The 288,358-nt window shown below is 41.2% G+C and overlaps 2 protein-coding genes across 5 annotated transcripts in view; one reads left to right on the forward strand and one right to left on the reverse strand.

The window, feature by feature from the left end:
- Window positions 1–30,787: 30,787 nt before the first annotated feature.
- LOC128839711 (PAX-interacting protein 1-like) lies at window positions 30,788–183,296 on the forward strand. Of its 3 annotated transcripts, none has more exons than XM_054032930.1 (2): window positions 30,788–30,849; window positions 182,699–183,296. In XM_054032930.1, the coding sequence occupies exons 1-2, from the start codon at window positions 30,816–30,818 to the stop codon at window positions 183,079–183,081; spliced, it is 417 nt and encodes a 138-aa protein (XP_053888905.1). In that variant the 5' UTR covers window positions 30,788–30,815; the 3' UTR covers window positions 183,082–183,296. The 3 variants fall into 3 exon arrangements, 1 of the variants encoding a protein (XP_053888905.1); XR_008445508.1 differs by lacking the exon at window positions 30,788–30,849 and adding an exon at window positions 133,126–133,216; XR_008445507.1 differs by lacking the exon at window positions 30,788–30,849 and adding an exon at window positions 166,999–167,105.
- Window positions 183,297–275,729: 92,433 nt separating this feature from the next.
- Window positions 275,730–288,358, reverse strand: part of DIRAS2 (DIRAS family GTPase 2) — a 20,038-nt gene continuing 7,409 nt past the window's right edge. The window contains exons 1-2 of one of the 2 annotated variants that reach the window (XM_054032929.1): window positions 281,495–281,542; window positions 275,730–281,119 (exon numbers count right to left, since the gene is read on the reverse strand). In XM_054032929.1, the coding sequence (XP_053888904.1) occupies window positions 280,481–281,080 (600 nt within the window). In that variant the 5' untranslated portion in view covers window positions 281,081–281,119; window positions 281,495–281,542 and the 3' untranslated portion in view covers window positions 275,730–280,480. Of the gene's footprint in view, window positions 281,120–281,494; window positions 281,543–288,358 lie in introns of those variants that run through there. The other variant, XM_054032928.1, reaches the window with a different exon arrangement.

Here is a 288,358-nt window from a genome sequence, read left to right on the forward strand (position 1 = left end):
ACTACTGTCCAGGCTGCCTGTGTACGGCTTCATGAGCCATGGCATTAAGGGGTAGGCTGGGTCCCCAAGGATAACTATAGGCATTTCAACATCTCCAGTGGTTATTTTCTGGTCCGGGAAGAAAGTCCCTTCCTCCAGCTTTTGAAACAGACCAGAGTTCCTGAAGACACGAGCATCATGTACCTTTCCCGGCCATCCCACGTTGATGTTAGTGAAACGTCCCTTGTGATCCACCAGGGCTTGCAGCAGCACTGAAAAGTACCCCTTGCGGTTTATGTACTCAGTGGCTTGGTGCTCCGGTGCCAAGATAGGGATATGGGTTCCGTCTATCTCCCCACCACAGTTTGGGAATCCCATTGCAGCAAAGCCATCCACTATGACCTACACATTTCCCAGAGTCACCACCCTTGATATCAGCAGGTCTTTGATTGCCTTGGCTACTTGGATCACAGCATCCCCCACAGTAGATTTGCCCACTCCAAATTGATTCCCGACTGACCGGTAGCTGTCTGGCGTTGCAAGCTTCCACAGGGCTATCGCCACTCGCTTCTCAACTGTGAGGGCTGCTCTCTTCCTAGTATTCTGGTGCTTCAGGGCAGGGGAAAGCAAGTCACAAAGTTCCATGAAAGTGCCCTTATGCATGTGAAAGTTTCGCAGCCACTGGGAATCGTCCCACACCTGCAACACGATGCGGTCCCACCAGTCTGTGCTTGTTTCCCGGGCCCAGAATCGGCGTTCCACGGCATGAACCTGCCCCAGTAACACCATGATTTGCACATTGCTGGGGCCCGTACTTAGTGAGAGGTCTATGTCCATGTCAATTTCTTCATCACTCTTGTCGCCGCGCTGCAATCGCCTCCTCGCCTGGTTTTGCTTTGGCATGTTCTGTCTCTGCATGTACTCCAGGACAATGTGCGTGGTGTTCATAGTGCTCATAATTGCCGCGGTGATCTGAGCAGGCTCCATGATCCCAGTGCTATGGCGTCTGGGCTGAAAAAAGGCGCAAAACTATTGTCTGACGGAGGGAGGGGCGAGTGACGACATGGCTTACAAGGAATTAAAATCAACAAAGGTGGCTGTGCATCAGGGAGAAACCCAAACAACTGTCACACAGAATGGCCCCCCCCAAAGATTGAACTCAAAACCCTGGGTTTAGCAGGCCGTTGATTTCACGGAGGGAGGAGGAAGCAAATGAATACAGAACAAATCTGGTCCATCTATCTTTTACATCTTAGGCTGGCAGCAGACGGTGCAGCATGACTGATAGCCATCGGCATCTTCTGGGTGCTTGGCAGAAGATGCTGTATTACGACTGCTAGCCATCATCGTCAAGGCAGTTCAACAGGATTGCCAGCAGGACTGAGTCTCCAGGAGACAAAACATGTCTGCCCAGGTGCCTCTGACCGAACTCACTGAGGAATACGACGATGATGGATACCAATCGTAATACACCATCTACTGCCAAAAGGCAAGGAGCTGCTGCTGTATAGCAATGCAGCCCCACGTCTGCCAGCACCCAGATAGCCAATGACGGCTACCAGTCATACTGCACCGTCTACTGCCAAAAGGCAATTAGCTGCTGCTGTGTAGCAATGCAGTACCACGTCTACCGGCACCCAGATGACATATCGTGACGGTGAGCTGAGCTGAGCGGGCTCCATGCTTGCCATGGTACGTTGTCTGCACATGTAACCCAGGTAAAAAGGCGCGAATCGATTGTCTGCCGTTGCTCTGATGGAGGGGGAGGGGCCTGACGACATGTACCCAGAACCCTCCGCGACACTGTTTTTGCATCATCAGGCATTGGAATCTCAACCCAGAATTCCAATGGTCGGCAGAGACTGTGGGAACTGTGGGATAGCTACCCACAGTGCAATGCTCCGGAAGTCGACACTAGCCTCGGTACTGTGAATGCGGTCCGCCGACTTAATGCACTTAAAGCATTTTATGTGGGGGGGACACACAATCGACTGTATAAAAATGATTTCTATAAAACCGGCTTCTATAAATTTGACCTAATTTCGTAGTGTAGACATACCCTTACTTAACACACTCAGGGCCGGCGCAACCCATAGGCGACCTAGGCAGTCGCCTCGGGTGCTACAATTTGGGGGGCGGCGACCGCGGCAGTATTTCGCTGGCGGGACCTTCCGCTGCCTCTGTGGGGGGCGGCATTTCGGGGCAGGACCTTCCGCCGCCTAGGGCGGCAGAAAAACTGGCGGTGCTCCTGAACACACTAGTCATCACAGTAGATTATTCCTATAACCAAGTATATATTGTATGAAATACATAGATTTTGAGAGCTTACACCAGATACATCTATGACTTCTGCTGCTATGATAGTATTCAGGAGGTAAGCCTGATAGTGATTACTTATCTTTGCATTTCTCTGGAGCGTAGGCATTTACCAGATCAGTCTTTGGGGCATTAGTTCTTTTGTTTAAGAGAATTGGTAAAGTCTAGTGCCAAATTTTCTCTTGTACCACTTGTTCATTTTGGGGACCATCCTTGGCAAAAAAGAGGGGTGGGGGAGGCAATCAGAAGCTACATTGATAATTGAAAAAACATCCTGGGATAATTTATCCTGAGCAACACCACTGTAAAAATGGAGTGTTTCCAAATGAATATTGGCTCTCCTGTTTCTTAAGACCTAACAATTAAGCAAGAATTGCACTGAACATGGAATAAATAATTGATGGAGCACATGCAGCAAAGAAGGAGAGACACTTAATTTTCTGTGTAGTTAAAAAAATAATTCTCATTAATAACACTAAAGCTATTAAAGTTCATAATTTCTCTACCTCTTCCTTAGAATGGCTGTACTGTTAGTCTGCGAAAAATCAATTAACTCCCTAAAACTGTGGTGCAGTGCCATCTGTTTCTCCCTGCTTTGTGTCTAAACACAGCATCTATATCTATGTATCTCTTCGTGGTAGGACAGAATGTTTAGCATAAAACATCTCAATTAAAACATTATCCAAACAGTCTGGGCCTAACCATGCATTCCAAGCCAGGCACTATGTGCTTAACATCTGCTAGCATCCACTTAAGTTATTATTGTCCATATGGTCTGGTCATGAAAGAATGACATATCAGTGATGTAAGTGCCTGCAATAGCTGCTGATGCTTGCAGACTGCTTGGTAACTGAATGCAAGAGATAAGTGATTATTCAGAATCATGTTACCGAGAAGAAATCTCTTCAGTGAGCACTAGGTTAATTAATTTTCAAGTGTATTAATTATGTAGCTTTGCATGTGGTATCTGCTGTAATTCAGTGCAGGCTGTTTCTTGAATGTAGTAGGCAAAGAGAATTCAGTAAGGGATCAAATCATTTTTATACAAGTGTAGTACTTCAATTTGTGAGTTAGGAAGAATGCTCAAATTACAAACCTCTGATGCCACACTGCTCAATAAAGACATGTTAGGATTGCAGCTCTCTTTGGTGTGCAGTAGAGATGAAGAGGAAAAGTTGGTAGCAGCTTCACTTATTCTGGGACCTATATATCTTACAATCTAAAGATGTTATCTCTTGCTTTCTTGTAGTCTACAAAACATTAAGACACTTTACATTTTAGGGCTTGCTTATATTGTGGGATTTTCCATTGGTTCCACCCTGTACAGTGTAGATATGCTGTGCTGGTGTAAAGCAGGGCAGGTATTGATGCAATTTTTCCTGGCACAAATGTTTTACGCTGGCATAGCTACATCAAGAGGAAAAAGGCCCTTTATAGGCCAGCCCTGAGTTTTGATTTCTTTACATGTATTATTCTTTCTCCTAGCTGGAAAGATACTCGCTTTTCTTCCCAGGGATGGTATTCTCTTCTCCACTCTCATCTGACATATACTTCTTGGATTAGGGGCTCAACTTCTCAAAATGTTGTTAGTGGCCTCAAACTAATAATGTGGTGTAATCAGATGATTTTGGTTGCCGTTATTTGGGCCTATAAAAACTAAATGCACAACAACAGGGCTTGGTTAAGGCTAGGCTGGCGTTAACACTGTGACCAGCACTGGAAAATGGAGCATGCCTGTGAGACTAATTTGGGCATAAGCTTTCGTGAGTAAAAACTTCACTTCTTCGGATGCATCCGAAGAAGTGAGGTTTTTACTCACGAAAGCTTATGCCCAAATAAATCTGTTAGTCTTTAAGGTGCCACCAGACTCCTTGTTGTTTTTGTAGATACAGACTAACACGGCTACCCCCTGATATGTGAGACTAATGGTTATTTTGAAAACCTAGTTCCTGATCCTGGGAACACTTGGGCATGTTTTTAATTTTACTTCTGTGAGTAATCCCATTTATTAAAGTTAAGCATATAAATTTGAAGGACAAAGTCAATGTGAATTGTCATCCTGGTTCATATCAGTAATTTGTTTAGTCCAGTATCCTGTATAAGCATTCTCCTGTTTCTACTCTGGAAAACTTAGGGTATGTCTACACAAGTGGGGGAGGTATTAATTCAAAACTTTTTAATACACTTCAGATAACTTGCAGTATGCTAGTTACACCAACAGTGTGCACACAAACACCTGTTTTTCAGTTTTCTATCATGTGAACACATGGCAGCAGGTCGCTGCAGATTCAGGGCATAACATTCTCTGGGGGGTATCCCATTGTCCCTCATTGCACTGCTGAGCAATGTGTATCCAGGGAATGTTTTAGCTGTGAATTGGGGGATGGCAGGTGACTCTGAATTTTTTTGTTGAATCCCATGTTTCTGCTGTCTCTGCCCCAGATTTTCTGGGCTGGCTCACATCACTTCCAAACTGCTGTCAGCCAGCACGACCCAACAATGCTCCATGCTGCTATGGTGACAAGTGAAAATATGTACAGGGTGGTTGGACTGTGTTACTGCACTGAGCTGGATGAATTTGGCACTGGATTTTGCCCATTGCGCCACTGAGCAAATGTTACTGATCTATAGTTAACCAATTCAGCATGGGGAGAGCTATTGGGGCCATTCCCAGGCAGATCTGCTAGGCCATTGATACAGTGCTGTCTAACTGGGTCACAAAGCTGAGTAATGCTCGGAGAGTATTGATGGCCCTGCACACACAGTGTTCCCAAAATGTATTGGGGCAATTCATGGAACCCATCTGCTTATTGTTTGTGCTCTTCCTGCTGCTGCCAGGGCACAGAATTTATAAACAAAAGTTTTTTTCTCCACTCTGCTCCAAGGATTGGTGGCCCCCTATTGCAGGTTTACTGGCTCAATTGTGTGTGTGTGTGGGGAAGGAGGGGCGGGAGGGTCCCCAATGCTAGGATCTTTGGGAACTTGGTACTATTTAAATGAATGGAGAGAAAACTGCCTTCAGGAGCACTGGGAACATTAATGGTATGGAGGTTGGTCCAATTATTCTGGGAGACCCACACAGGCTGCTTGGACAGAAGGACAGAGCATTTTAACGATCACCTGAGCGGTTGTAGAATGGTAGCTGAGTGCATTTGGCTGTTGGAAAGCCACATGGTGCTGTTTGTGGATTAGGTTAGAAGCAGCAGAAAAAAATGTTCCAACCATTTTAACTGTAGGTTGTCTTGCACAACATTTGTGAGAGCAAGGGGGAAAGCCTTGCCAATGGGTGTGAGGCCAAGGTGCAGAGACTTGCTTGGAGGGTTTGAACAGCCAGCCAGCAAGATGTTCCACAGAGAAAACAAACAGCTCGGGGAATGCTGTCAGGGATGTCTACTGTTCCCCTTTTTTTGTTGAATGCCTGACCATGTTAGCCTGTGGGGAGTGTTGCCTGCCCTAAAGGGCTCGAGGGGACAACAATGGTCCGTCGCCCAGTGTGCTTGGCACCAATAAAGACACCGAGGGGAGAAAGCAAGCCAAGTTTATTTCAGAGAACCCTGAGCATTGGTTTTATTTTCTCACAGAAGGCCGTCCTGGCCTCTGTATTTGGTCTTGTTATTTTTTGACTTGTTTAGTGTCAACAATTCTTCTTATCTTCTGGCCATTTGGGTTGTTGTAATTGTCTGTGCCCTTATTGAAAAAAAGTGTTGTACCTATGTCCCGGAGTTTTCACAAGACATTAACAAGCACATCTTGTCAGCTGAACGGGCCTTTAACCAGTGGAAGGCCCAGAAAAAAGAACCCACTATTTTGGATTCCCTTTGGGGTTGGATACCTAGTTTAGGAGAACTAGGGGATATAGGAGGACGCATTGTTCGCATCTTGCTCATAAGTGTGGTAATATGTTTTGTTCTTGTTCTTTTGCTCATTTGCTGTAATGTGCTCATACGTAAAATTTGTACCTCCCATACCCCAGAAGTTCCCTTATACCCTCTCATTGATGATCCTGATTGCATGGAGCTTAATCGCATTCTGTCTTTAGAGTATGAGAAAACTCTGACAAAGGTTTGTTGAGTGTTCTCAAAGGAGGGATTGTTGGAGTCCACTAGGCATAGCTACCAGGTAACTCGGGAGAGTGGAAGGCCACAAGTGCCGATGAAGCTCTTTTGCTCTGGGCCTATCTGAACCCCCAAACTCCATCTTGGGAACTCTTACCTACTTCTATGCTAACTGTTTACATGCTCTGAAGTAGGTTGAAGCAGAAATGTAATGTCAGCTTTTTAGCAAATGGCTGCAGTTTCACTCACACTAGCAGAAATAATAAAAATAAAAAGCGGGGTAAATAGTTTGCAGGCGTCTAACTCAAGGTCGCAAAAATTGAGAAAGTTTTCTCACAAGCTTATGTAGAGCTTATTGTAACAGTTGTCTGGAAGGGAGGGGTAAGGGGGAACAGCCAGACAAAAAGATGTATGCAAACAGTTTAAAATATAAAAAGTAAAAGTTATTTGTATTTGTTGCACTGGATTTGAAACATGCTGGTCTCCTAGTGCCATTTCAGAGCTCTGAAATAAACTTGGCTTGCTTTCTCCCCTCGGTGTCTTTATTAGTGCCAAGCACACCGGGCGACGGACCATTGTTGTCCCCTCGAGCCCTTTAGGGCAGGCAACAGGAGGATGTTGGGATCCAGACAATGAGAGCACTGGGCATTGTGTTTAATGGTTGAAGTTTAATGTTCCCTATGTGCTTTTGTCAAAACCCTATGAATTATTTTAGTTTTAACACAGAGAATCCTTTAAATAAATGCAATGAAGATCCATAATGGAAGTATTGTAAACAGTTTTATTATGAAACAACAATAAAAAATAAGGCATCACTAAAAACAATCGAAAAATGTCTTTGATTCATTACATGCATTTCCAAATACAATTTTCTTAAGTAACCAGCTATAGACAAAGATTTAATTACTGCAACAATGCAAACAAAAGTCAAAGCGCAACAGTAACAACATTCCAAGTACAACAAAATGGGAGTGGGAGGAGCAGGAGATTGGCCATTCTGTCAGCAGCTCATAGAGGCCCTGTCCTGGATGGTCTGGCTGTTACAGGTGCTGTGGCTGTAAGAGAACTGGGGGTTGGGGGAACATTTGCTTATTATTCATATCATGGGCAAGTCATGATAGCCTTTTTTTTTTTTTACTGTGTACACTGCAATTAGACCCCTGTGGCTGGCTTGGGCTGCGGGGCTGTTTAATTGCATTGCGGAGTGGACTTCTGGGTCAGGGCTGGAACCCAGGCTTCGGTACCCTGCAAGGTGGGAGGGTCCCTGAGTTTGGGCTGCAGCCTGAGTCCAGAAGTCCACACTGTGATTAAACAACCCGTTAGCCCAAGTCAGCTAGCACAGGCCAGTAGCAGGTTTTCAATTGCAGTTTAGAAGACACACCTTTAGCGATCTTTCCCATTCTTGAGGAAACATCAGAGGTTGTCTGTGTGTATGGCGGGTGCTGGGTGCATTTAGATATCAGTCTACTATGTCTACTTTCATGCTGTTAGCTCCAACCAACCACAGTGTGTTAGAGCAGAGCAGGGCAGGACTGGGGCTGGCTTTCCAGATGGCTGTCATCAGGATCCTGCATCACAAAAAGATCCTGGCTTTCAGGGGGCAGTTCCCCTCTGGCATCTTCCTGCTCATTCTACGATGGGTCTAGCTAGTTGTCCTCGGTGTAGGGAAGAGTTCAGGCAGTAGGCTCCGATAGTGCCTGGAACAGGTTATACTATAATTGTCTAGAATCCTGTCCAGTTCATCAAAAAATGCACAGATCACATGGCCCTTACCAGATTGTCTTTTTATCCCTTGTTTCTCCTGAGTGGCTTGCTCTTTACCTGGCACTGGTTGGTATCCTGGTCATGACCCCTTGCGGACCTCTGTTTTACAATGTCCACAAAAAGGTTCTTATTTCGGTGGCTGGCTATAATAGTTTCCTGAATCAACATTTCTTCCCAGATGGCAATGAGATTCAGCATGACTCCATGCAGCTGCACAAGGTATGCTGTGGGGCTTCTATTGTCAAACTAATGATACACTGGTATCCGTGAGCAAATGGGCAATATCTGTCTCTGTGCACCTTTTAAAGAGGAGAAGGATCATCCTGAAAACTTGATGCCAGGACAGAGAGAGACATCACACAGGTAAATGGACAGGTCAGTAAATGTCAACCTGCAAAGCCTTATGGGATAGTCATTGGCAGAATGCAAAAAGTGGTATGCAGCAATTGTGTGCACATGAACAAAAGACCAAACATAGTCCACTTTTCAAGAGGACTCCAGAGTTCCTGATAAAACGTGGAGCTGGTGCACAATGATGGGTTGCATTGTGCATCCATGAGCATTTTCAAAATGGATTAACTCAAGGGGATCTAGTTTGAAAACACCCGTGTAGACAAACCCTTAGAAAGGTTCCTCTTCCCACATCTCTCTGCCTCTCACTTATATAGAGCAACACTGTAACTTGTATTTACTTACACAGAATCATAGATCTTCTTCACTCTGCCTCCCGTCAGGTCACTTAGGCCCTGACAATGCTCAGGGGCAGCTCCAGGCACCAGTGCACCAAGTGCGTGCCTGGGGTGGCAAGCCGCAGGGAGCGGCTTGCTGGTCACTGTGGAGGCGGCAGTCAGGGAGCCTTCGGCGGCATGCCTGCGGGAGGTCCGTTGGTCCTGCGGATTTGGCGGCGGGTACGCCGAATCTGTGTGACCAGCGGACCTCCCGCAGGCATGCCACCGAAAGCCTCCTGACTGCCATGCTTAGGGCGGCAAAATACATAGAGCCACCCCTGACAGTGCTAGATTGTTCTCTATGGTACATTTAACAGTGCTAGTTTAAAATGTCTCAAGCAGTGGAGCATATGCTCTTTAGGAGGCCTATAAAATGTATGAAATAGACTATCAGGAGAGTTTCTGATGAACCATCCATCTTAACATTTCCTTTTAATATCATCCCATTACCACTACTTATACTCGTTTGTACTTAAATAGTTCCCCCCGCCGCTGCCCCAAACTGAGTGTTTACACCCTTCTGATGGTTTCTAGTTTTGACTCCTGCGTGTCTTGGGTTATATTTGTGCCTAACAAATTGTGAAAGGTGCTTTCTCATTAATACATACTGTGAGAGTTTACAATGTGCTTCTGAGTGTCTGTTGGTGTTGGCATGGCATGGCATGGCATGGCATGCCTACTGCCACCTCAGAAGAGGGCTTGTAGCATGGCTGGATTATGACATTCTGAGGCCCTAAGCTATGTCAAGTGTGAGAGGCCCCATACCATAAAAAAAAGAATTTATTATTTTCACAGAAAGGACATTGCATATATAAACATGAAAGCTTTATATTTGCATATATATACTAATTGTGTATGTAAGTAAAGTAGAAGTAAACTATACAATAGAAAATAAAAAAGACAGTAAATATAATTTACTAGAAGTGTTCTCAGGAAATTTTTCTTCTGTGTTGGGGCATCTAAATTGTGGAATTCCTTTTCTGAATATGCAATGAGACTCTTAAAGGATATAAGATGGCAATAGAGGATATAAGAGGCAATAGAGGATATAGAATGTGGATAACCCACAAGCTTAAAGCTCAACTATTAGTTATATTGATCTGAATTACACGCAGGTAATAAGCCAACCATCAGAAAATTGCATGCTGGTTGTATTTTTCTAATACATTGTTTCGTTTTGTAGAAAGTTATGCTGAATTACCTAATATTAGTACTAAAATGAGTATTAGAAAGCTTTTATTGAAACAGGTAAAAAATAATTTTATATTATAAATATTGAGATTTATATATCTATGCAACAACAGAGAGAGAGAGAGAGAGAGAACCTGTTATTTTACCAGAATATTTCTATGAAAGTTAGTGCTATTTTATCTATGTTCTCACAGGAAAACAAGAGTATATAATCTTTTTTACACCATGAATAAGGAAAATTCTCTTTTTTATATGAATAAATGAAAAAATGTTTAATTTTGTTAGGAAAATACAAAATTAATCTGGACTATATATAAATATATATTTACAAATATTTATTCTGATTTAATTTTTGCTACAAAACAATGAATTGTTGGGACTTTTATTTTGCTATACTACAATGTATTATGCATATGAGATGCGATTTATAAATCTATATATGAATTTTTACATAGCATATTACCTATAATAAAATATTATCTTGTACGCTCCAAACCCGGTGAGCAAAAAATCCCGGTCTTTTTTCTAGGCAGACATCTCTTTGTGTTTGCTTCTCTATCCTCTGTCTCCCCCAGAACCACTAATTAATCTTGAGTAAACATCTCGGACACACAGAATGACAACAAGCTATATGCATGAAAGAAAGAATTTTACCAGAAAAAAGATGAGTAATCTCTAGACAGGTATTGAGAAAGTGAGAAAAAACAGCCTATATTCAAGCAAATATAATGAATATTATAGGCTTTAATAGCCTATAAATCATATATTCACATAGTCTGAAATAACTTGCTCACCAAGTACTCAGAATATTTTGATATATATGTACATCTTCCTTCACTTCTCTCAAAACCCTCTATTTATCCTTTTGTCAGCACTCTTCGAAATTTACTGTGAAGGTTCCCGAAACTGACAGAGGGAAGCCAACAAAAATGTATCCTTTTCAAGATCCACTCGACCCAAGTCCATAAGATGATCACCTGCAAACTCAATCATATGAAGCATGCATAGCCCAGGAAGCAGAAAGTGGCGTGCGCACGAAAATACACAATTGTATGTTTGTACCAATCAAAGGAAGAAAGAACACACTAACATACAAGTATGAGCTTGGCAGGATTGCTTCATGACACTGCTGTCTCCAACCTCACATTTTCCCCAATTTTTCTCCGTAATAAGATCTTTCTTTCTTGTTATGAAGGCATGTTCAGAATTTTACAGTAGCAGCTGGCCAACAAAACGCTGCCTTAGGAGACTGAGAGCAGACTTACTCATAGAAATACTAATTTTACAAGTGCAATTATCATTTTTTTCTCAGCCCTGGCCTCTTGCCTGTCAATAATGAACAATTAATGAAGAGTAAGGGTAGAGAATGGGTATTTGTGTAGCCAGATATGTATAATTTTGTTATATTTGAACAAAAATGTCTATATTTAGAGAGAATAGTCCTTTTCCCATATCTCTTTTATCAACCGATTTTGATAAAATTTGAAATGGAGTCATTTTACCTTTTTAGCGGCCCTTCATATTGCGAGGCCCTAAGCTGTAGTTTAGTTATCTTATACCTTAATCAGGCACCAGTTTGTAGCATGAGGGGAGTGCACCACATAGCTGAAGTTTCAGCCACTGCTAATGGTATGGTGTTCTCTGGCCAATATTACTTAGGTGGTTCTTGCTCTGTATGGTGGTAGATCAAATAACTTAGTAACACATAATTCAGAGGGACACTGAGCACTTGCTGATCTGGTGTACAATAATTAACTGAAATCCAGGATCAGTTATGTAGCATGGTCTAGTGGCTTGTGTGGAATTCTTACCCTGGTCCTGACATCGCTGTGCCTTTGCCTCTAGCTACTGACCAACCTTCTCTGACTCTTGCCCTATCTGTATAATGGAGGATAACAACATAACTACCTTTTGAATGTTGTGAAGAATAATTACAAACATTGACTAAGGTGTCTTAAAGAAGAGAAGCATGAAGGACAAACCAACCTCTAGTTTTACATGCAACAGTATGCTTTTCCAGTATCTATGAAAAAACATTCAAAAATAGGCAGAGGCAATGGATATAATAGGCTAGGGGAGGATAAGCTTCCCCTCGTGCAGCTATTGCCGAATGTCAGGGCCACCGCGGCCCAAGGGTCCAGCCTGCTCTCTGCCTCTTCCCTTACCTGCTCAGAACCTTCCTTGAGGCCTACACTGCCCGCCGCTGCCTGGTGAGTCTCTCGTCTCTTATCATCTCATCTTCTCTGCTCCACCCCCCCCCACTCCATCTCTCCACTCCTCAGCCCCCCAGAGTTTGCTCGCCACATCCCTGCGAGTGGTGGAGGGGGCGGAGAGGAGGACATGGGGAGCGGGCCTGGGATGGAGCAGGGATGGAGTGTGGGAGAGGCCATGGGTGGAAGAGGTGGGACAGGGAGCTAGCCTCCCCCTGGGGAAGCTTCACCTTCCATCCATGAAAAGAGGCCCCAAAGCTTAGGGCCCTTCATTTTATCAAAATACAATGAGTTATTTTTTTGGCCGTTAGTGTAAAATGATGTAACGGGAATTGGAAATAATTTTTTTCAAAACACCATTATGAAAAGTTTCAGCAGATACAGAAGCAGTTCTCTTCCTTGTTCTGGAGGCTAGCTTTCCATTACAGCAGTCGAAATCAATCTGTCCCTACATGTGACAGTTAACTTAAATATAAAATATGGGAACTTTGAAAAATTGATCTTTTTGCCTCTAACATTCCTAGGTGGCTTGAAATGATGACCAATGTATTTGTACGCCTCTATTTCTTATTAAAGACAGGCACATTTTGAAATATTTATTAACCAGAGGGGCTAGAAAAATCCCCACAGACAAATTAGATAACAGACCTGTTTAGTAGCAGTAATAGTTACTCGTATGTAGACCTTTGTCTTCAGAATGCTTTACAAAAAGAAATAGGCCCAAACCAGACCTTCAATTGAACTTTAGCATTTTGGATAAAAGGGAACCTGGAGTTGAACTACTCCTGGATTTTCTGTTTTATTTTCACAAAATCAAGTTCAAGTCTTGCAGGACCATGACGCGGTCTCTGCGTACTGACATTTTTTTGTCCTGTCTCATAATATGCAAATACTCATTTAAACTTAACCTTTCAGTCATGATAAGGGCTGGTCAGAAAGCAAGAATTCTGTTTTGTGAAAAATTGAGGTTTTGAAACTCTTTCATTCCCCACTGGGAATTTTTCAAGAAAGTACATGACACGCTCTCACCCTAGAATAACCAATAGTCAGTAGATAGGTCACTCACCTATGATGTAGGAGACTCAAGTCCCTGCTGTGGATTTGGAGTAAGGACTTGAGAACTTGGCTCTCCCACTTTCCCAGGTGAGTTCTTTTATTACCAAGCTATTAACTATTCTTGGGAGGGGGTGGGAAGTTGAGCATGTGTGTGTGTCTGTTTTTCTTTCTCTCTCTCTGCAAAATTTCTGTTGAAATTGATACATTTCTGCAAAAAAATTCCATTTTGCTGGAACAGCTTTTTGCAACAGAAAGTTTTATCAAATTTTTCAATCAGCTCTAGGCATGATCACTCAGTGTCGCAGTAGTTTTGTACATTTTTAGCAGTAACCTTAATTATTCCAACATTCTGGTTATTGTTTAGGACCATGCCAATAAACAGTGTTAAGTGCCATACAAAAGAGGACTGTTCTGTTTGAAAAGCCGAATTCATGGATGAGAGACTTACAAGGTTGCTCATAATTCCAAATTGGTGCTGCAAGATGCAGAAAGTTGACCCGTGTGTGGCGGGGAGGGGAAGGAGATGACCTCTTTCAAAGACTGTCGCACTCAATTTGTAGATCTTGCTGGTCTGCAGAGCTGATCAAGCCAACACCCATAGAAAATTCTGATATTTTGCCCTTTTTTGTTTTTGCTTTGAATTTGGTTGAAGTGAAAATAGCAAAAATGTTGTGGAATGAAAAATGCAGAATTTATTTTTTTCGCATGTTTTATTTTGTTTATCTTCTGGACACACAATTCTATTGAAATCTGCCTTTTTCTGCAGACAACTTTGATTTCAACAAAACCTCATTTTATGGCAGGAAAATGCTTTGCTCAGTTTTTTTTGACCAGTCCCATTAGTTCACGGCTTTGTGCATTTTGTTCTACTTGTGATGTGATTTCTTCAGATCTCTTGAATCTGCAAGACATGGCTGGCGACCCTTTTTGAAGCTTTCTTATGAGTTTTCTTGTACTGTTTTCATTGGGTTGAAACTGTGATCAGAAATCTCATTCTTAGTGTATGACTGGGGGATGCAAAATGTTAGTTATTTTAGCTTCTGAATCTTAAAGATTTGACTAGTGTTTTGTTGCAACTTTTAGTAATGATGTTGAATAAAGTTGGTCTGGAGAGTGCTTGGGAGGGCTTGTGGTCCCTACCGCTAAACGTTGTATTCCATGCTGCTTTCTTCCCCTCTTGGAGACAGGCAGTCCTATTCCAAAAAGGAGGAGGGAGGAGAACAAACCTGAGCCTCCTCCAAATCTTGAACAAAAATTAACCTTAACCTTTTTTGAAGTAGTTCAAGTATGTACCATCCCATCCCCTAACTTTGCTGAAATCCATTTTTGCTTAGAACAGGATTGTTGCTGTCTGGTTACCTTTTGCCTTCAGATTACTGGGGGGAAAGGGGGCCTGGTCTGAGAGACAGTGTGGAAAATTTCTAACCATGGGGATCTTCAGTGCACACAACAGTTGAACAAAGCAGAACGTGACACAGAGTTGGGGTTGAAGACTCTAATGGGGGCCAGTGAGAGGGACTGGGAGGTTGAGGGTCAGTCTGAGATTGACAAGTTTCAGAGTAACAGCCGTGTTAGTCTGTATCCGCAAAAAGAAGAACAGGAGTACTTGTGGCACCTTAGAGACTAACAAATTTATTAGAGCATAAGCTTTCGTGGACTACAGCCCACTTTATGCATCCGAAGAAGTGGGCTGTAGTCCACGAAAGCTTATGCTCTAATAAATTTGTTAGTCTCTAAGGTGCCACAAGTACTCCTGTTCTTCTTTCAGTCTGAGATTGGGGAGCCTGCTTTCGGTCAGGGAGAGGGACTGAGCTGTGTGCTCCTCTTTGGGTATGTCTACACTGCAATTGGACACCCACAGCTGGCCCATGCCAGATAACTCCCAGGCTCAAGGGGGCTCAGGCTAAGGGGCAGTTTAATTGAAGTGTAGACATTTGAGCTCTGTCTGGAGCGCGGGCTCTAGAACCCTGTGAGGTGGGAGGGTCCCAGAGCTTGGCTGAAGCCTAAGCCTGAATGTCTATGATGCAGCCCATGGGCCACAGTCAGCTGGTTCAGGGTAGCTGTGGGTCTTTAACTGGAGTGTAGACATATCCTGTGAGGTCAAGGAGATGGTTGATACCCCTGGGAGCTGTGATTATGGCCGGCTTGGACAATAAGAGGAGGAAGGCAGGCATCCAACGTTTTGGGAGTCGTAAGCAAATCTTTAGTGATAGCTGAATATCCAGGTCTCTAATCTGTAACGTATTGCTTTATCATTTCAGATACCTTAAAATCCAACCAGCGTTCAGGAGCCTGATTTCTAAACTGAATAATGTCACACTGTCTTTAATGCAAAGTAGTTTTTTAATCATTAAATGAATGAAAACATGTATTTCCTTCTCTAGCTCTTCCCTTTCACCTCCCTCCCCCCTGTCCCCCCACCAAAAAAAAGATGGTGGATACCTTATCAGTAGGGCTCCAGTAAAGTACAGACCACCAAAGCAGACATGGCAGAGCTGCTAATCAAGAAATACTGGAGAATAACAATTGCATGAGCAACAATGTGACAGCAGAATTACCTCCCTAGGTCTTTTTTCCTTCCTCATTCATCTACCTGCAATCTCATTCACCAGGAAGGAAGCTTATGAGTTTAATATTAAATAGAGAACCCACAGTGAACAGTTTACAAAGACTGTCAAGTGTGATTCCATGTGCTTGTATTATCAGCTTTGAGCTTCCAAATGCAGACAGAGTGTGGAGTAACATGTGTTAAATCACAGTAAGCCACAGAGTAGACTACAGCTAGTAGTGGGGGAGATTCAGTTTATTGTTCAATGGAATGAATGCTATTGTACAGCGACAGCTGGTGCTCTGAGTGACACAGTGACTGCTTCACTGACTCACAACAATAATACCTGACGAGGTTTGCACATTAGTATGTCTCAGGGGAACGCAGAGCGGAGGATTCTGAAAAAGATCTACTCTCTCCTTTGAGTGTGGGCACCATTTGATGAGAAATACATTCTTTAAAGCAGTAAAATCTGTTTGCTATAACAGACTTTCTCTCTAACTTCTATAAAGTCCTTTAATTATTTACCCCAGTATTGTTAAATATCCCTCCCCTTTTCTCCTTGATCTCTGAAGATTCAGGACTGGAGTTTTTTGAATCACTAAATTAATTGGTGTATGTCAGATTACCCCACTTTCTCTTCTTTTACACCTTTTTTTTTCTACCTTTTTCTTAAGGATGTTAATGTCTGCTTAGCTGGCTGATATATAGATCTGTGAGGTTACTGTACAACATTTAGGGCTTGATCCATTGTCTCCTGAAACTTAGGCTTAATGTACTGCTCACCCATTATTCCCATTAATCACTAATAATTAATCATTGATCACTTGTAAACATACAGAAATGAGATCTACTGGGTTTTTTAAACTGCTTGTATTAGTATAGCTTCATCCACACCAGGGGCTTGCACCAGTTCACCTATCTTGGTTTCTAAATCAATGTAGTTAAAATCAGTACACAAACTGTGTTGGCAAGCCCTAAGCACCATTGCTTTCCCCATTCTCTCAACATTGCTATAATATGGACAATTTTAAATATAAGTCCCCTTTTTAAAAGCACAACTAATATCCTTCCACCCTACCTCATCATAAATATCATAGAAAGAAAATTGTTCAAATTGGACTTTTTCTGTAAATAGCAAATTTTTAAGGATAATTGAGCTAAAATGAACCACTTTATCTGCCATTAGCGCTGTGAGGATTAAACAGGGGGATTGAGTGGACTAACTTTTAGAGTATGTTCTGCAAGTATGCCAAGAATTGGGCTGGTAGACAGAGCTTTTTAGTTCCCATTGCTACTGACCAGAGTGACACTGCTTGATTCTTACAAAGATGTAACAGCTGTATGGGTGATGGGTGGTATTTTGCATCCGGCATCTGATTGGAGTTGTCAGATTCTTTAAGGGAAACCATTCCCTAACCAGAAATGAACTAGAATCCTTCATGATATCTGTCTCCACATAGCCTAAATATGAATGGCTTTCGCACCACCTCACATTTGCGACTTTAACTTTTCAAAACATTCAAGCTTTGAATTGACAGTGCAACACACACCAGATTGGTCTGGGTTATAATGATTGGATTAGTTCTATGTAAAACAGTTGTCAAGTAACGATCATAATATCCACCAACGTATCATGCTCTTAGCAACACCATTGTGAATGAGGAATAACTCTTGTGAAGGCAAAGGTGTTACTCCCAATTCATGCTTGTGTAGATGAATACAGTGTTAAACCCAGTGTTACTTAACTACAAAAGCATGAAGTAAAAAATGTCAGCCCTCTTGTCTTTTGTCTGACTCTTATAATTTCCAAAACAAGTGGTGTTTTGTGGTGGTCATGATTTGTGTCCAGTTCCACCTGGCTGGGCATGATAACAGGAGCTTCATAGCTCTCCACCCAGACTGTCTATCTGGGAAGCTCAGCCCTTAAAGACACAGCCCCCACTGCCGTAATGTTGATTCTTCTGGTACAAGGTAGAGAGTATTTGCCTCAGAGACTGATTCTCCTTCTCTGGTCTGTGAACTTAGATAAAGTCTAACTTTTATGCAGGGAGAAAAAGTTTCAGCACAAGTGTCCATTTGTTCTGACACTCTCATAGCTCCAGCTTCTTTTGGAACTTAATATTGAGAGTCCTTCAGGGCAAGTACACTTTCTGCCCACATAACCACTGGGTCCCAGTGATGTCATAGAGAAATGCTTCCATTGGGTTTGGCTGTTGCATTTGAGAGAAGATTTCATCTCTATTCTTTCATCTCCACCTGCTCCAGTTTTAAATCCTACAGCCACAATATGTAGCTGAACAGCATTATCACAAACACAATGCAGAGAGGGAACAAAATAAGGCAAGTATCTTCTTTATTTCACTATAAGAGCAAATTATTTTACAGGGGCATACATAACCTATACTGTAATAAAGACTGTAAATTACCTATACAGTAGTTTGATAAATGTCTATGATACACACCTCTATAAAAATTACAAACAAAACCCCTCCTTTAAAAGTGGACAGATGGTGGAAAGTTTGTTTCAGTGGAGTCCAGCCAACACCCCAAAACAATGCAATTATTGACCAATTTCTGTACTTTCAAAAAACCAAACTAGTTAGTGTTTCTGGAAATCACCAGTAATCGGCTCCTCTGGGCCAATACTCCATCCTTATCTCATTTCACCTCATCCAATTTAACTGCTCACTCCCTCTTAATGTTGGATGGTAAAGCATGCAAAACATCTACAAGGTTCCAAATAACCAATTCCTAGATGTGACACTCTCACCCCTTTACTCCTCTGCCTCACAATGTAAAAGGGAGACTAACCCTGTTTCCCCTTACCACTTTATTCCCCTGCTCAAGTGAATAAGGCCTGTTCAGATAGAGCAGGCAGGGATTCCTCATCCTACGTACCCTACTTGTGGGCAGGGTGGCTACAGATTGGGGAAGGGAGAGGAAGAAGTCTTGGCTCTACTCTCTCCCCACCCTCCTAATTTGCTGGCCAAAGTGTCTACCAGGTGCACAGGGAAAATTAAGCTACACCACAAAAAACATCAAGGTAATCTTGCCCTCTCTTCCAGACCAGGGGAAGAATTGTGATTGAGTCACAATTCTTTTTCGTGGTCTGTTCCGGGAGGGAGGGGGTATAGCTATGACTGTCCCTTCTCAAGGCAGACTGTAATGTTACAATTGATCCATAGGAGAATATAAAATCCCATTTTGTATTCTAGAGATCAGTTTCCCAAAATCTCCTAGTAACGTGCTATTTTCATCTTTTCACAAATTTTAGGTAGATGCATTAAGGTTGGATGGGTTGATGTGGCTGCTTACCAACAATATTTATAAATATTCCCTGTTTGTTCCAGCCTCCCTTGAAAATCTTTGAAGTATCTTCCAGTGCTTTGTTTCTCCATGGCAGAGGGAAGGTATAATGCTGATAGAAGAAAGGTTATTTGAGCTGTGTACAGTAAATACTACTTCCAAAGTACAGCCTGTTCCTGATCTCATTGAAATTAACAGGAATGTTAGCAGATGATTTTCAAAGGGTGCTGAATCAGGCCCATAGTATCCAATAAGGAATTGTGCTGGAGGGCTCACAGTATTGGTAATTGGCATGCTGGAGACTTTCACCTCTGTGTTATCATTTTAAAATTCCACCTTGACAGATACTGTTACCGGCCAGCTGTTTATTGGGGCATGTGATGTGAACATGTTCTCAGACCAACTTCCAGTGGATACTGCTATTTCTGAGAGATACCTAACTAGCACCCTTGTCTGCAGCCTTTACAGTGGCTGAGGACTGCATGGGAATGGAGACCTTGGTCCTGGGGTGGTACCTATCAATCCTGAGCTGATGCCGACTGGTGGAACCATGTGAGGAAACCTGCACTTTTGTTTTTGCTTCCTGTTCTGAACCTATTCTGCACATCAACAAATGGCTGCAGTATCAGGGTACCAGGCTGGGACCTATTCGGAGTATGAAACATCTTTTTAAAATCTGATTATATTAGACTGGTAGTAAGCAAATCAAAGAATGATCATACATCAATAGGATATGACACACTTCTGTCTGCCATCTCCACACCAACCTCCTGCAACTCCTAACACCGGCCAGACTCATGTCACCGTCCGCTGGAGTGACACAGGATAAGATAGTGTGTGCATATGTGCAAAGGCCAGAGCACACAGTCTAGGACTAAATTGTGCTGGTGGAACATCAGAACACTAGTAGAAAATATTTTATTGGGAGAATTAGCAATGAAGAGGTTCAATGAAGGCTAAAACTATATTTCTATTAAAAAATAATTTCCCCCCACCATGCTCACTGCCCATAGGGAGAGAGTGCCTCAGGTTGTTCTCAGGTGACCCTTTAAGACTAGTGCTTACAAATAGGATCACCTTACTAGTGGCTGACTTGATGCATGCGTTATATGTGGGATGTGTGAATATTCCAATAACTTTGTTTGTTTTTAATCTTTTTACATTCATGCATTTGCTCACTTGTGTGTTTGCTTTCAATAAATATTGTTAGTGAGCAAGCTTTGTTAGTATGAATGCTCATGGAAAATTAACTTTGAGCCTAAATAGTCACCAAAAGCAAACTTGAAATTTCATAGTCAAGTGTAAAATTTGCAGTTCAAACTTCACGGTTGATTGATAGAAGTTCTCCAGTTAGGGAACACAAACAAGCTCACGTGCTCACGTGATACAATGTGATCTTTTGAATATTCACAATGAGCTGGTCATGAATAATCAAATAACTTAACATCATTCACTAAATACACTTGTGAATAACTGCAAATTAAGAAATTAGAGACTTTTGTGTCTGTTCATGACCAGAAAGAGGTGAAAATTGTAGAACAAACTGTATTCTATGAATTGTTTGCCCAATTCTACTTTATGATAATATTTTATGAATAGTATTTGATGATTCCCAGAATTTAAAAGTATCTAGTATACACCTCTCTCTCTTCCCCCATAACTCTGCTTTCCGCTGAGCTACCAGTGCAACCTGAACATAAGGGTGAGTGAATCTGATTGATTGGGGCCCCGATCAAATCAAGTTCCTTCATGTAGGACTCCACAAAACCTAGGGCCAGTCTTGCTTTTCTATACACCACCTGGAGAATTGAAATAAGAGGGGAACATTTTCTTCAGTGATATTAGGAGATGTAATTTTAAAATCCATTCATAGATGTTTATGTTCAAACACTGTTTCATTTGTGCATATGTTAATATCAGAGGGTGTCTGGATCATTGCTGCTAAAGTGTTTTGGTCATTCCGTACATATCTTCTCTCATAGTGCAAAGCACCATAAAGTCACAATCACAATGAACAATAAACAGCACACTGAAGTCATTGGCCAGCAATCTTCCTCTACATTTCAGTCTTCACCCAGCCTTGAGAAGCGTGGCGTACCATATCCCATCTCAGCCACAGCATCAAACCATACTTGCTGAAGGTGCCCTTGGTGCCTTGCACAAGTCCCTTGAAAACCTTTCTTCAGCAATCTTCCTCCACTCATCTGACCCATGCGTCCCACAAACTCAAGTTTTCTTTATCTGATTATCTTGATATTACTTCCTTCTTAGTAATGTGTGAGGTATCGCTAATGCACAGCAATCACCTGTAGCATTTGAATTCAAAGGCAGAAAGCCTTTTAGGCAGTGGTTTTCAAACTTTTTGTATTGGTGACCCCTTTCACAAGCAAGCCTCTGAGTGTGAGCCCCCCTCTTATACATTAAAAAAAGGGGGGGTAATTTAATGGGGGCTGGGAGTTGCCAGCTCCATGGAGCTGATACCTCATGACCCCCAGTTTGAGAACCCCTGCTCTCAGGGTACATCTACACTGGACTAAAAGATGTGCAGCATGGAGAGGCTGGCTTGAGTCACCTGACTTGGGCTCGCAGGGCTTGGGCTGCAGGTAAAAGTTGCTGTGAAGACATTTGGACTTGGGCTGTAGCCCAGGCTCTGGGACACTTCCCCCTTGCAGGGTCCTAGAGCTTGGGCTCCACCCCAAGGCCGAATGTCTACACAGCAATTTTACAGTTCCATGAGCCCGATGCTGGCCCAGGCCAGCTTCAGGTGTTTGCTGTATAGACATACCCTATGTGTCCTGTTTTCTTAGTGTCCATGTCTTGCATACATATAGCAAGATGCTGAAGATGAGACAGCAGCAATTTTATTTTACACTTTATGGTAACATCTTTTGCTTCTCCAAATATGGCTGAGTGTTGCTAGAGCAGCAGTTGAGTCCAGTTCTATGTCAGATCTCTAAGTGGTGTTTTAGCATCTCCTGTAATCAGACTGCACAGGTACTTGAAGTGCTCAACGCACTACAATGCCTCATCAGATTTTGGCAGGAGTGTCTTTATCTCTGCAACAGACTTAGATGTCACTACTACCTTTGTCATTCGCCGATCTTGTTCTCCAGTAATGTTAGTGGGTTTGATGATTTTTCCTCCCTTCTCCCAATCACCCAAAAATCTAGTACAGCAGTCACTGCAGAATTTCTTCATATTGTTTCCTATGTTCTCTATGATTGCACATAAAACTCACCCAAAGGCTTTGCATGTTAGATGCTGCTGTGAATTTTTTTTTATTGTGAGACTTGTTTATCGCTCCCCAGTGCACTAAGTTAAATGTGTATTAGACAGCCCCACCCCAAAGAATTTATAATCTAGAAGTTAGACATATAAAGTCTGATCCAGCTCTTATTGAAGTCAATGGCATACTTCCCCTTGATGTATATCAATGATGCCAGGATCAAAGCCATCGATAGCAAGGTACACTAGGAAATCCAGAGTATCATGTGGTAGGTTTGTATTGTTGTGGGTCAGAGGTGTGTGTATTTTTAATAAACTAACATTTGCTTCTTAAGGGCATTGCAGAAAAAGTGGGCTTATAAATGGAATTTGGATGAAGAAAGTCTGGAAAGCTGTCACCAAGTTTGTAGAAGGGATTCTGTGCATTAAGAAAGGCAAGTGTCTGTATAACTAATTTTCCGTAATTGTCACTTTATATCTATTGTGTGGAGTAAATGGATGTAGATATTTGGAAGCATATACTTATAAATCCTATGTATTTTGGAGGGGGCTGACTCTTTTTTATTAATCTAATGTGAAAGGTTACGTACTTAGAATGTAAGAACTTTGGGGCAGGGACTGTCTGTGTCTGTACAGTGTGAAGCACGTGTTCCCTGATTGGGGCCTCTAGGCACTGTGATGGGGTGTGTATCCCACACTGGCCCTATGGTGATTATAAAGCCAGGAAGTTTGTAGCAAAAAGGAGTTGTAGGGATAGAGTCTGTAGTCATTCTTAGGGGGAACAGAAAACAGTCCAGGGAGGAAGCCAGAAGTCTGAGGGATTGGATCTTGGCTGCCAGTTAGAGGGTTCCTGCACAGAACCCAGAGGAAAGGGAGGGTCTGTGTTTCCCTATCAGTCACCAAGGAAGGGTTGGGAAAATCCCCTGAGGTGCGGGGTGTAAGGACCATGAAGCCCAGAGACCAATGAAAGGCCTGCTGCAAGGTCACTGGACTATAGCTTAGTTGCACTCTGTTACCCTGGAAGGGATGTACTAAAATGTAACCTGGCCCTAGGACCAAGTTGTGGGAAGAGACCCCACTGCAGCAAGAGAGCAACTATCGGCAGGGGCGCCATATGAGGAGATGGCTGTGACTCCACGCCTGGCCATGAGGAGGTGATTCTGCAATGAATGAATCCCTTCACAGGCACTAGCACAATTCACATAATATATAATACTGTCTCTCTTGAAGTGATGAAGCACTGAGGATAATAGATCCATCTGAGTTTAACACGACACTGTAGATATTGGAATTTTTTGCATGTTCCATGGAACAACACACTTTACTGTTTAGCTGCTCTTTCCTTCAAACCCTCTCCCCTCTCAATATCATTGCCAGTGCCAGGTGCTCTTTTTTAAAAAAAATCTAAATAAGGTAGGAGTTGAAACTCATGGAATTATACTCTGGATTTATCTGCTTTGTTTGAGTAACATTAGCATCCATTTGCATTCATGCAGAAAAAAAGTACACTACATTTTATATGCAATCTGTTATTTTATGCGTATCTTCCTTTGTAAGACTTACAACAAATGACTGAAATTAACAGTGGGATTCTTCTGCCATCCAGTGGAGAGACTGTTACACGAATTACAGTTAGCAAAGAGATTGACCATTTTTGCTAACTAAAAGACATGGGATGATAACCCATAGTCGATTCCACATCTTGGACCAATACTACACCTTGGTCCTAGTCCTTAATTATAAATTAATACTTCAGTGAAACTTTTCTACAAAAAATTAACTTACCTGGCATGAGGGGAATAAAATTCTGGGATTCTCAATTAGTTCAATTCCCCCCTCTCTCCCGCCTTCCCCCTCTCCCCCCCCCGAGTCTGGATGCAACTTGGAGCATCAGGGAACCCTTGGTTGTGAACTGGGAGAACAAATCCCTGCTGGTCAAAGGTGCTGAGCACCTGCTTAGTAGCATTTGATGCCAATAGAAGTTGCATATACTCAATAAGTCCCACGCTGTGGCCCATAGAGTTTTAGGTTCCCACCAGCCAGGCTATGATTTTCCCTCCCTCTTTCAGACTTAAAGGTGACATCTTTATCTCCTTTCAGCAATCCCCTTTCTGCCAGAGAAATTAAAACAAACGAACAAAAATCTGCAAGAAAAATGGAAAGTGAAAATAACTTCTAATCCTGCCACGAGAAGGTACAGAAAAAAGATAACAGGGTAGGGTGAGGTCTAATTTGCAGTCTGGGATAGTTCATCCTAAAATGAGTTTTTGTAATATAAAAACATGACTAGCGAGCATTCTTTTTCTCTAAATACTGTGGTGTTTTGCTTGAGGGTCCTGTAAAGAAAAAATCTCACGGGCTGAGATGAAGTTCTATTCTTGTCATTCTGATGTTGTTTTAATAAAAAATTTCTTTTACTATAAGCCTCTCAAAGTTGAGACAGTGGTACCCCTCTGGCAACATCTAGTGTAAACTGGTCTTGCCACTCCTCCATATTAGTCTCCATTCCCTCCTGTTCCTGATTCACAGCTGCCATTTCAGCATTTTCAAAGATGCCAGGCTCTGCTGAGAAATTCCTTTCTGCAAAAGCAGCTTCAGTATCTTTTGTATGGACATGTCTCTGATATAGGCCTTCTGATTCGTCTTTAGTTCTGTGATGAGATGGATACTCCTACACTTGGGAGATAGGGGTAGAGAAACAACTTTTGGTTCAGGAAGCCCTGCCCAAGCAGGCCTACTGAACATGCTCCAGTTGAACGAGGGAGCCTAAAAGGGAGGTATCTCAGCACAGCTGATTGGTGGAAGAAGGCAGACCTGTGCTCAACGCTAGTGGGACCACACCTGGAGGGTGCATCTCCACGAATAGGACTGCTGCATGAAACATGGATTTTATAACTCGAGGAAGCCCATGCATTGGGTTGCAAGGGACAATTGCAAGCTGCGATGCACTTCATGGAGGGACAGAATGCTAGGAAAAGACCTGGGGTTCACTAGCCAGATCACAGGTAGCGAACACTGTCCTTATGGTGCTCAAGAGGGCAGGGGCCAAATATCTGGCTATGAGCCCTTCATGAACCATCTTGGGTTTAATTGTGCATGACGCTCCTGTTGCTCCTGTGTCACCCTCTGTAGATACTGTGTGGGGAATGTCTGATGATGAAACAATCTGAAGAGATGAGGCTATTACCAAATGATTAAGTAGTTCTGCCTTGCCAGTGGGGAGAGTGGTTGCACCTCTGTGCTGATGTCTCTCAACTAATGGTGCCAGTTGTCATGGTGTCTCTTGTAATACAATTACCTGGGAATGGATAGAGATGAATGAACTCATTTCACGGAGACCGCCAGACAGCCTGTCAAATTATTAACAACTGTTGATTGCATTCACTATGAGTTTTGGATTAAATCAGGGCTGTCGCATGGAAGTGAGGGATTCTGCATCCCATCACAATTCCCTTGGAACATTTGGTCCTTTCTACCTATACTCCTCTCACAAAAATATAGCTTCATCTTTATGCACTGAAATTTGCTCATCATTAGTCATTGTGTTGACTAACCTTTTTATTAAATTGAACGCGTTGTTCATGTTTACTGAAAACCTTCCCTAGTAATGAACTCCAGCAGAGCACAGTGTGAGTTTACTGGATCTTGGGTGGCTTCCAGCAAACACCTACTTTCCTCTTGACTGATTCCTGAAATTATTATATATGCATTAGTGCTCCAGGAAGATGACTCTACTTCTGAGCTGACAATACTTGATACAGCACTCCACTCTTCCCCCCGCCTCCCCGTTCTTAGCAAGCTCTCTGAAAGAACACTGACTGAACAGTTGTGACTCAGGTTCCCAGCACAAACAAATCTTCCCAGCAGCAATTACATTTTTAGGCACTGCCAGGTATTACAGGATTGATGTTAGAGGAAAGGGGGAGGGGGGAGGGCAGAGCATTTTTCCTCTGCTCTGCACAGTATTTCCAGCTGCATCATTTTTCAGCATCTCTTCCAGCAGCACTGTTTGCCATGCCTAACAGTACTTCACAGGAATGTCTTTTTAAAGGCAACAACATGACTTTCCTACTTATACTTTTAAAATCAGATTTAGTAAATAATGATCGTATAGCTCTTTTCCAGCTTTTAGGTCACTATTCCATTAATTAAAGAGCAAACAGGTTTTTAAAATAAACCAGCTTTTGGTCAGCTCTGCATTTTAGGTTGGAAAGGTGGAATGACATCTGACCTTGTTCTGTGTCACAGAGATGAGGTGCTTCTATCTGATTGCTTTAGAAGCTTCTCTCACATCTTAGATGGAAAAATCCATTCCCAAAGGTATTATGTCACATAAGGTGACACCCTTTTTCCAGAGCTGGAGTTTGACTCTGCCCCGCTCTTTGACTATACATGGCAATAAGAGTGCTCATGGGAATGAGTAAGTCCCTTGATGTCTCAGCTTGGAGATTGGGTTTGTCCCCAGATGACTGAAGTAGTAGACCAAAGCACACTCTTCTTGGCTGTGTTTAAAGACAATCAAAAGGGCCAGATGAACAGAAGACTATACTACACCGTGCCAAATAGTGTGGGGAAAAAAGGAGGTTCCTTAATAGCTCTCAACAAAACTGGATATGGGGAAATGGAGTGTTCCCCTCCACCCAAGCTCTTTGGAAGTAGAACTCTTCCTTCCCTCTACCATCTCTCTCATGCACATGGGGTCTACAGAGCAACAGTCTATAGATGTAGTTGTAGGTTCATAAGTCATTTCAAGGTCTCCTGTGATGTTATGGGTATCCTCCATTTCACCTTTGAATCTATATTTGGGGCATTGCTTTATGATGTGTTCAATGGTCTGGATGGTCTCACCACAGTTGCATAAAGGGAAGTGTTTGATTTTCCACTTGTACATCAAGTAGCAGCATCTTCAATGATTTGTTCAGATGTAGTTTGTTCAGCCTGGTCCAAAGTCTGCGTGGCAGGTCAAAACTGGGAGGCCAGCTTGTTGGGTCAATGATAATGTGCTTGTTTGTCATTCCCTGGCTGGATCCAGGGACATGAAGTGGTTGTATGTCCATAGTGCCTTTCACAATTTCAGGCAATATTGAGGTATATTGTCCAGAACCACCAGATGGGAAGTTTAGGTAGGCTTCAGCACATTTAAGCTCTCATGCTGTGGCTATATTTTGATGGATAGCTGGAGGTTCAGTGTTTGCTAATACAGAAAGCCACAGTAAAGGTGGTAGTTTTAAAGTTTCTGTGATGATTTGTGATGCTATATGGAATCTGGGGGACACCTGAGGATATTATGATTATTAATATTGTAAAATGACAATGAGTTGTGCCAGATAGGCCATGTAAGATATCTGCAAAAATGTTATGATTTGCCAAATATGATCTCATTTATATGTTTGTATCACTTTTGTATTATGAATTATATATATGTATATATGTCTGCATTACAAAACTTGTGGTACGCTTCTGGGTGATGCCACCAGACAGTTTGGCAGCAGCACTGCCTAGCCTGTTTGATGACCCAGTAAGGACAATCAGCTATACAATTGACCCATTGAGAGAAGGCAGAGGATACACCTCATGACTCAGCAAGGCATGCCTGAGCATGCCTATGGACAGAAAAGGTTTCCAAGCCATGTGCTGGGCAGCTTCTGTTTGAAACAAAGGGAGCACAGGCCACATGGCAAAAGACTATACAAAGCAGCAGTACCTTCTCCATTTTGTCTTCAATCCTGCTTCTTACCTCTGGAGGAACTTTGCTTCAAACTGAAGCTCTGAACAAAGGATGGAATGACCCATCCAAGCTGTGGATGTGTTCCAGAGGGACTTTCAAGCCAGAAAACTCACCAATATTGCTAGGAACCTGATATATGGACTTAGAAGTCTTTGTACGTATGTGACTGTTTTACCATTTAACATCTCTCTTCTTATTCTTTCTTTTTTCTTTATAATAAACCTTTAATTTTAGACACTAAAGGATTGGCTGGCAGCGTGGTATTTTGGGTAAGATTCAAACCTATACTGATCTGGTAACATGGCTGACCCTTTCAGGTCAGAAGAACATTTTATATATGTGAGTAGAATTTTAAAATAACTTCTCACTGTACTGGATCTAGGTGTTGATTGGGAGCCAGAGAACTGGAATGCAAAAAGGGGACTGTGTGGTTTCTTTTTTCCTTCTTGATAACCAGTGTGGGGAATCAGAAGCACAGTTTGTGACTGGTTGAGGAGAATAACTTCAGTGTTACTCCCTAGACTGGTGGACATCTGCTCTCCCTTTTGCAGCTTGCCCTGACCTTGGCATTTCCTGTCAGGGCTGCTCCATGAACACTCTGGTTCACAATTTGCATGATTTGATTCAGCTGCCTATTCACAGATATGGCAGGTTCTTGTCTATACTGGTACACAGCACTCTGCAACTGAATGTGCCAAGGCTGATATTTGTAGCACTGGGGCAGTTGACCCCAAGCTTGTTCCTGCTAACTTTTAGACAATGTTGACGCAGGTCTTCGCTTCGGAGGCTACTTTCTTGAGGTAGTCATGAAAGATGACTGTGCTGTTAAGAATGATACTGAGGTATGTTTTTCAATAGTACTAGCCCATAAGCTGAGCCCTGAAATATTCATTAGAATTAATTGAAAACTTTCCCTTTAAACTTTTTTTGATTAAAAAAATTTCTGCAGGGTGGAGGGCAGATTTCTCAACTAGCTCTATTATCCATCACTCCTCCACAAGGGCTGCATGTGCAGGCTAGTGGCATTGTGGGGTGGAGGTTGTTCTCCCACTCTAGGGCTGAGTGGTGAGTCCAACAAGAATTGTGGCCCCAGTGAATATTCTCCTACATCTCCAGACCTGTTAAGTTTCCTGTTTTCCTCAGGAGATGCCGTTTTGAGACTCTGCTCATGAAGCCTCAACCATCTCCCAGGAAAATGGCAAGAATAGGGGTTGAGGTGTTTTTTTTCCATATAGTTCTAGTAATTTGGTCTCTGTCAGGTTGCTTCATGGTGTAGCTGGAACAACTTACATTGATGCTATACAGTATAGAACTGTATGGGTAGGGTATATTGCCCCACTTCTTGTTAGACCTAAGAATTCAGAGAGACTGGAGTAGAATGCCTGGCACTTTCTGTATGCAGCAGGGATGCTTTCACAGTGCGAACTGTGGCTGTGGAGGAGGAATACCAGTAATGGCAGAGCAGACCCAGAAAATGTCATCAATGATTGTAGCTCTAAGGGACCTGGGCAGAGGGGTCTGAAGCAGCCCTGTAGATGGAGAGGAAGACAAACTCCCACTGAAGAAACATGATCCTCAAGTCTCCTGCCTAAGACTTCTTTGGTGTTTGCAGTTTTATTAATGGCCCTTCACATTTAAGCATCCTTTTCTTTTTCAATGGCTCTCTTACTGTTGCACAGCTCTTTCCCTCTTCTCCTACGAGCTGATAATACTAGTTGACAGTGTGTGATGCTGCACAATAGAATCCCCACATTTATGTGTGCCGTTTACGTTTTATTGGGTGATGTAACTGACACTAGACTTTAGATTGCTTCTGACTTCTTTGCTGCACAGCCTGCAGGTTACCTAATGGTGTGGAGGACACTGCTAGAGCAAAGTGGAAATACTACTAAGCCTTAGAACTAGCTTATTAACTAGAGTGTGAAGGGTCAAACATTGCAGCCTTAATGTTCCATCTTAACTAGCCCTTTCCTCTGTTGTTGTATCCTCTTCATGCCCCATTGCCTTTGCCACATTTTTACGCCAAAAATTTAACAAACTTTACTCTAGTTAAGACTTAAACTGTGAAATCTAATTCTATGATGTAGAGACCACCTGTGGTTTAGTGGAATTCTGAAAGCTGGTGGTTGGGGGGTCCTGACATATATTTTCAACTCTGTTAGTGACTCACTGAGTGACCAGGGTGTTACCCCAAGAGGAGTAAGGTAAAGCTTCAGAGAGAAAATACTAGAAAAATGGTAGGGGGAAAGTTAGAAAAGGAAAGCCCCTTTTCTCAGAAGAGCAGACTTGGGTCCCTTCCGTGTCTGTCGCCAGTGGATTTAGCGTACCATAAGGGTGTCCCTCCCTCCCTGTGTGATATAATAAAAATAAAGAGAGACAAGGTAATATGGTGTAAACAAAGGTAAGTATATTAAGGGTAAAGGTACAAAAAACTGGGGAAAATGGGGGGGGAAGAAAAACAAACTTAACCATACAGTGATTCAGTGACTGGCTTTAGGAGCTTGAAGCTCAGACCCACAAAACCTCCCTTGGCATTTAGAAAAACAATGAAAGAAACCCCAATACAGAAACCTTTCCTGTGATTTAGGCGCAGTGGACACAGTGTGCAGGTGTGAAGCCCAGGACCTTCTACTCTCCGGCTGAGGAGGACTACTGGGGAGTCCCGATGACAGCTGGACTTTGTCACAGGCGGGGAGACCCTCTGGGATGATGGGCACCAGGAAAGCAGGACCCTCCACAGGTAAAATGGATTCAGTTTGCTGTGGCAGGGATAGTGATGACTAGGGGAGCAAAAAAATGGCAGCGGAGCAAAAAAAAAAGCAGTTTCGCAGGGGCGGGGGGCATTACCAGGCCCCAGCCGTGCTGCCGGATCGTACACAATGCCCCGGCCGCGTGCGCGGCCCACCCCAGGGCAAAAGGTGGCCCCGATGCAGAGGGGGCTGGGGATAAAGAGGGCATCGGAGGGGACCGAGAGGAGGCGCTGGGAAGCACAGGAGTCTGGGTGGGTGAGGGTGTATGGCTCCACAGGCTGGATGGGCACAAGGAGGCAGAGCCCCGTAGCGGGACCGGGCGGGGACAAAACTGTCTCTCCCCTGGAAGTGGCTGCAGGAGCCCCCAAGTCCGGGGCTGGGCGCAGGGCAGCGGCGGCTCATGGGAGCCGGGGACCCCGACCGCCTCCTTGACCCTGTCCGCCGGCCGCCCTGCCTGGGACAAGCCTGGCCCCCGCAGCCCTTCTCCGTTGCATGTCTCCAGCGGCCCACGACCCCAGGCCAGGCTGCCCACCCGGGCCAGAGCCAGCCCTGGCTGCTGCCTGCACGCAGCCCGGGTCATGCCCAGCTAGCTCCCGGCAGCCGCGGCAAATTTTCTTTCCCCTCCTGTGCTCCTGGTAGATGCCTGACCCTCCTCCCTCCATACCCCCTCCACACATCCCTCCTCCTAACCTCCTCCGTACATCCTCCTCCCTCCATCCCCCTCACATCCCACACAGCACTGCACGCTGGTGTCCGGTGGCTTCCCTCCAGCGCTTGCGCAGCTGCCATACAGCTGATCAGTGGTGCGCAAGTCTGGGAGGGAGGGGAAATGCGGGTTGGTGCTTGGGGAAGAGGCGGGGCCAGGGTGGGGATTTGGGGAGGGATCCAATGGGTGAAGGAGGGGGCGGAGTCAGGGCAGGGTGGGGACGTGAGTGCCGGAGCGGAGGGCAAATGTGCTTTTTTGTCCAGTGTCCCGACCGAACATCGGTCAGGATGCGGGATAAAGAAGCAAATATCGGGACAGTCCCGATAAAATCGGGACGTCTGGCCACCCTAGTGATGACAGGCCTCTCCTTCCTCAACCTTGCTGTAGGATAGATGGTACTCTTCTCTCTAGCTCTGGAGCTGTAGGAAGACCCGATGGTACACGTGCTGCCGCTGGAATGGACAGCCCCACGCAGGCACTGAGCAGGCTCTAATATAGACTTTTTGGAGGGAAAAGTTCTGAGGGAATAAAATGTTGGGGGCTGGTTTTGGTGGGAAAAACTGGTTCAGTCCGGTTTGAGCCAGGGAAATCCAGTGCCTTTAACAGTAAACAAGTCTGCTTACAGAGATGGAGTCCAAGAGTCTCAGATGATATACTCCATACTGGATTTCATTTACATAACCTTTACCTTATACACACTATTAAAACAGCTAATTAAACACCTTTAAACAATACCAACACAACATTTCTTACTAACAAGGGGGATATCACTGAACGTAGTATGGTCCATGGAATACTTACTAGTTTTGTCGAAAGATGGTCACATGATGCTAGCTCTCCTCGCTTTCCTGCTGCTTCTACTGGTAAAGATATGGGGTCTGGAGCATCTAGCAATGAAAGGGAGAGGAATGTCTATGAGGAAAAAGAAATAAGTGGCAGGGATGTATGTTCAGGGGAACAGAATTTTCCTGGCAACAAGGGAGGAGAGGAACTGGACAGGTCGAAGAGGGAGATGAAGTGAAAAGCAAAACTAGACTATCATTTCTTTTTTTACCCAAAAGCCAAATATTCTTGCATTAAAGACAACTGAAATACATACTTTCCTTTTGCCTTCCATACAAAATCAACAGCAATAGTGAAGTCTCTAGTGGACCTCATGGAGTCTCTGGCATCTTTCCCTTTTTGGGGTCAAAACTCTGCTTGTGGTAGGGTTTTGCTTTGTTTTAGGGGAGACTAGTAGGAGTGTGGGAATAGAGGGAGGTGTTCATATTGTGAGTATCTCTTCTGGTGGAAAGGCTTTCTCTAAGAGGAAGGTTTTGCAACATTTCCTAAAGATAGTCAAGCTCTGGATTTGACTGATCTCCTCTGGAAGATGTTCCATAGTTGTTTCCCTTGATTGAGAATGATTTATCTCCATCTCTCTAATAGTGTGGTGTTTACCAGGGGGTTGTGAGGCACCTCGCTACCACTTGCCCTTAGTGTGAGGAAGCCTTGTCTGTGCCTGCCATGGGTCAGCTCCTTGACTGCGCTGGCCATGGGCGGCACAGGCACTCCTCTCTAGGCTTACAAAACCCTGCTGTTTCTTGACAGGTTAGCGATAGGCAGACCCCAAGCCCTCTGAGCATCTTCCTGGCGTGTCCAGCCTCTGTTCTACTGGAGGCTCAGGGTTTGTCTACACTTAAAATGCTTCAGTGGTGCAGCTGTCCCACTGCAGCACTTCAGTGAAGACTACCTATGCTGATGGGAGGGCTTCTCCTGTTGTAGGTACTCCACCTCCCTGAGAGGTGGCAGCTAGGTCGATGGGAATATTCTCCCACTGACCTAGTGCTGTCGACACCAGGGGTTAGGTCAGTTTAACTGTGTCGCTCAGGGGTGTAAAAAACAAACAAACAACAACTTAATTTCCTAGCATAGACTAGGCCTTACAGTAGTCACAGATTCACTGCTTCTAAAGAAGCAGTACACCCCAGTTTATCAGTTACACTCAGATCACCACTCCACTTAATACACAGCACTTGGATATGTTTATAGTGAAAACATGTAAAAGTTTTTCGAACAAAGTATAGTGATTCCAGTGATAGCAAGTAGAAGTATTGAAAACAAATGGTTACATGCAAAATAAAATCATAACATACATTCTAGAGCCTAGACTTACTTAACTACATACTTTCCTGTCTTATACAGCAACTCACCCAAAATCCTGCCGCATTTTACAGCCAGATCGGCTGTGATCCTCCGTTCATAAGACAAACGTATCTTTGGCATTCCTCCTCAGAGAAGGATTCAGGGAGTACCTTTGCACCCCCATATATAAACCAACAATCCATTGTCTTTAGTCATAAACAGGATCCCCTTCTGCTGTTTTTTTCCTGTAAACTTCCTCTCTTGAAGATTTCACAATCTCTTGATTAACTCAGTAGGCAAACAGGCATCCGTTGTGAGACATACAATGTCTGAAACATGTGACCAAATAGAGAGAGCAGAGTCTATGATCACCCTGACTGAAAGGAGCCTTCCTACAGTATGTTCCCTCCTTGTGACCTGCTTTAATCCCAAAATCTTATTAACATACTTTTCAGGATAAATAAGTAATTCCTTAAATATTATCCATGTGTACCTTTCACAAAGATTGACAACCAATGGGCTACTGGCTTTTGTTAGAGACATCACATGCCACTCTTTGATGGATTATTATGCATATATGTATGAACCAGGGGATCTCTCTGTGAATCCTGTGTGCCCTCTGCCAGTTGGCATCAAGAATTACACACACTACTCTGTCATGCAAGGAATTGCTGTAGTTGACCCAGATGTCGTGATTGTTCAGTTTACCTCCCATTTCATTCACAATAGCAAATGGGAGGGAAAGCACCTACAAGAGTCTCTCTCTATTGGCATATAACCCACACTGGGAGAAGAACTGGGAATTCTTGACTTGACTTCTCTGTTTCATTATCTGTAAAAATGGGACTAACAATGCTTCCCCAGGCTTGTAAAATGCTTTAAGATCCATAGATGAAAATGCTGTGAAAGTGCAATGTGCTAACAAAATCTGAAAATGAAAGTTCTAGGTGTTAGATATAAGATGTCTCTCAGGCCTTCCCACCTTCATGAACATCTGGTGCTCACTCAGTGTAAGACTCCATAGACTAGAACCCAAATTTGCAGAGCCTGTGATGGCTGACGTTCCCACTGTGCTACCAGAAGGCCATGCAGAGCCACACCCAGGGAGCACTGTGGAAAGTAGGCGCAGCAGGAAGTTCCACCCACGGGGAACCAGAGTGACAGTATTCTGCACCCCTCTGACTGGCCAAGCACCCTATTTAACCCTGTAGGGTACCCCAGGAAGTTGTCTGGGCAACCACACAGACTTCTGGCCCACTGCAACTCAAGACATCACCTTGTTTTTTGATCTCTGGTCTTTGACCCCAGACTGACTCTTGTCTCCTGATTCTGGCCTGGTACACCTCTGATCACCAGTCTCCAACTCCAGCCTGATTTTTGACCTCAACTCTTGCTTATTGAACACAACTCTAGCAATTCCTTTGATCCCTGCTCACTGACTACCATCCCTGATGTGTGGACCCCAGCCCAGCTGTGATCACTAGGCCAGACTGCCTAAGCCCCAGTCCCTTACACCCAGAGTCAAAGGAACTACTATATTCAAAGATGTCTGCTGGTCCCCAATTCAGATCTCAGACAAGTATGTGACAGTTTATGGGAACTCACCAGTTCTTTGCAAAACCAAAATGCTGTGTGGGTTCAACCATGAAGCTCAGTGGACACAAGATTACAAAAACAGAGAGCAGCTTTCATACAAATCTAGTATCAGAATTCATTAACCCAGAATAGATATATAATATTGTCCTCCACATTTGGATGACTTTATATCTTGGATCTGACAGCATTCTCTAAGCAATGCATATCTTCTTCTGGGGAGCAAACGTAATGTAACAAAAATGAAATAAACACTAGGTTTTAGATGAATGTATTCTCTTATGTAGGTCACATTTCATCCAGAAAGCATCTCAACTTCTTTACCAAAGATGTTATGTGTTAATTTACAGTTTACTTTTGTTGGGTAATCTTCAAATGATGATAGATGTACAGACAGCTTGCAGTACATATCTTTACTGGCGATTATTACTATCTTTCTCATGATCTAACTGCTCAATTTATTTCAGACTGGTGTGTGTGTGACATTGTCTACAACAACCCACTTGGTTTTTATTGTTTAACCCACTTAAAGAAGCCTGGATTAATTTTTCCATTCATAATTATCTCTTCCACTTCTAGTGAGTCTTCAGTTCGGTAAAGATCTCATACTGGCCTCTCTCCCATATTTCATAAATGGGAACTGTATGGACAAATCAAAAGCATGTTCATGTTTAGCCAGAAAAATCAGCACAGAACAAAAGAGGGCTAATATACAAAAAAAAAAAAAAAAAAAAAAAAAAAAAGAATCACTATGAAGTGGCATTGCATAGATTTCCAGACTGTAAAGTTTTCCAAAGAATTATTTAATTTTAATATATGTTCTTTCTGAGACCTTAGTCCTCCATGAGACCTGATTTTCCCTGAAGTTTGCATCCTGGATTCCCTTATAAATTCAGTGGAGATACACTCATGCTCAAATGTGCTGGATATAGGGGCATACAATGAATGTTGCTTCTAAAATTCTACCTAGAAATCACTGTTGACAAATATGCTAGTTTCTCATGATCATGATGGTGGCATCATAGATCCCACCAGTGTTAAATTTACACTGCAGATTAAAAACACCTTCTCTAGGAACTTATTTCATATACCAGCTTGGTGTCCTGAATATGTTGGTTAGTTTGGATTTGTATTTCACTAATGAGGGAGGTGAAAACCAAATTGGTTCTTTGGTTATGCTCAGTTTGGTACTGAAGATTGAATTCAAAGAGTTGCTGGTGAAGAGATTAAATCTATTTATCTCCAGAACAAGTACAGTATAGGAGTCAGCAGTGTAAGCTTCCTCACACTGTCCTGCCAATGTAGCTTCAGTAATATCCTGGGGGTACCAACTGCAGAGGTGAGAAAGTGGGTTAGATCTTCATAGTCTTTCCATATTGGGCTTCTCTGCTAAACAAGGATCAATGTAGTTTTAATTATTGTGTCTAAAATGTGGACTTCGTTTTGCTACAGATGTCACTGAGACTATCAAACTCATTTCACAAAGGCCACAAAACAGTGATCTGGGAAACCCATGAACCAATTATCTTGTCTTGAAAGGCTTTCTGTCATCCTTGAATAATCCAAACTAATCACTAAGACTTCCAGTTTCTTTGCCTTCCCCCATTTTAAAATGTCAATAGGCCTAGGTTTCACAAAGTATTTTAAACCAAAATTTGCCTCCAATTTCATAAGAGCACAATTGCACATGCAAATATTCGGGCAATACAGTTTTGTGCTTAAGCAAATAAACTGAGTAACAAGGTACCCAACTACACATGCAAAAACTGATATGCATGCGCAAATGTGGTTAACAGGCATGCAGATAATGGAAACAACTAGTAGGTATAATTTTAGAAGCTAGGTCAGGCATCTTTGAAAAATTGGCTTTACAAATCTGAGTTACTGGAGTATGTTTTGGTGGTTGATTTGTCTCCCTAGGGCTTGTATTATATCACCATGCTTTCCAAAAACTATAACTCTATTTATATGAACTAGTTCTTACAGACTAATAGATGAGGCACATGTGAAACTCAGTGTAGCTGAATCCCAAACTATGTCCAGAAGTCTATGCAAAAATGTTTTATTAAGAAACATCAGTTATTTAAACTCTTCCATCTTGTTGTTCTGCATAAGGCCACTAGGCGTCAGCAAAGAACACAGCTGTCTACCTCAATTAGAAATTACAGTAGTAGAATATGCAACACTTGCAAAACAGGCAGAGGTGAAAGTAAGCCGGTATGGTCTGGTACGGTGTACCAGCAAGAGTCAGTATGCCGTGCCGGACCATACAGGCTTCCCCAGGCTGGCGATTTAAAGGGCCCGGGGCTCCCTGCAGCAGCTGGTGCCTCAGGCCCTTTAAATCACCTCCCAAGCCCCGCTGCCGGAGCCCCGGGGTAGCAGCGGCAGGGCTCCGGGGGTGATTTAAAGGACCTGGGGCTCCAACCGCTGCAGGGAGCCCCGGGCCCTTTAAATCACTGCTGGAGCCCTGCTGCCGCTACCCCGGGGCTCTGGCAGCAGGGCTTGGGCGGCACTTTAAAGGGCCCGGAGCTCCGCTGCGGTAGCGGCAGCCAGAGCCCCGGGCCCTTTAAATTGCCCTTGAGCCCCGGGGCTCCCAGTTGCCTCTGCAGCTGGTAGCTCCGGGGGTGATTTAAAGGCCCCGGGGTTCCCAGCCGCAGCCAGGGCCCCTGGGCCTTTAAATCTTGATTTAAAAGGCCCGGGTATTTAAAGGCCCCGTCTCTTCCGGTTGAGGCCACCCCCCCCCCCCCGAACTCTGGCTTACCGGTAAGTCCTTTAAGTTACTTTCATCCCTGAAAACAGGGGGCAAAGAATCAAGTAAACCCTAAGACTTTTCAGAAATTTCACTGTGAACTTTGCATTGTTTTGGCTTAGAGACCAGATGCTGCTGCTATTGAACTTGCAGGCCATACTCTGTCAAAATGACAACCACAAGTATGTCTCTGACTTTGGCCTGTTAACATTATTTGGATTCAGAGGTGCATCAGTCACTTATTTGCTGGCTTTCCTTTGGCACTCATCTCAGTAGGATCTGAGTGCCTCCCAATCATTAATGATTTTATCCTCATGGCATCCCTGCCCTAAAAGGAAGTAAACATCACAGATGTTAGAAGACTTGCACAAATTTACAAGAATTCTGTAGTAGAGATAGGAACAGAAGACAGATCTCCAGATTCCCAGTGAAGTGCATTAATCAGAAGGCTATTCTTCCTGGATAGCCTTTTTCCCTTAGAGGAGGAGGCTGTTTTTCTCATTTAAGTCAACTGATAGCTTGAATATACAATGCCCAAGCATTTCTCTCTCATTTAAATTATCCACAAGCCCCACAATAGATGCCACTACTACATATTGCCTACTGGGGAGTAGTTTGCTCTTAAGCCCCTTTCACTCATTCCCAAAGTGGCTAACATTGGAGTCATTTACTAGTATGAAGGCAGAATCTGGCAAAGAGGGCTTCTCTTGCAATAGTCTGTACTTGGGGTGGTGGGTTTCTATCCTGTCTTCTAATTTAAAAAAGGTAGAGGAGTTTTAAACCATATAAACATAGCTGCTAGTGGTACAATGCAGTTGTTATGTGCAGAAAACACATGCACGGAACTGCCTTGAATGCCACTTTTTCATGTTTAAAGGGAAGGTGTTTGATTTAGGGATGTGTAAAGGCAATGATGGGTCAACCTTAAAAGGTTTGCTTCTTGTTTGCACCAAAAATTATGGTGCTTAAGAGCTTCATCCAAAACCTGTTTAATTTAGAAAACTGGGCTAGAAATCTTGGGTTGCAGTTCACTGGTTAGGTGTGGAGGTTTGTTAGGCCATAGCCGTGCAGAGCTTGAATGTGCTTTATATAACATTCACTGTATCCGAGTTCTTAAGTGACCGTTACATCTATTTGTTCTGTTCCATCCTGAGAAACTATTTATATCACGATCAGCTGAAATGGAGTCAGAGGACATGTTCCCTAGTAGAACAATTCTTGATGGGACATCACTGTCTCCAAGTCTAGCGAAATCTTTCTGTGGAGTCTTCTCGATTCCTGTGGGGTTTTTTCCCTGTTGCTGTTGGAACTTCTCTTCCACGATCAACAGTAGCTAGGTTGATGGAAGCATTGTTCCATAGACTTAGCTGTGTCTACACCAGGAGTTATGTTGGCATATACGTAATTCAGGTATGGATTTTCCACACCCCTGAGCTGTGTAGGTACATCGACCTAAATTTTTTTAAACATAAGACTGCAAATTGGCTACGTACTAGTAACCGACACAGGGTGGGGTTTGCTCATCAATTATTTGTTTTTAATGTTTATAGTAAAATGTTTGTAAACTAGGAAAGATCTATCTTGATCAGTTGGAGTAGAGTCAGAGGGCCTTGAGGCACTGTTATTGAGGGGACACTAGTGGAACAGGGAACACAGAGAATTAGGCTGGAAACAACTCAGGCACCTAGCCAGAGCAGTGCCCAGGGTTTAATAAAGTGCCACTAGTTCAACTTACACTGCATTCAGCTTCACTCTTCAAATGAAAGACTGTTGTTGTAAGTTCTATGTATATATCTTGTTTTATGCCAATGCCCTAGGGTTCTTGAATGAAAGTGATTGTTAAAGGAATATGAGCTTATACTTAGTGTAGGAGGTGAAAAATGTAAACCCTCCAGGAAAAAGATCTTTACTGTGACATTAACTTAGAGAAGAAATGAACTAAGTATTGCATATATATAAAGTACTGTTTTAATTTTAAATGTAGCTTAGGATTGGTCAGTATCATCTTGCATCAGCAGAGTGACCATATTATTAACCATAACAGCCAATATAACTCTTCTTTTGTACCAATTGTGGGGGCAGCTTTCAGTCATGGGCTCCTTGTAGAGCATCCAAATTCCACCCTGAGTTCTCAACAGGTAAGTATACAAAATGGTAACTTACTCCTCTGACAACTGGCTTCTCCAGATGTGGGATTTGAATTTCCGTTGTGAGCTGCCCACATTTTGATAGTTGGGCTATTTTTTGTATTTGGATAAATTATTATTAATTGGAATATTACGGAAAAAAACTGGGGCTGTCAAAATTAACACTCTCTGCCAAAACAAAACTCAAGAAATGTAAAAAGGGAAGTGACAGCAGATGGCACTCCAGTAGCAATAAATAAAAAGTCTAACTAGGATTCTTTCTTACCCATACCTTTCAATCTGTCAGATCCTCATCTGTGCCAGAGCTCTAATCAGTGGAGATGGGGGAGGGGGAAAAGGTGGCTTTAAGTCATTTTTGTGCTTACCTGAGGGATTGTCAGGGGACAGCTCAGCTCGTGTCCTGTCTTTGAACAGCTTCAGGGAAAACTGTCAGAAGTAATAGGGTGTATGTAAAAGCTTCCCACCAAATACAAGAGAGGTATAAAAGGTCTGATTGTTTGGCTTATAAAGGAGAAAAGCAAGAAGAGAGATAATATTTATGGCCTGGTGAAGGCTGTCTTTTATTTTCTCTTAACTTCATTTGACCACCAGAGCTTTCAATGAAATTAAAGATAACAAATTTAAAAATGGTTAAATATTTTGGCTAAGACTTTAAACGGCATGTAAAGTTGGCCTCCTGCTCCATTAAGGACCTGATATTCAAAAGTGCTGGGCACCCCGGAGCTGCCACATGTTCAGCACTCTTGAAAATCCAGCCATTCAAGAGCCCAACATTGGGTACCCATTCCTTTTTAAAAGTAGGCAGAAGTAGTCATCATTTTACAGAACACGCTACTATGGAATATTAATGAAGCAAATAAGCACATCTAACAAATAGCATAGATTTAGTTGTATAGATGCATCAAAGTAATGCACAGTAGTCAATATGGATATTAAGAAGTTACTGGAGCATACAAATGATGCAGCTCATTTCAGGTGGTGTCAGCTGGAGAAGAAAACCAAAAGTAGTATAGGAAATCATACGTGAAATTACCATAACTAGTGTTAACCTGTGCTTAGATGGATAAAAAGGAGTCTGGGAACCTATGTTCCCAGGAAATAAGATATTTATACAAATAGTCATAACATCTCAGAGATGAATTTCAAGAGCTATCCAACCTTCTGCCTATCTAACTTCACCAACTGATGTCAGATAGAATTTTCCCTGCTCCCTCCAATCCTGATTTATAATATAATGTTGCACAAATAGGTACATTATGCTTCTTTAGTAGCCTCCACCGGAGGCTACTTTAGAGAATGGATAATAGTCTGTTCCAGTGTGGCATATCCTGAGTTTCTGAGGATTTTGAACTTCAGTTCAACAGACCATGACCCATTGCTTTGCCCATGTCACGATGGATTTTGTTTGCTGTGTTTTCTTAGCTTGTTCTTGAGGGACCCGTGAAGTGCATTTGCCAGAACTGTGTTATGAAAATGGGAAATATAGCTTACATACTGTCATAAATCAGCATTTCATATGGAATTTAAGTAAGAGCCTTTTGTGCTCAAAAGGAGACCATTATAAATACCAGCATTTCATTTAAATCTGAGTGCCAAGTGATAAAATACTTTTCTAATATGGAGTAAAGGGTACATAGGCCAGCAATGCCGCAAATCAATTGAAATCAACAGCCATCCTTCAAACAACTGAGATTGAGGGCTTTACTAGCACTTTTGTCCTTACAAGTACACATCATATATAATTTATAAGCAAAAGGTTCAGTTCTATCAGAGTCTCCTCCTGAGAGTTCATCTGATTTTAGAAGGTATTTATAGAGGGGCTAGTTTTCAGGCAGAGTCAGATGGGTAAAGGACTTGAAATTCACAAGTACAGCCTGGATGAAATTCTGGTGCAGAACTAGCAAGCAGAAGGCCTGGTTATAATTAACACAGGTGTCAAGTAGGATGTGCTCTAGTCTAGTCTATATATTTGGTGATGAATGAATACTTCCATATAGTGAGGGCACACGATTTTTTTCCTTAATGTGCTTATATGAAGGAAATTTGTGGGATAGGAACACATAATTAAGTTATGATGGTATGGGATGGCATGGTATTAAGTATGATGGAATTATGATGGTAAAGACATGGCAGCTATGGGCTGAAGAAGGGGTTAGAGTTCTTCTAGGCACAATCAGCCTCGCCCAAGCAGGACTGTGAGGCCTGTCAATTCCTGGTCAGTGCAAGATGGCACTCTGAAGGAGCAGGACTGCAACTGAGAGCTAACAAATAACAATGTCTTACCTGAGTATGGTTTGCATTACTTTCTGATGTTGAAACAATATAGAAATTGCATCAAAATCAATTAGTCATTTGAAATAAAGCCACCCAAGCCCAGCCTATTTAAACTACAACAGCCATAAAGGTCTTATAAACAATTCCTTTTTCAGCCAGTCTCAATCCGTCCCCGTTTTAAAAGCACAGCTCACTTTGCCCATGAGTGGATGCACACTCCTTTTTTTTTTTTTTTTCAAAAACAAATAAGGCAGTTAGATGTCCTGGTTTTCCATGCTGTATGTGCAAAAATGGCTGCACAGTCACTGTTGTGTGAGAAATGCAAAATCAGAGTCTAGGGCTGGGAAAATATGGAAAAGTGATTTAGAAGAAAAGAATGCAAAGAAAACAACAAGGAAATTCAATGACTACTTTCCAGTTTCCAGGGGAAAAAAGTCCCATCTTTTCATCACCCTCTCTCCACCCTTACCACTTCCAGAAAATGCAACATTTGATTGCTGGACTTTCTCAATAAACCCACCTTCATTCACTGAAACTTCTGCAGTCAGTGTGAGGGGGCTGGAGGGATAGACACTACCTATGGGCTCAAACCACATCTAAGTTACACTTTAACTTCTGAAGAGTTTGGAATCCAAATTGAAGCTTGACATTTCAGTCCCAATGGGTTAAACTTCGTGGGTGGAGGGAGATGAGACAGATTCAATTTTGCAGCTCAAAATTGAACACCTTGTGCCCTCTGAAACATAACCAAGGAACGAGGGGCTTGTCTCTGCATAAGTGAATCCAATGGAAGTGTTACTGGAAGCAGAATCAGGCCCTAAATGAACAAAGGATGCATTGACTTATGTCCAACCATCTAACAGTGCTCCAGCTTCCAGTGAAGAGAGAATTCACCATGCTACATTTTGCTGATAAACTTTATAAAGAACAAGGGGAAAAGAAACTATGGGTTTAATTGCAGACTTTTTCAGGCCTTTTTTTGGTTTTGTTTTGTCCTTTGTGAAACTCATTTGAGGAATGCTGATATGGCAAAATCCATCTCTGCTGCAATTCCTTCCTGGAGCCTCTGTTCTTAGTAGACACAATCTACTCAGAACACTTGGCAGCAGTTAAGAGAAAACAGAGCCAAAATGTGCCTGACTCTTTTTAAAGCTTTTTTCAGCCCTTGTGATATTTTGCAGTGGAGATGAGCTGTACTTTCAATTTCATCAAATTTTGAATACAGTGTCCCAGTTCAGGCCAATGTCTGCTTGTACATACTGTATATTATGTACACTTGTTGCCAGATACTGCCCTATGATGTGCGATGCAATGACACAGGTGTAACTGAGAGCAGAATCTTGCCATTTAACTGAGGCATGCTACATAACGTGGCAGTCTTTTTCTCTGTGCATGGCCTGCAGTAAGAGAAACACACCCAGCCTTCCTAAAACCATCCCTAATTGAGAACCTTCACGTTTTATTGGCACATGATTCATTTAGTGTTAAATTCCTTTTATTTTTGTTTGGAGATACCCATTCCTCTAGGTTTACAAAAAAGCTGTCTATATTATTGATAGTAAGAAACACTGTCAATTGCTGAATGTTTCTAATAAAATCAGTGGTGGTATTTTTAATGGTTTATTTATTGAACATACACAGCTACAGAACGGTACATTAAACAACCCAAAAAAATCAGTTTTTTGCTAAACATTTGTTTTTACTTATCTCCAAATATACAGTCCAGCGAATACTAAATGGATTGTGAAATGAGTTTTTTTTTTCTTTGAATGCACTTTAGAAATGTGTATTAGGGAGTAGCACTTATCTCCTTTGGTCTGAATGTATTGGGGCCCACTCTGTCCCTTGTGCAAATAACTCTGCTGATGTCAAAGCAGTTACAACAGGAATAAATGTGCTCCACTGACAGACTTACCTCAGATTAAATGTCTAATAAAATAGGATGTACCTGTGTGCATATTGGTTTATGTTCTTAGTCGTGCTAATTAAATCACAGGCTTGTTCAAACGGGTATCTTTTACAGTAGTTATGCAAGGTGAAGGAAGGAATTTTTAATTTGTAAAAGTGGAGGAAAGTGCTAAAAGAGCCTTTGGAGAAGGAAGGCTAATCTTGTTCACTGAATAGAATTATACAAAACTCTTGCTAGAGTTGTGGAGTAGAAAAACTACGAGGACAACCATGACTTGATCACCTCAAAAAGTAATTTTTATTCTTACCTCCTAGGCTTGAAAGCCTGAGCCCCAATGTCTATACTGCTATTTTTAATGCTCTAGCTTAAGCCCCCAGCACAAATCTGTTTATCCAGGCTGGGAGTCTCGCTACTGATTGCAGGGAAGACTTACCCTAAGAGAGTGAGATGCTGGTGAAAATGGTCACAAAACTATACTAAAGTTACTATTCAGTACTAGAAATATCTTGAAAGGGATAGTAACCCTTGGGTCTTCAGTTATTGGGAGGTCCCTCAGGAAAGTTATTGAGATTACCTGATGAGATACAGAACTGCTTTTATTTACCACATCAGCACTGCATGAGTATTCACACAATACTGAAAAATGCCTAATTGCATGTTCTGAGACTGGTTCTTTGGGGGTTTTGAGTTTGGTTGTTCCAAAATCCTGGACCTGGATCTGCCATATCCTCAGGCCATTTGAGCATCTTCCAAGATGCTGGTTAACATCATGTCAGTGTGCTGTGACTTAAATGGAATATTTCCTAAAATATTTTTCTTTGTAAAGTACATAAAAATTGAGCATAAATAATGATTAACTAGTAGAACCGTTAGGGTCTACAGCTAGGTAATATTTTTTGTTGGTAATATTTCCATCCATAAAGAGCAATTACTTGTGTGCAGGCATAACCAAGTCTACTATGCACTAGGATAAAACTGTCAATCGAGGTAGTCTGTCAGGGTGATTTCATATATGATAGTCTATGACCTACAGGAAATCATCTGCTGTGCATATCTACATTCCAGCTGCTGATGATTTTACAAGGTAATATAGTGTAATATGTTCATATTAAACTATCACTGTACACCCTATTGTCGCTTTGGTGCAGGCATCTAGCTACCATTAAAGATAATCAAACTTACACAGAGAATTGAAGGAAAAATTATCCCCAAGGGTCTACTTCTCAGGAACAGATTCTAATTTTACATATGTTCCCACACCATGATGCACGTACTATCAATTGTGAATGCAAATGTTACCTGACTTGCAGGTGCAACTAGTATTTGTATCTACAACTAAAAAAATTTAACTCTGTCATTTGTACCTTCTGTTGATTGCATTCATAAAATTTGAAGATGGCAAATTAGGGACCAGGTTTGAGGCCCCTTCAAAAATGAGTTCCCAAAGTTCTAAATGGAAGCTCAAAATGCTGGGATATTTGTTAAAAAGAGCAAAAATATATCAAGGTCAACATTCACATTCTCTTGTAAAAAGAGCTTTACAGTTCAGCATGATGACCCAACAATTAAGAACATTGTTTGTAATACTATGTTAACTGACCAGCCAAAAACTACATTAAAAGACCATTATTGATGTTGCAAAGTCAAGCACTCAGGAAATGCCGGAATTAGGGTTGCCCCATAAGCCTTAATTCAGTCCCCTTGTGCATTTGCATTATGATACAATCTTTAATTACATGATCCACAAGTTTCTTGCCTCATTCAGTGCACTTAAAATATTGAATAGCTACTCATTATTTTCTCCTCATTGTTCAGTGGATGGCCCAATACCTTGTTTTCTGCATACTATTCAAACTCAGCTTTGAAGACAAAAATATGAATTTTCTCATGGGATTTTCTGTGGGATTCATCACTATAGCATCCGCATGCTTCACAAATATTAATGAATTTATTTTCACAACACCCTTTTGAGGTAAGAAGATAGTATTAGCCCCATTTTACAGAAGGGGAACTGAGGCACAGAGCTCAAGGCCAGAAATGTTCACTAATTTTGGGTTTCCAATTTGAGACACTTTGAGACCTGATGTTTCAGAGTACTTTGTATGCTCAGAGCACAGCTTCCATTGACTTCAGTTGCAGCTGTGAGTGCTCAGCACTTCTGCAAATCAGACTCAAGGTTCTCAAGTTGGCCACCCGGAAAATGAGGAACACACTTTTCATGACCTGCTGTGAAGAGTTTGGTTTAAGTGACTTGTCCAGCATCACACAGGAACTCTGTGGCAGTGGCAGGGATCGAATCCAGTTCCCTTGGACAGCATTCAACTGCCTTAATCCTGAGACCCTCATTTCTCTTCCTTTCAGAGTGGTAGCCGTGTTAGTCTGTATTAGCAAAAATGACGAGGAGTCCTTGTGGCACCTTAGAGACTAACAAATGTATTTGGGCATAAGCTTTTGTGGGCTAAAACCCCAGATGCATCGGATGAAGTGGGTTTTAGCCCACGAAAGCTTATGCCATATAAATTTGTTAGTCTCTAAGGTGCCACAAGGACTTCTCTTCCTGAAATCTTCATTCATGACACACCTTCCAACTTCAGTAACAAATGAGGCAGGGGTGCTCCAGACAACAACCTCCTTTACTATACAACTGTGATTCATCCACAATGCAGGTTCATCCTGTGCACTGAAAGAGGCAGGGCTCCCGTGGAAAAATCCTATGTGATCATGTAACTGCAGACTGTTATAATGCTTGCTCACAAGGGGCCGAATAAAAGCAATTTTATGTCTGGCATTTCCTAAATTTTGAGTTCTTGACTTTGCAACCTTAATGTTCTTTTAATGTAATTGTGTGTGTAATAGGACAGGCCAAATTCAGCCAATTTTGTCTTACAGAAAAAAATGATTTTACAGCATGTCTAACTTATTTGCTACCATTATTATCTAAATTGGAAATAGTTTTATATCTAGCAACTACTGGGAAACACTAAAACAAAGAGCATTAATGGTTTCAAAAGATATGAGTTCTTGGAGAAGAAGGAAGTGCAGAGATGTGAGAGTGAGTCAGGAAACTGAAATGACAAGTAAGGGAAAAGAGCCAGCGTGAAGGGCAGGTGAATTTTTAATACTCTTCCTTAAAAAGGTATTTGATGCTGAGGGCATTCTCTTATTAAATATGACTCACCACTTGACATAGCCAAAAATAGACTGATAGTATTGTATCTTAATCTTTATTCTCATTTGCCCATTCCTCTCTTTTCTTTAAACAATCAATGTTTTGAAGCCTCCTTTTGTGCCTGCAACCTTTGCCTTGTGGCTGATGTCACTGCTAAAAGCTGCCTTTTTTTTTTTTTTTTTTATAAATCTGGTGCAGTTCCACATGCGCTCTGCTCTGCAGGGGTGGAGAAAGTGAGTGAGAGAGTGTGTGTATCTGTCCGTCTGTCTGAGGCTGTTGGGCAGGAGGAAATATGAGTGACTATTTCTGAATGATCTGAAAATATACTATCACATTTCAAAAAATGCAAGGATTTAAAACACTAATAAAGATATGGCAAGTGGTTCAAAAGCTCATCTTATAACAATACACTGCTCCTCGTCTAACACTTTCTCTGCTGTAAGGTGGTTTCTGTCCACTCTCCCTACATAGACACCTGCTGTACTGTTAACACTAAAAACATTGACATACTCTCTGTGTAACTTTTTATAATCTGGTTCCTCCATCGTAAATCCGTCCTCCCAAAGAATTTTTACTCTGCTTGCACTAACTCTCTCTTGCCCTCCTACTCAGTTAAATGGGGTCCTAAGAGAATAAAGCAGCTGGCTTCTCTGGTCTAACCCAGTTTAAGATCAGAAAGGGGATTTAATGAGGTGCTCCCAAGGAATTCCATAGGTGCCAGTCAACTAATGTGAATTTGCATATTTTTCCTTCTAGCTAAATTGCTGTAACAGAGCATAGATAAAAATGTGTCACCTATTTTGAAATGTGGTAGGACAGTAGTGGGAAACTGCATATATAGTGTATCACCCATCCCTTAAACATTCATTAATAATACTTTGTACTTTACAAATGGATGCCATTAACACATCAATATTTATTCTGAGTAATTAATATTATTAGGATATTACAGGTATTATTTCTATTATCTACTCCACTGTGGGCTACGGAACTCTGTATTTCCTGTGCTAGAGTAGTAAACAAGATTAGAGAACCTGTAACACTAATTACTTTCAAATAGTAAATATCACCATTTTAACAATGTCTGCTATATTATATTTTTATTTGTATTTCAGTAATGCCCAAAGGTCTCAGTAGAGTTGGGACCCCATTGTGCTAGGTCCTTACATACCCAGACCCTGATCCTGCAAACTGATGCTCTTCAGTGAGACTGTCCATGAGAACCAGGTTCCTCTCTTTCTGGAACAGCTTGCAGGATCAGGGTGCCCCCCTCAAACCTTGTAATATAAATACACAAGATGGGAGGGGAAAGATAAGACATGTGAGCAGAGCGATGGTTAACAAATGTCTTGTTCCCCTTTTTTTGTGGTGTTACATAGTGTACACCACAGAGCATGCACCACAACCCTAATTCCCTGAGGAATGCGAATGCTTCATCTCCCGACACAACCGAGTACTAGTGTTGGGGCTGAGGGATTGTGGGGAAAAACTGGTAAGTGTGTGTGTGGAGGGTAACAGGGGGCAGAGGTAAGTGTATGGTGTGAGGTCTGTGGTGTCCAATAGATATGGTAATGGTATAGGTTATGCTTGTTGGTGAAGGAGTAGAGGATATGTTCTGCTATGGGGCTTAACTTTTCATTTCCTTGTTGCTGTGGGTTTGTGAGAGGCATATTTATGTAGCAAACTGAACTGCTTCACAAGGAAGTTTTTGTGTGTTAATATACTGGAGTATGGAGGAGTGGCAAAAGGGCTCAGTTAATAGGAGTGTGGCCATAGGGCAGGGAAGGGCCATATTGAGTGGAGGAGGAGTGATAGGAAGATGGGGTGGAGAGATGCAAGGATTGTGAGGCTGCAGTGAGGAGACTGTTCCAACTTCTCCCCTCACAATCAGCTAGTCAGCAGAGATAGCATGTCAGGTATCAAAACTGAAAGACTGAAGTCTGATGACCACGCATTGGAGGGCTCAGAATGAGTGCTCCCATTATGCACACGTATGCGTGTGCACGCACTTGCTTACTTGCTCCTGGGCTGACTCAGGAGTTTCTTCCTCCTTCGGCCCATGCGGTGGGAAATGTGGGTATAAGCAACCTACTGCCCTGTATGTGGAGATTGACCTCCAATAGAAGGGTCAACTATGCTGGTTCCAGAGCAGGGGAATGAGGGGCCAGCCATCCCTCAGCTGCACCCCACTCCACCATCCTGTGTTGTTCCTCAGCTCCATTCTCTCAGTATCTCCTGTGGGTCGGGTACCACTAAGTAAGAGGTCCACTTCCTAAATGAGTAAAATGAGACACAGAGAGGTTAAGTGGCTTACCCAAAGTCACACAGTGAGTTAGTGGCAGAGGTGAGAATAAAACACAGGAATCCTGTCTCCCACTTCCTTGCTGTAACCTCTAGACCAACTATAAATGTTCCCTGTAGCTGTGTGCTAATTTATTGCCTGTGTTATCTAGAGTTGTAATGCAGTAATGTCTGAAAAAAATGAGCATGCTCGTCCTCTTTAAACAAGATAAATCTTATCACAGAGCACTTACCAGCAGTAGAATCTCTCTAAGAACAGATATGATTTTATCATCTTGTCGTGGACATTTGTGCTTTCTTTAGCATTCCTCGCTGGATCTGTGATACACAGTATGATTTAAATATTAGAGAAAGCAACCATAACTGTTGCTTTTTTAAGCAAAAAAAAAAAAAAAAAGTTAGCAAAAATAAACTCTAGATCAAACTTAAAGTGATTGTGCCTTCACTAGTCACAAGCTCCTCAATCACTGAATGTTGCTGTTCACTGGAAAAATACTTTTGCCAAATCTTAATCCTCTGGATTTTTGTAATAAAATGCAGCTAGCCTGTGCTACCTATGGTTGGTGATGGACTCTTCCACCTCTAAACTCTTTCCATGTGAACCCTCTGATTGACTTATTAACCTATAGGCCAGTTGTTTCCCCCTGATTTTACAAGAAGAAATAAGCAAAAACAAATGAAATCACTAGAATACTCTACGCTAGTGGTACAGAATACTGCATATTATAATATGTAGGTGCCAGCAATCTATCCACACAAAATACTGACTTAAGCTTTCATTTCTCAGTCATCGTCCCAGGGTGCCATACACTGAGTGATCAGTGTCAGAATGAATCTTGAGCCATTAAGCTCAATACACTCAGGTTAATCCATCAAGGTCAAATTAATCAGAGGTGAAATTCACTCATTAGAAAACAGTTTGTGCAAGGCTTTCTGTACTGTGGCAGCCCTACTGTACCCTTGCTCGGGATGATACTGGCAATAGCTAGGAAAGGTACCCTGTTTGCCCTTTCCATGCTAAAGAGGTGGGTTCTGTGCTGGCTCTGAGTATGCTTCTACAGAGGGTAGTTCCACAGTAAGTTGGGAGGAAAGATCACTTGATTTACACATAGATGAATCCAATGACTTAACTCCACCTCCGCAGGGAGTGAAGAGCAGTAACCACTATATTAGCCTATAAGCTAAAGTGGAGGTCATAGAAGGACAAAGGTGCAGATCTGAGTGAATTTTCTTTCTCCCACAACTCTTATGCTGGATAGTCTAATCTGGCTTTATGCAGTTTCCTTCCTCATGTTTTCCTATAGGCTCTTTGTGTTATTGAAATCCTGCACACTTCAAGTACATAGTAATGATGGACTGAATGGGATCTACTCGAGTCCTAGATGCTCGCCTGCATATATTCTTCCCCCTCACCATACAAACTTTAAAGTGCTCTGGTGGTGTACACCCTGCACTGCAGAGGATCGAGAGAAGCTGTTCTTGGAAATAGTGCCACTGTCAGAAGGTCTGTGTTGATAAAGCAGACTTGTCAGATGATGTGAACTTTATTCTTACAGAGGTATTGGTACATCTAGGAGGAGTTTGTCAGTCTGGATGAGAATAAAGTAAACTAAAAGATGTTAGCTCCACTTCTAATAACTACTGGAAGGGACAACTGATCCACATAGAATGAAAGTCTATAGATGGAACTGTCCATGAACAGTGGTCATACAGTTACCACCAAGTGAATGTTTTGTGGTCTATGCAAAATAAGTTGGGGTGTATCATTCCAGTTCATGGGCACATTGGGGGCTGGTGAGGGGAAGACCATCATCACAGATCACAGGTGGCACTTTGTTTTGCTATCTCAATAGAAAGCTAAGGATTAAATAAGCATGGTGAATAAAGAGCGAAATCTGCATAGTGTCAAGCACTCCTAGCTCTTAGTGAAGTCCGTGCAGTCTGAGGGTTGGAAGATATTCAGTTTCAAATTGCTAGAAGTAGTTGAATCAGAACAAATTTTGAGGCACATGCATGATCAATATGGGTGTGATGTCACCTGTCCTACAGCAGTGTCCAAGGCAGTCAATCCAGCTCCTTCCATGAGTTTAAATGTATGTAGGACCTGAGTCTGAATTCACTTTGAAATGGAAGAGTTAGCTATTTACTCCCCCTCCCTTTCCACACTGCTGCACTTTCTGATTTCTACTAGCACTGAAAGTACCATAATGTTGTGGAAAAGGCTATTGTGCCATGATATATTTCACTGGGAATCTCACGGGAGAGACCAGTCTTGCAAAATTTACAGCATAATTTCCAGGACAAAGAGATTGATATTGGAGCTGGTTGGAAATTTTCAAATGTTTTCCAACAAAAACACAGGGGAAAAAAAGTTCATGGAAAACTATCCAATTTTTTGACATTTTAGTTGATATGCATTGAAAAGTCAGTGTTGTACCTCTGAACTCCCAAACCTGGGGCCTGGTGCTGGGAAATGATGAGCTCCCTCAAATGAGGCCAAATAGAGGGTGTGTTGCACCTCTCAAGAGCTCATCTCTTTGCAGGTCTGGCTCCTCTTTGACTTTGGATCATTAATTTTCTCCCTCATGTGACATTTCCGGTAGAAGTATTCTATTTTGAGATTTGAAGCCTACAGTAAATTAAATTCATTCACTTGAGAGTGCCAGCACCATTTAAAATTTAACTATACAAAGATTCAATCATCCCCATGAAAGTGCAGTTGCAAATCAGCAATTATGGTAGGAAACAGCCCAGCTATGCTTCATGGCAGCGCACTAAAACATTGGCCACCATGCGCATACTCATCTACTGCATGACAAACATCACTTATAAGAATCTGTTCCCAATATAAATTGGATTTTTACGTGTCATTTTGTTAATGCCTTTGGTAGCTTCCATAGCTGCAACAGTGACTGAAGTGTGCATCAGGGAGTCTGCCACTTTGTACAGCTGCCACTTCTAGCTAGAGATGTTTTACCAGCTGGATCACCACAGATGATTTTACATTGGAGGCTCTGTATTCTCACATCTGCTTTGGCATGTATCCTGCATTAATCATGGACGGGACAGGCAGCAGGAAAGAATTTTATGCTCTTCAGCATTTAGAAAAATCATCTTTTCTGCAATAATAAAAGTCTAATAGGTCTTGATTACACACAACAGAAATGAATAATGCAGCTGAGACTCCCTAACATTTCTATGTCAAGAGGGCAGCATGGGAGTACAGTATGTATTCAGTAACCAGTTTTGGTTAAATGCATTCATGTATTTCATCCAACTGCATTGTTTATAAAAGTTCATCACTTTTCTTAGTATAGGAGCTAGGTTGGAGAGGTGGTACTGAGCCTCACCCACTTTTTACAGCATTCCATGGAGAAAAGGAGAAACATGTTTACATGACTGTTCTTGTAATTTGTGTTGGGTTATAACATAATACCTCCATGCTTCTAAAAGTAAACTGGTTCTTTATTAAGAGATCTATATGCAGAGATATTGCAGCTAGAATTCTATCCATGCATATACAGACTGATGTTCTGGTGCCTCCTCCAAACGCTTTTGTCCTACAACCTCTGCTCCTCCCTCTAAGTTCCATGCAGATTGCAACAGTGGCCTTTAGCAAGCCATTTGCCAACAGACACCATCCAGTGGAATCTGAGGTATCAAACTTATTTCTCATTCCAAGTAGTGGGGGAATTGTGGTGTCTCAGATCCCATTGTGTGATAACTTGGCAAATATCTACTTCCTAATGTGGAAACCACTGTATAGGTTTGTTCACATCCAACTGCTTCAAAATAATTACCAAGTACAGTAAATACAGCCCATACCACATCATTACATTACACCAGAAAGAGAAACTTTTCACCATATTGTGTTTTGTGCTGGAATAATTCAGTGTTTTCATATTCATTGTGTCCCCTCTCAGCATTTCACTTTCCCTGTTCTTCTCTATCACTTATACCATTCCAGGATCACATTAGAATAGAATGAAGCAATGTGTCTCATTTCGGTCCATCTAGTTCTGTTTGGTATTCTTTTGTTATTTTGAGCTTTCCTTTTTCAAGGACTAAAATGTTGAATGGGAGGGAAACCTATGACCATCCATGTCTTAAATGCTGCCAAACAAACATAAGCTCTTTTTTCACCCACCTTGGAGCCCCTGCATCTCTAGTGACATTGTCCTCATCCATCTGCTGAAAACAAAAGGGAAATTGGATTTGATCACAACTTCTTGCTTAGTTTATTAACTTGCAAAGTGTACAGAAGTGCAGGGAACTTGTATTTCACATTTCATAATCCAAAATAATATATTTTAACAAGATCATACATAATACACAAATTTATAAAAGCCTGCAGACAAACTCAGTAGTCCTTGATTCTAGTAAAGCTTCTATTGAAATAAATGGGAGTTTTGCCTGAGTTAGGATTACAGAATTTGGTGCATCATAAATAATTGTGAAGAATATAAGGACAGGAGCAATGAGACTGAAGTAAGGAAGTTGAGATTTATTCATATACGTATTAAGACATACTGTAGCTATGAGAAGTGTGTCTTGATATGAACTTCAAATATTGAATATTGTTGATTTTGTGATATTCAGGACCAAATCTCCAGATTTCATCAGGAAGGTTATTTCAAGTTAATATGTGTGATCTCTGCAAAATGTGTTTTGTGGAAGGAATGGGCTAGGACCAATTTCTAAATATAATATAATGTAATCTATGCTTGATTTAATGTCAGATGGCATAATCCGGGGCCAGCAACACAATATCAGAGCAAAGAGGAGAGACTGCCCAAAAAGCCAGCTAGAATTCCACCCATGAGCCTTTGCTCTCCTCTCCTGTGCCTCTTATGGTATCATGTGGATCTGGGTTTCTGTATGGGACTGACTGAGGGAAGCAATTAAAGGAAAAGAGGGGCACTAAAAACAACTTCTCTTTGCTCAGTGATCTTACAAATGCTTTTTTCTTTGGCATAACAAACCTGATAGGTCTTACTCAGCTACGTTTCTAAGTAGAAATGAGCCTGAGTTGTGGAGTTAGAATCTGAACTCCCCAGAGTTCTTGGGCATTCAGATCTGTTGCCCATGTCCAAGCCTACCTTTGTTCATTGATCCTTTTCAATGTTGCTCAATTTTTATCCTATACGTTCTACTTGTTACCCTCATTTCTTTCCCACTCCTCTTTTTTTTTTCCCTTCAGGGAAACGACATGTGCTGCATTGTTTGTGCTTTTTAGCAACACATTGTTGCTACCTCTTCAGGTTTGTCAGCCTAGATTTAATAGGGAAGCTTATGATGGGATCTTGATTAACTTGTTGAAGTTCTTGGCCATTGTTCCTGTCAGAGAAAACAAAGGGCCCAGTTCTTGTTATAGTACAAGTCATATTAAGTTAATGTCAATAAGTGTTTTATGCAGGCTAAGCATAGACTGTGACCCTATGTATACTACTTTGGCATTTGATGAAATGTCACATCAAAATTCATTTAAGAAAAAAGCTTATTTTTTAGAAAACTGACAACAACATGTCAGTGGGAGGGCGGAAATTGAGGTACACTTTTAGAGGAAAGGGAGAGAGGTAGGCTTATATGTAAAAGAAAGTTAGTAACATCCAACAAAGCTCTTAAGTACATATGTTGTCTCCTTGAAGTCAATGAACTACTTCAGTGCTTTGAGTTATATACATGCTTATATGTATTGCTGGATCAGGGCCTTAGTATGATTTTAAAAACCTTCGGAGATTTGTTAAGTGATTAGAAACATAATGACTCAAAATTAATATGGTAAAAGGAATTTCTTATAGATTGGTTGAACAGAAAGGGAAACATAGTGAAGTGATGCTAACTGAAGCCAAGCAAGATTATGAAAAGACCACATTGGCAGTAGTGGGAGATTTCAGCTAAAGCTGCAGTGAATTGTCCCTTGAATAATAGGTTCATTCATCAGCACATGCCTCCATGTGCATAAGGTTAGCAATAAGGAACTTCACCTTCCCAGAATTAAACCATGAAAAATCATACCATACAGTAGGTGGGAAATGATGAACACATGGCAGCCAATGGAGTGGCTGAAAGGAAAGGTGAGTCTTGTTTTTACTGTGTTTTTTTCTTTTATTTCTTTGTTTATTTTGTCTAATGAACATTGTACTGAAACATTTAAAAATGAGCATTCTCAGGTTTGTATACATACACTCTGAAAGCAGTGAGATCAATATAAAAATGTGCTTGTGAATTTAGATTAATCAGCTGACTAATTTTCTAGACAGTAGAAATAAGATAAGAGAAAAATGTTACTTCATTAGTTCTTATTAATGTGCATCCTTGCTAACCTCATTTAACATTGACATTTTATATATGTAGACACACAAGATATTAGCATTGCTTTCCTACATACCCAAGACAGACCATGTGGAATCTCACTGAGTAATGAGTTCTAGAATCATCACTGACAGCAAGGTCTATGGCTGTGCTGGTCCTTAAAATAAATGAAAATGTAATGGCTTTTCTTCATCACATATTCCACATTGCAAATAGATATTGCCCTCCAGGAGCCTAGTTCAGACAAGTTGTTCAAAGGATTTTAAAAATGCCTATATCCTGCAATAATGTACTTGGCAGCAAGTCAGTAAATAACAAATTATCTTTTAGCTGTCATTTTTTATTTGTTTGTTTCAGGATCTTGTATCAACAGTTTGGTTTAAGGTAGCATCTTGTCTTCCCACACCCACACGCCAACACTTTTGTGTCTTTTAATTCATACTTTAGCTATGCATCCGAAGAAGTGAGGTTTTTACTCACGAAAGCTTATGCCCAAATAAATCTGTTAGTCTTTAAGGTGCCACCAGACTCTTTGTTGTGTTTATACTTTAGCTGAATATTCTTAAAAATCTTTTTTTCAAAACTCCAAACTAATTGCTTGTTTGGTTAATTTTTCATTTATGTGCACCTCTGCCTTTCTGGGCTCCCGTAAGGAGAGAGAAAAAATTGCAGAGAGGCTTCTGGAAAGCCATTCTTCTGGATTTCTGGCTTGATTACAAATAGGCAGCACCAGAAATCTGATGAGAGAACTTGTTGTGAGAGAGAAGTCCAAAACATTCAGGAGATTCCTATGCAAAAGTCCCCTAGAATTTAGTAGAGAACTCTGTTACATTTCAAGTATTTTTAAATTTCTACAGGAAGGACTTTATTCTCTATTAACTTCTATGCATTTTTGAGCAATTTCTATAGCAGTTAATTGGTATTATCACTATAAAATTCTATAAGACTTTCATATAGGAAACATCTGGACTTTTTGGTGCTGAACTGAATCAAGCCCAAACTCTAAAATTTTTGAGGTTCACCTATTACTAAAAGTGACTTTGGAGACCTCCTCCTGTAACATATTCTTATGAGTAACCTGGAATCCTAGTCTTGAGAGTAGTCTATCGAGATTACTTCCATTAAAAGGATTGCAGTTTTTCCATGGATGAAAACAAATGTATGTTCATTAAAGGGATGTCTCTTGTAGGATTAGACCTATTCAAAAAATTAAACTGGTATCCCACCCCCTGCAGCAATATTTTACAGATTTCTATTATATTCTCAAATGTCTTAAATTCCGCAGTAGATAGATGTCATATTAACTAACCATATATCTCTTTATGAAAGGCATCTACCAACTGTTTATAAATGACATCCCCTTCTGAAAGCAACATATTATTTTTGTGCTCTGTTTAATAATAACAAAAACCCAAAGCTGGTATGATGCCCCATGTCCTTGCAAAGGAGAACTGTAAATAATTGGAGAGAAACAGAGATGAACATCTGTCATGCATTCTCAGCCACTGACTTTCATTGGCACAGCTTGCTGCAGACCTGTAATAAATATACCTTCAAATCCAACAAAAATAATCTGATAATAGTCAGTTTGGTTTCTGGCAGCAAATCTGTCATGTGCTGCTTTATCTTGCACTCCCTTAGATAATGTGCTTCAGATTAGAGTCTTACTTGATTTGAAATTGAGTAAAACAATCATTTTATTAAATATTGTATTTTTGTAATTTAATATATTACTGAAAATGAGTTTAATCTTTAAATCTATTTTTCTTGAGATGTCAAATCTGGATGATAAGAAATAGGAATTTCCTTTTTCGTTTATCCTTTTCTTCATTTTAGATCACAAGATTTAGCTGAAACATCTAGTTTTGATTTTTTCCAACAGTCATTTCAGTTTACCAAAGGTCATAGCAAATATTGAAGTATATTATAGTCTCATAATGAGGCAAACTAATTTCTGCTGTAACTACCCCGAATCCAGTAGATTTGATTCCAGAGCTAAATTTGGCTTGTTGAACTTCATACTTGTTCTGCCATATTAGTTTTTCAACATTTTAAGTGCTACACAACACCAGAACTGTACAACATGAGATGTTTGGCTCCCACTTCAGAAGATCCAGGTTCAAATCTTGGTTGGTCAGAAATGACATGTCATTGTTTTAGGTTAATGAATAGTACAGTCCAAAATGCATGTACTATAATTTGGTTCTGAATGATTTGTAATGTTCTGGGGAAGCCCTGTACTAACGATTATGGCTTCCTCCAGACTTGCACTGCATCATGCAGAGAAGCTTTGTACAGTGTGGGTCTACAATATGTGGCTTTCTCTTCAACACATCTCCCGCATTTAGAGGGAAGTCCCTGGTGTGTGATGCCTAATTTTCCATGACTCTAATCAATAAGGAATGATTGAAAAATGTGAGCAGATGAACAGTGTGTTTTTACACAATCATGTAAAGGACCATACAAGTGTTTTTGTGCCATGAAGAAACCAGTGAGGGGGATGGTCCTTAAAAGTTAGCTTGTTCTGAATTTTTCAGAAAAGTGCCCTTTATTTCCTTCCAGAAAATGCTAGCCAGTTCAATTCGCTTATCAATTTCATTAGCACCAAAATTAAGATGAGAACTTAAGTGTTGGGTTGTATGACAGAAAGTATAATGCAGAAAGTTGCAGTGCATCCTTGGTTCCATCTGCAGCAGAATACAGGCATTGCAATATTCTTGCAAGAAATCTGCTTACAGTTTTCTCAACCATTTGATAGTGTTTCACATATGTATACATTTGGCTTACTCGCTTAGGCTGCATGTACAGCCATCCTGCACTTTCAGTGCTCCACCAGCTGCAGGGAAAGAAACCAAATTAATATAGCATCCTTTTAGTGATCATGAAAAGTAAACTAAACTGATAAGAAACAGATTACTGTGTTTGACACTTAATCAAATGGCTGAGCGATATTTCCATAAGCCTGGAAAGGATTTTGTAATTGAAGCAGCAGAGATTTCATAGCCTGTGCATGCCTCAGGCAATGTCGGCACACTTATTGCCTTTTTAAATGAAATGCTGCCTTCACCCCTTGTTTCAGCAGCAAAATAACACCTCCATTTAACAAACTAAATTAGCATAGCAATTCTGCTATAAATGAGATCAGCATTGGATATTTAAAAGACCTGATACAGATTCATAATGTTGTATAGTTTATTTTCATGCATTTTAAGTGTCACAACAGAAAAATTCAAGGACTTGATTCTAAATCTTTTGTCATTGCTTTGGAGGAAATTTGACAGCTATGGTAATCAATTTTTAATCACCCTTTCTGGCACTGTAATAACATGATTCGTTTTCCTGACAGGAAGATAATTATGCAACCTGAATTATTCAGTAAAGTGAACTACTGCTGGGGAAACCAGTAATAGATCCAGCATCTTTTCTCACCTGAATGTATCTTGAGGGAATCCCTGAGCTAGCATGTTCTGTGACACACAAAGATTTTTACTGCAGTCTCCTTGGATATCAAACATTGCACATGAGATTTCAAATAATAGATAACTTGAAGAGAATCGTGTGAAAAGACACTTCTTAGCTAAATATTTTAGAAACCTCTTTAATAATTAACCCATTGTCTTTTTTTAATTTATACTTTATTGATTTTTTCCCCCAAAAAATAAAGGGAGGAGAAAAAGAACAAAAGAAATGGAAAGGAAGGAAAGGGGGTAGGAAGGAGGCAGGAGAGTGACATCTTGGTTACCATCTACTAGGAATTAATCAAAGCTTTCTAAAATGTTGGATCAAATCTCTTCAAATTTGTCTGAGGTCTCTCTTCTCCAAAATATTACCCAATCTTTAACTGCCAGATCAGCCAAGTGGCTGTGCCAACCTTGTGTCCCACTCTTCCCTCTATGCAATATGGGTTTCTTGGCTAGAGAATCAAGCTTTCCACAAGATGGAGAGTTTTCAAGCTGATGGGATACATCCCAAAACACAGTTCTGGGCAATAATTTTTAAAAGGGGGTGTCCAGTATCATGATGATCTTCCTGCCTATGTCTAGCCAAAGGAATTGGATTCTGGGGCAGTCTCAAAACCTATGAGAGAGAGAGTGGCTCTGGGGAGACCCATATTTCCAGCAGCAGTTTGCTTTGGAAGGTCCGTGCACTGTAACTTATGTGCGTACCAGTGTGAAAGAAATATAATTTTCTGCCGAATCAGCCTTAGCCACAAATCAGTAGTAGAATTTTTAATTTTTTTGGCAAGGCGCTTCCCCTTTGCCTAGGGTTCAAGGATATACACGCATCTTTGTTCCAGGGCTGGCACAGGCAATCAATATTAGGGAGGGTCTTTTGGGCCATGGCATTATAACAGGCTACAGCTGGTTGGGTGAACCCATGGAGCATTCTCCACATCAGCAACAATTCTAATGTGTGTGGTGCTCCCAGCACATCAGATCCAAATATGTCCTTCAAGAGATACTTAAGCTGCAGCTAATGCCATGCAGCTAGTCCAGGTAGGCTATACTGTTGGAGTGCTTTATCCTGGCAGAAACTGGTCCTCTGGGATCAATTGAGAGATCCAAATTATCTCCTTGTGCATCCTTTCTCTTCTCATTAATGATTTATTGTCAATTTTCAACAATGGGTTGCTCCAAAGTACAGCATTAATGTGTGAGAGGTGATGGAATTTAAATTTTATAGCCAGTGTCTGGTAGCCAATATTGTATGGGACGTTTTATGATACAAACGGTTATAGTCTGAACCCAGTATTCCTACCAATGGAAGGAGATGGGCCAACTCCCGTTCCATTAGCAGCCGGGCCCTGTTATGTTCTGGAGGCACACAGCTGCCTGGCTAAGGATAAAGGCTGTATGATAATGCTGCAAGTTGGGGAAATAGGAGTTGTAATTTACACAAAGCCAATCTTGGCCTCCCAGCTCCCCACAGAGGAATATTTTAAAAATTTCATTAATTTTGCTAAAACAAAAATGAAGAATAGTAATTGAGGGACCACTCAGTATATACAATATTTGGGGAAGTACATTCATTTTGATAATATTAATTTTGCCCCAAAGGCTAAAGGGCAAAATTAATATTATCTCTCTGTCCACATTTCTCTGTATCTGGGGTAAAATGAGCTTTAGATTAATTTTGAACAGATTTTCTAACTCACTGGGGGATGAGTATTCCTAAATGTTGGAATTGTAGGTGGCAACCCAAACAATTACCATAGATACGCCTATGAGCATGTTTGGTTATGCCCAGTATTTCCAACTTTTCTCAAATGATTTTTTGGAGAGGGATCCAAATTCATTAATTAGATTGAATAGGTTTGGAACAGAATCTTGAGGTTTAGGTACATGAACAAGAGTGTTGTCAGTATATCACATGAACCTGTGCTCTCTTTGGACTATCTTACTGCCATTTATATGTTGATTTATAGATTCATAGATTCATAGATTCTAGGACTGGAAGGGACCTCGAGAGGTCATCGAGTCCAGTCCCCTGCCCGCATGGCAGGACCAAATACTGTCTAGACCATCCCTGATAGACATTTATCTAACCTACTCTTAAATATCTCCAGAGATGGAGATTCCACAACCTCCCTAGGCAATTTATTCCAGTGTTTAACCACCCTGACAGTTAGGAACTTTTTCCTAATGTCCAACCTAGACCTCCCTTGCTGCAGTTTAAACCCATTGCTTCTGGTTCTATCCTTAGAGGCTAAGGTGAACAAGTTTTCTCCCTCCTCCTTATGACACCCTTTTAAATACCTGAAAACTGCTATCATGTCCCCTCTCAGTCTTCTCTTTTCCAAACTAAACAAACCCAATTCTTTCAGCCTTCCTTCATAGGTCATGTTCTCAAGACCTTTAATCATTCTTGTTGCTCTTCTCTGGACCCGCTCCAATTTCTCCACATCTTTTTTAAAATGCGGCGCCCAGAACTGGACACAATACTCCAGCTGAGGCCTAACCAGAGCAGAGTAGAGTGGAAGAATGACTTCTCGTGTCTTGCTCACAACACACCTGTTAATACATCCCAGAATCATGTTTGCTTTTTTTGCAACAGCATCACACTGTTGACTCATATTTAGCTTGTGGTCCACTATAACCCCTAGATCCTTTTCTGCCGTACTCCTTCCTAGACAGTCTCTTCCCATTCTGTATGTGTGAAACTGATTTTTCCTTCCTAGGTGGAGCACTTTGCATTTCTCTTTGTTAAACTTCATCCTGTTTACCTCAGCCCATTTCTCCAATTTGTCCAGATCATTTTGAATTATGACCCTGTCCTCCAAAGCAGTTGCAATCCCTCCCAGTTTGGTATCATCCGCAAACTTAATAAGCGTACTTTCTATGCCAATATCTAAGTCGTTGATGAAGATATTGAACAGGGCCGGTCCCAAAACAGACCCCTGCAGTACCCCACTCGTTACGCCTTTCCAGCAGGATTGGGAACCATTAATAACAACTCTCTGAGTACGATTATCCAGCCAGTTATGCACCCACCTTATAGTAGCCCCATCTAAATTGTATTTGCCTAGTTTATCGATAAGAATATCATGCGAGACCGTATCAAATGCCTTACTAAAGTCTAGGTATACCACATCCACAGCTTCACCCTTATCCACAAGGCTCGTTATCCTATCAAAGAAAGCTATCAGATTGGTGTGACATGATTTGTTCTTCACAAATCCATGCTGGCTGTTCCCTATCACCTTACCACCTTCCAAGTGTTTGCAGATGATTTCCTTAATTACTTGCTTCATTATCTTCCCTGGCACAGAAGTTAAACTAACTGGTCTGTAGTTTCCTGGGTTGTTTTTATTTCCCTTTTTATAGATGGGCACTATATTTGCCCTTTTCCAGTCTTCTGGAATCTCTCCCGTCTCCCATGATTTTCCAAAGATAATAGCTAGAGGCTCAGATACCTCCTCTATTAGCTCCTTGAGTATTCTAGGATGCATTTCATCAGGCCCTGGTGACTTGCAGGCATCTAACTTTTCTAAGTGATTTTTAACTTGTTCTTTTTTTATTTTATCTGCTAAACCTACCCCCTTCCCATTAGCATTCACTATGTTAGGCATTCCTTCAGACTTCTCGGTGAAGACCGAAACAAAGAAGTCATTAAGCATCTCTGCCATTTCCAAGTTTCCTGTTACTGTTTCTCCCTCTTCACTAAGCAGTGGGCCTACCCTGTCTTTGGTCTTCCTCTTGCTTCTAATGTATTGATAAAACGTCTTCTTGTTTCCCTTTATTCCCGTAGCTAGTTTGAGCTCATTTTGTGCCTTTGCCTTTCTAATCTTGCCCCTGCATTCCTGTGTTGTTTGCCTATATTCATCCTTTGTAATCTGTCCTAGTTTCCATTTTTTATATGACTCCTTTTTATTTTTTAGATCATGCAAGATCTCGTGGTTAAGCCAAAGTGGTCTTTTGCCACATTTTCTATCTTTCCTAACCAGCGGAATAGCTTGCTTTTGGGCCCTTAATAGTGTCCCTTTGAAAAGCTGCCAACTCTCCTCAGTTGTTTTTCCCCTCAGTCTTGATTCCCATGGGACCTTACCTATCAGCTCTCTGAGCTTACCAAAATCTGCCTTCCTGAAATCCATTGTCTCTATTTTGCTGTTCTCCCTTCTACCCTTCCTTAGAATTGCAAACTCTATGATTTCATGATCACTTTCACCCAGGCTGCCTTCTACTTTCAAATTCTCAACGAGTTCCTCCCTATTTGTTAAAATCAAGTCTAAAACAGCTTCCCCCCTAGTAGCTTTTTCAACCTTCTGAAATAAAAAGTTGTCTCCAATGCAGTCCAAGAATTTGTTGGATAGTCTGTGCCCTGCTGTGTTATTTTCCCAACATATATCCGGATAGTTGAAGTCCCCCATCATCACCAAATCTTGGGCTTTGGATGATTTTGTTAGTTGCTTGAAAAAAGCCTCATCCACCTCTTCCACCTGGTTAGGTGGCCTGTAGTAGACTCCTAGCATGACATCTCCCTTGTTTTTTACCCCTTTTAGCCTAACCCAGAGACTCTCAACACTTCCGTCTCCTATGTCCATCTCTACCTCAGTCCAAGTGTGTACATTTTTAATATATAAGGCAACACCTCCTCCCTTTTCCCCCTGTCTATCCTTCCTGAGCAAGCTGTACCCATCCACACCAACATTCCAATCATGTGTATTATCCCACCAAGTTTCAGTGATGCCAACAATGTCGTAGTTGTATTTATTTATTAGCACTTCCAGTTCTTCCTGCTTATTACCCATACTTCTCGCATTTGTATATAGGCATCTAAGATACTGGTTTGATCTTTCCTCCCAGTTTTGTCCTGACCCTCCTTTCTCTCTGCCAATATAGCCCACACTCCCTCTCGTTTCCGACCCATCTCCCCGGTCTCCATGTTCCCCACTTACCTGTGGGCTTTGCTCACCTGTCCCCGTCGAACCTAGTTTAAAGCCCTCCTCACTAGGTTAGCCAGTCTGTGTCCAAATCCATGCTGTACAAATAGAAATAGTTAAAGGTTCTAGGGCTAGGTCAAACAGCAAAGGCAGAGGGTGGGGGGCAGCAATTCAGTCCTGTAACCCTGTGAAGTGGAAATGGTTCTGAAATGATGTCCCAGGTGACAATCCTGGAAGAAGAGTTCATATAAAAAAGTTTAATCCAAGAAATAAATTGACTATCAAATCTGAATTTAGCAAGAACGTAAAGAAGGTAATCCTAGGATACATAGTCAAAGGCCTTCTCAGTATCCAAGAAGATAGTGACAGGAGGCTCCTTTGACTCCCTCAAAGTTGCAATGATGTCAGTCAGTGGGCACAAAATGTCAGCTTCGTGTCAGAGACAGATACCCCCCACCTGATTGACCTGAATAATTTGGGACAGGATTTTATTCCAGCTTTTCGTTCTGATTCAGAACTAACTTTTTTCAAAACTGCAAATTTTTCCATGGAATGAAAATTTCAGTTCCTGCTCAATTTTAAATACAACCCACCTCTGCAAAAACTCAGGGACATGAGTTTTGGCACAGCCTGCTAAAAAGAAGAGCCAGCTGTACAATTCAGATCTAGGCTTCTCTGTTCAGAGCATCACTAATATAAATATGAGAGTCCTAGACCCCCATCTATACTAACTCAGGCTGAAAATGTTTTGCGTTCCTAGCGTGGACAGGACAAATATTTTTACTATTGTTGTGTAAAGCAATCTTGACACTGTGACAGATTTATGTTACCAATTTGCCTGGGGCTTTAGGTGTTTAGGCTGAGGCCGCAGGATTTTTAGGGCAGGAGATGAAGGAGCACACCAAGTGAATAAGTTTAAAGCTTTATTATTTAATTAATAGCGGTGAGTGCTGGGTACGCTCCACATTATTTAGAGGGAGTAAAGAACTATTAGTGCCCAAGCCCTAACCCACTTTCACACTTACACATGCACAACCCAAGGCTGGCCAAGCCTGGGTGTAACGTAAAAGAAGAGGGGGGGGAGGGTAAATGAGAGTTTTGCCCTATGCACAGGTCGTTTAGGGTCCGCTGTAAATTTTCAGCTTGCATCAGCTCTCGGGAGGGTTTTAAGCCCTGGATTCTTCCAGAGACATTTTTGTCCAGGGACCCTTGTTTTCCGGGCTTTTGGTACCAGTTCGAACTAGCTTTTTGCAGTTTTTTTAGTTTCCCCAAAACACACCGGTTTCAGGGTTGCGAGATTGTTGTTTTTTAATTTATTGATTTTTGTAATTTTACTAGTTTTGTTTGGCTTAGTTTTTTTTTTTTTTATGGCTGTCCAGAGTTGAGATACAGGCTTATGGCTGTTTGGCAGCAGAGAGCTTGTTTGTGTGTGCTGGCCTTGGGCTGCAGTTTTGTTTTTTATTTTTGGGCTTAGCTGGATTGTTGAGTTAATTTTTTTGTTTGTTTGTTTTTTTGTAACTTGCAAAGGAATTTTTTATTTTATATTTATATTTTTAATTTTTAAAAGATATTTTTTAATGTCTATCAAGGCGTTAGCAATATATAACGCTGGTGCTGACTTAGGGGACCTCATTTTGGGGGGCATTTTATTGTGACAACACTTGGTGGGGCCAAGAATACTTTCTGAAATGGTGCTTCATAATGCTCTGTGAGTTCTGCTTATTACACTGATCATACTTGTCTCACTGGTATTTGGTGCTTCTCCTGTATCCATCTGCTTATGTGCTTACCTACCTCCATAGAAATGTTTTGATGCAAAGTTAATATTTGTTCAATACTTTGAAAGGGTAAAGTACTGTATTGGTTTTGGTGTTGGTGGCATTAAACATCTAGACTAGAAGACCCAATGTTAGAAAAACAATCTGTTTTCATAAATGTTGGGGATTTCATCAAAACGTTAGTAACCCCCAAATTAAGCATTTTTTGGTGTTCTGGCAACCAAAAACTTTTGTAGGGGGAAAAATTACCCACCAGCTCTAACAAATGTATTTAAGTATTATATTTAGAAATATAAAATAGGGCATTACTAAAATATTACACACACAAATGTACTTCTCACTGCTTCTCTTGTATTACTCAGCCTAGAGCACTGAGCATCCTAGGAAATAACCTCAATTCTGTTGATGCTGCTGCCCTGATTGTAATAACAGTGAGATGGCATCAGAATTCCTTACTTCTAGTACCATGAATAAGTCATTTACCATAACATGGGATATTTTGACAACAGAAAACCAGACAAGCCCCAGGAATAAGAAGTATGTCTCTCATTTGGTTATAATGGTAGATCTGGCTATTTTCTTGACCCATCAGTTTAAGTAAAATTTTAAATTAAAACCGAAGAGCTTGATCCTTAGTGGTGGTTGGAGATATGCAGAGGCCCAGCTTCTGCTTAGTTACTTTCCCTGCCAGGGGAGCCAGGGAATCTAAAAATTTGGCTTAACTTGTTGACAGTCTCTCTTTAACCAAATCATTATTTCAGCTTTGAACATTGTTGTTCACAGAATAACCACTTGTTTCGCTAACAAGGTAACTGACTTTGTTTATAGATATGGACAGATTGTAAATGTTGCAGTAAAATGAGGCGTTGGCTGTTTAGTTGACAAATATAATTGATAGGTCAAAGATGAAGGAAAGAATTAAATGCACTGATAGTTGTATACTGGATCAAGGATAAGAAGGAGCATCTCAATGGCATATTACAGATGAAACACACATTGTTTTAGATTTTAGCATTTCACATCAAGTAGGGAAGAGAAATAATAGCAGTATAATGTCTGCTCAGTATTCATGTATTAAAAAGTAGATGACACAATTTGTGTATTACACACAAACCCAGTGACTAGAGGCTATTGCATGTAACTTTATTAATTCTGAAATAGCATGCAGAGATCATAACACACTTCTAATGCATCGCCTGGTGGTGGGGTTTATGGTTTGGTTTGGTTTTCATAAACTGAGGTCTTGATGGCACTGTGTTCACAATCAGAGAAACATAGGAACACTCTCAATTTTGGAGGCCAGCTGACTTTTCTGAAAAAGTAAACACTTATTTTTAGGGGTGCTGTATAAAGCTTGAGTTGACAGTTGATTTCCTTGTTCACGTTTTGTGGTTTGTTCATGCATCATGGGGGAAAAAACATAATTTCTAACACCACACAATAAGCACTTAACACTATACATATGTAGAGGCATTCCTCCATATATAATTAACTCATTATCTGGTTTCAACAATTACTTAACTCCCAAGAAAAAGCGTGCGTGCGTGCGTGTGTGTGTATGCTCCCTCTCTCTGCCCTTAATGGCTAATGTACTCTTAGCTGATTGAGAGGTAATTACCCAGTCCGGACCTACCGAGCAGTAAGGGGCAAGATGGCAGTTGACTGGTCTGGGTGCAGTCCAGGAGATCTAAGGGGAATGAACTACTGTGCTGTTTGGTGGCTTATTTAAAACAAAACAAAAAAAAATTAACTCTCCCACCACCTCAAAGTGTGGGTCACCGGGCCCTGACGCAACTGCAATTTCAACTTCGGGCATCTCAATTTTATGACACAATTCAACCTACAAAGCCCCCTTAACACGTGTATAAAGATTCTAAACCACAATGACTAGTCAATAATACCCAATGAGGATGCTCTTGGAGTGCAACGAGGGATCCTTACACAATTTCCATGGAAACCTAACAGTGGGAGACAAATAGTCACCCACAAGGCATGCCAAGTTAGTCTGATGGTCAAGACCATGAGCACTTCTTTTTGTGGTGTTTGTGTTTGTCTACTATTTTCCCCTGGAAGGCATATCCTTCCCTCTATTGCAAAGTTAATCAGTTAAGAAAAGTAAAAGTAGTATACCAGAGACAAAGAAACAGAAAAGAGAAACAGCTGAGGAAAAAGAAGTCATCCCTGGTGAGTTGCAGCATTTCTGACTGGCATTAAATTCTGACTGAGACATTAGATTTCAATTTAGATTTTACTGAAAGTGAGTTCCTATCCTGGATAGGGAGGTTGGCCTTGTACATCTCTTGGTGTCCCATCTGGGGTGCCAATCTGTAGCCTGATCTATAGATTATGTATTAACTATAATGATTACTTAAGAATCCCCAGTTATCACTTTGAGGGTTGACATGTTCTTGTTCCAGGATCAGGCCCAGTATTATTCAAATTATTATATAGTTAAGAACCCAGATGGGCACAGTTGCAATATTCAGACTATAGGAACTCTTCTATATTTACAAATAGTTTATTAATACATTTAGCACAGTCACAAACACCCCAACTCAGTAAGGTAGATAGAAATACTACAGAATGTGTATCTGTACCTCCATATACTCATGTCATCCCTTATAGAACAATCTGAAATGTTAGCCATCATCTTCCTCATCACCATCATCTTCCCCCTGTATCATCAGTGGTCATCGTTCTGGCACCTCCCCAGGACTACATCTCTTTCTACTACTGCCCCTAGTCTGGGATACAACTTTTATAATATGATAAGCTGATGTCCCATGTTTGAAGCATATTCAGTATGGGTTTCCCCCCTTTTCCTTATTTGCATATCCTCACCTTACTAATGTTGGAATGTCTTTCTCTTATAGGTTAGTATATCAGTGATCTCAACTTATCATATACGTCAATTCGTTACCAGGGCCCTCTTCTGGTTAAATATCTGTGGCTGTAGCTCATGTACTTGTTATGGCCAGCTTCCAGAAAAAAGAAGGAAGTTATCTCTCTCTTTCACATGTGCAACTGGGACCTGTTGATGGAAACATTCACAGATACAAAGAGGATTTCAGAAGGGGTGTTGTCTGGTCCTCATTCTTAACACATGTCAGAAGCAGTTTAAACCAGACAGCCTTTTAAGAAAGAAACAATCATTTATTTTGTACTCCCATTGCTCTAAATACAGAACTTTCATAATAACCACAGTAACAATTTTAGATCTGTAGGAAGTGGGCTCAAACAAAAAAATGAAAGAAATAAGGATTGTCTGGTGTGGTTTTGTGAGATCGCATCCAGCTGTAAAAATTCAGAACTGGATCTCATTTTGGGTTCTGAGCCCCTTTCCTAAATGTGGGAGGATTCAGATTTGGGGATTTAGTTCAGGGACTATGTTTCCTACAGTCATCTCCTAGCCCCTGAGAAACTTTAGGGGAATTCTAGAGACAATGACCCAATGAGAAGGGGATGGCATGTGGAAATGGTGGTAGACTTGAAGTTAATTGGTTGGGTTTTAAATAACATTTCAGTCCTTTATAGAAGGGTAAGAACTGTATTCAGAATCCTAGAGGAATTGGTTTTTTATTTAAAAGATTAAAAGATGTATAGCTTTGCTTAGCAACAACATGGTAAAGACATTATGAGAGTCTGAAGAATCAGAGCTTAAATTCCCAGCCATCTGCACCCTTTAAAATATTTGCAAAAACTTATGCACCTGTTTAACTTTACATACTGTGAGTAATTCCACTTAAATAAATGGGACTATTTCATGTGTAAAATTAAGCACATTAATAAGTCTTAAGACTGGAGATTTAGCCCTGGTCTACACCACAGGCTTATGTTGGTATAACTACATCGCTCAGGGGTGCGGAAAATCCACACCCCCTAAGCGATGTAGTTACACTGACCTAACCCCAGGTGTAGACAGCACTACGTCGATGGAAGGGCTTCTCCCATTGATGTAGCTGCCACCTCTCAGGATGGTGGAGTACCTACGCAGAGAGGAGCAGCTTTCCTGTTGGCATAGGTAGCATCTTCCCTAAGCACTACAGCGGCACAGCTGTGCTGCTGCAGCACTATAAGTGTAGACAAGCCATTAGTGTGGTACATGGATGCAGAACATTAATTAGAATGGAATGAAATAAAGAAAAAGAAAATCCAGGTTGAATATCAGGAAGACTTTTCTGACAGTCTGACACTTTTCTGAGATCTCTTAGGTTGTGGAATCATTTCCCAAGTTAACAATCTGGCATTGATAAGAATGGTCTTTTGGCTGAGTTCCATCCATGTTTATAGAATCTAATAACTTTTTTAAAAATTTTGTTTCTTTGCTGTCTTGTTCTCGTAAAATATCAGTGATGTCTGATGATCTCCTGGGTCTCTTTACAGTAAACTGAAAATATATGCAAGAACACTTTTTTCTAGGATTTTGAAAAGCATCGGAAATCAAATTTAAGTGAAACTCCATAGTACAGTGGTTCTCTAAGTGGTTCTGCTCCTTATTGTGAAAATTATTGCTAGTTTAAAGTCTCATAATTTCTGCCAATGGGTTATAAAATTTCACCACAGAAGTTCTGCATGATACAAAAGCCAAATGATGGATTCCGTAGAACTTAATACCCTTCTGTATATTGCAGGGAGGCAAATAAATAGTGTAAACATGGAACATTTGCTTCCAGGCTAATGCAATTCTTATTAAAAACTCATCAGAGTACAAGTGCCCATGAGTGGTGTATGGGAACCAATGGTGCACAATGTAATACTGGATTTCATATATAAACCACTTACTTTATAAGGGAAAAGAATGTAACTACTGTAAGTTAATGCTGAATTGCATTTTAAAATTCACAAACCAACAGAAGTTTTTTGCCACTTTATTTTTAGCTCTTATGTTCAAAACTGTTTCCAGAGGTGGTCAAATAGTTCAGTGTGAATAATTTGTGCAACTAACATGGGTATTTTTGTTGAATAAATGGTAGGTATTAAAAATCAGACTACGTTATTCAATAAATATTTATACATGTCGTCATTACTGGACCAGCTTGAACAGTCTCTTGTGTCTGTGTAATTATCCATTTTATTTTACAGTAGGAACTAGAAGCTGCAAACATTCAAGCTGGAACACTTCTAGAATACAGTAGGGTTTTTTTCCCTCATAAAACAAAAAGCATTGAAATTCTAGGTGACCTAGTAAGGCTGTATATAGAGACCATTGTCTCTGAAATTTGGGATCATAAATCCAGATATGAATGTGTCCCAGAAATCAGACAATTTTTCATCAAGCCTCTCCCTTTCCATTGAAACCTTTATTGATTTTTATGAGCCAGACTTTTATTAAAATTATAATAAATTCAAAAAGTATAAAACAAATTCCCACAAGGGGCTTTGCACCCCATTCTTATGGTCCTACCAATCATCTGGAGGTGTCAAAATTATCCTGTGGCCTGGTACTGCCTGTCTGGCCAGTAGTATAGAAGATAAATCCCTGCTAGCGTAGCAGATTTATATTATATGGGAATAGGATAGTATCATTTTAAATAATTTGTGAGTCCTCTAATAATGGCTGGAAATAAGGTTCTATAGTTCTGGAAGCTGGCCAAAAAATTTCAGGGTGGTCTAAGCCCAAGAGTGGTTGGACTGCAGATTTCCCCCAGAGAGGGTGAAGGTAGCAAAACCTGTTCCCAGAGAGTGCACTAGAGGGACTAAAAGAGGTCTAAAGTGCAGCTCTCCCTGTAACTGTGACATCCTGCAATGCCCAGTTGGACTTTTCCAAAACTCTTTAGGAGGGGGGTAGGGGACTGTGTGAGTGTGTCTATGTTCAAGGTTCTATAATAGTGAATCAGTACCTGCTTCAGTAGCATAGTAAGTGACTGTAAATCTCTGAAACTGAATCCCTTACACTGCTGGCAAGAAGTGCTGCTTATGTGGTTCCTAATATTGCTTTCATCCATGGCAAATGTTTTAGCTGGCTTACTGTATGTGATTTTTTCATATTCTCAAGGGTGGAGCTCCCACAACAGACTTTAATAGACTATTCCCTATTAAAACAATCAAATGGGCATGGAGACTGAACTCTCTTGTCCCTATAACACTGTTCATTCAGGTCCACTGTAGAAAGGAGGGGAAAATAGTGTTCCTGACGTTGACTATAATGTTTTTACTAAGGAATTTCCTGTCCTCACTTTCTTAATGCTTCCCTTCAACACCCTGAACAGTTCATTTTTCTCCTCAAAATTCACAACCTTTAGGTAAGTGTAGATGCTTAAGACACAAGTTTGGACACTCTTTTGCCCCAGCTATCCTTTACTTGTAAAGCTATCTTATGGAACAGTTGTCATTTCACACTAAGGACACTCTATTATTGTCTCTTACCCAGGACGGTAAGCAGATCCACTGCATTTGCAGGTATCAGGGGGTAGCGTGTTAGTCTGTATCTACAAAAACATCCTATGTTTTTGTAGATACAGACTATGCATCCGAAGAAGTGAGGTTTTTACTCACGAAAGCTTATGCCCAAATAAATCTGTTAGTCTTTAAGGTGCCACCAGACTCCTTGTTGTTTTTGCATTTGCAGGTATATCATTGAGTTCAGTTGGTATAGTGAAGAGTTATATTATGTCTTCCTCAGTCATTTGAACTGCATGTTAAACAGGCATTCACAATGCCTTCTTTCTTTCAAAATGCTGCCAGGTTTTTGATCCAACGTTTTTCAAGCTACTCTACTTTGATTAGTTTTCATGCCTTCTCTGCACTACAGCATGCATCTTTCATTAAGGAAAAGTTGTTCCTGGCATAAAGAAACCCTCCTGCTGTTGGCTGACTTGAAAGGCTTTTATAATGCTTTATTGCATACATTGGAACTTGGGTAAAAATTCTTCCTTAATCTTCCTGCCATGTAGGTTCCATTCTTTTAAAAATGAAAGGTATTGGCCAACATCTTACTCATTAGAAAAACTAATATTTATTTATATAGTAATTACATAAAAATCATTGGATTTAGGGTGACAGTCATCCCTATGCAGAAGGCCAGCACAAGGTTTATGGACCAATTAAGCTCTTGAGTGCCATGTAAGTAGTGCATGGGCCTTTGCTGGAGTTCTGCACGGGGTGAATTTCAGGTCATCAAGGCTTTCTTGTGAACAGATTGTTCTGTGAAGTGTTGATTTAGAGGCTTTGTAAACTAGGCTGGTACAGAAACATACATTATACAATAATCTGCAAAAGCTAGCTGCACAAATGGACTTTCCGGGGCAGATTGACTTTTGTTTGACAAAAGAAGGTATCAGCTTAAAGGAACATGATAAAAAAATCATTTGTAGAAGTTAAAAACCCTAGGGGGACTCAGAGGAGGTATGAAAAGGTTATGGGTTTTTTTTTCCTGCTTCTGTCACTGATTTAGTTCTAGCTGAGCTGGGTTGGTACATAAAGTTACCATTTCATAGCTCTTTGGAGACCTTTTCAGATATGATTTAGTGGTCTTGGTGCATTTCCTAGTAGACAGCTGTGCACTGCTACAAATCTTAAAAATGAGGACAATTATGGAATGGATGAGGACCTGGTTTACCCTCATTAAACACAGTCCCTCTAGATCAGGTTGAGGCACAATGGGCAAGGCTGACCAAGCTCTACCTGACTTTGGAAATAGAAAAGACCGCAGTCTACAGGGCAACAACAGTTAACCCTAAATTCACTTTAAAGCTTAAAGGAGATCTCTCTTTAATAGTTGTAAAAGTATTGAAATGTGTAGCCTGTGCTTGGTCTGGTATACTGAACAATACTCCACATCAGGGCCAGCTCTAGGTATTTTGCCGCCCTGAGCAAAAAAAAAAAAAACCCTCCGAGAGTGCAAGGGTCACCCCTAGAATTGTGCTGCCCCAAGCACATGCTTGGTTTGCTGGTGCCTAGAGCCGGTCCTGCTCCACATGACTTAACTTTTTCTTGAGGGTCATGAAGTCAGTAATTTCAGTATTTATATTTATGATTAATTGATCTGTATGATGCTATATGGAAGAGCCAGAGGACAGGGTCTTTGCCTTAAGGAGCTTATGCTGAAGCCCTAAGGAGAAATATCAACAAACTAGAAAGGGGTGGGGAGGAAAAAAGTAAAGACAACATAAAACAAATAAAAAGGAAAGTATTGTTAGAGTTTGCATGTAGGCCACATATTCTCAACCAGTAAGCTGTGAACCCAGCAGGGGCGTGGGCAAGTTTTGGGAAATGACCATCATCCTCCCTTTCTTTAGCTAGATGGGAGTGGGGACCATCCCCCTCCTTTTCTTTAGCTAGATGGGAGTGGGGACTGAAGCTTTTAGCCATCACCAGATGAGGTCATAATATGAAAAGCGCTGAGCACAGATGGCATAGGCCATTTATTTGGTTTGTATTTATTTTGGCATTTCAAACCCTACTTTGATGTTTAGAACTACGAACAGGAAGTAGGAGGAGTATAGAGGGCCCCAGACTGGAGGTCAGAGAGAGGAAACTAGTTGAAAGAAGAGGGATTGAAGGAGAAAAAGGAGATTTGTTGGCACACAAAATTTGAAGGACAGTGTGGAAAAGGGTGCAGAGTCAAAGGAAGGATATGGGGTAGAGCATAGGGTGTGAATGGGCAAGTAAGATAAGGGATTTGAAAGAGGGAAGCCAGTTTGAGAGTGGGAGGTAAGAACTGTGTGTGAAAAGAATGAGAAAGCAAAAAAAGTGATGTTTAGCTAAAATGGAGAGAGAGATGATGGTAGAAGACAGGAGACAAGGAGGGAAGAAAACAGATAAATTGATAGACTCCAGGCATGAATCAGGGTTTAGCAGGGAGGAAAGGATAGGCTTTACAAATGTTACAAAGGAAGAAGTGATAAGATTTGGTGAAATCTCAGTGCGGTGGGGAAGGGAAAAAAATGGTTAAAGATGACCACGAGCCTGGGGGACATAGGGTAAAGCAGTGTTATGGATAGCAAAAAAGGGCAAATGAGGGATTATTCAAACAATTAAAAGGTTGTCAGTTATCAACAATCCAGTCTAACAGAGACTCACAGAGTGCGAAATTTCACATAAAACAGGGCATGACTCATATTACCAATCTCAGAAGCAAATCGTTCTGTCAAATGCTTGTCCCTTTAGATATCACAAATGATTGTAATTGCTGTTTACCAAGCTATTCAGTTCAGAATATTTATTTTGTTTTGTTTGCTTCTCTACAAATAAATGATTGAGGACTGTGGCTTGAAATATTTCTAACACGGAGGAAACCACTACATTGTCTTCTAAAAGGAACTAATGTAGGAATTACTAGTATTGTCTGTTGTAACTAGCTGTAAATAACCCCCCTCCATATATTCCTCTTCCTCCCTCAAAAAACCACCTCCACCAGGATCAAATTGGCTTAGCAATATTATTATTATTAATGTTCAGACATGCCCCGTATAGCCCAAGGTGGATGGTACATAGAAGAAGGGGGCATTGCCTGAGATCCTCATGGGGATGGAGGAGGAGGTAGCATTAGTTCAAATGTGTGTTGAAAGCTCTGGTGGGGGAGAAGGAGGAACTCTGCCTCTACTTTCTGAAGAGGATGGGGAGCTGTGCTTCCTCTTTCTTAATCCCTGGTTGAGAGTTGAAAATGGTGGGGGTGGGTAGGTGTGATAGTGATGAGAGGTGACAGTGGGTCTAGTAAATATCTTGGTGCTTGTGGTTTTTTTGTGTTAAGAAGATGTTCCATAATAAAGAAAATATAGAAACCCTCTTTTACACCATTTTATTATTTTGTGAAGAATTTGAATAATAAAGGGACTTAGTTTCTTTTTTCTATTGCAGTAGAATTCACTCCTGTCCACAGGGCAAGCATTAGGCCTATGTGTCACATCAAAGCTTGTCCCTTCCTCAGATTAGCTAGTGCCAGTTTATTTGCCTATTTTTCTCATTACTTTTTTTTTTAATTTCCTCTTTAGCCTGAGGATTTAAGTGATGCCTGTGCCTTGTGCTAGCCCTCTGCATGGGGATGAATTTCACCCGATGGCCCAAACCTGCTCCTGTTGAAGAGAATGAGACTCTTACCACTTGGCTGAAGACTAGTGCCCAGCTACACTGGGACTGTGTTCCCGCCCCCCCCCCCCCACCCCAGCTTTATATCTCTTTTTCAAAGTTTTCTGTTAATCCAGGTGTTTTCAGCCTCAACAAGGGCTGTGTTCAAATAGCTTTATGAGGGACTATAGCGGGGTGGTCACCCCGCTTCGGCTCTGAAGGGGTTAAAACAACCCTGGGAAAGGACTGCCTTGGGGAGTCACTAGGAAAAGGCTTGGAGGCAGCCAATCAGGGCCAGGCTAGGCCCTATAAAAGAGCTGCAGGGCCAGCAGGCAGACAATCTCACTCTAGCCCTGGAGTGGGAAGGGCTAGCTGCCTGAGAGCAAGGTATCTGAAGTAGAGCAGTGCTGGGGAAGGGCAAGAGAAGCTGGGGAGCTCCAGCCTGATAAACCCCCAGGCTGCAGGCCTTGGTGAAGGCCTACAAAGGTATTGGGGCTACAGAGGTGCAGCCTGGGAATAGGCAGAGGCAGCTGGTCCTAACCCCTTGCCAATGATGAGTGGCCATTACAGACTGCAGTCTGCCCCAGTGAGTGGGGGACAGATGATGACTGGCAGTAGCCACTGAGACAAGGTGGGTTTAGAGGGTCAGGGGTTCCCCTGGGAGGGGAAACCCAGAGTAAGGGGGTACTGCTGGGGGCAGAACCCTGAGGAAAGGGGCACCGGGGTCCGATGGGACATGGGGCCTGAGGCAGGCAAGACATCGGCCAGCAGAGGGCGCTCCGAGGCTGAAGAGCTAATTCCCAAGACAACCAGCAGGAGGCACTGTGCTGGTGAGTCTCCACGCTGCTACAGGGACCCCTAGCTGACAAATACCACTGGCTTGAACCCCTGCCCAGAATTTCTGAGCTCATTAAATACTTCCCTGGGTGGTATTAATAAGTAATAACTTCCTCACTCACAAGCTCTAAGTCTCTGTATGAAATGAGAAAAAATTATTAGGGGACGAGAGAACACCGTATCAGCCAGGAAAACACACCAAGGATATGTCCATATCAATGCTAAATAAAACACTCTCCCATGGTAACTTTGGCACCAGTCCTTTAACTCTGTTCCCCTCCCACTGATGTGAATGTGCAACAGGTAGATGTCCCTTTGGCACATCACTTTGTTGTCCCAAACAACTAACCCTCCTCTGGCAGTTTGGTGTCAAGGCAGGCCTGCATCCACTCCTGAGGCTCCACCATTGGACCCAGTTATAGCAGTTACTGCTTTATCTAGTAGTTGCATAGATGGAGTCTCACCAGAGTTCAATCAGCTCTGCTGCTGTCCTCTGCAAAGACCCATTTCTCAACAACACAAGAGGAAGGGAACCAGCAGTATACCAAGTCCTTGCCAAAAGATAGGAGTCCTCTTCCACCACCCAATGAACCAACTCTGAGTCGCGGAATCACTATTACTGTACAGTGTCACTGGAGAAATTCTGGATAGAAAGCTTAGGCAAGTCAAGCTCTATTAGCCATACTTCTCCCTGTTAGCCAATAGATGGAGAAAGAGAGCTTCTTCCTCTCTGAAGCTTCCATCCATCTGGTATTCCAGGTAAATACCTTATGCAGACAAAGCAGGCGAGCAGGTTCTTCCCCCTGTTCACCAACAGATAGGAGCAGAGAACTCCTTAACTTCTTACTGCTACAAGCCACCAGGCTTATGTCAATATTTTCTTTCTCATTCTGCTAGCATTCTCATGTGTCTCTTCTAGACATGAACATAGTTTCCCCAAAGCTAATCAAAACTGAACATACAATGAAGAAACCCTTGCTTGCTAAACAGAAACTGAGAGTAGGTTACCACCTGCATACCTACACTGCAAGTAGAACTGTTTCAGAGTTATAGTTTGAGGTAGTGTCAGATCACACTGTTGATTCCTAGGAACATTCTATCATAAACCTGCATGCAGGAAAAAAGTCTTGGTCTAGGCCTAGGTTGGCAAGTGGAAGCTTTTCAGGAGCCCCAGGAGGAATTTGTCTGCATAGGTATTTAGAGAAAGAGAAAAATTATGGTGATCAGGAAACTACTGCAATCATTTCCCATGGGGGTCAGTTTGTGAAACTTAGCAGAAGATCAAAAGTAAAATAAAGAACTAAGGAAGTCAAAGAAAATAATAAAGCTATTCCATAATTTAGACTTTAAATTGCCACTTTAAATAGGCAATCTGAGGAGCCAGGAAAATCCCATTACAAATACTTAACTAGGACCATTAATTCAACCTAAAATTACATAAGAGAGGGGATAATTTGGTAACCCATGCATCAGATTTAATATACTTAAGATCTTCAGAATGGCCAGGAAGTGATACTGTATGTCTCTTATGGTTTATACTGACACTTGCCACCCAGTAGCTGAGAACCTTCCACATTAATTAAATTGGAAAAGCAAGGCCCTTGTGAACTTTTTGAAGTCTCCAGCTCTTCTTCTGCCTCTTTTTGCTGGGGATAAGGTGTGAGGGTGTGGGGTAGGGAGGGGAAAGGAGTTTGTCATTTTTCTGGGGAGGGGGAGGAAGGTAAATAGCATCAAAAGAGGGGAAACATTCTCTGTGCCCTCTGCCCCTGTCAGTACAATTACTGCTTTGCTAAGCAGCAGAGACAGTATAGTCCCAAAAGACTAATTGAGCAAATTAGGAAGCTATCTTTAGAGGGGTCAGCCTGTCCTCAGAAGTTAATAGGAGGTTGATCAAACCAACTTGCTCTTCTCCCCCAACAAAATTAGCAAAGATATATGGGGCAGTCTCTGGAAGTTTTGGGGTACCACTTAGAGCAGTGGTGGGCAACCTGCGGCCTGTCAGGGTAATCCTCTGGTGGGCATTGGGACAGCTTGTTTACATTTGCATGGCCACCCGCAGCTGCCATTGGCTGGGAATGGCAAACTGCGGGTGGCTGTGCAAATGTAAACAAACTGTCTGGCGGCCTGCCAGCGGGTTACCCTGATGGGCCGCAGGTTGCTCACCACTGACTTAGAGGCTCACGTTCCTGAAACCCAAATCTGCAGGGTTAACGGCGATTCAGAAGGCAATCCTTGTGAATGGACCCAGGAAAAGTCAGACTCTGCTGGGTTCACTCGGCACTTTCTCTGAGACAGCGTGCGCATGTGTGAGTGCACTCACCCATTCAAATGGATTCAGAAAATACCAGGTTCAGCTGATATGGGATACAGGCACCTCTTTGCTGTTGACTTCTCATTGTCCACAACTTTAACTTTAATTTAAAAGAAGAAGAAAGAAAGTCAGGCCTTGTCCACCTGGGGAAGTTTTTTCAGGAATGTTTTTCTACCATAAGGAAAGCAGTGGGAGGATGGCCAGAAGCAGAATATGTAATCTGAAATACGGATGCCTCCACACAAACCTTACTCAGATGTAACTCATTCTGGAGTTATTTCACTTTCAAAGTGGATTATTTGAAGTGAGATAAAATGCCAGATAAATATAAAATAATAATAATTGTATGTGAGCTCTAGGCAGTTTAGGCTAATGCCTCCCCCCCCCCCATCATATCAAACCAACTTACCCATGTAGACAAGTCCTAAGCCTCTAGCTGTTTTGGTTGCTGAGAGAGATTTGAAAGTATGAGCACAGTGTAGCCAATGCAGTGACATCTGCCTGCCTTTGCAGAACCTGAAACAACAATTCAGAGAAGTGTGAGCAGTCCCGTTCACCTTAGTGAAAGCTAACTCAGATGCCTAGTGATGACGATGTTGATGTTTAAGATGTAAATTATTTCATTGCTCATCACATAAGAAATGAGGAAGATCATATTAATAAAATCTATATAATATACTGTGAGTGACATCTTGTGAGTGGAGCTTGGTAGAATACCGTCACCTTCCTCCCTCATTCCTCCCCTCACAAACTGACCCCCATGGGAAATGATTGCAGTAGTTTCCTGATCACCATCATTTTTCTCTTTCTCTAAAGAGTGTAGGCTGTTGGTAATCTAATTTTAGTGAAACAAACATGCATGTCTCTTTCACCAGCAGGACAGATTTTAAAGTGTTAACATCAGAATTTGCTGTTAAAATTGGCAGGTGACAGCAATGATAAGATATATTTTTCTTACTCAAATGGGCTATTGATTCCCTTTCTCTTCAAATAGTATTTGATGCACTGACAATGGCCAGCTGTCATCTGTGCTCTCAGAGGTTGTAGTCACGTGCTCCAGGAAAATAGACATCAAAAATGAGAAAACCACCTTTCTCAAGCATGGCATTTTTATTAATTGAATTCATGAGTCACTGCTGCCAAAGGGCTTTTGGATAGCAGTAACACTTTTAATCTACCAGAAGTGCAGATACTAGAAACATAATAGATTGTACCTTCAGCAGACAGAGGTGAAATAGAGAGGCTGCATAGCACCTGGAGTTTCCAGTCTTCCCAGAATTCCTCCTGAGGTTCCTGAAAAGCTTCCACTTGCCAACCTAGACCTATCAAAAATGGAACCACCCTTTACTGTCCAGCCTCCCAGTAAGTCAAGTCTTAGACTGAAAACTGACTGAACAGAATTAAACTATAAATGTTGCATATGCTTGGCATGGCATTTGATGCATCATGAGAAAGGGTGTTAAACTGTGGGCTTCTAAGGCTAGGTCTACACTACCCGCCTGAATCGGTGGGTAGAAATCGATCTCTCGGGGATCGAATTATCGCGTCTCGTCAGGACGCGACAATCGATCCCCGAATCGATGCGCTTACTCCCCCAGCGGAGGTAGGAGTGAGCACCGTCGACGGGGAGCCGCGGAGGTCGATTTTGCCACCGTCCTCACAGTGGGGTAAGTCGGTTCTGATACGTCGAATTCAGCTACACTATTCGCGTAGCTGAATTTGCGTATCTTAAATCGGCCCCCCCTGTAGTGAAGACCTGCCTAAGGTAATGACAACACTTCTGGGTATTGACCTGTAGGTGGGGGTATTCACATACTTTTGATTAATCAGAAAAATAGAATTCCTTTTCTGGGATCTGAAACTTTATTGTCATAGTCACCTTTTGTCGCCCTTTTAGACATAATCTGCGGAAGCCCCAGGGCCAGAGGTTGAAAACCACTGATCTACAATGATGGCAGCACAACAAAGTGCCATGGAAGATTATTAACAGGAAAGGTGCAACATAGGGCACTTTCACTGTATTCTACTTGACTGACTAACCTGTGAAGAGCCCACCAGTGTTAATAGTGCTCTGTAGCTATTTCCCGGTGTATCACACTATGAAACTAGTCCTGTGTCAAAGTTTTTATTGGTGGCATTGAAAAATTCAAGCAATATCTCCATCTGAATAAGAGAGATTTATGTAGCTAATCAGGCCTCCTTGTGAAAGCAGGAGATGGAATCTAGAGAGTGACACTCATTCAGAAATCAAAAACCTGGATGACTGCATTCAGACACAATACTTTTACATTTCAGAGCCTGCCATACAAGTGTATAGATAATGATCAGAGGCTCTTCATAAATGCTGAATATAATGAAATGCAAAATCATAATTGCTGCTGGTTGTGCTATCATTAAATCCAGTTTATATTTAGAGAGAAGCCATTTTAAGAATGCAGAGCAGAATAACAGATCGTTTACATGCCTGAAAGGAGTTTACTTAACACACAGCTGAACTCGCATTCAGTGAGCAGCACACAGCCTAAGGCAATTTCACAAACAGAAACCTAGAGGCACATGGACAGGCTGACTGGCAGCGCATACATATGACTGGCATTTAGAAGCTGTGACATAAAAGTAGTCTAAAAGCAAGTCATTCCTGGGAGCACAGCAAAATAAGATTCCAGAGTGTGTGTTCAGGTTAAATTTAATCCATTGCATGCCTTCAGGTGGCATTTGCTTCAGAGGCCATGCCACTTTATTTTGGCATCATTACTGTTCATTGTTTGTTTCTTGTATGTTACAGGCCGAGGGAAACATTCTAAACTTTCAAACAAGAACCATCATGCTCTTCCCCATGTTGCCCTTCAAAAATGTCCACTAAGTCACCTCTGTCTTCCTTCAAATCCATCCTCAAAACTTTCCTTTGCTGTTTATACCTACTTGACAATGGTTAGTCAGTTGGTGGCTGAAACCACAGCCTATAATGCTGACCAGTATCGTCTTATTGTTTCCTTGTGCTCTCCTGTGCCTGTTTTTCTCTCATCTTATACTTAGGTTGTGAGCTCTTTGGGGTAGGGTCTGTCTACAACTCTATGTTTGTGCAGTACCTAGCACAAAGGGGTCACTGGTCCCTGACAGAGTTCCTAAGTGCTGCTGTAATACAAAGTGAATAGTAAAAGAAGAACACAGAAAAACAGCTGCTGTAGGAAGAAATACAATATACAAACTTTACAAGGGCATGCTACATGAACTGCAGGGTTTTCCATAGGAACATAGGAATTGCCATAGTGGATAAGGCCAGTGATCCACCTACTCACAAGTTCCACCTGCGGCAGTAGCCAGCACAAGGTGCTGCAGTAGAATAATAGGGGAATTTTTTCCCGTTGGCAGAGAATTAGTAATTTGCTTATGCCCTGACGCAAGAATGTTACATCCCGTATACATTTTTATCCTACGTCTTCAGCCCAGCATAAAAAGACTTGAAGTATTTTGATTGCTTGGAAAAGGCTTTTTTCAGACCAGAAAGAAATAATTTGAAGACTATACACCATATAGGAAAACTAAACACCCTTGCGTGTTTAAAGTGGTGTCAATGTCTGATGATACCTCCATTACCAGTGTAATTGCCTGGCATCAATACTCAGTTAAGAAATGTAGGTGCTTTGGCTCAAGACTATGTGTATTTTATTGTAAATGCTATTTATCAGTGTGTTGGGGAGACGTGGCTACAACAATACTGCGTTTATCAATGTAGAGAGACAAGGTAGATGAGATCCCTTTTATTGGACCAACTTCTGTTTTGTGAAAGGTACAAGCTTCGAGCTACACAGAGCTCTTCTTCAGGTCTGGGGAAGGAAGCGGGGTATTTGAGCTAAATACAAGTTGGGACAGATTAAGAAGAAGGGGTAACACATTCATTTTAGAGGTAACTAGGTGTCCAGATATCTATTTGTCTTGTCTAATTGGTTGTGTTATAATTAATTTAAACAGAATGCCAGGATACACATTGACAGAGCCATATGGGTGGCACTTTGCTGGGCAGTCATCAAATTTGTAACTCTTGAGCAGCTACTATGGTTATGGCTTTTGTTAATAGAATTATTTTATTGTTTCTGTCTTCCCCTCCCTGCACTTTTACTCCCACTCATATAGGAAAGAACATTTGTCAAGTCTTATCCTTTGGCCAGGGGACATATAGTTTAGAATATTGTTTCTAAACAGGGTTATCATCACTGTTCACACAGGGAATTTGGGGCTTAGACTGAAAGCTACTCTGACATCTGTTATTTAGTGTCACATCATACCTACCATAAGCAAGCTGGCTCTGAGTGATACTGCCATGAACAACAATGTAAAGTGGCAAGACAAACAGTAACCTTGACAAAACTTACAATGCAATCAGAAATGATGTTCTCTTTTTCTTAACACTCCTTCTACATTTGTAATTTCTCAGTATCTTTTGGACAGTTAAAGGCACCTTCGTGAAGACCGCAGATCCCATCATAAAACAAATTCCAGTCATATAAACAACATTCAGTGTTGCACATGTGCCATTCCAGCTCCAATGGTAATAGCGCTGCTAGTATTTGTTATTCACTAGACATGCCGCCTATTTCACTATGTGTGTAATTATTAGGTAGCTCTCTATGTTCTTGCATATTAATGTTCAGTGGTCACACTGTTTAAGCTGCTTTGTAAGTGGGGAGTGGGGGAGACAATTTTATTTATAACAGATCCAGTGCATGGGAGATAGCCCTGTATTGCTATAGAAATGAAATGATGATCGTTTCGCCACAGTGAACCCTTCATTTATGCTGGAAAGTCATTTTTTATTTCCTTGTTCTTTTTAGCTTCTTGGTGTAGCTGATGGATATCTCAGAATGTTTAACCTCCTTTAATATGCCTCTCCTGGGTGTTTCTATACAGAACTCCTAGGGAAATAATCAAAAAGATTATACTGGTATAATACAATGAAGCACACAAACAAGATTACAAAAAGAGTACCTTTGATTTCTCCTTTGATAAAAGTGTTGTCAGGGTTAGAAAAATGACTGTTCAAGTATATGCTGGTGCTGCATATTAGCCATCTGTGACCTCCACATCAAATCAGTTTTTAGAGATAAATAAATAATTCACAGCAAATAATTCACTCAACTAATATAACCTCCTTTTCTGCTCACAATATTCATGAACAGATTGTGATTTCTTCAAATTTATTAATTATTAGTAAATGAGGTATAAACTTATAGTTCTTAATTTCCCTCACCCTCTGATAGCTTATTAACAGCATGTTGCCTGTAATTATTCTAGGTATTTATGGTACACGCATTTTGAAATTCAAACTGATTGGTAACCTAAGTCACATCATAAATTTTCTGTTCCCTGATTGGAAGAGCATCTCTCTCTTCATAACCGGGAGGGCTTGAGGAGGCTAAATTCAGAGATGACTTAAATGGTGGTTGTACAAGTTACAGGTTGGGATTCTGGTATAAATAAGTGTAAGATGGACCAGTTTACACACTGCAGGAGTGAAAGAGGAGTATTATAGCTGGAAAAGTGATAAGAGGAGTGGAGCAGGGCAAGAAGAGTATTGCTGTTTGCTTTTTTTTCTTGATTGCAAGTACTGGCATAAACTACATTGGTATAAGCACTTTGAGACTACTATAACTATGTCCACGCTAAAGGGTTTTACGAGCATAGCTATACCAGTATAACTCTCTTGGAAAAATCCTCCTAGAGTAGACAAGGCCCCACATTCACTTTCACTCATGCAACCTGATCAGTGGGTACAGGTTGCTTCAAGTTTCCATACACACTTTATGTATTAGTAAAACTATTACCAATATGCATAGCTGTTCCTTAAACTTATGAAATATCCTATTTGCATTGCTAGATAAGGTAATAACACTACAGTAACTCCGCACTTAACGTTGTAGTTATGTTCCTGAAAAATGCAGCTTTAAGTGAAACAATGTTAAACGAATCCAATTGTCCCATAAGATTTAATGTAAATGCGGGGAGTTAGGTTCCAAGGAAATTTTTGGGGGGCAGACAAAAGGCATTATACTGTATACTGTACAGTACTTTACTGTGGTTGGGAAGTGCCCCTGGGTTACCCCACACAGGCACAGCCCACTGCAAGCAAGGACGCTAGGAAGCACCTTTGCAGTAGCAGCGGCAGCTTCCTCAGAGAAACAAGCTTGGATTTTGCCGGGAATGCTCCAGGCTCGCCTCTTTCTGTCCTAGCTCCACTCTAGGCCCACCTCTTCCCACCCCCACTCCACCTCCTCTCCGGAGCATGCCACATTCCTCCCCCACCCCCAAAGTCCTAAGCGCCGCCGAACTGCTGTTTGGCGGCGCTTAGGACTTTCGGGAGGGAGGGGCAGGAGTGGGGAAGTGCCACTCCTGCCCCTCCCTCCCAGAAAGTCGTAAGCACCGCCAAACACCTGTTTGGTGGTGGGGGAAGCGCTGGGAGGGAGGGGGAGGAGGTGGAGAAGCAGAACTTGTGCAATGCTCCCTTGTAAAGTCGCTGCTATTCCACAGAATCTTACAAGAAGGAGCCAAATGACATTATAAGGGAGCATTGCACAACTTTAAACGAGCATGTTCCCTATTAAGCAGGGACATAACATTGAAACATTAAGTGGGACAACATTAAATGAGGAGTTACTGTAATAAGTTAAAAGGAAACTTTTGAAGGACACCCACTTAAACTTTCATTATGTTGCCTCAGAATTTTGGCCATTAAGTGTAAACATCATCTGAATTTGGAACTTTTTATTCAAACTTACCCTCACTACCCCAGATTTTGGTGGTTCATGCTAGAAGGATCATGTATCCAAACTACCCTGTTTGGCTTTGGCTCCTATAAATGTTTGCAAAATTAAAAACAAAAAAAATGTCTTTTTAGTCCATCTTCCATTAAGTAGGAATATGTCTGATGGTTTCCATGTATTATAGAATAATATCTATCGATCTGTGGCTTTTCTGTAAGAGACAGTGTGATTCCTCTCATGCTTCACAATGGCTACAAAGGTGATCCTCCCTCCCCACACCGCCTCCGATGTATAGGATATATACGTTTCTAAATTATTTAACATTTGTGTGCTGTGTTGTAGCCAGATCCAACCCCAAAACTTTTTTTAGTTGAAGCATTCCCATGGATGGCAGTGTGTTTAATTCAGTTTTCTTGGCAATGAACCAAATAAATTCAAAAATCTGGGGGAAAAGGTGAACAATCTATTTAAAAAAAAATGCATATGCATATCTCAGTTAATGCTATATATAGTGGCGGCATCCCCAATTTGCATAAAGAACCTTAAGGAATTGTTTGCCTGAGAACATATTGCTGTCTCTTATTGTCCATTCTACAGCTATCTTACAAATATTTTTCTTTTTGTAAACTAGCAGCCTAGGAAGTCTCACATTCTTAGTGGCTCATAACACAGAAAGAATCTCTGTGGCTATGTTCTGTGCCAGAAGACTCTGATGTTTGTCAACACTTCTTACCAGTGTAGATGCCACCCTTGTGAACGTGAATTAAAATGCTTTATCATTCAAGGGGAAAAGCCTTTACTTTCATTAATACCCTTGAAAGCCACAGTCTAATAGTGGAAATAGATAAAAAGAGAGTTGATTTTTAAAATTACTTTAAAAAACTTGTGCAAAATAATATATTGATGTATATCATAAATGAAATTCAGCACCTACAGCAACTGTATGGATGCCCCCTTTGTGTATGCTTTACAACCAGGTCTATTCTCCAGCAATGGGTTGGAACTGATACAACAGAATGAATTGGAACTGAACCACTTCCCATAATCTGAAATGCAGTTTACTGTGAGATCATCTAATCAGAGATTCTCTAATAAAGCATATGTGCAAGGAAGTAGTTAAGGTTGCTTTGGACACCTTGAGACAGAACTTCACATGGCTTAAATTGCCTTAGCTTCCTTGAAGTCAATGGAACTATGAACATTTATTTACTCCAGATGAAAGTTTGCCCCCTTATGTTTGAATTTCCTGAACTTTGTGCCATTTATAGTGCTTATCAAATGCGGTTATTTATTCATATGAGAGTATCCCCCGAGGTCCCCAACAAGATTGTTGTCTCTTTGTTCTGGGTGATGTACAAATGTAAGACAGTCCCTGGCTCAAAGAGATTACCAGTTAAATAGATATATGACATGACAATATAACTAGAGCATAGCAGGGAGGGGGGTGACAAGAGTGAAAGTAACAGGAAAACAATCTGAAGACTTCATAGTTCTCTTGTATTGCTGCTTGTTTGTTGTTTTTAAATAAGATGAGTGAGTAAGAGATGTTAATGAATCACTAACAGGCCATCTGCCTAGCCATCAGGGCCGGCTCCAGGCACCAGCGCAGGAAGCTGGTGCTTGGGGCGGCCAATGGAAAGGGGCTGCACACCCGGGTCTTCGGCGGCAATTCAGCGGCGAGTCCCTCAGTCCCTCTCAGAGGGAAGGACCGGCCACCGAATTGCTGCCGAAGAATGAAGCGGCGCGATAGAGCAGCCGCCGAAGTGCCGCCGATCGCGGCTTTATCTTTTTTTTTTCTTCGCCACTTGGGGCGGCAAAAAAGCCGAAGCCGGCCCTGCTAGCCATTATAACTGTGCAGCGTGTGAGGTTATCACAGTAAACGTGGGTCTGAAGAGGAGAATAATACTTATACAAATTGATTCATTCTTCGCCTAAGGGACACAGTGGAAGAAGACACAAAGGTGGTTGTAGGAGAAGTGGCAATGGAAACTACACTCACTGGTGGAATGAAAGGAGCAGGTAGCAATGTAGTGAAATAAGAGTACATTATAAATTTGTAGTATCGTCCTGAGGTTGGTAAGTATCATTCCCATTTTACAGATGGGGAAACTGAGGCATGAAGTTTATGTCCACAAAAGCTTCAGAACTTGCTATCCCAGTGAATGTTGTTGTGTTTCTGCTTTTCCTGCACCTGCAAATTCATTGTTGAAGCTTAGTATACATTAAATATATTTTCTTTTAACAAAAAAAGTTTTTTCTGTGCCAATGAAAACCATCAACATCCGTATTGTGATACCTTACTCATTATTAATAATCTTTGTGATTTGAGATAGTAGCTTGTCTCCAATGGAGTGGCTATAACCAATGTGGTCATGTTTAAAGAGGCATTTAAAAAGAAGTTACTTCAGTCTTTCAGAAGAATACTTCATTCCCCGCTATTTAGATAAAAGTTAAATTTAAGTCTGAAAGTGCTTTTACATACGTAATGTCTGCAAACAAAGCACCCCACTGAAGAGTGAAGTCAAGAAGAGTAAATGTCACTATTAAATTTGTTTATTTTTCAGCAACCTTCTAGCAATCACATAGGAGCTAATATAAATACATTGCAGCACTGAAATATATGGGAAGTCATCTCATAACAAATGGGATTTTCAGAAAATACCCCACTCTCAAGCATTCACTCTCATTTCCATTGCATGTCCACTGTTACAGGTAGAATAGAACTAGGCTGATTTCAAGAGAGTATGGGTGGTATGAGTCCTGGGCTGGGCCAGTGGTAGCTGCTTGGGAGTTTGCTAGCCAACCTATATACAATATAGAGTCTATTAGGTGGTTGTTCAGTGCCCACAGCTCCTCAAAGTAGCTAACGATCTGCCTTAGCTTCTACATTTGGATGGGCCTCTTGAAATATAGCCCTCAGTTGTATAGGACAAGTAGCTGTGTGGGAGCAGTTGCTGAGCTATATGCCACTGTGTACCCAGATATGGGGACAAATAGAACATCACAGTCCAACCTCCTTCCCTTATTTTACCTCCTCAGTGACAAGAGACCTGCTCCCCACAGCCTTCTTTGCTGTCTGGTTCCCTTTTATTGCAAATGAGGAAGAAACAATGAGCAGCTGAATCTGCATTGGTGGATTAAGCATGAGTTTCCCTTCCCCCCAGTTATGATCTTTAATATCATCTAAAAGACTGTCAAACAGGGATTTCCAGCTAAAACATTTTACAGCGAAAGGGGACAAGCAATAAGAAATATTGTTAAAATGAAAGCCATTTTTAATATTTTCAAATGCTAGAACTGTGTTTTCCTTTTTTCTGTATCTTTAATTGAAAAAAGAAGGAAATGGGAGCAGGATCAAGGCCTTAGTATTGTTGTTTTCTCTGATCCAGAGAGACTTTTTAGAGCAGTACATCTCACTGCAAACAATGAAAGGGAACACTGATGCAAACTGATTCCTGGTTAGGAATATGTCTCAAAAGAAGCAGCTAATGATCCCAGGTTATTTCCTAATTCATAAGGGGATTAACTACCTCCATATGTCTGTGAGTGTGTAAATAATGTAATGAGAAAAAATAAATGGTAGAGACCTGAGCGGTATCTAACTGTTCACTGTATTGTATGCTGTATGATTCATCCCTCAATACAAGAGAAACCTTGAAACAAAATTACTCAAAGTAGATAAAAGCTATAAAATGATATATGGACCATGGGAATATGCTTCTCTACTAAATCTGTAAAGTGTGTCTACCTTAGTGTAGATAGCTGATTGCACTCCCACATGTAATATTTGTTGGGAATAAAAATTGTTCTCTTGGAAGAAAAGTAGTTTGGAAGACAAAACAACACGCAGTGGATGGGAAATAGAGGCTTGGTCTACACTAGCAACTTATGTTGATATAATGATGTCACTTGGGGGTGGTGGATTACCTACACTGGTGGGAGAAGCCCTCCTGTCAGGTAGGTAGTATCTTCAGTGAAGCGCTACAGATGCAGCTGCACCTCTGTCATAACTATAAAGGGAAGGGTAACAGCTGTCCTGTGTACAGTACTATAAAATCCCTTCTGGCCAGAGACTCCAAAACCCTTTTCCCTGTAAAGGGTTAAGAAACTCAGGTAACCTGGCTGGCATCTGACCCAAAGGACCAATAAGGGGACAAGATACTTTCAAATCCTGGGGAGGGGGGAAGGCTTTTGTTTGTGCTCTTTGTTTGGGAGTTCGTTCGCTCTTGGGACTGAGGGACCAGACATCAATCCAGGTTCTCCACATCTTTCTAAACAAGTCTCTCCTATTTCAAACTTGTAAGTAAATAGCCAGGCAAGGCGTCTTAGTTTTACTTTGTTTTCTCAACTTGTAAATGTACCTTTTACTAGAGTATTTATCTTTGTTTGCTGTACTTTGAACCTAAGACTAGAGGGGAGTCCTCTGAGCTCTTTAAGTTTGATTACCCTGTAAAGTTATTTTCCATACTGATTTTACAGAGATGATTTTTACCTTTTTCTTTAATTAAAAGCCTTCTTTTTAAGAACCTGATTGATTTTTCCTTGTTTTTAGATCCAAGGCGGTTGGATCTGTATTCACCAGGAGTTGGTGGGAGGAAGGAGGGGAATGGTTAATTTCTCCTTGTTTTAAGATCCAAGGGGTTTGGATCTGTATTCACCAGGGAATTGGTGAAAGGTTTCTCAAGGCTTCCCAGGGAAGGGAATTAGCTTGAGATAGTGGCAGTAGACCAGAGCTAAGCTGGTAGTTAAGCTTAGAAGTCTTCATGCAGGCCCCCACATTTTGTACCCTAAAGTTCAAAGTGGGGATACAGCCTTGACAACCTCTGCAGTCTGTTAAGTGTAGACAAGCCCAAATCTGTTAATGAGATTTTCTGCCTCTGTTATGAAATGTGCTGATATTTCTTCTAGAAAATATATTTCATCACTTAGGTTTATTGTCATATTTTGCACACAAAAAAAAACACAACAGTAAGGACATAAGGCCTAGTGATTGGGGAGCCTCAACTTTTGGGTGCCTAGTTTGAGACACCTTAAACAGGCCTGCTCACTTTCAGCCCCTCGGAGGCAAGAGCAGAATCCAGGAATAATGACACCCAATATTCTAGTACTGTCTTGCAGACTACCTCTACAAACTGGTTCACACAGGGTCCCAGTTTGCTTTTGTCACCAGTTGGTCTTACAGCTTAATTGGAAGTAGCCCATAGCTTCAGATCCTGCTGATAACTGACATGGGAGATAGAAATATATAATCAGCCTCTTAAATTAGTGTGAGGATCCTGAATAGTTGGAATGATTTTACCTTACACCACATTGTATTGGAAGTGAATTTCATCATTGTGTTAATATTTGTCGTAATTTTAGTGTTTGTGTGTTCCTTAATGGAAGCTGTTCCTTTAAGAATGGGGTGAAGCACTTAATTACAGAGTGTTTTCACCCAGCAGCGTGTGAGAGTTTTGGCCTTTGTAGTCAGAGAGTGGAGGATGTGCCCTGTGTAAACTCAACAGGTCAGAACCTGATTTAATCAGCTTAACTTTTGGAATGGAGGCTGGCACTTAGTAGGAGACTGGGTGCCTAAAGAATGAGCTTTAGACTCTTTTGCCTGTTGATCACCAGTCTAAGGCCATGTCTACACCAACATTTTTGACTGCAAAACGTATGTTGCTCAGGGTGTGAAGCTTCCCCCCCCCCCAGGCTGCATAAGTTTTGCTGGCATAAGTGGTAGTGTGCACAGCACTATGTCAATGGGAGAGCTTCTCCCACCGACATCGCAACCGCAGTTTGTTGGGGGTGGTTTAATTATGTCAATGGGACAGCTCTCTCCTGTTGGCATAGAGCAACTATATGAGAGATCTTACAGCAGTGCAGCTGCATCACTACAGACATGCAGCTGTAAGGTCTCTAGTGTAGACATAGCCTCAATCTAACACATGCCAGTAGGGATTCAAAGTTTTTCCCATCTAATAGATCTTTGATGGCCTATATGAGATTTGTTTTGGTCTCTATTCCAGCTCCCATGGTGTAAACTCACCTCCATACTTTACACTAGCTGGCAGTCTTAGTAGAGAGGCCAACAACGGCAAGGGCCATGGTGACCGAAGTGCCCTATTCACCCCACAGCACACTTGAGGAACACACTGTGCCTGAGAAACTTTGCAGTACTTCTGGTGATGAACCAAGGATGTCCTTTACCAGGGCAGAGCCAATGCCTTTTGCCAGCACTAATTTACACTTTTTTAAAAAGCTGAATTTTGGGCTATATTCAAAATATTAATTCATTAATTTTGCATAATATCATGCCTGGTGAAAACTTTGCAGTTCTACAGATGGTATTTATAATAACTAATAATGTTTTAACCTGTTATGATTTTCCATACACAATGGCCATGCATGTAGGTTCAGTTTGAATTTTTATTTTAAGTTGGAGCACCCGATAAAACGTAACAAAGGTCTTTGTCTCCTCGTGTTACATCAACTCTGTGTCAGAAAATAACAACTGCTCCTGCAAACACCTTAAAGGTACAGTCCAGGGGAATGATGGTATAGCTGCAGCTACCGCACTTGATTATCCAGAATATGAAAACAAACATAAAGGTTGAAGGGATCAGCTATTCAACTTCAATGAGACACTAGATAAATGAGGTAATATTTTTTATTGGCCCTCACCCACCTGGTTTTTCTAATATCCTGGGACAAACACAACAACAATGCAAACGACTGCAGTGAGGTCATTTACATTATATAACTTGTTTACAACTCCAGCAAGGCACGTATTCTTCATGAAAGCAGAATTAATAGGCTCGCTCTGGCTAAATTTTTCAAAGGGCTTCTCAAACTTTCTCATTCACACATGAGAAGTGCCACCTTCTCATTTGCACAGAAATGGAAGCTTAAGTGCACAGTTACCTGACTTGACTGCACATGTGCATGTGTAAATTTTATATGACTATATGTTTCAGAAGCCCTTTGGTAATAAACTTAAATGAAATAAAAATATCTGAGATCTCTATGAATCTCTGGAAATTTAGTGTGTAAAAAGTTGATGATGATGTGTGCTTTATCTGGAGTACTTAGTTGTAAAAAACAAAATGATCATGAGCAGGCTTTTTAAGTGGCAGAATTTCCTTTTGAATTGATTAGACTCATTCATTCTATGGGAGAGCTGGGTATACAAAAATGTCAATACTCAATCCTGCAGTTTTCATGGAGAGCACAAAAATATTTTAAATAAAGACCTGGATACAGCAGCGGCAACAGGATATTGCTTTGTCTAATCCGTTACTATATTTAAAGCTTAGCTGTCAGTGTGTGACTCTGTATCTCGGCAAAGAAAGCTTTTGAAATTATAGTAAATCTGAATGGATGGGAAATAGGTTGACCCTGAAAATCTCTGCTTAATCTTTTCTCAGCTTCCATCAACAAATAACACTCATCATTACGCAACAAGCCTCAAAAGCTATCAACTAGGATTTCAGTCAGCAGCGGCGTATATGCAATTTGGGCATAAAGAATTATTCAGTACATGATGCTTAGTTAATATTGTATTCTGTAAGTTCTATATTCTATTTTGTACGTTGTACTTACATGTAGCACATGCACTCTAGATTCTTCTTGTCAATCTTTGCTGGAAATTTCCTTTTGGACTTACTCCCTGAATATTATTTCAGCCTTTCCACAATCCAGGGGGAAGTTTCTACACAGATTTATATTTTTTTGGATAAGGTAATCTTGTTTTTACTATTTGACAGCTTCCTATACCACTCCCCTTCTATGCTGTTACATATGTTTCTCCCTTCAAACTTTAGAGCAATGTCTTTCTAAATCAGACCCTCAGATGCATAAGGAGAAACTTTACATTTACAAGATGAAGTGGGGGAAACACAAGGTAATCGTTAATCAGTGAAGAGAACACAGTATGTGATCTGATGGACTATGCTTTCACAGACGAAAGAATAGATGTAAAATATTCTCGAGATAAAAAAAAAAAAAACTTAATTGTGAAAGAGTGCCTGAAGTCCCATTCCCGTGCCCCAAGGGATATTATTTAGAATTGCGATATCGAGCAGCTCTCTTTTCTCTCTGACAATTTTTTAGTTATTGCTCTTAAAATAGGTACTAGTTATAAAATAGTATACTTGGCCAATTTGTGGGTCTAATAACCGTAGTCCTAAAATAGGCATATGCCTCGTAAGGTCAGATAAATTTTTTTGCACACTAGACAAAGAAATCCGGAGCTGGGGCAAGATCCTGCACCCCTGAACTCAGTGGCAAAACTCTAATGACTTTAGTGATGCAGGGTCAGGTGCCCTCGTATAGAACCCATTGTGTATCAAAATATACAGTTCTTAGGTACAGAGAAACTTTAAACAGGGTCTCCCCAGGCATGGAGTCACTGGGGAAGAGAAACTTCATGTCAATCTGTCCATTTATCTGGGTATTTATATCATGTTCAGCACCATGCCATCTGAGCACCTAAAAAAGGAGCCTATCCCCACTCTGCCCTCCATGGGGCTCTGACCCACTCTCTTCCTAAGCAGGGGCCCTTGGAGTTCCTGCTGTCCTGGGACAGTGGTAGCCCTTGCAGAGCTGCCACAATGGATTCCTGTTTTATAAAGATAGAAAAGGAAATTGTGTGTGCATGCAAGAATGTGGTGGTGGGGGATATTCTTCCTATCTCTGGTTAAGCTGGGCATTGGGAGTGGGGGGGACTCTTTGACCCTGATGACACCCCTTCATTAGCCAAATGACAACTCCATTCTTGAGCTGCTTTTGTTGTTTATTAACATTTCACTAATGCCTAGAAAGCTTCAACCAGGAACAGTTGATGAAGCAGGATATTTGGCAGCATGGTCTAGAAGATTGAGCCCTGGACTAGGACTCCAGAGAGGTAGGTTCAAATCATGGCTCTGCTGGTGATCTTGGGCAATTCACTGCACCACTCAGTACCTCAGTTTCCCCATCTGTAAAATGGGGATAAGGCTACTGGCCTCCTTTGTAATGCACTTTTTGATCTGCTGATGAAAAGTGTGGTGTAAGAGCTAGGTAGTAGCAGTACTTTATTATATTTGAGTGTATGTGGAAAGGTAGGTTAAAAAGTTACTGTATTCTTTTAATATTATATGGAAGAGCCTGTTCAAATGATGAAGGGTCAAATTACTACATATTAGGGGCTAGGCTTTGTCGTCTTGACACAAAACAGGTTCTGTCGAAGTGTGGAATCTATATTATGGATGACCCTCGGCAAAAATACTGCCCAACATCTAGACAACTCTGTCAGTGTCTGGTGGGACATGGTAATCTCTTGTCCTTGATTTTTTTCCTAAACATCCTCTCCTAGCTTCCCTATGCCCTGGTGATCTGCAAGGGTAAATATTTGAAATGGAATTGCACCTGCAGTTATTTCTGAGTTCAAAATTTCTAAACACTTTTCCAAATCGGGCCCACAAACAGCCAAAAATTCAGTATCGTTTTGGAAAAATATGTACTGCATACACCATGAATAAGAGTGTAATGCATGCTCATTTAATAATACTTTAAATTGCTCTCACTTGCCTTTTCCTCCTCACTGTTGCAAGCCTCTCCATGAAGAACTCTCACTGTGATGTCACAATTAGGATAGCAACAACTGCTGGTTGCCGAGAATATGTGAGAGATGAAGAGAGGCAGCTAGAGAAGGTGAGACTAAACAGCTTGTGCTGACATATTCTGTTTACATTCCTTGATCACATATTAACCATTTTAATATATATGTGAACACTTCATTCATCCTCTTTAAGTGCCTCCCTTGTTCTCCAAGTATATGTCTACATTGCAGCTGGGAACCCAGCCCAGGTAGACAGACATGCACTAGCTCTGCTCAAGCTAGTGCACTAAAAATAGCAGTGTGGATGTTGCAGCATGGGCAGCGGCACTGGCTAGCTGTCCAAGCTTGGACCCAGGGGTTTGAGTAGCCTTGTTCTCAGATGGCCAGTCTGTGATGCAGCCTATGCCACACTGCTATTTCTAGCAGGCTAGCTTGAATAGAGCTAGCTCATGTCTTCTATCTGGGCTCCCAACTAGGGTGACCAGATGTCCTGATTTTATAGAGACTGTCCCGATTTTTGGGTCTTTTTTTTATATAGGCTCCTATTACCCCCCACCCCCTGTCCCGATTTTTCACACTTGCTGTCTGGTCACCCTACTCCCAGCTGCACTGTCCCAAGAGACACTAGAAAAGGAGAATTGAAAAAATGCTTTCCAGGAGGTGTGTTTAACTTTACAGAGATGCTTAGTACTCAAAATTTGGGGCACACCATCAAGGATACTGCTGGTTCCTACCACCAAGAGAGCTGTGTCTTAAGATGGGAGGGAAAGAGTTTTCATCCAATCTCTCTCCCTCTAATGGTGGGACTTGCAGTTTCCCTGTTATCACTAGAGAGGTAAGAGAGCCCTGTGCCACTCTGAGATGATTTACTACCACAAAATGGGGTGAGAAAAGGGCAGGCTACATTGTCATGCATATCTCTTTTTCCTTTTTGGTGGTGGCAAACTCACACCTCAAAGACCTTGTAAGGTCTTGCACAGGAGAGAGGAGACCCCAACCGGTTAAAAGTTGTGAGCAAGGTTCTGACAAACATCTGAACTTGTGGATGCTTTTCTAGGTCAGACCTTTAAACCTTGAACTACTAGTAGGTGAATTCAGGTGTTTAATTGTGTACCTATATGGTTACCTCTATTTTAAAAAAAAAAATTCAAGTAAGGCTAAACTGGCAGTGCCTCTGTCTTGGGCATTCTTAAACAATGGAGCCTGGAGTCATTGGCAGTGTTGCCAAATGTTGTGATTTCATCACAATTCTTGTGGCATTTTTTTTAAAGTCCTAGCTGCTGCAAGTAAGAGACTGCATGAGAAAATTAGCTTTTTTTTTTTTTTAAGTAAGTTTCTAGCTCTCATGGTTGTGGAGAAAAGTTTGAAAATATGAAGCAAATGCACCTTAAAGGCTCAGAAACCAGAAGGCAAATTGAAAGCATCCAATATTATTTTAAAAAAATCATATTTTGGGAGGGGGGGGCGGGAGGTGCTCACCTATGATTTTTGAACATGGGGTTGGGGCTGGCCATGATACATTGGGGTGGCCTGGACAATGTTCTGGTGAGGCATGAAACTTTTGACTGGGTTATTTACAATGTTGAAAATAGAAAAATGCAAATAATTGGAAGAGATTTTCTGTTCCTGCTACAGCTAAAATTGTTTCTTGCATCCAGCAGGACTGCAGGGACTGAGCAGGGTTTCCTTTGCAAGGACCATTCCCAGCCACTGGTACTTGCATGGAGAGCTGGAAAACTCACTCTCTTCCTCTGGTTTCGGTGTTCACCCAGCTGGTGCTCAGCTGGTGTGATGTTACCAGGTAGTAAGAGGTAGCAGCACCAGCTACCTCTGGGTCTTGCCACCAGGATTTGGGGGAGAGAAAAGTGAGGGAAGGAGCTCACAGATGGACAGGCTAAGGGAACAGTCAGAACTAGTTCAAGGGGGAACCAGCTGGGGACAGAGCTCAAGGGGAAACAGGCTGGGGAGTAATTTGGGGGTTCAAATGGGAAACAGGAAAAAACGATGGAATGACCAAAGCTGTCCCTTGATATGTCCCCCAAACACTCCCCAGGGTCCCAGGTTCCCACTGCTCCTCCACCGAAGCTGCCTTGACTCCCTCCCTTACTCTGCTCTCTCAACCCTACTCTTCTTCTGCTGGTGCCAGAATGAGACTCCTACCTCACTGGTGAGGGCTCTGTGAAGGAAAAATCTGTGTGTGAGAAAGTGTGTTTGTGATCTGGGAGGACAAACTTATGCTCTGAATTATGCAGAGCGGGGACTTGAACCTGGATCTCCCAAATTCCAGGCCAGCTTGCTAACCACTGAGTTGTCTCACTCTCACTTTAGCCAGAAATGACTTCCCAATTAAATTTTTCTCTAAACCAATATTTTTCTTCAAAACATTTCAATTTCCACAAAAAGACCCTTTTCAATAGAAAAAGATTCAACTAGCTTTAGCTAGTACCCTACCTTAAATCTAAACTACTTTTCTCTTTATATTATAGATCCTTGTAGTTCCTTATCACTTGGCTTCTGGTAAGATTGTGTTCCAATTTTAAACTCCAAATTTGAACAAAACCACATCTTGTTCTACTTAAGATATTTCTGCTGTTTTACATAATACAACTATGCAGGCAATGTAATCACACACACAACACATCAACGGCTCAAATGGAATGCAGAGTTATCCCATATACAGTGCAATATCACCTAACATCAACTGACTGAAAAAAGGGTGACTCCTCCAAAGAGAACATATCACCAGGTACTGATCCCCAAATCTCCTGAACTGGAATACAACATGTAGTAAAACATTAGGTGACCTAGCATGGAGCTCGCTTTCAGTAGATTTGAACCTGGCAGCAAAGTCGTGAAACCTCACCCAGAATGCAATGTGACTTCACACAAACAACATCAGCCTGCACAAAACACATGGTATTTCACTGAGTACAACACTCAGCATTATTACCATATGTATACATATGTAACATTATATTAGCTGACACTGGAAACTGATGTCACCTCACACAAGCCAGTGTCACAGAACACACTGTTGTCTGGCATAGAATACAATATGACCTGTCACTGTGGTCACTGAACATGTTTCATGGTACACAGAAAACAAAAGTGAGCAAAGACTTCTGGTAAAGTTTATTCTTTCTTTCTTTCTTTCTTAAACAGTCTTGCATTCATATTTCATTTATTTTTTCAGTAATGTGTCTAAAATCAGTAAGCACTGTGACATTCTGGAGTCAGGGAGCCTGCATGTGTACGCTGGTTATGCTATCAACACTGAGCACAGGAATTGCGTTGCTTTGGTGTTGTGCCTTCCTTCTTCCCACATGTATGTGAGTGTGACAGATTAACACTGAATAATACTGTAGGCTGTTCTCAGTGGTGTGCTCGTTTACTGCACTTGCAGTATATCTGCTATGATACTAGCATTAGCATAGGTGCACTCTTTCTGTCCCTGCTGTTGATGGGTCAGGTTTGTCAGTAGCTCTGTGGCATGGGGAATGAGCATAGCAGCACTTTTGACAGTACAAAAGTTAGTTCATTGCCTAGATGGGGTAAGCTTTTCCTTTCAAAGGTTTAGAGGTTATTTACTCTTTTATTTTGTTGACAGATTTCTGGGTTTCAGAGGCAAACAGTATATTCCATTTCATAGACAGATAGAGTTATGGGCCAGAAGAGATCATCATGATCATCTAGTCCAGTGGTTTTCAAACTACGGGTCGCAACCCAGTACTGGGTTGCAGAATTTAAGGCACTGGGTCGCAATGGCTCTGGTCAGACTGGGCTGTTAAAAGTCCTGTCAGCGGTGCTGCCTGGCTAAGGCAGGCTAGTCCCTACCTGTTCTGACACTGCGCTGCTCCCCGAAAGTGGCCAGCAGCAGGCCTGGCTCAGAGGTGGGGGACCCACGGGGCTCCGTGCGCTGCCCTCACCCCAGCACTGGCTCCACACTCGCACTGGCCGGGAAACAGCAAATGGGAGCTGAGGGAGTGGTGCCTGTGGGCAAGAGCTGCGCGGAGCTGTTGTGCGCCTCCGCCTAGGAGCCAGATCTGCTGCTGGCTGCTTCTGGGGTGCAGCACAATCTGCAGCGTCAGGACAGGCAGGAAGCCTGCCTTAGCACCCGTGCTGCGCCGCTGACTGGGAGCCACCTGAGATAAGCCCGTGCCCTAAGCCCTCCTCCCCAAACCCAGAGCCCCTTCCTGCACCCCAAACCCCTCATTCCTGGCCCCACCCCAGGGCCTGCACCCCCCAAGCCAGAGCCCTGACTCCTTCCTGCACTCCAGCCCAGAGCCCCCTCCCATGCCCTGAACCCCTCATCCCTGGCCCAACCCCAGGGCCTGCAGCCCCCAGGCCAGAGCCCTGACCCCTTCCTGCACCCCAACCCCCAGTCCTGAACCCCTCCGACATCCCAAACCCTTCATCCTCAGCTCCGTTGGCTTGTGGGCAGCAACAATTTTCTTCAACTGGGTTGCCAGAAAAATGTTTGAAAACCACTGATCTAGTCTGACTTCCTCCATAACACAGGCCATACAACCTCACGCAATAATTTCTCCATGAATCCATATCTTTTGTTTGGGCTATAACATATCTTTAGAAAAATATCTAGTTATGTACTCTCCTGTATTTTAACATCATGATTAGAATCTTAATAGAATCTTTTGAATGTACTTAATAGAATCTTTTCTACTCTTATTGAGCACCAGATAACTCAAGGAGAATTCCTGTTACCAGTTAGCTGAACTCCTTTGTTTCAAGAACCAGTAACTAAACTGGAAAACTTAGTTACTACAGTCAATTTTTGTATTAGAGTTCTATCCATACATAATTTAGAAAATATTAATAAAAGTGTAACAGATGATTTAATAAATCGATTTTCATAGATTGCTGTAGAGTCCAACAGTTCAATAAGTTGCTTATAACTATAGATTGTAACCATCTATTAAAGCTTCTATTGATGTGTTTACAATCATATAGAACATATACTGTTCATGTCTGTAATCTGATTATAACATTCATTGACCAGCTAGTAACCCTTTACAAACCATTAATGAAAAGGAATTTAATATAAAATAAGAGCATCAAAGAAGCACTTGTTTCCTTCAGAACTTCAGGAAATGCATGTGTTTTTTTTTCTTGGAATCACAGTTATGATAATCACTAAATTCTACATATGAAACCCAACAAAAATATTTTAAGGAGACTGAAACATTTATCAGTTTCTTAATCATTCAAGAATTTTAGGGGGAGATTTTTAAAAGTGTGTAGAGGGTTTAGGAGTACAAGTCCTATTTAAGATCAATGGGACTTGTGTTCCTAAATCCCTTGCGTGTTTTTGAAAATGCCCCCTTTAAAATATTTATGAACAATAACATTTTGTTTCAGCTTTTAAAGAATTCACCTAATCAGTTTTGATCAGGTGGTTTTGAAACACCTTCATGATAAAGTATTTTTTATTTCACTTTCTTCAAGAAGAATTTTTAACAACAATAGAATATTAATGTGGATTCTGGAAAGAGTCTCTGTTCTTAAATTATGTAATGTTTTCCCTTTTATGTTTGCATTGCCACCCTCCCTGGAATGGGATAATCCCACATAAAATTACAACAGCATTTGATCTCTCCTGGAAAAGTCCTACCGAATTTAATAAAGAAGGAGAGCTTTTCTTTGGTTATCTTTTTGAATTATCCTATAAAATGTAATTGAAAATCAAATTGCTGCCATGGAATTCTATCAGCTAGTTTAAATAATAATAAACCTCTCTAGAACAGATGTAATCTATTAAACCATATAGATTTCAGAGTGATCTCTGTAGAGCCCTATCGGTTTAATCTCTCAAAGTGAATGTCTACACTTCAGGCTGGGGGTGTAATTCCCAGATCAAGAAGACATACCTGCACTAGTGCTGTTTGAGCTGGCATGCTATAAATAGAGTGTAGCCACAGCAGTGCAAACGGCCCTGAGTGTGTGCCTAACATCTTGGATGGATACGTACTTGGGGTGGCTAGCCCCTCTTCAGCAGTGGCTATGCTCTTTAGCAAGCTATCTCCCCAAGCTGTAAATTATGCCTTCATACATACCCTAAGAATGAGTGGTCTTCCTAGAGTAGGACAGTGCTCTGTAAAGGTTTGTCTGATCCTGTATGTTATGATGTCGTCTTAAAATTTACTATTTTAAAAAATTTCATTTAATTTCTCCAGCTGCCATCACCTGCGTAGCTGGCAATACCATTGCCACACCCGCCGGCACCACGACAGCCACTAAGCCAACTACAGCTGGAGCCACCACTATGGCCACCACTGCTGGCAATTCACAAGACACAACCGCAAGAGTTACCAAGATCAGGACAGCAGCCATCCCTACTGCCGCAGTCACCACTATCAGTCCTTCCAGAGCTGCCACTATTACCACAGTAATCACCAGAAGGACAAACAAAGCCTAAGCAGGAAGTGAATGGTTAAAAGCTCCCATACATGCCCTCCCTGATCCATGCAATTTAATTTTAAGGTTCTTTAATTAATATAAATTTCTGTGCACATTTCATTAAATTTTGTCTCTTCCTCTCTTTAAAATTCAAACTAAGAAAAAAGTCTTCACCAGGAAAGGTTTTAATGACATCTTTTCAGTTACTAAAGCAATCTAAATGTTTTAGTGGTGACCCATTGTATTTCCATTAAAGAAAGAAGGAAGCAATTGAGAACCCAGGGCACTGATTGCACTGCATTTTTTCACAGCATCTGCATTGCAATAATCTTTTATAGAACAATTTTATTCCCAATCCAGAATAACCCACTTGCACCACTGTGGCATGCTGTCCCCTTTCCAAGGTATAGGAACATTAGATTTTCTATAGCTCCTTTTCTCTGTTCCACAATATGGTCTTCTAAGACCTCTTTGTCCACACAATCCTGTCCCTTGATGTCACCACTTCCTTCTGTCCATCCTGGTCTTTACACCAAGCTCCCCTTCCCAATGGATTGAGATCTTCCCAGCATCCTTTTACTCTGCCAGCCCCATCAGGGCTTCCTCAGCCGATTCTGTGAATTAATTTCCTTCTTTTTCACAGCCCATCCACTCTGACTTCACAAGCTGCCTAATGCCAGCCAGTGTTAGCAGGGTGCTAGTTGGTGCTTGTTAGCAGGGTGCTAGTCAACAGTAGGTCCCAGGATTTGCTAAAACTAAGCAGTGCTTTCACCAGCCAGGGCATTAATCTTTCACTGACCTGTGCACTGTGGCCATCACCAAAACTGCCCCAGCCATAGCTATTTTGGCCATTGCCATCTCTGCCAACTTAGTGATGGGTACTGTCATGTATAGTACCTTTTCCTTGTAGTAGCAGTTCATATAAGGTGTTCATATATGTATCCTTTTTTTAAAATGGTGCTTTGTGCTCCTGGCACCAGATTGTGAGCTGCAGGGCAGACAGCTTGGCATAGCTCATGAAGGGTGTGTGGTCAAAGATGCCTTTTGTGTCCTGCCATTCTTCATCTAGCTCAGGTGCTGGCTGACTCCTCCAGCATAGATTAGAGCAGGCTGAAGGATACAGCAAACTGCAATGGCTGCCAGTGACCCCCAGAATATTAAATGTATAACACTTCCAAGTGAGTGCTTCCCCACAATCCCCACTGCCAGCTTTTAAGAGTTTCCAAGCCTCTACGTCGTTCAAACCTATATTTTTTTTCAGGCCTGTAGTCTGATGGTCACTGGTTTAAAAAGTTATGCAAAAAATAATTCTGCAAAGGCCTAGTTTCCTGCAGCACATCAGATTTTTCAGAGATTTCAGTGTGCCACTACATAACAAGATGTCTCATGGGTTTGTATTATGAGAGTCCCTCCGTTATCTCCTTTTAATAACTGTAAATGTCAAATGGGATATTAAATAATAAAGTGGGATAAACAATGGGCTTGTTTAACAAAATATAGAACACATTTAGATACTGTACTCTATCTTATCTTTCAAATGAAAGTTCACCAAATAAGCAAAGTCTTTTAAAATCTGCATACTTATGAGTGAAACTCACAATTGGGATAAAATTAATTAGAAACCAACCAACCAAACAAAAATTGGACATGAATAAACTGATAATTCTCCTTTTGAGGTTTATTTAGGTTTATACCTGAAAATCATCTAATTTTTTTCTCTTTTCTTTTACAGTTTTTTAACTCAGTTGTTATTAACCCTGTTTTAAGTTGTTGTTTTTCCTGCATGTAATGAGATTTTTTTTTTACTTTGTTTCAGTGGGTGACACAAGTGTTGAAGTAATTCAACTTAAATTAGTTTCATTCAGTATTTCTAGACTCACAGGACTAGATCCCATTTTTCTTGCTAACTTCTTACTCCAGACTGGTAGAGTAAGTTACTCAATTGTAAGCTTCTTGGGGCAGGAACTGTCCTTTTGTTCGGTGTTTGTACAGCATCTAGGACAGTAGCGTCCTGGTCCATGACGAGGTGCTGTGGCAATACAAATAATAAATGATGATAGTAGCAAATGTTCATAAGGGTATCGGCACTTTGTTCTATTTTGGCTAAATTTTAGCAAACCCCGACTGACTGAAAACTATGAATGTGTGTGTGTGTTATTAAAATATTAATAGTATCTTTAAATACATTATTTTAGTTGGAATTACCAGCAATTTGTTTGTAAGAAAAGTGTACTTTTATTATGGAATAACATACTTTTAAAAGAGTTTATGCAGGACTTTTAAAAGAGTTTATGGAGGTGCTTAATCCTGCTATCCTAGTGTAAATCTAGTTTAGCCAGGATGCAATAACTCATCCAAAATTTCACCAGCAGTTTCAACCAGAGCAGTTATTCTTCACTTATACAACAGTTATTGTAGAGTAACGTAGCTGCAGCAGAGTGGCTGATGTGGGTGACCATGGGTTTCAGCATTTCAAATGTACCCCATGTAACCTAAGTATGATAAATTCAGCCTTCCAAGCATAGAAGCTGTTGTGATGTTGGCAGGCCAGGTGCCAGCTCTTGCCCAGGCTGCAGGCATTAGCTAAGAACTGACAAACTCATAGCTGGAGACCAGACCAGGTCAACTTTGCGACCAGGGGCTGCTAACAGGGAGTTTCGCAAGGGAGTTCTCCAGGTGAAGGAGGAGCAATACAGCAACCTTTTGGGGTAAGTGACTGTCTGTAGTGTGTGTTTGTTTGTGTTTGAGGGTTACTTGCTGTGTGCTGAGCTTGTGTTTGTCAGTCTGTTTGTTTGTTTTGGTTGTTTGAAGGACCGTGTGCTGTGGCTGGCAGTTGGAAGCTGTGAGCTTCAAAGGAAGGTTTGAAAGCTAGAAGCCTCTGGTAAGTGGCTGAGCCTTAATCAGTGGGCGGGGCATTCATACAGGCCAGGGCTTTATAAAGCAGCGCACAAGCGACCAGGGGCTGCTAACAGGGAGTTTCGCAAGGGAGTTCTCCAGGTGAAGGAGGAGCAATACAGCAACCTTTTGGGGTAAGTGACTGTCTGTAGTGTGTGTTTGTTTGTGTTTGAGGGTTACTTGCTGTGTGCTGAGCTTGTGTTTGTCAGTCTGTTTGTTTGTTTTGGTTGTTTGAAGGACCGTGTGCTGTGGCTGGCAGTTGGAAGCTGTGAGCTTCAAAGGAAGGTTTGAAAGCTAGAAGCCTCTGGTAAGTGGCTGAGCCTTAATCAGTGGGCGGGGCATTCATACAGGCCAGGGCTTTATAAAGCAGCGCACAAGCGACCAGGGGCTGCTAACAGGGAGTTTCGCAAGGGAGTTCTCCAGGTGAAGGAGGAGCAATACAGCAACCTTTTGGGGTAAGTGACTGTCTGTAGTGTGTGTTTGTTTGTGTTTGAGGGTTACTTGCTGTGTGCTGAGCTTGTGTTTGTCAGTCTGTTTGTTTGTTTTGGTTGTTTGAAGGACCGTGTGCTGTGGCTGGCAGTTGGAAGCTGTGAGCTTCAAAGGAAGGTTTGAAAGCTAGAAGCCTCTGGTAAGTGGCTGAGCCTTAATCAGTGGGCGGGGCATTCATACAGGCCAGGGCTTTATAAAGCAGCGCACAAGCGACCAGGGAGCTTTGCGACCAGGGGCTGCTAACAGGGAGTTTCGCAAGGGAGTTCTCCAGGTGAAGGAGGAGCAATACAGCAACCTTTTGGGGTAAGTGACTGTCTGTAGTGTGTGTTTGTTTGTGTTTGAGGGTTACTTGCTGTGTGCTGAGCTTGTGTTTGTCAGTCTGTTTGTTTGTTTTGGTTGTTTGAAGGACCGTGTGCTGTGGCTGGCAGTTGGAAGCTGTGAGCTTCAAAGGAAGGTTTGAAAGCTAGAAGCCTCTGGTAAGTGGCTGAGCCTTAATCAGTGGGCGGGGCATTCATACAGGCCAGGGCTTTATAAAGCAGCGCACAAGCGACCAGGGAGCTTTGCGAACAGGGGCTGCTAACAGGGAGTTTCGCAAGGGAGTTCTCCAGGTGAAGGAGGAGCAATACAGCAACCTTTTGGGGTAAGTGACTGTCTGTAGTGTGTGTTTGTTTGTGTTTGAGGGTTACTTGCTGTGTGCTGAGCTTGTGTTTGTCAGTCTGTTTGTTTGTTTTGGTTGTTTGAAGGACCGTGTGCTGTGGCTGGCAGTTGGAAGCTGTGAGCTTCAAAGGAAGGTTTGAAAGCTAGAAGCCTCTGGTAAGTGGCTGAGCCTTAATCAGTGGGCGGGGCATTCATACAGGCCAGGGCTTTATAAAGCAGCGCACAAGCGACCAGGGAGCTTTGCGAACAGGGGCTGCTAACAGGGAGTTTCGCAAGGGAGTTCTCCAGGTGAAGGAGGAGCAATACAGCAACCTTTTGGGGTAAGTGACTGTCTGTAGTGTGTGTTTGTTTGTGTTTGAGGGTTACTTGCTGTGTGCTGAGCTTGTGTTTGTCAGTCTGTTTGTTTGTTTTGGTTGTTTGAAGGACCGTGTGCTGTGGCTGGCAGTTGGAAGCTGTGAGCTTCAAAGGAAGGTTTGAAAGCTAGAAGCCTCTGGTAAGTGGCTGAGCCTTAATCAGTGGGCGGGGCATTCATACAGGCCAGGGCTTTATAAAGCAGCGCACAAGCGACCAGGGAGCTTTGCGACCAGGGGCTGCTAACAGGGAGTTTCGCAAGGGAGTTCTCCAGGTGAAGGAGGAGCAATACAGCAACCTTTTGGGGTAAGTGACTGTCTGTAGTGTGTGTTTGTTTGTGTTTGAGGGTTACTTGCTGTGTGCTGAGCTTGTGTTTGTCAGTCTGTTTGTTTGTTTTGGTTGTTTGAAGGACCGTGTGCTGTGGCTGGCAGTTGGAAGCTGTGAGCTTCAAAGGAAGGTTTGAAAGCTAGAAGCCTCTGGTAAGTGGCTGAGCCTTAATCAGTGGGCGGGGCATTCATACAGGCCAGGGCTTTATAAAGCAGCGCACAAGCGACCAGGGAGCTTTGCGAACAGGGGCTGCTAACAGGGAGTTTCGCAAGGGAGTTCTCCAGGTGAAGGAGGAGCAATACAGCAACCTTTTGGGGTAAGTGACTGTCTGTAGTGTGTGTTTGTTTGTGTTTGAGGGTTACTTGCTGTGTGCTGAGCTTGTGTTTGTCAGTCTGTTTGTTTGTTTTGGTTGTTTGAAGGACCGTGTGCTGTGGCTGGCAGTTGGAAGCTGTGAGCTTCAAAGGAAGGTTTGAAAGCTAGAAGCCTCTGGTAAGTGGCTGAGCCTTAATCAGTGGGCGGGGCATTCATACAGGCCAGGGCTTTATAAAGCAGCGCACAAGCGACCAGGGGCTGCTAACAGGGAGTTTCGCAAGGGAGTTTGGAAGGGGAGCAGGAAGGGGGCGAGGGTCCCTTGCCGGTTCCATCTGTTTTCTCTTGATTCCCCTTAATACCTATAAAGCAACTACATTCTAACTGTTTGCTTAAACAACCCTTTCAGCTGACAGGGGGCTGCAGACGGGAGTTTGACAGAGGGAGGCTTACGATGGTTAGGAAGACCCGCAACACCTGTGCCAGCACTGCTACTGTCTCCTCCACCTGTGCCTGTAGCCAGACAGAGTGCCTAAGCATGGATGCCTCTACCCAGATCCTGGTGTGGTTTTGCAAAGACTGTAACTTGCAATTTCCACTTACGGATATCCAGGCTGGGGGGACCATCCAATGTGAAAGGTGCCTGCTGGTGGAATCTCTCAGGCAGCAGGTGAGAGAGCTACAGGAGGAGGTGGCTAGGTTGAGGAGCATCCGTATCCACGAGCAATTCCTCGACAGTGTCCATGTGGAGACAGCTGAGGTAGCTGTCCCAGTACACAGGACTGCTGATACACCACTGGTGGAGGAGGAGATGGCTCAGGGTGGACGCTGGCAGCTGGTTACTTCTGGCAGCAGGCAGTGCTCCACCCTTGCTCCGAACCCTCCTGCCGTGGTTATAGGTAACCGTTATGCTCTTCTTGATACAGGAAAGAAGGAATCACTCCCTACAGTAAAGGAGGAGAAGCCTCGTACCCCTAAGGCTGGAGAGTCTGCTGCCACCACTGCGAATAGGAAACGTAGGGTAGTGGTGGTCGGAGACTCTCTGCTGAGGGGGACGGAGGCGCCCATCTGTCGCCCTGACATTTCATCTCGAGAGGTATGCTGCCTGCCGGGGGCCCGTATCCGAGACGTTACGGAGGCATTGTCGAGGATTATCCGGCCCTCTGACTACTACCCCATGCTACTCATCCATGTGGGCACAAATGATACTGCGCGGTGTGACACTGAGCGGATCAAGAGTGACTACAGGGCTCTGGGAGCACGGGTGAAGGAGTTTGGAGCACAGGTGGTATTCTCTTCAATTCTTCCTGTTAAAGGTAGGGGCCCGGGCAGAGACAGATGCATCATGGAGGTGAATGCCTGGCTGCGAAGATGGTGTCGCCAGGAGGGCTTTGGCTTCCTAGACCACGGGATGCTATTCGAGGAAGGACTGCTAGGCAGAGATGGCGTTCACCTTTCGAGGAGAGGGAAGACCCTATTCGGACACAGACTGGCTAACCTAGTGAGGAGGGCTTTAAACTAGGTTCGACGGGGACAGGTGAGCAAAGCCCACAGGTAAGTGGGGAACATGGAGACCGGGGAAATGAGTCGGAAACAAGAGGGAGTGTGGGCTATATTGGCAGAGAGAAAGGAGAGTCAGGAAAAAACTGGGAGGAAAGATCAAACCAGTATTTTAGATGCCTATATACAAATGCGAGAAGTATGGGGAATAAGCAGGAAGAACTGGAAGTGCTAATAAATAAATACAACTATGACATTGTTGGCATCACTGAAACTTGGTGGGATAATACACATGATTGGAATGTTGGTGTGGATGGGTACAGCTTGCTCAGGAAGGATAGACAGGGGAAAAAGGGAGGAGGTGTTGCCTTATATATTAAAAATGTACACACTTGGACAGAGGTAGAGATGGACATAGGAGACGGAAGTGTTGAGAGTCTCTGGGTTAGGCTTAAAGGGGCAAAAAACAAGGGAGATGTCATGCTAGGCGTCTACTACAGGCCACCTAACCAGGTGGAAGAGGTGGATGAGGCTTTTTTCAAGCAACTAACAAAATCATCCAAAGCCCAAGACTTGGTGGTGATGGGGGACTTCAACTATCCGGATATATGTTGGGAAAATAACACAGCGGGGAACAGACTATCCAACAAATTCTTGGACTGCATTGGAGACAACTTTTTATTTCAGAAGGTTGAAAAAGCTACTAGGGGGGAAGCTGTTCTAGACTTGATTTTAACAAATAGGGAGGAACTCGTTGAGAATGTGAAAGTAGAAGGCAGCCTGGGTGAAAGTGATCATGAAATCATAGACTTTGCAATTCTAAGGAAGGGTAGAAGGGAGAACAGCAAAATAGAGACAATGGATTTCAGGAAGGCAGATTTTGGGAAGCTCAGAGAGCTGATAGGTAAGGTCCCATGGGAATCAAGACTGAGGGGAAAAACAACTGAGGAGAGTTGGCAGTTTTTCAAAGGGACACTATTAAGGGCCCAAAAGCAAGCTATTCCGCTGGTTAGGAAAGATAGAAAATGTGGCAAAAGACCACCTTGGCTTAACCACGAGATCTTGCACGATCTAAAAAATAAAAAGGAGTCATATAAAAAATGGAAACTAGGACAGATTACAAAGGATGAATATAGGCAAACAACACAGGAATGCAGGGGCAAGATTAGAAAGGCAAAGGCACAAAATGAGCTCAAACTAGCTACGGGAATAAAAGGAAACAAGAAGACTTTTTATCAATACATTAGAAGCAAGAGGAAGACCAAAGACAGGGTAGGCCCACTGCTTAGTGAAGAGGGAGAAACAGTAACAGGAAACTTGGAAATGGCAGAGATGCTTAATGACTTCTTTGTTTCGGTCTTCACCGAGAAGTCTGAAGGAATGCCTAACATAGTGAATGCTAATGGGAAGGGGGTAGGTTTAGCGGATAAAATAAAAAAAGAACAAGTTAAAAATCACTTAGAAAAGTTAGATGCCTGCAAGTCACCCGGGCCTGATGAAATGCATCCTAGAATACTCAAGGAGCTAATAGAGGAGGTATCTGAGCCTCTAGCTATTATCTTTGGAAAGTCATGGGAGACGGGAGAGATTCCAGAAGACTGGAAAAGGGCAAATATAGTGCCCATCTATAAAAAGGGAACTAAAAACAACCCAGGTAACTACAGACCAGTTAGTTTAACTTCTGTGCCAGGGAAGATAATGGAGCAAGTAATTAAGGAAATCATCTGCCAACACTTGGAAGGTGGTAAGGTGATAGGGAATAGCCAGCATGGATTTGTGAAGAACAAATCATGTCAAACCAATCTGATAGCTTTCTTTGATAGGATAACGAGCCTTGTGGATAAGGGTGAAGCGGTGGATGTGGTATACCTAGACTTTAGTAAGGCATTTGATACGGTCTCGCATGATATTCTTATCGATAAACTAGGCAAATACAAATTAGATGGGGCTACTATAAGGTGGGTGCATAACTGGCTGGATAATCGTACTCAGAGAGTTGTTATTAATGGTTCCCAATCCTGCTGGAAAGGCGTAACGAGTGGGGTACCGCAGGGGTCTGTTTTGGGACCGGCTCTGTTCAATATCTTCATCAACGACTTAGATATTGGCATAGAAAGTACGCTTATTAAGTTTGCGGATGATACCAAACTGGGAGGGATTGCAACTACTTTGGAGGACAGGGTCATAATTCAAAATGATCTGGACAAATTGGAGAAATGGTCTGAGTTAAACAGGATGAAGTTTAACAAAGACAAATGCAAAGTGCTCCACTTAGGAAGGAAAAATCAATTTCACACATACAGAATGGGAAAAGACTGTCTAGGAAGGAGTACGGCAGAAAGGGATCTAGGGGTTATAGTGGACCACAAGCTAAATATGAGTCAACAGTGTGATGCTGTTGCAAACAAAGCAAACATGATTCTGGGATGCATTAACAGGTGTGTTGTGAGCAAGACACGAGAAGTCATTCTTCCGCTCTACTCTGCTCTGGTTAGGCCTCAGCTGGAGTATTGTGTCCAGTTCTGGGCGCCGCATTTTAAAAAAAGATGTGGAGAAACTGGAAAGGGTCCAAAGAAGAGCAACAAGAATGATTAAAGGTCTTGAGAACATGACCTATGAAGGAAGGCTGAAAGAATTGGGTTTGTTTAGTTTGGAAAAGAGAAGACTGAGAGGGGACATGATAGCAGTTTTCAGGTATATAAAAGGGTGTCATAAGGAGGAGGGAGAGAACTTGTTCACCTTAGCCTCTAAGGATAGAACCAGAAACAATGGGTTTAAACTGCAGCAAGGGAGGTCTAGATTGGACATTAGGAAAAAGTTCCTAACTGTCAGGGTGGTTAAACACTGGAACAAATTGCCTAGGGAGGTTGTGGAATCTCCGTCTCTGGAGATATTTAAGGGTAGGTTAGATAAATGTCTACTAGGGATGGTCTAGGCAGTATTTGGTCCTGCCATGCGGGCAGGGGACTGGACTCGATGACCTCTCGAGGTCCCTTCCAGTCCTAGAATCTATGAATCTATGAATCTATGAACTGTATGTTAGTTTTGCTCAAAATAGGTATTAGTCTTATAAGAATGTATTTAGTGTTTAGACTCTATGAAATGCTTGTAAGTTGTTTGCTCTGAACTTGTGAACTCGGGCACTGGAATCATCCCCTCCACCCATCCAGAAGAACTGTCAAAATCAGATGGACCATCAAGGATCAGTGCAATACAAAGGGGTGGTTAATGGCCCTATCGCACCCATGAAGAAACATGGGCTAATCTACACTAGAAGCACTACAGTGGCACAGCTGCACGGCTATAGCACGTCTAGTGAAGGATACTCTTTGCCGACAAGGGAAAGCTCTCCCATTAGCATAATAAAACCATCTCCCCAAGAGGTGGTAGCTATTTTGGAGGGAGAAGCTCTCCAATTGACATAACACTGTCCACACTAGCATTTAGGTTGCTGTAACTTATGTTGCTTGGAAAGGTGGATGGCTTATTTACACCCCTGAGCATGACCTAAGTTATCCTGACATAACCTGTAGTGTAGGCAAGCCCTAGGTGCAGAAGGCCTTTTCCCATCCCTTTGAATGCTGGAAGAGGGAAATAAACATAGTTGATGTGAAAATTTTTCATCTTTTTGGCTGTTTGAACTATGAAGGGCCAGAGACTCTAAATGGAAGCCAGAGATCCCTGGGGTGCCTCTTGGGTCTGCCTTGAAAGACACTTTGAATTGACATATTTCTAAAACATCGTCACTCTTAGAATTTAGATGGTAACTTTTTTGTGTGCAACTGTTTGCTTGCTTTAACCTGTGAATAACTTATTCCTTTTTCCTAGTTAATAAACCTTTAGATAGTGTATTACAGGATTGGCTACACGTGTTGTCTTTGGTATAAGATCTAGGGTACCACCAGCTGATCTGGGGTAAGTGACTGGTCTCAGCGTGACAGGTGTCGTATGAATTTCCTGCTTCAGTTTCACTCCTGGAAAGGAGGAAGAAGGAAGTAATTTCCAGGGGTGCTGGAATAATTTGTACAATGCTTAGAGCCATTGAACCAAACTGCAAACCCTGTATATAATGGAAACCACTTCAAGCTAGGGGGTGCTGCAGCACTCCCAGTGCCCCTCCAGTACCTATGGTGCTTTCTCCTTTCCTGTGGAAGCTCCCAAACTGCTTCATTTGCCATTCTAAATAACTGTATTGATAAATAGCTCTCTCTGGCATTCTCACCAAGCACGTTATCCAGTCCAGGGTAGGTCTTCCGCCTGATTCCCTTGGAGTAAGATTTTCCTTTTCTCTGACTTACTGTGGGGCCTGGAGTGTCTCAAGTGGGTAGAGCACTAGACTTGGATTTGGTGGACTGGCTTCAATTCCCAGCTGTGCCTCTGACTTGCTGCATGATATTGGGCAAGTCACCTCATCTCTCAATCTTGCCTATTTAAATTGTAATCCTTTTTGGCTGGGCTTCTCTTCCTATATGTTGTATAGTGCCTAGCACAGTGGAGCTTCTAGGAGCTACTATAATGCAATCAGTAATACACCCCAAAACAATTGTCCACACACCTGTTTAACCATGTACATCCAGCATACCTATAACTATTCATCCCTCATGTGGTCACTCTCCTGGTAGCAATGTATACCATTCTTTTAGTACCCTGCCGTAATCTACTTACTTTTACTCCTGGGGGAATTCTGTGCCACTGCATGTGTGCAGAATTCATGTACCCTGCAGATTTCTTTGCTCCCGGCAGAAAAATTACTTTCTGACAGAGAAGCAAAGGGAAGCTGTAAGAGTGATCATGCACCCCTCCCTAGCAGTGCAGGTACATAATTTCAGGCATCTGGAGTAGCTAGTGGAGAGGTAAATCACCACAAGCCACTTGCTGTCCCCAGCTCCCTAACCTGAGCCAGGATCAGCTGCTAGTTCCAGCTGGGCTGGAGGCAGGGTAGGGCAGGACTTCCTCTTCCCCTGCAAGGAGCGACCAGGGCTGGGTCAGACTCACACCTAGAACCCTCCGCTGGCTGCAGGAAGTTCAGCATCCTCCCCTGTTTCCTCTCCATTGTTCCTCAGCCACAGGGGGAGGGATCACTGTACGGGGAGCTGCTCCCCCATCCATCCAATCCCCTGCATCTGGACCCTCCATACTCAGACCCCACCATGCACCCAGAACCCCCCCCCAGCCCTCCATACCCAAACCCCACCCCACTGAACCTCAACCCCTGCATCTGGAGTCTCCCTACACACAGATGACCTGTCTCTGGACCCCCATCTCTGCACCCAGACCACCCCCTGCACCTGGACCACCCCGAAGACCCTCGCCCCACTGAGCCCCAGCTAGCAGCACCTGGACCTCCACTCCCCAAGCCCCACACTCCCAGCACCCAGACCCTCCTGCTGAGCCCTAACCACCTTCACCTGGAACACCCTACAGAGTCCCATTTCCCCTACACTTAGAACCCCCCCAACAAGCCTCTGTGCACCCAGATCCCCCTCGCACCTGAACCCCCACACACTGAGCTCTCTGCACCCAGATTGCCCCACATAGAACCCTCTCACCTCACACCTGGATCTCCCCACACTGAGCCCCTCCATACTTGTATCCTGTTTGGGTGAGCCTGCCTGCCCTGGTGTGCCTGGCACAGAGGGGCAGTGCCCCGAGGTGTTTCTGGGAGCAAGCCCATCACTTGGGCTGTGTCAGGGTCAGATGCAGCCTCACTGCCGAGTCAATGTTCTTGGAGGGGGGCAGGGGAGGCTGTAGGGTGATCTCCCACCTCTGTGCAGCCAGTGGCCTGTGCTTCCCACTGCCATGCTGGAGCCTCCACATTTATTTATTGACACATAAAACTGGTAGAATTTTGCAGAATTTTTAACTTTTTGATGCAGAATTTTTTATTTTTTGGTGCAGAATTCCCTCAGGAGTGTCACTTTGTTTTTATGAACTCTGAAAGCTTTCAGTAAATCGGGGTTGTATTGTGTTTATTTTCTCATCCTCTTGGAGGTATGTGATGCATTATACTGCTGTATTTAGCTTAATTAATAAAACTAAGAAAGGTTATAAGATGAACTATAGTTCAGCTGCCATTGTTTTCATTTCTGTATTTACTGTGGGTGCTTATTAAAATGTCAGATAAACTTAGTAAGGTAAACAGCCCTGAGTATTTTGTAATGGCTCTTTATAGAAAAATGACATACAGTATTATAATCACCTTCTCCTCTAATAAACATCCTAGTTCATATTATGAGTGTCAAAGTGACATTGATCAAAGTGACCCATTGTAACTGGAATTCATGGAGCTTGCCAAATGGTGGCTTTCTAAACACAGAACTGTTGAGGTTTTCCTAGTGAAGTTTTGCTGCAATAAGAAAATTAAATGCATTAATTTTAGGTAACTGTCACTGACAAATTCTTAGACAATAATTCTTATTTATTAATCCAGATCTTTATCGTGATGCCATATTGACAATAAAATGAAACTGATGGAATTTTCTACCCATTTCTGCAAAGGATATAAAACAAAGGTATCCCTTCTTTTCACTTTATTAATTTGTGAAACAGAGGGAATGGTAAGTTTTCACTAAACACTTGATACCTTTGAATACCTCAGTCAAATCCCTTCTAATGTTTAGCTAAATCTTTTTCAAAAGTGATATGCAAATCCAAGGATACTGCTGACTTCTGTCTGTCTGTCTGTGGACATTTACAGTCTCTCTCTTATTTTCCAGGCCAGGGTATACCAAATGAATTTAATACATGTTTGTGAAAGGTTTAGGTTAGAGTCGGAACTGGAAGAGAATTAGAATGGGTTTGGGCTGTTTCTTGATCAAGGAAAGAGGAATTGAAAGAGGGGTTTTGCTTGTTTTTTGGTAAAGGGATGACCTGATGGTTTGCAAAATTCAAACTCCAGGGTATTCATCCAGCTCTACAAAACTTCTCAAATTAATTTCAGAGTTTGCCAAATTAGGCAGAGTTGAAAATCTTCCCTCCCTTCATCCCAACTCAAAAACTAGATCTATGGGTCCTCAACCCCTCCAGAAACCAAATATCTCTGATATTTGGGTTCTGAAGCGAAGCTCCAAATTACCACTATATTTTTCATATTCTTTCTTTGAACACTCTTTCCTGTAGAGCTTCTGGGATACCGCAAGTATGGATTGCTTGACAGGATCAACTAAACCAGCTGGATTCCTTGTTATGTCTGATCATGTCATGTATTTTAAAACATGATAGCAGCGTCAAAGTAGAAATTCCTTTTCTAAATTAAACCACAGATTTCTCTGCTGTAGTAGTAGGAAAGTTCTTCTTATCTAACCTTCTAAAGGTCCAGAAGTTCAAAAACAAAGTTCTCACTTCAATCCTGACTTCATATAGGATCCAATACTGCTCCCATCAAAGTCAATGGGAGCTGGATCAGGCCCACAAAGACCACTGGATGGAACCTTTCAAGAGAGCACGACTGGTCCTTAAATTTATCGTTTAGCCCTAGGAGATGGAGATCTTAACTGTAGCTTTTGTCAGCATAAATTTTAAAAAAGAAACTTTCCAGGCCTTCACCACTCATTTATTGTGTTCTTAATTAATACAGCAGTGACACAGTAAATTTTATACCTGCTGAGGTATCCCTACTGCAGCAGCATGGGCAGTAACACGCTATACCTTTCAATGGAAGTGAAATGGTCTTTCATCACAGAAACTCAAGGATATTAGTGTTTAAAAAGTGGCTAATGATCATGCCAAGAGCATGAGTGAGAAATAATTTACAGAGCTTTTCATCTTAAGTGGAACAAACATCAGAAGGAGCTGTTGCTATTGAGGGAAAAATATAAAAACGTTGAGGGGATTTGATGTTTATTCTGTTTCTTAATTTGTTTTTTGGTGTCTTTTGCTGTATGTTGGTGCTAAAGCAAAGGGGGATTCCCAGTCTGTTGCTGGAGGGCCTGGAACTAGTGAACCATATGTTTCTGGACCATCTGGCTTGTCTGATTGGACATCCCGGAGTCAGCCTCTTGGAAATAATTTCTGACTATTCAAACTTTTTCTAGGGGTAAGATTTTGAAACTTTTGGAGGAAAAGGAAGGCAGGGAGATGGCTTATATTATTTCAGATAATTATCTGTAAATGTAGTAATTAATACTCAACATGTATTATAATTCAAGTCTTTTATACTTTATCTTAATGTTTTCTGAAGACATAAAAATGTACTAATGTTCAGTTTAATTTTTTTAGTGCTGTTAATAAAGAATACAGGGTATTTTGTTTGTATTGTAATTCTGTAAATTATGATTTATATGTTAAGATTTTTGCAGTAGGAATATTAAAAAACTGAGATTTTGTAGAAAAGCATTGATTTAATCTCCATTCTAATTTAAATTCTATAGGCGCGTTCTATAAGGATAGGCCTAGAAGTGAAAGGTTTGCTATCCCCTTATTATTCCTCTGAATTCCCTTCATTCCCCTAGTTAGCTATTTTTAACTCTCTATTTTTGCTTAAGTACTATAGATGCAAAGGCGCAAAGGAAGCACAGATTAGCAGACAGCATTTATTCCCAGAAAGGAGGAAGAAGACAAGACGGAAACAAAATAATTTACTCAGATGTCATCACAATAAGTTTAACAAAATAGACAGCAATTGATTTAGTCTCAACTTCTTTATTACAGTAATTAATTACTTTATTCACTATACTAATATTATGAAAAAATGAGTTTAATACGACTGCTTACTGATTAGTAGAGCTGGTCAGGAATTTTTTCTTGAAATGATTTTTTCAACAGAAAATGAAGTTTTCACAGAATTTAGATTTCCCTAGGAAAAAGTTCAGCTTTGCTGAGTTTTTGATTTTCTGTCAGGAAAACCAAACTGAAATACTTTGGTTTGAATTATTCAATCTGAATAGCAATATTTCAGTTTGTTGAATTGACCTGAAACATTTTGGTTAGAACCAGTTCAACATTAAACTGCATCACCCCTTGGGAGTTGATGTTTGGGTGTCTCATGCACCTATTCTCTCCTACTGCTTGGGCTCCCTGACTAGACTATATCTCCTAGGAGGCAATGCCTCTGACCTAGCCTTTTGGTGCATCGTGGGAGTCATGTGACTGTCATAGCTTCATGGGAAATGTAATCTGACCAGGGAGCCCAGACCTTAGGGAAAAATTGAGCATGAGATACCTGAACTTCTTGTTCTGCAAAATAAAATTCTGTATTTCAACTTTTATCCCAATTTGGGATGAAAAAAAATCATAATATTGGAATTTCTTGCACAAGGGAAACTGATTTTTGTTCAGCTCAGTAAGGTACCTGCAATTTAACATTTATTGATATTATTTTTCCTGTGTGACAAAGGTTGTGCTATTTCAGGAATCTTCTGCTTACTGTGACAGCGCGCACTTGCCCTGCACTGGTACCGCGAGGGTTAACTCCACTTTCTGGGCAGAGGAGGCCATGCTCCGTGGCCCTGCTGGGCATGCTCCGGCTGTAGACTAGGTATAAAAGGGAGCAGCTCAGCTCATTCAGGGCTGACCGCTGAGGAGAGAGAATGCACGCTGCGAGCTCCAGCCCAGGAACCGCAGAAGCCAGAGATGCTGAGATGCGGAGGATCCCCCCAAGAGTGGTGAAGCAGTTGGGAGTCATACCGACTGAGGAGCCCAGATCCCACAGAGACGCTGGAACCCCGGCATCAGAAACCGGGTAGGAAGTAGCTCTGGGAGACTAGATGGGGTGCCAAATGGGGTCAGTGTGTTTTGGGTGGTTCTCTGCTGACCGGAGGTGGGCATACTTGCCACTAGGCCATGCAGCCCCACAGAAGGGGCAGCCCTACTAGCTCTGACCATTAGGCCACACAGCCCCGAGAGAAGGCGACCCTATTGACTCTGTCATTTGGGACACGCAGTGCTGAAAGTAGCCCTGAGAGAGGACAGCCCTACTGACTTTTGCTGCTAGGCCATACTGCCTGGCTGACCTAGGCGGCCACACTGACTCTGAACACTAGGCAAAAACCCAGCTGAACTGGGAAGCCATATTGATTCAGGCCATTGGGTCCCTCAGGCCTGTGGGAAGGGGCTGACACCCTAACTCCGGCCATTAGGCCACACACCCTTGAAAGAGCGGGCAGCCATATTGACTTTTACCAATAGTCCACACTACCCCCAAGACAAGGAGTAGTTGTAAGGACGCGACCGTGGGGAAGTAATTACCCCGCCCCCACCCCAAGACGTGACAGGGCGCACTGGCCCCACGACAATTACATTAATATAACTTAGTGAAATAAATAGCAAGCTAAAATAATCTCTTAAAAGACCTACAAATACTCTAGAGATAGACAGACAACTTGGGCTAAATTCTGCTAACTCATGTTGCATTGCTATATTGGTAAGAAGAGTCAGCTCTGTATATTTACTTCCAAATTACTTGTGTCACCGTAGTAGGGGAAACTGAGTTTGGTCCTAACTAGAACAGGTCAGAAATTTTGACTGAACCATATTCCATAAGAACGTGCAGTTCTGTTGAATGCTAACTGCTTCACAAAATTGGATTGATTTTGCCTGAATTTTGTTTTGAAAGGTAGCCAGAAAAATATTCAGACTATATCAAAACATGTATGCAGTGTAGTTGTAACCATCTTTGTCCCAGGATATTAGAGAGACAAGGTGGGTGAGGTAATATCTTTCATTGGACCAACTTCTGTTGCTGAGAGAGACAAGCTTTCAAGCTTCTTCAGGTCTGGGAAAGGTACTCCCAGCATCATAGCAAAAAACAGACACTGGATTTATGGCTTATTGCAACAAACTGTATCCCACTAAACCCCCCTTTTTGTTCTATGACTACAGGGGTGGGCCACTTCACCATGGGCCATTTCACAATATATGCTATTTATCCTAAACCATTGTTTCCCAAACTTGGGATGCCGCTTGTTTAGGGAAAGCCCCTGGCGGGCCGGGCCGGTTTGTTTACCTGCCACGTCCGCAGGTCAGGCTGATCGCGGCTCCCACTGGCCATAGTTCGCTACTCCAGGCCAATGGGAGTTGCTGGAAGCTGCCGCTTCCAGCAGCTGGAAGCCGCAATCGGCTGGACCTGCGGACATGGCAGGTAAACAAACCGGCCCGGCCTGCCAGGGGCTTTCCCTAGACAAGCAGCGTCCCAAGTTTGGGAAACACTGTCCTAAACAATCTGTTCCATCTTGCATTTTGCTGTGATGCTGGCTGTACCTTTCCCAGATCTGAAGAAGAGCTCTGTGTGGCTTGAAAGCTTCTCTCTCTCACCAACAGAAGTTGGTCCGATAAAAGATATTACCTCACCCACCTTGTCTCTTTAATGGCAAAACATCTCATTCTCACATTTTTCAGAATGAAACGTTTTGACTTTTCATTTTCAAATGACTTTCATTTTGAATTTTTTGAATGTTGTAAATATATTTTTGTAATATAATACAAAAGAAAAAAAAATCAAAATGAAACATTTTGATTGACGTTAAATGAATGTTGGGGGGGATTTTTTGTTAATGGAGTATTTCAAAACTTTTGGGTTTTGTTCCCAGTCGGAACAAAGCCAAATTTCAGAATCCTTTGCAAATTGGAACTTCCATCATCTATATAGCTCTTGTCCTAATAATCTTTTCATCATGCTATTGCTGTTTATCCATCGTTTTCCCACCCCCCCAGCTATCCTTTATCTTCTCTCTCTCTCTCTCCATTTATCTCTTTAAGGTCTCATCATGAAATCTCTCTAAATCAAATCAATAAGATTTGTTTAACCTGAACTAGCAAGGACCATAGGCCCTCTTGAATTGATTAGAGTGAATGTTACTTCAGTCCCTAGAACTAAAATTATAATGACAAGACTCTACTCCCATCTTTAAAAAATATAGGATCATTAAAAGGCAATATGGGCCCTGTACCTGCAAACACTTACTCATGTGAATAACTTTATGCATGTAAATAGTGTCACTGATTTTAATTATCAAAGGGGTAGCCATGTTAGTCTGTATCCACAAAAACAATTAGGAGTCCGGTGGCACCTTAAAGACTAACAGATTTATTTGGGTATTAGCTTTCATGTGTAAAATACCCAGTTCTTCAGATGATTTTAATGAGTGCACTGAGTTTAATGGAGTTGTGCATGTGCTTAAGTTCAAAGTTTTAGGATTAGTAAAATGATGGGAATTCCTGTATTTGAAAGGACTTTGAGATCCCTAGAAGAAAGGTGCTAGTACTAGTTGTTATTCGTCCACACTTCATGGATGTGATGCAGGGGCGGCTCTATGTATTTTGCCACCCCAAGCATGGCAGTCAGGCAGCTTTTGGCAGTGCACCTGCGGGAGATCTGCTGGTAAGGTGGCTTTCAGCGGCATGCCTGCGGGAGGTCCGCCGGTCCCGCGGCTTCGGCATACCTGTCGAATTGCCGCTGAAGCCGCGGGACCGGTGGACTTCCCATAGGCACGCCACCGAAGGCCGCCTGACTGCAGTCCTCACAGCGACCGGCAGGCCGCCCCCCACGGCTTGCCGCCCCAGGCATGCGCTTGGTGCGCTGGTGCCTGGAGCTGCCCCTGATGTGATGGCACAGATGCATTTGGTAACTTACCCAAGATTAATAGAGTAAGTCTACTGCAGATTCATGACTAGAACCCCGACTTCCTGATTCTTACTAGCAGCATGGGAAAAGTCAATATTTGGGGACAAATGTTCTTATAACAATAATCAAGTTGAAAACCGATGGCATAACTTTGAGCAACCCAGTTTTAACAGAGTGAAAAACTGCTTTGCATCCACCCTTGTTAGAAACAATAGTGTATCAGTCAATAAATTCCATCACAAAACAAAATTTACCATAAAAGGTTGAAAGATTAACTGACAGTTTGAATGAACAGAAATGGCATTTGCAGCCTACAGAAACCTAAAGAAAAAAAAGCCAGTATGATAGCATTTCAGAATAGAAAAACATCACTATGGTAACACAATGTTTTCTCCAAGGGCTCTTTTCTCTAAGAAATGTTGTATGTGTGCATACAACAGAATTGCTTGAGCTCTTTATGTGTATACAAGGTGAGTTCTAGGGGCAGGCAAGCAGGGTGGCCATTTCTCTATCCTCCCACCACTGTGATTGGCCACTCAGGAGGGTGGGAAGAACAGTGTGTGTGTGTGTGTGTGTGTGTGTGTGAGAGAGAGAGAGAGAGAGATTAATTTGAATCAGGATTCACAAAGAAAACTTCCTGCACCATAACACCCTTAGCACATGTAGGTGGCTTCAGAATTGTTCCCTAAATTTCTAATTAAACAAACATCAGAAGGGATTCCTTTTTAAGCTTTCAAAGGGTCCATCCCATCTAATCTTAAGAATTGTGGTCTTATTCTGGAATGTGTATATAATCACTACTTTCCTCTGGCTCAAGAGGACTGCTGTTGCTTGTAATCTAAATAGAGGGTGATTAAGGTTTTTTGCTTTTCTGGATAATGGAGGGGGGATACTATTGCTTATGACCATGGAAAAACTAACAGGACCACAAAAATAAAGACATCCATCCAAAACATACCACTGGTTTCACTTATGCTGCAAAATGTGAGTTGAGCACTAATGGCATTAGGGTAAACACACAGTAACACAACTGGAAAGACAAAAACAAGTGGTAAACTAAAGGGGTTAATGGCAATACAAAGACGTGTTTTCTATATCCACACACACACAAAGCTGAATCTGTATGTATCTATATTTACAGATATATACACACAAACATAGACAGCTAGATATTCTATCCAGGTGAGAATCTTATATTAATATAATCAGTTGATTAAAATACTTGGTAACAATGGCGCTTTGCCTTTGTCTTTCACAAAAATGTACAGTTAAATGGAATTTGGCTGAGTCAATAGAAGGGCTGAAAACTGACTATCTTAAGAATATTTTTCTGAACTGATCATCTATTAAAAATATCAGCAAGACCAAATAATATGCGCTATAGGAGCTTTTACCAATAGGCATCCAAGAATTCTTAAGTAGCTATGAAAGAAACATTGGAACAACCATATTGGATCAGACCTGAGGTCTGTCTACTCTAGTATCGTCTCTCTGAAACTGGCCAGTACTAGGTGCTTTAGGAGGAAACGGTGTGGATTCATTTAAATCAAAGTCATTTAAATCACAGTATTAATTGAACTAATTGTTTCTGGTAACTATGTCCTTCAAGATTTTAGACCTAGTAGCTCTCATCCTCTCACACTTAGTCTCTATTCATAGATTGGAAGAGATAAACAAGCTTTCCTGCTTTTTCAACTCCCAATAGGTTTCCTAACTAGTCATTGAACTGAACTAATTGAATAAACTGAAATGAAGAAACTATTCTCTCCATAGCTGCAGAAGAGGTTACTGTTGTTAAAAATTGTTTAGTACAGCAACGGGCTCTGGTTCCAGGTGCTTGACCAGTGACTTCCACTAGTTCAGTTGTTTTACTTTCTTTAAAATTTGGTAGCAAACATGTAATGCTTAATAACATTTTTATAGTTAATTTAAATGATTTTAATAAATTGTAAGTAGCTTATTCCTTAACATAGCTTGTCAATTACAAATTTAATTTTAATTAGGTTTATTTTTTTAAAGTCATTTTATAGAGGAGACTTTCCTGACAACTGGAAATAAGCTGTTATTTAAATACTCTTTACTTGTAGGTATTCCTAACATACTGACATTCCTGAGGGTATCTGCATGAGATGTGTGGAATCTCCATCCATGGAGTAGTATCACAACAGCCAATCAGAGTTTGTGAAACCACAGGGAGACATCACGTTTGGGGACAGTACTTCAGCCTTTGGGGACAGTATTTCAGGAAAGTATATCAGAATCACATTTTGAAAGGATGGTACCTTGGTAAAATGTATTCCCTCTGTACAGACCTAATATCCTGGTGTTTTTTGCATATGAAAGGTACTTTCAGGACAGTGTAGGGAGTCAGTATTCTGTATGACGATGGAGGGATGAACACTGTTTCCATCAGTACTGAATGACTTTTAATTTGTAAAATTCAGTTCTGCTGAAATAAATTAGACTTTTTTTAGAGTAAAAGTAACACCCAGATTGTCTCAGCCAGTGTAAGCATTCATTTGGCTTTTCACAAATAACTAATAATAATGGATTGCCATTTAAGTCTCCAAAATCTTGAAATCCATGGCTGCGATGAAACACCTGGTAATTATGGAAATGTACTGGTCACTGTTTCATGGTTAGCAACGTGAAATCCCTTCCACTATGTAAGAACAGCATTTGTAAATCTTCTACCTACTACTGGGGAGAGTTTTTAAAAGGGAATGTTGCTGGATTTCAAACACAAAAGCTACAATGTTAGCCACACAGTATCCTGTGGTTTCTGATACTTCATGGAAATACCAGTAAACAGGCAATCAATCTGCTTATACGTAAATATAATTGGCTTTCCAAAAAAAAAAAAAACATTTCTATGTGGCTTTTTTTGTAAAATACACCCACAGCTAATCAAGCAATATTACAATCTAAGTGTCCTTATCTCAGTTCTCTACTATAGTGGCTGTGAGTAGGTTGCATGTATAATTAACCATTTACTTTCTCAAGCAGCTGAATTATAAATCAGACTATTTTCATCATAATGTTTTTAGGATAAGAATAATTGTCATATGAGACTGTTTTCTCAGAGGATCACCTACTGTTCCTGACTTCCTTTCAGCAGTGGGTAAACTAGTTCACAATATGGGGGCAATCTTGCCAATTTTGGAGTTTGTGGTCCTGGGTCTCAGTCTTATTTTGTGATCTAGCATTGCATCATCTCCTGGTGATGGGACCTAGTAAAAGAAAGAGACTGGGAAAATAGAGGAAATGGATCTGAAAGCATTTCATGTCCTCAGGGAGATTTCTAGCATAGCCAGGTTTACCATAGCATGTGAGTATGTGGCACTTGGAGCTGAGTGGAGTACATCCAGGTGCTCATTACCAACGTTCTTACAAACACTGTTATTTAGGATTGACCAGAATGGACGGTCTTAATTGATCTAAGAAAATGAATGAATGAAAAATGAAAAAAGGGATTCTTTTCTGAAAGATTGATTCAATTTTTCGGCTGTTTAGAAGATACACTTTGCATATATTTTGATATTTTATTTGTTTTGTATTATTTAAATCTTTCCTTCAGAGAGGAGGGGTAGCTAGCCACCGCAGTTTGATTTTCCTTCTTCCCCTGTTGGGGAAGGGGAGCTAGTGATAGGACAGATCTTCCTTTATAGGAGAGACGATAGAGAAATCCTGTCCGGGACACTTTTTTCTCTTCCTGTGTTAGGTAGTGCTGGTGGTGTTTATTCCATGGCATAAACAAAAACATCACAGACAGACAACTTCTGTATATAATACAGAAAACACAAAAAGGGCCTCCTGCCAAACTTCTTTGTAATACAGCTGTGGTTATAACAAAATAAAATAATGTCTAAACTCCAGCAGGAGAGAAAATACTCATGTAAAAGTATGTCTATTGACAACAGGAATAAATCAGTGAAGAGAGGGCACTAGCATTTACATACAGTCACATTCCTGGGTCTTAGTTAAGCCGAGTGTGCAGCCGGTCTATTATTAGTGCTGGTAGGAGATTTACTGAATTTTAATCCCCAAACAGCATTAGATTCTAGGAGCAAAAAGACTTTGAATTCAACTAATAGTGGAATATTTAATCCTCAGAATCAAAGTTGTAGTACTTTTGCTTTCTTTTTCTTTTCATCTAGTTAACAAGCACATTTGGACTTTGACACATTAACAGTATTACATTATCATTTATACTTTGCTGATCTATAATCTGTATTTGTTCTGATATTATGTGGAATGACTCCATTTTTTGTTAGGTTGGTTTAGTTTTTGGTTTGGTCCAAGTAAAAAGGAACATTCCTAATGTGGGTCATGGCAGTATTAGCCCATCCACTCATATCACTCTAAATCTGAACACAAAAATAATATTACTTGACATGAAAATAATCAAAATGGAGGCCGATTGCAATTAATTGTAATTTGCCAGAGTATGTGATTAGAATTAATTTTCACTTGTAACTGATAATGTCCGTTTAATCACAAGACTATCTGGCATTTTAGGGTCAAAATTTAGGTTTGTACCTTGTGATTCTGGTCCATCACATGTTGCTGTTGTTGTGTCATAAATAACTTTTGCTACCAAAGTAGGCTATCTGTGAACTTTCTCCCCCACATTGAAACACCATGTCAGAGTTATATCATTACCTACTAGCTTTTACAGGTTTTGTTGTTGTTTTGGCTATATCTGAGCCAGCATTCTGGAATTTAAAGCTGATTCCAGATTCATATGATGAGCATCCCCAAATCTGGATATATTCACATACAAGTCCTATTGTAAAAGTGGGAGCTAACTGTAAAATTCAGATCTCAATTTGAATTCCAAGTCCCTCTCCCTGACCTGCCTTATAGCCCCCAACCTTCAAAATGTAAATGTGTTCCAAGGTTTTGACTCTAGCTACTTTTAAAATTTTTATTTTCACTCTCAGGAAAATATATATTAATAGAAGAAGAGCTTTATGAAGGGATGTATTTTTCTTCCTTTCTTTGCACCTTGTGTCCTTGCTGGAATGCCCTAAAAATCAAAACAGTGTTAGCTACATTTGTGAACTAGAAATAGTTATTATATAGTGCCTTTCAACCAATTATCTCAAGGTCTTTTACAAATTAGGCAAGTAGTGCACGATCATTTCCATTTTAAAGACAGAGAAACGGAGGCACAGAGGTTAAGTGACTAAGTTCTCTCAGTGAGGCTTGGTCTACACTAAACCCCCAAATCGAAGTAAGGTACGCAACTTCAGCTACGTGAATAACGTAGCTGAAGTCGACATACCTTAGTTCGAACTTACCGCCGTCCAGACGCGGCAGGCAGGCTCCCCCGTCGACTCCGCGTACTCCTCGCGGCGAGCAGGATTACCGGAGTCGACGGGGAGCACTTCTGAGTTCGATTTATCGCGTCCAGACTAGACGCGATAAATCGAACCCAGAAGTTCGATTGCCTACCGCCGAACCAGCGCGGTAAGTATAGACAAGCCCTGAGTCAAATACAAGGATGAGATAAGAATTCATAACTCCTCATTTCTAGTCCCATGCACTAACCACCAGAACATACTATATCTCATTTTTAGTGAATTATATCTGCAAAATGACCTAACTCCACCCTGTTGTGCCACAGAAGGCTATGTGCATATTACATAGGTGAAATTTACCCCACTGCAGAAGGGCAGCACCTACAAGGCCCATGTACTTCTTAAATCCTTCTTAAGCCCTTGTGATGGCCCTCTGCATGGAGTTATTGAGCTCCAAGGAACTACTCATGAGCATAGTTACTCACATATATAAGTATTAGCAAGATCAGAGCCTTTGTATAGAAAAACTGATGATTTGCTAGATGTAGTAGTATGGTGCTCCTTGAACAGGTATTTAAGGGATACCCCTGTGGTAGGTGTATGTTTGTATGTATGTTTGGAGATTATGTTGTCCTAATTCAGGGCTAAAACAGCCTGGAGATGCAAGCAAGTTGCACTGCACATATGCTTTTCTCAGCTTTTTCAGGAAGCATTTGACAGCAAGGAAAGCTTTCTGATTGACATGAAAAAGTGCTAAACAGCAGGTAGTGAAGGTAAATCTATTATTTTTTCAAAGTTGGATACAAGGTGAGTAATAAGAATGTAAACCGGAATCTGGAATGGCTTTTACTTATTTATATGGAGTAGGTGAAGATGGCATGAATGATAGCATTAAAAATAATTTGTAAGTCTTTTGTGTGATGATAAGCTAGGGAAGTGAGCATCAGTGAAACAACAATAGAATAAAGAACAGGAAAGGTATAGATCATCTACCCATTGTACCTCTATCAGTGCATCCCAAATAAGGCCTAATGTAAGTAACTGCAGACTATTGTAAAAGATAAGGGTTTGTAGAAAAATCTGCAGTCCTTTAATCCATTGCAAATATACAGTGAAAGTGAATATGGTTGGATTGTAGAATGAAGACAGAGTAAATAAATGATTTTCTTATCTAATTATACTAAACATTACTGAAATTCAGATATGATGATTTGGCAACCACATAGCCTATTTTGGACATTGGAAGCATCATTGCAGAAATAGAGAAAGTTTCACAGATTTAGTGGTTGGGGGAGTAGGGTATTGGAATAAAAAATATTTTTGTTGGCTGCCACTATTACACCAGAATAGACAAGAAATAGTACTTTGTGGACACCACAAACTGAGCATTATTCAACATAATTACTGAGCATTTATATAGTGCTTTGTATTTTCACTGATCCAATATTAAATAAATAAATCCTCACAATATGCCTGTGGGGTTGACAATGTAAATAATAGAGCTGGCTGGAAAAATTGGAATAATTCAAAATTTTGATTAAATTTTTTTTGTTCTGACAATTGTTTGGTTGTTTTCTAACCAGCTGTGTAGCTACTTGGATTTTTTTTTTTTTTTGAGAAATCTTTAAGCAGTTTTATTATCTATTATTAATAATAATTATTTTAATAATAATAGTAGTTTTGGGGCATCTCTATTCAAGAAGTACCATTTTCCTCATTTTTCACATGGAAGACCTGAGACATAGAAATGCTGTGACAGAATGCATAGGTGGGAGAGCTAGGTCTGGCTTGGGTTCAGTTTGATCCATCTGAATGAGAAATAGACAGCAAGCTAATGGATCTGGATGATTTGCCATACTGTACAATGACAAACATGTTTCTTTCTGAACTATAATCTTCATAATCTTCCAGGGAGTAAATAGTACTTTTGTGATTACACATGTGCATTTACAGTCTGTTTTAAAGTGTATTTGTACAAAATGGAAACATTAGTTATAGCAGCAGATTGGAGGTCAAGACTCCTGGGTTCTATTCCCAACTTTGTGGCTGATTCCTTCTGAAACCTTCGGAAAGTCTGCTTCAGTTTATCTATCTGTATAAAAGGTAAATTAGAGAAGTGAACAACAATAGAATAAAGTATAGAAAGGATATAGCTCATTATGGTGGGATATATACCTCATCCTTGCTTTGAAAGTGTTAAAGTGGGCCTTAGAGACCAATTAAGCTATTTGGCTGCACCTGGAGGGTGGGCCAGGCTTAATTAAAGAGGAAGCCCTGTTGGGTAAGGAGCTGGGTGGTGACTATAAAGAAGGGAAGTGCAGCTTAGAAGGGGGCGGCAGGAAGAAATTCTGTATTAACTCTTTGGGATAGAAGACACAGAAGACTGTGTGTCTTAATCAAGTTTCCAAAATAAATAATAAAATTACCTACAATTATTGTGTACTTCTATGAATAAACTGTAATTTCCTTCTTAATTAACACTTTAGGAAAGAAGACACAATCTAAAGCAGCAGGAGTCAAACTGTGTTTTCAATCTTAAAATAATGCTGAAGTAAGGCATAGTAAATTGCTATTTACAAATGAATAACTAAACAAAGAAATACATGAATTGCAACAGCTATTGCATGGCTATGAGAGTCCTTACAAAATATCTCAGGCTACGCTACTGTTTTTCTGTCGTGCAAAGGTAGTCCAGGTGGACAGTTAGGAAAACAAATGATATCTTTGTCCAGAGCTTAAACCACACTTTTTCCTCAGGTCCACGTTGTGTCTTTGTTACTTGGTGCAGCAACACCCACTGCAACCATTTAAAAACGTAAATCTATTTTGGAGCTGAGTTACTTGTACTATATCCAGTAGGCATGTTTATAATCAACTTTGCTATGATAGCCAGGCAGAAAAATCTTATTTGTGACTGAATTGAGCTGCATTTGTAAATGCTTACATTTGTTCATTTAAAAGTGAACAGGGTTTTTTTATGGTGAGTCATTTTCAAATGAATATTCTTACATACTGATGTAGATTTCAGATAAAATTGAGTATGAAAATACTGTACCTTACCTCTACTAGGTATGATTACTAAATGGACAGCCAGTAGAATGTGGACCTCCACTTATAGCACATATCAACATTTCTTTTTAGTGTCCCAAATGTAGCTTTTGAAGTACAAGTTCCATTTGTCCTGGAACAAGAGAGAGGTACTGAGAGCATGAGTGCACATGTCAGATTTTGTTGCATTTAGCTGATGAATTTGGCGCAGTTATTGGATTTGTGTAATTTCTCTATGTACTCTCAGTCTTTGATCTTTTAGGGCTGCCTATTCAAACTGACCACTTACAGTGTCTGTAAATAAAGGGCATAACTCTCATTAACTTCAGTGCTGATGGATCTAGCTCATATAAGCCCCAATTCTTCAGTATAAGCCAGAAAGGTTGGACACTTCCACCGATGTACAGCCTGATTAACTTAAATCTATAAGTATATGCTTAATATTAGGTATGTGCTTAAGGTCTTTGCTATGTCAGGTACATGCTATAGGCATGATTTTCTGTTTATTACACGAGGGTTAACTTGAAGTAATTGCACTGACATTGTCAGAATTCACACGAAAGTATATGAAAGACATTGTCAGAATTCACACAAAGTACATAAGCTCTAAAAAGGTTGCTTGTTTGTATAAAATCCTATACACTTTTGTACATTTGAAAATAGATATTTCTGTGTGTGCATTTTTGGACTTTCCCATATAGAACCTGGCTCTGTGCAGTGTTAAACACCTTCAACGCCAGTGTTATGCCTTGCAAGATGAAGCCCACATGTTGTTGCAAGAGCAATTTAGAAGTTTATTTTTGAAAATGTTAGGACCTGATTTAGCAAAACACATAAGCACATGCTTATCTTTAAGTCAATTGGGCTAGTCACACGTCTGGAGCTGAGCACATGCTTAAGTGTTTCTCCATATCAGGCAAGAGAGCTTGTGGTGGGGTGGCTGCCCTACACAGGCAGAAGAAGGGTTAAAGCAATCTTAGGGAGGCTGTGCAGAACCCAGCCAATTAGAAGAGGGCTTATTGAGCCAGCCAATAGGGAGAAGGCTTAGTAGAGCAGCCAATCAGGGCCAGGCTGGCCAATATAAGAAGGGCTGCTGAGCAGAACAGAGGAAGTCTCTCCCTGGAGGCCAAGGGAGAAGGATTGGCTGCCCTGTAGGAGGGACAGCCCCACAGACAGAGCAGTGCTGGGGAGCAAGGGGGAGCTCCAGCCTGATGGCTGCTAGACTGAGGCCCTAATATAAGGGTGGAGAAGGTGGTAGGGCTGCGGGGAAGTGGCCCAGGGAAACAGACAGTGGAGTAGGAGGAGGGGCAGGCAGTATATGGTTCCTGGGCCAGAACCTGGAATAGCGGGCAGGCGGGCCTGGGTCCCCTCCTGCTTTGCCCCCCACTTGCCACCGAGGGGAGTGGCCAGTACATGGACTGCAGTTTGCCACCAAGGCAAGTGGCTGGACTGAGGACTGTCAGGTCCCCCAGAAAGGGGGAGAGAACCGAGTGGGGCACAGCTGGTGGGCTGTGTCCAGAAACGGATGCTGCAGTCCAGGGAGCAATGTGAGTCCTAGAGGGGGAGGTGAGAGTGACAACGGGTGAGACACCACTAGACAAGAGCGCTGTGGCGAAATGAGAGCTAATTCCCAGGAAGGCTAGCAGGAGGTGCTATGGTGGTGAGTCCCGCCCCACCACAGAGCTTAGTGGCAGGATTGCAATCTAAGTACCTTGATGAATTGGGGCCTTACATAACAAGACCTGATGCTGATTCATGAGAAGCTGCTGCAGTTTCCATTAGATTCAGTGGAAGTTGCAGGGTCTCATCAGCTCTTAGGATCAGGATCCTGAACCTGTGAACCTGCATATGAGCAGACCTATTCAAGATGGGCCAAGTGATGGTTGGCAGCGTCAGGCTAACACCCTGGATGGTCTTCATTCATAAATTGCAGTGTAAAATCTTTTGGAATTCTGCATACCTCCAGGACTACAGTAGTCTCAGAATCTTGTCCCTCTCTTTTCCTGTACCCAGTACAAAATGAACCAAACAACCCAGTGTCTTAAACAACTAAGAAATAAACAGTGGAGTTTGTCAGACCTGTCTGGACACATTGGACTGTAATACTGCTTTTTAATGTTTATGACTTACAATTATTCTGAAGGTTCCAGGACAATATAGCACAACTGGCAGTTTTCATTAATTAGTTTTAAGCAAGGCCCAAAGGACCACCCTGTTAAGAATATATTATGACACTCAACTTTATCTACTGCTTATACTTAGTAGAGTAAATCTCAGAAGTTGGGAAATGCCAATCAGGCAACCACGAAAGTGAAAAAATGGTTCATACATCACTAAGATGTAGGAACAGTAATTTTACGCTCCAGAAAATAGAAAAAATATAAGTACAGGCCAAAATTTTCAAATGTTTGAGCCCCTACATTTGTAATTGGTATATGTATACATGTCACCTTAACAACTCAGCTGCTTGTTATAATGCTTTACTCAACTTGCTCCACTTTTCAGTGGTGTGTCAAAGATCTAGTAATGAGAGCACCTATTTATTATGAACTAAATCAAGACCAGTTATTTACTTCACTCATGCCACTGAACAGCCAACTTGTTAATGATGTTTAGTCAGGCAGGTGTCTATACGTGATCTGATCTGACCGAGAGGTGAAAGGAGCATTTCGTTAATGTCCCCTGAGCCATCCAGTCATTAAAAATCCTCTATCATATATTTAGTCTTTTTTTCTAAAATAATTTAATTGGAATTATTCATGGATTGCTTAAATCTGCAGATAATTTAGTCTTCTTCCATCTGTAATGAAAATGCCTTTCCTAACACTCATCTCTTCCTCAATAGTCCATAATGTAAACTTTAATTGAACCTAATTTCTTGACTAATTAGGTACTGAGTTTTTTTACTTGCTTAGTCCTTTCTGCAATTGTGTCTTTTCATGATCCACTGGACTTCTTTATCCTCCTTACCACCTTTCATATTTCCCTGCTTAGAAGGTCACTGCCTCTGGAGATTAGACACAAAGTAAACATTTATTATAGCTGGGATGTTTAAAGGGGCCTAAAGAAGTTAGGCTCCTGATTCCCATTGACTTTCAGTGGGAATTGGGCACCTAATTCATTTAGGCCCTTAAAGCCCCAGCCGAAATCTCACTGTATATATGCATAGATATAAAATATAATAGCCAGGAAAAGCTGTGAGAATAATGACAGGACAACAATGCTATTTAAAAAGCCTTTATAAAAGTGACAGAAATTGTATCCCACACAAACTAATATGACAAATTCACAGTTCATTTAAAAAAGAAAATCCAGAATGTAAGAGGTGAAATCCTGGCTCCATTGCAGTCAACATGAGTTTTGCCATTGATTTTGACGAGGCAATGATTTCATCCTCTATATTGGATAAGCATTTTTTTTGCACTGCAGAGTGAGAAGGCTCCATTCTCATTTCACCAGGATTATTGTGCTAGGATGTCAAGCTCCCTTGGAGGAATATAGTGATGCATCTTCAGCATTTCATAGTTTGCTGGCATTGTTACTATGGAGCCCCGTCCTAGGAAAATGAGGTAAGAAAACTGATTTCTAGGCTAAATAGCACTCATGCTTTTTGAATAGCATGAGCCAGGCACTTAATAACAAAGTTTCCTCCTATAATTTGTGTTTTAAATTACCTTTTGCAATTATAAGAGAAGCTGCCCTGGCTCTTGAAGAGTCATTGTGAAACAAGCAAAGAATTTCTAGGGATGAGGCAAACACAGTGAACATTGTGTGAACTATTTGAGAAATAAGAGTCGCATCAAATGTTTTAAAGTGCAAATCTTAGATGATTGCTATGTTGCCAAGTGACTGCAGTAGGAGGACATGTTAATAATGTGTCATGTACTGCTCTAGTAAATCACATCTAAGTATGCAATCCCATTTTAGTTTTGCAAGCAGAAGAAACACAATTATCTTGGAAAGTATGATTTTAGAAACTTTCAGAACCCCTTAGGCACTTATTCCCTTTTAAAAACTCCTTTGACATCATACCCATTATGTGAATTAGATCCATACTTCAAGAAGATAGCAATGCAAAGTAAGAAAGGACACGCACTCTCAGCTTCTCTAAAACTTAATGAGATGACAGATACAATAACCATAAAATCCTTGGGAATCATCTTGGTTTATTAGGGAATAAAACAAACAGAAAGCTGCAGCTCTAGTTCTTATATTACCTACAAAGGCTCCCAAGAACTTTCAACAGCTCAGTGTTTGATGGATGGAAGTAATTTTTACATCTGTCCAAGTCTGTTTTAGCATTTTTGGACAGGGGCTGTGAAACAATTCTTCCCCTTGTGCCCACAGACAAGTCCTGTTTATTGTGCTATGCCAGGGGCCAACCTCGGGGATTTGTGGGAATGCTAAGTATTCAAGTCTTTGAGGAATCTCAATGCCATCACTGGTTTCCTGCTTCAGGATATGTGTAGCCCAGCTGTTTATGCCAGAAACTCAGCATATTTGATCCAGGAGCCTGAGGACCACTACTTCAGTCATCACCCCTGGAGCATTTTGGTGATTTTTAAGGTGTACCTATATGTAGCACTCAAGCTGAAGAGTGAGAGAGAGAGAGCGAGCAGGCTGTAGGCTGACACTGCGCCTGACTGGAATTGAGGGTTCTGCAAGAAACAAGCTGTAACTTGGTATCACCTGTTCTCTCTGGCTACCAAGGCTAGGTTATGTCAACCGAATGGCTTGAGGGGAATGCCAAGGTCTCTGATATTTTTAAATCCACATCTCTAAGTTCTATGTATCTCTTGGATAAAATAAGTCATACTTTTGTGACACTGCATCCCATATTCTTCATAGCTATATTATTATGATAGGATTATGGCATAATTATGATTCATTTTGTACAAGATAAGTCACGTGAGGTGTCATTGAAAAAGTTATGACTTGCATCATAATTATGCCATAATCCTATCATAATAATATAACTATGAAGAATATGGGGTGCAGTGTCACAATTTTGTGTTGAAGAACTGCTCCTGTGTCACTGCATAGTATTACTGCCCACAGATTCCCGAAGGAGAATTCTTGCAGGGTCAAGTGCAGTTGGATCTGCTAAATTTGTCATGGTTGGTATTAGGGAGCTGTAACCTAGGCCCTGGTCTGAGAGTGGGGCTGTTGCAGAATTCCACCCCAGGAGAGGTAAAGACTTATGGCTTGACACCTGTAGGGGTGCCCTTGATGAGACCCCATAAAGGGACAGTGGTGCAGCTAGCCTGGTAACTGTGACACTTCTATTCCCCATCTGTAAAATAGGGATAGCAGCACTTCCCTACCTCTCAGAGATGGTGTTGTGAGGATACATACATTGTCTTAGATACTACAGTAATGGGGACCATATAAGTACCTCAGATAGAATCTGATTATACTACTTGTGGCTTATACCCTACTAGCTGTATACTCTCACCCCCCTGTGTCTTTCTTCGTATTCTTGTTTCCTGTCAGATAGGGTATGTCTACACTGCCATTGAACACCCTAGTTGGCTCATATCAGCTGACTTGAGCTCAGGCTACAGGGCTGTTTAATTGTGGTATACCCGGTGATCGGATGTGGAATCTGAAAGAACTCTCCCACTCACTCATCTTACTATCTTCCTCACTTATGCAAGTAGCCACTCAATAATGTTAACAAAATCCAGTTCCCTGTCTAGAGTTTTAGGTGCCACCATAACATAAACAACAATTTTAAAAGGTTATTTTCTAGTGGATGACAGAAATAAAAATAAATAAAATAAAAATAAAAAACCTAATTTGGGATGTATAAAAGGGACTTTTAACTTAGAGGAGCTTATGCAGCTGTTACTGCTTTTGCCAGAAGGAGGAATCACTTTACTAGCTCAGTTAACAAATCATGTCAATGGAACCATGACTGTCCTCCTCAGAGGCACAGTAGAGCTGTTGTAGTAATGTCACACACATGCACTTTCACAACCCATAGGTGAAGAGGTTCTGTCTATTTTTCTAAGTATTTTTGTGTCCTTCTCTCCATCACTGTAGTATCTGAGCATCTGCCATTATTGAATTATAAAAATAACAATGTGTCTCTTCCTTCCCAGCCTATAGGAGAATTAGGTTGATTCGTTTTTTGTAATTGTGTGTGAAGAACTTTTTGAGGGAAAGCTGAGGCCTTTGTAGTCTCCTAAATTGTATGCTATTTTCTCAGTGTACAAGGCAGTAGCAGGTGCTTCACTGCTAGTGCTGCTGTTAGCACTAGAGATAGGTTTTTTTTTTTTTTTTTTGACTGTTACACTGAATAGATACCTTTTTATAGTGGACAAAGAGACAGCTCCTTTTTTTCTTCTCCTTTTTCTTCTGCACCAATGCAGATGGTGCTGCTGCGCTATTAGGCGGGTGGCTGAAGGGCATTTCTTCTTCTGCTGCTGCTTTCATTGCCAATCCCGAATTGTATAAATGTAAAAACTGAAGTGTGACAAGCTGGTTCTCACTTAATCACTGATGCACATGTGCACCAACATCTGTACTGGTGTATTGAGGTTATTATTTTAGGGCATATAGCCTTGCGAGGTGGCTAAAACCTGTGTCTGATACAAAAACTGTGGGGCTCTATTTCATAGTTCCACTAGAGGTTGGCTTTATGACCCACAGAGAGGACAAAGAGATGTAAGATTTAAACCCAGGGCTGTCTTGAAAGTATTTGGATATTGGGACAGCCCCTGGAGGCCAGGTCCTCCAAATGCTTCACAGCTTCCCCCTCCTCCAGGTGGGAACACTTTCTTTGGAACCATTCTAGCATGGCGGGCCAGCTCGGTGGGGGCTGTTCCGAACACCACCCTCAAGGGAAGTGGATTTAATCAATGGAGGGATGATCCCATTAAGATAACAGTGACAATTTAGTATTCTCTTAAGTGGCCCTGGAAATCTCTGGGGACTATAATGCTGAGGAGCGCATCCTTCATCCTGGCCTCTCCAGACCAGAAAATCCTTGATATCATAGAGTACCCAGTGTTGGGCTTCTGTGTGATCAGAGGAAGATAGTTATGATTCTGTAGGGCTGGCACTTCTGTTATCCTTTATATCCTCAAGACAGATTCACTAGATCAAGGAGCCATCTGCTGATTTATGTGGAAGGGACCACCTATCAGTACATTTAAAAAAAAAACATTTGTGAACTAGCAGAAGTACCCTGTGTACAGCTGCTTCATCTTACTTTACCTGTTCAATTGCTAATAATTTGTTTTAATAGTGTGGCTGAATTATCAACCCAAACTACTATGGCCTACTATCTATTCCTTCTGCCAGAAACACACTTAATTTCCCTGGCTGATGTTGTGGGGACAGAGGACTCTTGGGGACATTTTCCATTGAAAAGGACCTCAGAAATTAAACTTTTTGGGGCAAGGTCTGTCTTTTCACTTTGTATAGCGCTTAGTACAATAAGGCTTCATCCCTGATTGGGCTGCCTAGGCACTATCCAAATATAATTATGAAATAATAAGTGTAGACTTGGCTTGATCTGAATAATTGGACATGGGTGATGCCTTGTTTTTCATAAGACAGGAATAAGGAGGTAAATGGGTCAATAGCCTGGAAATAAAATGTCTGTACTAGCTAAAAATAAGGGGGGACACCCAGGGAATGATTTACAATGGACAAAATAACAATGGATAAGATAAGCCTGGAATATAAGATTAGATAAAGAGTAAGACATGCATGGACAGTGCATGCTGTACAGGGATTGTTTCCTACAAAGTGACCAAGCCAATCCTGAAATGTGTGCTTCAGTGTGTAGTAAATGCAATGCAATGTGTACATTTGTGAAAAGGAACAGCTTTGCTGTGTGACTTTGAATGTGTGGTACACCCTATATTCACCCCCTACGCTTGAGTCTAATATACTCAGAGTAGCTTTGCTGTATCCCAAATAAAGGAACCTGAGTGGTGAGACTGGTCTTGAAATGAGTTCTTGGGGAACTAAGTAGAAGAGGTCTTGGGGCAACCCCAACAACAAGGAAATAAATTTGAGGTGAGACAGATTTTTATGAAGTACTGACTCAAATCTCAAAAATGGCACCGCAAATTCAGAGATTCATCTTTGGACTTGAATGTGCTAAGATTCATTATAGTTAAAGACTGGATCTATGAAGATCTCTGATCAATATAGAATATTTGTATCATTGTGCAATAGTATTTATACTCACAATGACTTGCTAGGAAGCTTTATATATATATATATATAAAATTGTAATTCATGCCTCTTCTGTGGTTTTAAAATAAAATGCTTAAACCGTAAAACTGTGCTGCTTTAATCTGGTTAAAGAATACTCTGCTGGGCATTAATATAGTTCTCACTTTGTAAATATAAATAATAATTTATTTACAAACTATTCTGAAAATTCTTGTATTAATGAGCAGCTCTTTACGTATCTTTAAACATCTCCCTGGTATTGTAGTGAATCTTTCTGCAACAGATGGTGTTTGTTGAGACGAGAAGAGCAAAGTTTTTACAGCACCTCTGAGAATGGATAAAAACATATTGCCCTACGATAGCCATCTTTCCCCCCCCCCCCACCCACACACATACATGCTTTGATTGACAAACAAGTAGTAGGTACCAATATTATGGTTAAATGGCTGCAGAAGTTTGTTTTTATAAAAAAAGTTATTCCACAATCTTTTGGGGCTTGAGTCTCATTTGCACAAAGGCACTGCCACAGTGGTGCCTTAGTGCGGTGGTTCTCAACCAAGGGTACAAGTACCCCTGGGGATACACAGAGGTCTTCCAGGAGGATACATCAACTCATCTAGATATTTGCCTAATTTTACAACAGGCTACATAAAAAGCAGTAGCGAAGTCAGTACAAACTGAAATTTCATACAACTTGTTTATACTGCTATAAATGTTATACACTGAAATGTAAGTACACTATTTATATTGCAATAGATTCATTTAATAATTATATGGAAAAAATGAGAAAGTAGCAATTTTTCAGTAATGGTGCACAGTGACACTTTTGTATTTTTTGTCTGATTTTGTAAGCAAGTAGAAATCAATGGGGCTACTTTTATAGGTGGAGGTCTCAGGATTGTGAACCCAAAAGGACAACAAAACCCTGGGCCAAATTTTCTGGTAACTCTGGCAGCTTTTCACTGCTCCTGCAACTCAAAGCAGCCATAAACCCAGTTTAGTGGGCCTATTAAGCTGGTTTTACTGTTGTGTTACATCACCAGACTGGCACAAAGCAGCCAGTGCATACCAACAAATCTGGCCCAGTAATTTTGTATGTTCAATTTTTTAAGAATTTTAAAAATGCAAGTGCATTAATCAATGGACTAGCAATTAGAACTAAGAACTGATGTACTAGTAAGAGCACTTGATTAATAGCATGAGAAATCTCATGCACAATCTAATTGTTTTTAAAAATGTGGGAACAACATGTAAAATCTGCAATCTGTTTATCTGTGCAGTATTTGTATGGCAAACGAGCATTGTTCTTTCCTGTACATAAAAGACTATTAAAGGGAATTCAAAATGTGCATTTATAATAGTCTGGGGCTTGTAATAGAGAACTAATTTTCTTCTTTGTACAGTGGCTTCTTAAAAAACAAAGCTAAAATACATGTCTAATCCTGTTCCATATTGCTTTTAAATATGTCAGCTGCCACTATGCTGAATTGGTTAAATCCACAGATATCTTCAGTAATTCTATTTTAAGGTCACTGGAAGACCATTGAAATGTACAATGAAAGTAATTAGTGCTGTTTTTGTTTTTCCTAATAGCTGTGATCATAGAATTCTTTATAAATAGTGCTTAATCAACGCTGTCTCATCACTTGCAACTAACAATCTGAATTGTGTCAGTGAATGTGTGAATCCATTTTGTCACGATTTCTAGCAAGTACAGGTAGGTGTTTGTGTTTATCAAAAATACACCTCAGTGTGAAGTGCATGTGAATTAATCTCACATCTATTTTTGTTCTGTAAGTTAAATTCATTATATAGCCTTTTATATGTACTTTTCAGTTAAAAATAGAGTTAATGTTTTCCTCAATTTCAGCACAGGTTCCATTTGCTGTTTAGGTACTTAGTTACCACAATGATTAACATGGTATAAGAACCTAGTTACAGAGAGAGCTGTCACGTGTGCCTTATTTGTTGAGAAGCAGTATTCTATATCTCTAGTACAGAGCATTTCTATATAAACTAGTTGTTGTTCTCCAGGGAGGCCAGAGAATGTGTTTGTTCAGCTCATCCTCTCATCAGCTTCCACTAGCAGGGCTCCTATGGGGCTCCTGTTAAATGTTAAGTCTGCTCCAGCCTGGTGGAAAATCCCAAGGGAAGGTTGGAAGTAGCAACACCACCTGCCCTCCCTCGGGGTATATCTCCTGCCAGCGCAAACAGCCAGGCTAGTGCAGGGAGGCATAAACCACACATCCCTGCACCAGCTTCAAACAACCTAACACCATATATGTGATGGTCTGTCTCAATGCTGAGAAATCAATTCTGCATCCAGTGAGCTGATTTAATCTCACTTAATCATGAATCTGGTGCAACGTAATTAGTGCATTTATGTCATAAGGGACTCTAGGCCAAAAACTCTCATTGACTTCAATGAAAGGCCAAGGATGAGTACCACAATGTAACCTGATACCAGTAACTATTGAAACTTTGCTGTTTCCATTATACAAGGTAACAACAATTTAAAGAAACATCATTTGTTTTGAAGTAGGCTGTGATGGGTTGCAAACCCTGCACCAATCAGGCAAAGGTTAAGGAACTGCTATGGGCTCAAGCAGCCCTACCTCACCAAACCTGCAAGGCATGTTAGGCTTGGAAGAAAGGCTTAAAAGACTGGAAGCCCCAGCTCAGCAGCAGCTGGGTGCAGGGGTGCTGGGACAATTTTTATAGTGGGGATCCTGAGAGCCATTGAACCAAACTGTGAACCCTGTATAATGGAAATCACTTCAATCTAGGGAGTGCTGCAGCACCCCCTGCACCCTAGTTCCAGCACCTATAGCTGTGTGGAGAATCATAGAATCATAGAATATCAGGGTTGGAAGGGACCTCAGGAGGTCATCTAGTCCAACCCCCTTCTCAAAGCAGGACCAATTCCCAACTAAATCATCCCAGTCAGGGCTTTGTCAAGCCTGACCTTAAAAACCTCTAAGGAAGGAGATTCCACCACCTCCCTAGGTAACCCATTCCAGTGCTTCACCACCGTCCTAGTGAAAAAGTTTCCCCTAATATCCAATCTAAACCTCCCCCACTGCAACTTGAGACCATTACTCCTTGTTCTGTCATCTGGTACCACTGAGAACAGTCTAGATCCATCCTCTTTGGAACCCCCTTTCAGGTACTTGAAAGCAGCTATCAAATCCCCTCTCATTCTTCTCTTCTGCAGACTAAACAATCCCAGTTCCCTCAGCTTCTCCTTATAAGTCATGTGCTCCAGCCCCCTAATCATTTTTGTTGCCCTCTGCTGGACTCTTTCCAATTTTTCCACATCCTTCTTGTAGTGTGGGACCCAAAACTGGACACAGAACTACAGATGAGGCCTCACCAATGTTGAATAGAGGGGAATGATCACGTCCCTCAATCTGCTGGCAATGCCCCTACTTATACAGCCCAAAATGCCGTTAGCCTTCTTGGCAACAAGGGCACACTGTTGACTCATACTCAGCTTCTCATCCACTGTAACCCCTAGGTCCTTTTCTGCAGAACTGCTTCCTAGCCATTTGGTCCCTAGTCTGTAATAGTGAATGGGATTCTTCCATCCTAAGTGCAGGACTCTGCACTTGTCCTTGTTGAACCTCACCAGATTTCTTTTGGCCCAATCCTCTAATTTGTCTAGGTCCCTCTGTATCCTATCCCTACTCTCCTGCATATCAACCACTCCTCCAAGTTTAGTGTCATCTGCAAACTTGTTGAGAGTGCAGTCCATGCCATCCTCCAGATCATTAATGAAGATATTGAACAAAACTGGCCCCAGGACCGACCCTTGGGGTACTCCGCTTGAAACCGGCTGCCAACTAGACATGGAGCTATTGATCACTACCCATTGAGCCCGACAATCTAGCTAGCTTTCTATCCACCTTATAGTCCATTCATCCAGCCCATACTTCTTTAACTTGCTGGCAAGAATACTGTGGGAGACCGTATCAAAAGCTTTTAGCTTTGCTAAAGTCAAGGAATAACACATCCACTGCTTTCCCCTCATCCACAGACCCAGTTATCGCCTCATAGAAGGCAATTAGGTTAGTCAGGCATGACTTGCCCTTGGTAAATCCATTCTGACTGTTCCTGGTCACTTTCCTCTCCTCTAAGGGCTTTAGAATTGATTCCTTGAGGACTTGCTCCATGATTTTTCCAGGTGAGGCTGACTGACCTGTAGTTCCCCGGAGAACAGACCTTCAATCCTCAGCACTTCTAGGACAGCGTGGCTAAGAACAGGGTCTGTTGCTACCTGTTCAAGCCCACTGAGGGGAAGGTAGGCTGGACTCAGAATACTAGTTACTTTGCAACTGTTACTATTGACTTGCCTGAGGGCATTACATGTCTGTTTTCTTCCCCCACCCTTTTGTTTTGAGATCTTTGGTAACACAGGGAGGCATGTGATGGGAACTGAATCTCCTGCACCTGTATTGCCAACTGCCTGAACACTGAGAACTAGAGGATGTGTGAGTACAGAGCCATGTGAAACTCATAAAGAGTGCTGTATAAGATCAAGACTGTGACATAGGCCTGTGCTGACAGTGATCCCAGGAACTCAAATTATCAGCGAGTGATTTAGTATTTCCTCTAATAGATGGATAATGTTTCATTTAATCTCAAATGAATAATATAAAAGTGTCAAAATATACCTGAAATAATCAGGTAGGTGTTTGTATATGAGGTTGAATGGAAGAAGCATCTTGCACCTTCTCTGAAGCCAAAGCTTCTTGACATGTTATTTTTATATGCCTTTGTGCTTTTTGGATTCAAAGAGGGCTAGCAGAAAAGTGTTTATATAGTATGGTTGCTACTTTTTGACCTGCACAGCAAGCAGAAGTTCTTTGGAATATACCAGTTGGAAGTAGAAATTGATGGGAGTCTGGTATTTTCTTTGATGCGGTCTTGTTCATTTTCAAAGAATGTATAAAGTTCTCGGTCTCTGAATGCAGAAGGAACCAAAAAAAAAAAAAAAAAAAAAAAAGAGCAGTTTCATACTTTACAGTCCCTAAGCCTCTTTAGCTAGCACCAGACCCATAAGCTCTCTCTCTAGCTCTTTCCAGTGTCTCTCTATGCTTTCTGCTTGGCTTTCTGTCTGCACTTGTCAGTTCTCAATTTCAATTTTGTGTGTGTGTGGGGGGGGGGGGGGGGCGGGGGGTGGTATCCATGCACTTTGTCTCTCACACACCCACACTTACCCACCAATATTCAGCCAAAATCTCCTGGGTGGATTCACGCACACCTTTTGTCTTAGGTGGGGGCTTATGCATGCAGTTATATTAACTGAAGGGTGAGTTTATACCTATCAATCTCAATGGGTTTTAACTCAATCCATAACAAGGTTTGACCCAGCTCATAACAGTATTGATTGAAACCAGAAAGGACCAACATTCCCACAATAATTTCTCATGCAAGATTTTCCAAACAAAAAGGTTAGGAAAAACATTAACATTTTGGATGCTTATCTGGACCAAGTCTCCAAACTTTAGGAGATTGTTTAATCACTAGCTGCAAGTAATGTACATTATTATTTATTCATACAGAGCTTAGGTGTAGATGGCAGTTTTCAGACAACTAAAAAACATGCTCTTTCTCCTGAAGATCTTGCAGTTCAGACGAAATAAATTATGACATGACAACAGAGGGAGTTGGAATTGGAGGGAGAGTAAACAGGAGGCAAAGTATATGGTTGTGATTCATATTAAATATTTTATGCTTGTATTGCACCAACTTTAGTCAATGAATATTTAAATATTTTATACAAAGAGAGAGACTGAGTGACTGACTCTATAGCCCAGTGATTAAGACACTTACCTACGGGAAGCATCACCTGGATTCTTGTTCCAATGATTATTTAAATATTTTATACAAAGAGGAACAGTTTCAACAGGGGTGACTGAGAGACACACACTCTATGGCCTGGTGGTTAGGGCACTTATGTGAGAGAGGGGATACTGGGATTCAAGTCCCTCTTCTGGAGCAAGGATTCAAACTGGCGTCTCCCCCAATCCAGGTGACTGCCTTAACCATTGAGTTATAGGATATAAAAGTGGCACCACCACCCGTTGTGTAGTTTTATGAATGCCAGTGGTGCTTAAGTCTCCTTGTGACTCTACCTGAAAAATCAAAATGGTTCATTTCTGTGTTTCTGAATTTTCTTTTCCTTTTTGCCCAAAACAGTTTGTGCAAAACAGTTCACCCAAATCAACACAAATTCAAGATGTGTTTTGGTCGACCCATATCTGCATTTTTTGGCAAAGAAGTTTCAGCAGAAAAATGTCACCCAACTCTAATAGTCAATTGCTCTTCATCCACCTGCTCTTCCTCTCCAGGCATGAGGCTATGCTGGTGATAGTGGGGAGGATGCTTTGGAAAAAAAGGATCTGTACAATTCAGTGACATTCATATACCGGCACAAGGTAGAAGTATTGAGCCTGTGGGATTCCATGTGTTAGAGTGACAAGGTGGGTGATAGACGGGGAATGAGGAACAGGTGCACATCAGATCTATTTGGGATATGTCTGACAAGAATAGTGGATCCAGCTAAGTGCCGCCCCATTTACTCCTGCAAGATCTCACATGCATATCACTATCACTACTTTGAAGAGAGAGTGTTTGTTTTGTACCTAAAGCCAAATGTAAATTATTCATTAGCACCAGCAAGGCTCTTTCTGAGCCTTGTTCTTGTCTGAAACCTGATAAATGCTGTGGATTTTGGGTGCAACCATCTTCTCAATATCTTTGCCAAGAAAAGGGAGGATGAGAAGGGAGTAGTAATTGGTGAAGTTAAATTAAGTTAAATATAGACTCTTTCCAGGTTGGCCAGACTACAGTATTTTTCAGCATGCTGTCTTCAGAGGAAACGTTGGTGATCTCTGTTATCACAGTAGCCAGATGTTTTTCAATGGACTTCACTAGCCACAAAGGGCAATGGCAGTTTCTGAGGATGTGGGACAGACTGTCTATAAAGCAGGGATCGGCAACCTTTCAGAAGTGGTGTGCTGAGCCTTCATTTATGTGAAATAACCTAATTTAAGGTTTCACGTGCCAGTAATACATTTTAACATTTTTAGAAGGTCTCTTTCTATAAGTCTATAGTATAGAACTAAACTATTGTTGTATGTAAAGTAAATAAGGTTTTTAAAATGTTTAAGAAGCTTCATTTAAAATTAAATTAAAATGCAGAGCCCTCAGACCAGTGGCCAGGACCTGGGCAGTGTGAGTGCAACTGAAAATCAGCTCGCGTGCCCGTCTTTGGCACATGTGCCATAGGTTGCTTACCCCTGCTATAAAGCCTCAGACTTCTGTTTGGGTGATTAATCCAAATTCCACCAGACAAATGGGGTGGGTGTCATTCTTGGTTCTGATGCATTTACTTGTCTTTCTGATTTTGTTCAATTTTTGTCAGCGAAGTAGGATGATCTTTCTTAGCAATGGATAAAGCTCAGATCTGTCCATCTTTCTGTGGACCTTCCAGACTGATTATCTGGATTAGTGTAAGGGGCAATTCTGTTGGCTTTGATTTGGCAGGAACTGTGTTTGAAAAGAGAGTTCTTTTCAAGATTCTTTATGGGAACAGCATATGGTAGCAACATATGTCTGTGTATGAGCCTCGAGCTATTAACAGTCTATGGCTGAGTGAGTTTTGTGCTATAGGTGCTCCAGTCTTATGCCACCTTGTTTCATTTTACCTAGTTAGTTGGAGAACTTTGACCTGTGGGAATGGTGAGAAGTCAAGAGTCATCTCAGGGCTAGTTCAATAGTGGCTTTGCTAAGCAGTTGTAGTGTTTCACTAGAAAAGCATCCCCTGAATTTAGAACCACAAATGAGCATACTGTTCTATTTAAGCTGCTGTCCAAACTTCACTTGGTTGTGAACTTACTGTTTTAGTTGTACACATAGCATACCCTGTCAGCAAATTTAGCTCATAAAATGCAAATAATGACACTCATTTACATGGAATAATCCTTTACTGTATTTTTAACATGTAGGTATTCACAGAATATGCATATGACAAACACAGTACAGGTTTTAGTCACTAATAGCTGTATTTCCAAAGTGGTGTGTGCTTGTGTATGTGTGAGGTGCGTGGGAGGTAATGGACTAGCACTGTATCTCCCACTGATGTTAATAGCTATACCACAGTCTAACACTTTGTCTATCTATCCATTAAAATTAAATATTGCCAAAAGGATCTCTTCTATTTTCAGATTTATTTTTGTTTTTATTTTGTTTTATATATGAGTTAATTAGAATTAGCTTGGAATTTTAGGATGTGTTTAAGGCATTGGAGCATTTGTGGTTATATACAGAGCTGTTAAAAATACCTTATCATGTGATGGCACCCAGGGAATATCAGCTCTTTTCCAATTTCAAAATTCTTTGTTAAATATGAGAAGTCAGGGAAAAGGCCAAAGGCAGCCTGTGGAGTCCTAAAACATGACCTATGGCTGCCTTCCAGTATGCTATATTATGAATATGGGCATATGGCCCATGAAGACAAATGATTCAACTGGCCAGAGCCCATCTGCTGTTCCTTTCTAATGACTCTGAATACCTTGGGTTTTTTATTTTTCATTCTTGGTAAATGCAGCCAACAATCCATTTAAATTCTATCAAGGAAGCATTGAGTAAAACATATAAGGAACATTTATTATTTTGAAATGAAAACTGGGTGGAGCCCTTGGGTTCCTGGGAAATTGGAACTGTGATTGTCACTGTTGCAAAAATTGTCCACCTGCTATCAACTCCTCTCCACTACTAGCTACTGCTAAATGAATGCAGAGTGGTTGGACTCTGGAATATCTATGAAATAAAAAGTTGAAAAAGTCAAAATAGACCTTGAGCACTGCTAGAGTAATAAAAGTTTTGTATTAAATATAAAGCAGCCAGAGTAGGTTACTGCAGTGTATTAAAAGAATCAGTCAAAAATCATTTCTCTCGGTTACCTGTTGGAGCTGTAAAGTGATGTGCTATTTTTAAAACTAAATGAAGTGCGGAATACTGTGAAAAGTTGAAGGATCCACAAAGATTAAATAAGACACATTTCCAAGGGTATAGCATGCTGAGTTTAGAACATCCAGAGATGCAGTGGACATCTCTAACAAAATTTTATGCTCCCAAATTTGATGCCAAAAGTATTCTTTTTACATGAGGACAATTTTCTCGCATAAAATGGATCTGATTATGCTTCAGAAAATATTGTAAAGCTTACATCAGAAATGAAAATCCAAAAGGAAATGATGAAATGAAATCTTGTTAAAATATACTTAATATATTTTATTGGAACACAATCTATCTCTTTCAATATGAATTTATAGGCTGATCTCTCCATACATAGAGGACCATTACAATCTTTGAATAAACACTGCAATATTTCTTTACCATAGAAATTCTGATATTTAGATTTGTGGTATTCCCTGTTGTATCCCTGTGATATCCCTGTTGTTTATAGTACAATCATCATCGTGGTTTTAAAGTAAGCTGTAAAAGTATTTAGGTGGTCTAACTACTGTACCATTCAGGGTAAATGAAAATATTTTAATAGCATCCATTATTGTCTGGAAGAATTTCTATTAATATTAATAGAAATTACATGTGTACAGTAATATAGGAGACTTCCCCATCATATCAGGCATTTTAATAGCTTGTTTGGCTATTAAATTATTAGTAGAAATTCTTCTTGCCCTTCAAAAACTTTTGAGATGTCAAAAAACCTACCCACCTGAAATCAGGACTAAAAGTCAAAATCTCAAAAATGTTCACAAACTGGGAGGGGGGAGGTTTGATTTTGACCTTTTTTTCCCCCCTTAATCTTTTCCTCATCTAAGTCTACTAAAATTTCAAAACAAAAAGTCATTTCAACTCAAGCCAATTATTTTTAGTTCTAAATGGGACATTCTGACAATTTTGAATTTTTTTTCCCAAAATTATTTTTGAGTTTGGAGCTTTGTTGAAGTCAACCCTGTTTTGCTAATCATTTTGTTTTTGATTAATCAGCATTTTCAGTGGGGGGGGGGGAGCGAGTGGGGGCTCTTAAAAATGCCTGACTAGCTTTATTAGTAAAATCCAGTTCAAAGTTTACTTAGATTGTAAATTCTTTGGGAATGGGAACATCTTTTTGTTTTGTGTGTTTGTAAGAACTTAGCACAACTGGGGCCTGGTCCTTGACTTGGGCTCATAGGAGCTATCACAATACAAATAATAAATAATAATGATATTAGAAAGACTGATACAGGTGTCAATTCTCCTTCAGATATAACACTAAACAGGTCTTCACTGTCCATCTTTACTCTCTCTTTAGGGGGTAGGTAAAGATTTTATAATACAATATATTTTAAAAAATAGAAAATAAGATAACTTGTGTCCTGACTAACATTTCTGCTCTCAAAGAAACCAAAGTCTCATTCCCCACTGAAACTCCACCCAAACCATAAAACAACAACAAAATAAGCCCACCACAGTTGTAATGCTCAAAATTGCATTTTTGGGTAAATAATGGCTTCTGTTTGTCTTCTCAATTCACTGCACTGGAGCCGTATGAATACTTGAATGTTTGTTTTCTGCCAATAACTGCTTGAATACAAAACTGTGTGTGGTTTGCATATGTTTGCAATACTGTTCATGTTAACAAAAAATTTTAAACAAATATTACAAAATATTCCTGGAAATGGGATATTGAGTTTGTAAACATGTGACAGTGCACTAGAATCCTGGTTCTGAGAGTTGCAGTCATCCAGTAAGTAAACTGAAATAATATTCATAAAAACTAACCAACTAGCTAACTAGCTTGAATTCTGATGATCATATACTAGCAATGAACTGCTCTTGAGCGATCTACAGACTGAAAATTATTTGAATAATGAATACATTCAAGAAATTTACATGCTGTTTATGGACAATTCATGAATGTCTATAGAAGCCAAATCCTTCAAACTATTTACTAGAAATTATTCAATGAGTTCTACAGGTCATATCCTCTTCTCAATCAGGTAGTATTTTTTCCAGAATAACTTAACTAACCATGGAAGCCAATTTTAATACACAATTGGAGATGTATTGTTCATTTATTAGATACTTAATACCAAGTTATTCTACAAAAAGGAAACAAGGAGAAAAAAAAGTAAATTAGCTCTTTAAATGCACCATTTCTCTCTATGAAAAGGGTCTGTTAGCTCTTGCCTTATGCATACTTATGCATATGTTTTGTGACAGACCCAGACCAGTGGGGTACAGGAGTCTGGTAGAGGGCAAATATACTGGTCACTGGATGAGTCGTTTTCTGTTCCCTGAGTGACCAGAGCAGGGGCTGCACTAGAGTAATCAGGAACCTGCTAGAACCAGTTAAGGCAGGCAGGCTAATTAGGACACCTGGAGTCAATTAAGAAGAAGCTTCTAGAATCAATTAAGGCAGGCTAATCAGGGCACCTGACTTTTAAAAAGGAGCTCACATCAGTTTGTGGTGGGAGTGTGAGGAGCTGGGAGCAAGAGGCGCAAGGAGCTGAGAGTGAGAGGGTGTGCTGCTGGAAGACTGAGAAGCACAAGCGTTATCAGACACCAAGAGGAAGGTCCTGTGGTGAGAATAAGGAAGGTGTTTGGAGGAGGCCATGGGGAAGTAGCCCAGGGAGTTGTAGCTGTCATGCAGCTGTTACAGGAGTCACTATAGACAGCTGCAGTCCACAGGGCCCTGGGCTGGAACCCGGAGTAGAGGGCGGGCCCGGGTTTTCCCCAAACCTCCCAATTGACCTGGACTGTGGGTTCTCCCAGAGGGGAAGGTCTCTGGGCTGTTCCCCAACCCACATGGTGAATCTCTGAGGCAAGAAAATCCGCCAATAAGTGCAGGACCCACCAAGATAGAGGAGGAACTTTGTCCCACTGGTGTCGGGGGGGATCTTGGGGTGCACAGCGCAGCAGAAGAAGGAGGGTGATTTAAACAAAAAAAAAAAGGGAGAGGGTTTATTTTTTTTCTCCACAATGGATGACGTAGTGCGGGCACTGATACAAGCTATGGCGGCCCAGCAGGCGACTACCCGTGTCCAGGCAGCCGCCCAACAGGAGGCAGTGCGGCTGCATCAAGAGACTAATCGCCTGCTCATGGACCAGGCTGCTCAAGACCGAGCTATGTTGCGGGAACTGGTAAACCAGGTAAAGTCCCTTACAGAGCTGAATCACGGCCATGATGGGACGTGGCTCATATGGCCAGCCATTGGCTGCAGAAAATGACACGGGAGGATGATGTAGAGGCATACCTTCTGGCCTTTGAGAGGACAGCCCTACGGGAGGCCTGGCCTCGAGATCAGTGGTCTGGCATCCTTGCCCCATTCCTGTGTGGGGAGGCCCAAAAGGCCTACCATGATCTGCCTGAAGAGGCTGCAGGAGACTACCCCCAGCTGAAAGCAGAGATCCTGGCCAGATCTGGAGTAACGACAGCAGTGCGGGCCCAGCAGTACCATGGTTCCTGGTTGGAGGTTCCTGGTTGGAGGTACCAGGAAGACAAAACCCCGTGGTCCCAATTGTATGACCTCATCCATCTCGCACGAAAGTGGTTGCAAACAGAGTCCCTGAGTCCAGAAGAGATACTAGCGATTTTGGTCATCGACCGATACATGAGGGGACTACCACCAGACCTTCGTGCCTGGGTAAGCCAGAACTAATCCTCCACCTATGATGAGGTTGTCGCCCTGGTAGAGAGGCGAATGACAGCAAGGGAGCTGACCCGACCAGTTAAGGAAGATGCACCCTGGGTTAAACTAGCAGCACCAAGCCCTAAAGTTCGGGTGACTGGGCCACCAGGAGGGCCCAGGTGGAAAAAGAGAGAGGCTGAAGGCCCATTAGAGGCCACAAAGAGTCGGAGCACTGAGGGAGAAGAGGATCGTGATGTTAGACTGCCCAAACCAAGAGACCGGAGAACGCCTAGGGCTCCATACAGATGTTATGCCTGCGGGGAGTGGAGACACATAGCTGCACAGTGTCCCAATGCTGAGGAGCCTATGCAGTGTAACCTGGGGAACTGGGCAGATCCATGCTCCCTAATCCACCTTGTGGGGGTCTCACTAACCCCCATATGTATACCAGACCAGTGAAACTAAATGGGGTAGGGACCACGGCACTGGTTGATTCGGGGAGTGCTATCACGCTTATCTCAGAGAAGCTCGTGAAGCGTAGTCAGCTGCTGCAGGCTAAACGTACGGGGATAACATGTGTCCATGGGACAGTTAGTTACTACCCCACCATCCCAGTAAAAATCGAGATTCAAGGCAACACTACTGAGGTAACAGCAGGTGTAGTCCCTAAACTCCCATACCCGGTGCTCATAAGGAGGGACTTCCCAGGGTTTGGAAACTTATTTCCAGTTGGGGGATTGGAGAAAGATGGGGACCCTAAAATTGATGAGGCATCCACAGCAGACTGTCAACCCCCAATCTTCTCTGAAATATCCCCAGATTTGTTCTCCACTCCCAGACAGGGTAGAAGGACAAAAAGGGAAAGAAGGGCAGCTAAGGCCTTGGGAACCCGAATACTGACCCAAAGCCAGAGGGTCGCTCTTGTAGGTAGGCGGACCTGTGCAGCTGAAAAGGAGGCCATGCAGGAGGGAGAAGTACCTGAGTCTGACCCCAACCCTAATGCTTCTGAACCAGTAGAGGCGACAGTGACTGGGCCCCTAGATCTTGGGCAGATTAGCCCCAGGAGAGGAATTTTTTGACGGGACCAGGCAGAAGACCCAAGTTTATGACAACATTAGGAAGGAGGTGATTGAAATAGATGGGGTCCCCGTGGAAGGAAAAACCCAGGGACCAGGACCCTACTTCATAATGAAGAAGGATCTCTTATACCGGGTTGCACCAGTACAGGGGCAGAAGGTACAGCAGATCCTAGTACCTCAAAAACACCAGAACGCTGTATTAAGTCTTGCTCATAGTCATCTTTTTGGGGGGCATTTGGGGGTAGAGAAGACCCTGGCTCGAGTCCTATGACAGTTCTTCTGGCTCGGAGTACATGAAGAAGTGTGGAGGTACTGTGCCTCCTGCCCGGAGTGTCAGCTGCACAGTCCCCGTCCCCACTTGAGGGCACCTTTAGTACCCCTTCCCATCATAGAGGTCCCCTTCGAGCGAATAGCCATGGACCTAGTGGGACCCCTGGAGAAGACGGCTCGGGGCCACCAATATATACTTGTTTTGGACTATGCTACTCGCTACCCAGAAGCCATCCCCCTGCGGAACACGGCCTCTAAAACTATAGCCAAAGAGCTGGTGGGGATCTTTGCCTGAATGGGGCTCCCGAAGGAGATATTAACCGACCAAGGAACCCCATTTATGTCGAAGCTAATGAAGGACCTCTGTACGCTGCTCCATATACATACCAACCCATCAGTCTACCATCCACAGACTGATGGGTTGGTAGAAAGGTTTAACTGAACCCTCAAGGCTATGATAAGGAAGGTGGTAAGTCGGGATGGGAAGGATTGGGACACCCTACTACCCTACCTTATGTTCGCTATCCGGGAGGTACCACAGGCCTCAACTGGGTTTTCCCCCTTCGAGTTATTATACGGGCATCACCCCCATGGCATACTAGATATTGCCAAAGAGATCTAGGAAGAGGAACCCAATGAGGGGAGAAATATAATAGAGCATGTAATGCAGATGCGAGACCGGATAGCCCGGGTTACCCCTATTGTACGGGAACATTTGGAGAAGGCACAGGAGGCCCAGCGAACCCATTACAATCGCCAGGCAAAAGTGCGACAGTTCCAACCAGGGGATCAGGTTATGGTGTTGGTACCTACGGCAGAAAGCAAGCTTCTGGTCCAATGGCAGGGGCCCTATGAGGTGGTTGAACCCGTGGGGGAAGTAACCTACAAGGTGCGGCAGCCAGGACGCAGAAAACAAGAACAGATTTATCACGTTAACCTTCTGAAACCCTGGCATGCACAAGAGGCATGCACAACGGTCCAAAAAGACCTAACCCAGGAAAACAAGCCTTCCAAACAGGTGAGAGTGTCTCCCGATTTAACGCCAGACCAGAAGAATGAGGTGTCTGAGATGATCTTCCGGAACCAAGATGTGTTCTCGACAAAACTGGGTCGAACAACCGAGACGTATCACCACATTGTCACGAACCCTGGGGCCAGAGTAACAATGAGGCCCTATCGGGTACCAACGACAAAAAGGGAGGAAATAAAAGCAGAAGTAAAAAAAATGCTGGAGTTTGGGGATCATCGAAGAATCCCACAGTTAGTGGTCCAGCCCAATCGTGCTGGTGCCCAAACCTGATAACACCACAAGATTTTGCAACGACTTCCGGAGACTAAACGAAGTATTCCAGTTCGACGCGTACCCCATACCTCGCATAGATGAGCTAGTGGACCGTCTGGGTAATGCCTGGTACTTGACTACTCTAGACTTGACAAAGGGGTACTGGCAGATTCCTCTTGCAGAAGATGCAAAGGAAAAGACTGCATTCTCTACACCAGAGGGTCTTTTTCAATATACTGTCCTTCCTTTTGGACTACATGGGGCCCCAGCTACCTTCCAGCGCCTCATGGACAAGCTATTACACCCGCATAACAGTTATGCTGCTGCCTACTTGGACGATGTGGTCATTCATACCCCAGACTGGAAAACCCACCTGGAGAAGGTGGAGGCAGTCCTCGATACCTTCAGGCGAGCTGGCCTTACAGCAAACCCTGCCAAGTGTGCTGTAGGGTTTACAGAGGCCAAATATCTTGGCTACATTGTGGGAAAAGGTCTGGTAAAACCCCAAGTGAACAAGTTAGAGGCCATCCAAAATTGGCCCCGACCAAGTCGCAAGAAACAAGTCTGGGCGTTCCTAGGTTTGGTGGGGTATTACCGATGATTTATCCCCCACTTTGCCACAAGGGCAAGCCCCCTGACAGACCTAGTGAAAGCCCATGGACCTGATCTGGTGAGATGGGCTGACGCAGCAGAGGAAGCATTCACAGACCTACGGACTGCCCTCTGCAATAACCCTGTACTGATAGCCCCTGATTTCACCAAGGAGTTTATCCTGCAGACGGATGCATCGGAAGTAGGGTTGGGGACTGTTCTATCACAGATCGTCGGGGAGAAGGAACACCCAATTCTATACCTCAGTCAGAAACTCCTTCCAAGGAAACAAAAATATGCAGTGGTGGAGAGCGAATGCCTCGCTGTAAAATGGGCCATGGAAACATTGCACTACTACCTGCTCAGGCGCAGATTTGGCCTCGTGACCGACCATGCCTCTCTTCAATGGATGCAGTGGAACAAGGAGAAGAACAGAAGGGTGACCAGATGGTTCTTATCCCTCCAACCTTTCCAGTTCCGTGTGCAACACAGAGCAGGGAGCCGTCATGGCAATGCCGATGGCTTGTCACGTGTGCACTGTCTGGCGTCCCAAGCTGCCCAACCCCTTGGCGTTGAGCAGGGGGGAGGGATATGTGACAGACCCCGACCAGTGGGGTACAGGAGTCTGGTAGAGGGCAAATATACTGGTCACTGGATGAGTCGTTTTCTGTTCCCTGAGTAACCAGAGCAGGGGCTGCACTAGAGTAATCAGGAACCTGCTAGAACCAGTTAAGGCAGGCAGGCTAATTAGGACACCTGGAGTCAATTAAGAAGCTTCTAGAATCAATTAAGGCAGGCTAATCAGGGCACCTGGCTTTTAAAAAAGAGCTCACTTCAGTTTGTGGTGGGAGTGGGAGGAGCTGGGAGCAAGAGGCGCAAGGAGCTGAGAGTGAGAGGGTGTGCAGCTGGAGGACTGAGGAGCACAAGCGTTATCAGACACCAGGAGGAAGGTCCTGTGGTGAGAATAAGGAAGGTGTTTGGAGGAGGCCATGGGGAAGTAGCCCAGGGAGTTGTAGCTGTCATGCAACTGTTACAGGAGGCACTATAGACAGCTGCAGTCCACAGGGCCCTGGGCTGGAACCCGGAGTAGAGGGCGGGCCAGGGTTTTCCCCAAACCTCCCAATTGACCTGGACTGTGGGTTCTCCCAGAGGGGAAGGTCTCTGGGCTGTTCCCCAACCCACATGGTCAGGGCCGGCTCTAGGATTTTTGCCGCCCCAAGCAAAAACAATTTTGGCCACCCCCCCCGGTTTTTTCTTACCCCACCCCTGACCCCGCCTCAACTCCGCCCCTTCCCCAAATCCCCAGCCCTGCCTCCTCCCCCTAGGCTCTCAAGCCTAGGAGGGAGGAAGGGAGAGGGAGAAGCAGCGCATGCGCCGCGGCCACTGGGGGTCTCCCATCCCTCTCACGCTCTCAAACCTGGGAGGGAGGGGGAGATCCCGAGCGGCTGCGGCGTGCGAAACAGCTGATTCGTGTGCCGCTGCTCGCCCTCCCTCCCAGGCTCTCAAACCCGAGAGGGAGGGGGAGATCCCGAGCGGCCGTGGCACGCGAAACAGCTGATTCGCGTGCCGCTGCTTTCCCTCCCCCCAGGATCTCAAACCCGGGAGGGAGGGGGAGATCCCGAGCAGCCGCGGCGCACGAATCAGCTGTTTCATGCGCTGTAGCCGCTCGGGATCTCCCCCTCCCTCCCGGGTTTGAGAGCCTGGGAGGGAGGGCGAGCAGCGGCGCGCCAGCAGCAGCGGAGGTGAGTTAGGGCAGCCGGGGCACATTTTTAGGGGCGGCATGGACCACTCCAGAATGCCGCCCCTAAAAATGTGCCACCCCAAGCACCAGCTTGTTTTGCTGTGCCTAGAGCCGGCCCTGCACATGGTGAATCTCTGAGGCAAGAAAATCCGCCAATAAGCGCAGGACCCACCAAGATAGAGGAGGAACTTTGTCACAGTTTCAATACAGATGAAACATGCCTTTCCCCAAACCATAAGTGTATCTTTGTCTTGGGAGGAATGACCCTCTACTTCCAGAGATGCCAAATTGTGATCCTGTCACTCGCATTGGGTTATTCTGTAAGAAAATATTAATATGAGTGAGGGGGTCATATTCTGGTCCTTTCAGAATACACAAAGGAGCAACCAAAATTTATATAAATGTTTTTAATTTTCTTAAAAGGCATTCGTTTTTGACAAAGCTTTCTCTTTATTTAGAAATACAGTAGATAGTATCCTCACTTTATGTGGATGAATCACATCCACATCAATAGTATAGCTCTATCTCAAACAGTATTTGAATAGCATATATTTTCAAATTCTGTCCTTTCTTTGTCCCCTTGCTAGTTTTTAAATTTTCTGGTTACTGGAATCCTTGCCATTTGATTTTTTTCCTTTTATGACTCTCCCCTGTGAAGTTGGCTGTCAAGTGATTTTTTTTAAGGCATGGAATTGAATAGGACTGATTTGGCTATCATTTAGGCAAACAGCTCTCTAAAAATAATTAGAGTTCAAAGAAGTCTGTTAACCTCACAGGTCTCTATGCTGCAAGGTCCTCTATGTATGGAGAGTAAGATAGATCTAGTATGAAATTCTAGTATCTCTCTCTCTCTCTTTCTCTCTGTGTGTATATATATAATATCTTTCTTTATAGGCTATATATCTTTCAATATGAATGTATAGGCTGATCTCTCCATACATATCTTCTATATAGATTAGATATGTATTTATTTTGGAGAGTTCTTGAATCAAAATTTTATTTTCACTCCTTAAGTTTGAAACCAGCCTGTAGTAGCTACACTGACAGCTAACCAGTGTGCAGAGGAGATCCATATGGAAACTGCACAAAGTGGTGGGTCCTGGATTCAAACTTTAACAAACAAGCTGGTAGTCTTTCTGTTTTTGTTTTAAGTATGTTTATCCCTCTGTTCATCCTTTTAATTCAAGTTTGGCTCATGTTAATTCTTGAGCTACCAGCTCTTCATCATATCTGTAAAAAACAATCCAAGTCTGAGAAATCTTAATCAGTATCATTAGCTCACCTTTACATAAGTCTTCCATGTCATTGCTACTGCATCTACCCACATTTCTGATCCAATACAGTGGCCACCATTTTTCTCTTGAACAGAATTTGGGGTCTGAGAGCATTTTGAGAGAAAAGTCAGATTACAAAATGCCTCTGTTTGTTTCAGCCCTGAAACTAAGTACTGATTCATCTCAGCATTTCTACTCATGCTTACCTTTAAACACGAGTGGTACTATCTGTTTCAGTTTGACTACTCCTATGCTTGAAGTTATACAGGTGCATAAGTACCTTGCAGAATTAGGGCCATAATGTTTTTATTTCAAATACCAGTGAACTTTAGGCCTGTTATTTTAATATATTCTCTTCCTCTTCACTGTTGCTTTTGTTGCAGGGATTTCTAAAAGTAGACTCAAAGCGGGATTGTATATGTTCTAAGTTTTGATGTTTTAAGTTGTCTTTTTTTTCAAAGGACACAATCCAATGGTGAGACATTCTGTAACATCCACTCCTACTCAATAAACTGTAAACCCAATGTTCAGACTCAGAAAAATATTCCTTTGCTGAAAAGAGACCTCTGTTGGAGGAGGCTTCAGTGTGCATACTTCTGGATTAAATTAAACGTTATATTCTGTAGAGAGATTAAAATCCATGGCAAAAAATCATGGAATTCCCAGAATTTGGAGGCACATGAATTTACAGTCTGGTGTTTATAATGATAGAATTTTATTCATTTTGACAGAAGCAAAAAATGACACAAATATGAATCAGTGAAATTATTATAGGCCAGATTGTCCCACTCTTACTGATGTTGATTTCACTGAGACTACTAGAGTGTGAGCAAAGATGGCACAATCTGGCCCTATATATATTGCAGGGCTGGGGGGTTAGTGGAGTACACTTCTCTTGTTCGTTGTGTTAATGCAGTGACATTGCAATGTCAATCTTTGTAAATTTGTCCAATGCTGAAAATTGGTATCTGAGACTCTCAAATGCATGAATATGTCTGAGTGTAAGTTTAATTTTTTCAGATTTTCACAAATAGGAAGAACATTTCCCCTCCAAAAATAATCTAATTAAAATGTAAGCGGCAAGTGCACAACATTTAATAGGGTTGGACAGTACATTATGCAATCAGACGATTTTTAAAATAGAAAAGCTGGCTAGGCAGTTGGCTAGTTAATATTCTTCTCTGTTTAACTGAAATCACATGCTGCTTTGTGCTGTTAGCAAGAATTGGGTTCCTCTAGGTGAGATTCAAACTCAGCCTCACTATGACAGGACACTAGACCTTGTATTACAATCCTGTAAATATTGTTATGCCCAAGTATGTCTGGAACTATTGATCATATGGAGTCACAAATGCAACACATATGCCCCTTTTGCTTTTTCTATCCTATAGAGCTTTCAGTACCAGTATTTAAATACAAGAAATTTGATCCTCAAACTCATCCCCAAAATACAAATCTCCTTTCTGTTAAAATTTAGAAGCTCCATTATATGGAAAATTGAACAATAATGTGTCCTGGGAACTAGTCTTCAAGAATTTTGAAGTCTGCTGTTTCAAAACTTGACCAATACAGTAGGGTACTGATTTTCCTGGACCTTTAACAGAAAAGCCTGTGCCTCAAGGGCATAGACTGAAAATAATTGTAACTGGCAAACCCAAATTCTCACCTAGGATTAATGTTACTATCTAGAAAAAGGATATATTGAAATACTTGCTCAATTTCCCTCCCCCCCAAAAAATGAAGTTTCAGCACAAATTAATCTCATTTATTCTGAGTTCACAGTGTTCTGAGAAATTTATCAATAGAGAACTCTGCAGTCTATGAGGTCTCTAGAAGCTCACAAAGTGACATGAGCCTAATAAATGATCTACCTCTCAGCAGGGTTGCCAATTTTTGCAAGCACAAAAGCAGACACCATTCTGACAGAAACTCAGTATTGAATCTAGAAAGGGCCTTTTCTTTGTTACTTGGTATAGTCATTGAGTATCCTGTTGTTGTTCCCCAGAGCTCCCAGTATCAGAATAGCGAGAAGAAAAAACAGGATACACTTCTTGTTCTGTCTTATTATTTATTTCTATTTTGGAGTGTCTTGGAGCCTCAGTTATGGACCAGGACCCCATTGTGCTAGGTGCTGTACAAACACAGGAGAAAAAAATAGTCCCTGTGCCAAAGAGCTTGGAATCTATGTATAAGTAAGAAACAACAGGTGGATGCAGAGATACAGCTGATAGAGCATTAGGAATTAATGAGACACTATTGGTCAGCATGATCGGCAGTTGTCACAGAACACCAGCTGCCTAACCATTGTCAAGCTTTTGCTTTGCTACCTTAAGTGAGCTAATATGACTAACAGCTGTCTATATAACAAAAATGTGATTTACAAATGGAGGCTCTGATTCAGAAATGCATGTATGCTTAAACCTACCTATACTCAGGAAAGTATTTAAACACGTGGACTTAAGTCTCATTGTGAGTTCAGTGGGCATTAACAATGTACTTAAGGGTCATTCTGGATTTGTCCCATAAGCAACAAGTTCTGCTTGCTTTCATTAGCAAGGTCATGTTACTTCTCTTTTGTGAGTATTCAGACAGTGTCAGGTATTCATGAAAATGTTCAAGAATCCCCCAAATGTCATGACTCTTAGAAAAAAATATTTTTAGAATGAATTTGAAAACTTAGATGCCAAGGGTATTGTTCACCAGTCATTGGTCATTTTTTGTTTAATAAAAGCTTCAGTCATCCAATCAGGGGACATAAACAAATCTTATTTGATGTGAGTGACCACCCATATGCAACCAATAATGAATAGTGAACAGATCAGCTCATGAATCATTAGAAATGGAGAGAAGAATTACATTTGTAGCAAATAATTCAGTCAGGTCTAATAACTACTTTTAAATTTAGAACAATATGAATTAATAGAAAATAAGCTTTCTGAAGAGCAAAGTAAAGAAATCTGGAGATTTGGATATATTTTAAGCCAGGCAGAATTAGGAGCTGAAATGGAGAAGGAGACTCAAGATTTATGTGCTTCTAGAGAGAGGATTTTTTTTTCTTTCTCCAGAGACTTCATCCCAGCCTCTTGCTTGGCTACTATATTCAGCTGTGAAGACAGACACACATACTTTACAGATATAACTACTTGATTTAGAGCTCCAAGTATCTTGTCCACAAACAGATAGATATCTAAATTCTATTAGTTCCAAATAATTGTGCCCACACAATTCTAGGGTTGGAATTAGAGGCCACTTTAAAAAAAAAGTGTTCCTAAAAAAATACATGGCTAAAAAACCTTTAAAATTAAATGACACACATGACAACTGATGCATTAAAATCCTGATGGGTGAAGGCAACACTTAGTTTCTACTACAGCGAACTTCTGAGTCTGGCTATAAAACCATGAGGCTGGAATTCATCTCTGCAGAGTCAAGAGCCAATAATACTAAGAAGAACTTTCATTGTGACTCGTGGAAAAATAGACATTAGTCTTCTCTTCAGTGGGGATGGAAGTAGTATATGTTCCTTTCCTTACCTAAAAAGTTAACTGTATCATTTCCCTTTCTTCTCGCTCATTCCTTTTGTCCCCATTCCTGATAGGCATATGTAGATTTTTGCTCATTTTAGGATGACATAATCTTGTGTAATCATAGGGATTTCTGCACATACGAGATTCCCCGTATGACCTGGTATCAAATGTTGCAGATGAGCTCCTGATGAAGATGTTTAAGTGGAGAATGCAGAGATTGCCAGCTTTCCCTGTGATTGCAGTAGTCCGGGGGCATATTGGTATTTCCCACACTCTGATGCACGCTGTTCAGGAGCCTTCTTCTTTTTTCCTCAGTCATCAGTTTTTCCAGCAATGTTGGTTCTTCCTGTTGCTACTCAGATGAGGGGGTGGAAATTCAGTGGATGGATGTGCCTGGAACTTGCTGGAGTAGCTGGGTGGGTGGCTGTGCCTGGGTTGTTGCTGGGGCAGCTAGTTGAGTGGGGAAATGATTATTTCTGCTGTGCCTCATCTACTGCTTTACCACTCTCACACTTGCTGCTGCATATAGTGGCTGCCACCCAGGAAGGGGAGCAGGGAGCAAGGGGAGGGATGCAATGAAAGAGTGCCTTTGAATCTGAGGTTTAGGGGATTGTTGGGTGTCTCAAGAAGGTTCTTTCCTTTTTAATGGAGTGTATGAGGTCATTGTCTGCCAGGTTTGTGTCCTTGGGATATCCTTTGCATTAATCCCATTTTTCAGACCATAAAATCTCTCTAAAATTGGGGGAGTGAAGAGGTTATTTACCTTTCTCTGAATCTCTGTTGAATTCATCTCTGCAATTCTAGTAATTACTTCTCATTGAGATGCTTTATTGTGAAGACATATAACTGAATACTCTCTCATGCCCACTACAAAGGCATTACATAGTACAGACCATGGCTTGACTCACTGTACTTTGCAAGTCTGAAACTTGGTTCCCTTAGAGATCATTGGGAACTGTTTGACATCAGTGGGAGAAGAGATTCTGCTGGATGACACATCAGTGCAGTGACCCATTGTTCTGCCAGAGAGTCTATAAAAGAGAAGCTTTTACATTCAGCAGCTGTAGTCCTGACACCAGTTTGTCTCTCCAGCAGATGCATCAGCTCTGTATCTGTTTTCTATACATTCCAATTTAAGCTAGTATTTGCTGCCTATGATATGGCTTAGAAAAAGGATATTGTTAACTTGAAATCACATTTCTGTCTGAACTTTAACACCTACAGTAGTTACAAACAACATGTAGGATTACTATAGGCCAAAGAAGTTAGCGGGGAAAATTCTCTAATTTTTTTCAGTTTGTTTACTTTGTGCATTTGATAGCACTTTGTGTTTCAGTGGCTAAGATTTTCAAAAATAGGAGCCTAACATTTGACTCTTAAGTGCATAATTAAGCTCCTACAAAAGGGCCGAGCATCCAACAGCACCCAAAGAAACTGAATGGGAGCTGGTGGGTGTTCAACACTTTTGAAAATCAGGTCACTTACATTGGAGCCCATGTAAGGTTTAGGAGACTAATTTCAGGCACCCTGCTCTGAAACACATGGCCACTGTCAGCATTGTACAGTCAGTCAGGGATCCGTCCTGCAAACAATCATGAGTGTAACTTACTTGTTTAAACATTTGTAGGATCTGGCCTTTAGACAGTTTCTCCCTTGATAAAAAGATCCTTTATAAATACCAACAGTGGAGTGTGAAAATCCCTTCCAAAAATATTTTAAAGATTTTTTTAATGAAAAATGTCAAGTCACATCATTTAGAGAGAGCTCTGTCAAAGTGGATTTTTTCCAAAAGAATTAGTTCATTAAAAAAAAATTTAAGTTGACAGAATACCTTCAAAATACAGCGAGTATGTCATTTTTTCTTCTATTGGCTTATTCTGGTACAGTGCAAAAGCTAAAAAAATCTGTGTTGCCACAGCACACTTGAGATGAAATGTTTGTAGGATGTATTTAAACAGTCTCCATGTTTAAACAGTGAGTGTGTAGATTTTTGACAAACCCCTTGTTCTGTCCCTTCCTGCCACAACCCTTCCATATGCTTCTGAGAAGAGAGCCAATTAGAGACTGCTCTGTGATGTGCTAGGCTTAGAGGTTCCCCTTACCTCATCCAGAACTGCAGCACCCTGTTATATTTTGGGTCCTTTGTATCCATGCAAGGAGACAGCAGGATTTCCTTCAGAGAAGATATATTTGCAACAATAGGGAAGACCACAAACAATATCTCACTATCTCTGACAATGTGCGCATATGTAAGAAGTCTAAAACAAACCCCAAATAGTCATGTACATTTTATCATGCTTAAATAAATTGCATTTCTCAGAATTAAAGCCCTGTTTTTTCAATAAAGCTGTTTATCAAAATAAGAAAGCAATGATAATCTGCACTTTCCATCTGCCAATATGTTTTTATAATTCTTATGGATCAAAATACAACAAAATAGATGAATGGAAATACAAAATGGTATATTTATTTAGTGTCAGCAGGATGGAAGACACTTCTCAGAGAGGTCTGAGGACAAGTACCCTGCCCCAAAGAGCTTACACTCTGAACAGATAGACAATGTATACATGAACAAAGAGTCAATGTGTTGTAATGAAAAGCAATGCAATTAAATGGCCAACTTTAGCATGTGATTTTACAGTTCCATAAATTTTATTTTGTTTGTGGTTTTTGAGTTCTTTGGATTTTTGGTCATCCCTACTAATTGGTGCTTCTCTGCAGGGAGGACTACTGTCTGAAACACTTGAAGCAAGTGAGGGTAGATGCACGGTCAGCTGGGTCAGAGCCGGAGACAAGGGAGGAGAGATGATAGAAGAAGACGACAATGGAGATTTCACTTTTTGTAATCTTGTTTTCTTTACATGACATACTTTAATCAAGCATCTAGGACATAAGTCCCCTACCCTGCAAACTATTCCATACAGTTCTGCCCTTGCACCTATATGGAGCCTCATTGACTTCAGATGGGCTGTGAAGAGGCAGAGGTCTGTCCGTCTGGACCAATTTGCAGGATCTTGGCCCATGGTTCTGATTCAGCCATATATTAAACACATGCCTAACTTTAAGCATATGGGTAGTCGGTCATTGAAGTCAATGAGACTAATCACATACTTAAAATTAGTCCTATGTTTAATTACTTTTCTTAATCGGGACCTAGGTCAACAATTGCCAATAAACATGTAATTGAATCAGGAGACACTATTAAAATGTCATCATTTGAAAACAATTACCACACATTTACTATAACTATCCTGTGTCTAAAAACTGAGTCTTATCTGTGATGACAATGTGGCAACTTATGTCAAATTCAGGCTGTTTCATGGCAGGCATAGTTTAAATGAAGGAGAGATATCGGGTTCAAACACTAAGTAATTATTTCAAAAATCAAGTATTTTATATCAAACATTCATTTTCCAAAATGAAGGATTCTCCATCTGCTAAAATCTGTCACCATTTGTATACACAACAAAGAGAGAGAGAGAATGATGCAACAAAGGGAGACAAAATATAACACTTACCTAAACATTTACAATCCAAGAGAATTGGAGAAAATATGATCAGTTGCTGTTGTCCCCAAGAATATGCTATATACATCATTCGATATCTGTTCATTATAATGTGTTGCAGTTGTGACAGAAGGTTTTCACAGGGTGGATGGTAGCATGTGAAATCTAGAAACTGGTTGATGCACTGGTTGCCTCCTATCTAACCCTCTTTAATATCATTGGTTTGAAAGTTTGATTCTGGCTCAAATGTTTTTGAGTTTGTGTTCCACCTAGGCAAGACTGTGAAAAAGTAACAAAGAAGGAAATAGATGAAAGAAAGAAATGTGACGGGCCCAATTCAGGGATGGGAAAACAGCTGAATATTCCTGGCTGAGGATTCCATTGGCATGAGGGATTCACCAGCTGACTCCTCCTGTACCAACCTCCCTTGCAGTCGTTGGTGACAGGGTATGTCCTAGAGTCATGAATATCTGTGGCCTGAGTGTCACACTGACATGGCAATTATTGGCTTCCAGTTCCAGATGACCCCCTAAATTATGCCAGGGCTGGTACAGTACTGACCCCAGAATCAGGGATCTGCAACTAGCTTCTTCATAGTCTCCACTTTGAGCTTAGTTTGATATGGCTACAAAAATAAAGTGAATGCACTCTTGGTTAATACATGCGATTGCATCATATCACAAAACTAAACACTGGCTCAGATATAATCACCATCTGGAATATTTTATGCAGTTCTGGGCAACCTTTTACTAGATAGATATAGACAAATTGGAGGAAATTCAGAGGTGAGCATCACAATTATCAGAAGGCTGAAGGCAATGACTTGTTATGAAAAAAGATTACAAGAACAAAATTTGTCTTGGCTTGGGGATGGGGAGGCATAATGACTAGTGCTTGGCAGGCAATGTATTTTTTTCCATCCAGTGAGAATTTTCAGGATTTTGAAATTATTTCCTGTCCCCAAAAATTCAAAATTTTAAATTTTTGCAAACCATTTTTTTAATCTAGTCAATTGAAGTGGATACCTACTGACCGCTACACTTACCTACATGCCTCCAGCTTCTATCCAGGACACACCACACGATCCATTGTCTACAGCCAAGCTCTAAGATATAACCGCATTTGCTCCAATCCCTCAGATAGAGACAAGCACCTACGAGATCTCTATCAAGCATTCTTAAAACTACAATAACCACCTGCTGAAGTGAAAAAACAGATTGACAAAGCCAGACGAGTACCCAGAAGTCACCTCCTACAAGACAGGCCCAACAAAGAAAATAACAGAACACCACTAGCTGTCCCCTTCAGCCCCCAACTAAAACCTCTCCAGCGCATCATCAGAGATCTACAACCTATCCTGAAAGATGATCCTTTACTCTCACAGATCTTGGGAGACAGACCTGTCCTCGCTTACAGACAACCCCCCAACCTAAAGCAAATACTCACCAGCAACCACACATCACTGAACAAAACTACTGACCCAGGAACCTATCCTTGTAACAAAGCCCGATGCCAACTCTGTCCACATATCTATTCAAGTGACATCATCATAGGACCTAATCATATCAGCCATACCATCAGGGGCTCGTTCACCTGCACATCTACCAATGTGATATATGCCATCATGTGCCAGCAATGCCCCTCTGCCATGTACATTGGCCAAACCGGACAGTCTCTACACAAAAGAATTAATGGACACAAATCTGACATCAGGAATCATAATACTCAAAAACCAGTGGGAGAACACTTTAACCTGTCTGGCCATTCAGTGACAGACCTGCGGGTGGCTATATTACAACAGAAAAACTTCAAAAACAGACTCCAATGAGAGACTGCTGAGCTAGAATTGATATGCAAACTAGACACAATCAACTCCGGTTTGAATAAGGACTGGGAATGGCTGAGCCATTACAAACAGTGAATCCATCTCCCCTTGTAAGTACTCTCACACTTCTTATCAAACTGTCTGTACTCGGCTAGCTTGATTATCACTTCAAAAAAATTTTTTTTCTCTTACTTAATTGGCCTCTCAGAGTTGGTAAGACAACTCTCACCTGTTTATGCTCTCTGTATGTGTGTATATATATCCCCTCAATATATGTTCCACTCTATATGCATCTGAAGAAGTGGGCAGTAGCCCACGAAAGCTTATGCTCTAATAAATTTGTTAGTCTCTAAGGTGCCACAAGTACTCCTGTTCTTTTTGTTTGTTTTGTTTTGATAACTTCAAAATGTTTTGTTTCAATTTGTTTTAATTTTTCTTACTTTTTTACATTTAAAAAAATTTGACAACCTCTAATTATAATTCATAGCATGTTAGGATAGCCCCTTTGTGCTACTACAGAAGGCAAAGGGCCTCTAATGCCATCTTGGCTGTGTCCCTGAAGATTCCCCCAGTGTAGGCGAGATCTTTGGATGGCACAGAGCTCGCAGTGTGTCTACACCACCTCTCCTCCTGTCCCCCAAAATGGGTTTTTAGAGAAAAGGGGAGATGGGCAGTGATGGCTGTACACTGGCTAAGTGGAATGGCCCCTTAAGGGCCATGGACATCTAGTTACAACTTAAAAGTCGGTTCAGTATGAGCTGTTTCAAGTGTCCCAGGGATCCACTGTATGTAAAGGTGGTTTGGTGCCACCTTTGCCACCATATCCAATCTTACACTGAGTTCAGCTTGGCTGAACTGGAGGATGTGTCCTATGAGCCTACAAATATTTGAAGGATGTAAGCACCAAGGTGGGAGAAGAATTATTTTGGGTGGTATGAAGAGAACTTACTAAAAGTGATAAAATTACAGGGAAAATTTAGGCTAAATGTCAGGAGAAACATCCGAATAGTGAGATGTTATGCTGCAGAATATTTACCCTGTCATTTAACATTTAAAACTAGACTGACCAAAAATAGAAAATATTGTAGGGAAGAACTCTGCACTAATATGGGATGGATTAGATCTAATATGTCTCTTCCCTTTATATTTTCCATGGTGTATAAATGTGTAAGGAACCTTTTTTGTTCCACTTTCTTTTGGGGAAAAATCTGATTAAATCGTTTGACTATAGAGCCTGCTATAGACTACTAGTTATCAATAGCAGAATACAACATTTGATAATTCTGATGACTCTTGAAGACAAACACATACTTAATGCATAAAAATAGCACATTGGCACATTAAAATACCTCCTCTGGAATGTGTTTGTCTCAGCTATGCTGGAATGAAGAATTCAATATGATTCATATTTAACACTGAGTCATGCAGAAACTAAGTGAGAATAAATGTTGTGTTTGAGAGTTGAAGATCAGGAAATCTACAACATAATGAAGACCTAGTGGAGAAATCAGCAAGATCAACTCGTTGTAAGTAAGGTCGGATAACATCTTGTCGGATAATAAAAATTAAGCAGGATTAGGCTTGGTGAGTAGTTGGACGCATATTATCCAACAGACAGCTCAAGTCTTGCTGATCCAGTAGTTGTCACTCTGGGTCAGAATGGATGTAATTCACCTGCAAGGTATTAATGGACAATATGCTAATGGAGGTACTGTCTTTCCAGTGAAACATAAAACTGAGATTCTGAGCTTTGTGGTCATGAAAACTTCATATTAATTGAAATATACCTATGCATGTATCTTTCTACCTGTCAAGGATAAAATTTAGAGGCACAAGAGGAATTGTGCAAACATTTGGCATTCTTCCCTTTTTAGCAAAAAATTTTTTTACTATATATTCTGCTTTTTAGATTTTAAATAATTCACAGCTATCATGAGATAACAGCAGATTCCTTGTGTGGCAGATACATATTTGGGTCTAAAATGAGGACAGCTGGAGATGTGAGGCAGAAGCTTGCTATAATTTACTTACTGCCTAGAACCTTGACTATACAAGCAAAAATCCCTATCCAGTTCTTTCCTTTTTTTAGCTGCTGATTTTTTTTTTAAAGTCTTTCAGGAGTGCATGTTTTGAGACTCTGTGATAATTCTAGTCTAAAATCTTTGTCTTCAGGGACAGATCTGTAATGACAGTGGAGTGCATTAAAATTTCTCTCAGTTCATTATCACTAAAAAGCTGTTTTTTCAGAGCCATATTTTCTTACCTTATGAAGATGTTAATTAATTTTGACTAAAATTCCCAGTTAATTAGTAGGAAGGGCAGTTACATCTGTTGTGCCATTCAGGTTTCTACTCTTACCAGAAAACATGTATCTGATGATCCTTTGCTATTTGTTTTTTAAATGAGTAATATTCAGGTAACTTTGTAAAACTGAGTGAATGGGTGTACATTTTGTACACTTAGAGTTGAGTGGATAAAAGAAGCTCTTACCTTAACACTATTATTAATAACAGAATAACCATGATGGAGTATGAATGTCTGTGGAATTTAACCTTCTTAAATATAGTTAGGACCATATTATTCCTATCTGTTCTTGCTCCTTCCACCAAGGAGCCTTACCTAAACTGGCTAGAGTATTCACTCTGTGCTTATCTCAGACAGTGATCTGGTGAATTGGACTGTGAACTATAAGTCAGGAGATGTGTTTTCTTTCATCAGCCACTGACGCCATTGCCTGTCATGTTGGGTAACCTTGGTCAAATCATTTCCTTTTCTTCCCCTTCCCATCCTTGCCTATTTGGAATCTAAGTTCTTCTGGGCAGGTTCTGCCTTTTATTATATTTTCTTACATAAGAACATAACATAAAAACAGCCATCGTGGGTCAGGTGAATGGACCATCTAGCCCAGTATCCTGTCTTCAGACAGTGGCCAATGCCAAGTCCTTCAGCGAGAATGAACAGAACAGATAGTCAAAGTGATCCATCCTCTGCCATCAATTCCCAGCTTCTAGCAAACAGAGGTTAGAGACACTTCAGAGCATGACACACACACCACAGTGGGGCCCTGATCTCAGCATGTAAGGGCGTTTTCACAATACAAATAATTAAAAATAAATATTTTTGACTGAAATGAAGCTGAGGGTACTATTAGCATGGTGTGGTCTAATCTAATCCCTGGACAGTTTGTGCTTTCATTATTGTCTTATCGTCCTAATAGGATTACTAACCTATTATGTAGGTGTTTATAAGCCTGCAGGCAACAGAGAGGTTGCTCTGATGGCAAGCTCCTGCTGACCAAGGCAGACATTAACTTTTAGAAGTTTAATTCAATGAAGTGTCACCAGATAACACCTGTTTTGTTTGTATATTATGCTCACAGGCACAGGTTACCTCACTGATTCCCCAGATATTGTTACAGTAGAGTAAAAAGGGGAATGGGAGATGTAGTTTGACCAGGCAACCCAGCCTACAGGGGAGAATGAGAGCATGAGGCACTGAGTGACAACTGAGGAACTGCAACAGCATTTCTCAATTGCATAATTAGGTATTTCAATTTTTATCAAAAATAGAAATTTTGACAAAAATATTTTTCAGTTTTGTCAAATTTTCCACAGAGGGAAAAAACATTTGATACCTCATCTGATGACTCGTTCAGGGAATTTCCAATTTTCCCATGTTAATCATTCTCGTAGTCTTAGGATGAAAAGGTTCACTAATGACTCCAACTTCTCTCTGGCTATTGAGGATCTTCCAGCTTAGACATAATCTCTCTCTTCACCACATGGTAAGAGTGATAAACACATACCTTTCCTCTCCAGATTGCACAAGACATACCAATCAACTTTACCTTCCATCTGACTTACTCCTTGGAAAGCTCATAAAGTCCAGATTTATTATATAAATAAATTCAATGAGACTAACGTCCAAAAAACTAAAAATCAAAGAAGAGAAAAAATTAATGTAAATAGCTTATTTTCTAGGTTTGTATATGGCATATATTGTAATTATGAATAATTTTGTATGCCTTGATGCTTAAGCAGCAATACATGTCTGTTCCAAATCTGCTGATTAAATATTTCAGCCTATGACTTTGGTTTTTATCAGTTTGAAGGCAAATTTTATTGCCCCATAGTCTGAAAAATGTTGACAAAATGGTCTACCTAGCTTGTATATGAATAGAGGTTTGTTTCATGTTGCTAGACCTTCTCTTCTTTATTTTTATTTCATTAAATTAAATTTCATAAGGTTTTAGTACATTTATAAAGTATGACAAAGGTACACTGATCAAAACAAATAAGTATCTCATTGGAAAAATTTTATGTGTAGAACATGTATGTTAGTTCCGATTTAGTGATATTATTAATTATAGTTTTTCTCGCCCTCTGAGCTCTGTACAGATAGACTTCTGTGGTATTTAGTCACTGGCCAGAGTAGGTGGCAGTGTGGAGCTGCCCTGCCCGATCAGGATCTCAAGAGGGGATAGTGCTTCATGAAGGTATTGTATCTTGAGGGTGATGCAATGATGAAGGAGCATATCAGGGCTCCATTGCCCTTCTGCCCCTTTAGGGTGCTCTGAGAACAGACCAAATGATTTCAGGGTGAAATTAACACTGTGTGGAAGGCTGGTGCAAGACTCTAGTACTACTTAAGATGTGCACATAGGGATTGTGTGGGAAATCTGCCACTGAATGACTGCCTAGTAGTGTCTGTGCACCTCTACACATCTTGGGAAGGGTCTCCTTATGGCCCCACGTAGGCTGCTGTGGAAACAGTCCAGGATCAGCCCCTGGGAAGGGTCACAAATAGGGTTTTTGTGGATCCAGTGGCCACAGAATACCATTTTTCCTGCACAAAGGAGCTGTGGCCACTATTCCTGCCCATAGATTAGAATAACAACTGATAGAGAGGAAAGAACGGTGCTATCACCCTACAACCTGGTCCTGGGCTAGGAATGGATTTTCCCTTCTCAACTACCCTGCACAGAGCTGGAGAGGCTGAAATTTGAGTCAATTTCACTTCAAAGGGAACTACAAGTTAAACACCTTTTAGTCTCTCTTGAATGCATCTCTCAGGAGAAAGGCCTGGCTTCCCGCACCTCACTCAGGAAGGCACCTCACAAGCCCATCACTCTTACTGGACCTCTGGACTGTAGCCCCTTTCTTTTATCAACCATGTTAATCTAACAGGCCCAACTGTCTTTGGCATCTGTAAACCCCATTCCCTTGAGAGCCTGTGACAACAGCTGAATAAAGTGTTGCTGCATCTTTTCGTCATTCTGTTAGTATGGCACTCAGCCTCAGTCTGCTGGCAATGCTCTCAGCCCCCAGCCTTTTCCAGGACTGGCATCCTCCAATGTTTGCATCCACCTTTTGAGCTTAGGCTTAGCCTCCAGAAGAGTAAACTGATCTCAGCTTGCCTGGTGGTGGGTATTCCCAAATAGATAGCTGTTCCATTGTTTCCTCCAGGGCTCTTATCTGTGGTGTTTTTAATTTTCCTGCTTGGTCCCTTTAGCAATCCCTTTGGCTCTAACTCGACAGAAGGTGAGCAAATACGCACAGGCATACATTAAAAATAATACAAGATATTTCCCAGTTCATCACACCCGCAATAGTGTTTTTGGCTTTTGCAAAATTTTGGTTGGGGCTTTGGTTTTCGGAATTATAATCAGACAGAGTTCAGATCCATTTCCTATTAGATCTGAATCCTCAGAGATCTAAAGGTGAGAGAGGGCTCAGATCAATAGCTCTGAACTTTTCTTGCCTTCACCAGCAACTCTAGTTACATGTCATATTGATTAAGCCTACTGCATTTGCCAAGCAAGGCTGGAGGCAATGGGGAAAGAAGGCAGCTTTCCATTAGATGTTTTCCTTTTACTTCATATTTGCGCCCCAAAAAGAACAGTTTTGTACATTTCTGAAAGGCATTAAAGCAAATATTTTTGCATAACAATAATAAGTGATGTTGAAAGAGAGAATATTAGCTTACTTACTGATTGCAATATTTACAAAGCTTTCATTGTGTAACCTTCATTACAGGTAAAGTGCATTTTTAGTTCCTAAGATGGGTAATAAAACTAAAATACAGTCAAAGCCATCTCTGCAGTGGTTGTTTTCCATTAGCAAAAATGCTACAATTCCATTAATTATGAATAGCAATAAAATATATAATTCCAAGAATACATTTCATTTAAAAGGCTCTTCTTGCTAACTGCACCACGTGTTTTGAAAATACAGTTTTCACTCATTGCTGATGAGCAGAATGTCTTTAATGTTGCTGGGCGGCGGGAGGGGGAGAAAAATCCAGTTCATTTTTACAATTCAGAATGAGATTTGTGGGTGTTTTACTACCTGCTGCAAATATTAGGTAACACCCCTATCCTCCTTGATATTGAATCTCTTTGCTCTGGTTATTTCCAGCTACTGGAATGGCTCCCTAGGGACATAGATAGCTAGACATAAGTTAGAACAGTTATGAAGGTAGTCTGTCTTATTCTGGGGGACAAAGTGGCCCCAGAATTGGGGAGCATGAAGTTGGCATAAAGTTACTCACTTCTCCCCACTCAGCTCCTGTGCTGAGGATAGCTAAGGCAGATGTGCAAACAGGGCATAGCGAGTATAGATGCAGTGACAACAGTCTATTACAAATAACAATTCATTCTAACATACTGGAATGATAAGCACTATCACATTCACAAGGAAAAGATAATTCTATAACACAACAGACAGTATACTACATTGACTGTGTTTGCTATTGCTGTTTGGTAGGTGACCTAAATTGGTCCCAGAAGTTTAAGGGAGAGTTCCCTTAGGTAAGAAGAAAGGAGAATGACAAAGAGGAGAGTTGACAAACATATATGTGTGGATGTCTGGGGACAGAGGTGATATAGATGTATATTGGTAGGAGATATTTATGTTCTGTAGAAGCTTCTGCTAGAAAAAAACAATTCAGCCAGGAGGTGATTGTCTCTGTCTCGGGACATCATCTGCATCTAATGATATAACAAGCCAGGGTCTTGATCTTCTCTGATTATGTAGTAAAGTTCTTTCAAAGGCCTTATTGATGCTAAGCCTGATTTTCTAATATAATTTAGGCCTAACAAGCATGGCTTGATCAATGAAGCGATGGTGAAATTTAGAGCTTGAAAAGCACATTTACAGATGTCATGCTACAGGGCATGAAGACATTCAAATAACAAAAACAACAAATGTGAAGTTTAGTAAACTTTGATTCCCTTGTATCTGCATTCCTTTTGTATTCAAATACTTTAGTGTTACAATCAAGAATACTTGAAATAAATATTACGTGGGATTTTCAAAGCACTCAGTGTTGGCCTAACTCTGCTCCCCTTGAAGTCAATGAAGTTAGGCCAACAGTGAGTGCTTTGGAAAATCCTGCTCAAATATCTGTGACTTTCACAGATAATCCTTTCTGGTATTCACTAAATCCTATTTGAAAGGTCAATTCCAATCCAAAACAGACACCAATTTTCTTTCTTGTGGCTTCTGGTGTGATCATATTGTCCTCAAAAATAAAAAAAAACTGTATAGCCCCATTAAGTGGATGATGCAACCCAGTCATATGCAGCTCTGTTTTCTAAGGGTATGTTTACACAACAAAAACTCCACAGGGGGTAGCCTACCTGAGTTAGCTTCAATCCAGCTAGTGTGAGTTACAATAATAGCAGTAAAGACAGTGCAGTGTGGGTTTCAGTGCAGGTAACATAAAACCACATTGTACTGGCTTCACTGCTATTGTTGTAATCCGTGCTAGCTGGATTCAAGCTAGCCCAGGTAGGGTAGCCTATGCTCAACTTTTGCTGTGTAGACATACTCTTTGGGTATGTCTACACTACAAGAGTAGTTTGATTGTACTTAAAGCAAATTTGTGGAACCGATATTACAAAGTTGAACATGTGTATCCACACTAAGGACAGTAATTCAACTTTGTGAGTCCACACTAACGGGGCAAGTGTCAACATTGGAAGCGCTGCACTGTGGGTAACTATCCCACAGTTCCCACAGTCCCCGCTGCCCATTGGAATTCTGGGTCAAGTCCCCAATGCCTGCTGGGGCAAAAAAATGTGTCGAGGGTGGTTTTGGGTAACTGTCGTCATTCAACAGTCACTCCCGCCCTCTCTCCGTGAAAGCGCCGGCGAGCAATCAGTTCGCGCACTTTTCTGGTGATTGACTGCATGGACACCACAGCACCACGAGCATCGAGCCCGCTGTGATCATCGCTACAGTTATGGCCGTTGTCAACACCTCACGCCTTATCATGCACCTTTTTCAGAGGCAGATGCTGAGAAATCGGGCGAGGAGGCTACAGCAGCGCGGTGAGGACATTAAGTCTGAGAGAGGCACAGACCTCTCACAAAGCACAGGACCCCATGCTGTGGACATCATGGTGGCAATGGGTCATGTTGATGTTGTGGAACGGCGATTCTGGGCCCGGGAAACAAGCATAGACTGGTGGGACCGCATAGTGCTGCAGGTCTGGGATGAATTACAGTGGCTGTGAAACTTTCGGATGCGTAAGGGAACTTTCCTGGAACTTTGTGAGTTGCTGTCCCCTGCCCTGAAGCACGAGGAAACCTGGATGCAAGCAGCCCTGACTGTCCAGAAGCGAGTGGCCATAGCCCTCTGGAAGCTTGCAATGCCAGACAGCTACCGGTCAGTCGCGAATCACTTTGGAGTGGGCAAATCTACTGTGGGGGTTGCTGTGATGCAAGTAGCCAATGCAATCACTGAGCTAGTGCTCTCAAAGGTAGTGACCCTGGGAAACGTGCAGGTGATCATAGATGGCTTCGCTGCGATGGGATTCCCAAACTGCGATGGGGCTATAGAGGGAACTCACATCCCTATTCTGGGACCGGACCACCAGGTCAACCAGTACATTAACTGAAAGGGCTACTTTTCAATGGTGCTGCAAGCACTGGTGGACCATAGGGGACATTTTACCAACATCAAGGTCGGATGGCCGGGCAAGGTTCATGACGCTCGTGTTTTCAGGAACTCTGGTCTGTTTAGACTGCTGCAGGAAGGTATTTACTTCCCGGACCACAAAATAACTGTTGGGGATGTGGAGATGTCTATAGTGATCCTCGGGACCCAGCCTACCCGCTAATGCCCTGGCTCATGAAGCCCTATATAAGCGCCCTGGACAGTGAAAAAGAATTCAACTACCGGCTGAGCAAGTGCAGAATGGTGGTGCAGTGTGCTTTTGGACATCTGAAGGGGAGATGGAGAAGCTTACTGACTCGCTCTGATCTCAGTGAAACCAATATCCCCATTGTTATTGCAGCTTGCTGTGGGCTCCACAATCTCTGTGAGAGCAAGGGGGAGACGTTTATGGCGGGGTGGGAGGTTGAGGCAAATCGTCTGGCTGCTGATTACGCCCAACCAGACACATGGGCGATTAGAAGAGCCCAGCGGGACGCGCTGTGCATCCGGGAAGCTTTGAAAGCTAGGTTCCAGAGTGAGCAGGGTAACCTGTGACTATTACGTTTGTTTAAACAGAAGCTGAACCTGCCCCCATTTCTTTACCCAGTTAATGTTGACTATCCTCTCCAGTTACCAATCCCCTTCCCCCCTTCCAACACACCTTTAAAAATAAAATAAATGAAACTTTGTTCATTAACACCGTTTTCTTTATTAAGGATTTCGCGGTAAAGGGTTGAAACTGGGATGCAGACTGTGGTGGGGAGCGGGTGTAGTAGTGGAAAGGACGCTTCTAAACTTGAGGAATGACAGGCTCCTGCTCCTAGAGCGGTCTGCAGTGGTGGACTGGTTGTTTCAACAGAGCCTGCCACCCCTCCTTTTCGGGACTCTGTGTGTGGGCGCTATGTGACTTTATGGCAGGGGAGGGCGGTTACAGATCCCCTGCTGCGTGGCTCTGTCATCCAGGCTAAGGACCGCTGCATAAGATCTGTAACCGCCCTGCCCTGCCACAAACTCACATATCCCCCCACACAGAGCATGAAAACCACCTCCCAGACTGAGCAGTGTGCCTAGTGACTGTAATGTGTGTGTGACCTTCTGCTGAACCTGCCCCCGTGTCTGTACCCAGATAAAGGTGACTGTGCTCTCCAATTACCAACTTCCTTTCCCCCCTTCAAACACACTGTCCTCTAAAAGAACATGAGGGGAAATAGTAATTAACAGAAACATATTTTTTATTAAGAACTATACAGTTAGGGGATGAAACTGGGACAGGGGCTTGGGTGAGGTGCATTTGGAGGGAAGGAAAGGACGTATCAGATCTTTGGGAATGAGAGCCTTCTGTTACTTGAGCAGTCTGCAGGGGTGGAGTGACTGTTTTCACGGCCCCTGCGGCCCCACCTTCTTGGGACTTTGTGTGGGGGGGATGGGACTTTGTGGCGGGGGACGGCGGTTAGAGATAGAATGCAGGTGGGCTCTGTCCTCCTGCCTCCGGTCCTGCAGAACATCTACAAGGCACCAGAGCGTGTCCGTTTGCTCCCTCATTAGTCCAAACAGCGTTTGAGTAGCCTGCTGTTTTTCCTGCCACCACCTGTCCTCCCTTTCGCTGTGTGATCGCTGCTATTGCGACACGTTCTCCCTCCACTGGGTCTGCTGTGCCACCTCGGCTCAGGAACAGACCATAAGTTCTGAGAACATCTCGTCCCGTGTCCTTTTCTTTCTCCACCTGATCTGCGCCAGCCTCTGGGAGGGGGATGCCGGGGTAGCTCGGGAGACGTTTGCAGCTGTGGGATGGGAAAAAGGGAGTGAATTCCTCAAAAAGATACATTTTTGCAAACAATGAATATAGACTTTCTCTGTGAACAAGACCATGCACAGTACCTATCACATGTGCACTCAGTACAAGGTCGAATTTTCTGTCTTCACCTTGAGTGCCTGGGGTCTTGCTGTACAGATCACACAAGCGGGTCTGGACAACAGAATTCTGCTAGCAGGCAGCCAGGGTAAGCCCTAGACTTTTGGCTGCTTAAAGCTTAATTTACAGCAGTGCCCTCCTTTCACGTTCCAAGCAATGCTCTTAGCGTTGGCCAGTTCCTGCTGCCAGCGATCCGGCCGGCATGAACTCTGCCCCTGTCCCACCCCCATCGCGGCTGTCCCCGGGAAAGATCCGTGCACGCTGCCAGCGATCTGGCTGGCATGAACGGTTTGCCTCCCCGCCCCCACCGCATGGCTGTAAACCGCCGATTACAGTTATTTAAAGGAACAGGCAATCAGTCCCCATACTAAAATTCCCCTAATTCAAAGCAGGTCACCATGAGCGATATCACTCTGATGAGGATTACAGAGGCAGAGAAAGACCGCATGCTGCGTGAATTCCAGCAAACACCAGGGCCGTATGCCGCCATGCTTTGCCAGGCAAGGATACCGGAGTACCTGCTGCTAGCCTGGCGCGGAAAAATTTCCTACCATGGAGGAGGCAATAAGGCTGCTCTCCCCAAGAACCTGATGCAAAGGCTTTCACATTACCTCCAGGAGAGCTTCGTGGAGATGTCCCAGGAGGATTTCTACTCTATCCCCAGACATGTTGACAGACTTTTCCAGTAGCTGCACTGGCAAGGACTAAAAAGTTAAGCGCCTAGGGCAAACTAATCATTAAAAACCCATTGCTAACATACCATGCCTATTCTATTCAAAATAAATGTTTAAAACACTTACCTACTGATGTTTCCCCTGATTCACGGTCCGGGTTACTGCCTTGGGAGGGTTGGTAGGGGATCTCCGCGAGGGTGATGAAGAGATCCTGGCTGTCGGGGAAATCAGCGTTGAAAGCGCTGTGGACTGCCTCATCCTCCTCCTCTCCTTCCTCATCTTCCCTGTCCATGAACAGCTCCGAGGAAGTGGCCGTCGACAATACCCCATCGTCAGGGTCCACGGACAGTGGTGGGGTAGTGGTGGCAGCCGCACCTAGAATGGAATGCAGTGCCTCGTAGAAACGGCATGTCTGGGTCTGGGATCCGGAGCGTCCGTTTGACTCTTTGGTCTTCTGGTATGCTTGTCTCAGCTCCTTGATTTTCACGCAGCACTGCATTGCATCCCGGCTGTATCCTATCTCCGTCATGGCTTTTGAGATCTTCTTGTAGATCTTTGCATTCTGTCTTTTCGATCACAGCTCCGAAAGCACGGACTCATCGCCCCACACAGCAATCAAATCCAAGACTTCCTGATCAGTCCATGCTGGGGCCCTCTTTCTATTCTGTGATTGCATGGTCACCTCTGCTGGCGAGCTCTGCATCGTTGCCAGGGCTGCTGAGCTTGCCACGATGTCCAAACAGGAAATGAGATTCAAACTGGCCAGACAGGAAAAGGAATTCAAATTTTCCCGGGGCTTTTCCTGTGTGGCTGGTCAGAGCATCTGAGCTCGGACTGCTGTCCAGAGCGTCAACAGAGTGGTGCACTGTGGAATAGCTCCCGGAGCTATTAGCATCGAATTCCGTCAACACTAACCCTAATTCGACATGGCCATGTCGAATTTAGTGCTACTCCCCTCATCGGGGAGGAGTACAGAAATCGATTTAAAGAGACCTCTATGTCGAAATAAATAGCTTCGTTGCGTGGACAGATGCAGGGTTAATTCAAATTAATGCTGCTAAATTCGACATAACCTCCTAGTGTAGACCAGGCCTTAGAGTTGAATTAAAGAAGGTTTGGGGTCATTCAAACATTTATGTCCCATTGGCAGTCATCAGAACTATTGTACCTGGATTTAAATTTGTTGGCTTTACAGAATGGTAGATCTGCATATTGTTAGCATAAATATATATTAAACCTGAGGCTGTGTCAACAAAATGAATTGTATAAGGGCATTATATAAATATTAAACAACTATGAACCTAAGGTAGAATCTTGAGAGTCCCCTGAAGAAAATATTCTCTTTTAGAAGCAATGGCAGCAAAAAGAGACAAAATAGATATGAAAATTAACTCTATATAAGGTGGCCCCACTTTGATCTGGACAGAGCCTCATTTCTGTAAAAAAGGAATGTCTTTTAATTAACTAAATTGTATGGTAAAATATGTTAACACTGTTTGTCTTTGATCCAACAATCAGCAAATCAGTGTGAGGAGAAAAGCAAGGCACCGTATTTGGTGGTGGTTGCATTAATCATAGAAATGTAGGTCTGGAAGGGCCCCCAAGTGGTTATCTAATCCAGTCCCCTGTGCTGAGGCAGGGTTAAGTATTATCTGGACCATCCTTGACAGGTGTTTGTCTTACCTATACTTAAAAGCCTCCAAGCACATGGATTCCACAACCTCCCTAGGTAACCTGTTCCAGTGCTTAACTATCCTTACAGTTAGTAATATTTTTCTAATATTCAACCTAAATTTCCCTTGCTGCAATCTGAACTGATTATTTTTTGTCCTATCCTTGGTGGACATGAAGAATAATTGACCACTGTTCTCTTTAGGCTTAAAACAGCCCTGGGAGAGAGCTGTGGCAGGGGAAAAGCTGGACTGATTGCACTGGCTACAGCTGGGGCTGCTTTCCCAATCAGGGCCCAGCTGGCCCTTATAAGAGGGTGGTGGCCCAGAAGGATGAGGACACTCTCTCTCTCGCCTTTTGAGAGGGAGGACCTGGCTGCTGGGAGCTGAGCAGGGTACCTAGACTGGAGCAGGGTTGGGAAAAGGCCAGAAGAGCTGGGGAGCTCTGGCCTGGAAAACCCTCAGGCTGCAGGCCTTGCTAAAGGCCGGAAAAGTTACTGGGGTTGCAGAGGGCAGCCCAGAGATAGGCAGAAGCAGCTGGTCCAACCCCCCTTGCTGATGAATGGTTTATAGACTGCAGTCTGCCCCAGTGAGCGGGGGCTAGACGATGACTAGCAGTAGCCACTGAGACAAGGTGGGGATAGAGGGTTGGGGGGGGGAGACCTAGATTGTGGGTTACCGCTGGGGGCAGAACCCTGATGTAGAGGGGCACCGGGATCCGGGAGGGACACGGGGGCCAGCAGCAGGCGAGAGACCGGCCTGCAGAGGGCGCTTCAGCTGTAAGAGCTAATTCCCAGGACAACCAGTAGGAGGTGCCGCAGCGGTGAATTGGCACCCCGCCACACCAGGCTTAATCACAGGTTAATATTGTGATTCTAAATAATCTCCTGGGGGTGAAGGGGGAAACCTCAGGCTGTTTCACAATCAAGTTTGGTTTTTGTGTTAATGAAAATAGTTTACAACTATTGTTTTGTCTGTTGAAGGCATAGTGTGTCAGATCACAGGCTGTGTTCCCTTCACTGGTTAACTAGTGCCTTATTTTTCCCAACTTCATCTTGTAAATGTAAGGTGATTTCTTGTGTATGTGAGATAGGCCTGATTTAGAAAGGCATGCTCTAAAGCTCAAAGAGACATTCTGCATATTTCCAGCACTATTTTCTGAACTAATTTCCTTGAGATTATTCTTCAGTATAATTTTCGTCTTGCTCTAGGGTTCCTGTGATATGGGTTGATAAAGGCTGCAGGTACATGAATGCAGTATTTATCCTAAAAAAAAAAAAAAAATGCTCTGAAGAGCAAGACAGTAAGTGTTAAAAATCAATGATTTTTCATATTCAGAATTACAGCTTTCATCTAGGCTTTCAGGGTATTCTTCATTGCAGTAGGAGATGCATTTCCTCGAGCAGTTGCAAAAAGGGAAGCACAGAGGATGAATTGATTACAGATTCCAGGTCAAGCTGCTTGTGTATGCCAGTAAGTGGAGCACAGAGAAATTAGCTCATGAAATCTAATGCTAGACCGCAAATTTTTGTGTAATGAGAGGGTTCAGAGGCCCTTTCTGAGCACCAGCAGGCAGGAGATGCTCTTCCTGTTCAACTTTCCAGGGAACCGGGGGGCGGGGGGCGGGACTCAGGACTGTAGACACTGTCAGGGAAGCTAGGAAACTCTATAAAAATGATTCATTATGACCTAGGAGTTAAAGGTTTGGGTTGTATCCTAACATAAGGATTTATTTTCTCAACCTCTTATTTCTGCTGGACCAGTGGCTCACTCTGATGGATTTTATTTAGTCCTGTTTCCTGTAGATACTAATTTCTTTTTGGAATTAAGAGTAAATATGTTGCAGGCAAGAGTTTGCCACTGTGCAAGCAAATCACCTATGATGGTAGAGTTTATTTTTGCATCTCTTAAACTGAACGCATATTAAAGAGCGGAAGCCCCGGTAAATAAATGGCTTCTCCCATGAACTGACCTTTTGTGTCCCTGACATTCATATCTCTGCCTACGGATATGAACAGAATGTAGGACCTGATTCTCACTGTCTTGGCACAGGTGTAAATGATATCACTAAGTTCAAGTGTAGACTAAGGCCTGGTCTACACTACGAGTTTAGGTTGACTTTAGCAGCGTTAAATCGAATTAAACCTGGACACGTCCACACGACGATGCCCTTTCTTTCGACTTAAAGGGCCCTTTAAACCAGTTTCTTTACTCCACCTCTGACGAGGGGATTAGCGCCTAAATCGGCCTTTGCGGGTCGGATTTGGGGTAGTGGAGACGGAATTGGACGTTATTGGCCTCCGGGAGCTATCCCACAGTGCTTCATTGTGACCGCTCTGGACAGCACTCTCAACTCAGATGCACTGACCAGGTAGACAGGAAAAGCCCCGCGAACTTTTGAATATCATTTCCTGTTTGCCCAGCGTGGAGAGCACAGGTGACCACGCAGAGCTCATCAGCACAGGTAACCATGATGGAGTCCCAGGATCGCAAAAGAGCTCCAGCATGGACAGAACGGGAGGTATGCATATCTGCTCGCCATATGGGGAGATGAATCAGTGCTAGCTGAACTCCGTAGCAATAAACGAAATGACAAAATATTAGAAAAAGTCTCAAAGGCCATGAAGGACAGAGGCCATAATAGGGACGCACAGCAGTGCCGCGTGAAAATTAAGGAGCTAAGGCAAGCCTACCGCAAAGCCAGAGAGGCAAACGGAAGGTCCGGGGCAGAGCCGCAGACATGCCGCTTCTACGCGGAGCTGTATGCCATGCTAGGGGGTGCAGCCACCACTACCCCAACCCTGTGCTTTGACTCCATCAATGGAGAATCACGCAACAGGGAAGCGGGTTCAGGGTACGAGGAAGATAGCTCACAGCAAGGAAGTGGAGAAACCGGTTTCCCCAACAGCCAGAATATGTTTATCACCCTGGACCTGGAACCAGTAACCCCCAAACTCACCCAAGGCGTGCTCCCAGACCCTGAGGGCGCACAAGGTACCTCTGGTGAGTGTACCTTTGTAAATATTACACATGGTTTAAAAGCAAGCGTGTTTAATGATTAATTTGCCCTGGCAATTGTGGCCAGTACAGCTACTGGAAAAGTCTGTTAACGTGTATGGGGATGAAGTGGAAATCCTCCAGGGACATCTCCAGAAAGCTCTCCTTCATGTATTCCCAAAGCCTTTGCAAAAGGTTTCTGGGGAGGGCTGCCTTATCCCGTCCGCCATGGTAGGACACTTTACCACACCAGGCCAGTAGCACGTAGTCTGGAATCATTGCATAACAAAGCATAGCAGCGTATGGTCCCAGTGTTTCCTGGCATGCAGACAACATCCATTCCTTATCTCTCTTTGTTATCCGCAGGAGAGTGATATCATTCATGGTCACCTGGTTGAAATGGGATGATTTTATTAAGGGGACATTCAGAGGTGCCCATTCCTGCTTGGCTGAACAGAAATGTTCCCCGCTGTTAGCCACGCGGTGCGGGGGAGGGGTGAAGTGATCATCCCAGAGAATTGGGGGTGGGGCGGGGGGTAGTTGGGTTTGTGCTGCATGTTAACCCGGAAACCCCAGCCCCTCTTTTTACATTGCAAACTCATTTTAAATGGCCAACCCAACAGGTGCTTGGTATGGGAAATGAGGGTGCTGCTGTTTGAAACCATTCCCACATGTTAAGAAGGTTAAAAAAGCCGAAAGACTGTGGCTTACCATGGCTGCCTGCAAGCTGAATTCTGTTGCCTGGCACTGCGTGAGTGATCTCTCACACCAAACTGGCAGGCCCTCAATATAAGAGGAAAAATGCGACCTTGTAACGAAAGCACATGTGCTGTGTAATGTGAACAGCAAAATTTAACGTGAAAGAGTGTACCCATTGTTCTCTAAAATGTGTCTTTTTTTTAACCACCTCTCCTTCTCCTCCACCAGCTGCAAATGCTTCTCCTTTGCAGAGGCTAGCGAAGATTAGAAGGAGAAAACGGTGGACTTGGGATGATATGTTCACGGAGCTCCAGATGTCCTCCCACACTGAAAGAGCACAGCAGAATGAATGGAGGCAGTCAATGTCAGAGTGCAAAAAAGCACAATATGAACAAGAGGAGAGGTGGCGGGATGAATTACGGGCTGAACAGAGCAAGTGGTGGGCTGAAGATGATAAGTGGCGTCAGCTTGCAGACAGAAGGCAAGAGTCCATGCTCCGGCTGCTGGAGCATCAAACTGATATGCTCCAGCATATGGTTGAGCTGCAGGATAGGCAGCAGGAGCAGAGACTGCCGCTACAGCCCCTGTGTAACCAACAGCCCTCTCCCTAAGTCCCATTGCCTCCTCACCCAGACGCCTAAGAACACGGTGGGCTGGCCTACTGCCACCCAGTCACTCCATCCCAGATGATTGCCCGAGCATCGGAAGGCTGGCCTTCAATAAGAGTTAAAGTTTTAAACTGCAGTGTGTCCTTGTCCTTCCCTCCTCCCCCACCCATCCCGGGATATCTTGGCAATTATCCCCCTAGTTGTGTGATGAATTAATAAAGAATGCATGAATGAGAAGTAACAATGACTTTATTGCCTCTGCAAGTGGTGCTCGAAGGGGGAGGGCAGGGTGGGGGGTTGGTTTACAGGGAAGTAGAGTGAACCGGGTGGTGGGGTGGGGCAGAGGGTTCATCAAGGAGAAACAAACAGAAGTTTCACACCGTAGCCTGGCCAGTCACAAAACTCATTTTCAAAGCTTCTCTGATGCGCACTGCGCCCTGCTGTGCTCTTCTAAATGCCCTGGTGTCTGGCTGCACGTAATCAGCGGCCAGGCGATGTGCCTCAACCTCCCACCCTGCCGTAAATGTCTCCCCCTTACTCTCACAGATATTGTGGAGCGCACAGCAAGCAGCAATAACAATGGGGATATTCTTTTCGCTGAGGTCTGAGAGAGTCAGTAAGCTGTGCCAGCGAGCTTTTAAACGTCCAAATGCACATTCCACCACCATTCGGCACTTGCTCAGCCTATAATTGAACAGGTCCTGACTACTATCCAGGCTGCCTGTGTACGGCTTCATGAGCCTTGGCATTAAGGGGTAGGCTGGGTCCCCAAGGATAACTATAGGCATTTCAACATCCCCAATGGTTATTTTCTGGTCTGGGAAGAAAGTCCCTTCCTCCAGCTTTCGAAACAGACCAGAGTGCCTGCAGACACGAGCATCATGTACCTTTCCCAGCCATCCCACGTTGATGTTGGTGAAACGTCCCTTGTGATCCACCGGGGCTTGCAGCAGCATTGAAAAGTACCCCTTGCTGTTTATGTACTCAGTGGCTTGGTGCTCCGGTGCCAAGATAGGGATATGGGTTCCATCTATCACCCCACCACAGTTTGGGAATCCCATTGCAGCAAAGCCATCCACTATGACCTGCATGTTTCCCAGAGTCATTACCCTTGATCTCACCAGGCCTTTGATTGCCCTGGCAACTTGGATCACAGCAGCCCACACAGTAGATTTACCCACTCCAAATTGATTCCCGACTGACCGGTAGCTGTCTGGCGTTGCAAGCTTCCATAGGGCTATCGCCACTCACTTCTCAACTATGAGGGCTGCTCTCATCCTATTATTCTGGTGCTTCAGGGCAGGGGAAAGCAAGTCACAAAGTTCCATGAAAGTGCCCTTACGCATGCGAAAGTTTCGCAGCCACTGGGAATCGTCCCACACCTGCAACACAATGCGGTCCCACCAGTCTGTGCTTGTTTCCCGGGCCCAGAATCGGTGTTCCACGCCATGAACCTCCCCCAGTAACACCATGATTTGCACACTGCTGGGGCCCGTACTTTGTGAGAGGTCTATGTCCATGTCAATTTCCTCATCACTCTCGTTGCTGCACTGCAATTGCCTCCTCGGTTGGTCCTGGTTTTGCTTTGGCATGTCCTGGCTCTGCATATACTCCAGGACAATGCGCGTGGTGTTCATAGTGCTCATAATTGCTGCGGTGATCTCAGCGGGCTACATGATCCCAGTGCTATGGCGTCTGGGCTGAAAAAAGGCACGAAACTGACGGAGGGAGGGAGGGGTGACTGACGACAGGGCGTACAGGTACAGGGAATTAAAATCAACAAAGGTGGCTGTGCATCAGGGAGAAACACAAACAACTGTCACACAGAATGGCCCCCCCAAAGACTGAACTCAAAACCCTGGGTTTAGCAGGCCATTGATTTCACGGAGGGAGGGGGAAGCAAATGAATACAGAACAAATCTGGTCCATCTATTTTTTACATCTTAAGCTGGCAGCAGACGGTGCAGCATGACTGATAGCCATCGGCATCTTCTGGGTGCTTTGCAGAAGATACTGTACTACGACTGCTAGCCATCATTGTCAAGACGGTTCAATAGGACTGCCGGCAGGACTGAGTCTCCAGGAGACAAAGCATGTCTGCCCAAGTGCCTCTGATCGATCTGGAATACCACGATGACGGATACCAGTTGTAATACACCATCTACTGCCAAAAGGCAAGGGGCTGTTGCTGTGTAGCAATGCAGCCCCACGTCTGCCAGCACCCAGATAGCCGATGAAGGCTACCAGTCATACTGCACCGTCTTCTGCCAAAAGGCAATTAGCTGCTGCTGTGTAGCAATGCAGTACCACATCTACCGGCACCCAAATGACATATGGTGACGTTGAGCTGAGCTGAGCGGGCTCCATGCTTGCTGTGGTATGTTGTCTGCACAGGTAACCCAGGTAAAAAGGCGCGAATCGATTGTCTGACGGAGGGGGAGGGGCCTGCAGGAGGGGGAAGGACCTGATGACGGAGGGGGAGGGGCCTGATGACATACCCAGAACCCCTGTGACACTGTTTTGCATCATCAGGCATTGGGATCTCAACCCAGAATTCCAATGGGCAGCGGAGACTGCGGGAACTGTGGGAAAGCTACCCACAGTGCAACGCTCCAGAAGTCGATGCTAGCCTCGGTACTGTGGATGCGGTCCGTCGACTTCATGCACTTAGAGCATTTTACGTGGGGACACACACAATCGACTGTATAAAACCGATATCTATAAAACCGGCTTCTATAATTTCGTAGTGTAGACATACCCTAAGTGTATGTACAATACTGCCTTTCTGAAATGGAAGTATTTCACACCCACTCTGCACAGTCATTATGCAAGTGTAAATTGTTATCTACAGTGCAAGGAAATGGACAATCAGCGCTCTACATTGTATTCTTCAAAGGGAGTAACTTGTTAGTTGAATGCTACATGTTAATGAATAAGACGTGCTGGATAATTATACTGCTGTGGTATGGTTTGGTCATATTTTGGACCAGAAACACTTTAGAAATGATCCTTCAACCAAATAATCAGATTTGTTTTTTACACTTGAAAGAAAGTAACTGCCGATATGTAACAAACTCACCAGCAAATTCTACAGTGTTTTCTGCTATCATCCTGTTTTCTCTTACTCCAATAATGATCACAGTTGGAAGCCTTTGCTAAGGAGAAGACCTATGTTTAGATTAGCAGGGAAATTGTGGGTCAGGAGCAAAATAGATAGAGGGGACAGTATAAAGGAAATGTCCATAACACTTGGCCACAATGATCTTTGCTAAGTTGACTGTGTTAGTTTTTCCTTTCATTTTATCAGCACCACTCCCAGAACCCACCATCAAAGCAGTATTCAAAAGAAGTTAACATACCAAACGGAGAGTCCCTCTTTTAAAATAAATGTTCTGGTTTTGAAAACCGCGTATGTCTGTTATTTAAAGACATTTTCATCCCCTGAGAAGAATCTCCCTGTTTCTAGAAATTATCAAAAGAATTTCGGTCTTTGCCTCACAGCCTGTTTGAAATACTACAATGGGGCAGAAACTCCTGGCTAATTAAAAAATATATATATTGTAACTATACCCCTTGGCTGCCATCACTTTATAGGGAAATTATCTTTCATTATCTTGCCCATTTTTAAAAAAATCATTAAATCCTTTGGGGTGGGGGGTGTTCTAACCTAGAAGAATGCTGAAACTAAATAGGGTAAAAATTAGAACAAAGCCAGGTTGTAGCCCATCACCCACCCTCACACTGAATTGGTTTGAATAAACTAAACACAAATCTACACACCAAACCTGATTTTGGAATTTGTTGTGGGCACTGAAATGATCCATGATCTATAAAACACCTGGGTTTTTAATCAGCTGCATGTATGTGGCCCTGGGAAAAGAACTCAAGCTTCTACCTAGTAAGCATAAAGGATGTGTTTGCTAGTATTGCTTAACTAAGGGTAAAACACCAGAGTACGACTTAGTCTGAACCCAGTCTTTTCTATGTGATCTTTGGCAAGTCATTTAATTTCTTCTTCAGTTCACCTTCTACTCTACCTCACAGGGGAGCTGTGAGGATAAACTCATTAATGCTTGTGAGGTGCTGTGATGTTTTGATAGGAAATAAATAAATGCTGGATCAGTGGAAGTATATGAGGCCACTTGACATATTCCATTCATTAATGATCAGTTGTACTAACACAGGCCCAAGCTCTGATGTTTAGGAGTTTGTTCTCTTCTGTAGTTTAGGCTTGGGTCATTAAATAGATAAGGGCTAGCCTTTAAATTGAGGACTAGTTCCAAACTTTTATCTCAAACCCAAGTCTCTTCAGAATTGGCACCCTGAAGTACAATAATCTAGAAGTATCAAGTTTCTTGTAATTCAACACTGAGTCACCCAACAAGTAACATAACTGTCACCATTCATAGGAGCACTCCTGCTAACATCATAGAACCTGGCTTTATGCTACTTGTCATTATCTCTCTTGTGTAAAAATCAAAATAATAATTCTGATAAACCTTGATTAATTTCAGCAGTGAGGTTACCACTTAACTGTGGCAGGTTTACACACTGTATAGTGTAACTCAGCGGTTCTCAAACTTTAACAACCTGAGGACCCCCATTTTGATCTAAACATTTTGGGGACCCCCAAGCCATCCCCACTCCATTCCTTCCCCCAAGACTCCACCACCACCCCACCTCTTCCCACCACCGCTCCACCCCTGACCCTCCTCTTCCCCACTTCTTTCCGCCCCCTCCCCTGAGTGCAACCCGTCCCCTCTCCTCTCATTCCCTCCCAGCACCTCCTGTACACCGTTGAATAGCTGTTCCCTGACATGCAGGAGGTGGGAGGGAAGGGAAGGAGTTCATTAGCGGGGCCCATGGACCCACTGGAGTATCCTCATGGACCCCCAGGAGTCTGCAGATCCCAGTTTTAGAAATGCTGCTGTAACTTAATACAGTAATAGGGAATATAATAAGGTAGCTTGTGGCAAAGAGGTTCTACACTAGGGCTGTTCAAAAAATTTTCTGTTGAAACCACTTTTCAGTGGAAAATTGGATTTTTGACTTTTTTTTGCACAAAAAGTACCAGCTTTCTATGGATCCTTTTTGGGGGGACGGAGGAGGGGTGTATGGGGAAAACCATTTGGATATCCTACCACAGTGTTGCATGAGAGTTATAGTTCAGTTTTGTCATGCCCCGTTCTCTTCTGGGCCAGGATCCCCACAGCCAGACTGTATCTCCCATGATTTGCCATAGCTAGGGACTCCCAATAATGCAACTGCCTCCCCTCACCATGAAGGGAGACTATGCATTCTCCTCTCTAGAACAGGCTCCATGTTCGCATCCCACCTCCTGTGGCACAGCAAACATGAGGCACTAAGGCAGCATTTCCGAATTTAAATATTTTGTTTTTGATTTTCACTGAAATGCTGAATTTTTCTGTGAGAATTTTTTATTAAAATTAATTTTTGTTTTCACTAAATTTTTTCTTGGAGGGAAATGGCTATTTTCCAACCAGATCTATTCTATACCAGTTCTCCACATTAATCAACACTATGGAACAAATCCTGGAGTGCCAATTCAGTTTTCACTTGGTCCTTGCCTGAGCAAAATTCCCATTTGCTCCGAAGGCTGTTATACCTGAATGAAGATTGAATAAAGATTTTGGTTGAGATTTTCAAAGCTATTAGACTGAGATTTAGCCATACAACTGACAGTGAATTATCAGGAATTGTTTGACTAAATTCCCTAGTTGGCTTTGAATATCTCAGTCTTCAGGATTTGGTCCTATATCTGGAAGTTTTCTAATTACTCAACCAATGAAGTTGTTTACAAGAGAGGAAGGAATATGCTTTTCACAATTTGTTTGTCACATCAACTTTCTTTTTATCTTGTTGCTTAGTATCCCAGATTAGCATACTCCACTGAAAAAGTAATATTAGCTGTATTTCTCTGTATATTGGAATCGTCAAGATATAATTATGTTACTTATTCTTGCAGCATGTTTTGGTTCAGAAGGCCAGATTCTTTACCTACTCACTTATTATCTCAACCTGGCTCACCTTCTCATCTCTAAGAGCCACTGCACACCCGCTGGACCAAATCCTCAGCTGACTCCAGCTGAAGACATTGGAGTTGCATCGATTTACACTAGCTGAGGATCTGGCCCTCTGTCTTTTTGGCACCACTATCCCTCATTAAGTAATGGGTTAATAGAATTTAGGTATTGGGGGCATTCAGCATTCTGAATGATACCATTGCACTCCTGAATATTCATTTAATGATTTTAGAAGTCATTAAACTTGCTAGCATGGGTCTGTCAGCATTTCTATAACCAACACTGTGACTCCTACTTTGCCATCTCAACGGTTTCTAATTTCATAATGCTGAACTTTCTCAGGCAAGTGCAAGTTTTTTTCCCAAAGATGATCAAAATCCACTAAACAAATTTTTATTTATAACAACTAATTTGGCCTTTGTGCCAAATATGGACCATAGTAATTCTAAAATTAATAAATATATATATATTATATTCACAGCAGCAGATTTAATCCAAAGCTTTTTTAATGTTTTGAAATAAGAAATATTTTGAATTGATATTATTCATTCTTAACAAATAGCTGCTGAGCATGATGAATCACTACCGATGTGTGGGGGGTTTTAGTTCATATCAGTGGTATAGTGTCTATCCATATTGCAGGTGTGTGTACTTGATTAACTTGTAATAATGTGTAATTTACCATTTATTACATTAGGAATGCCTGAGCCTAAAAGGCTTTAAACACCCCGTGCTCCAATGATGGTGAACCTCATCCAGGGCCTCACAGGATTGGAGTGGAAGAGTTGAGTATTACTGAGGTCTGTGGGATTTACTATGCAAGTGCAACTGCCAATTGTGGTCATATGTAAATATAGACATCACAAATTGATGAGAAGATACCTCCTCATCACCTCACACCCAGAAAATAATATGCTAGCCGTTTTACTGCAGACATTGTTATTGTACAAACCTGAGGTCACATTTTTAGATACAACCTCCTATGTTGCACAAGCAAAAATGTGCATATGCTTTTTGTGTATGTAACACCTGCAAGGAATTTTCTGGTACCAACTGGGTAATTGTTTGTGAAAATGGACCAAACCTGCCAAAATTTGTATCTCTGAGAAGCAAAGATTGCATGCAAATGATGTCTTATTGCACTGTTCCTGGGTCTTGGTCCATATTCCCTTCTGCTTAGAGGCCATTGATGAAGCAGCTTCATGCCCATCCTCTTCACCTGTTCTTTTCCTTCACAACATTTAGTTAAATAGAACTGTTAGGTGGTTGAAAGCTACTTAAAACCTAAGGAATCTTTTTCATCATTCGTGGGTACAATCAATCAGAACTAGAGCAGGCTGGCTTCACTTGTGTTGGCAGATACATGTCTGACTGGGAGAAATGCAATGCCATCTTTGGATAATTTCCAGTGGGATTTTTTCACTGGGATTCTGGAGATACTGGAGCTTTAGCTTATATGCTGGGAGACCAGACTGCTAGTAACACTCAGGGCAAAACAATCACTCATCTTACTGAAGAAACCATCTGAATGCAAATAATGCCTTATTTCTAACTTTTTTTTGGTAAAAGATTGAGATGGATGTGAAAAGACAACTCTGGGTCAATCTAGAATCTTTAGATTTCTTCAGTCTTTTCAGTTCTGTGAATGGCATGAAAAAGTTGCTAGTCCCATTGGTGATTGATTTACTAATGATGGACAGTTTTCAAGTGTGCATGCTGATTCTTGGGAATACAAATAGTTTCAATTATTTTTACTAACAGGGTAACAAAGAGGAAACAAAATGCACATACAGTGCTGGCATTTGCATTCTGATTTTTTTTGAGGTCTTTAAACAGCTTTTGATACTGCTGACACAAACTAATAAAGCTACTGTGACGGGGCAGCCCCACCCCGCACTAGCCCCAGCGACATCAGACCAGTAGCCCTGACAGAGGAAGTCCCGCCCCGTTCGTACTGGACATGCTCCAGATGCTCACTGAGTATAAAAGGAGGGAACTCAGCTCAGTTGGGGCTGGCGGCCGCAGGGGAAGGACCTAACTGGGAAGCTCCTGCAGAGGACCAGCCACCGCTCTTGAAGCTGCCAGAAACAGAGGCTTCTACAGGCCGGCACGAACCCCTACTGTGGGAGGAACCAGAGGAGGTGATGGATCCGGAGACTCATGGAGAACCCTGGGATCTGTGGGAGACCCCAACTCCTCAGCCGGTAGGGAGTGACCAGGGGGAGGTGACGGACTGGTACCTTGACACCGGTAAGCCTCAGCGTGTTTCGGTAGGACCCCCTCGCTGAGCCAGTAGTAAGGTCCTACGAGGTCCTATGGCCCTGCAACCCGGGGTGCTTATATGGACTTTGGCCCTTAGGCTGTGCTGCCCTGCAACCAGGGGTGCTTGTATGGACTCTGGCCACTAGGCTGTGCTGCCCTGCAACCAGGGGTGCTTGTATGGACTCTGGCCACTAGGCTGTGCTGCCCTGCAACCAGAGGCGCTTGTATGGACTCTGGCCACTAGGCTGTGCTGCCCTGTAAGGAGGGACGTGAACCCTCACAGCTACCTTCAGACCATGGTTGCAAAGGGTGATACTATTCTACAATCTTTTTTGCTGTAAGATGTTGCAGAGGATGGTTTGGGACATTTACAAATCAACCCTGGCATCTCTCCTATTCAACATATATAAAGGCCACTGGGGAAGATTTGGAGGGGAGTTGTGCTACAGTACTCTCAGTATGGAACTGAATGAATGTTTCCATCAGACACACACACAGTGTGTTATCAGTTTTTTCAGTGCCTAAGTGAGACTGGCAGGTGGATGGGAGCCAGATGGCTGAAACTCCATCCAGAAAAGATGGAGGTGATGCCCCAGAACTGGGGGAAGAATGTTGAGGATATGGCAAGAGCAGTTGCCACCCAAACTACTGAGGTCATACTTCATCCAAGAAATCTGTAACTTTTAGCCCTTCCAGACATTTGCTTGCCCACAGAATCCCAGGTGGCATCAGTGGATGAGCACTTTTTTCTACCTGCATCTGGCTAGTTCTTTGACTTCACCCCATAACCCAGCATAATTTTAAACCAAAAACCATACCATTGTGTGGTCACTAATCTCTGGTAGAGAACATCATAGAAAAAAAATCTTTGTGCTGCTGTCCCCTTAAACATCTTCCCTATCTGATTTCTGCTCAGTCATCTGAGGAATAACCTGCCTCATGTTTTAGGGCCTTTGGTGGCAGTGGTGGTATTTGCTGAATACAGTTGAAGGATATCTTTCTCCTGCACCCAACCGTAAAAATCAGAGGCTAAGCCTCAGGAAGGAGTGACATGGAATGCCATATTGCTACACTCTTTAGTTACTATGCATCCTGTGCAGCTGCTGAGCCTGGGAGAAGTTCTGTAACAGAACTTATGACACATAGTCTGAAAAAGCTATAAATGTCATATGTGGGCATCGCATTCAAGCACTGTAGAATTCTGATGCATAAATACATAAGGTCATACACATGCCACTCGTATGGCCAACTACCCATCAGGCATTGAAAGGGTTGGAGCTAAAAATCAGTCCTTATGTCAACTTGATGTACTGAGATTTCAGCTTGCTGCCTAAAGTATGAAAGTTCCCATGAGAAAAGATGGTATTAGCTGAAATATTTATGCACTACAAAGTGATCTAAGGGGAAAAAATTCTCAGCCTTAAATGTAACTTTCTTGGCTTTTGGCAGTTTAGATCAGACTCAATTTCATTTAATGTAGCTTTTTGATGTAATTTTTGCAAAGGAAGGGACTGAAAGAGAAATTCTTGTTAATTTACCTTGAGATTTTGCAAGGTGCTCACATACCCCAGTGAGGAGTTTGGTGTAAATAGATTAGATTGAACAGGCAAGTCCTTGTTTAAAATGAAGAAAAGAATAAGGAAATGGGGCTGTATGATGAGGCTTATACACCATGAAGTGAGAAAGGGATCAATGAAGATGCTAAGAAGCAGGAAGCTCCCCAGCTGGAATTGATTACAGACAGTATAAAGGCTGTCTCCAGAAATGCAAAGAATAGGAGGCTGGAGAAGATCTTGTCTCTGGAAGAAGCAGTTTTGGCCTGAGCAACCAGGTGACCTTTCTGGGAGCAGAGTTCCTGGTCAGTAAATAGACCCAGGGCTAGCCTTACTATGAGGCGAACTGAGGTGGCCGCCTCAGGTGCCAGACTGTGGGGAGAAGGGGCGCCATTAGGACCTAGAGTGTAGAAAATTGTCTGCTGCTGGTGCATATGTATTCTCTCTGCTCTAGATGCACAGAGATGGTGGAGTGCTGTACTGGAGGAAGGAGGGCATGAGACATGGCAGGCAGAAGAAAAGGTGAGAGGGAATAACAGAAAGCAGCAGGAGTTGCAGGGAGAGAGAGGAGGAGGAACCTCTTATGTACCTCTCTAGCACCCCCAGGAGCCTGGACTGATTAACACCAGCTTCTCAGGGAGCTTCCTGTTTCCTGCTGCTTCCCTGAACCCACTTGAGGAGAACAGGCAGTCAAATGAAGTAGTAGGAGCCAGTTAGGCCCTTAAGACACTGATATCTTCCCTCACTCAGGCCCTGCTACCAGTCTGCTTATTTGTCCCCTTCAATTGAGTGTTGAGAGTCACTATAGCTGGCACAGAACAGCAGTCATGAGTGAAAGAAGAAAATGCCCCTCTGGGGCAGCATTCAGAAAAAGAGAGAAAGCAAAGGAAGCTTTATTATCTAAACAGGAAGGAGTCTCCTGAGATACATAGACACACATGTTCACGGTGAGCCTTCCAGCCCCAGTGAGGATGTGAGTGGTGAGGAGATGCCTGATCTTCCAGTTAGTCAGAGTGCAGGTGACCTGGCAGCTACTGCAGCATCCATATCTCCATCTCAAATGGATGTAATCATGCACATTCCTGAAGAAAAGTGTAGATCAGAGAAGAGTATGGTGGAGGCGCAAGAAACAGCTGCTGCTGAATTTAGTTCCTTAAGTCTACATGATCCAGGATTGTGGACCCATTTGAGCAGTAGCCTGAGGGACTTCCTTGTACTGCATGGGCCACAGCAAGTGGAAAAACTTCATGTTCCCCAAAGACAATGAAAATAGAAGTTTCCATCCAACACTTTACTGGCGTGAAATCCCCAATGGTGACACAGTGGAGAGGCCATGGTTTATGTACTCAAAAACCCAGAATGCTGCATACTATATTTGTTGCAAACTCTTCTAGTCTAATGTTACAGCCACATTGGGTTCTACAGGAACAAAGGACTGGAAAAATCTGGTTAGAAATCTGGCATGCCATGAGAAGGCAGCAAATCAACAGAGAGCATTCTATAGATGGAAAGAGCTTGAGATGAGACTAAGGTTAAAGGCCACCATAGATGATCGAGTATCAGGGGGTAGCCGTGTTAGTCTGTATCTACAAAAACAACAAGGAGTCTGGTGGCACCTTAAAGACTAACAGATTTATTTGGGCATAAGCTTTCGTGGGTAAAAACCTCACTTCTTCAGATGCATACATCTGAAGTAGTGAGGTTTTTACCCATGAAAGCTTATGCCCAAATAAATCTTAGTCTTTAAGGTGCCACCAGACTCCTTGTTGTTTTCATAGATCAGCATCAAGAGAAGATTGCATCCGAGTCTTTTTACTGGCAAAATGTACTGAAAAGGCTCATTGACATTGTGAGAATGCTTGCTACCCAAAACCTAGCACCACATGGCACTTCAGATCAGCTGTATGTGCCAAACAATGGAAACTTCCTTAAAATTGTGGAGTTGATGGCTGAGTTTGATGCTGTAGTCCAGGAGTATCTAAGAAGAGTCACCACCCAAGAAATGTACACACACCACTACCTTGGAAAAACAATTCAAAATGAGATCATACAGTTACTGGCAACAAAAGTCAAACAGAAGATTGTGGCAGATCTGAAGTCAGCAAGATATTACTCTGTTATTCTGGACTGCACATCTGACATCAGCCATATGGAACAAATTACTTTAATGGTGCATTTTGTAACAACAACAGAACCTAGTGAAAATGTCCCTGCAATGGTGACTGTCAGAGCATTTTCTAGAATTCATTGACATTGATGATACTACAGGAGCGGGTATGACAAATGTGCTTCTTAAAAAGCTGGAAGATACGGGAATTGCAATAGCTGACTTGAGAGATCAGGGCTACAATAATGGTGCTAACATGAGAGGAAAGAACAGAGGAGTGCAGACACGGATCCGGGAGTTAAACCCTCGAGCTTTTTTGGTCCCATTCAGTTCTCATTCATTGAACTTGGTGGTCAGTGATGCAGCGTCAGCTTCTAGTGAGGCTGCTGAATTTTTTAATATAATTCAAAGCATCTATGTATTTTTCTCTGCATCAACTCATCGATGGCAAATTTTGAAGCAATATCTTGGAACATCCTCTCTGGCACTGAAACCACTGAGTGCCACGTGATGGGAAAGTCGAGTAGAGGCGATAAAGCCTATCAAACACCAAATTGGGAAGATTGACGATGCCATAGTTGCCATTATCGAGGATAATGCTCTGACAGAAACTGTTCATGGGAGAACAGTGGCAGAGGGAAATGGAATCACCAGAAACATACGTAACTTCAAATTTCTGTGTGGCTTAGTGTTGTGGCATGACATACTGTTTGAAATAAATGTTGTAAGCAAGAGACTCCAAGGTGTTGACCTTGATATATCTGGAGCAATGGAACAACTGGACAAAGCAAAGTCATACCTACAGTCTTACCGGTCAGATGAGGGATTTCAAAACGTTCTGAAGAGTGCACAGAAGTTGGCAGAGGAACTTCACACTGAAGCTATTTTTCCCACCCATTCAAGAATACAAGAGTCCTGAAGAAGACGTTTTGATTATGAGGCACAGGATAATCCCATAAGAGACCCCAAACAACAATTCAAAGTTGAATTCTTTAACCAGGTGCTAGATTGTGCAATACAGTCAGTTGAAGTACATTTCATGCAGCTCAGGGAACACAGTAGTATATTTGGGATGTTGTATGATATTCCAAAACTCCTCACTATACATGAAGACCTACATCAGCAATGCAGGGCACTAGAGACAGTGACACACTATGACATGTGCGATATTGATGCGAGTGATTTAGGTGATGAACTGAAAGCTCTTTCAAGATACATTTCAGCAGGATCAATTGCAAAGGTTGTTCTGGAATATATGTGCACAAATAAGATGACCACCCTCTTTCCAAATGCTTTTGTTGCTCTGCACATACTTCTAACACTTCCTGTAATAGTTGCAGTGCTTCTCCAAGCAGAAGTTAATAAAAACACATCTACACAATGACACAGGAGAGGCTGGTCAGTCTTGCAACCATCTCAATAAAGCATGAGCTGGCCCAGACTGTGAACCTTCTGCAGGAAGCAGTTCAAATCTTTGCAAGGAAGAAGGAATGGAAAGCACCACTTTGATTATTCAAACAGATAAAAATGCCAGTGTTTACTATGCAGACAAGAAAAGTTACATTTGCTGTTCAGGTGTTTGAAAGTTAAGTGTTACTTAAAATTCTTGAACAAGGCATTTTAAGTTTAGTTCTTTATTGGGGTAGGTAGCAGAGCAGTACCATGGGAGGAGTAGAACAGGAAAAAGGCAGAACTGAGACCTTTAAAAGTTTTGACCCAAGCGAGGGGGAATGGGGGTGTCATTTGAGCACCTCGCCTCAGGCGGGCCCTGAAAAAACCCAGTGAGAACTTGGTAGAAATGAGCTGGCCCTGTGATCTTCTTACTGTTTGAGGTTGGGCTGCACTCTTCTAGCTATTAGACATTTCTTTAGCCTCTTCAAGGGGTGATGTGGACTGGGCCACAGCCACTGTATTTCAAACTTCCAAAGGCAGAGTTGCTAAAGCTGACACAGGGAGATGGAAATTATACCTCCTCACACCAGCAAGGTGCCTCTTAACACCACACACAGTACAACAGGCCATTACCACCTCCTTATATGAGACCCAATTCTGCCATGACACCTAAACAAACAGTCAACAATAACAATTCTATATTAGAAGTTTTAAATATATAGAACTTGAGTATCCATGTAATCTATTGCTTCCACTACAATTCCCCACCCTCATAATGCAAGGAGAGGCAGCAACTACTTGCTACTATTGCAAATTCCTCCCAACAGACTATCTATCAAAGAGGCCCTCTGCTAGGGTTTACATTGGTATAGGCTGGTGTAAACCCTTCAGAGACTTGGCCTAAGATGCATTGGTGATCAGATGTTAAAATCTAACCCATGACCCTAGGGCCCCAAAAAGTTGTTTTAATACAGAGCCATTGGGTTTTATCTGGTAAATGCACATAAGTATAGAAAGTCTTTTTTAAAAATGTGTTTTACCAAAGAGGTGCCACCAAATTTCCATGCAAATACTTTGCCATTGCAAAGTTCTCTCTCTCTGTAGAGACACCTATTCTCTGGCAAAGGGCTTGAACTGAAAGGTGTTGCAATTCTCTTTGAAATTAAAGGCAATTTCAGGTGTTCCTTATCTCTTGGGATCAGACCCTAATTGTTGCTTAATGTACCTGGCACAAGGGATCTCCTTGTAGGCCAATAAAATTGTATTAGTGTTTTATGCAATATCTATGCTTTAAAAACACAGTATCAAAATGATTGATTAAATTATTTCATATTGATCCTACTAGTTATACTGTCATGATATACCTTGCATATGAAAACAATAGTGATTAATATGTATACAGGCTTACTCATATGTTCTTAAAGCGATTAAAACCCTAGCTAAATAATTAATGGCATTGGCCTCCTTGACACTTGTTAAGACTCTAATCCTGCCAACTGATTTGCACAAATGGACACTTTTGCCTACCTTGAGCCCCACTGAAGTTGAAAGTTCACCATCTGAGCACAGGGATTTGCTTGCACAGATCAGTTTGCAGGAACAGGGCCTTCGTTTGCTTCTGCAAACAGGAATACTCTGGGCATTTTGTGCTCTCTTTTTAGATCAATAACTTCTTTCAGAATAGGCTAACAGGCTGCAAAATATATTTTAAAAAACAGACATTTTTGAATTATGAAAGTACGAAACAAAGCTCCCAAACAAGCTTTTTAAAAAATCTGTTCCTGTTTTTCTTCAAACAATTTGGATTGAAAATGTATCATCTCTATACAGCTCTGATAATTATTTTAACAGTTACAGCATGCTATGTGGCCAGATTTCAGTTTGCAAAATTGGGACAGTCGCCTGGGGTTATGAATCATCCTTGGGGGATTCGTGGATGTCTATCCAGCTGCTCCTGTTTTATATGCATGCCAAAGAATGTAAGTGTTGAGAATGAGCTCTGTACAGCAGCATCCTGTTAGTTCTTCATAGTCGCAAATGGTGAGTAATATGTAGAAAAACCCTAATATGATGCATATAAAACTGAGTTATGAGTGCACAGTTTGAGCTTGATCTTTTTCTTATTTCTAAGAGTGAAGTTCCTGGTGTCATAATTCAGTGTTCATTTTAAAAACAGTTATTCTACAGAAAATTGTTCTGTTACCACATATAATTAAACTACAGTGTTACCTTAGTTAGAGAGAGAAAGAAATTACACTTTTGACCTGTGGCTCTATAAATTAACAGCCATGTTGGGCCAGAGTCTGTGTTCCACAGTGGCCCCTTCATACCATTGCAGTGACACATAGGTGCCATATAACCAAGAGAACCAACCCCAAGGGATTACCCATGGCACAAAGGGGGTGAAAAAAGCCAGTACAGCTTTGTGTGGCTCCTCTCTACACCATAGATCTCTGGGGCATGTACAGTTGTTCTCATGCTATTCCCAGTTAGTATAATGGCTTACTAGCAGGTGCAACTTGGAATAGTCGTAAGGTTGTTCTAAATTACACCAGAGTCCATATTGATTCCTGGAAAACCTCAGGATATGGGGAGTGCTGTGTGAGTTTTAACTGATGATGATGATAATAATATGTTAAGATAATAATATGTTTAGTAATGTCTGCTGTATTTTACATTTTAGGTAAATTTAAAACATATAGAAGTAGCTTGATTTAGCCACAACACAGCAGCTTCCCCACATGTCGGCCAGTCCACACAACACCCTTGCAATTTCAGACTTTGGCCTTTTTGGATCAGCCTCTGTCAATTGTGCTGAATTATGTATATATGGGTCTGAGGCTCTGTTTCGCAAACTTTGCTTGCATGAGTAGTCCTATTGACTTCAAAGGGAATGCAATACTCACTTAAGAAAAGGTTTAAGGAATTGATCCCTTCACTTGTACACAGACAAAATGCGGCGATTTGAAATATGGTCTGCAAAGGTGAGTACAGTCGCCCACTGGATCAATGCCATGGAATTTGGCCACTGCTCTTTTTGCTCAATGGGTAATACACATTATAAATAGAACCTCACTAACACATGTAAAATGTTAGCTTCTCCAAAATGCAAGCTATGCCTAGGATATCACTTTAATTATAACTGCTATATTGCTGTAAGCCAGGTACATTATTGGTTACCAATAGAAAATCTCTATATGCCATGCCATTTTCAGTTAAGATGCTTTACTATGGATCTCCTTTCATAACCATCTTAAATACTCTCAACATGGGACAAAATGTACCTGGCCTTTCCAAGCCCTTTTTTTCCCTTTAAGTTGGTATTTGCACTGATCATGTTGCCACTCTATATGCCCACTCAGGAATATTTTGATCCACCCTGGGGACTCTAGAGTATAATACACTATACTAGATGTGATGAATAGGCTACTGAACTATTAGCTATGCTGAATATCCTCCTTCAGCCTGAATCAGACAATATTAGCAGGGGGTTAGCGAGCACTCTTTAGTATGTTACCTTTGTGAGACACACATCATAGTGACAAGGTACAGGTTTGACTGCCCAAATGCTTTATATTAGGAAGGAAATCCCTAAAGCACCTAAATAGTTGTGTGTACTATGCAGTATCTCCTGAAGTGAGCCCTCACAGCCATCATATAGGGGATGATTGTCTAAGTCATACAGTGCTATGCGGGTGTGATATTGGGTTTAAATCCCAACACTGGTTCCAGACCAGTTCAGCAAAGGAAATTCAAGGACATTAGTAGTCACATTGAAGAGCTTTGCTTCAGTGATTTGCTGATTGGTAGCTTAGAGCTTGGCAGTGGGGGCTCATGGTGCTTATAAATAAAAATATATAGATCCCTGCCCTCAGGAGCTTAAAATTTAACTTAGATATAAAGCAAGCTGTCACTACAGCAAAAGTTCATGAAACATGCTTATTGATTGTTCTGTGTTGTCAGTGGGTCTATTCATGTGCTTAAATTGGGAACATATTTAAGTGCTTTGCTGACTTGGGGTTTAACTAAATATTAATGAGCAGTTGTGGTATGTTGAATCCTGTTTCCTTTAGGTAACTAGACTATCGGTGAGTGTGCTGTTTTTGAAGTTGGTGTGAGTTATTTGGTTTCCCTTTATTCTAGAGTTAACTCATGCCAAATTAAATTGAGAAGAGGAGATGGCATCTTTGTTTTATATCCCTATAGAGGAAAAGATACTGTTTGTCTACGGAATTGGAGAGGCCATTATGTGATGTGTTTAGGTGATAAATCTTCCTAACAAAAATTTGCTAGGACAGCAAGTATATAGGTCCATTCAACAGGGCTGAATGCCTTTTTATAGTTTAAGAGGGTACCAGTTGATGCATATAACAGCTGGCCTTTGTTGCATGAGAAAAATAGCTTTTGAAATGTTGTTTAAGATCATCAGCTCATGCACAAAGCTCAACTGATACATATGAACAATACTATCAAAATAAAGTCTAGTGGATTAGCTTTTTTGCAGTGAGTTTGCTGTCAATGTTCTACAAGCAAATCAACTGGAAATAAGAACAATGGAGGCCTGGCATTTTCATTTAAGCAGAACTAAGATAATGGCTCCCTTTCTTTTCTTTTAAAAGCTTTGCTTTCCACAAATCTGCATCTGAACTTGTCGATGTTGGTCTAAATATCCTGAAATGTCTTGAAGATCTCCATGTATGATGGCTTCTACAGAAAGATTTGCCCAAACTAGTAGTACACAAAATGGAGTAATAAAGTGGTGGCATGCTACCTTATAGAATCCCCAGTCAGCCTGAAGGCTCTCTTCCTACTGCCTTCCACAAACTTAAAGTACACTATTTCCCACACCTTCACCAAGAAGAGACAAAAAATCTAGGCACATAGGCAATAATGGCAAAGAAATCATTTCATAACTTTTCTTTAGTCTCCTCTCTTTTCTCCAAGTTATTTGTCTCTTCCATCTGATGTTTATTTCTCTCCTTTTTACTGTTTTTCTTCCCCATGCATCATCTGATGGAATGCCAGTCTTTGAGGTCTTCTAGCTACCACCCTTTCCTTTTGAAGCAGTGCACTGTAGTTCATAGTGTTTAAGGCCAGAAAGCACAACCAGATCATCCAATATGAACTCTGGCACACCACCGGTCACTAAACCCCACCCAGTTTCTCCTGCATTGAGCCCAATAATCTGGATTAGGATAAAGTATTACAGCCCTCAGAAGAATAAAATTTTGGGTGCCACAGATAGTGAATAGGACGGACCTCTTGTTCATGTGCTCTAGGAGGGGGTCTAAAGGGCAGAAAAGCTGTTTGTTTGTTTTTGTATTTTTTCTTCAGAGCTGGTGGGTTCTTTAAAATATGACATGGAATGGTGAACTCTGACATTCACAGCTGAATTCTTTACTGGTCCTTCTGCCACTTCAATGAAGAATTAGTTAATGATTCTCATTGCAGGCCTTGATATGGATTTTGCTATGCCCTCTTGATGTGATTGTGGTTCCTTTTCGTATGATCTACGTTCAAATGTATTGAAGTGTTTCTGTTTTACTGAAGAATTATGGTTGCCTATAACAACCACCCATCAGAGTGAATCACTGGAAACTATTTCCTTTTATTAATAAAACCAAACCAAATGCATTTGATAACTTCATGAAAAATGGCTCTATGTATTAGTACTGATCTTAATTCATTTTCTGCCTGTGACTCTCACACACTTCATTAAATCTGTGAGACCTGTGTTAGTCTCCATTTTCTGTCACAAGTTCTGAGTCATTTCTTATAATGAAAGGCATGGTGCTTCTTTGATCCCTTTGGCTAACTTAATGCCAGCTTTCTCATCCTCCTTCACAGCAGTCATCCACTTCTACTGATGGTAAACTCTGTTCTGTAAAAATATTACATTGATATTTTACTAATGTCACATTTGTGCCCATAATGGACTACACTGTCATTTCTATCCTGCATGTCATGGCTACTCAGGCCTGCATGGGGGCAATGGTGATAGAACTCTGACCCTCTGTTCTACGGCCCAGGTCTTGCACCATAGAAATCAAAGGAAGAAGTTTTCCCATTAGTTTCAACGGTGCATAAGACTTTACCACTGAAATAAAAGAAGAAATATAGTGTGCAGTGCAGGGCCTGACAAACAGTTCTGCCATTCTGATTCCATGTCCAATAGCCATACTACCAAAAGTTTTTTGTTCTTTTAAGAAGATAAGCACATTGTTTTATGAAAAAGTAATTGCTTCACGAGTCTAATTGGAGCAGTATTATCTGCTGTAGCTGAGAACAGTGGTGTAGAACAAATTTATTTAGCAAATCAAATAATGATACTTTGTAGAATAGTCCCTTTTAAAATTTCTGTCTTTTTTGTGAATTCAGTACTTGGGAAAGGGGTTGGATTTTCAGTCCCAGATGCTAAAGTCCTCTCCTGCTATTTTGTGCCACACCTCTTTTCAGGAAAAGAAATCCCAGCTTCTTCCTTGCCATTGTGCAATAGATACCCTTACCCTGGAGAGATCACTAATGGTGTGCATCACAGAAATGAAAACAATCAGCAAACAGGTATTTGACACTATTATCATTATTATGGGCCTGATCCTTCTCCCACTGGAGTTAATGGTCACAATGCTGTAGATTTCAATGAGAGCAGACTTGGGCTCTGTGTTGTAAACAAGCAGTACAGTCCAAGCACAATCCAGCTGGAATTCCACTGATTTGTCTTTCCTCAAGAACTAGAACAAGTTATGGTTAGGTAGTTAAGAAGAGAGCTACACTACAGCTTACACCTTTGGTCTGCTGTTATCATAATGTGAACGAAGCTTTGGAAAGCCAGGTTTAAAAAAGAAACACAAAAAACCCACCTCGCTGCCATCCTGCAATCTGAATGCTGCCACAGTTTCAACTGTACCCATCTAATTTCTCTGCATTGCTATTGTAGTGCCTCATTATTTTTTTTTTTTAAATGAAACTGATTATTTTCTAGGAAACACAATGGCCTTTAAAACGCCCTGATTTAGTTAATTAGTCCCTCACCACATCCCATGGAGTAAACAAATTAAATAGCAGTCCTGTCCCCACAACTGAAGCCTGCATTTTTTTTCTTGTTTCTTTGATCACTGTAATTTCCAGAAGGCCTAAATGCTTTCAGTGCTGTCAGTTTGCCTACTTTAAAAGCACCCACACATGGACCAGAAGGTCATTATAGTTATTCATTAGTTGCATAGATTAAATAACACTCAGTGTTACTGGTTTTAAACACATTTTCTGTTTTGGAGGTCAACAGTTTCTTCCTTTAGCCTCGCGTTTAACCTCCTTGCCACATCTCAGATTCATGGTCTCGGTAGCTCTTTGTGCCTATTTATATTTGTATGTGTTTTTATAATATATGCAGTGACACATTTTCCACCCTGAGAACACTGCAGTTACCAGTATATTGTTGTACCAGAATAATGTTCAAAAAGATCTTGTATTAATTTACAAGCTTAGGAGTAGCAGGAGTTAAATAACAGATCTTTGAGCTTGTGTGTCCTGTGACACGAAGTCCTTTTAAAAAAATATTGCTTCAACCATCGTAATCTATTGGTGAAAAGGGGTAGCTTCATTGGTTTTTCTGCAATTCTAGAATATTTGTTTTATTTCAGTGTTCATAAATGTAATTTGTTCTAGTTTGGTGCTACTGCAACCAACATAAGACTACTCATCAGCGGAGGATCCTCTGTTCTAGTAGTGGGCTAGATTAAAAATGCTCACAGAATTTTTCTTCTAGCTCATAGACAAAAGCACTTTTTTCCATTGCATGTGGTAAGAAGAATGCAATCCTTTATAATGAATGTGGATCATTATCCATGTCTTTATCATTTTGAGACTAGATTACCATAATGCTACATATTGAGATCATTTGGTTATCAAAGCTATTGCCACCTACTCATTAAGGGGTGGGTAACATGGAGAGCATATAAGAGTAGTGCTCTGAAATTTGCACTGCTATCAATAGGTTTTGGGGTGGAATCCAAGCTGTTAGCTTTAAAACTAATACTATTCTTCAAAATTTCAATGAGCAAAATGCCTTTTTAATTAGCCAAAATGAAGAGCAAGAAAATAAAATAACCAAAATGAATCCAGGTAGCACAGTGAAGGGGTCCATATTTATTGTAAAAGCTACTGTCAGTCGTCATTCTTGACTTGCCCCTGTCTAACATCAGTTGAAACAGTTAGCAAGTGACAAGTCTTTTGAACTCTTCCACTGCACAATAATTACTCCACTAGATGTACACTTAAAGCTTCATCTACTGCATATAAATGGGCAGGGGTCTGCTCACCCAAGGATTACATTCCCTGTGAATGTCCTTGGTTTTGAATTTGCTAGATGTTAACACCTCATTGATTTGCATGGGGCTGAGATTCTGATGTAATCATGTGACTCTGGGAGCGGGGGCCATAGTATCTATGCCTTAATCCAGCCACAGCTAAAACCCAACTTTATTGGTCTGGAAAGCATTCATGACATGTTATAAAAAAGAGATTACTGTGTCCACCTGACGATGGAGTTACTTAAAGAGGGCCAAATTCATCTCCATGGTAACTCATTTGATCTTAGTGAAGCTCCATCAGGATGAAACCAGAATAGATTGATTAAAATGGATACCTTCTGACTTCCTCACAGAGCCAGGCTTAGAACTTCCATAGAGCTGCTTGTATGCTAAGTGACACTAATTTTATAGTGCTTCAAATGATGTTTGAGACTTTGGACTTTGTAAAAGCCCTTTTCCTTTGGTGGCTCTCTACAGATGCTCATTTCAATTACCTCTAAAGCTGGCCTTTTCTTTTTGTCCATAATATTTTTGTTAATTTCAGCATATTAAATCAGCTTTTGGTGGGGTTTTGACATGCAAAGTAGCTGCAAATTCTTCATGGAACCATCTTGTAAAAAATACCTGGACATAGTGGGAGTTGCAGGGTACTGAGAACTTTTGGAAATCTGGCCAGTTATTTCAATGCCTAAATATGGATATAGGAGCCATGCATTTTTTAAAAAAAATCTTAGCCTAAATTGCCATATGTATATCTATATATAGATATATAGATATATAGCTTTGCATTTGCACTGGTAAATTGCAATTTCTATGGGAAAGATGATTGGCTGTTTTCCATATACGGTCTATTTTTATTTTGCCTTTTTATATTAAAAACTAAGCAAAAGTTCTGGCAAACTGGTTATCTGCCAGGATTCAATGTGTTTCCTTTTTTTCAGCCAAATTTTAGTTGCAGAGCACTCAAAGATCTGGTGATTCCACGTGAATTTTTGACAGCCCTAATTAAACTGGTTTTATTTTGAAGGAGATGCAAGATCTTATATGACACACTGTTTAATATTCCTTAAAATGAAATAGGCAAGGATAGATGTAATATTTTCTCAAGGTTTTAAAATAATGATGGGAGCTACTTTGATGACACAGTGGTCGTCAATATTATTGAATCAATATCATATGTTGACAACACAATCTTCCCAAAGAAAAGTGCAAGGCTCAGAAAAATAATTATTTATCTTTTCAACATAACATTTCAGCTGCCTTTTAAGTCTCATAAAAAGTGGCTCTTTACTTACAGGAATCCATTAAATTCTACATTTCAGCCACCATTGGTCTTTCAAAATACTGGTGTTACCAGAGAGAAGCCATAATATTGATTTTACATCCTAATGGATTCTGCATGTAAATAAAATTTCTGCTCTACAAAGCTTCAAGTATTAAAACATAATACTCATGTAATTACTTTTCTGCAGAATCCATGCTTCTTTCGTTGTTCATTCTGAAAGCTGAGAATTTGCAGGCACTCAGGTCACCAAGTTTAGACTGCAGTGTCTTTGCATCCTGTTGAGGGGAAAAAACCTGTCTTAAAAATACTACAGATTTCTGTGGTCCAAAACACCACAATTTCATGTTACTACAGCTGACCGCTCCAACCTCAATAACATTTGTGAAATTAAGATTTACAGCATACCCTGGGCTTGCAGCTGAAGTAGCTGGATGGCTGAGTGGTTGCTGGCTAGGAGAACAGTGGGAGTTCATTTTTACCTTTAAAAGAACTAATAAATGCCATTTTGTCATTTGTTGCTGCCACTTTGAATTCAGCAGCCTAATAACCGTGGCAGTAATACAGTAGAGTAACTATACTGATGAAATGTGAGCAATAACAAAAAGATGAAAGGGAATGCAGAGAAAACTATGAGGGATGCTCAAATAGTACAAAATTCTCAGCTTCAGTTGGCTTTAAAAAACAAACAAACATAATTTCTGGCTAAATTGCAGCTTGCTTTAAGCTCCGTTGGCCATGCCTTGCCATTTTCCGAGCCGCCCCCTCTGTGTACCCAGCTCAGCAGGTGAAGATCTGCGTCTGGGGGGACCGGGGCTAGAAAGAGGGCATGGTGTCGGGGGGAGAAGATGAGCTAGCATGGTCTGTTACTGCCCGTCCACCCGAAAGTCGGGGGCCCATCGAAATTTCCAGCTATGCCACTGCAGTAGAGCAGAAAATTTGCTACTCCAGGTATGGTGGCTTCTGCTGAAGGATATAGCAACTGTTGTCCTTCTGCACAGGGCCGGCTCCAGGGTTTTTGCTGCCTCAAGCAGCCAAACAAAAAAGCCGCAATCGCGATCTGCGGCAGCAATTCGGCGGGAGGTCCTTCGCTCCGAGCAGGAGTGAGGGACCGTCCGCCGAATTGCTGCCGAACAGCTGGATGTGCCGCCCCTCTCCGAAGTGGCAGCCCCAAGCACCTGCTTGGTGCCTGGAGCCGGCCCTGCTTCTGCGGGGTCCTCTGCCTCCAGTGGCCATTACATATTCAGCATAAAGATTTTCCTCATTGTTCTGGATCATTATCCTGTGTTCACAATGAGAGGACCAAATTCAGAAGTAGTGTAAGTGTATGTAGTTGCAACTCAGAGCATGGATATCTGAAGGGCAGGCACACAGCTCCATCCTGGATTTCAAGTGCCTGAGTGACACTTAGGGCTGATGTGGCAGCACTACACCCCTGCTCAGATTTGGCTGGGCCTGGATGATAAGCAGCACTACGGCCCTGCTCTGTTGGAGTAGAGAGGAAGCCAGAAATTGCCAGTGCCAGTACCCTTTCGGGGGAGGAGGAGCTAGTTTTGACATGCATATCATCGGTCTGCTAGAGTACCTGAGAGCAGGCCAGTCAGGAAAAAGATGGGTGGTAAATAGCAGCTGCTGGAATGACAGTACTATGTGGAGCAGGGATAAGAAATGGCTGGAGGAGAAACTTTTCTGGAAGCATTTCAAATCCTTGCACCCTTCTGTGATCAAAGTGTGCCACTTTGTGTGTATCATCTTGGTATTAAACTGGAAGAATATGACAGCATGGTAAGTGTAATTACCAGGGACGGCTCTAGGTTTTTTGCAGCCCCAAGCGCGCCCCCGCCCCCAAAAAAACCCCTCCAAGAGTGCAACTGCCGAACCAAAAAAAAGGTGGCCGGAATGCTGCCCCTGAAATTGTGCCGCTCCAAGCACGTGCTTGGTTTGCTGGTGACTAGAGCCAGTCCTGGTAATTACTCATTCTCCATCACCACATAATGGTAGAGACTTCCAAAATAAGAAACCACAATGAAAAGCCAAGTGCTTATGACACGAAAGTACAGCTCCCACTCCCTGTCCCCAAGCTAACACCCTGTCTCCACAGAACTAACTTATATTCTCCTCTGTTACAATATTGCATTACATAGACTATGATGAAGGGAGTCTATATTGTTAAATGTTGAATTAACTTGGACTAATGTGAAATTTGGATTTGTTGAGTTTCACCAAATCTTATCCATCTTCATAAAGATTTTTAAGATCTTAAGAAAAAATAAATACAAAATGTCATTATTCTTACAGCAGAATTGCAGTGACTGTTGCATTTTTCTGTGTTTTCTGACAGTGATAATATCAAAAAGCTTTAAAATTTGGGGTTAGAATTTTCCAGGCCTGCTGTCTGCCAAATGGTGTATTATTTTATTTAGTTTTTTAAAAAAGAAAGGAAGTTTGATGGAAAACAACAAGCCTTCCTTGCATGTAAGGACTTGGCTTATAAATTGTTGCCTTATAAAAGTAACCATTTTTTGAACAGCTGTAGAGCTGGGACTTTGATGATGAAATTTAGCAAATAAATAATAGCCCTCAGTGTAGTGCAGTGCCTTTCATTGTTCCAAGAGAAATTTATTTTGGTTTGACTGACTTATAAGCCTTTGAAAATTATGTGTTCAGCATATGCAGTACACTTTTTCTATGAATTGTGTAACATGCACTATTCTCAGAAGGAGGAGTCCCTCAATGTGCATGTGTAGCTTATATGGCTACCTAGTTTAAAAAAAAAAATCTAGTCCCCTGCAGACTTTCCAAAGTGGGGACAACTGGGTTGAAAGTAAAATCAATGCGGCGAGGATTTCACCCCTCATCTCAGTTTTTGTAATCCTTTTAAATTGTTAAGGGGCTGAGATGGGCTTTGTGGTCTTTGAATAGTGCACAGTCAGGAGGCCAACATGGCTTCCTAGGGTGCAGAAAAATGTGATATTATATTGTATTTGAAAACTAGTATGAGACATATTTAAATATAATCAGACTACATAGGCGGGCGGGGGAAGGTGTCAGAGTTAAGGTTGTAAGTGCAACCCCCACATAGGCATTTCCTGCTTTTTACATACTTAGCTCGATAGTATAAAGGTAACAGTTAACATACAGTATGTGGAAAAGTGAAATGGTCTAGGTGGGCCAAGAAAGAACATTAGTAGGTTTGCTTTGGTTGCTCTTAAACAGATCTATTCCCCTCCTGCTTCCTCAGACGCATGCCTGTACTGACCCCAGTAACACTCGGGGTTGAGGAAGAAAAACACAACTGCCAAACACTATAAATATAGTGAAGAGTCATGGCCTGTTTAGCATACCACAGAATAAACAGACCAGAGAAAAGACATCAGCTCTTTCCTTTTTTATTTAAACTCTACTAGTTCAAGAATGCAGCATTTTAGCATTTAAAAATATGTTGTAGTCACAACATACTGCATCTGAAACAAGAGCTGGAAAAACACTCTTTATCTTCAGCAGCTGTTCTCTGCAACTTAACACACCAGCATTTCACTGGACAAAACTCAAGCTGATTGCTTTGGATAGTCTGCCTGGGGTTTATGCAGTAGAAGTCACATGACTAGTCCCCTTTATGATGTAATGTGTGTTCTTCATTCGGCAGTGCTGTATATGTACATGTCAGTGTGCAGTAGCTGCGACTGGAAGGATAATCAATGGTTAGGGAACTAGCCTAGGAAAACCCATGTTCAATTCCCTGTTCTCCCATAGAGTTCCTGTGTGACTATGGGCAAGTCACCTAACACTAGGGGAATTTGCACATACACAATTTCCTATTTGTTGGACTCTCAAGCACTGGGCAATCATCACTGATTTACTTTCCTCAGAGACAGATGCAATATCAAGTTTGCACTGAGTATGACATGCATCTCAAAAACCTCAGGTTTTAGAATCATACAAATGTAGCCTTATATTTTTGATTGGATCCTACTTCTTTAACAGTGTTGCCAGCACAGAGTGCCCGAGGACAGCAACAGCGGGGTGGGTCCGTTGCCCGGTGTGCGTCACGCCAATGAACACACCAGGGTGGAGAAGCAATCAAAGTTTATTTGAGATCTTAAAGTGGTGCAAGGAGACAGGCATGTCTTAAATTAAGCGCACCAACGTAAGCAGCCTTTATTTTTTATACAGTTTGCAGCAAGCCTTTTTCTTTTTCCCCCTGCCCTTTCTTACCCCCCCTTTATTTGTACTTCTCCCCCCTTTCTTTTGGCTACATTACACGATCTTGGCTGTGCAGCTTGTTCTCGGTGGTTTGTGTTTTTTTTTTTTTTTTTTCCCCAAGTAATTTTGTTTTTTAGCTAGAAGCATGTAGGTTTTCCTTATTACTACTGCTTCCCAGCTGCTGGCCTGTGAGGTTACTAAAGTTTAACATGCAGGGGCTTTGATTCACTTTGGCCTAGAGCGGAGGGGCTTCATCGATTCTTTGGTCTTTCAACCCCCCGAGTTACCTAGTGGCCTAAAGTGGGGGGCTTCATTGACTTTCGGGTCTTTTAACGCCCCGAATTACCTAGGGTGATGCCTAGTGACACCAATAACTCCCTCCTTTGAGAATACTCAAGCTTTTGGCTGAGTTTTCTCATATTCTGTGGACAAGATACGATTGAGTGCCATGGAGCTGGGGTTATAAATGAGAGGGTATGTCGGGACTTTTGGGGAACGGGGGCACAAAGCTTATGGAGAAGCATTTTAAAACAAGCAATCAGGAGGAGGGTCTGCCGTTAACATAGACAGGGATGGAAGCGTTACTGTCAGGGGATAAATAATACTGACAGGTGCTATTCCCAGCAAACCAGGTGTGATGGCTGGACTTGAACTGTCGATAGCATACCAACCTGGGGGTCACTGACCACAGCCTAATAGGGGAAGGGATATGCGTTGAGTTGGCCTGTGGCTTCCAGGGGTCGTCCCTTAATGCATACTGGGATTCAATGGTACAGTTTTGCGACAAGGGGTACCCGAGGTATTTTTTCCCCTACTGAACCATTCCCAACAGATATTTGACCAATTTTGGGAGATCACCCTCCAGGGTAACTCTGTTGCATGGTGCGGGATTTGGGCACAAACCCAGCAATTAGAGAGGTTAAACTCTTGGGTAAAGCAAACCTTCAGGGCCTCATATGTATTGGTTTCTAAGATTGTAGGGATTCCTTTCCATTCCGCATGTGCCTGGGGGGAAACGGGAGTCAATGAGAGGAATGTCCCTATGGCAAAGAATAACACAGTGGCAGACCCTGGACCTGATTTTATTTTGGGCAGGTGACCCTGGGGTCTAACAATTACAATTCCCCAAATACCCACAAAATAACAATTACCAATAGCAGGCAGACTAAAAACAAAAGGGACCAGGCCACCAGGCTGCCCTGTGATAATAAACACAACCAATGCTCAGAGTTTTTGCGGGGAGTGTGCTGTGGCTGTCCAAAGAGATCACAGGGCATTCCCAGCAGACCTTATTGTCTTTTGAATAACAGTTTAAGTCCCAGGTCGTTGCTGGTAGTCTTTTCCGTAGGCTGGACGGTCCACCATTCAGGAGCGGGCACTGCTTTCAGACGGGAGTGATGAATCCAGCTCTTGTGTCCCTCGACTTTTGCTGCTGTGTGGAAGACCAGTAGGACAGTGTGGGGTCCCTTCCACTTCTCTTGGAGAGGCTCGTCCTTCCAGGTCTGAACGAGAACAGAGTCACCTGGCTGCAAGGAGTGGATTGGGGCATCCAGCAGGAGAGGCTGCGAATCTCTGGTATACCTGTGGAGAGAACAGCAGACAGAGAGCACATATACTGAGATAAAAAGCCACAGCCTACCTCCACTCCCTTGCCAGAACCGGTGTACCGTTCATAGGCCATGCCCTTCCAAACATAATTTCGAAGGGACCGAGTCCTAATCTGCCCTTAAGGAGAGTGCGAACTTGGAGCAAAACAAGGGGCAAAGCATCAGGCCGCCGTAGGGAAGCCTCTCTGCCAGCGTGGGTGGTCTGATGTAGTTTCTGTAGCACTAGCCGTATTCGATTCTTTGGTAGGAGGATTTTTCCTTCCATGGAGTGGAGCCATCCCTTCTTTGTTTGTTTGTAACAGTAGTACTGCCGTCAGTATACCACTTATAATTAGCATTCGGGAGGGGTTGATCTTTTAAGTCCGGGCGGCTGGAGTATTGGGCATCTATGACCTCCAAACAGTCGCGTTCCTGCCCCTCTGTCTCCAGTAACAGGGTGCCTGAGTTAAGGGAGGGACAGGTCTGTAGGGTAACAGGATTTTTTGACAGTTTAGCCTGATACCGAGCTGCCAGAGACCACCCTTAGTATCCAGCAGGGCTTGGACCATGTGGGGAGTATACACTTGCACAATTCCCCCCAGTGTCAGTTTCTCAGCTTCCCCAAGCACTAGGGCAGTTGCTGCGACTGCCTGTAAACATGCCGGCCACCCCTTGGCAACTTGATCCAGTTGTTTAGAGAAATATGCCAAGGGACGTTTCCAGGTGCCTAATAACTGAGTAAGCACTCCCAGGGCCACCCCTTTCCTTTCATCCACATACAGTTGGAACGGCTTAGTGTGGTCCAGCAGACCCAGGGCTGCTAGGGTCTTTGGTTAGCACTTCTTTTATCTGTGAAAAAAGAAACCTAACACATTTTATTAATGCCTGGCAGTATTTTGCAGATCTTATAGTTGCTTGGGCACATTTAGGCCCCTCCTTTTCTTGGTTGTCAGCCAAGTCTTAGCTGTGAACAATGTCCTTGGATGGGGCTAGCATCTTATTTTTGGACTGAGCTTGCTAGCTATATTTTTTAGTTAACTTGGTGTTTGTTTGTTTGTTTTTGTTTTGGCTTTTTTTAACCTACAAAGGAAACTTTTACTTTTTACTTATAAGTTTCAGAGTAACAGCCGTGTTAGTCTGTATCCGCAAAAAGAAGAACAGGAGTACTTATACATTTTTTTCTAACAATGAACACATACACATTGCCATTATACACTTTTTTCAGTAAAATAACTTTTATACAGAGCTTTGGAGCAACAAACCAGGATGATCACACCCACTTTTGAGGATTTTAATTGGTACAACCTCTGGTGTCCAATAGCTTTCCTTTTTAAAACCTTAAATACCTTGTCGGCTTCTGAGGACCAGTGAAAGGGGTCATGATCCGCTCCCTTAACGCATTCATACAAGGGTTTAACCCACAGTCCAAACTCTGGGATCCATATTTTGCAGAAGCCTGCCATGCCCAGAAACGCCCTAAGCCGTTTATGATTGCTTGGGATAGGAATTTGACAGATAGCCTCCTTCCTTTCGTTTGAAAGCTGACGCTCCCCCTGCCTTATGTGGAAACCCTAAGTACAGTACTTCTGGGAGGGTGATCTGAGCCTTACTCTGTGCTACCCGATATCCTCGGAGTCCAACAAAGTTCAGGAGGCTTAGAGTGGCTTTAAGGCAAGGGATTAGACCCACAGCGGCAATTAACAAGTCATTTACATATTGCAGGAGGAGGACCTTGTCCTCATTGTCCCACTCCTCCAAGTCTCTGGCCAGGGGTTGGCCGAAAAGGGTGGGGGAATTTTTAAATCCCTGGGCCAGCACTGTCCAGCAAAGCTGCTTTTTAATCCTTCTTTTGTTCTTCCACTGGCTCCACTCTGGGGCTTGGATGGTTGAGGGCTTAATTGGAAGGGTCATTATCCACGCATTATCGGGGGGGGGGGGTAAGGTGAGGGTCATTTCATCTTTTTTGACCTTCTTAGATGGTCTCTGCCAAATTGGCTTGATATTGTTCATAAACTCCCAATCCCAGTTTTTTTAACTTTTTTATTTTTTGGCCTTTTTTTTTTTCCCCTTCCTCCTCCTCCTCCTCAACAGCAGGGTCCTCATGAGGATATTACAGTTATCCCAGTCAAGCTTATGGCTAGCCAGGCACCCCTCAAAGACCGAGATAAACTTGCTGGGATTCATAGAGAATTCCCCTGCCTGTGCCTTAAAGGCTGCTAGGTCCACTGGGTTAAAAGGCACATGCGTATAGACCTGCATAGTAGTGGCCTGATTCCTATCCGAGCCATATCTAGACACCAGGGTGTCGGTGATCAATGGATAAAATTCCACCGAGGGGGCAATCTCTGGGACCTGAGAAAGACACTTTGTCTGTATATGGTGGTGGTGTGATAGCCGAAAGGGACACCGGACCTGCCATTACAGCTGTGTGTGGGGGGCGGGGGGTAGGTTCTGGGGACTAACAGTAGCTACTACCGAACCTGTCAGAGTCAAATTACACTTAGGTCAAATATTTTGCAAATCTCTTAGCAACATAAACAACTGTACATACATATGTTCATTCCATTTACCCATTCGCTGACAAAACAGAAGTAATTGAAGGATCGTGTTATAATCAAGTGATCCTTCTGGTGGCCACCTTTCCTGGTCCTCTAGTTGGTACTGAGGCCAGTCTATAGTACAGAACCTTTTTAATTTACTTTTAGTCAATGGATCCGATTTAAACACTTTCAAATTCACCAGAATGCATTCTAAGGGCGTACACCTTGCCCTGCCTAGAGTACTCTGTCCCTGCCCCATATCCTAGGGAGACACTGGGCATCCCCAAGTCAAAACAGGTAAAAGTCCACACCACTGGACTGTTTCTACCTTATCCAAGGGACCGGTTCTTCACCGTCGCCCTCAGCTGCTTCTCCACTACTCGAGCGCGTTGCACCATTGTGCCCTCCGTTGTCGACCAAACCACGTCTCTGCCGAGACCCCCGATGAAGTCACCGGTGCGCGCTGGGCGTCAGTCATCGCCGCAATCCGTCGGCCTCTAGGAGGGATCTGGGCAAGGCTAAATTTCAGCCTCGAGCCCCACGTTGGGCGCCAAAACTGTTGCCGGCACAGAGTGCCTGAGGACAGCAACAGCAGGGTCCGTTGCCCGGTGTGTGTCATGCCAAGGAACACACCAGGGTGGAGAAGCAATCAAAGTTTATTTGAGATTTTAAAGTGGTGCAAGGAGACAGGCATGTCTCAAATCAAGCACACCAACATAAGCAGCCTTTATCTTTTATACAGTTTGCAGCACGCCTTTCCCTTCTTCCCCCGCCCTTTCTCACCCCCGCTCCTCCATTCCCATCTCTCCCCCTTTCTCCCTCTGGCTACATTACACGACCTTGGCTGTGCAGCAATATTCTCACTGTTTCTTTCTGCAAGTAATCTTGTCCTTTAGCTAGAAGCATGTAGGTTTCCCTTATTACTACGGCTTCCCAGCTGCTGGCCTGTGAGGTTAGTAAAGTTTAACATGCAGGGGCTTTGATTCACTTTGGCATAGAGCGGGGGGGCTTCATCGACTTTCGGGTCTTCCAACCCCCCGAGTTACCTAGGGTTATGCGTAGTGACACCAACAACAGCCTATTTAAATATTGCTTAGCATCAATTTCGACAGCATGATGATAATGTTGCCCTTTTATGTTTTTAGTATGATGGCAATACAACAAAATGCATCAATTCTTTATTTTTAAAATTTAATAGCAAACAGGATTAATAACTCCTACAAAAGCCAATAACTCTTAAAAGCCTTCTTAGGGCAACTCAACAGATGGAGGGAGATTAAGCTGAAGAGTTCGATCTGAAGACTTAATCACAAAGAACTCAGGTTGGCATTGCATACAAGACACCAGATACTCACTACTGTAGTCATGCATGACAGACCTGACTCTTTTAAAATACAAGATCATACCTTTGAAGGTGACTATTGACTATATATTACATAAGAAATTTAAAAATTTCACATACAATACTTTATTGTAGAAGGATTCTCGAGGTGTCTTTGTAGAGATGAACAAGCAGATAGAAGTAAAATCTCAGTGCCTCTTCTCTGCCTACATTCAAGTAACCTGAGCTGAACCCAAATATGAGTTTGGATTCAATAGATTTAGCATTCTAGTTTGATATTTGTAATTATGGCACTAATGACCTGAGAAGAAGTAAAAGAGAGGATCTCAAAAGTAGAGAGAGTAAGAGACTGGATTGAGGCAGATTGTGTTTGTGTGGGGGCTGTCCTTTGCAGGGGTTTCTGTTTAGATTTGGAGAGAATCTGCTTTGTGTTTGTTCAGTCTGAGAGACCAAGTTAATGATGTATAATGTATAGTATAATAGCAACAGAAAAGCAAAAACAAACACAACACCAACCCCCCCCCAAAACAAATAAAAACCCGCAACCCCAAATAATTTCTTGGGATACTGCTGAGTAGTCCCCAAACCATTCAAAATAATGCTTGTATGCAAACTAAATAGTGAAATCCTAAAACAGAACAGATCAATTACCTGTAGTCCTTAGATATACTTTATTTTCTACTTATAACAAATAAAATGTCAGTGGCATCTGTCCTGCTTCTCATTTAGAGGATACCACATTCATTAATTAAGGAAAGGTGCCCATGGTACATCACTCCTGTCTCTGTTCCTTGAGGCATCTCTAGTCTTCTGTGTGTTCTGCTTTCTGTGCTTCTTTTTAAAGATTGTTTTTTCTGCCTGTTTCTTTTAACCAATAACTAAATAAAATTAATTACAAACACACTAAAACCAACTCTAACTTGTGGGGACCACCATTAAGATTCCAGATAAATCTGATCTATCAGAGCCATCAAGTCAGAAACACAAAGGAAGTTTCTGAGACAGCACAGTTGGGATCAGCATGTCACACAGATCAAGATGTAGGATCAAAGATACAAAGTTAGCATGATCTGTAACCAGGAATCAGATCTCATTCAATTTTAAAATATTCTTATTAGTGTAATTATGAAAATTAGTTATTGTTTTGTCTTTTACACTCACATATTGCCAACGTGCCAAAAAAAGGCCATATACTGCATTCTTGAGTGCTCTTTCCCCACCTAGAGAATGATTTGTGGTAAATAAATAAGTGGGGAAAATTCAATCACTTCCCATGAGAGATCCCACTGTTAAATATTTTCTGATATTCAGTCTAGTATTCATTCTTAGATCAAATTTTGATACTTAATTTTTCCACAAAACTAAGTCAACCCTTCCAGATCCCATTCAAAAACTCTGTGACAAATCTTTTCCAATCCTGTTAAGATCAAATGTCCACACTCTGGGCAGTGCCGGAGTCTGTCCTCTCAAATTTTACAAATTTTCATCCCTCAGAGTTTATTGCTTTGATTTGCTTCTTCTACAAAATTTACTTGATGTATAGAGATGATGAGCTGCTGGGGAAGCAGCATTTCCAATTCTGCAAGGATCTATAGGTTTGTACTTGTACGCAAAGGGACTGTTTGAGCTGGCTGGAGAAATTTTTCAGCAGAAACATTTTCTGTCAGAATGCAGGTGTATCAAAATCAAAACACTTAGCAAAACTGATAATTTTTTCTGGAATTTCATTTCAGAAGAAAACCAGGAAGAAATTCCAATGTGTAAAAAAATTTAATTTTTCATTTTGAAATGAATAGTCATTTTTTAAAAAAACTAGTCTGTGATCTTAAATAGAATGCAAAATGTAAAAAAAAAGAAGAAAAGAAATCAAAATGGAGTCTGTCAAAACAAAATGTTTCGATCAACAGGAAAATTTCAGGGGAAGTAGCCCCAACTGCAGACTCTGCTTGGAAGAAATGGAACTTGGTGAGTGGCATTAGGTCTGACTGTGGGTTTTGTTTCGTTGTTCTCTGTGTATGGGTTTTATAGCTGGACCCTGGGTAAGCCCTTGGAGTTTTGATCAGTGCCTTGCTAAAGACCACAAGGCTTTAGCCCTTGGACTTAGATTAGCCCAGTTGTTTGAAGTCTGAGTGGTTAATTGCTTCCTGGTGGTGAGAGGTGGGGCTGAACTGAGCTAAGCAGGGAAGACTTCATATAAAAAAATCACTTGCTAGGCAATCTTGAGAGCCACAAACAAAGAAAGCTAACAGGAAAGTTTCAGGTGGAGTTTGGAGAGGGAGTGTGAGAGGCTCAATACTATGTGTGATATCAAGATGGCCTGCATTGGAACAGTGGTGGTGACCTGCAAGAGGTGTGACATGTTCTTTTCTGCTTGAAGCCACAAGGGATTTCTTATGCCTGAAATGCTAGTTGGTGACTGCTGGAGGAACTACAAAGAGTCCAAGAAGCTGAAGAGTGCCTAGACAACCAGATTCAGGAAACAAGTACCTTAGGTTCAAGGAAAAATGGAGCTGGCCACAAAGGAATTGATGAGAGAGGAAGTCAGAGTGGAGACCTGGCAGTTCTTAACCACTAGAGGCAAGAGATGACAGCAATATTCTACACAGTTGGAGATAGCTGGCCACCAGAGAAAAGAGAAGCAGGAGGAATTCCACTCAGCTAGAAGTTTCAAATCTATACCAGGCTTTCAATGGGGAAACTATGGAACATACCTCTCGAGATCCAGCAGGTCCAAGGGGACAAAGATGTACAGGACATGTATGTGGATGGCCGCTTGGCCCAACCTGTAAGAAAATCACACTTACTCTCAAAGAGTTCTCCAACCAGCCAAGGTAGACAGACAATTCTTGTTGGAGATTCAATACTCAGAAGAATCAATGGAAAAACCTGCAAGGGACAGGCAGATAGCAGGACATTGTGTTGCCTTCCTGCAGCCAAGACATGAGACATCACTTGAAGATCGGATAGGCTTCTGAAGCTGACAGGATCCATTGGTGATGGTTCATATCAGTACACATGACACTACACAAAGGGATATCTTGCAATTAGTAGATGACTTCAGGGAACTTGGAAGACAGCTGAAGAAGAAGAATGTCCAAGTGATCTTCTATGAGATCCTTCCTGTCTCTTGAGTAAAGGAAGATACAAGTCAAATGCTTCTGGAAGTGAATTGCTGGTTAGATCATAGGTGGAGGGCTTTGGTTTTTTTGGGATATCAGTCCTCCTTCGACTGAGGTGGAGGCCATCCAATCTATACAGCCCCTTCTCCCCACAAAAGTTAGTCAATCATCTTGGGAACAGGGTGGATAGAATAGTTAGGAGGGAGTTAAACTAATAGCAAAAGAGGAGGGTAAAAATGGATGATATCAGCACTCAACAATAAATCAAGATGTTGAGAACAAAATTAATCAAGGAACCAAAGGACGTGAAGAAATTATTTATTTGCCTAGGGGCCTGGGTAATAAACAAGACAAATTTGGAACTGATCATTTATAAGTATAAATTCAATATATTACCTAAACTTGGTTTGCATAATTAGAAAGTTAAATGTTGTTTATATTTAGGAAGGATTGAGTCAGCAAAAATGGAGTAGGAGTGGCACTTTGTCAAAAACCTGTTTCTGACACTGATAACTTGGAAGAAAATGATTTTGAATGCTGATGGATCAATGTGCTAACAGATAAAGAACAAGATGAGATACTAATTAGTGTCTTCTACAGATCACCAAATCACACTAGGGAACAGGATGACTGCTTCTTTACGCACACATCTACAATGTGTAGGAAAAAATGCTGTGTGATCATAGGGGACTTCAATTTGAATGACATGTGCTGGCAGTCTCATACTGCCAGTACTGAAACATTTTTAGAATTTCTAAATATAATAGATGACAATTTCCTAACTCAAAAAGTGTTGCAGCCAACATGGGGGAATTCTATATTAGACTGTGTCCTAACAGTTAAAGAGGAACTGTTCACAGAAATAAAATTAATGGTACCTTAGTTAAAGCGATCATGAGTTGATAACAGTTATAATGTGCAAGCAGAATAAAATCCAGACCAATGAAGAGTAATATATATACTTTGTGCTTTAAAATGGCCAATTTCAAATATCTGAGAACAATTTTATAAGCCAAATCAGCTGGGAGAAATAATTTTAATAAAAAAAGTGAATGATAACTGGGAATCATTTAAGAACACCTTACTATATGCCCAAAAAGCTACAAGCCCACAACAACAACAAAAAGTTGTGGTGGTTTAAAAAAAGGCCTGGTTGAGAACGGAAGTGAAGGAATCTGAATTTGTTTTTTGTTTTTTTGAAAAAAAAAGTGTGTGTGTGTGTGTGTATATATATATATTACCATTCCTAAATTCTGATTTATATTAATTAATCAGAATTTAGGAATGGTAAAAAATTGATAGTGTAAGCAAAGGGACACAAAGAGAAATCTATGGCCAGCACAGTTAAGGACAATGAGTTTTTAAAAACTATATTAGAAATTAAAAGGATTCTGACAATGTTATTGGTCGATTACTAGATGAGTGGTAGCATTATCAACAGTAATGCACAAAAGGCAGAAGTGTTCAATAAATATTTCTGTTCTGTATTTGGGGGAAAAAAGAGTATGTGGTCTCATTATATGCTGATAACATTCTTTCCAATCCACTAATATCTCTGGAGGATGTTAAATAGAAGTTACTAAAGTTAGACATTTTTAAATCAGCAAGTCCATATAACTTGCATCTAAGAGTTTTAAAACAGCTAGCTGAGGAGCTTGCTGGACCATCAAAGTTGATTTTTCAAAATGTATCAGAGCACTGGGGAAGTTCCAGAAGACTGGAAGAAAGCTAATGTTGTGTCAATTTTTAAAAAGGGTAAAACTGGATGACCAGGGTAATTATAAGCCTGTCATCGATCCTAGGCAAGAGAATAGAATGACTGATTCAATCTTGATTAATAAAAAATTAAAAGAGTAATATTATTACCAATCAACATGGGTTTATGAAAATAGATCTTGTCAAACTAACTAGATATTTTTTTGGATGGGATTACAAATTTGGCTGACCAAGGTAAAAATGTTGACATAATATACTTAGACTTCTGTAAGCCATTTGACTTAGTACAGCACAACATTTTGATTAAAAAAAACTAGAAAGATATAAAATTAACGTGGCACACATTAAAAACTGACGGGTCTCAAAATGTAAGTGTAAATGGGGAATTGTCATTTTGTAGGTCTTTTTCCAGTGGGGTCTTGCAAGGATCAGTCCTTGGCTATATGCTATTTAACATATTTATCAAGGACCTGGATGGAAAACATAAAATCATCACTGAAAGTTTGCAGATGACACAACTTGGGGGAGTTGTAAATAATAAAGAGGACAGGTCACTCATCCAGAGTGATCTGGATCACTTGGTAAACTCGGTGCAAGTATAGAATGTGGATTTTAATACAGGTACATGTAAATGTATATATCTAGGACAAAATAATGTAGGCCATACTTACAAAGGGGGGACTCTATTCTGGGAAGCAGTGACTCTGAAAAAGATTTGGGGTTGGAATGGATAATCAGCTATACATGAGCTCCAGTGTGATGCTGTGGCCAAAAGAGCTAATGCGATCCTGGGATGCATAAATAGGGAAATCTTGAGTAGGAGTAGAGAGGTTATTTTACCTCTGTATTTGGCACTGGTGTGACTGCTGCTGGAATACTGTGTTCAGTTCTGGTTCCCACAGTTCAAGAAGATTGTTGATAGAGTTGAGAGGGTTTGGTGAAGATCCATTGGGATGATTAAAGGATTAGAAAAATATGCCTTTTAGGGAGAGATTCAAGGAGCTAAGTCTATTAGCCTTTTTTTTGTTAAGCTAAAGTGATGACTTTATTACAGTCTATAAATATCTACACGGGGAACAAATAGTTATTAATGTGACCTTCAAGCTAGCAGAGAAAGATGATCCAATGGCTGGCAGCTGAAACTAGACAAATTCAGACTGGAAATAAGGCATAGATTTTTAACAGTAAGAGCAGGGCCGGTGCAAGGAAGTTTTGCACCCTAGGCAAAATGTCCACTTTGCGCCCTTCCACCCAGCTAACCCAGCCCACCACCCTCCCCCATCTGGGAAGCCCGACGCCCGCCCCTGCCCGAGGAGCCCCCCCCCCACAGCAGCTACCCACCCTGTGCAGCAGCTAACCCTGCCCGGGGAGCCCTCCCCAGCTCACCTCCACTCCGCCTCCTCCGCTGAGCATGCTGGCGCCACTCTAATTCTCCTCCCCTCCCAGGCTTGCGACACCGATTGGAGGAGAATTAGAGTGGGGGCTGTGTGCTCAGTGGAGGAGGCAGAATGGAGGTGATCTGGGGCAGGGAGCGGTTTCCCTGTGCGCCCCCCCCATTACTGCGGGCAGCCCTCCCCACGCCCCCCCACCCCAGCTCACCTCCGCTCTACCTCCTCGCCTGAGCAGGCTTTTAGGCGCCCTCAACCACTAGGCACCCTAGACGGCTGTCTAGTTTGCCTAGTGGTTGCACCGGCCCTGAGTAAGAGTAATTAACCATCGGAACAATTTACCAAGGGCTGTGGTGCATTCTCTATCATTGTTAGTTTTTAAATCAAGATTGGATGTTTTTCTAAAAAGTTCTGCTTTAGGAATTATTTTGGGGAACTTCTATGGTCTGTGTGGTACTTGGATACTGTGGTGAATTGTGCCATGGAAATGTACATAGTAGAATTACTTACCTATCTAAGATAATTCTAGTGCATACATCACCATAGTATCTATGATTCAGGGGTGAAGGTTCTGTGGCCAATTGTACTTTCTGGCCACAAAGTTATGGCATGTGGGAATGTGAAATAGTGTTGCAGCCAAAAGGGCTGATGGAATGTAGAGTAGGTTCATGTGCAACAAGAGCCAGAACAAAAGAACAAAAAGGTGAGGCAAATAGATTAATGTACAAATAGCTTAATGCAATTGCTGAAGTATGTCTGCTTTGGTGGGAAAATTCTAACATTTAAGAAATGTTATATTTTTTGTAGGCTGATTGTTTATTTCTCTTTCTGCTGCTGAATTTATAAATAATTTGAATAAAAAGATGTTTCCCTCCAATATCATACCAAGTTTCACAAGCAATCTATAAGCAAATATTTGAATAAATCACATGCTTTGTTCATTTATACAGTGAGCTAATAATGGCTATAGGAAATGAGTTTACTCAGTCAATAGTCATCTGAGCTAAATGATAATTTTATAAAATGTAAATCTATGCAATCTGTCTGATTCAGCTTATCTCTAGCTGACAACACATGCTAAACAGTGCTGTCACCATTGATATTCGTATGTGATGTTAACCTCCCTTTTTTCTTTTTACAGTATATTCTTAGTGTTTGAGGAAAAACACTGGTGAATCCATTGCTAATTGCTTATGCCTCAGGGAAGGGAGACATACCTTTAATTGTAACCAGCCAGCAGACAGAAAATGATGCTAGAGTTCATATTAAAAAACAGTCTGCTGGTCATATTGGTATGCAGGTGCTGGAGAGTGTTTGGCTGAACCTTTGCCTTCTCCACTGTTCTTAACTATTGTTGGGGAAGTCCTTGCTACTCCTTGGGACAGGCAATAACCTGGGGAGGCCCTGCTCTGGTTCTTTCATTCCTTGTTGCTGGTGCACCTGGACAGGAGGTTCTGAGGTAAGGGGCTCTTCCCTGCTAGCATCTGGTTTGGGAAGAGTGATGGGATCCTACTGGAGCCTAACCTGAACTAACTCACTAATGGGCTGGCAAGTAGTTCATGAGCTCCTGATTCCATCTCAATTTACCAAATATTACTCATTTCACCTTTTTTATTCTTTGGTTTAAAGAAAGGGGAAAAAAAGGGATGGGGCACTGAAAACTGTATGGCCCCTTAGCATTCTCGTGCCAGAAGGAATGAAGGGGCTACCAGCACCATCTAGCAACAAGGAGAGAGTCAAGAGAAGAAACAGATTGTCCCGTCACAGGGTTCTTCAGTAATTTGTACAGCACTCTGGTTGTTTATTCATTTGTTCCTAATCTTGTCTGGTATAACAGCCGTCCCTCAGGAAAGTGTGATGTTGAAAGAGGTTGCAGAAAACATGTCTCATAGAAATTATCAGACCAGTTGGGCCTCTGAATCTAAAAACTTACTTTATAGCTGTCACTTTCAGTCTTTTTGTTGTTACAGCTGGGTGGAGTATCTTCTAGCACTTCACTTTAGTTTTAATTATTTAGTACCTGGCTTTAGCTGGTCTATCTGTTTTTGAGTTCTTGATGAGTTAAGTGTTTTAGCTCCAGGCTTTTTAAAATTGTACTTGCAAAAATTCAGGCACAATTAACATGATTGCACATGCAATAAAGGTAATAATGCATACAAGTTGTGCTCATACACTTTTTTGTATGCGTGTTGAAAAATCTGTGCAGAACCTGGTTGCAAAATATGCATGTTTTGGTAATGTGACATGTTTCCCAGAAATGCAGGTTAGAGCATTCATTTATTTGTATTCCAGTAGCCTTTTGAGTCCCTTCCTGAGATCAGGACTCCCCTGTGCCAGAAGCTGTTCCTACATACATTATAAAACATTCCCTTCCCCAAGAGTTACAGTCTAAATAGACAAGACATGCAGAGAGTGGAAGAGAGAAGTGTTATTATTTTGCAGATGGGAAACAGAAGCACAGTGAGATTAAGGCCCTACTTCAGCAAGTTACTTAAGGACATTATTAACTTTAGGCACACGAGAAGTCTCCCTGAAGTCAATGACTGCTGACACCCAAGATTGCAAAGGAAGTCACTGACAAAGCCAGAAACACAAGTTCCCATCTCTTGAGTTCCAGTCCAGTACTTTAACCACAGGGCTATCCTGTCTTTCATTTAATAGTGAAAAGGGTCTACAGTGACATCTTGCTGAGATTCAACTATTTATACAATATTTTTGTAATAAAGAATATAAACTAAAAACCCTGCCACTTAGGCCTACTCTCTTGTATTTGGAGGAACTGTAATACTGGTTTCTTTAGGGACAAATCTCCTGTATTTGGGATAGTGGTACAGGTAGAGTAGTAACAAACAGTAAGGCACAACTAATATAATGTATCCTAACAAAGTTGTTACACTTTTGTCATGCTATCATAATCTTGACCGTGAGTCCCATAGAGCTACATTCATTACTGACATAATTATGTGGATATAGACTTCATTGTTTGCTTGATCCTGGATACAACATGGATAACATTCATTATGGAAGTGCCGCTTGTAGTTCCATAGTTAAGGCTGAGTTGAGCTATTTTTATATACTGATATACACAGTTGAGGAGCCCAAATATCATGAAATAAAATGGTTATGATTTAGATATTTAATGTTTATGGTCCCAGATTAGATTAAACAGATTTTTAAAGAGACATTAATGTTTATCCATATTTTTCCCCTTACCCATATCACCTCTGAATAAGTTACGATTGTTTGGGATCCTTAATTGAGCATTGCTTACCTTAACAAATTTTAATTTCTTTTAAATGTAACCAGCACTTTGCACTGCTGTAGCAAGGATAACATACAATTAAATACTATAAAAGGAAGAGTTGAGCAGAACCAATTACAATTTTTATCAAAACATATTTTTAAACAAAAAATGGCTTTTTAACAAAATGGACATTTTTGTAAGAAAAACTTAGAAAACTGAAATCCAAAAAATGTTTTCACTTCCAGGTTTTTAGTTTTTTGATAAAAACATGAAAAATTCTGATGAAAATGATGTGTGTTTTGGGGAAGAAAAGATGGTTAGAGAGGGAAAGAAGGAACGATTTAGAATGTGAAATATGATTTAAGTTAATTGGATCACAGCAAAACACACCTCTGCAACTCTACCAGTTTCCTATGTTGATTTGAGTCTAATAATAAGCAGAAGATGTAATCATTTTAAGGACTAAGGAGAAATTCTGGAAATTGTTGAACTAAGCCATTGCCAAAACATACAAACTCTCCTACTTGATACTAAATATCAGAGGGGTAGCTGTGTTAGTCTATATTCACAAAAACAAGGAGGAGTCCGGTGGCACCTTAAAGACTAACAGATTTATTTGGGCATAAGCTATCAAGTATCTACTTGATACTGTATCGTTTACAGGTGAATTATCTCTACTGTTAGAAATATATATAACTATCCAACATTATTCTATAGGAAATATGGAAAAGGTCTTGAAAACTGGGATATAATTTCCTCCATCCTTTTCTCTTAAGGTCCTCCCAACACAGAAGAAAAGATGGGAAGTGTTGTTCCATGCTGGTTGATAAAAGCTGATTTTTACCAGGATGCAAGAGAAAGCGCCAAGGAATGTCACAAGATCACATTCAACCTTTGCATGTGGCTCTTTCTAGTCAGTGTGTACTGAAGGAATAGTGGTAGAGCTACATACTACACATAACATAGCAAAAGAAAATGTAATAATGGAAGCAAAAACCTTTAACAAAACGTGTCTTAGGTCATTTCTTTAAGTCTGTTACAGTCACGTTATCGCCATCCTTAAATTACAGAAGAAATAGTGTACTAAACTGATATAACAGAAATAAAGCCATTGTGACTTGCCAGCTATGTGAAAAATGAAATGACAGCAAGGTCAGAGGTGAATTATAAAGACCCGACTATTAACCTTTATTATCCTTTCAGTTGTTCTGGCTCTGCTTCCAGGCTGAAATCCGAGACACATTAAGTGCAAGACAATCCCTCAGGGTTCAGCAAGAGTAGAATTCAGCAGTTGGCTTTATTGATTTTGTTTCTGCAAGCACAGAAAGAAAATTCAATGAATATAAACTGTAAGCTGCAACACTGGGGAAAAAACCTTTTTTGTTGCCATACCCCCTTGTTCTACACGTCTTTTAATAAATATTTGTAATTCTTCAAGTCTGCCTATTTTCTGAACTATTAAATTCAAATCAACCTAAAAACCACTTAATTTGGACTTGGACACCAGGTGCTGCTTTATGGTACTCACATGCAATAGGAATTGTATGGTAAACACATTGAAGATAAGTCTCTACCCTGAAGAGCCCAGGTTCTAAATGGTGGACTGGATAGGTAAACAAAGTTATACTGGGGTGATATCCAGTCCCATTGGAATCAGTGACAAAAATCTCAATGACTTCAGTGGAGGCAGGATTTCATCTCAAGAATGGAGAAGGAAAAGTATGTTGTGTTACAAAAATATGACATTATTTCATAGTTTAACCATTGTTGGGTGGGTTTTTTTTTTTTTTTTGTAAATGTACTGTTCATTTTTTTTTTTTTTTTTTTTTTTTAGCTGATGCTTCAGAAGTGAGTTTTCAGGAACAATCTGAATGAGGTGAATGTGGAAATTTGCTAAATGTATTTTAGAGGTGCAACATGGTAAGCTTTCAAAATGTTAAGTTTTCAACAGAAACATTCGTATTCATTCCCAAAATATATTGTGGGAACAAATGACCTTTATTTTGTATGGGCAGATCAGGTAATTTGGTTCTACTTCCACAATTTATGCAAAAATTGCAGATATAAACTTGTGGATGTAATTTTTGAATCTGGGCAGAGCCATCTTTGAAAATTTGGTTCCAAAATGTTAAGCCCCGCCCACCCCTCAAAATATATATATTGAAAATTCTTAGTTCTATTTGACCTTTTTTAAAATTGTAGGGAGAATGTTATGAAATAAAAATCTGTATGGATTAAAAACATGAAATTGAATCCTGATGGTACAACTGTGTGATATGTTCATGCCAGTTACATTGACCTACTCTAAAACAATACATCAAGTACATTGTTGGCATTCAGGACACAATGAATATTTCAGTGGAGAGTAAACTCAAGATACTTTGTTCCTCAAAACAATAAATGAGTTATGTGGTGATTGCAGTACAAAGGAAAACAGAACCATGACAAAATAGATCAGAAACATTGAAATTATGTTGTTAGAAGTGCTGATCACACCATATGTTCAAATAACTGAGTGTGAAGTCAGCACGTTCCTTAATTCCCCTTTGGTGAAATAGTATCCTATGCTATAATCCAGTCTGAATGTCTTTAATAATCTCCTTTGTCTATCTCCTCCTCTTGAGAGAGAAATTTCCAAGCCAATTACAAATCTCCATGATGCTGCTGAACCATACTTAATTTCACAATAATAGCTGGCTCTAGGATAAGTCATATTGTTTAGTGTAGTAGCTGCTTTATGCTCACTAATGACATCTTTCAAAACTCTTGTGTTTTTTTTATTCTATCATAGGCCTTACTACAGCATATCAATATACTGTATAAATTACAATGCATGAAGTATCTAATTTCAAAGATTTCCTGATAAACAGCACACCTTCTCTTTTGGGATTTGACAGATAATCATCTGCAACCCTACTATACTTCTGCTAACAAATACTAACTGACTGTTCTAGGTAAATGCCTCTTTATGGGACTACATCTAATCCACTGAAGTCAGTGGAAAGACTACCATTGACTTCAGTGGGATTTGAATCGGGCCCTGTTGTTCCATGTGTTGCTAATCCCACTTTCTGTGCATGTTACAAGCCTTATGGCAGTAACTAAAAAAAATATAGGGGCCTATTGTAAATGGGTCGGATTAGAAATAAGATCAGGATCTCGTGAGTAGAGCAGATTGGGAAATTTTTGATGAAATGTTTTTCATTGGAAAATGCCCATTTGTTAAAACCCAAGCTGTCAGGGCTGAATCCCCACTCTGTCACTCTGAGTGCAGGAAGTGGGGGCCCTCAAGGATTTTAAAAATTAATACTTGCCACTCCAGGCTTGTATTACACTCCCAAGGTTACAGCTTCTCTCTGACCATGGCTTGGTAAATGCTGCCACCACCCAAATGCAAAAAAAACCCTTGGACCCAGAAAGGAGCACTTGGGAATTCCTCCCTATGGAGTAACCTCAAGCCCTTTCACCCCGCTTCCCTCTTCGGGGAAGAGCTGAGAGAGAAACCAAAGGAAATTAGTTGTTGCCACCAGTTAACCAAACAACATCTGCACAAACCTCTTAGGACACCAAAAATCCAATCCTGTTCTTAAAGGTAAATTTTATTAAAAACAAAAAGAAAGAAAATACATCTGGAACTTAGGCTTTTGCTAGATTTTAAAGGACTAATTCCAAAAATCAAGCACCCAAAATAGCTTTCTTGGGGGTTCATCTTAAAGATTACAAGCAAACAAAAGCATCTAGGGTTAGCACAGAGGAGTCCACAAGCCAATAAGAAATAATCCAAATTGCGTCTTTTTAGACATTCTCTAATTTTACTTACTTGATGGAGCCTCAGATATGTAGGTTCGAGGTCTGAATTGATAATCTATAATCATACCTGGCTTAAAGCTGGTTACATCATTCCTTCTCCAAGTCCCTGCAGCCCAGAGAACAACAGACAAAGTTTCTTTCCCAATTTTTAAAAGTTCTACCTTCCCATTGGCTCTTTTGGTCAGGTGCACACTCCTTTTCTTTTACCTGTGGGCTCGTTAACCCTTTACAGGTAAAGCAAGCAGAGCACAGACCAAGAGGGATTTAACAGCTGGTTGGCTGAGCGTCCATCAAAGGGAGCTACTTCCCCCTCACCCACCCTTCATGTATCACGCAAGCTTTGTAGGAACATATCAGTTTTGACAAAACTTTTGTTGGGATGGCATCTCAGGCAGGTGATGGGGAGTGCAGAGAGAGAGAGAGCGATCTACCCTGGAATAGCCAATAACCCACAAACGTTCAGCCTTACCAGAATTACCTAGGTCTGAAAAATTGTGCCAAAAATTGCATGAGAAAAAGCCTTTTTTGCTGTATGGGGTGAGGGGAGCAAAACTTGTTTACCATTCAAGCAAGAGATACTGTGAGAAGAGTCTGTCAGGGTATTTCATTTTCAGGCCTGGTCAAGGGTCTCTTTCATATAATGAGCAAGTTTGGTTAATTGTCTAGGCTTAGAGAGTTGTATGATGAGGGTTTACATGAGGCAGTATGGACTTTATGGATCAAGCCCACAGCATATTCAGTAACTGTGCAGGAAATAAAAGGAAGTCACATTGGAATGAATGCTGTGTGCAGAGTATAAAAATTTGGAAGCCATGGAATCTGGGTATTATAGAAGTATCCAGTATTCATTGGATTGTAAGTGAACAGCTGTGGCATTTATGAAACTTCATAAAGTTTAGAGTCTGTACATAGTAATCTTAATAAAACAAGGAGACCAATAATAAGGCTTTGGTCTATCAAAGCTGTGATTTCAATGGATTAATCCTATTAGAATCTGTAGCTGAGATGTGAATTTATGTGATAATTTTCTATGTGACCTGGTCTTTGATATTGTGCTCTGTTTTACCCCTTATCAAATTGGTATATCCTGAATGTGAATTAAACAAGTTTAAACTGTTCAGTTGGACAGATTAGTGCAGTTTAACACAAAAAGCATAATTAGCTGTGCCAAACCAACGGAGGCGATGACAACTTGTTAAAAATGGTAGCTGACAGTGGTATATACATTGTCACCAAGCATAATAGCATGAGGAACAATCTCCTTTTAAAGTGCTGATTTGTGTGCGAGCAGGAGAAGGATTGCGGGGGAAGATAAAACAAAGAGGATTGCTCACATTTTATGTCTTACATTGTACAGTGTCTCTATGAAGCAGCTTTAAGGAGGCCCTGTTTGGTATCCCCAACACCTTTCTGTAAGAACAAAGCAATTAGAAGAATTTGTAATGCATTACAGTATCTGAAGTCTGATGTATGGTTAATGACTTGGGCCAATGCTCATTTACTCACAAGTGATATCCAGCATTTTGTTTCATGCCCCTCTAAAAGTTTATCTTCCCAAATATAGGAAATTGGGCTGTGCAAATGTTTTAAAGTCAGCTGGACTTTATGCAAAATAGATTAGTGAAGTCTGAAGGAAATTACCTCAATGCACAGCTGATTTTTTTCGCTCTTCACATATCATTATTTTAGACTTTTCAGTTTGCTATTAAATTTTGATATTTTTATCATAAAATATTAGATACTATTTTACAGAAGTGTGTGCTCCAGGACAATCTGTCCTAAGGAGCAATGCCATTAGGCAACCCCTTTTATTAAACTGCCCCTTTCGAAGCAACACCAAAGTTATGGTCCATTACAATTTTACTTTACTGTTAAAACAACTGCCCTTCACTGGGGTGCTGGGTGGCCACTTAAGACAGATGCCAACATTTATACATTCTGTGGCCAAGGAGGAATATAATGGTTGGGTGGAAACCAGTCACAACCCTTTTTTTAGACAAGTTTTCTTCATTGGTGCTGTGAAAATTTACACCAGGAAAATCTTCCCATGAGCTTTGTCTCTGTTGAAGCTGTCTCAATATAACCTTGTAGATAAAACCTTTTATACAGCGTATTGTCTAACTTGTGTAACAGAACAACTAGGGCTGTCAAGCAATTAAAAAAATTAATTGTGACTAATCACATTGTTAAACAATAATAGAATACCGTTTATTTAAATATTTTGGATGTTTTCTACATTTTCAAATATATTCATTTCAATTATATCACAGAATACAAAGTGGACAGTGTTCCCTTCATATTTTTTATTACAAATATTTTCACTGTAAAAAACAAAAATAGTATATTTCAATTAACCTAATACAAGTACTGTATTGCAATCTCTTTATATTGAAAGTTGAACTTACAAATGCAGAATTATGTATTAAAAAAAACTGCATTCAAAAATAAAACAATGTAAAACTTTAGAATCTACAAGTCCACTCAGTCCTACTTCAGCCAATCGCTTAGATAAACAAGTTTGGTTACAATTTGTAGGAGATAATGCTGCCCACATCTTGTTTACAATGTCACCTGAAAGTGAGAACAGGCATTCGCATGACACTGTTGTAGCTAGCATTGCAAGTGCTGTATCTATCCTTAGGAATCTCACATTGGTGCCTTGTTTGCGTTTTGTCAAATCTGCTGTGAAAGTGTTCTTAAAATGAACATGTGCTGGGTCATCATCCAAGACTGCTATAACATAAAATATATGGCAGAATGTGGGTAAAACAGAGCAGGAGACATACAATTCTCCCCAAGGAGTTCAGTCACAAATTTAATTAATGCATTATTTTTTTAACAAGCATCATCAGCATGGAAACATGTCCTCTGGAATGGTGGCCGAAGCATGAAGGGGGATATGAATGTTTAGCATATCTGGCATGTAAATACCTTGCAATGCGGGCTACAAAAGTACCATGTGAATGCCTGTTCTCACTTTCAGGTGACATTGTAAATAAGAAGCAGGCAGCAGTATCTCCCGTAAATGTAAACAAACTTGTTTCTTAGCAATTGTCTGAATAAGAAGTAGGACTGAGTAGACTTGTAGGCTCTAAAATTTTACATTGTCTTGTTTTTGAGTGCAGTTATGTAACACAAAAAGTCTACATTTGTAAGTTACATTTTCACAATAGAGAGATTGCACTACAGTACTTGTATGAGGTGAATTGAAAAATACTATTTATTTTGTTTACAAATTTGCACTGTAAAAATGATAATCAAAATTAATGATATAAAATGAGCACTGTGCACTTTGTTTTCTGTGTTGCAATAGAAATCAATATATTTGAAAATGTAGAAAAAACATCCAAAAATATTTAATACATTTCAATTGGTATTCTATTATTTAACAGTACAATCAATCACAATTAATTTTTTTGAGTTAATTGCGTGAGTTAACTGTGATTAATAGACAGCCCTACTAATAACACAATCGCCAGAAAGGGCTTAACTACTTTGGTATTCACACTGATATTTCTTTGTTTACCTTCTAAGGCTGAAAGTCCATCAGGACTCCTATTCTGCTATAGAATTAAAAAGGAATGGCTGGCTGTCTTTCTGTGCAAATGGCTTTTGATTGTTTTATTTGAGGTAGAAGTAGGCAAAAATTAATAAATCCATTGATTTGACAAATGTATCCTCCTCCTCCATTTTCAAACTATCCACAATTTTCCCACATTTATTTGCTTGGTCATAATTCTTCACCAAATAATTCTGCAAACAAATGCCAGTTTGTAGCTTATCTACCAGTTGAGTGTGCTATAGTTATTCATTAATCTTCATGGTAATTGTTCACCTTAGTTGCAAATAATATTTCTGTTCTTTAATTAGAGGATAATGTAAGCTTTATATAATAAAGAACCATAACAAATCAATTGGAGCTTTAACTATCTCAGGTAGAGGGAGAAGGAGCACCTCAGGGGGAGATAGACTTTAAGCCCAGGAATTTTCGGACTTTTGAAATTCATTCTGTTCTTTGTCACACACAGAACAGTATTTATTTGCCTGTCTATATGAAGAGAAGCCACATTTTAAAATTGATTCCTTCCCCCTTTTGAGTGAAAGATGTAAGCTAAATTCACTGTCTAGCAGACTTTACATTCAATTTGCTCGTTACAGTCACATCATGTAATTATTGTGACCCTTGTTTTCTCTCTAACTGGTGCTGCTTCCTTAAACCTCATCCTCCCCATTTTCTCCTTAGTAACGGAACTCATGACTCTGGAACATCACACTGACGTGTCTGTGTGGCCACTTGATCAAATCATATATGTGATCTGCCTTGCACAGAAACATAGCGCACATATGGCCCTACAAGGCTGACATGACATAAAGCAGCTCCATCAGAAAGTGAACTTTGCCCTCCTCCCTTATCCAGGCTGAGTTTCATGTGCTGTGTGTCCTGAGTGGTACAGCACAGAATCTGGTCCTTACTCTCTCTCTCTCCCACGCAGAGATATGCGTGTCAGCACTTTTGGCACAAATGCTGTAGTTATGCATGAATATATTTTTTCACACACCTTTATCTGAGTGCACAGCAGCTCTTTCTTAAACATTCATGCAAACATAAACCAGTGCCTCAAATACTTGGGAGAAACCAAATAAATAAGGGGTATGAGCATGCTCAAATCAAATTGCAAATTGGATTTCAATGAAAATGTTTGCAAATGTATTTTCCCAGTGTGCCCCCACCTTAAGTCAGACTTATGTAACTGGTAAAGACACTGTAACCTTATTATTTTAGTTGATATAAAAAACCTTCCTACTAAAGTCTTGTCTTAGCTGCGTCCACTCAACATATTTTAAGTAGTAAATAGAACTCATATGAAGCCAAACTTCTAAAGGAGTTCCAGTTCAAACCTTCTGTTATTAATTTAAACTCTACTTGCAGATATCAAAGGATATAGATATTTTGGTACATTCAGATACCATTTCTGAGCTTCTGTTAATTGACAAATAGATATAAGAGTAACCGAATTAAGACTGATATTATATTACTGGTAGATGGGTCTAAATTAGTTTTCTCAGTTAGGACAGTCTGTTATCAAATAACTGTATGTCCACAATAGAAAACTCTTTAGGAGAGGGCCCTTTTTTCTTTTTCTAATAAAGAGAACCAGTTACTTATTCCCTTTAACTTCAAATACAAATGCAATGGTTTAATGGAGCTAAGTGAATTTTTAAACACTATGTAAGTTGAAACAGAAAATGTACTGAATTATTGGAGTTCCCTGAGATAGTGGTCAGCTGTATCTACTAGGTCACAGGTAAACTATTCCATCTCTCACAGTGCTTCTTTCCTACATTCTGGTTACCATACAGTCTGCCTGATATATATATGTTGCATAGTTAGAATTGATGGTGAAATAAAAAAAAGTGAACTCAAATTGGAACACTTCAACTCAAGTGGAAAATGGCTTATTACCCCATTTGTATACCCACATTCCTAGAGACAGATCCCACTTTATTAATCAAATGGTAAACATAAAAGCCTAGTAAGTGTTGATTTGGTCAGGCCAAAATTTACCAAAAGAGTTTATTTTTGGTTTTATCTGAGGGAAATAGTTAATTAACTGATGACCCTCTATTGCTATGGTTACAAGTTTTCTCAGCCACTCCAGTTAAAAATTAACAGTTGATCTAAAACTGAGGCTATTTAAATGACTTTGCCTTGCCACAGTAGCCATGGCAGAACTAATCACACTAGCAATTTCAGTCACCTGTGTGGCCACCACTGCACCAAAACATCTCTTTTATTCAGGTTTAATGCTATGTGAAAGGAAAGAATGAAACCTCATCATGCTGTCTAAATATTTTAGAGAAGGAATGGAAACCTTGGATATACCATCATTTTCAACAGACCTGAAAGATATATGTCGGCATATTAAATTAATTAGTTATATTTAACTCCAATACTTCAGGGAAAATGATCCATACCCTAATTAACTTTAAACACTCCTAACTCCTAACAGTATATTTTATATGATAATCATGCTATGAAAATTTTAAATAATAAAACACCAGTGTTACTCAAGTTAAAATGAAAATTTGCATCAGAGTGACTGCAAATAAGTTAATTCAAACTCAAGGATGTGTGAGGATATTGCATGTTGATAGAACAGTGTGTGTTCTTTCTAAAACAAAGAAGCATAATTATGATTCATAATGTAGCGTAGGTTTGCAGCATAAGGAAGGAACATGGAATGATCAAAGCTTCGGTTACAATGCTAGATTACTTTGTGAAAATCCCCCCAAGATATGAGAGAAAGATTGAAATTAATGAGGTGGAATGATTTCCTTTCATCTAATTCTGCTCTAAAAGCAATGCATCCACTCAGCAGGCGCTGCTTTATTTACTTTAAATGAATGCTCTCAGGGCTATATCCTCTACCATAAGGATTCGGGTAACTTTTTCATAAAAAGTATCTAAAATGCAAAACACGGCTGTTATGAGATTTGCCTTTTATTCAAAGTTCTTCAAAGTTCACTGAAATCTGTGAAGGATCATTAATTGAGCTATAGTGATCGGCATCATGTTAAAACCTAAATATCAGTTTATAGATTTAGGCAAAGATAAAAAGGGGAAGGGTGAAAAATCAGAGGAAAATCATGATCAATTTTTAAAAATTTGAAGTAATTTTAATTCAACAGATTTCAGAAAGGAATGATTGTGTAAAATTGTATCTGAAATGTTTATTTTAGAAATGTTGAAATTTTCTGTTTATTTTCAGTTCTATTTATATTTATCCGCCTATTTCTTCCCCTTTCCACCTCTTTTTTTCCATTTTTGCTTGAAAAAATGACTGCTTTTAATTCAGCCAGCTGTAGCCAGAAGTCGTGGCCTTCTAGTCTCAGCTCTGCTATTGACTTACTGTGTGAACTTGGACACATCTTTTGATTTTACTTGGTTTTGAAGTTCAGATATTTTAACATGTAGTAAACAAACAAGGAAATGAAACCAAACAGAAATGATAAATGTTTATGATGTAGTTGCTGAGGTTAAAGAAAAAAGGAAGTCTCTTTTAAAACTAATAAAGCCCCCACCAAACAAAATTAACTGTTTTAATTCTGTAAAGGAGAGTTCCAATAAGACTTTTTATCATACTCTTCTCTTTTCTTACAAGATAGATCTCTTTGATTCAAGGTTTGACAATTCATTTGAGAATCTGATTCGAGACAAATCCCTTAACAATGAGGCTTATCATTCACCTAATTAGAATTGATGGTGAAATAAAAAGAAGTGAACTCAAATTGGAACACTTCAACTCAAGTGGAAAATGGCTTATTACCCCATTTGTATACCCACATTCCTAGAGACAGATCCCACTTTATTAATCAAATGGTAAACATAAAAGCCTAGTAAGTGTTGATTTGGTCAGGCCAAAATTTACCAAAAGAGTTTATTTTTGGTTTTATCTGAGGGAAATAGTTAATTAACTGATGACCCTCTATTGCTATGGTTACAAGTTTTCTCAGCCACTCCAGTTAAAAATTAACAGTTGATCTAAAACTGAGGCTATTTAAATGACTTTGCCTTGCCACAGTAGCCATGGCAGAACTAATCACACTAGCAATTTCAGTCACCTGTGTGGCCACCACTGCACCAAAACATCTCTTTTAATCAGGTTTAATGCTATGTGAAAGGAAAGAATGAAACCTCATCATGCTGCCTAAATATTTTAGAGAAGGAATGGAAACCTTGGATATACCATCATTTTCAACAGACCTGAAAGTGACATAGTGACATTTTTGTTGTGTTTTGTTTTTGTGTGTGGTGTCATATTATCAAAATGAATTGATCAGGGGCAGCAGATTTGTATAATTTTTGCTGGTGCCCAGAATGGATCCTAGTCCTGCTCCCCTGCCCACACCTGCCTTGTAAGCCAATATATATATTTTTAAATAATGTAAAAATGTGAGAGCTCTGGGATGGGGATGGGGATGAGGGGTTTGGGATTTGGGAGGGGCTCAGGCAGAGGGTTGGGGTGCAGGGGTGAGGGCTACAGGGTGGGGCTAGGGATGAGGGGCTCATGGTGCAGGAGGAGGCTCAGGGCTGGGGAAGAGGGTTGAGTTACAAGGGGGTGAGGGCTCTGGGGTGGGGAGGGGTCAGGGATGAGGAGTTTGGGGTGCAGGCAGGCTGGCCCCAGCTGGGGCCAGAGAGGAGGACTCCCCCAGCCCTCTGCCCACCAGCAGCAGTGAGCTCTGGGGGAGGAGCCCCTCTATCCCCCCTGGCAGCACACTCACCTCACACCACTGTCACTGCACTTGCTCCTAGGGCCCCTCTCAGGTCCAGGAAGCCCCCTCGCCTTCCCTGTGGTAGGTGTGAGGGAGGTGGGGGGGCTGCCATCACATGTGCACCCCTTCCCCTATTGCTGCCCCTCACTGTAGCCTCACTGATGGTGGGGAAGGGGCTGCCCCTTGCCCAGCGTGGGGCAGGAGCAGTGACTGCGGGCTGGGGCCCCCTGTGCTGGTGGAGGTCCCGCCAGAAAAGGGAAGAGTCCGTCTGTCCGAGGCGGAAGGGTCGGGACAGGGTCAGCCTGGGTCAGCCTGCCCTGGCACTAGTGGTTGGGGGGCAATAGGACCCTGCGGCAGCAGTTGATGCTGGGAGCCGGTAGAGTGAAGTGCAGCATGGAACTGCAGGGGGCAGCCGCCCGCTGCCCAGGGCGCAAGCAAGGATGCTCGGGGGAGGTGCGTGGGGGCGGCAGGCAGGGCAGAGGGGGAGACCCGTCCCCAAACACTGGTGGAGCCGGTCCCTGAATATTGCTGGAGCACAGGCACCACGGGCCCATATAACTTGCCACCCATGGAATTGATATAACTGGATTTAGTAAAAATTGTAGTGCCACTGTATTGCAAAACTCATACACATTAAGTATTATGTGGTCAGTGTATCATCTGAGACACTCATCCTTTTCCCCCTTTGGAATAAAGTAAAAGATTTTTTGGAAGAAAAATAGAAGAGTATATTAAAACAATGTTGGTGATACCACTTAACATGGAGGCCTGAGGCAGATTTTTATACTGCATGCAAAACATTTTTTATCAATACTGAAGGCAAAATTTATTGGGGAAAACGTAGGCACAAGATTGGCCTTAGTTTAAAAACAAATCTGAAACTCAAATTTTATATGGGAAGAAAAGCCTATGGAATTCATTAAATTTAGTAGGTTCATATATAAGTATATAATTTGTTTTTAGAGTAGGGTTGTTGTTTTTCTTCTCTTACTAATTTATTTGATGCTTATCACTTAAAGGAATTTGCTAGTTTTTCCTTTGATGGTAGCAAAGTGCCACATTCAGTGTTTCTTGCAGTATCAGCAATTGCAGTACAAATAATTAGGGTTTATTTCAGTGGATGATGACTGGATGATGTCTTTTTGTAGATGTATAAGCAAGGATATTCTATATTGCAGTACAAGCTTAGTTTTGCAGCTAGGTGTTCTTTGCCCAGCTCAGACCAGTTACTAATGATATCCTGGCAAGATACCATGACTGCTCTGCTCCATTCTGTATGTCAGTGGCAAAGCAGTAACTGTTGCCGTTTCAGAAATGGAGCAGGTGGGGAAGCTGCACAGAACTGAAGAAGCATAAGACCAGCAAAAAAAATGGAAAAGAATGGGCCAGATTCTCAGGTGCATGTATAAACCAAGCACAGGAGCAGGGAGTGTTCTGAATAAAGCAAGAGTGATGACATGACCTATTCCATAGTGAGTCTTAAATCAATTTCTGTCATTCTAAGCCAACATGTCCCTTTCAAGGGAGACTTTCTATGTATGTCCCTTTCGGTCTGCCATGGGGGAAGATACATTCCACAGCCACAGCCCTTCAGCCTCCCATACTACATCATCCCAAGAAAAAGGTCCCTGTTCTAAGATAAACCGTGTGCTTTCTCTGGACCCAAATGATACATCAGAGTTTCTTTTAGAGGGAGTTGAGGGTGGCTGGAAAGATTGCCATATTACACCTGATGGCTCTACACCCCATACTATTGATTCCTGTATAACCTCTCTCCACTTCGGCCCTCCACAGTGAAAAACACTTTACAAGCTTTGGGACAGATCAGTCATTGGTATATTCATGCAGCTCCCATTCTGTTGCCAAAATATTATTCCCTATGTTACTTTGCCCATTATGGGTATGTCATAACTATAAAGGGAAGAGTAACAGCTGTCCTGTGTACAGTACTATAAAATCCCTCCTGGCCGAGACTCCAAAATCCTTTTCCCTGTAAAGGGTTAAGAAGCTCAGGTAACCTGGCTGGCATCTGACCTAAAGGACCAATAAGGGGACAAGATACTTTCAAATCTTGGGTGGGGGGAGGCTTTTGTTTGTGTTCTTTGTTTGGGAGTGCGTTCGCTCTCGGGACTGAGAGGGACCAGACATCAATCCAGGTTCTCCACATCTTTCTAAACAAGTCTCTCCTATTTCAAACTTGTAAGTAAATAGCCAGGCAAGGCGTGTTAGTTTTCCTTTGTTTTCTCAACTTGTAAATGTATCTTTTACTAGAGTGTTTATCTTTGTTTGCTGTACTTTGAACCTAAGACTAGAGGGGAGTCCTCTGAGCTCTTTAAGTTTGATTACCCTGTAAGGTTAATTTCCATACTGATTTTACAGAGATAATGTTTACCTTTTTCTTTAATTAAAAACCTTCTTTTTAAGAACCTGATTGATTTTTCCTTGTGTTAGATCCAAGGGGGTTGGATCTGTATTCACCAGGAGCTGGTGGGAGGAAGGAGGGGGAATGGTTAATTTCTGCTTGTTTTAGATCCAAGGGATTTGGATCTTGATTCACCAGGAGTTGGTAGGAGGAAGGAGGGGGGATGGTTAATTTCTCCTTGTTTTAAGATCCAAGGGGTTTGGATCTGTATTCACCAGGGAATTGGTGAAGGTTTCTCAAGGCTTCCCAGGGAGGGAATCCATTGGGAAATGGTGGCAGCGGACCAGAGCTAAGCTGGTAGTTAAGCTTAAAAGTTTTCATGCAGGCCCCTACATTTGTACCCTAAAGTTCAAAGTGGGGATACAGCCTTGACAGGGTATGTAAAAGTTATTGAGGTGGAATGTAGTGTCTCTTTAATAGCACATAGCAGCAGCAGCTGAGGACAGGAAATGAAACATACCATGTTCAAATGAAATACAGAGACAACTGAAGGAGGCAGATGTAATTACCCAGACTGGAATTTGGCCAGTCCTACAAAGTCAACATTTTTATATTAAACAATATGACTTAAAATAAGATATGGCAAGGTGGTACACTGCTCTTCAATAGCTCTTTTTCTTCTCATTCCTTTTGATAATGCAGCTGCTGAAACCATTGTGATTTTTTAAAAATATATACATTTGTAGGAGCTGGGTAAATAACAGGAGTAAATGATATTTGATTTAAAAATTTCATCAAACAATTTGAATACTATTTAGCCAGCATTAATATTTCTACCTATTCAATATTTCTTCCTTTTTTATGGAGAGATATATGGTATGGTTCTCACAAACTTTAATAGTCTTATCCCATTGTATTTGCATTCATTTATGTACATTTTAGGCCAAGAGACTGGCATCTCTTGAAAAAACTGGGATCTATAAAAATAGCAGCATTTCTCTGCATAGTAACCAATATATGGGGCTACAACTGTAATTTGGCACTACATCTTCTGATTGATTGTAGTATTCAGTTACACCCATTCCCCTTTCTTCTTAACCTGTTCCTGCTTTGGATTTGGCTGGTTGTGGTCACTTATTTGCGAGGTTCACAGTATAGATGCCAGTACTCATTATACCATTCATTGAATTTTTTTCCAGTATCAGCTTGTCTTCCTGTTCTTGTCTCTAGTAAGGGTGGTTTTTGGCAGATCCAGTCATGGCTATTAAGCTATTGCAGACAGAGTTGCTGACTCTTACTTCATTGCTGATGCACACTTTGAAATATCATATATTTTGATGACTATGTACAAAAGAAAAACCTAAGTGGAAAAATAGGACACTAGTCATATTCCCTATAAAATGCTAATATTTTACAACTTTCATTTTGCAGAAGGAATGCTTTCTTGTGTCTTATCAGTAGTATCTTTTCCCATAAATCATCCTGCCTTTACATATTCTGTTTGTTTCAGTTTACTATTTTACTGTGTGCCCTATTCTCAAAAGACACCTTAAGAGGATGACCAGGATCCATATTTGGATGCTCAAATAAGCACTTAAGCATGTAATTGGTAGACACTGAGGTAGATACAAGTTAAATTGTCATAATAAATAAAAAGCGCATTAGTTATCTCTTAATTTAAACATACAAGTATGAGATCTGTCTGTCTTAGGTTTTTATTATTTTTCACTGTGTGTATTACTTTAGCTCCTAGAGAGCCCTCTGTGGTACCTAACATCTTGGGAACTAAGCACGGTCCCAATAAAGCACCCATGTTTGTAGGTTGAGTTCTCTATGTTTACGTGCGTGGTGTGCACAAGCACAGTGTCATTTGTATTGTTATATTGAGAAGATTTTGAAGTTCTGTTTAAAAATCTCTGTAAAGTTCAGCTGTTTATCCAAAGCTTCTCTGAACACCTTTGAACCTCTCTTTTCTGGGGATGAATCTGGAAATCTTGTAAAACGTGGCTTCCCAGGTGATTTTTCTAGTACTACCTGGTTTCAACTGTGCTGGAAACATCACAAGAATAACCCCTTCTGTGGGATTTTGTTTCACTGCTACAGTCTTGGCTGAAAATTAAATTGTCATGGGATAAGAGGGAAGATCCTTTCACAGATTGTGAACTGGTTAAAAGACAGGGAACAAAGGGTAGGAATAAATGGTAAATTTTCAGAATGGAGAGGGGTAACTAGTGGTGTTCCCCACCACTAGTCCTAGGACCAATCCTATTCAACTTATTCATAAATGTTCGGGAGAAAGGGGTAAACAGTGAAGTGGCAAAGTTTGCAGACGATAATAAACTGCTCAAGATAGTTAAGACCAAAGCCGACTGTGAAGAACTTCAGAAAGATCTCACAAAACTAAGTGATTGGGCAACAAAATGGCAAATGAAATTTAATGTGGATAAATGTAAAGTAATGCACATTGGAAAAAATAACCCCAACTATACATACAATATCATGGGGGGGCTAATTTTGCTACAACTAATCAGGAAAGAGATCTTGGAGTCATCATGGATAGTTCTCTGAAGACATCCACGCAGTGTGCAGCGGCAGTCAAAAAAGCAAACAGGATGTTTGGAATCATTAAAAAAGAGAGAAAATAAGACGGAGAATATCTTATTGCCCTTATATAAATCCATGGTATGCCCACACCTTGAATACTGCATATAGATGTGGTCTCCTCATCTCAAAAAAGATATGCTGGCATTAGAAAAGGTTCAGAGAAGGGCAACTAAAATGATTAGGGGATTGGAACGGGTCCCATATGAGGAGAGATTAAAGAAGCTAGGACTTTTCAGCTTGGAAAAGATGAGACTGGGGGGCAGGGGGATATGATAGAGGTACATAAAATCATGAGTGGTGTGGAGAAAGTCAATAAGGAAACACTATTTACTTGTTCCTATAATATATGAACTAGGGGCCTCCAAATGAAATTAATGGGCAGCAGGTTTAAAACAAATAAAAGGAAGTTCTTCACACAGCACACAGTCAACCTGTGGAACTCCTGTCCTAAGGAGGTTGTGAAGGCTAGGACTATAACAGGGTTTAAAAGAGAACCTCCATGAATATCTAGTTAAGGCCATTAATGGCTATTAGCCAGGATGGGTAAGGAATGGCGTCCCTAGCCTCTGTTTGTCAGAGGGTGGAGATGGATGGCCGGAGAGAGATCACTTGATCATTGCCTGTTAGGTTCACTCCCTCTGGGGCACCTAGCATTGGCCACTGTTGGCAGACAGGATGCTGGGCTGAATGGACCCTTGGTCTGACCCAGTATGGCCATTCTTATGTTCTAAACCAGGAAGTGTAATTATGGGAAAAAGAAAATAAAAATGGCCTCTAACAGCCGTGGTCTAAAAGATGCGTGTTGGCTGATGGTAGGGGAGAGGGACTCTCATGGAGAATTATAGAGCTTGCTGTTCGGAACAGTCTTGAAGCCTGCAAGAGAAGGGAAGGGACTAGGCACAGAGAAAGAAGACAACCACTTGGGGGCAGACACTCATAGTTGATAGAAGAGAGAGAAAAGGGTCCTGGGTATGGTGGGGGGCGGGGGGGGGGGGGAGAGAGAAATCCTTGGCTGGGCCTAAGAAGCATACAGCACAACTTAGTTTGGAAAAGTTGCTTTTAAACCATCTTTGAACTCCTTCGCTCCTGGGCTGGGTGTGCATCAGGCCAACCCCCTTATGTAATGCTGCTGCTTTCACTTACACTGGCTGCCAGTGGCCCCCAAAGGGACATGGGGATCAATAGGATGCAGAGACCCTGGCCAAGAGGAGCCAGCGCACCATCTCGGTGCCACCAAAGGATCCCCCTACACAGCTACATTGGCTTTGGGGCCAGTATGCATTAAGGGAGTTGTATGAAGCAGCCATCACATTGGGGACAGTCTGGCCTGGGTTCAGAGTTACAAAATGGACTAAAAATGTGGGAGATACATCTAGCTGTAAGAGCAACAGTCTGAGATCTTTCTTTTCTGTTTTCATGCCACTATTTTCTTGGATGGGTTGTCCCATCCCTAGATAAAATTAAGTTTCCACTTTTCTCTTTCCAGTGAGCTGTAACACATTCTAAGTAGACAGAATCATCCTCTGTTTAACAATGACAGCCATTAATCCTGATTAACATTTTTGCCTAATTATTCAAATAAGAAGTAACGGCTTATATGTAAGTGCCTACAGCACAGTCCAATCAGTAAAATCTACCCTTGTAAATAATTCTGTAATTGAACTGAGGGCAGTAATAGCCCACGTTTAAAATAATAAAATGCTAGGGGAAGCTATTCAGCTCTCAGTCAGTGAGTGAAAGCTAGCATTACTGAGACAGTCAAAAGAGGCTGTGTTTTGAAATGTGATCTTGGAAAAATCCATACTTTCTGGCTATGGGCAGGGATCCAATTGTACTTTAAGAAAGTCTCAGAATGATTATATGCTTTGTGGATATTGCTTTAATCTATACTGTGTATCTTGTTCTGAATTCTGTGCTGAAAATAACCCACACAGCAGTCAGGAGGCCTAAAAAATAACACTTACAGGATGTGTGATCACTTCAGTTGTTATGAAAGATCCACATAGACATGAATAGCATAGAAATAATGTACAGTACAACGCAATTGATATGACACAAGAAGTGAGCAGCTCAGAGCAAACTTCTGTACACTATAATGAAAGAAGAATGCATGTAGTTTGCCACATTAAAAGGGAAAGATTAAACTAAAAGCCCAAGCAGCTTCCATAATATGGCCCAAATCCAATTTGCTTCATCCAGATGAAGTAATTTGGCTGGGTGAGTCCATCAGATAAGAGGAACAAATCCTTCCTTGTAAATTACTGGTTCTAGTAGCTACTGTGGCCCTAGCATCCCCTTCACAAAGGGATTAGGAAAAGAACTAGTGCAGCCTCCAGCCCCATCACAACTTAGCCCACCTTACACAATGCTACTTGTCAGATCATGAGAAGGCCTGACAAAGGGTTAATTCCTTACAAATCACTTGTTTCTTCCTCTAGATGGCAGATGTTGCTTTGTGCCCCTAAAACTCTGTCCTCATCAGTAGCCATTAGGCATTACTTAGAGTCTAAACTCTTTTGAGCAGAGACTGTGTTTTTAGTTGTATGTTTGTTCAGTACCTAGCATGGTTAGAACATAAGAACATAAGAAAGGCCGTACCGGGTCAGACCAAAGGTCCATCTAGCCCAGTATCCTGTCTACCGACAGTGGCCAATGCCAGGTGCCCCAGAGGGAGTGAACCTAACAGGCAATGATCAAGTGATCTCTCTCCTGCCATCCATCTCCGCCCTCTGACAGACAGAGGCTAGGGACACCATTCCTTACCTGTCCTGGCTAATAGCCATTAATGGACTTAACCACCATGAATTTATCCAGTTCTCTTTTAAACTCTGTTATAGTCCTAGCCTTCACAACCTCCTCAGGTAAGGAGTTCCACAAGTTGACTGTGCACTGCGTGAAGAAGAACTTCCTTTTATTTGTTTTAAACCTGCTGCCTATTAATTTCATTTGATGACCCCTAGTTCTTGTATTATGGGAATAAGTAAATAACTTTTCCTTATCCACTTTCTCCACATCACTCATGATTTTATATACCTCTATCATATCCCCCCTTAGTCTCCTCTTTTCCAAGCTGAAGAGTCCTAGCCTCTTTAATCTCTCCTCATATAGGACCCGTTCCAAACCCTTAAACATTTTATTGCCCTTTTCTGAACCTTTTCTAGTGCCAGTATATCTTTTTTGAGATGAGGAGACCACATCTGTACGCAGTATTCGAAATGAGAGCGTACCATCGATTTATATTAGGTGCAATAAGCTATCCTCAGTCTTATTCTCTATCCCCTTTTTAATTATTCCTAACATCCTGTTTGCTTTTTTGACCGCCTCTGCTCACTGCGTGGACATTTTCAGAGAACTATCCACGATGACTCCAAGATCTTTTTCCTGACTTGTTGTAGCTAAATTAGCCCCCATGATATTGTATGTATAGTTGGGGTTATTTTTTCCAATGTGCATTACTTTACATTTATCCACATTAAATTTCATTTGCCATTTTGTTGCCCAATCACTTAGTTTTGTGAGATCTTTTTGAAGTTCTTCACAGTCTGCTTTGGACTTAACTATCTTTAGCAGTTTAGTATCATCTGCAAACTTTGCCACCTCACTGTTTACCCCTTTCTCCAGATCATTTATGAATAAGTTGAATAGGATCGGTCTGAGGACTGACCCTTGGGGAACACCACTAGTTACCCCTCTCCATTCTAAGAATTTACCATTAAGTCCTACCCTTTGTTCCCTGTCTTTTAACCAGTTCTCAATCCATGAAAGGACCTTCCCTTTTATCCCATGGCAGCTTAATTTATGTAAGAGCCTTTGATGAGGGACCTTGTCAAAGGCTTTCTGGAAATCTAAGTACACTATGTCCACTGGATCCCCTTGTCCACATGTTTGTTGACCCCTTCAAAGAATTCTAATAGATTAGTAAGACACGATTTCCCTTTACAGAAACCATGTTGACTATTGCTCAACAGTTTATGTTTTTCTATGTGTCGGACAATTTTATTCTTAACTATTGTTTCGACTAATTTGCCCGGTACAGACGTTAGACTTACCAGTCTGTAATTGCCGGGATCACCTCTAGAGCCCTTTTTAAATATTGGCGTTACATTAGCTAAGTTCCAGTCATTGGGTACAGAAGCCGATTAAAGGACAGGTTACAAACCTTAGTTAACAGTTCCGCAATTTCACATTTGAGTTCTTTCAGATCTCTTGGGTGAATGCCATCTGGTCCCAGTGACTTGTTAATGTTAAGTTTATCAATTAATTCCAAAACCTCCTCTCGTGACACTCTCATGGTTGTGTCCTGATTCCTGATTAGTGGCTTCTATGTGCTACTGATAATGAATATAATTAATAATGGCTCACAGTTCTGTAGGCAATACAACTTATGGGAAAGGACTCCTTCAACTGCCCTTTTGACTGAAATTTGCAAATGTAGCAGACTCCAGGCAACCCTTCCTTTACTACCTCTTGTTAGAGGTTGAAATGTCCTTTCGCCTCTCCAGGCATTCATATGCTATGGGAATCGGTGGCATATTTATTATATCATTAGAACTGATTTTAGATCAATGATGCTCAGTATGTTGAAGTGGTCTGCTTGTTTGTTTTAGATTTTTTCCTGGAACATTTAGCATTCCTCTCTATCTTTCTGTTTTCTTATAACATTGATATAAAATTTTATTCTTCTTCCTTATTTACTCCCTTCAGATCTGAACTGGAAGTCTGGACATTTTTTCCTCCAGGTTAGCTCTTTGATGCCTGGTCTAACTGACATTTAAAATAAAATTTTACAGTATGGAACATCAACATCTACTAATCGGTAGGCATGCAATCTTCCCTTTAAGGTAGGGAAAAAAGCCCTAACAATCATCCCCTTGTGGCATCATGTTTCTACAATACTTTTTTTTTTTTAACTTATTTGGTTGCTTGTATAACTTTAGCATGAAGCCTAGTATATAGTGAGTGACTAAATGTCAGATTGCCATTGGCAAGATTTAATGGAATACTTCCAAATATAATGTTAGAATTACAATGTTTTAGTGAGGGGTTATCAAAGACCCTGTCCCCCTCGCTACTCCCAGCCCCACCCCACCAGTCACCAGTGTACAATTTACTGATGAGTTGCTCCAGCACATATACCAACGTCTTAGTGTCCAGTCTTCAGGCAATTCTAAAGAGAAATATTGACCCAACTTTTATCTATTTTTTTTTAAAAATCCCTACTACATCTTTAATTCATTGTCTTATTTTAGAAAATAGCAAGATATCTCCAGTAATCTTATGCATGGGGAAGTGAAGTTATTTTGAAATGTAGTGAAAATCTCACCTAAGCTTATCTTAGAATCTGTGAATTCTCAGCTAGGTTGACAATTTGTATAAGGAAACTTGTTAAATGAAATACTAAGTTGCCTTTTGCAAGTGTATTGCTAGCAATTTATTGGGAGAGTCATAAATTGGTGAAAAATACATGAACTTGGTATCTCTTAGTCTTCTGTGTAATAAGCACTTTTTTACAACTTTATCAGCATTAGAGAATGACACTATTACTCCAACATTTATCTCCTGTGTGTCTCCTTTCATGCACAATCCTGCAATCCAACATCTTTAACTCTCTGGAATTATGTGGATGTTTGATTAATAGGTTAATTGGTGATGGTAATGAATTCTGCTATGAAATATTTGTTTTCTCATTTACAATGAGGTTGCCTAATAGGTTGATTACCATCAAAGAATGAATGGAAGCTGCACTTGCCTATGAATGAACACTACTGCATGTTTAAAAATTGAAAACCTGAAGTCAAATGCATTAAAGAGGACAAGAGCAGTGCATATCTGACTGAATTTTTATTGACTATGGATTCTTTTTTATTTTTCTTTCATAAATTGAGAAATGGGTAGGAAGACAGTTTTAATAAAGAACATGCATCTATGGGTCAGCCCACTCGCTCCTTTTTTGTAAAAAAATTCTCTTAGTAACCATAAGATGAATAACATGGAAGAAAATAGTCATTCACTTTTGCATTTCATCAAATTTGGGGTGTGTTTATGCTTGTAAAAATTACACCAAGTGGAACAAAAGTCAAGATTTCAAAGGAAAGGCATCATACCAACATATTCTACCCTTTAGGAAACAAATCAAACCTTCTTTTTCCATAACCGTGTTTGCAAAAAGAGTCCTGTTAGCAGGTTGTTGGCTGTTCCAATTAAATGAAAAAAAAATTGGGAGAAAGTCATGTAAATGAGCTAAATTAGTCATCTCCAACTGAGCTAACTTTAATTAAGAAATAAGGGCCCAATTCAGTGTCCACTGAAATCAGGGAAAAGATGGCTATTGACTTTAATGAGCAGTAAATCCGGACATACTTTTTCAGTGCATGTCAAATGAGTCCGAGAGACAAACTGGGTGAGGTAATATATTTTATTGAACCAACTTCTCTTGATGAGAGACGCGAGTTTTTGAGCTTACACAGAGTTCTCAGGTCATGGAAATTTGTACATGGAAAGCTTGTACATTATTATTTCTGAAAATAGTTTTAAATGTTTGCATTTACAGTCCCCAACTCTTTCGAATATGTAAATCCATGGGCCAAAACTAGGAGCAAATATTGCACCTTAATGAATGATTAAGTAGATTCACCCATTAGGGTGCATCAAAAGTTGGTTGTGCCTTTCAAAACAAAACAATAATTACAACCAAACAGACATGCACTCTTTATTCCATTTTCAGGTGCAACAACACATTTTGTGTGTAAATAAGTTCAAGTTTTTGAAAATTTAGATCCAAAAGTACAAATCTGCATACCTGTTTTCTATAATATTGTGTCATCCTCCCAGATGCAGTGGTGGTGAATTTTATTGGTGGACAGCAGAACAATGGATATGAAAGTTGTAGACTACTGTATTTTGTATCATCATCATCATCATCTGTGTTTCCATTCATAGTGAGTTTGTGGCAAATTAAACATTTAAAAGGGTTGCCCCCCCATCCAGGTTTTACCCAGACAGTCTGCTTTTTTGGCTTCTGTGTCCAGGTGCCATCAGCTGTTTTGATTTTGACACGACAATGCAAATTATAGGAGAGGTATTAATAGTTGTATTCTGTTAGATCATCATAATGCATCTAAAAAGGTTTTGGAGAAACCAAACTTGAAATATATGGGTAATAGTTATGTTCTTGTGATATACTTGCTAATCCTTTAAAAATAGTTGATTGGCTAATTTTGGATACTAATATTGGAGTTCTGTGATATACAACAAATCTCTGATGGATCACATCTTTTGCCTGACATTTAGCATTATATTCTGTTGCTCACAACCCTCTGCGTATGTCAGATTGTATCAGATTTGCTTATGACATGATGCCATATAATTGAGTATGGCATGTCTTTAAAGTGATGTTATTTTTCAGCCAACATTTGAAAAAATGTATTCCCTCATCTGTCAGCAACAGGCTCTTGGAAAATCACAAGTGCTATAGAGTTATGGATTACATGATTTTCATACTTTACTTTAATTTAGAATTATTTGTATTACACTAGCAATGAGAGATTACAATTTAGATCATGGTCCCATTGTTCTGGGTGCTGTACATAATTAGAATAAGAGACAGTCCCTATGCCAATGTGTTTTGCATAGCCTTGAAGGCAAGGATCCTTTGACACGTGGGAAGAAAGGGATCATGGCCTGTCCTTTAAAGGCCGCCCCTGTCCCTTAGGTTAGGAAGGGAAATGTGTTTCACCTTAGCTAGGGGCTGACTGGAAGGGGCTCAAGTAGGCTATTGGCCACCAACATCTCTTCGCCATGGGGAGAGAGAGTATACATGCAGCTTCAATAGGAAGAGACTGAGAGAGCACCACCCCAGAATACCTTATTGCCCAGTGGTCAGGGCACTCACCTGCAATCTGGGAGGCAGACATTTAAGTCCCAGCTCATATTAGGCAGAGGCGGGATTTGAACCCAGGTCTTCTAATCTGGAGTGAGCGCTCTGCTTACTGGGCAGCACCACCACAACCTCTTCCAGCTGTACTTTGTGCTGGGCCCAATATGTTAGGTAGCCTCTGAGAATGCCTACTAGACTGGGCCCTGCAGGTGAGATAGATAGGGCAATGCGTAGTTTGAGGATCCCACTGGGGCTTAGGTATGAGCTAGTTGCCTAAGTGTCTGAATTTAGGTGGCTGAGTGTATGCACAGTGGTAAGCACCTAATGGACTTTATCAGTGGAAATGCAGGCACTGAGGGAATTTAGGCACCTACAGTTTTAGGTGGGGTTTTGAAGATCTAAATTTTGCATTTGGCAACTTAGCGTGGAAGTTAGGCACCTAAATCCCTTTGTTAATCCAGCCACAGAGACTAAGGCCATATCTGCACTACAGCCTATGTCGGCATAATTTATGTCACTCCGGGTGTGAAAAAACCACCCCCTGAGCGACATAGGTTATACCGACATAAGTACTTGTGTGCACAGCGCTATGTTGGTGGGAGAGTTTCTCCCGTTGACATAGCTTCTGTCGTTTGCAAAGGTTTTATTATGCTGACGGGAGAGCTCTCTCTTGTTGGTATATAGTATCTTCACCAGACGCCCTGCAGTGGCGCAGCTGCATTAGTACAGCTGTGCCACTGCAGTGCCGTACATGTAGACATGCCCTAAGTGACTTGCCTGAGGTGTCACACAGAGTCTGTGGTAGATCTGGGAATTGAACTGAATCTCTGAATCCAGGTCTAGTGCTTTAGAAGGCCATGCTTCCTCTCTAACTTATTCCGTGTCTGTGTTCTGGTTTCTACTAAAATACTGGCTCCTGTTGCATTGTATCAGCATTTCAGAAAGCAAAATCATTGTCAAGATTTAAAATCACTGTTCACAGGTAGGGATAATAAGGTTGTGTTTTGTTTTGTGTGTGCGCGCGCATGTGCATCAGATCAGTACAGTAACAGAGAATAGCCCAGTTGTAGTGAGCAATTGGATGCCAAAAATGAATGTTGGCAACAATGAGAGAGGAAGGGCAGAAAGGGGAAAGAAGAAAAGAATTCTTATGCCTTTTAATGTGGTCTGTGTCTTCTGACTTATGTTACCAGAAAAGACAAAGCAGTTCAGACAGAAGCCATTATGACTAGGAAGGTGGATGTATGTGGGCTGTGGGTAGTTGAAGGGAGGTAGCTGAGATTGGGAATGGGAGCTGATGATTGAAGCATAGCTGAGCAATTGAATAATGTAACTATTTATTTCCTTGCTTTTTACAGTTTGCGTTGGTGGACTATGCATTGTAGCAATCCTAACTCAAACTCGGTGTTTTCTGTGTGAGAATAAATGTTCAAACTGGCACTTTAAAAGATGTTGTTAACACGTGATTCTTTCAGTAATGATGATAATTAATAACGTGTATTTGTAGATCATCTGTCATCTAGAATGATTCCAAAGACTATCACATATACACAGATGGTTCACTATACCTGCTATTGAAATTCCTTTGCCGGGGTCTAAAAGTCAGCTACTTACAGTGCAGAGCAACTGCACAGTGAAGAAGTGAATTTAGATAGACAAATATAATTACTCCAGCTGCAATTTGTCTAGGATACCGGGGCTACTCTTGCAAACAGTCCTGTAGGCTTTTCAGTGCCAAAGTATGATGTATGCTTACGTCATATGTAGAAGGCGGCACTGGTAACAGCAGCACTATTTAGCACCAGTGTTGAAGCATTGGTTCCATACTAATTAAATGGCCACCTAATGCATCAGCAACATTACACCTTGATTTTTAAGTCTTTAGAAACATATTAATGAAACAGCATCTGATCATGGAATGTTGATCAATATTTACAGTTGTCTTTCTTTAAGACCAATACTGTTCTCAGAGTGCTGTATGCGATATTTGGTATTTGAATGGTATTTTACAAAATATTGCTCTGCTGTCTGAATCACTAGCCAAAACCACTGAATTAAAAGCACAGGTATGATTTATATGAGGTATTCTAAGAAAGTCAAATATTATAAAACCAGAAAAAAAGTAATTTCTGTTTTCCTAGGCACTCTGATAGTGCATATGAAAACTAGAACCTTTGAAAACTCTGTAAGAACTGTTTACATTCATCTTTTTGACCTTGAATCCAGAATATCTCATCAGCTTTGTGGTGGCATACAAAATTAGAAAGTGTTCTGGCAATATAAAAGAACACTGACACTAACTCCTTTTGAAACTCACAAGAGCTAATATTATGGATATTAAAAGCAATAGTAACTATAATAGTTAACACTGAGAAACCTCCAGGGTGGTCATCAATTATAAAACTCATTTTACTGTCTCTTCAATGTCATATAAATAATTGCCTGCTTCTCTAAGCATCAATAATATTTAGTGGACTGTACATTGTAGATTTTCTGTGTTTCATTGCAAGTTAACAGAATGGTATTAGTCTATGCTTTCTTATAAAGAACTGATATAATATATTTAATCTGTTTCTAGGCAATGGATCATTGTATAATTAAGCATATGATTTCAGGCTATATGTATTTTACAGTTTTAAAAGACACCGGCAATTATATTTAATCATACACAATAATTAAAAGTAAGGGGCATGCACAATAAACGTAGGCATGGGCAAGAATTTATGTATTGTACCAATTACGAGAGGTTAAAAAAAATCCATCTACTGTACCTGCTTTGGTGATATTTGAGCATTGTCCACCTGAAGATATTTGCCCAACAGCTACAACTGCTGTGGAATAGGGTACATTTGGAAAATGAGTGCCCGTGATCGGAAGAGTAAGACTGTTTCAGAATCCAACCCCTTCCTTTACATCAAACTGTGTTCCACTTCAACCTTGCTTTTTCAAGAGTTTTCCTTTTAAAGCTTGGTTTGTTGTAAAATTAATAAAACTAATATTTGACTCAAATTCTTAATTTTCCAATTAACAAAGAAAAATATTAAATCTTGATGCCCTCCAGCTTTCCTGGTGTGTTTCCCATAGATATATCCATGTTTTAAAAATGTTAAACTACTAGCAAGGAATAGTGGTGTAATTTATCAACTTTCAATATAAATTACCTTTTAAAAAATCTATTTATTGTTACAATTGAAGCAGCAGACCTCTGGAATGAAAGCCATGAATTTTTCCTTTTTATCAGGCAAGGCACAGTGCTTACTCTTCCCTCTGAATCCTACCTATAATTATTATATTGTCAATATGACATTAATGTAATGTATAGAATGTTGAGGTTTTCCTTCATTTGATCATGCACTGTGTTTCAGGAAAAACAGTTCTTTTATCCATTCCAATGTGTAATAAATTTGTATTAAATAAGATGTCCAAAGGCAGTTTATTTGCCCCCTAAGTGGCCGTATAGGAGATAACAAAAAGGCCGGAAAGGTAATCCTAGGCCAGATGCAGTTCCTCTGTGAAGATGATGAACTCAAGCATTAAAAATACAATGAATCACAGTTCCTCCTGCCCACACTGTTATCACCATAGCAACTACTGTTGCCAGGTGGGGATTTTTCTCATACATCATAGTCACTATGTCCAGTTTAAGTAGGTCAGAAAAATGTCCCTAATGAAAGTCTGAACTATTTTTTTTTCAGAAATGACTTCTAGTATTAATTATATAATATGCTATCATTGTTTTATATAAAAGAGACCACATCCTATAGAGTACCAAATATATGAAATGTTTGCCTTTTTAAAACCATATTTTGGAAGATAACTTTTATGATAAGAAGTTCTATAGCAATGGTTCAATACACTACCTCTTACAATAATGATACTGCAGTGTTAAGGTCTAATGCTGTAGGATGCTATCATACTTAAAGAAAATAATATTCAGGGTGTCATAGATAGAACTGTGCAAATAACTTATTTTTTGGTGAAACAAAAGTTGAAAAAATTGTTTCAGGTTGAATTAAGTGTTTTGTTCACCCAAAACTGAATATTTTATTTTATTTTATTTTTTTAAAAATCTTTAATAAAATCAGGGTAATTGTGAAAAAGGCATTTCAAATTGAAATATTTCCATTATGTCCCAATGAAACATTTCTATTTTTTGGAATGTTTTGTTGTCTTTTCAGCCAAAAGAATTCAGTGAATTTGAGTTGACTTTAACTCGCATTTTTTTGGTTGAAAAAAATTTCATCTTGAAAAATTTCACCCAGCTTTAGTTATAAGGTGTTAATCTTTTTATGGAAATCTCAGGAAATTTGGTCGAATGGTATGATATAAAATAACTATTGACTGTGCGCAATCTCAGATACAAGATAAGTGAAGCTGACCATGTCTATTGTACTTGAAATTTGTCTGGTATTCATTTCTAAGGATCAAATTTTCAAAAGTTGGCTTCCATTATGTCCTTATAATTTTATATGTACAGTTTTTGAGCACTGTTATTGGTATAATCCCTCACTGTTTTGCAGTCTCCAGAAATCACTGTTTTATCCATCTGTTGTCTGTAGCCTTACACTTAGATTGTAACCTCTTCAAAACAGGGCAGGGGCAGCTTGTTAGCCCAGGTGAGTGGGGCATGGCCTAACCAAGAATTCCCAAAAACTACAAGCTACATTTTGCATATTCTTTTTTATTTCATTGATAAATATATACAGATTTAGGGCAAACTGGGATTTGATTTGAATGTTACAATTCACTCTCTCCACTAGTGAAACACACCACCAGAAAGTTTGAAGAATGTAGTGCTGCATGAGGCTCAAAAATCTTAGGATAGCTAATAGTGCCTCAAGAAGCTGCTTTGTTACCATGGTAATTTACCACACCCAGGAGCCACTTTATAAAGGCGTTGCTGTGGTAACCCCTGCTTGGTGAGGCCAGGGCAGGATTTTAGCAAAGCTTGCAATGCAGAGGGATTACAGGGGACACAGGGTTCCCGCCTTCCACCCCTCTACTGGTGCCAGCCTGGGTAGCAGTGGCAGTCGTGGCAGCGCCAGCTCCCAGGTCTGTCTGCTGTTTCTTCACTGTAAATAAGATTAGCTTTTAATAGCTATTCAGTTATTCATTGGGCTGGGGCAGGAATAACTAATTTGTGCTTTGCACCTCACCTGTCAAAAAGGTAATGAGCTGTCACTGGGACAGAGACTGTCTCTTTGTTCTATGTCTTTCTTCTGTCTAGCACAATAGAGCCCTGGCCATTAGGCACTACTGATAATGAAGTGGGAGAACATAGATTTTTTTTCTCTAATCACATTGTTATAGCAATCAAGTGTTATTTGTATAAATAATAAATAGAAAATTTTAAGTTATCAGCATGATTTTTAATTTGTTCTGACTATTCTTCAAGTGTAAAACTTCTTTACATTTTGCTGTATGCTGAAGGGCAAACTTAAGACCTAAGCTCAGTAACTAACTGAGGGTACGTCTATACTTACCTGCTGGTTAGGCTGCAAGCAATCGATCTTCTGGGATCGATTTATCCCGTCTTGTCTAGACGCGATAAATCTATCCTAGAAGTGCTCGCCGTCAACACCGGTAATCCTGCTCCGCGAGAGGAGTAGGCGGAGTCGACAGGGGAGCCTGCCTGCCACGTGTGGACCCGTGGTAAATACCTTTAAGTTCGAACTAAGATACATCGACTTCAGCTACGTTATTCACGTAGCTGAAGTTGCGTATCTTAGCTCGAACTGGGGGCTTAGTGTGGACCAGCCCTGAGCAAGAAACGGACAGGAAAAAAATTCATTGCAATGCATTTTGCAGTGCATTTAGCATGGGAAATGAAGCATAGTTATCACCACTGATTTCACTCCAGTTCAAGTTAAGACAAGCAACAAAATATATCTCAAAGAACTACATCGAAATAAAGGGGAATAAAATACAAATCAAACAATTGATTTTGCAGAATGTACTTATATCACTTTTACATGCACAAATTGATTTTTTTCAGTTACTTTTTATGATGTAACTTGGGATCACCCATTTCTCGACCATATTCCTTATTGTTCATTGTTAGCATTTCTCCTCTTAAAATAGATTGACACACTGTATTATATTGCTTTGACAAGCACCATCCCTTCAAATCAATGACTTAAAAAAAAAAGTTCAATGCACAGTATGTTTTGTTCCATTGCAATAGATCAATTATCGTTAACATATTAGGGTGCAGGTTTATAGCACTGTTGTTAAGGAACTATTTCCCCCCTCACAGTTATGCCACCACAATCTGCTTTAAATTTGCAACTGCTTCCCTTTGTGATCTGTAAATTTGCAACTGTTTTGTCACTTATCAGTTGGCATTGATCATTGCCAAATGTATTCACTATCGTCATCTGGTTCTATACTAGGTGGGCCATTCTGTAGCATTGTTTGTTCTGGATTCTTTTGGATTCATAATTATGGCCTCAAATGGATTTTATTGAATTATTATTAAACTAATGTCCTTGGATGAATTTTTTGATCAGTGAGAAAGAGGTCTGATTATGAAAGTCAGCACCTTGAAATAAAAAATCAATTCTCAATGCCGTACAAACTTACATTCTCCCACGTATTCCAGATGAATTTGCATACCTGATCTGTGGAAGTAAGGTTCCCAAAGTGTAAGTCAGAGAGAGAAGAAAGGTTTTAAAAAAATATCATAGACTTTTCATTTAAACGCCTATGAGATACTGAAATAACTGTCTTGAGTTCTTGAAAGGAAGACACAGAAATGTATGTTTGGCACCACAGATTATCAAGTAAAATTTTTAAATGTCAACTATTGCTCAGAAATGCAAGAATCCATATGGATCTAGCTCATCTAAGCTGCAGTGCACATAACAGCATAAGCACCAATATACTGGTAAAATCAGGCAAATGGTAGAAGCCATAAGACTTTATGAAAGTGACGCATTTTCTGTATTTTTCCCAAAATGCTGATTATAGGAATGGGTGAATCAATGCAGATAAGTTAAGAACCATCATAAACCACCTCCCAGGGAAGAAATATATAAAAACTTTTCTTTATTAGAGAGAAATTCCAAAAGCAAGAATAAACAACAACAACCTAGGTTAATCTACAGACGAGAGCATTGAAAATACTGGTCTTGTGCTTGCTGTTAGACCTGGCTTTCTGCCTGTTGCTATCTTACCTTTAGCAATGCCCAAATTCTACTAGAAGAGGATGTCCTTGGAAGTTGAAATGAGCTTGCATAATAGGATTATGTAAATAATAAACCCAACTCATCTGCTCAAGCATAATAATTACAGTCTTCCTCTTTATAGTATAATTTACCTCATATATGCCACAAACAATTGAGATAACTCATCACCGCTCTTTAATACAAAAATTGCATTAATAAAACATTACCTAATGTAACCAATGATCACTGCAAACAACACCTGCCACTAATTGGTCCACCAGTCACTAAGCTATATTCCCCTGAAGGCTCTGGATCCTCTGGTCCCTCTACTCCACCTGCTGGCCCTCAGCCAGTTTCTCCGCTGTTCTGGATCTGAACTCTACTGGAAACCATATTGTATTGCAAATATATAATAAATTACCATAGTTTAATCATAGTGGTGAAATGCATTTTTTTTCCTGGAGATTACAGTGTCAGAGTAATATATGCCTTGTGGGAAAAGTTGTACACTAATGGTCCAGTACTTTCTGATTATGGCTGTGCCAGGCAGATCATGAAGTGCCATGAGTCCATCTGTGATGACTGTGGAGTATACTGCATCCTGTCACTTTACAGCTTAAATAATAGCTGTCTTTTCCAAAAGCAACAACTTTTTTATGTGTATTGATGGTCTTTTAAAGATCTTACCACTTCGATAAACAATTAACACTTGTTCACTTTCAAAACACCACCTGTTACAAAAATTCTGGCATGAGCACAAGCTTTAATTCTATTATAAATCAACACAGCTTAAAGCTCATGGGATAAATCTTATGGGAAGTGATTTGAAATCTATTGTTCAAAATCTCTACTAAAATGTTTCATTGCAAAGGGAGAGACTTTTTGCAAACAGTCCATGGCATGGGAGATGTGTAGGCCCCAATCCATTGCATGGGAGAAGCAGGGAGGAGCCTATAATTTTATGTTTGGGAGTGGGAGGAGTTGAAAGGGGGAAAATGGCTAGTTTTTGAGGTGATCACTGTAAATGTAGGCTTTAGGATCAACAAAATATAGACAAGAGGTTAAAGAAAGGACCAACAAAGGAATTCAGTTCTTTCCCCACATCCTTTAATCTTTATCTACTTAGATTATAAGTGTTATAGAAGGGACTTATCTTTATCATACAGCTTTGAGATGCCCAACACACTTACGCACTAGATAAAAATAAATAATAGTAATAATTTGGGCTTTCTAACCATGCTACTTTTGCAAGAAAATGTAATATTTACTGTGTATCCCTTCTCCTAAACTTCAGACAAACTCAGTTTGATTTCCTTAAATTATCCATAGTAAAATGAGCTTGCATGTCAGATAAAACTATTAACATCTGCTCTGTAGACAGTTGTATCTTTTGCTAAGTAGGATATATATAGCTTCCCCTGGTGTTCAAAACCTGAACTGGATAAGAATGTTGCTGACTATCAAAAAGCCAGAGGTTGTAATGGTTCTGGAGATGTGGACATCCATCCGCTATGAACTTAACTGAGACCACTAACTCAGTTCATGTAAGCTACTGAATAGCCATCAGATGTTTTTAGCCTCCAGGGCAAGGTGACTCGGAGACGAAAGGCACTGTGTTCCATATCTAATCCCTTTAACCAGCCTGATCCACTTTATTAGTTCACTTTCACTGAATTCACTGTCAGATTTCATATTCAGAAGACATTACAGTACACACTTTAATTCAAATTTCACGAAGCATTTTTGGGTCTGCCCTAAACATTTCTCAAAATAACAACAAGAAGCACAAACAGTTAAAGAAGTATGGGCTGGATGAATGGACTATAAGGTGCATAGAAAGCTGGCTAGATCGTCGGGCTCAATGGGTAGTGATCAATAGCTCCATGTCTAGTTGGCAGCCGGTTTCAAGCGGAGTGCCCCAAGGGTTGGTCCTGGAGCCAGTTTTGTTCAATATCTTCATTAATGATCTGGAGGATGGCATGGACTGCACTCTCAGCAAGTTTGCAGATGACACTAAACTGGGAGGAGTGGTCAATACGCAGGAGGGTAGGGATAGGATACAGAGGGACCTAGACAAATTAGAGGATTGGGCCAAAAGAAACCTGATGAGGTTCAACAAGGACAAGTGCAAAGTTCTGCACTTAGGACGGAAGAATCCCATTCACTGTTACAGACTAGGGACCGAGTGGCTAGGCAGCAGTTCTGCAGAAAAGGACCTAGGGGTTACAGTGGACGAGAAGCTGGATATGAGTCAACAGTGTGCCCTTGTTGCCAAGAAGGCTAACAGCATTTTGGGCTGTATAAGTAGGGGCATTGCCAGCAGATCGAGGGACATGATTGTTCCTCTCTATTCGACATTGGTGAGGCCTCACCTGGAGTACTGTGTCCAGTTTTGGGCCCCACACTACAAGAAGGATGTGGAAAAATTGGAAAGAGTCCAGTGGAGGGCAACAAAAATGATTAGGGGGCTGGAGCACATGACTTATGAGGAGAGGCTGAGGGAACTGGGATTGTTTAGTCTGCAGAAGAGAAGAATGAGGGGGGATTTGATAGCTGCTTTCAACTACCTGAAAGGGGGTTCCAAAGAGGATGGATCTAGACTGTTCTCAGTGGTACCAGATGACAGAACAAGGAGTAATGGTCTCAAGTTGCAGTGGGGGAGGTTTAGGTTGGATATTAGGAAAACTTTTTCTCTAGGAGGGTGGTGAAGCACTGGAATGGATTACCTAGGGAGGTGGTGGAATCGCCTTCCTTAGAGGTTTTTAAGGTCAGGCTTGACAAAGCCCTGGCTGGGATGATTTAGTTGGGATTAGGTCCTGGTTTGAGCAGGGGGTTGGACTAGATGACCTCCTGAGGTCCCTTCCAACCCTGATATTCTATGATTCTATGTGCCAGTTCCTTTAATATTCTTGGATGAAGAGTATCTGGGCCCCCTGATTTAGTCCCATTAAGCTGTTCGAGTTTGGCTTCTACCTCACATGTGGTAATATCTATCTCCATATCCTCATTCCCATTTGTCATCCTGCCATTATCCCTAAGCTCCTCATCAAATCTAATATTGATGCCCTGGTTGATACAAAACACTGCCGGCTAAGTAGCCAAAAATGAAATGACTGTCAAAATTAGCAGTGACTTTTTGCATTACAGTTTTAAAAAAAGTTAATACATTGACTTTTAATAGCATACTATATTACTCTTCATTTTTTTTAATTTTTGACTATACTTTTGTATCATTGTATGAAAAGGCTTCAGTGATACGGCCCTCAGGCCAATGTACTAGTCCTCATGTGGCCCTTGTGATGATTTGAGTTTGAGATTCCTAGATTAGAGTTACCATGAGTGCATGAGCAAATTGGGTAACTACTGCCCAAATATCTAGTTTGCAATAAGAATCTCAGGTTTCCATCTTTACAAAATTCGTTCCAAATATTTGTTATATGTGGGTAGAAGTAGTTCAGTAGAAGCCAGTTCAGCTATAAAGAAAGTTTTTTAAAAAAGTATTTTTAAATCTATTAAAAGAATCCATTAACACCAATCTTGTTATATTTATTATAATAGTATCTAGAGACCCCTACAGAAACTGGAGACCATTTGTATTAGGTGCTGTGCATACACATAGTTCCCAAAGAGCTTACAGTTTAGTACACAAGAAAGGCCCTGGGTGGGAAAAGGGAGTATTGTTATCCCTTTTTTACAGATGAGGACCCGAGGCACAGACATGTAAATAATATGTCCAAGTTAACAATAGACTTCTGCAGCAGAGCTGGGAGTAACCCACATCTCCTAATCCTTCTTGTCTTGACATTGTCTTGATTTCCAAAATGTGCCATGTTTACACAACTTTTAGACTTCTTGCATGACTGCAAATTAAATTTGGTGGTTTCATCTCAGTCCCTAGAGAAGAAGTAATTCAACACCATACAAATACACCCCTTGCTTTCATTGACTTGTTCAACTTTGCTCAGTGGGGACAGCACTAAGCTGACAAAAGTACTCAATTGCATCTCAGCATGAGAAAGGTAGGATCCAAGTCTGGGGTAAAGGGTAGCTGCAGGGAATGGTGGCATTTCTATTGATTTTGCCTTTATCTTCAAGTAGCGAGTAAAAATAAAAATGTTCCTATTCGTCCCTTTGCTTCAAGAGTATAAATGTTAATTCCATAAGAGAATTTAGAAAAAAAAATCCATAATTAATTAGAGTGATGTTGTAAATCAGAGTGATTTTCAGAGTTGTAAATAAGAGTGACACCAGAGAGAGATAAGCAGGCTGGTTTGGATGAAAGAGGGTCCAAGCCAAAGTCAACAGAAATAAACAAAAAGACTCCCATTGAGTTCACTGGGTTTTTGATCAGGCTCACATAGATTAGGACTTCACCTCAAATGAATATGAGCTCCTCTGAGCTTTGACAAAGGCTAACAAACTTTTGTTTTTAAGTTTCTCCTCTCTTTGTATTTCTTGGTTTTGACCAAGATCAATACTGGAAATAGAACAATGCAGTGGGAACAACTGGTTTCTTGGGTGTTTGCTTGTTTGTTTTGCAGTACCATATTTCCAACTGTGATGAAAATAACAATAACTAGAAATCTAATGAGAAAGATGTCAGCATTCTTTGAGACTTCCAGCCAGCATAAAGAGAAATTTTAGAGACCTTACATGAACCAATGATCTATTTGACATTTACCCATCACTAGCAAAACATGTAATATACTATTCCCTTCAGTTCAAAAGTCTGCATTATTCTGCACAAATGCTACCAGGTGCACATGTTCATATGGCTAGAGAGGAATCCCTTTATTACTATATATAGTATATTGCATTTAATATCACTGCAGAAAAGGAGTTAAAATGAACTTATGCCCAAAATTGTGCTGCTGCATAATTGATAATTAAGCATCCCAGATAATGTCAGAGTCTGTAGGTTATTAATTTGAAAGTATTTGAGGAAGGCTTAACACCTACCTAATACTAAATAATTAGGGTTAGGCCAAGTAGTTGGTTAAAACAAGAACTGACCCAACTCTTTGCCTACCCATTCAACTGAACTCCAAACCAAAAACTTTTTATTAAGGTCAAAAAAGTTTGGATAAGAATGCTCCATCTAGGAACGGAGATGTGGGATGTCATAACTTGGCCCCTGTTCTTTCCTATGATCCCTATGAGCCACCAATAGTCCCACTGATTTCTCCATCATCATGCACTTCCCATACCCTAAGTAGAAAAGAAACCTGCTGGCAAAGAGACAACGAATTGTCTGTGCAAGAAGACAAAGGGACTGATTCTCTACTATTATGCACTTGGTGGATCATTTACATCTTTGCCTAAGGAGTGCAAAGTGGGCTGAAAACTTCAACATTCTCATTTAACAATATTTTACCAGCACAATGCACTGCTGTAGGCATATGTAAGGTACAAGACAGTGGTGAATCAAGCCCAACACAGGCAGTGGAATCAGACTTACTGGAGATGGCCATAGATAGTTTGCATTCCTAATAAGAATCCAGATATGTGAATCTTTGTCCAAACAAACCTAGGCCTCTGAATCTTGTGGCATTCATACAGCTCTTGGGGGGGGGGGTGTTTTGTTTTGTTTTTTATGTTTTAACATGTTCACTGTGAAGTAATCAAAACACATGTCACAGGAACTGCCATAAGTAGAACAGAAATAAAAAGGCAACGGTAAAGTAGGCAAACATTCTACTGATTGACTGAAGACAATATCTTTCCTATAATTGCTGAGACAAAGGTGCATATATGGTGAAAGGAAACAAAATGATCTCAGCAGATCACAATGGTGGGAACTGGTCCTCCCGTGACAGAAGTGGAGCACAAACTATGGTGATCATGTTGACCCAGTAACTTTGACAAATACTTACTGTTTGCCAGAAGCTGGGAATGGGCAACAAGGGATGGACCACTTGATAATTACCTGTTCTGTTCATTCCCTCTGTAGCACCTGGCATTGGCCACAGTCGGAAGACAGGACACTGGGCTAGATGGACCAGCATAGCTGATCTTACGTTCCTATGTTCTTAAGAAGCAGCAAAAATGTTCAAAAGCTCTAATTAAAAAAAAAGTGGATAATGAACTTCAAATAAAAATTCTGCAGAACTCAACAATATACAGCACTTTTCTCTTTGCCCTTTACTTTCCTATTTTCTTTTTTGAAAGAAAAGAGAATCAGAAACAGGAAATTTGCAATCTCTTTTGACACAAATATCTTAAGCCTTATGGTCCTGAAGATTGACAAACATAATCACTGATTTTTAAAAGCAACAAAACATGGAATTGCAACTCTAAAACAATTCAATTGCTAATGAACATTCTTTGGTACATATTTACCTAGTCTGGAAAGCTGGTCCTAAACTAACACTCTAGCTTTCATATATCAAGGACCTCCTGTGTGAAAGTCATAATATAAAACCAACAACTGCAGAGTTTTGTGAAATAGAAAGTTTTACAGGGGATTCTGAGTTCTTTTTACACTGCAAATAATAATCAACCATCTTTGTCACATCTTACACATGATAAAAAAACCTACGAACCCCCCACAAAATTTCTTGAAAGAGGTTCTATAACAATATTTATGTGCAGTGGGGAGGCCCACACTCCTTGTCCCTGTGCTGTTGTTTGTTTGTTTACAGTAGCTCCTAGAAGCCTCAACCAAGATTGGGACTACATTTTGCTAGGTGCTGTATGTTCACATAGCAACAGACTGTCCCTTCCCCAAATATAGGGGCAGCTGGTCATTGGAGTTAATGGGGCTAAGCCCCACCAATAATGCCACTGCTGTGTAATATGGCTGATGTACAGGTAAGGGCAGTACCACCTGTGGGCACCAGAAACTCTGGGCCGGGCTGAAACTGCTTTACCCCAGCAGGATGCAGTGCACCTGGCTGCCACCAGGGAGTCTTACTGAGGATGGAGCACATAAAGACTATTGTAGATGAGGGAGGGGGCATACAGCAAGCAATATAAGCTTCCATGGAACTAACTGAGATCTGAAGCAGAGTTACATGGCTATCTGCATATGCTTCTTGCCCAGGTCCTAGAATCCTTGCAGCATGTGAGCTACAAAAAGCAAAAGAAAGAGGCACAGAGCAGGGAATGCAGGTTTCTGTTGGGTAACATCAGAATGTAGGGCTCTGTTGCCATAGGGCTCCGTGCTGCTTCTCCAGCTTCTTCAAGCCCAACAATAAGTAAGGGGAGGGGGGCTCCGATCTTGGTGTGGTGGTGGTGGATGGCAGGCAGGAGTGGAAAGGGTTCTGAGCCTGTAGATTTGTGTCACAGAGTGAATATGGGAGAAGGGGAGAAAGATGGGGGTGCTATTCTGAGCCTGGATGTATCTGATAGGAAAGGATTCAAAAGGGAAGGGGTTGGTTTCTGAGGTGTGGAGAGGTTACCTAGGAAGAGCATGGATTCTCCTCCTGACGTATAGTTATGTGGTGAGGATGGGGAGAGATTTCTAAGAGTTTGGGGGTTGGGGAGGTTCTAGGCTGGAAGGGGAGAGCTTTGAACTGGCAGGGTTAAGTGCAGGTGGAATGGAGTCAATTACTGAACAAGGGTGTGGCTGAAATGGTGACATTGAGCAGGGGATGGCAGGGTTAGTGCTAGATTGATTGAGTAGACTATGAGACAATAGTAAGGGTGCTACAGAGAGATAAATACAGTCATGTCCTGCCTTGTCCTTCACTATGCAACCCAGTGAGTGGGGATGGTATGGGTGGGGGGGCTCCTTTTCCTACTTGGCCAATGAGCTCCTTTACTTCCCACCCAAATAATTCTCTCAACAGTGTTCCAGGTTTTCCACTTTAAAAATAAGATAACCTTACAGGGGAGAGTAGGAGTTTTGGTAGGTTACCTGCAGCACAACCAGTTATTCTGGTAACTGTTCAAGGAGCATTCAATCTAAATAGACAAGACAAAAGGAGTATTATCTTTATCTCAGTTTTTCACATGAGGAACAGAGAGATTGTGATTTGCTCAAGGTCACACAAAGGTTGTGGCAGAACTGAGAAATTAACTTTGTTCATAGAGTGCCAGGCCAGTGACTTAACCACAAGCTCATCCTTCTTCTGGTTTAGTTTGATGTACCTACTCTCAAGCATATGTATCCATTCTGGAGACGTTAAATGCTTGTTTTGGAGAAATAATGTATTTTAAAATCAAAAGCCTATTATTTATTATCCAAGTAAAGGAATATATATGGATCATTTCTCTAAGCCAAAGCAAGAAACTTAGGGACAAATTTATTTGAAGTTACATCTTGGATGAATTTGGTCTATGGGATTTAAAAAAAAATATTTGAAAAGTTAAAATATAAGCAGCTCAGGATGTTCCTATTCAAATGCACACTTTGTGTGCTATTAAATACATATTTTAATTACATTTCAAAGCATAAAATATATTCACGGGGGAATGGATGAGTAATACTGCCTATACAAATGACTGAGTTGCATATTTTCTGTTGAACTTCCAATTTTAATTGCCATTGAATGTGCTTTAGAACTATTTTCAGCAAGAGATTTTAATGTTAAAGTTTTCTCTCTTAAACTAATTCAACTTGTAAGGTCCAATAAAACAATACTTATTTCTAGCTTCTAAGGAATCATAATTGAGTCTAAAGAAATGACACTGATAAAAGACAGTTATAACCATATATATATACACCTCTTAAATCTGTTTAATTCATACTTTCTTGATGGTAATGGAATATGCAGTTCTCTTTTTATTAAATAGTCTAACTGATTAAAAGCTTTAGGCAGCATTGTATAATTGGAGCACCTTATTTGTCTAGGGTTGCAGTAGCTTATTCATTGAAGGGGATGGAAATGCAGGATTGTAACAAAAAAGCAGCCTGCCCAGGGTATAAAATAAAGCTTGCACTCGTGTTGGTTGCTTTTCACTCCAGCTTTCCAGTCTAGTAAAGTTTACCTGTTTTTCCCCACACCCATTTTATCCCACTTTATTAATATATATCATTTACATCTTCATTTGCTATCAGATTTTGATCCATTCTGTGCATCTCAAGGCTAAATCCATCACTGGTTTAAGTAGACATAACTCCACTAAAGTCATTGTAATTCTGTTTGTAGTACGGCTAAATGTGACTTATGTATGAAGAAAACTGACATTTCATCTAAGAAGATATGTTCCCTCTGTCCCTGTTGATTGTTTACCTGATAGATTCTTGTTCTTCATGTAATTTGTTCTTACTAGTAGCTACTACATCACTGCCATGACTAACAATTTTATTTGAAGCTGTCAGAGTTTCCATTACAAACTATATTTTTCATGTTTTTTTTTTTTTATGACTGAGCTATGAAAATTCACTGCAGGCTTAAATTCTTATTGTTGTTCCTCTTATTAACATCATGACATACAGAATCTGCCTGAGAGGAAAGTTATGTACTTGTTTTCAAAGTAATCATCTTTTTGTTGTGTAAGAGATGGTGAATTTTTGAAGATAATGCAAACCCAATACTATGTTATGAATACCAAGAAATTAATTGGTTTTGTTTCTTTCTACACTGGAAAAATGCAACACAATTATTTTTTTTATTGGCTACATCATATTGTACACCCATCCTTGTAGGATGAAAATTCATCTCTGTGCACAGACCAAGCATCTGTACCAGTTAAGTCCCACTTATGCTTTCAAAACAGGATCAGAGCCAAAATCAGATGTGAATTTTAAAGAAAGAAATTTGGAAAGCAATCAATGCCAAAGGCAGTTATAGAATCGGAAGGGGTGGGACTCTAAAATTATTTAGTCCACCTTCCTCTCTTCGCGGGATTGTTCCCTATTGCATATTTACTAGTGCTTGCTCCAATCTAGTTTTGAAGGTGCCAATGATGGGCTTTTACCACTTTCCTCAGATATCTTTCATAACCTAATATTTTTTTTGTCAAGATAACAAAAATCATGACATTCTGTTCAATTGTTTTTCCTTCTTTTATTTCATCCCTTTACTACAAGCTATGCCCCCTTGCACTACACTAAATAATTAATCTCCCTTCTCCCTGGTGAACATCCTTCCAGTAGTTGCAGACTGCTATCTTGTCATCTTGTAATTCTTTGAATCTTTTCCTCCGAAATCAATTTTTTCTCCGGTTTGTCAACACTTTTTTGGTAAAGAGGTGCCCAGAACTGAATGCTGCTTCCCATACCGTCTAATGCAAGTCATACAGAAAGGCATTTTGCCACTAAGGATATATCTACAGTGCAGTTCATGTAGCTATACCCAAGCTATCTTTAATCTAGCCAGCTCAGGTTTCAGAGCAGTGAAGCTGTGGCAATGCTTCACTGAACAAAACCACTAACCCAGGAACCTATCCTTGTAACAAACCCCGATGCCAACTCTGTCCACATATCTATTCAAGTGACATCATCATAGGACCTAATCACATCAGCCATACCATCAGGGGCTCGTTCACCTGCACATCTACCAATGTGATATATGCCATCATGTGCCAGCAATGCCCCTCTGCCATGTACATTGGCCAAACCGGACAGTCTCTACGCAAAAGAATTAATGGACACAAATCTGACATCAGGAATCAAAATACTCAAAAACCAGTGGGAGAACACTTTAACCTGTCTGGTCATTCAGTGACAGACCTGCGGGTGGCTATATTACAACAGAAAAACTTCAAAAACAGACTCCAACGAGAGACTGCTGAGCTAGAATTGATATGCAAACTAGACACAATCAACTCCGGTTTGAATAAGGACTGGGAATGGCTGAGCCATTACAAACATTTAATCTATCTCCCCTTGTAAGTATTCTCACACTTCTTATCAAACTGTCTGTACTGGTCTAGCTTGATTATCACTTCAAAAGTTTTTTTTCTCTTAATTAATTGGCCTCTCAGAGTTGGTAAGACAACTCCCACCTGTTTATGCTCTCTGTATGTGTGTATATATATCTCCTCAATATATGTTCCATTCTATATGCATCCGAAGAAGTGGGCTGTAGTCCATGAAAGCTTATGCTCTAATAAATTTGTTAGTCTCTAAGGTGCTACAAGTATTCCTGTTCTTCTTTTTGTGGCAATGCAGACTTCAGCCTGGGTTGTACAAGCCCACCCAAAACCATGGGTAATTACTTAGATGGCTACACTGCACTGATGCTGCTGTGGCTCCACTGCTCTGTTACCCAACCTAGCTAGATGAAAGCTATTTCCAATATGTCTGCAGGAGCTGCTGTCGCCCTCCATGCTGCAGTTCCAATCTCAGTGACTGATGCTTCTACTTATACAGCCCAAAACTGCTTGGTCTCTCTTGCTGTCATGTCACACTGCAAATTACTGTCTCTGTCGCTTCTAAGTCTCATTTAGAATTACATCTCCCCAAGGTTTCTCCCTCCCATTTAATAGCTAGCACTGGATTGAATGAAGAAGAGAGGAATTTCATTGTGTTGTGCTCCGCTGATGTTTTGAATATCTCTAGATCTGTATTATTTCTGTGTCCTCAGTGTATTCCCAGCTTCTCCCAGATTATGGTTGTGTCATCCGAGTATTTCATCAGTGTACCATGTGCTTTCTTTTCTCAGTCACTAGGGTTCTATTATGGCTCTCTGGTCGACGGGTGCTCCTTCTCCCCCCTCCTTAAATAGCACTACCTGAGTAGGGCTCCCAGCAGCAATTATAATTGTTTAGTGGCAGAGCAGGCAATAACTGAGGGGGGGGAGAGTGCTGAAGGAGAACAATTGCTAACACTGTTCTGTAGGTGTAGTCTGCACTCTTCCAGTGCTGCTCTGTGCAGGGCATGGCCATGCTGTGAATTTTCAGGTGTACTGCTTTACCAAGTACATTGCACACAGCCTCTCCTTCTGCCTCCCTGTTCTGCTATATTGGCAGCTCTTCTCTCTCTCTCTTTCCCCTCCAAGAAGCAGAGAGGAAGTGATCCCAGGAATTTAAAGTAGTTTTTAGTTAGGGGACAAGTGAGAAGGAAAGCAGCAGGCTCAGCTATTACATTGTTCACAGGAGGGCAGTGGGGAGGTGGGAGAGAGCTGTTGCACTCTTTGCAGGCTGGGAGGTTGTATTCCCTCTCACCATAAATCCTTCTTGTCAATAAAAAAAAGTAGCAGCTTAATCTGCTCCCTCTCTCCAACTCCCCTCCTCTTGGAAAACAACCTTCAGCTCCTGGGCTGCTGAGCTCCCTTACTAGCTTCTCTTGCTTCTTACAGAAGAAGAAGGGGTCCAAGAGCTACTGAAGAGGGAGGAAAAGCATCACCAACAACCTCCATTGGGAAGTAGTACTGGAACTCTGCAGTTATGATGCAGTGGGTAACAGAGCTCAGATGTTCCTCATTCTGCCATCTGTCACACATTTCAGTAGCTTATTGAAAGGTACAGCTGTGCCCCTGCTGCACTCCAGGGTTGCTAGCTGGCTTCCCACTCCCACGGATTGTTCTCAGAGCAACCAAATAATTCCTTGTTTCTCCATGGGTGCATGGTGGGAACAGAAGCTTCCTATAGCCCCTTTTCCTCTGGCAGATCTGCACATGGTGGCCATAACTTAGCCCTTAACAATTGTATCTGAATTTAACCCTTAATGAGCCAGTGCAGAATCAACAATTGTTCTATTGTGTCAAAGGGCTGAACTGATGACCTCATCAATTTGCAGAGGTGCCCCCAAGCATTCAACTCATAACATCTATGCATCCAACATCCCCTCTCCCTCATTCCTAAAGCAGCTGGTGTTGGGGAAGGACATCCCAGGGAAATGGTGCCAGTAGTGTAAGGGGCCTACCATCAATCAAACATTGGCCCGTCCCCTGACCTGTCATGCCCTGCCCACCTTTCACCCTAGGACCCACCCCTCTGTGGTATTACTTCCGGGGTCAAGATGAACTCATGACCGGAAGCAAGGTGTTGGCATGTGACACCTTTAAGAACTCCTTTCACCATCCTCTACCAGTTGGGAGGGGTTTAGGATGACCAGATGTCCCGATAAAATCGGGACTGTCCCGATATTTAACCCTTTGTCCCATGTCCCTATCAATGTATGATCAGGATGCCATGTGTCCTGATATTCAGGTAAAGAGGTGAGCGGGAGGGAGGCGCTGACACCTTGGGTGCTCCGGGACTGGAGCACCTACAGGGAAAAATTGCAGCCAAGCTCCCCCCTCCTCGCCTCCTTCTCCCCCTCTCCCTGCAGCACACCATGTCCCTGCTCCTCCCCCCCCTCTCAGTGCTTCCTGCCGCCTAACAGCTATTTTGTGGCACTTAGAGCTCTCCAGGAGGGACGGGGAGGAGAGGGGACATGACACGCTCAGTGGAGGAGGTGGAGAAGAGGCAGGGCAGGGGTGGGGACTTGGGGGAAGGGGGTGGAATGGGGGCTGGGTGAGGGAGGTGCAGGGGCAGGAAGAGGAGGAGGGTAGGTGACCACCCCCCCCCCGGCAGAGGGGAAGTCAGCATCGTAGGGGTAAGTGGAGGCAGGGGGGTGAAGAGGCGAGTGGCGGGTGGGTAAGCAAGTGGGCGGAGAGATGAGCAGTGGGGACTGAGGAGGGACGCAGCAAGCCAGCAGCAGGCCAGGGAATGAGGAAGGGCGTGGGGGGGGGGCAAGCAAAGAGGGGGGTGGGACATTGGGCAGAGTGGGGGAGGAGCCTTGGAGGAGCGGGAGTGGACTGTGGGTGGGGCTGATGGCACCCCAATGTGTTCCGATATTTTAGTGTGGTGATCTGGTCACCCTAGGTGGATTTTGCCCTAGTAGGACCACCCCAAGAGGAGATTTGACCAAGTGGGAGAAGTTCTGGGGTGGGGTGATCTGTTCGGAAGTGGGTCATCTCGTTCCAAGAACGTGTGTTTTAGAAATTGTGGAAATGCTGAGAGGAAACATGGACTTCTTCACCACCCCGGTGAGAACTTCAGAGGAGGGAACGGCCAAGGGGAGCCCTTTGGCCCAGGCATTGATGGATACACCCCCCCAATCACCTGCCCCTTAGTTAATCAGCTTCCCAGGAAAGAAATATCAATACTTTTAAAGGACCTAGTATTTTCAGCTACATTCTCTATCTTATTTTTCTCTACCTTGCTCCTATGTAAGTTACTGATCGAATCAGACCAAGACTGGTCCCTTAATGATAATCAGTCAGTTATGGTGGGGATGTGAGGAGGGTTCCAAGTCCATTCTTCTCTCTTCTGTAATTTCTAATTAGTTGATAATTGATGTCTCCAATTATAATTGGAAGGTAGGCAGTTTTCATGTTGAATTTTGCCAAAGTTTTGTTGCTGTCAGACCACATGCATATTTCTTTTATCTTTTCAAAATTAAATAGATTCTATATAAATGGCTCCATGTGGATGGGTGCTTTCCAGAAATAGCAATAAATAAATTGGGTGGCCAGCCCTTTAAGAGATGTTGGGTCTAGCTGTGACTAATCAACTGCATCCTGGCTGAGGCCAGGGATCAGGTGAGAGCTTGAAGATTGCCTGGTCCTCATAAAAGACAGCAAGTAAATTAGCTGAGTGGTGAGAATGAATTAATTAGCCCACCAACTTCTTCCTGAAAAGAAAGGGACTAAATCCTGTGGCTGGAGAGCATGGTTTTTGTGCATGTGCAATGGCTTACAGTCCCCTTGTGTAATCATTTTTGTGTACTGACTATAACTCCCTGAGTAAATAACCCTTCCTCTTACCTATATCACATATGATGTCATGTTCTTATCATCGCAAACATTAGTGCAGTTTGGTCTGATGACTATTGATTCCCCCCACTTGAAAATAAAGTCAGCATCTTGATCTGTTCTCAGTGCTTCCTGAGGAAATAGTCATTGTAAGTAAAAATCTTTAACTGAGGGCATTGACCTTTTCTACTTATTTATTTATATCCTTCTCCTGCTACCCAAGTCCCTGTCATATTATGGGCTGGTGGTTGGGAACCAGAGGGCTACTAGGGGCTGGATTTTAAAAGGTGCCTAAAGATAGAGGCGGTTGCCTAGTGTGATTTACAAAAACCCCTAAGCAGGTTAAGCACCACTGAGCTAGGCACCTATATACTTAAATATCTTTGAAAATCTCACTTTGGTTGACTAGCAGCAGGCATTGCACCAAATGAGGAAGGGAAGCAACAGTGGTGGCCAGTAATAGTGCCAAAAAACTTGCAGGTTGCCTGTGCTGCTGCTGTCAATCTAATTATAGTACTGGCTGGGGTGTTTAAAGTCAAGGGAAGGAAAATGCTTCAACTGTGAGGTACTTGGAAGCTCATGCAAAAGCTAGAGATAGAAGAGCAGGTGCAGCTGGAGCTCAGGCGTATGTTGTAGTGAGTGGTACTGTGGTATGATCTTAGTCTTTCTCAGGATAATCTAGCTGTGGATCATCTCTAGAGGAAACCCCCCTCCTCCAGATCCTCCTATGTATGGAGAAGAATATTTGCCACATCCTCTTCACTCAAAATGGCACCTCCAGTTCCTGACATCCTGTTTTTTCCAGTCAAACTGTGAAAATTAAACGGAATTTTTTGTGTAGCAGTTTTCTGTAATCTTTCATTCTGTGAAGTGCCAGCTGGTGAGGCGAAAGCTGTGCTGGTGAGAGGCATGTTAGACCTGTCCTGCAGCATCTGAATGAGGCCTAAATATATCTTACTGGAAGGCAAGAAATCTTTTTACTTCCACTTCTACTATGAGTTCTTCATTTGTTCACTATATGCAGTGACGGACCAGTGCAAACACTTAATATAGCAGGGGCACGGTGATCTTTCAGAAAACATTTTTGTACATAGACTGTTATAGATATCTGGCTGCACCCTTAAAAGCTTGGCATTTAGATATTGTGTTGATGGATTGGATAGATACATAGCTAATAAGGAGTTGCTCACAAATATCTAATGTTAAGAACGATAGATAATGACAAGAAAAAATAGAAAACCATGTATTAAATAAATGCACTTGACAGATTAGAAAATAGCATGCTTATGTATATGGAATGTCAGTGGGACACAATTATGACAGCAATTAATTAAATGAGACATTTAAATATAAATGTTCATGACCTTTACAATGAGGCTAGAGCATGGTGGATTGATTTAAAACAAAGCAATTTAAGTCACCAATTTTAATCATGATTTAAATCAACAAGCAGAAAATCTTGATTTAAATAATTGATTTTAAATGTGTTTTGTATTTATACTTTTTAGTATTTTCCTAAAAAGAGGTTGCTTCTCATTGGTTGGTAATGATTTAAAACATGTTGATTTTGCTATTAAATGTAGCTTTTATCCTAAAAAAGGTGCTGCCTTTTGCTAACCAGAAGGACACACTACATCTACACACATTTATTTAAGCAATTATGTAACTTAACTCACATTTATCAAGATTCTTAACGTTTACATTTTTTTGTGTTAGAGAATTGTGTATCTTGTATAGATGGTCATTAATGTTTTTCTTGTGATTGAGGTCAATATCTGTTTGGATGGAAATTCAAAATCAATTAGAAATGCACAAAGCAGCATTTTAATATTGTTAAATAAAATTACTATAAATGTGCTTGATACATAAGGAAAAAGTTTAGCAAATCATATTTGGTATTTAAAGCTAACTAATTTACAAAGGAAGTATTAACTGTAGTTAGTGAATTGAACTGATTGTTCCTGGTCAGCATGCCATTCAAGATTTTAGAACTAGTAGATCTCATCCTCTCACATCTAGTTTTTAGTCATAGATTGGAAGAGGAAAATAAGCTTTCTTGGTTTTTCAACTCCCAATCAGTTTCTTAACTTTGAGCTATTAGTTGAATCAAAAGAATTGATCAACTGAAAATCAACTGAATTAGTTGAATCAAAAGAAGAAAATATTTTCTCTGCTTCCACAGAAGAGGTTACTGCTATCAAAATTGGGTGTAGTTCTTCAAAAACTTGTTCCAGGTGATTAGCCAGTGACTTCTACCAGTTCAATGGTTTGACTTTCTTTAAAAAGTGGCAGGAAACATGTACTACTTGGTTATTACACAAAGTAAAACCTATTTCCTCATGATAATTTCCCCCCTTACCGTTACTCACACCTTCTTGTCAACGGTTGGTAATGGGTCATCCTGATTATCACTACAAAAGTTTTTTTTCTCCTGCTGATTATAGCCCACCTTAACTGATTACTCTTGTTATAGTTAGTATGGCAACACCCATTTTTTCATGTCCTCTGTGTATATATCTTCCTACTGTATTTTCCACTGCATGCATCTGATGAAGTGGGTTTTAGCCCACGAAAGCTTATGCTCAAATAAATGTGTTAGTCTGTAAGGTGCCACAAGTACTCCTCGTTCTTTTTGCTGATACAGACTAACACGGCTACCACTCTGAAACATGTATTTAATTGAAATTTTAAAATTGATTTTTTTAAAATTGGATTTTATCCATCCTAGGGCAGTGTATACTCACACAAGGAGTATATGGTTTGACAGGAAATTAGAGTGGTAAATGGTGACCGAAATAAGAGATTGGTAGGTATATGAAATATGGTTGCACATGGAAACACTGTGGAACAAGCCTACCACATTGTGGGTATTATCAGAAGCAAACATTAATAAGTAAGAATTTTAGGGATGATCCTTTCCTAAGGATAAAATCATCTTAGTTTCCTTTCAAAATTAATTCACAGTGGTGTGATTTTTTACCTTCAAAACTCAGCACTTGAACAACACGTCAACTGTGCATTTTTGTTTACTGTTTTAAAATTGACACCTACACTTTAATCCTTTTGTCTTTTGTGTACTAATGAATGCTTGTTTAGAAACTACATTTGCTTATTTAAATAATAAATCTCTCTCGTGAGGTAACTTAAGTGTTAGACTTCAAAGCAAGCATATTACTCTAAGAAATAAAATAAGAAAATGCTGCAAATGCACTATACTGTAATTCATGCCACTAAAAAGTGATGTGGTTATATTTCCTTTGCCATACCACGTTTCTTGGCACAGGTGGGGGGAGCACCATTACATAGGAGGGGAGGAGTAACAGTAGCATCCATGTTATATGTCTCAAAATTGTACATAGTCACTGGACATATGACTGATATTATGCAGGAGAGCCTTTCGAGATGATTGAATGTAAAGAAGTTTCCAGAATTGCTCTGCTTTTGATGACCTGGAGAGTGGCTCATTGAAGTCCACACAACCTGGTTGGGCTATATGTAGGAAGTTGTTTAGAAATTATAGATCTGTCATTGTAAGAGGGAAAACTTTGGAGCAAATACCAGAGGCAGGAGATGTTTAGGACATGGGAAGAGAACAGGGAGGGAGGTAAGAGAGCAGTCACATGGTCATTGGCACATAATGCACATAAAATAGTTGCCCTTATTCAGACATTTTCCAGGAGTCTGATTTGTACAGCTACAAATTTGGGGAAATTGCCGAATATTTGTATAAATCAATTTTACATCAGGGAATTTCACACTGCCCATTCTCAAGAAAAATTCATTCAAACTACGAATGAACCAAATCTATTAAAGTTAATAAAGAAGGCTATTTTCCAAGCATGTATTTGTAATTTAAAACTTTATTTTGTCTGGCTTATATTCAGAACATCACTGGAAACATAGAAACTTGTATGTTCAAATAACTTTATATTGGTAATTTTGAATAAAATATATTAGATAATGAAATGGCAATAAATACATTTGGATGATAACTATATATCTTAATATCTCACATACATATATAAAAGTCATGCTTTGTGAATAGTTGACTTGTCAATATCATGTTTTCATGGTGTTGAAATTCACTGTAGATCTTACAGGTCTTGAATATGCTCAGGGTGGGTCTTATTGGACCAGCTTCTGTTGGGGTGAGAGACAAGTTTTTAAGATTACACAGAGCTCTTCTTCAGGTCTGGGAAAGGTACTCAGAGTGTCAAAGCTAAATACAAGATGGAACAGATTGTTTAGCATAAGTAAACAACACACATTTAAAGGGACCATTCAAGGTGAAGGGGCCCATTAATACCTCTCCAGTCATAGGGGAAGGAGCGGAGAGGGTTAAATGAGTTATAGATTGCTGTAATAAGCAATAAACCCCTGCCTACTGTTCAACTCCAGTTGTCACCTACCACCTCACACTGGAATCTATATGGAGTATCATCAGACAGTTACATCCCATTGTCAATGGGGATCACATCCTGAAAGAAATCTTTCCTGAACCCACTCTTCTGGCCTTCAAAAAACCCTGCAACCTCTCCAAACTCATTATCAGAAGCAAGCTCCCTACAGACCAGGACACACGAACTCAAAGCAGCACCAGACCCTGACAGAACATAAGCAAAACCTGTAGACATCTCTCCACTGTTACGATAATCAACACTCTTCACAACATACCTTTCAAGATCCATGGGTCCTACACATGCTTATCACAATATGTGGTGTACCTCATCCAGTGCACTAAGTGCCCAAATAACAACTATGTGGGTGAAACAAGACAATCACTATGCTGTAGAATGAACTCACACAGAAAAATGATAAAAGACAAAAACACCATAGCAACTGTGAGTGAACACTTTTCACAAAGCGATCACTGTATATGTGACCTCTCAGTCCTCATCCTCAAAGGAAATCTGCACAACTCCTTCAAAAGATGAGCCTGGGAGTTTAAATTCATAACTTTGCTAGATACCAAAAATCATGGACTAAGTAGAGACACTGACTTCATGGCTTATTACAACAATCTATAACCTACTCTAACCCTCCGCCCCCACTCCCACAGCTTTTTTTCTTTCCCACCTAAGACTGGAGAGGTGGGAAGGGGCCATTTCACCTTGAATGGTCCCTTGAAATGTATGTTTACTACTTATGCTAAATAATCTGTTCCACCTTGTATATAGCTGGGTTATATTTCCCACACCTGAAGAAGAGCTCTGTATAAGCTCGAAAGCTTATCGCTCTCACCAACAGAAATTGGTCCAATCAAAGATATTACCTCACCCATCTTGTCTCTCTAATATCCTGGGACCAACAAAGCTACAATACTGCATTCAATATGCTCTGTTTATGTACATTTTCAGAGAGCTTCTGTATATTGGTATCACATTTCAAAGGAAAACACAAAATATAACAAAGCTGTATTTTCTCTTTATTTTCCCTCTTTTTTTTTTTTTGGTTGTTCTATAAAGAAAAAGAACATCTGTATCAGTAATAGCAAAACAAATATTTTTGACCAGCTCACAGATATGAAAATTCTAGTATTATAAACTGCAATGGCAATGCAAGGTTATAAAATGTTATTTTAGAGTCAGTGGTCCATGAATAATATTGCTTCTATACTGGCCTTGCTTTAATACACGCAAGAGCATGAAATAAATCATGGCTTATTATATTGTTGCAGAGGAATCAACTGGGAATCAAAGGAAATTGTCCTTAAGCCTAACAGAAACAGGTTTTACTTGTTTTATTTCTACTCTCACTGCAGAACAGCTAATCTCTGTTCGCCACTGAAGTCAAGGATGGTATTTGGTCCAATAATATTGATATAGTCATACCCTTTGAACCTGATTGAGATCTCATTTACTAGTGTAAATCATGAATATCTTCATCAAAGTAAAAGCAAGTAAGTAATATTGTAATAAGGCTCTTTGTCTCTAAGGTGACTTTTTAGTTTGTTTCTATACAGTTGTCGTATAAATGTAGCATGCCAGAAAAAGTTCTCAGACACAAGTCAAACACAATAGTGCCTTTGACACATATTCACAATGTCTATTAGCATCAATTGGAGTTCAATTATCAAATGGTTGAGCTCTGTCTATGGCCCATTTTTTTAATTTGTTGCTGGCTGCAACAATATTTCTTAAACATAGTCATTCTTTTATTTTCCATTTTTGTTAATGAAGTCCAAAATTAGGAAGATGAGAATCTTTAACCACTTAAACTATTGGCTCACAAACAGAGTAAACATCTATGTAATTCCCACTAAATATACCACTGATAAATGCATCACATCACTGTTCTTCAAATACTGTCGGTTTTTTCAATAGCCTGTCTGCGAGAGAATCCACTCAGCAATATAAAACAATTCCAGAATCCTTTATATGTTTAGGAATTGATTAGAGAAACCTGAATTTCATTTTAATGTGAATATGAAAAGGTGAAGGAAGAGTCTAAGCCTGTTTGTTATACTCACTCCAGTTCTCATTTCTTTTCCTTATTCAGTCATATGTGATTATTTTAAGGATTAAAAGGAAAAACTGTCTCAGTAGCTCTTGCAGCTGGGAATTAGTAGCAGAGTTACAATTCTCTACATCTATTGCAATTAAATCAGAGGGTGAAATCCTGGCCCCACTGATGTCGGTGAGAGTTTTGCCATTGACTTCAGTGGAGCCAGGATTTTGCCTAGAGAGAATTACAACAATTAAGGTCTCTCTTTGAGAAAAGCAGTGCTGGTAGCAGGCCTGCTATAATCCTTTTCTACCCATGCTATCCACTAAGTGGTTGCATTTCTGTTTGGAAGTTGGAAGGTAAACAAGAAATCATTTTAAGAACAACAAGGTAATTATTTCTAAAGTGAATACTGCATTTAAACTGCTCTTATAAGACATTTATTATGTAACATGCATGCTAATTTTCCTAGTACCTGACTGCATTTTCCAATAATATGCTTTTGACATATACATTTGCGAAAAATACAGTGAACGCTTTTTGTTTTAAAGCAGAAAGGTGCAAACTGTAGAATATACAATTTCATATCCTTTAAAAAAGTTAATGTGCTTTTTTCATCTTTGATGGTCTTCATTTTGCTGTTAGTTGTAGGATATAGAGCAAATCATTCATGTTGTGTATTTAAAAAAAACTTTGGAGAGATTTCAAAATAACTCACATTAAATACACTTTTTCTCCATCTTGGACTGCAAAAAAGCAGTTTCTCAAAAAAAAAAAAAAAAGGTCGTAACTTGTTTTCTCTATTGTGAACCTAGTATTGCATTGTAACTCACTTTTTGACTGAACTGTTAATGTGCCAAATCATGTAGTCTTTACTTAGGCAAGTCTTCTATTAATGCCACTAGAGACGGGGCCAATAAAAGTTTTCTCTAAGTAAAGACTGCCAGATATGGTTCCCTGAATAGTCTCAGTTGTTCAGACCACAAATTTAAATAATAAATATAACCCCCTTTTGCCAATTTAAAGGCAATAAATCTAATAGTTTACTGTATGTTTATCATAAGATGCAGGCAAATTTCTAATTCAGATGCAGTAATTATACAGAAGTTTGATTTGGCAAATCTGGCAATATGAGCAAAATCATTCTCCTCTCTCTCTCACACACCTGCCTGCAACTTCATAAACAATCTGTTCATTTACCAATCATATTGTGCTCTTATCAGCAATGTTTGAACTGAATAATTTCCACAGAGGCCTTTGTAGAGGGAGTTCAGAGTATGTCCCCCTGGGGGAAAATTTTTCTGTATCTGCACATATAAACTAACATGCTCCAAAGGCAAATATTTGGTCTTTGGAAATATCTTGGGGACAGAGGTACAGGCCATCCCTGGAAATGATGGTTTAGCAGAGCCCAGAGAGGAGGGAACGATCTCCAGCTGACCCAAGGAGATTTTCCCCCCTCCCATCCTTCAGTTCAAACACTGCTCATCAGCATAATACTAAGGAGGAACATAATATGGTAAGAGGAGAGAATCAATATCACAGTTAGCTGCATAGCCCCTTTATTTTCCCCAAATGTACAATAGTTCATAAATTGGTAGCTCCAGGGTTATCTTCTTTCCCACACCCTCCAACCCTGAACAGTCAGCATCAAGACTTGTACAGAAAAATATTTGTGTTATCTCCAGCGTTCTTGAAGGCTATGATAAGTTATCCAACATGCATTTATACATTCTAGATTTCTTCATTGGCATTTCTTTCTCTTCTAAATCTGCATTATGTAGATACATCACCTTCCATTACAGTTATATGCAAACAGCATAATAAACATAAGTAATTGGCATCCAATTCTTCCATAGTGCAGTATATTGTAAATAAGGAATTAATTTGTTTTCTTTTATTTGCTTTAAAATTAGAAATCCTTTCCTACTTTCTTCATTCTTGGTTTTATTTTCTAACTATGATTTGAGTTGTTGGGAGGTTTTTTTTCATAGCAAATAAACTCCTCTTTTAAAAAAATCTATTGTATTTCTTTCATAACAGCTACTAATAAATAGGGTTTCATATGGTTCCTCATTGTCTATAGGTTTCACGTTGGGTTCTGTCAGAAAGAATGAGACTACATGGTTGCTTCATAACAGTGCAATTTTCACATGACTACACACTTGCCTTTCAGCTTCTCTTTCCTTTTCTGCTGTTTGCTTTTTTTACCATCAATTTGTAAACTCACAGTCCTGCGTTTCTCTAGGTTTAGCAGCTCTTGGAACAGCTCTTTCACATTGTGGTTCAACTTAGCAGAAGTCTCCATAAAGGCACACTTCCACTTCTTGGCCATGGCTTCTCCGTCACTGCTCTCCACCTCTCGGTTTTGGTTTTCATCACTTTTATTCCCCACTAACATAATTGGAATGCTTTCCACATCCCCTTTAATCTGACAGATTTGTTCATAGATGGGCTTGAGTTCCTCCAAGGACTGTCGGCTGGTGATTGAAAAAACCAAAATGAAAGCATGTCCTTTGGAAATAGACAGACGCTGCATGGCTGGAAACTGATGGCTCCCTGTAGTGTCGGTAATCTGCAAAGTGCATATGCTCTTATCACAGCTGATCACCTGCCTGTAGGTGTCTTCAATGGTAGGAATGTAGCTCTCTTTGAAAGTGCCTTTCACGAACCTCAAGACCAAGGAACTTTTGCCAACTCCTCCAGCTCCAAACACCACCACCCTGTAATCATTGCTTTGCTCAGGCATGCTTTTCACTGTATGTGATGCTCAACTAGGGGGGAAAACCTAGGAAGGAAAATGTAACAAAATATTAATACAGCTTTCCATAGGGAAGATGCTTTATAACGTCTATGGTAAGAGACATGAGAAAATGACTGAAGTAATGGCATATCAATAATACATAATGACTCAAAAGGACTGATCATGGGTTATAGAGCAATTCATCTCAACATTGTTTCTAGATTCCAACCCAGTGCAGGTTGATAAAGCATGAAAATTACTGCTATTTTGTGCTTAACTGGTGGCCTTTGCAAATTGAATGCGTAACTTTAAGTCCAGTTACTAGTGGGCAAATGTACATAGCCCCATCTGTTTGACATCCTTGTTGACAGTCTGTCTACCAAGAGACTGAATTGACTAGGGAGCTGGAGCTACACTCACCCATAGACGTACTTCAGGTCATTGTTGAAGCATATTGATGGGGAGACCAGTGTGTGTGAACTTATCCTTCTGCCCTCGCTACACCTCCTCTGTGGATAGAGAATTTGTTTCCAGTGTGGTACAATTCATATCTTTCAGAAGCAAAACTTAAAACTAATGGATAAGTGCTAATATTTCATTAGTAGCACTAAGTGTTTCATAGTCTGCCTTTGGGGGTTTTCACCACTTTGGTTTTACCTCAAAAATATTGTTTTATTTCCTAAATGAGCATGCTCATTTAGAATTCAAGATTTATAATTCTGATTTTATCTATTGCACATTGTAATTTTGGCATGCTAATATTTCTCTACATTTACCAGAAAAGAATCATATTATCAAATCTATCAAAGGGATGATAATGCATGGTATACTTGGTAGTGATTTCTCTGTCAACCTTGAAGTTCAGCAAGATTACCTGTCACCAAAAATCTCTCCCTAAGCAATTAACTATAAATCTGGTCATAATAATAATAATGTATTCCATGTGTAAAGAGGGATCCAAGGTTCGGTTAACTAAGGTAGTTCCAGAACTAGAGAAAGTTTGGCTATAATCATGGGTTTATCTAAGGGATAAATCTTGCTGACTTTGGAACTGACACAGTACCCATTTATAAAAAATGGAAAAATTCCCATTCACTTCAATGGGTGTTTGTCAGGCCCTGAATGATACAAAATTTCTCTGTATTTCAGTGAGACTTATGCAGGCATAAGGGCTGACAATTTCCTTAAAAGAGGAAGCAGAGAAGAAAGGAAAGCTAGTTCATAGTTTAATTGAGTTTGAGGCCAGAAAGGGACCCTTAGATCATGTAGTCTAACATCCTGTGTATTACAGGCCATTAAATTTCACCCAGTTACCCCTGCGTGGAGCCCAATAACTTGTTTGACTAAAGCATATAATCCAGAAAGGCATGTCTCTAAGACATCAAGAGATGGAGAATTTGCTCCTTATTTCCAATTTGAATGTCTGGCTTCGGTTTCCATTATTGTTTTTTGTTATCCCTTTGATCAAAAAATTGAAGAGCTCTTTTGGTACTTGGTATTTTTTCCCATGCAAGTAGACAAGTCACTTCTCAGTCTTCGCTTTGATAAACTAAACAGATGGAGCTCCTTAAGCTTCTCACTGCCAGGTACTTTCTCCGCTCTCAAATCATGTTTGAGAGTTTTTTTTCACCCTCTCCAATTTTTCAACATCATTTTAAAAATATATATGCTGTTCTGGTATCCCCAGTATTCTAGTATTGGTCTCACCAATTTCACACACAGAGGTAAAATTGCCTCCCTATTCCTACTCACTACTCCCCTGTTTATACATCAAAAGATTGCATTAGCCCTGTTTGCCACAGCATTGCATTGGGAGCTCATGTTGAATTGCTTGCCCACTATGATTCATAACTCCTTTTCAGAGTCATGGCTTTCCCAGGTACAGTCCCCCATTTTGTATGTCTGGCCTGCATTCTTTGTTCCTAGATCTCTGAGCCTAGGGCTAGGTCCACACTACCCGCCTGATTTGGCGGTTAGAGATCAATCTTCTGGGATCGATTTATCGCGTCTCATCTGGACATGATAAATCGATCCCAGAAGCACTCCCCCGTCGACTGCAGAACTCCTGCTCACCGAGAGGAGGAAGCGCTGTCGACGGGGGAGCTTGCCTGCACTGCGTGGACCCGCAGTAAGTAAACTTAGTTCGATCTAGGAAACGTCGACTTCAGCTATGCTATTCTCGTAGCTGAAGTTGCGTTTCCTATATCAATCCCCCGCCCCAGTGTGGACCAAGCCCTAAGTCCCTATGGATGATGATTCTCTATTGGAAACTATTTTTTTGATATCTGTCAGCTATCCAGTTCTTAATCCATTTAACATGTGCTTTATTGATACTTTATCGTTCGAATTTTTAAAATCGGAATGTTGTGTGGTCCTAAGTCAAATGTATTAAGGAAGTCTGTTTATTACATCTACACAGTTACCTTTATTAACCAAATTTGTAATCTCAAAGAATGAAACCAGGTTTGTTTGAAAAGACCTATTTCTATAAAGCCAGGTTGACTGGTATTAATTATATTCCTCTCCTTTAATTCTTTATTAGTCAAAATCCCGCATCAGCTTTTCCACTGATGTTAGACTAATAAGCCTTTAGGTATTCAAGCCATCCTGTTTTCCCTTTTTTTAATAGTGGCAGAATGATAGCACTCTTCCAGTCCTCTGGAATTTCCCCATGTGTTTTCTTAAAAATTAAGATCAGTGGGCCAGAGACCTCCTCAGCCAGTTCTTTTAGGACTCTGGGGTGCAAATTAACTGGGTCTGCTGATTTTTAAGATGTTTATCCCTAGTAGATGTTGTTGTTTAACATCCTCCTTGGTTACTAATAGACTGGAAAGTACAAATGTGATCTAAGCACATTATCCTCCTCCTGCTTTCCAAATACAGAACAGAAATATTTATTGAACACTTCTTCTATCTTTGGATCATTATTAACAGTTATACAATCTCCATTTAGTAATGGACCTATACTACTTCTAAGATTTCTTGTGTTCCTAATATACTTTTAAAATCTCCTTTTGTTCTTACTCCTGTTAGCCATGGACTTTTCCCCGAAAAAAAAAAATTGGGTTTGTTTAGTCTGGAAAAGAGAAGACTGAGATGGGACAGGATAACAGCTTTCAAATACATAAAAGGTTGTTACAAGGAGGAGGGAGAAAAATTATTATTCTTAACTGCTGAGGATAGGACAAGAAGCAATGGGCTTCAATTACAGCAAGGGAGGTTTAGGTTGGACATTAGGAAAATCTTCCTAACTGTCAGGGTGTTTAAGCACTGGAATAAATTGCCAAGGAGGTTGTGGAATCTTCATCATTGGAGATTTTTAAGAGCAGTTCTGTCAGGAATGCTCTAGATAATACTTAGTCCTGCCTTGAGAGCAGGAGACTGGACTAGATGAGCTCTCAAAGTCCCTTCCAGTCCCATGATTCTATGTCTTCATCCTATTTTATCAATTATCTATACTTCATAACTTCTCATTTACATTGATTGCTATTCATTTCCCTTTTTTCTGTTTGTTATATATTGTTTTTTTATTTCTAATTATTGCCTTCACATTTCCACTGAACCAGAATGGGCTTTCAGTCAACGTTGTCTTCTTTCTTGATTGTGGAATTGTGGATTTTGGGCCATCTAGAACTCATGTTTTCAATTTTCATTAATATTTTCCTTCTAGTCAGTTTTTCCTCATATTTTTCCTCAGCTTTGGGAAATTAGCCCTTTTGGAGCTCTCTCTGTGTGTGTATACAATATGTATAAAATGTGTGTGTTACTGGTTGGAAGGGTCCTGTGTTTGCCCATATTGAATGTAATCAGATGATGATCACTGGGTCCTAGGCAACCAGAAACTTCCAGTACAGTGATTAATTCATTTCCATCTGTCATAATGAGTTTAGCCCTATTCATCAGTTTCCAAATAGAATTTTAGAGATGGAATTATATAAAATGTGTATTTAGTGAATAACTTTGCTTTCATAGTCTTTCTGATCTAGAAGGGGACTAGAGAAGACAGAAATTTTGCTTCAGTGGTAAGACAGCCACGGAGTGGTTGCATGTTTAAGGAATATGCAGCCCAGAAAGTACAAGATGATTCCAAGGACTGTTCTTGACCATGAAATAAATGTAAATAACACACTAGTCAGACATGCAGATACACTTGCTGAGACACAAATACAGGTAGCCGAGAGAGAGCAGAGACCATTCTGGGTATACACCTGTCATATTGAGTTGCATGCTTAAAACAAGCACATATGTCACTAATCGGGCAGGCACTTCTGCTTGCCAGCACCTTAATATTTTCAGAAGGTGGCACTTCAGTGGATGTAAATAAGTAACCAGATTCTGCAAGCACTCTGCAAATGGAATTCTTATTGGCTTCTCCAGTTCTGTAGTGTGCACTCACACGAATCATCCCATAGTCAATGAAGGCAAAGGTACTACTGACTCCCTTTTAGTGCCAAAGAATCTAAACATCTACCTTGGAGCACAAACATATGGGTAGATCTGAAGATTGTGGCCTTTATCATACTAGTGAAAATAGATCTACATATTTGTGTACGTAATTGTATGCTTAATTGTGCCTAACTGTACATTTATTATTTTAATATAGCCATATCTGGATAGTGTCTTTTTGCTGTATTAAAATCCATTAGAAAAAAGTCTAGCTGACAGGTTAAGGCAGAAACATAAAGAAAAGATACAGCCAAAACTATCTTAAAGTGGACCTCACTTGTGAGCAGTTATAAGCAGAGGTTTTCATGACCATTTGGTTGTTAAATAATAGGCAAAATTTCACCATATTTATCAGTGAACAGAAATTTCCATGACAAAAATGATATTTTTCTGCTCCTGTTTTCATGACAAAATAGTGAATTTTAATTTTTTTTTGCCCCAGGTGGAAACGTAACACTTTTAAAGGGAAAATGTAACAGCTAAAATAGTTTTTTTTTCTTACAACCCAAAGATTCTGTGCCTGTTAAAAGCATGTTTAATTCTAGTGGTGTTTGTAAAATGTTTTGTAAATATATGGGGCCTGATCCTCAGTGGGTTTAAATCATCATAGCGCCATTGAAGTCAAACCACAGCTCCACTGCCAATTCATGCCAGCTGAAGGTCTGGCAGAGGGATTGTTCATGCCATTTTTATCAGCAGAAAGAATATCTTCACAATGCTAATGGCAATGTAGTTGTATGTTAGAGCAGAAACTCAGCCAGGAGAAAATATTAACTCAAAATAACTTTTGTCTTTTTTCAGAGCATTTAAGTACAATACAAAGCTACTAGTGAAGTCACATCAGGTTGAGACATGGTGTATAGTGTGCAAGACCTAATGAAAGTAATTAAAATTCTCTCATGCATTTAGTTTGCCTGAAAAGACAGAAAACAAAATTGTTGCCTGAGTCTTTTGTCATATTCAGCTCCTGCTTTGATTAGCTACTATGGCAAGTTGCCTTGTTTTTAGAATTGTTTTTTGTTAATCCATATATTGATATCTACCATGTTTTAAAGTTTTTCTCCATGATTGCAACTCCATGCTCTCCAGGAGGCTATTGGACAATGGATGTTAAGGTCTTTTAAAAAAGTCTTTTATTTATTATTAATATACCTTTGCAAAGTGTAGATTTCATATGTATTTCAACTGTTTTGGAGCTAACCTTCTGTATAGTAAAGGAGGGGCATCTCCTGGTGTCTGACATTAAGTGTAACAAAATCCTTCATGTGGTGATGTGAAGAGGGACTTCAAAGCTATGGTATGATTGTGCTTTGTTCAGATCATTTAAGTGGTGCAAAAAAATCATTAAGCCAATTGACCTGTGATTTCTCTGGGTTTTCTTAATGCCTGCTATGCAATATAGAATTTAGAATGACATGTATTCCAGGAACCTCTTAACGGTATTGCTGTGCATTCTCTTTGCCTGCAGCCATTCTACCTTACGCTGTCAGCTCTCACAAGCTAGTAAGCAGGATCAGCAAGAGGATTGAAAACCTCTAGATGCAGCAGGAAAGGGAGCCGGTGACTTGTTAGGTGTCCTTCGAGCCAGTAGAGAATGACAGCGTGGTGAGAGGGGCACAGTTTTTGGAGATGTCATCTTTCAGATCAGATGACAAACAAAAACCCTGGTCATTAAAGATCCCCTGGTACTTTTCATAAGTACAGTTGTCAACCCCTATGTTCTCACCAATTCCAGCTTGAGTAATTACATTCTTTTGAGATATATTAATGCATGATTGGGATAACCACCGCAGCAGTGCTGATGTTTGGGTGGAAAGAGCATGTGGTTAGGCACCCTGGGAATGGGAGGATTAGTATCTTTAAAAATGCATTAGGCTTTAGAGTTTTGGTCAATATTTGTTAATTTTTCTTAAAAAAAGTGATAGGAGATCTCCCAAGCACATTTGTTTATGCAGGCACTCCTATGTATTATTCAATGGGCTAGGGAAAATACACAGGAGTGTTCGTGTTCAGCTAAATTAAAGCCAGAGAATTCTACATTAACATCTTTAAGAATAATGGGCATGTTGTTTGATCAACTAATACCAAATCTTCTTTGTGTGTCCTAGAATTTAATACCCTTTGATATTCTTGTTGGTATATCATGGAGAGGAGGTAATGGTCAGATGGTTGGTGCCCACAAAGTATTGAGCTTATAGAAATAAAGAGAGAGTCTGTTCAAGTGATTTAGGTCCCAGGTCAGCAAAGCATTTAAGCAGTTGCAAAAGTGTTTTGCTGCATAGATATGGAAGTAAGTATGTGCTTACAAGTACTTTGTGAAATCAGAGCTATCACTTAGTCTGATTGAACATTGTTCCTGAATACTGGGTATAAGGCATGCATTAGCAAAAAAGCTGGCAAGAGTGAAAAAAATGTAATTAAAAAGGAAATCAGTGATTTTTGTCTAGGTTATTGGGTGCAGCGATTAGAAATTATGTGATTATTTCTGAATATGCTGGGTCATGTTGACCGAATGGTGTTCTAATATTGGACACTGGAAAGATCATCATTAGTTTGGGTTTAGAATTGCTTTGAAGTAGTCACTGGAAAAATTACCAAGTGTGTGGGATGAGGAAGGGAGTTACTAATTGGATCAGTGATTGGGTGGAGGTTTGTAGACCTTTTGTTCAGGGACCATGAGCAAAAGTAGGATTGGGGTTGGTCAAGGTTCATGATGAAAGGTAGTCACAATCAAATTGCAGTAAATGGGAGAGGCAATACTGACTAACTGGCTTGCGTGTGAATCCAGACAGAGGTAGTAACATAATCTGGTTTCTCAGTGGACAGCATTAATTTCTA

Source organism: Malaclemys terrapin, chromosome 6 (assembly GCF_027887155.1).
Source record: "Malaclemys terrapin pileata isolate rMalTer1 chromosome 6, rMalTer1.hap1, whole genome shotgun sequence".
Taxonomy (NCBI): Eukaryota; Metazoa; Chordata; order Testudines; family Emydidae; genus Malaclemys; species Malaclemys terrapin.

Bases quoted from the DNA above. Each gene is read 5' to 3' on its own strand.
- LOC128839711 (XM_054032930.1), top strand. From the start codon at position 30,816: ATGATGGGCACCAGGAAAGCAGGACCCTCCACAG. The intron at 30,850-182,698 runs GTAAAATGGATT...CTCCTCCACCAG, and splicing joins GAAAGCAGGACCCTCCACAG to CTGCAAATGCTTCTCCTTTG.